Source organism: Cupressus sempervirens, chromosome 5 (genome assembly GCF_028749045.1).
Source record: "Cupressus sempervirens isolate cs-2001-9-10 chromosome 5, ASM2874904v1, whole genome shotgun sequence".
Taxonomy (NCBI): Eukaryota; Viridiplantae; Streptophyta; class Pinopsida; order Cupressales; family Cupressaceae; genus Cupressus; species Cupressus sempervirens.
The window spans coordinates 375,714,853-376,003,210 of NC_143122.1; the positions used below are offsets into that span (position 1 = coordinate 375,714,853).

The window sequence follows — 288,358 nt, forward strand, 5'->3', positions numbered from 1 at the left end:
TTTACATTATAGTAGAAGTAAAATCAATCTCTTGTAAATTTTATAAGGACGAAAGAATGAAATGATTGATCTTGAGTATATTTGTGTGAACCTTCAATACAAGAATTAGTGCAAATTAAATAAAAAAACTTAGTCCTTGGATGAACCTACTTTGGATATGATTAATCATTTATTAAACTTGTCAATAAACCATCAGATTGAATATAAGTTGAGATACATGCTTCTTACCTCTCAAGTTGTCCTTTAAATTATTGAAATTGGATTCAAATTTTATCACTAGAAAGTTGAAAATGAAAATCATGTAACTTTGGCTCTTTAGAACTCTCAAAAAAAAAAAATTAGAAGAAAAATCCACCTACAGGATGCTGGATTTTGTATGGAAACTAAATTAATGCTCTTCCTACAACAGAGCATCTAAAGATTCTATTAATATTCCTTTAATATTAAATATTTAATTTTTTATTTTTAAAAAGGGAAGAACAATAAATATAAATATAAGTGTAAGTGTAAATATCCATTGCTAAGAAATATAATCCTATTTTATCAAATTCTAAAACCACCAACTTAACTTTATATCATAAATTCTCTCACCCCTTCTAAATTCGCGCGCAGTCCCCTCTGACCTTTGACCTCTGAAGCATTTAAGCTCTTACCTCTGTTGACGTACCCCTTGGGGTTTTTCGTTTCAGATGGTGGAGCAAATTTTAAATTGGGGGGGGGGGGGGAGGCAGTAATTAATATGGAGGCGTCATGTCAATTTTTGGGCAACAAAGTCAACTTGGATTAAATGAAAATTGAGACATGGTTTAAATCTCCTACCATGTGTACCTTTATCTCTGCCTAGGATCTCGTGGAGGGGGGGGGGGGGGGAATGTCTTTGGGCCGCCAATCCATGGGGCAGCGTGCCTTACTTGGAAAAAGGCTCACACATGCCTAGTTGAGTTGGGGCTTTTGGAAATGGGTAAGTAGGGAAATGGGGTCAGGTTAGATTAGGATGTTAGTGGGTAGGGGGAGTACGTAAGTAATATAAAGTTTTAAATTTCAGCTTTAGTTCTTAGATAGTATTAGTTTTTTTTTTTTGGTAATGTTATTATTATGTTTTATGTTAGTAAAATTAATTAATGGAATTTAGGTAATCCATGTGTAAGTAATTTTCTTAGTAGTTTGTTTATGTTGAATTTATATTTAGTGTTGGTTATATGTAGTTTAGTGTTAGTTTTAAATTATAAAGTTTAATATCCTTTTTTTTAATAGTTTTTATTTTAGAATGTAGTTATTAAAGTTATAGTTTGGTTTAAGTTAGTAGATAATTTAAATGAAGTTTTAGAGTTAATTAGTTTATGATTATATATTTAATTTTCTAAATATTAGTAATTGTAGATAGATAGTTTTAGTTGAGTTAAAATACTTTGTTAAGGTATTATTTCAATAGGAATATTCTGTTATTAGTTTTAATTAAATTTAGTTGTAAGTTTAGTGTTAGCTTCTAATTAAGTAGAAATTAGTCTGAGTTAATATTGGAAATCTTTTTTATAAAGTATTAGTTAGGAAAGTAATTGACTTATAATTGTTTTTAATGATTGAATAATTTAGTGTTAGAATCAATTTAATATTGGATAGTAATTAGAAAAGTTGGTTTCCATTATTAGTATATTATGTTGTTCAAGTTAAGTTAGTTGATTTATTTAATTCGTTTAAAGAAATACTTTAGAATCATTGTGTTAGTAATTACTAATTGTTAAGTTGGATTTCAATATTAATTAAGTTAATTGTAGAGACTAGTTAATTAGTTTATTTTAATGTTAGTAGTTATATTATTCTTAAATTGAAAGATAATGTTATTATGATTTTGATTAGTACAGGTTATAAAATTGAGATGGACTATTAGATTAAACTTTAAATGTTGAATATATAAAATAGATTTAATTAGTATGTTTTAGGGTAGAAAATGTTGTCCCAAAATATGATAGATGTTAAATAATGTATTTTGGTCTAGATAGTTTGTTTAGTATTATGTGTTTAGGATATTCTTTATTATTTATATTGCTATATATATATTGGTCTAAAATTAAAGTAATAACGGAATAAATGTCAAAATCAATATAATAACGAATGCTCAGATTTAACAATCTTTTCATACTCATTGATTATAAACTTAAATGAAAATGACAGGACATCGTTAGGAGATCCCGTATCTATTCTCATTATACCTATACTTTACCATGTGCAATGTGTTGGGATACTGACTCTACATCTTAATGTTATGTAATTCAAAACTTACTTTAAACCTGTCAACTTTCCATTAGGCTTTCAGCATAGCATGCATTTATTTAGTGAATTATTTTCTCAAAAAAAATTGGTGTGTTTTGCCGCCGAATTCTGGGCATGACATAAGGCCATGCATTAACATCTTACAAGTTGCCCCTCTTAAACAACCCTGAGTAGTCTGTAGTCCTTGCTGCTAATAGATACACCAAATAAGATGTCATATAAAACCTTAGATCATTTTTTACTGCCACCAGTTGTTCATCTAAATTCTCATTGAGAATTGTGGCCTAGTTAATTGGCATCTTTCTCATTTTGATGATTTTGATAAAGTGTACCATCCATATGTTTGAGTGTCCTGTTGCTGGTAATCCCATTATCCTGCTCAAGAGCACTATGGAATGTTCGATATCATCCTTCATGTAACCTCTTGTCATATCTACTTTCCTTGCTCTTTTCCCAAGAGGTGTTCTATCAATGAGATATGAATATTGAAAAATTTATGTGGCTTCTTGTTCATGATCCCTTGTAACATCCACATTTCTTGGGTCTCTTAATTAACAACTAACATATCCGAACATTACAGATATTACTTCGTTTTCATAGGAAGATAGTTATGTCAATCATGTTCATGTGAATGAGATTTATGATTAAAATCAGTTAAACAAAATTTCTTAACTAAGAATTGAAACATCATTAATGAATTTACTATGAAAATCAAAATCTACATACCATGGAATTCGACACCAAAATCAGTCTTGGGATGCTTCTGCAACCACCCAAGTTAGTCCACAAATACCACTATATCAAAAATCAAATGATGATTTCCATTAAATACCACTATATCAATTAGGGCATCACATACCATTATATCAATTAGGGCATCGATTACCATTGGATCATTTCGGGCATCAGATACCACTGTATCACTTAGGGCTTTGGATACCACTGTATCATTTAGGGCTTCAGATACCACTGTATCATTCCTTTCCTTTCGATTGCTAAACTATGGCATTAACTTAAGATTAGAAAATATGCTTATAATCATTATTCTTATATATGAAAAATTGAAATAGCAATCCTATAGATATATACCATATTCAGTTAGAAGATCAACCGATCTTATTGGTTACCAATTATATTGACGATAAGAATTGCTTTCATTTTAAAAAGTAATTGTAACAATGATACAACTCAATTTATTTTACCTTCTACTTATATATACATCATTAAGTAAAAGTATTTGTCTCTAACAAATGTTTGAATGCATAGCTTATCTTTTTCTATTGTACGTACGACAACTTGTAGAGAGGTGAAACATTGTTAGGGGCTTAACCACCCAACCTTGCACCATAACTTATCCCTACACAATCTCTATCGAGAAAGGCCCTCCCTACTTGGAATAGACAAGGAACATCTTGTCATCCACTCAACATCCTGGTATCTAATCACACCACTTGACTCAACAGCGAAGAATACAATAAACATTATCATGCATGAGCTATTAAATGAATCCTTTTTAAAATGATAAATATGGTTATGTCATAACTAATTCTGTATCATTTCATCGCAGATTCATTTCTCTCACCTCTTCACCCTTTTCCTTGGCTGTACAGCCAGGTGAGTCCCAGTGTTTGAATTTTAGAGCAACCCCCTCTTTCTATTAATCCTTAATTGGTAAAAGAATATTATATGTTTTCAGCTTATCACAAACTATGACTTGAAAGAATATGTTCTTTAAAACTAGCAAAAGTATCATTGCCTCTTATTTCCAATTTGTATATTTAAATCATGATTTTATTGCATCTTCAATAACTCTTTCTCAAGAGGTTCTATCCAATGATTATAACTATAGTTTAGTTGTTATGGAAATTGGGAACCAAATAGGAAATGATAAGAAGTATACAACTATGCATGGAACATGGTTGATTATGTACTTCCAACTTATCACAATCTATGATTTAGAAGAGCATATTCTTTAAATCTTTCAGCAAATAACATTTGGTTCTGATTATCAATGGCATAAATAAAATATGATTCTATGTCATGGATTCTTTACTATTATTTTGATAGTAACTCCTCCTTAAGAGAGAGTCAATTGATGGTACCTAAGCATGATGATTACACAACAATTGCCTGTTGCTAAGGAGTTCGGTATACAATAGTAGCTGTTAATAAGGTTCAAAGCATTACTTGAGGTTGATGGACCACATAACCTAATATAATTCTAGAAATGTTTGGAGCCCTACCAATCGCTATTGATTCAATTCTTCCTCTAAACGATCTCCAGGCACATTCACAAGGTGACTTACAGTCACGTCTTTAAGAAGAAGAATAACAACCCAAACAAAGAAAAGATTGCCAATGCAAAAAAGCTAGAGATATGGTATTGTAGAGATTTTGTAGATGGAAGACAGATGCTTGGAAAGATAGAAGTTGGGTGCTTGGAAAAAATATATAAGTCGAAAGCTTGTAGAAATAGAGATCGAGTGCTTGAATAAATATATTACATCTCCCCACCTCTCTCGATTTCTTAAAAAGAAAAGGAAATGTCTCCTTGGCTTCCAAGAAGCCGGAAAGAAAAAACAAAATTAATGGAGAAGTCAAAATTAATAAAGGAAGATGATCTTTGAGAAAGGAAATCGGGTGTATTTAAAAAGATATCTGTCTCTATACACGGTTTCAATTTAAAAGGCATAGTCATGACTTCTTGGCTTCTGTAACTAATAAGGTTATCTTGCCAATTAAAAACACCAAGTGTTTAATCAGTTGCAAACGAGGAAAAGAATAAAAGATGGAAAAATAGTTGGAAGGTTATAATTCAAATATTATTATAATTAGAATGATATAATATTTTGAATATTATTATAATTTTATATTTATATAAGTACATGTAAATATATTAATGGGTTGACATCACTTTATTAAATTATTATAATATAATGGTGTCATTTCATTTTTTTATCTATATGTACATATATAGATATATCTATTATAATAATAAGGTGAAAGATCATATTAGATCATATTATATCCTTTGAGGTACATTTTATAATTCAATTAAATTATTTTAATTAAATTACTGTACGTTTTAAATTATTTATTTAATAGCTCATGTTGTTTCATCGATTGTATCTTGATGTTCAAGTCGCTAGGTCCTCAAGCCATTTGCCCAGTGATGGTGATGCTCCTGTGCCTAATTTTTTTTCTGACAATGCTTCCACCCCTTCGATGTGCTTCCTACAAAGAAATTCTCCACAGTTAAATCATAATACCATAACAAGTTATTTAATCATAAATAATCATAATGGTTAACTGCCTATTCAATTCCATGAATTTGTGATAAATAATTATAACGACTAACTATCTTACCATTTCGTAGGATTATAACAATTTAACTGTCATCTGACTTCATGTGAACCTCAACAGCTATATTTTAAATTAGATCAAAAATTGGGATGTAACATCCATGTACCACCTTTCTGCTTGATGATAAGTCAACCTGATGTACTAATATGCCCTTGGAAGATGGAATACTTTCTCGATGTTCTTTGGTCTCAGATTGAGAACGATCTCTCCTATTATGCTTTTGACCACCCTTTCTTCTGAAACATAATTCTTGGCCAAAGCCATGATCAACTCAGAAGATTGTACTGAAATAGGGTGTGAAGCTGCGTTTACTAATCCCGATCTTATGACTGCATAAACCATTGGGGGGGCTTTCATTTGGTTTGTTGCAGAGAACTAGGAATGCATTCCAGTCAATATGACCCATCTCTGTGTCTCGAATCTCTGAATGCACATCCTAAAAACGTGATTTTTATGGGACACCCTGAAACTTGAAAACGACTGGCTTAAGAGCAATCTTTGTTGCGAGAGAGAACAAAGAAGAAGCCATTATATCTACACAAAATAGAAGCATATTAGTCCAGGAGGTGGAGAAATCAATTTTAAACAAACCCTAATTGCTAAGAAAACTGACACAGATCCCTAAAAACTGTTAAAACACTCAAAAAACCCAAATTTACTCTGTTATGCAAGTTTTGGTGCACCTTGCACACCTTGAAGGCATGCCTTGTTCTTACTTAACAAGCTTTTCTCACAATAGGGTGCGCACCTTGCGTGGTGCGCAATGTGCACACCCTTACATTTCAAAGGGCCTTAAGCATATGGTGTGAAATCAAGTACACATATGCACACCTTGCGGGGTGCGCACATAATTTCTTAAAGAGTTGGCCTTCAAAACCAAAAAATATACCATTGTTATGATGTCTTTGCTTTAGGTTCTATAAGGTGTTAAGTTTTTTTAGGTTCTTTTTTGCTTAAAGGTGCACACCTTGCACACCTTTATGCTTAACTTAGTGTGTGTTTGTGTGTGTGCAGGTATTTGAAGATAGCACACCTCTATAGGTGCAGAGGTGCGCTACTGTAGGTCTCATCGGCGTGAAGTGTGAGGAAGAAGGGGCGGTCCTAGATTTTTATAGGCCCAGGATGGAGCTCACCTCTTGGGGGTGCGCACTTACACATGTGCACAAGTGTGCACATCTAAGAGAATGTGCTCCTGCACTAAGCCACTAAGTGCACTAACACACCTTGGAAGGTAAACATGTGCGCTAGGTGCGCTAGTGCACACCTTTTCCACATAAAATCACATATATGCTCAAAATCTCTAGTTTCTGACCATTGGGTTTCTTAGGTAGAGGGTCAAGGTTGACTCAAACACCAGATAAAGCCCTAAAAAAGACTCAGACCCTGGACTAAGGGTCTAGAAAAGCAAAAATTAAACTAGGGGTTCCCCATTTCTAATAGAAATGGAGCGTGTGTTGTGAAAACCATAACAAGATTGTTGCTATGTTAATGAATCAAGTTCCTCTAATGACCAATCTATAAAGACGAGGGTATCTCATTCAAGGGTATCTCTAACGGTGAGTCTATAAAGATACCAAAGATGTGGAGAAATAATAAGCCTTGTAAATTATTTTTTGAAAACCTTTACCTTCAACGATGTTGTAAAAATCTTCGTGAAGCCTCCCTCTCGCCCACACTTTGCCACATGAATAAATGAAGTTTCTCTTTTTTTTTTGGTTTATATCCCCAACAACGTCGAAATTTCAACACTAAAATATTGCAAAAAATTCAACATTATCAAGATCATATTTTTGAAAAAGAATGTATTTGACAAGCCAAATTGGCCTGCGTCGAAAATGACCCCCAAATGTACTAGTGTGCTAACTCTTATACTCACTGCGTGGTTATGATATATGACCGCTAAATTGTAAATGTGCACTTGTTGTAGGTGGTCCGACTTTCAGTAAGTCCGATCTATAGATTTCCTAGCCCACATTAACCTGCTAACGATTTGACACTAGATTGCCCTCATCTTGGACGTGAATCAATACCAATGTAAAGCGAGCTCAAGTGATGTATTTACCTCTCCTTCCTTGGCTATGGAATGACTGCCCACTTTGCCTATCGTCCAAGCACCAACCTACCAAATAATGACCTGCACGTACCAATACACTATACTGATTTCCAATCACCTATTCTTCTTTCTACCGTGAAGCTCCAACTTTCTACAAATCAATGTATCAAACTGAAGTGCAATGTGAGTACTAGGTTTGCATCCAACCTCACTATTTTCCTTAAGAGGTTTTCTCCTTAAGAAATATCCAATCACATTTAAGCAACTCAAGATTTGAGAAAATAGCATATATTCGTGGTGTCAATCCCAATGCAGCTGCTTTCTTTTATAACCTCGAAGTAATGGGAGATGCGTACAACTTAACAATGTGGAATAAAAGACTATTTTGTCTTTTAGTCACCTAAGTCATTTTGTCATCAAGTGACTTCAAACAATAAAGTAGTTTATAAATCAACTTAATAAAGCAATGTGACTTTAACCTTAGAATTTCCCACTTAAATATCTCCTCTATTGAAACCAAAAGACTTATGTGACTGGTTGGTATCCTAAAACAAATGTCGATAGCCTATCTGGATGGAAAGATAGACCAACTAGGCATCAATAGGTCTAGCACGAAGAAGGGGACACAAAAAACTTCTACGTGTTAGCAACAATTTCACCAATTTTATTTCAAGCATTGCATATGGAAATTGAATACTAAACTCCATATTCAAATCCGACAATCTAACTTATATTATTGATATTGAATATGCATACCACTCATTTATTGAAACCTTGTGAATAATCCAATTAAGTGCAAATAGAAACCATGTATGGAATCCCCTCAATAGAGAATTACGTCTTCATTCAATTCACAATTCTCCAAGGAGTTATATTCCTAGAAGTCTAATATGCTATTGAAACTCTTCCTCAAAGCTCAATTTCAAATTATTGTTGTATGAATGTTTGAATGACAAAATGAGCCTCCCCATGCTCCTTTATTCAACTGAAATCCTAAGTACTCCTCTTAGTGTTCTATCTATTTAAAATACATATATTTTTAAAAATTTCTCCTTCAAGATTTCAACTATTTAGAATCCAATGGCCACCTTTTAAAACAACAGTATCTTCAAAGGATGCATGGCATGGGGCCCACTCAGTAACATCTTACTATATTATAAAGTGATCTAATTAAACAACTTTATAATATAAAAATTAATTTCAAAATCCATCATTTTAACTCCAAATAAATACACCAAGTGTTGTCACTAGTATAGCAAGATCATTACTAGTCCTTAAAAAAAATCCCTTCCTAAAATTTAGGAAATTATCTCAAACCATCTAGAATGACTTTGAATGCCCTCATATACCATCTCCCAATCTCCAAAAAGTTTTGGAACTGCATTGCATATTTGGAAAGGTTCGTAAAACCCCTTGCAAGGCTCCACTAATCTCGATTTGGTTTCCTAACCTCTCTACTAACCTATGAGAACCCTTGATTATAGACCAGCCTTTATTGCAATTTAAATTTCTTAAGGAAGAGTCATTATAAACTATTGTAACTTCTTGTCAGTGGTCAACATTCACCCTCCTCCCTCTAGTACAATAATGTGTGCTTAATACTTCCATAATTCATGCCTTACAACCACTTTGATTCATAAGGCTGCTTATACTAACCAATTGCCTATCATTGTAATCTTCATATTACTCATATTTTGATTAATGTAATATGATATTGCTACTAGGATTTAACTGTGTAGTGTTTGAGTAAATCTCATTGACCCATGTTTCATGAGTAGTGATTCACACAAATCCATTTCTCATGAAAATAAATGGAACGCTTAGCACTCATTGGATCTAGGTGAAGCACTGGGACTTCCCACGAGGTCACCCATCCTGCTACTCATGAAACAGGGGTCAATGAGTTTGACTCAAAAACTACATAGTTGAATCCTAATTGCAATATCTTAATTTGACTTGTGGAAAATATCTCCTACTTATTAATATAATATGTTTGAATATTTCAAAGTAAACGTTAGTACTTTAGAACACAATTTGCCTTTTGCATCACACGGACTAGCTCACTATACATGACACAAAATCTTCCTATATGATAATATACTCCATATATGGTAGTCTTCTAATTAACATTTAGCTTCTTCTCACCTATATGATAAAGCCACCCTTAGTTGAGTAGATAATTTTTTAATTATATTACTGATCATTTGAAACATAGCACACAACCTAGCATAAGAATAACATATTAAAAACCCAAAAGACATCTCAAAATTGATTGATAATTAAACAACTCTTCACCAAATAACCAAACCCTATCAAAATAAATAAATCAATGGCTATTAACAGAACCTTATTAGGTTGGTGTATTTCAAATTTTACTGGTGGTGAATTAAATAGTCTACAACATTGCCCCAATTGTCAATGAAGACATCATTTTGAAGTTTATCTTTTCCGGGCCATTAATATCAGCCCTGACCATTAATTGGCATTGGTTTCTGAAACAGATGGATGCTTTGTAAGTCACGTAAATTTAAGTAATTTTATAAAATATTCTCTGACTGCACATTCTGAAGTCAGCATTAGATTGTCTCAACTACAGCTAAGTTTAGAGAGCAAAACTATTATTTAAATTTTTTGCAACAAATAAAAGCAGTTATTGTAAGTTAATTTATTCATGTCAACGGAACACAAGAAACTGAATATATCAGGCAATATGGCACTGAATCAAATGAAATAGTTGATCTGGACTTGAGACAAAAATAATTTCAGAAACTATACCTGGACTCGGTAGCAGAATAAAGACCGGTAACACAAATAGCTTAAGCATATTTGGTAAGAATAATCACTTCTCTATAATAAATAGAAAAAAAATTCCCGCAGTTGAAGCCAAAATCATTTTGTTACATTTTAAGCGCCTCTTTATCCTAGGAGAGAAAATACTCTTTCCCAACCCAACCCTACAAGTCATACTTTGACCACATTCCCAAGTTGAAGCCAAAACATATCTCCCTTCATGAATTTGACCATGTTGGCCATGCTTTGATTAAATAAATCAACACATGCCCATTTCAGCAGAACATTACAACTAATAACAGCTGAGATAGGCTACACAATGTTAACCATAGAAACAAAACCAAAACATGTAATTCTATCACAATTACAAGTTTTGCTCCGTCCATTTAGGATAAGCTCGTTTATACAAACTAAGACAAACTGTATCCCGCTGCTGAAGAACGCCATCGAAAATGCACTTCATCGTCCCTGTAAAGAACATTCACAGTATTTCAAGAATAATACTAGAAATACACAAGCGAACATAATGGGCAGCTAAATTTGGGTGACAATCAAACAAAAGAAATCCTCCTGGAAGAGGAAATAGCCCATTGGTTTTGCCTCTTGAGCATTTGACAAGATATAAGTCTATTGGTTTCCATTATTTATAGAACATTTAAATGATTTACAACGGGAATCATGTTTGCCAGACACAAAAACCTATAAACTTAAGATCAAAGTGCCTCTTGCATTGTCTAACCTCAGGACAGATATTTATTTTAATTTTGACTAAAAAGACAATGAATTTCATAAATGGAAATACAACAAAAATGATAGATGTGAGATATTATTTTCTTTTTTGACAGATGCAAAGCTATAAATTTACAATGACGGGTTATCAAAAAATAAGAACACAGTAAATACTAGTGATCTCCAAATTTTCAATAAAAATCGCCAAAACTACGAAAAATGCCCTTGAGCCAAATAAAATGTGCAATAACTAGTGGATTCTAAATATATGTTTCAACTTAAAATTAAGTTATGCCATGTGGCACGATTCATGTGAATGTTTTAAAACTGTTACTATTGCATGATGTAAGTTATCTATCCTATTTGTTGGGAATCCATATCGATTATGTTATTCAGATTAATAATTTAATCGAAATTTGGTATGTGGAACATGTTAATGATTGTGGAACGTGGAAATTTTAATGTTCAATGATTATTGGCATGCTCTTGCAATTAGTTTGCTATGGCTAATCACAACAGAGAAAAAGGTAACAAACAGCCATAGACATTGATCAAACTAGGAATGTTCAATGGTTTTATCAGTAATCTGCAGGCTTCAAGATCCAAGAAAAAAACATAAGAAAACACTTTAATAAACTGTTGTTAGCACCAGAAATGCAAACAGTTGATCACCGATAAGACCAGGAAAACAGTTTCTGAAAGAACCAGCATAACACATTGATTGACACTACAAGGGTTGACGATCCAAATTTATATTACAATGGATATTTTTGAAATTTCCGAAATTGCAGAATTCCAAAATCACTTTGAAAAGTCTGCTTTGGAAAAAGAAAAGAAAATGCGTTAACATAAATATTTGCTATTGTTAATAATAGTACATATTAAGGTATTTTATTACATATGGAATATAATACCTTAATAAGTACTATTATTTATTGTATACCATAAGATATTAACATATAGTATTTCTGAATTTCATAAACATGTGAAAACGCATCATATTCTATTGTAATACATATTTCATAATTTTTAGCACAGAAAACATTTTATTTAAAAAATAAAAAAATGTAAAGATCAGATTGCACTGATTAGGACCAAGCAGGATAAGGACCAGATCTCAACAAACTTGGTAACTAGGGCTGTCCTAACAGTAGATTAGGAATAGGAAAAGAGTAAGGATTTGAGTCAAAAGCCACAGCTTTATTTCTTGGTAATTTGTATATTTTGAATAAATTCAAAACAAAATACTTTCATGTTTTAAGAGTAAGAATTGTCTTCAAGTTAACAAATGATTCCTTACAAACATTAAAATTATTTTTGAGTGAAACTAGGTAGACCAGTGATCTAACAATTTAACATGCACTTTTGTTTATCTTGGCAATTCAAATACATACCATGCGTACCAACAGGTTCCTTAATTCGACCATGCCGACCATACTTTGTCCATAATTCGACAGGCTGCAATGTTCATCATGAATTCAGTTCAACGGTTGTCCCGACTCCAAATGATAAAGCATTTTAAAGTAATGCGAGAGCATACAAAATATGTATCTATACATTGAAGCAATTAAGATTGTGCTCAGCATTCATTTTGAATGGATTGTAGAGAAGAATTTTATTCCTACCTTGAACCATCTAACATCTTCAGGATTGTGAAACATGAATCGCACCAATGCTTTAACTTTTGAGACTCGCTGAGGATAACTGAAGAGGAAATAAAACATGTCAATTATCAAAGGAATACATCATTTACTACATTCTGGATTGACTACCGTACTCAATAATTTCTGTCAGTTTTCCTTGGGAAGAAGCCAAAATTAAGGCCATGTCCTACCTTATTTAATAATCAATAAAAAATACCACTTCTTCAAACATAGAGTTTCCTTCACAAACTATACACAACTTCATCCAGCTTATGCCAATATCTAATTAACATATTAGCCAAAATTTACAAATAAAATAAACTTTTCACCAATTGTAGAAATGAAAGATGTGATTAGGAGAACAAAAGAAAGATTGAAAATTGTGACTATTTTCTCTCTCTGTTTTCCAGAAGATGCTTCGATTGCTGGATACTCTTAGTATGAGGAGTAACTGGGTATTTATGTGACATACTACAGAATGAAGCAATTTGGCTTATTGATTGTGATCCTTAAGATTTCTAAAATTGCAAGAAAAGGTGTTAAACAGGGCTTTCTGGAATATGGAAACATTTGTTTTTAGGGCCTTGTATTGAAAGCTTGAGCCGACTCCTTGTGATGTCAGTCATCATAAGTATGATGCTCAAATGGCTTCAGGTACCGAGTGTTCTAGCATTAGTCATCAACCTCATTTTCTTTGAAACTATTCGGTGAAGTTTTGCACATGAAATTAATTTAACCCTAGTTCACCTAAATGTTAAAGTACTAATTTCTGCAAACCTGGCGGAAGTTTTATTCTTCCAATTGGACATAGGGTTGTTCAGCGTAAATTAATTCAGTTGGGAAACACCTTTTTTCTTTGTAGTTTGAACATTATTTGTGCAATGAAATCCTTTGGTTGGTGTCTAAGAAAATTTCTTGAGTATAGTTGGTAAAAAAAAGCCTAAGAAGTAAGATGTAGAATCTTCGAGGAATGAATGGTGAGACTCGAATAGAAATTACAATATAATCCAATTATAGCTTACTCTAAGGTTTCCTGGCCTTTGCTAAACGTATGTAAAGATGCCATAAGAACTATATTTCTTAAAGAGAAAAAATTAAATCCAAACTTCATCTGGATCAAATATGGTGCTAAAAGGACTGAATAATTTTTCAGCTTGCCAACACCTGAATTTATCTAGGATCATCGAAGGCCAATTGATATTGCAGGGAATTCAACTGATAAAATTGATGAAATGAGAACAACATTCATCTCTTTTTCTAGGAATTTGTTCACCTCTAGATGTTACAATTATAAAGCTGAGAAACCTAGATTTATTTGCAGCAGAATTATTCCCATGAACCTAAACAAACCTGGTGCCTCTAAATCTTGAAGTGGCATTTCTTTAGGATGACATTTGTTCTATTGTGCAATCCCTCATGTATGGTAAATCCCTAGATATTGATGGTCTTCCTGTAGAGTTTTATAAAGCCAAACTTAACTGGATATATGCTAAACGTCTGAGTTTCTATATGGAAGCCATTCAAGTACGTTCCCTCTGTAAAGAATTTGATAGAGAAGTTATCAAATTCTTCCCCAAAGATGAAGATGAATCTTTGATCAATGATTGGAAACCTAGAACTTTGTTGAATATGTCTTATTATATTTAAGCTAAGGAATTAGCAGTAAGACTAACACATTATTCCTAAGATAATCTGCCCTGAATAGACAATTTTTGTCGAAGGCAGATATATCCTTGTATTAGAATAATATTGTAGTATTTACCCATAATGGTCATTTAAGTCGCCTAATGCATGGTTCAAAATATCATTATTGACAACTAGTGCTGAGGGCAAAAAAATTTGGTACATATCGGAGATAAAAACTTCTCAGGGAACTTCTCTAGAACTTCAAAAATGGCTTAAATTTATTTAGAAATGCACGTTTTCTGCAAAATTCAGTAAGGAAATGCATCTAATGAGTTAGTAGATGAGTAAACAAACCAAAACAGCTGATCTAGATATATCTAAATGCAAATATGTAACAAAATCGCATAATCATAGCCATAGTCTGATAGTCTGAACTCTGAAGCAAACTAAAAATAGCGAATTGTCTTTGTAAAAGTAGAAGCAAATACAAACGCCAAGTACAATATCAAACATTGCAAATGATGACCATGCTTCTCCAAAACCTTTCAAGCCTCTACAAACCTCAATTGGTGCACCAAAAGAGTGATTTGGCCCTATGCTGGGCTGTCTTGTATTAACTGTTATGCAGGCCTCAGCTGTGCAATAAGTTCCTTACTTATCGCGATAAATAGCCGATATATTGGCACTAAGCCTGCAACTTCTCAGCACTATTTTGAATGATATCAACACAATGATGTAGTTTCTTGGGAGCAGAAACTTATCGTGATATTTTGTCTTATCCCTTAGATATCGGCGATATTTTAATCTATGACCTAATGTATATGGTCACTTAATGTATCTAATCAGTTAAATAGTTCAGTATAGTTTTATTTTGGTTCTCAATTAACAGAAACTTATCGTGATATTTTGTCTTATCCCTTAGATATCGGCGATATTTTAATCTATGACCTAATGTATATGGTCACTTAATGTATCTAATCAGTTAAATAGTTCAGTATATTTTTATTTTGGTTCTCAATTAATGATTGTTTCTTTTAGAAACATTGTTTTTGCATTTGCTTATTTAAGGAGCCTTCATCCTTTGTAAATTCAGAATTCTTATTGAATATCAATCAATTATTATTTCATGGTATCGATGCCCACAGGTTAGTTTTTGAAATTTTATACCTGGGATTGAATGCCAAAAGTTTTTAACAATTTTTTATGAAAAAAAAGTGTAGAATCCTAGGAAACATTTCAAAGTTTTTTTCTGATTTTTTATAAAACAAAAAGATTTGAGAACAAGGATCTTTCAATTGCAATTCTTTGAAGATTTCAAAGGTTTTCTTTGCAGAATTCAAAGGTTTTCCTCCCAAGCACAAGGGTTTTCAGTCTTAGAAACCATGTTTTTGGAGGTTTTATTTGCCACATTCGAAAATTTCTGCATTTGCTCATGGATGGAGGGTTTTCTGATTTTTCTTCTTTTCTTTTCTACAAAAAAACATGCATGTAGAGTTTGCTGAAGTTTTTTCCACAAAAAATTATGGGTGGAGGGTTTGCTGAAGTTTTTTCCACAAAAAATCATGGATGAAGGGTTTGCTGAAGTATTTTGATATTTTTTCTAGAGGCAGAGTTTTCTTATTCTTTCCGCCAAAAAAATCATGGCGGATTTAGCATGGTTTTCTCCTAAAAATTATGGTGTTCTGTTTCTAAGTTTCAAATTTATTTCCCACAAAAAAGTCATGATGGGTTTTCAGATTCTTTTACACAAAAAATCATGATGGTTTTCTTCTTTTTTGTCAAAAAATATCATGTGGATTTTCTATTTCTCTTCTAGGTTTGGCATTATTTTTTTCCACAAAAATTGCAATATTTGAAAAAAGAGTCACTTATTTTTTTTCCAAAAAAAAGTGTGGTTTTTTTCATCGTGGGTTTGCTGGTTTTTTGAAAAAAAATTGAATGGTTTCCTTTCCTTCCTCAAAATGAAGGTTTTTGACAATTTTTTCAAAAAACCGTGGCTTTTAGCCTTTAGAAAAATGTTTGACAATTTTTTTAAATCGTGGTTTGTTGCAGAATATCTTTGGATTGCACCTAGGGTTTCTAGGGTGAACATTGTTTTGCAAATGAACTGAAGTTATTACACGATTTCTCTACAAAATTGTGGATGTTGTTTTCCCAAAGCAATGGCCTTTTTTTGGTGATTTTTCCACAAAATTGTGTGTCATCTCAGATAATCTATAGGGTTTGGTTGGGATTGAGTGGGGAAGTTTATAACACAATGAAAGATTCACCTTTTCATTGTACAATATTATATACATCGTAGCAAATGCAACGAGTTAAGGAAAAAAAGCATTCAAGATATTCCAAAATGCTCACCAAACTTTTAAGTTCTAAAACTGGTTAATCGTCATTTGCCTTGAAGGGTAACAGTTGGGCTTCAGTCTTATTGCAAGGCCTCTCTTTTGCTCAGTTCAGACTGGGGAAGGCTTTTATACGCAAGTCATTCAGCCACTATCCATTGTACAATAGGTAGCTATTGACGGGTGAAGCTTTGTAGATGGAGAGGTTACTATCCCTAATCTATAATGACTAGGAGAAGAGGTTCTCCAAGCTATATAAGGCACAAGGAGGGAGAAGTTAGTATAGACTTGAAGGACTCCTCTAATGTATAATTGAGGGATGGAACAATTGCATTGAGAAATTCATTTATAATCAAGAGACATGAGGATGAATGCTTCTCTACAGGTCATTTGTACAAAGAAATAATTGGGAGACAACTGTCTCATATTGGCGAATATTTACCCCTTCAGTTGAAAGTGTGTGTACACATTACCCAACTTGATGAATAAATGCCACCTACAACTGGTCTGAGTATGAATGCCTGAAACCCTGGGCAATTATAATAACGGAGTAGAAAACTGCGGAGCATGCTTAGAGAGCCTACCCTTTGAGGGTGCATGTAGGTTAGGAAGGATGCAATCACGTCTCTCTTTTTGCTACCCATTGAAAGGTTGAGGTGCAATAACCCAGTGCCCTCATTTCTAAAATTATATGTGTTCAGAATGTTAATAGTCTGATAAATCGTAGATTTCTTCATCCCAAGGATGTATTGTTAATCCTTGGTGTTCATTTGTCTTGATTTAAAACATAAATAGGTGGAATTAGTAGCTTCATTTTAGCCTTTTAGTTTCCAAGTGGAAACAATTTTGTTCCCTATTATGCAATATTTTAAAAGCCTAAACTAAACTTGGGACATTAACCAACGAGCAAATATTTAAATTTCGGTGCACATAAAAGTGAGATACTGAACAAAGGAACTTCAAACTTCACATACACAATGCATTAGATATTCTGTCAACATAGCATTATGATTTTTATAATTTTTGCAAGACTATGAATTAAATCTTGAACTTTCTTGTGAAATCCTATTATTGTCACATGCACAAAAGTTCTTGTCATAAGAATTTAGCTACTCTAAGGAATGAGAGCAAGAGAATAGGGTGATTATGATGAGAGCTTACCCTGTTAAAACAACCTTCTTCAAAATAATTCTGTCAGGATCTACACTCCTCAATGAACCAACAGCAGCTAGCCTATTCTCCGCAGTTTCTCCCATGTCTTTGAAAACAATAACAGGTGATGGTGGAAAGCAAATTGGGGCAAAAACTGAAGCTACACTGAAACGGCCAGGATGTAGGAACCTCTCCAGTTTATGTTTATCCCCGTTGATATCATCAGAAGAATATATTGGCCTGGATATGCATGGAAAGGACAATGAATGAGGTGATATCTCATGTTTTTGAACAGATGAATGACACAAAGATGCAACTTTCTATATAATTTTTTTTTTTTTAAAATCTGCTTTCTATCTGTTGAAAACTACGCATGAAAGGAGTCGAGAGAAATGACAACAAAATAAAGAAAATAAAACCTTGCACTGAACTGGCGGAACCCCAAATGAAACATAAGAGGTTCTTTTGACTTGATAGGGTCTTTGAAGGAGTCATGTTTCTTTACTCTGCAAAAAGGGAAGAATATCACAAGTCAAAATACAAAGAATGAAGTTCTATTATATAAGTTCAAAACACAAACCTCTGAACTGTTTGCTCAAAATCCTGAAAAACTTGGTTTCTAATAGAAATTATCTTTGTATGGAGTAAGCCTTAATGATATAAAACCAATTCTCCTTTTCTGTGAGTGTCAATATAAGGGAGAATACTTACATACAAAATAATAAAGTAAAAACCTGCAATTCTTGATGTTAAGTGAATTTTGCTCAAGAACCTATGATCTATTAGAATATTATAATGTTTCTTTAATGGTCATCTTAGTTAGTCTTCAGTTTATTTGGTAGTTTCTATTCCCGTCTTTAGTTCAAAATTATTTCTTTTAGAAACATTGTATTTATATTTATGCTTGTGGGTAAGATTGTGTGTAAGTTTATCAGCATCAATGTTTTGGATAATACTGAATGATCCATGAAATTACTTTACATTCTTAGCTCTCTCATCTTGATGATGGATCATTCAGTATGATCCAATACGTTGATGCTGATTAACTCACACATGATATTATCTAGAAGCATGAATATAATATCATTGGTTGTGAAAGTATTTATCGTTAAACTTTGTCTTTGTAAATCTATGTAAGGAGATTCATCTCCTTTGTTTAAAACAGCTACAACAACATTGATTTACCATAACACAGAATCAGAGCAGGTCGATGGGATTTCATAAAATATGGCAAATTTTTTAAGAAACATTCAAGCTTTTTTTGATCTAGAATTTTTGCCAGAAATTTGCTTTTCGATCTTTTAAAATACAAATCATTACATATATTTTATAAAGTCTGGTTGAGGGTATTGATTGCACAATTTCTTGGTTTGGGCAAAAGTCTGTGATTTCCAAAGGTTACATGTATTTGCATGTGCTTTTTGTGAGGTCTCTTACATGTGTTGTTGTACCATGCAAAGTATCATGTTTTGCCACAAGAGGGTTTCTTTGATTGGCTTTCATAAATTCTTCCCTTTAAAAATTATGGCAAGGTTATTATAATTTTTTTCTCAAAAAGTATCTGGTGGGTTTCTAATTTTTTCCTCAAAAATTGTCGGTTGGGTTATACAATTTTACCTAAACAGAAAAGCTTTGTATTAATCCACATCTTTGATTTCTGTGGTTTTGTTTTGATTGATTTTACATCTCAAAAATCATGTCTGATTTTCCTGATTTTCCTCCTAAAAAATCGTGGCTTTTTGTAGTTTGTTTTAATGTATCATGCTCATCTGCAAAGTTTGGAGGGTTTGTCGATTTTTCTTCATAATCATGCTAGTTGTTCCCATTGTTAGTCTCTGTCTCCACGGAAGAGCAACTCCGTAGTCCAACAATAGGTTGGATGTTTTGTGATGATTTTTGGTCAAAAGATTTGCTGGTTTTGGGAGGGTTAGTAGCAGACTCATCTCAGTGCAAAGTCAGTGGTAGGCTCTCGTCTCTTTTTGCAAAGCTTTCTGAAGAAGGCGGCACCCTTCTCTATTCTTTCTTTGTACAGATTTTGGCTTCTTGATCATTTACATTTTACATATCTAGGAAGTGTCTTAGAAGCAGCAGACTGTTTTGTACAATTTGTGACCATGATCTAGGGCTGTTAAGAATTTTTACATTATGAGAAATGATAAAAAGAATTCAAAAAGGAATTTAATAGACAAAACTAGGAAGACCACACCACTAGAACTTTAGACTCTGTAGGATGCCAATGAATGCTATGCTTATTGACATGAAGCCCAAGAATTGTGGCACAATGAGGTAAGGCTTTGCTTGTTTTCTTTTGGTGTTCTATTCCTATGTTGTCAGCCATTCACTCAAAGCTATAGTTTAGGGAAGTGGAGCCCATTATATTAATGACAAAGGATGCATAATGATTCTGTAATTCACAAATCAGCTTTCTCTCAAGCAAGACAAGATTGGGTGATGTGAGATGTCAACTGGCTCTCAATTGGCATCTTCCCAGGGCAGAAATTTCCATACATCTCCACACCAAAAAGTTGCTTGAGATTAACAAATTCAAGCAATCCATTGCAATGAGAAAAACATATTTTCATTCTTGTTTCATCAACCATCAGAATTGTTGCAACACCTGTAAGGAAAATCTAGATCTTCATGCACGACCATCAAGTTCCCAACAACACTTTCACTATTGGCATCTTGAAAAATAAGGAACACATGGAAGGTCCTGCCACATGGGCCCATAGCTAGAGGAAAGGCCTCTACCTGCCTTTTTAGTAAGCATAGAGTTTGAAATTGAAACTGCCAGACTAGAAGAGAGCTATTATTTTAGGCATGTCAATAAGTGCATCACAAAATCATTTGTGTTAAGCCCCAAATGATGCATTTCCTACAATACTTCTTGTGTTCCTTGATTTCTATAAGTTGTTAGAAGGGAATACAAGTCTTGCAAAAGAAGCATGCTTGTCTATGTATTCTCTCCTTTTGAGAGTGAAAAACCTTTCTTTTAAATTTCTAGGAATGCCCTTAACACACTTCCTCCATGCCAAGCTTTAACTTCAAAGAACTTATTCTTCTATGCAGACCTTTAAAATTTAAAAGTACTCCTATAGGCCAAAACACTGAACAAATAATTGTGGAAAAACTTGGCCCTAAGCTTTTCAAAATACTTCTTGTGGTATTCCTAGAAAAAATGGCAAATTTGTTAAAAAAAAGAAAAAAAAGAAAGAAGAAGACCATATTTCACAATTCCAAAAAAATTGATGGGTTAACATAATGTCCCTTATTTGGGATTGTCCTATTTTTGCCCTAGAATTAAAAATTCCATTAAAATAAGAATTTTAAGGTAGTTTGAAATATAACAATGCCATACAAAATGATTTGTACACAGTAACTAGATAAGGAATGAGTATACATATATTATGTTGCTAGCATGATATAATCTACTTAAGCCTTATGAATTGCTAAAAGAGATAGACAGAGTCTAACCTAAAGATTTAGATAACAATACATATGAAAGAAGATCACTTAGAGCATTTGACACCCATAGATAAGATAAGATTAGATAATAATATTTATGTCCAACAGAAAACCACAAGGGTTTATGGGACTGAGCATACAAACAAAAGAGTCGACCAAAGAAGGCGCACCAAATGGTGTTTGAGAAGAACCAAAACAAGATACGAAACCAAAAAAATCAAGGCAAGGACTAGGGATCCTTCCTTGGCACAAAGAAATCGGTCATAGAAGGGTATAACTATGGACGATCCAGAGTCTTAGATCGTCGCCCCACAAAGAGTGCCCCTCTATGATGTAACTTGACGGAAATTTTGTTCAACTACAACATGCAGATCAAAGAGTGTATAATGATTATCCCCCCACAAAGAGTGCCCTTGTATGATGTAACCTGATGGGAATTTTGTTCAACTACAACATGCAGAATCAAATACCTAGTATTCCAAGATGAAATATCGAATTGAATAAGGAATGCTTGTATGCTAAACAATGTAGATGAATTGGGTAATCAAATGAGACAACCTCAAGGATCCTGTTAATTGTGGACTTTCACTCAATTTTTATGATGTCATATGTTGATTATCATAAAGGGGCTTACATTGTTCATTCAATAGGTACTGACTTGATTTTAACTTCTTCAATCACTTCCAATCAAACAAACTACAAGGCAGTAAAAGCTATCTAACTCTAAGAATATAAGACAATGTTGATCATGGGGTGAGCTTCTAACCAGTCTGTGCTTCGCCATATCAACTAGACATAGAGAATGCTATCTTCTATGGATGCAGGAATGATTTTCACATTATCAATATTCATCCAAATACCCTACGAAGGCGCAATCTAAATGAACATCTCCAATAGAACTTACCATGCAATTTAGGCCTAGATTAACCTTGCACTATAACTTACAATCAGCAAGTACCAAAAGGTATCGACACTAGCTTCACAATTCAACAATACCTTCCATTCATCTACTTCTACATAACATGAAATGAACTCTGATCTTTGTGAGGTATTGAAGAACATCCAAAACTTCAAAGAAAAATTAACTAATTCACCATGAAGTCCAACAATGAATCATCAATTACTTTGATAGCATTATGACAACAATTTCATCAAGTCTCCTCTCCTACTCTACTACTAGCTAGCTTCTCTAATGTCTAACTTAAAACTCTTTACAAATGAGGAGACCTTGGCCTTTTATAGTTGTTCAATTACAATGAAGGGCCAAGATTTATCCCTACAAGCCCTTATTAGGGTTGCCAACCAATAAGAACAATTCAATGCTTTTGAGAGTCACCAGAAAATTGTTCAGCTGGCATAATCTGATTGAATGTTCTTGGTCATGTGTAATTTTTATTTTCTGATTGAGAAGACAAGTGAGTGCCACCTCAGCATCCTTATCTCATAGAGTTGATCAATCTTTTGGTGATGAGAAAATATTTCTTGATAGTCAACATTGCTAAGCCTTTGATTGTATGGTGGATTCTGAAATTCCTTCATTTTCTCAAATTTTCTCCGTCTTCGTTCTTGGAAATTTTCTTATTGCAATAGTTTGTGTTAAAAATTCAGACTAGCAGTTTAATTTCACAAATTAATTGCCTATGCAGATATAAAATAATTGACCATTTATTTGTAGATAAAAATTTGGAATTAAAGATATTTTCTCTTTATAAGAGTTAAAAATCAGCAGAATAATTAAGGGTTCAGAATAGATCAACTTAGAATATTATCACCTGGTAGATAAGAGAAGTCTCCAATCATTCGATGAGTACTGATAGACGACTGAATCTTGCATTGATTGATTCTGTAGAAGACTGAGTATGTTGCATTAAGTTTGTTGTTGTCTTATACCATGAATCACGATCAATGAATGTTGAAGTCCTAATATTACTGATCATTCAAAGGTATTCTTCTGAATTTTGATAATATCAGAAGATTCCCCAACAGTCTCCTGTTATCGAAGAACGCTGGCTTTTGATGGTGTTGGATTGATCCACAGATTCTTTTCTGCTGACTTGACTGTGCTTATGTGTCGTGTATCATCGTGTGTGTTGATGATCAAATTTTACTTGGAATATAAAAGAGTTTGATTGAATTTGCAGGGAGCATGATGATTATAAAGATGCGTCAGTTTGATTAAGCAGTTAGTTAATAAACATTACTGAAGGCTTGAGTTTGATTTATAAACAAGCACCACTTGCATTCCTGTGACATTTATAAAGCATTCTTATTGATTAAAATATTCGTAGTTGTGAGAACATTGTCAAGGGAATATATTAATTAATTAAATGATTCACTAATGAGAATGATATATAAGTATATATATAAATAATTCATATTAAATTCATAATATATACATATCATTGTGATCGCACATGTAAGCCTCTTGAAGCTAACTTCAACACTCCCTCTTAGCTAGGGAGACTTCCATATTAGGTTAAGTCATAATGAATGTATCATTATGGTTCCCCACAAACATCACAATGAACTTTAGATATCTCCATATGGCATGTCCTCGGATATCACCTCATGCGATTTTGAACATTATGGATTTAGATATCTACCACACGACATGTTCTCGAATATCACCTCATGCCATATCCACCATAGTAGATTAAAAAAAATTACCATTATGACATGTCCTCGGATACCACTTCATTCAGTATCCACCATAATGGATTTCAAGATATGTACCATTATGGCATGTCCTCGGATACCACCTCATGCACTATCCACCATTAAGGATCTTAAGATATCTACCATTATGGCATGTCCTTGGATATCACCCCATCTGCTATTTCAAGATGTCTACATATGTAATGGAGTCCATTACTTCATGAGATATCAACATCATCACCTCACGATGAAGCTAACATTGTACAACTATCTTATCATTGTAAGATCATCACCTCACAAAGATATTCATTTCAAAGCTACAAGGATATCAAGAGTTTTTCACTTATATGGAAGATACATTAGTATGTATACAATATATACAACAAAAAATCAATAAAGTAGTGTTTAAATATTTGACAAGGCTTCATTCTCTACCGCGCCAAGTTTACCTTGAAAGAATTCAAACTTAATTAGGGAGAGAGTCTTGGTGAGAATGTCTATCATTTGTTCTTCTCGTAAAGTGTCCTACTCTTTACCAACAGGTCGATATCTTCCTAGAGCCTTGAGAAAAACAAGATTCTATGGGTTTTCTATTGTGATCATGAATTTGCAATCACAAGTTCAAATCCATGATTTTTCGAGCAAAAAGACATATTCCCTTGAACATTTCGAGGGGAGTACTTTATCATTCATTTCACTTTATAGTCTAGAGCTATTTCCATATTTTAAATTGGGTTGATAGCATATATTTAGCACCTAGATCTATCTTGCACTTCTCATTAAATTAATTAGTTAAATTTCACATTTATATTTACATATCTTTAATCAAATCTACATTGCATGAAAGAGGACTTGCTTGTGTACTTCCTTGATATAATTTGGATTTAGTATATGCATCCCTTTATTCATTTGAGTTCTGCTAATTTAACTTGGATTATATAGAGAGTCATGTTTGGAAGCCCCTCTTTCTCTTGTATTTTGAATGATAGTGCGGAAGTGGTTAGTTAATAAAATCATCTCACATAGTTTATATTGATAAGTCTATTGCTTCCATTTCACCCATAAACATTTTGGTGAACCTAACATCCTATACCTCTTTCTTTTATATTCGAGTTTGATCTTGCTCTCTTGAGATCTCTCTTATTTTGTATCGGTTTTACCTAAACATTTTGGGGAACTTGACACATCTATTGTTTTTAACATTTGAGTTAGATCCCTTGATTTCCTTTTTTGCATTATATACTTCACATGTTTTTAGAGTTAGATTTAGTTCTATTGCGTGTTTACATTTCTCTTTTTATGATCCTTGTTACATTGATACTCATCTAGTTAGATCTCATCAGAGTTTCCTTTTGTGATCTCCCCTTTTATGAGCTTTATTACATTAAGTACAATGTATAGCATTCTTGTTACGAGAATGTGTAAACTTATGGACTCTTTTGATCATGATTCCTCTTTTCTTCCTGGGACCCATGATGATACCAATATTTTTCGTCAAGATCTCAATTCTATCCTGGAGAATAACTCTTCTCACTCTTCCCATGATGAAGGTGAAGCCTAAAGAGTTCCTCCTTCCCAAGTTGATAAGCTCTCTCTCATTTTGATAAGTTAAAAAATTGTCTTCTGCAAGAGAACCAAAACCCCGACAGTGTTGTCGTTATTGAGGCTATTAAGAAGTTTTTACTCATGCTGATAATAACATTTCCATTTTGTGCGATATATCTCACCTTATTAATACTCATGTTAAGCCTTCAACAGAATGTGCTCAGGATACACTCCTTCCACAACAATTGATCCTTCCATTCCTATTTCCACCTCTATTACTAGCATTGCCATTTATGTGCCACCTCTCATAGAAACTTCTACACGAGTCTCTAATCCTCTAGGTTTTGGTCTTCCAAACCCTACACTTACCTCACGTCTTCCTCCTACCTACATACCTTCTTCATTACTTTCATATAATGTCGTTCCTTTCATATATTCCAATCCTATTTCCATCCCTTCCAATCCTCCACCAACATCTTTACATATTCCTTTCGTTTCTTACAACAACTTTTCTAACACATCCAATATGTATATGCCTAATATTGTGTCTTCTAATCTTACCATTAGTAGATTGGTTCAAGCCATCACCGTCAACAAGTGGCTCAATTCACTAAATCTAAGTATAACATCCCTACATGTGACATTGGTTGTTGGTTTTTGGAGGACCGTTGCAAACATACTAAGCACTGCCAATACGGTATGTGTTCCAAATGGCAACAACCTCTAATTTATAATGAGCAAAGGCTATGAAGAGACATGTCCCTTCATGGGACACGTCTATTCAATAATTAGATATTAACAAATAATAATATCTCACATAGTATTATATATATATATATATATATATATATATATATATATATATATATATATATATATATATATATATATATATATATAACTTCAGTGTAGTCTCATGAGTTTATCCAACTGAACCTACCAAACATTAACACTCCCTCTTAGCTAGGGAGGAAAAACACAAGAGAGATATCACACCATTGGTAATATTAGGAATGAGAAATTTTTAAGGATATCTTTGATTAGAAGATATCCATCATTTTGGCATCACATTTGATATCATGAGTATTGATCTTTCATAATATTGACACAAGATATTCACCAAGTACTCAAAAAGTTTTGATGTCACATCTGACATCATTTTATTGGTCTCCCAGAATATTGACATTCAATATTCACAAAGTACTCAAAAGGTTTTGATATCATATTTGATATCATCAGTATTGGTCTCCCTGAATATCAACACATGATATTCACCAAGTACTCAAATAGGTTTTGATATCACATCTGATATCATGAGTATTGGTCTCCCAAAATATCGGCATTCGATATTCACCAAGTACTCAAAAGGTTTTGATATCACACCGGATATCATGAGTATTGGTCTCCTAGAATATCAACAAATGATATTCACCATTTACTCTTTCAGCCATTGTCTTCCAGAATGTTGAGATGAAAGATAGTCACCAAGTACTATGAGTACTGGCCTTCTAGAAAATCAAGTCGCATTATATTCACCAAGTACTCTGTGTAATGGCCCTCGAGAACATCGATTTGCATAACGTGCATAACATTCACCATGTACTCAAAAAAATGTTTATAAGGTATGTGCAGACGCATTCTCATAATGCTTACCATACAAACATCCACCATCCACAGTATGATCTATAATGATCTGCATAGACATTGTACGATATCCATCATAGTATAAAATTAAGTTATTGTAAAATTGTCACCTTTCAATAACTTTTGCAAATACAAGTGATGATCATTTGGAAGTCATCACTTATGATGTACACAATAGGCAGGCCCACTAAATCATGCAATCACACACATGATACCAAAAGTTCACATGAAGTTGAAACTCCCTCTGATTCTGATATATCAAGATCTTCAAAACCGACTGAATCATATCCTCTATCCGCTCCTTCAGATGGATTTATCAGCCTCACTCTGAACATCGATCTTTTGAGCTCCTTTATCTTTCTTTCAAGCCTATGTATTATTTGGTTGAATCTAAGATGTCCGCAGCTTTTTATATGAATCCTCTCTGAATATATTACTTGCACTCTGCCCGGTGTTATCCATTTCTATTTGGCTTCTGAGCTATCTCCTGATGACGTCTGATGAAAGGGTTTTGGTCGATGTTATTTACCTGCTCTCAGATAAGTATCTCATCCAAGCTCACAAATGAAAATTGGAAATTTAAATATTGTAGTGGCATCCAATACATGTTTCCGCTGCATTTTTGTTGAAGGACATAATTTAACCATTCAATGGTGAGCAAAAAAATCAAAGGGATTGTTAGAATGATTAGAATAATTAAGAGGGGTGAATTAGTTATCCTGAGGTCCAGATATACTAGTTCAACTTTTAACAACTTCAAACAACTTAATCGAACTCACAAATCCGTTGGATCCATATAGCGAATTATCAATAACTCAACTTATTCGTATCAACAGTTAGCTCCTTGTTATAGTGTTAGTCGAATTGTAGAAACATATAACAGAAAATAGCATGAGCTTCATGTTATAGTATTAGCCAAATTGCAAAAACATATAACAAAAAATAGCATGAGCTCTACGTTATACTATTAGCCGAATTGCAAAAACATATAACAGAAAATAGCATGAAATGTGAAAACAACATTCACACAAATAGACACCAGGATTTAACGTGGAAACCCAATTTGGGAAAATCCACCGAGTAACATGTACCACTTATTCACTCTTATGAAGTGAGCTCAGTATAGAGCCAACCATGTTAAAGGTTACAAAACACATAGTTAGGTGTGACCCTATTAAAAAAGATTTAAACACTTTATTAGGAGAGGCCTTGTTAAAGGTCTTTAAAACATCCCATCAGAATATCACCTTGATTAAAGGATTTACAACATGACTATTAGGTCAAGCTTGATTAAAGAATTTTACTACCACAATGGTTAGAAAGTAACAACTAAATTGATCTGATAAATTAAAACTCACTTTGCATGTTCAGATCTCCATTTAGCTCATTCCTGGTTCATTGACTGGTCTTCATCACATTCTTCATCTCTAATCTACTTGGCAACACCTCAAACAATCTTGCTTTCACCAACTTCTTACTTTTCCTCTGCAACTCTTGTTCTTCACAAATTCGCCAGCTGACTAACATGTAAACCATCTCATATGCCTCCTTAAATAGACGGATTTAACCTTTTGCTACTTAAACATAACCTAGATCTTAGGGTTTGATTAGATTCATTGAATTTGTTCATCATTTTGTTCTTCTACTTCTTTCCTTGAAATTTCTGCAGTCTTCTTATTGAATCTTTGCCTTAGATTGCTTAACAAACTCAATTCATGCATTAAATATGCTAGCGCATTAACACGTTTTGACTATTCTATAAATTCAACTATGTCAGCCTAAAATCTTGATTCTTTCACAAACTGTTAATTTGCTGACACTCAGTCATCACTAGGCAGCTCGATCACTACTACTTTGTCTCACTCAGCCTTCACTGTGCACAGTCACTACTTAAGTTTTCTTCATCTTGCTTAGTCATTACTATCACTCGGCTAATACTTAAGTTCCTTAATCTTCTACTTGGTAATGCTTAACTTCTTCATTGACCTAGTAACCTGTTGCTCAGTCAAACTAGTGTTTTATTTAACTTTCTTGACTTCTATCAATCATCTCTTCTACACTTCGACTCATATTTCTTCTTCACTTAATACAATGACCAAACAACATATAAATCTTGTCAAATACTAACTGATCGAGTGCCCTTTGTAGTTCCGTCATACTTACTCCTCTTTACTCAACCACTTTACTAGTTCATCTTGTTATCTCTATTTTCAAATCCTCTTCATCAATCAAATAATATGACACTCTACACTGTTAGCAAATGTTTTACCAATAAGATTTGACATCAATGACAACATGACAATTGTTTCAATTGTAGTTCCAACAATCACCCTCTTTGGCATTGATGGCAACACCTTTAGTTACCCTGCAATGGCTAAAGTGTTCCCTAGATTTTCATTGTCAACTCCTCTGTGTTCTATATCAAATCTTCATAAATATCCTTAAATTCTTTTTGATTCTTATCCATACAAATTCTGATAAGCTCCCTCTTTGATATATCTCTCATTTTCTTTAGATATTGGATGGTAACTTGACAAAAATCTCCCTCTTTGACAACAATGCCAAAGACATCATGTACATATCTCCCCCTGTAACTTTTGAACTAATCGATCTTTGAATTATCTCTCTCTTTCATCTTTGTTTACCTTTGTTCTTGACTGTATCACCATGTGCTTACTCGCAGCTTTATCAACTCGTACTATTGTCCTCCTTTTAACATCTTTAGGCAACTCCTAAAGTTTGACCTCCTGCATCAATCTACAAGATATTCTGATCATAACAATTGATGCATTGTTGAATCCCTTCTTAGTTTGATTTAGATAGGAGAATGACCCTTAACTTACCTCTTAGATACACAAATGAATCCTTGAGCAGTGCCTTAGTGAATATATCAGCTATTGTTCCTTTGTATTTACATATTCCAATCTTCTTTGTCTTGCACTAATTCCCTAAGTAATGATACTTGATTGCAATGCGTTTTGTCTTTGTGTGCATCACAAGATCCTTGGATATGTTTATAGCACTTGTGTTATCATAATATATCACCATAGGTTCAATATCCTTTTGCTCCATACCTTCCAACAATTGCTTGATCCACACTATGTTTGAGCAATCAATAGCTACTACAACATATTCAGCTTCTGATGTGGATTGTGAAATACAATTTTGCTTCTTACTTGTCCATGAAATCAATCTCCTTGCCTAGGAAGAAAGCTCCTCCACTTGTGCTCTTTCTATCATCATTGTTACCATCTCAATCAACATCTCTGTACACTTTCAACTCAAACTTGTCATTCTTCTTATACCATAAAACATAGTCTTTTGTTCCTTTCAGATATCTCAATATCCTTTTAAAAGCCATCAAGTGGTTCTCCTTAGGATTAACAAAAAATCTTGCAACAATTCCAATAGCCAATGGAAGGTCAGGTCTGCTCTGAACAACATATTGCAATTTGTCAATTATTGATCTATACAATGTATGATTTACTTCAGCAGAGTCTTCATTCTTTGAAAGTTTATGTCGAGTAGTCATATGTGTTCCAACCGGTCTTGAATCTTCCATTCTAAAAGTCTATAGTATCTCCTTGATATATTTTGATTGTGTAATGTATGTACCTCCTTTCATTTGATAGACTTGCAATCCAACAAAAAAATTTATCGCTCCAAACATTGACAGCTCAAATTCTTTCTTCATCTCATTAGCAAATGATTTGCACATTAATTTATGTCCAAATATGATATCATCAACAAATATTTCAGCTAACAATATCTTATCCTTAGATTCACTTTTCAAATACAAATCGCTATTATCATTAGTTCTTGCAAAACCAATTTTCACCAAATATGTATGTAACCTTTCATACCATGTTGTAGGGGCTTGTTTCAAACCATACAATGCTTTGTGCAATTTGCTTACCATGTTCTTCTTGCCGGGTTCAATAAATCTTTCAGGTTGTTCAATGTAGACTTCTTCTTACTCCTTCAAATCTTGCAACTGGAGCAAATGTCTCTCCATAGTCAATGCCTTCCTCTTATGCATATCCCTTGCAAACCAATCTTTCTTTGTTTCTTATAACTTCATCTTTCTCATTCAACTTGCTTCTAAATACTCATTTGGTTCAAATCACATTCTTATCTTTTGGCCTTGGTACCAACGTTCATGTTTTGTACTTCTTTATTTTATCAATCTCCTCATTCATTGTTCTAATCCAATGTTCATTCTTCAATGCATCTTTAACTGTTATTGGCTCAAACTCACATAGTAAACATGTATCATTCTTCAACTTGTTTCTTGTCATGACTCTTGAACCTTTATCTTTTGCTATAACAAGTTCAAATCTTCTTTCTCCTTGTTGTAGTTCACTTGGTCCAGCTTGCTCGTCTTCTCTAGGTATTTCCTGCTAGGACTCGACTTCCTCTATCTGGTGTTTGGTCTCCTTTATCTGTGAGTCAACCTCTATAGCCTGATGCTCGACAAAGCTTCTCTATTGTAACTCGACAATGTTTGTCTTGTTGGTTATCAAATCGCTGGTTAGAGACCTATGAGCCTTGCCTGCTTGATGCTGGGTATCTAATTGCTTTTGGCCAACTTGACAGGATTAATCTAATCGATTCAAATCCTCTGCACTTTTGGCTCTGCCAGACCAAGGCCTGTTCACCCAAATCCTGGATAGCAAAAACTCAGATCCAAGATGTTTTACAGTGGATTATAACATAAAAACAAATTCCTCAATTGGCAAGTGTTCAAGGAAACTTTTTGGATTGCGATTAATAATTATTATTCTACAAACTTTGATTACTTTATTAAGATTATATGTTGCTGAAAGGAAAATTTAAAAAAAAAAAATTATTAAATGAAATCAAGCTAAAGAAATGCCAGCATTTGATTTAAAATTAATGAGCAAATTTATGATCAATGCCAAATTCTAAGCGGGTAATAGTCACACATATATTTCTTACATACAACTTTATGATATTGGTGATATTATATTCGTTGATAATTCAATTATTACGATGCCACAAATTGTTACACTTTCACGTATTCAAATTAGTCTATCACATTAGATACAAATAATGGAAAAGATTATATCTTGCACTATTTGTATTTATCAAATCTGAATAGCAATGAACAATTTAATGTACTTATCGAAACAGTAAATTATAAACAAATGATCAACAAAATCACAAAGGATGAGTTATATATATTTCAACTCTAGAACAAAATAAAGGCCTTACAAAATATATTGTTGGAAAATTGGTACTAAAGACACTCAGATTTCCAATGCTCTATTCAATACAATGTTTGGAACTAATACTCAAAAATCTAAATCTCTTTTGCTTAGTTCAGATCTCCAACTCCTCCTTTAGAAGGAGAAAACTTCAATGGTATTAATGCTAAAAAAGAGTGCCAAATTTTTATGAGATCAGTCCAATGTTTTTTTGTTTGGTTTTTCACATCTCATATATATAAACATTCAAAAGGCATCGGTTATCCTCAAACGTTGCGACCTTTTAACTAAATCACTTGTAAAAGGTTCCAAATCTCTTTTTTTTTTTTAAATGTAAGCAGTAGTTTCCTTTTAAAAGAAAAATTTGTTTGAACACAGGAACCATCTCGACTATCATCGATAAGCTTGCAACGTTTGGCATGATTATCCTCATGTTGGCGCTTAACATGCTGATTTTACCATGTTAATCCTTTGGCAACCCTAATCATGGCAATGAATAGGTAGAGCTTTTGCTGCTTTCCATCACACTTTCACATCCCGCATTTTATACAAAGCAGAGAGCAAACCCTCGGCATTTTCTATAGCAAATCCGATCTCGGCAAACGATTGCAGAGTAGTTCCGTTTAGAGCAGCGGCCGCCATTCCGGTCGAAGCCACGAGAAATACAAATTCAAATTCATTTCCATGTAAATTTTTATGAATTGTTATGGCGCGGCAAAGTAACAAAGTCTTGCCTGTTCCGGCGGCTCCTGTAAAAAACACAGAGCGTCCCTCCGAGATGATGTTCAATACATTTGCCTGCTCTTCAAACAATTGAAAGGAATTTTCTTCTTCTTGCGATTCAAGTCTCAAATTTTGCAAATTCTCTAAATTATCCTGTGTCATTTCAACAAGCTGTTGCTCCTATCGTTTTCTATAGCGTGTATTGTATCTGTGAGTTTGGAACTCGAATAAATTCTCCATCTCAAATAACCTTCTCTGAACTACTGTTTTGACCATCGCGAGCATTGAAACAGATGGAAAACATAAAACTCACTGCCAGAACCAACTTAGTCCTTCTCCTTTCACAGTCACCTCATCTGCATCTATCTTCTAGCGATTTAGAAAACTCAAACTCTTGCAAAACACACACACACAAGGCACCATAAGCAAACATGCAGGCCATTAATTTTATTTATGAAATATTAACCAAATCGCCCTATCTAAGACATGATGCTACGAATGAAAAGTTTTGTTCATTGACTACCCGCATCGGCTCTCTCATGGCATTTTCGATGATGATCGCACAAATGCTTTTCTTCCACCTTTCAGACATCTACAACTCCACAGGCACAGGATATCCTCTATTCATTCATATGAATAATGTCAAAACTAGAAAGAAAGATAGTCCTCCAGAATATCAAGCATCTTTGTCATTTGCGAAAATATGAGGACAGGATAGTTTTGCCTTTTTGAGATTTTATGCATAGAATGTAACAATGTCAGTTTTACTGATGCTCTGATATGCATTTCTTGCAGAAACTCTACAAATCCAATCTCCAGTTTAGTACATGGTGGATGATTACAAACCTTTCACAATTACATGACAATACCGAGCACTGATCCCTCTTCCATTATTACGCAGAATCTGATAATTCTTTGCATGATAATATTCAACCTGTACAGAACTGAGTTCCATGGGTATTATACGCTCAATCTTGGGTGGGATATTTTGCATAGCATCCTTCTTAAACCTTCGAAGCATATGAAATATTAAATGAATTGTGTTTGATCTCTTTATTAGGTTTTGCAACAGAAAAGATTTGAATACAATCCTCAGTTGACGTTGTTGATAAATCATTCATGGATGGAGCTATGAAATCTTCAAAATCAATCTCTTCTAAATTGGAAAGAAACTCATCTTCTCTATGTTTCCTCAATTCTGTACTACTTTGACTAGTGCATAATTACATTTAGCTTTGAAAGATACAACCTTGCTAGGTTCATTCTTCTGCAATTTGAAACACATTTTTCTCTATCAAATATTGAAACAACAAAAGTTGTCTTCCCTGTATCTGCAACATGCATTGACATTTTACTATTCAATACTATCATCACAAAACTTATGATTTTGATCCTTCCTTAGTGAAAGTTGACAGAAAGTGAAGCTCAAGATTTCAAGCACCCCACTAATTTTGCACAGATGATAATCTCTACAATAGTGCTCTGGAAATCATTGTCATCCATGACCGCACCTCTCTCAATTTTCCAATATGAAAAATTGAGGTCCACCATCTCTGTTGATGCTCGACTAACTTTTTCTATTGTTCAAGTAAAGTACTTGGTTCTCCTTCATAGTTGTATACAATTTTTTTTGTAATCTTCTGGTTTTTTCTTGCATTCTTCTTCATTATTTTTTGCAAATTCATCAACTCTAATATTTGCACTTTCCACAATTTTGTTAGTGTTAGTATTCAAACATTTATATGCCTTGCTTTTAGTGGAATATCCTAAGAATATACCTTCATCACTCTTTGCATCAAATTTTCCATTCCTTGCATCCTTCTATATATAACACTTGCTTCCAAATACTTTGAAATATTTGACATTAGGGGCATAGCCATACCAAAGTTCAAAAGGGGTTTTGTTTGTACCTTTCTTGACTTGAACTCCATTAAGTGTATAAACAACAATACTTACAACTTCTCTCCAATACCTTTGTGAAACATTCTTTTCCATCATCAGTGTTCTTGCACAGTCCATGATTGATCTGTTTCTTCTTTCCGCTATCCCATTTTGTGGTGGAGTCTTTGGTGCAGACATTTGTCTTTTGATTCTTTTGTCGTTGTAGATTGTATTGAGTTCCTCTGATATGAACTCACCTCCTCTCTCTGATCTCAAGCATCTTAGGTTTTTACCTGTTTCCTTTTCAACTCTAGCCAAAACTAAACTTAAACATTTCAAAAGCATAAGATTATTCTATGAGAAACACCACAATCATCATTCTAGAGAAATCATCAACAAATAAGATAAAGTACTTGTCACCATAATAACTTTGCACTCCAATAGGACCACATAAATCAGTATGAACCAACTCCAAAATATCGTTAGAAGAATATATCTTGCTCTTGAAACTAGACTTTGTCATTTTTCTCATTTGACATTGTTTGCACATCACTTTATTAGGTTTTCTCAATCTTGGTAATCCTCTTATTCTTTCCATCTCACTAATGTTCACCATATTATCAAAGTTCACATGACACAACCTCTTATGCCATAACCAAACATCTTTAAATTGTGCAAATAAGCATGAATTTTCATATAGGTTTAGATAGAACAAGTTACCTCTTGTTTGCTCTCCACTTCCAATCAGTTTACCTGTGGCATCACAGATTTTTGCCTTCAAATTTTGAAATCCAACTTGGTAGCTTGAACTGTTCAGCCGTGCCATACTCAACAAGTTTTATTCCAATCCATCAACCCACTATGCATTGTCACATTTGATCTTGTCATTCAATATAATACCTTTACCTTTCACATAACATAGTGTTTCATTTCCAAATTTAACACAACTTCCATTAAGCACCATTGCCAAATTGAATATAATGCTCATTATAGTGTTCTAGCTTTTCATGTTAAAACTTGAGCCCAGAAATCAAAGAAGATAACTAGCAATAAGAAAGAGACAAAATTGAAAAAAAAAAACACCAGAAATATCCTGGGAAAACCATTCTAGAATGAAGGGAAAAACCTAGCCACACAACAAAAAAATTATCATTTTATTGATAATAAAATTCAGGGGTGCAATGCTTGTTGTTTGATGCAATATAAATAACTTAAGGAAAGACTCTTAAGATTACAATAAGAACTCTTTGAATTTCCATGCCTCAATGCATGTCGAATGACACATGTCATTACATTTAATATTAGAATTTAAACATAAGTGTCCTTTTTAGCTAAAGGTAACAATAACGGTAATAACGTCCATATTTCCAGAGATAAAGATCTCTATAACAGCGACCATCTTAAACACTCCCTCTTAGCCAGAGAGAGATCATTAGTTAAAAAATCACACAAGACTGCAACCAAAATGTTAATGATAAAATCTCATCCATATATACTATGAGATTCATGAAAACCTGTAACAATTACTCATATTCATGAAATCACTCAAATAAAACCCTGTAACAATTACTCATTCATGGAATCACTCAACATGAAACCCTGTAACAATTACTCATATTCATGGAATCACTCAACATGAAAAGATTTGTAAGACTCACAGCTAAGCCTTTAATCACAGATTCTCTCAATGTGAACTGTCATGGAATCTCTCAACATGACATCCAACTCTCATCACAGAATCGCTCAACGTGATGACATCATGGACTCTCTCAACATGATGTTCACTATTGCATAGTGAAAGAGTTATCATAGCTGATCTTGCAATCTCATTTATTCACACAAGAATAGAAATAGCATAACAAAAGACAAGACTTAGTTCAATTTAAGTCTTAAAATTTCACTAATGCCATAAGCATTACAAGCATATATGAGAATGAAGGGGATTCCATTAGCACTCACTCTTATCTATGAAGCCCCCCTCTAAAGCACAAGCTCCCTTTGAGCTTTGTATCTAAATGCAATAATATATCTTTAACAATATCTCTATCTCATGATTCTTGTTGCATACTGCAACCAATAGAGATTAAATCAATCTATAAAAATATATATAGAGAGATAAGATTTTGACATGGCCTGTCTTTCATATAAAAATCAGAGTGCATAATCTCACCATATATGTCTTTCAGTGACAATCCATCATCAACGCTCTTCCTTGTCGAACAACTTCTAACATTTATGGGATTAACATTTCCTCAATATATCTCCATATATGGATGCTAAAGAGGATCTATACTGGTACTAGAGAGTAAGAAGAGGGTCCCAACAATGTTTTGCCAAATCAAGCATATTAAATGTTTCCAACACATGTGACATGATTGCCTTCAGAGGATTAAACTAATAAAAAACACCTTAATACCATTGACAATAAAATTGTACTTCCACATACTTCCAAAAGTGATCTAAGGGAAGACAATACACAAGAAACAACAGGATGCAAAAGAGAAGTTTGACATCCTTCAGAAAGCAACAAAGAGTTCTCAATATTGTCGAGTTACCTCTGGAATTGAGTATTCCGCCTACTGTGATTCAAAAAAAATTCCCCCATAAGAAAAATTCATGTCTCTCTCACACTTGTCGAGATTATCTTCTACACTTTATCATTTAATAATAAAAAATAGACTTGATGATAAACATTAAGTATTTGTTTCCTTTCAAACAACATGCACAAAGCTAGGATGCAACAAGATTACGATGAGATTACTGAGAAGAATAAAGACGTTACCTTCAATGCATAGCAAGTCGATACCTCTCGATGCGAACAATTGTCCATGTTGCCTACGAGGATGTGATACTATGCATCTTAGTGAAGAAGCAAGGCATGGTCACATGCGGATATTATCCACACTGCTACGAGATCCCCTCCATTACCCACTATAAACTTAAATCGATTGATCATCCAGAAGAGTTGCGAGACAATATCAGATAAGTATTTGTGTGGATTCAATATTGTCTCCCACGATATCACCATAAATCACTATCGAAAAGAATGAGAAAGCAAGAATGTTTAGTGTAATAACCATGAACTAGCATCATGTGAATGGTTTGTCAATTCCTTTGAAGAAGACACCACAGAATGCACCTTAGTCACATGTCATGAAGAGAAGAGACTTCTCAAGCTATCAACAGTTGCGTTCAACATTTACTGAGGCAGTGAAATATTAAATATGCCTTGCCATTACAAAGTCTCTACTTTATCAAGGAATACTCATCACCTGAGATGAATTGAAAAAGATTTGTGCAGACACAAATATTATTGAGATAGATAGCAAAATGACCAAGTTTTGTAACCGTAGAAGCCAAACTTTCACATCCTACGATCTTGGTAGAAGTAAAGAAAGATAGTAGGAAAAACGTATATGTTCAGTGCAACGAGGCAAAAGGCATGAATGCATGTTTTCATAAGATGTGTTTCCTTTGAAACTTGTAATATGAACGTAATATTCTCACCTCGATCATATCGAGAAAATAACTTCCGACACATGGCTCAACATGACTACTTAGTGAATCGACGATAACTCTCGAGTCTGAGAAAATATTCCCAGAATCACTTGGCGTTGACTTTTGAACAAGTTGAAGGTGACTAGGATGACAACACAATTGCCTTTAGGATGCTCCATGGTGATGAGATGTAACTTTTGAGCAAGGTTGTTCTGAAACAGGACAAATGCTACATCATCACCAGACATGCATTCTTCCAATTAATCTTGGCTCTGATACCATGTTAAAACTTGAGCCCAAAAATCAAAGAAGATAACTAGCAATAAGAACGAAAGAAAATTGAAACAAAGAACACTAGAAATATCCTAGGAAAACCCTTCTAGAATGAAGGGAAAAACCTAGCCACACAACAAAAAATATCATTTTATTGATAATAAAATTCAAGTGTGCAATGCAAGTCGCTTGATGCGATATAAATAACTTAAGGAGAGACTCTTCACATTCCAACCTAAGGTCTTTCCAAATTCCCAAAACGAGACTCTTTATTACAATTACAATAACTCTTTGAATTTCCATGCCTCAATGCATGTTGAATGACACATGTCATTACATTTAATATTACAATTTAAACATAAGTGTCCTTTTCAGCTTAAGGTAACATTAACGATAATAACGTCCATTTTTTCAGAGATAAAGATCTCTATCGCAGCTACCATCTTCAACATTTCAAACTTACTTGTATCACCAGTCATATGATGTAAACAACAACTATCAATTATTCATTTATCATTCTTACTAACATGTAAAATAAGAGTAGTTTCCTCAATCTTTTCATCTTCATCAAATTCATCTCTGATTGCAACATAAACTTCATCATGTTCATCAGAATCACTCTTAGAACCATCTTCTTCAACAATGTAACAAGATATCTTACCTTTTCCCTTGTAGTCTTTGTTACCTCGGTTGTCTCTGTTGTGTCTCCTTCCTCGGTATCTATTATCTTTCCTTTGTTCCTTTTCATCTTTGGTAGGACACTTTGCAGCAATATGACCGACTTTATTACATGTAAAACAGATTATAGGAAGTTTACCTTTGTATTTGCCTTTTCCTCTTGGTAACCTTCTTGCCAATAATGCTTCTAGATCCTCAAAGTCATCATCTAATTCACTATCACTATCCACAGGCTTACTTTTTAAACTTTTTCTTCTTTCAGATCCATCAAGGGTTAATTGAGACTCGAAAGCATATTCAACACTAGAAGGTGTATAATTATCAAATTTTGACAATTCAAATGCAGCAAGTCTACCAATAAGACTATCCAGGGTTAGGTCATTACCAGGTGTATGTCATAGTTCTTGTATAGCAGATGCTCTAATGGCATAAACAAGAAGTGAAGTTCTTAAAACCTTGTTGATCACAGTCTTTTAAGGTAAGTCTACTCCAACACCTCTAATTCCATTCACCACTTCTTTAATTTGGGTACAATATTGGGCAGCAATTTCACCTTCTTTCATTTTCATGTCATCTAACTTGTCTCTTAAATTTTCAGCTTTAACCCTCAACACATTTTTGTCTCCTCCATGAATTTGTGCCAACTTATCCCACATTTGCTTTGCAATAATGCAATCCTTCACATAATCAAACTCAGTATAACTTAGAGAAGATGCCAGATCTATCATCATTTGATTGTGCTCCTGCTTTTATTTTATTTGCTCAATTGTCCTGGGTGTAGGTGCTTCTTTGTATTCACTGTCCAAGTAGTATATTGCAAAATCTCCAACTCCAGATAGATACAATCTCATTCCATGTAGGGAAGTTCTCTTTGTTCATCTTGGGTACTTCTCTCTTATACATCTTGATCTTTAGCTTAAGTCCCTTCAAACTTTCCTTGCAAGCACCAAAAGCTCTGATACAGATTGTTAGAATTATTAGAATAACTGAGAGGGGGATAAATCAGTTATCCTCAAGTCCAGATGTACAATTCAACTTTTAACAACTTCAAACAACTTAATCAAACTCATAAATCCATTCGGTCCATATAGAAAATTAGGAGTAACTCAACTTATTCATATCAACACTTAGCTCCCTATTATAGTGTTAGTCAAATTGTAGAAACATATTAGAATAAATAGAATGAAGCATGAAAACAACATTCACACAAATGTGACAACAAGATTTAACGTGGAAACCCAATTTAGGAAAAATCACCAAATAACATGCTATCACTTTTTCACTATTTTGAAGAGAGCTCGGTTTAGAGCCAACCATGTTAAAGATTATAAAACACTCTGTTAGGTGTGAACCTGTTAAATGATATAAGCACCTTGTTAGGAGTAGCCTTGTTAGAGGTCCTTTAAAACATCCCATCAGAATGTCACCTTGATTAAAGGATTTACAACATGACTATTAGGTCAACCTTGATTAAAGGATTTTACTACCACAGTGGTTAGAAAGTAACAACTAGGTTGATCTGATAAATTACAACTCACTTTGCATGTTCAAATCTCCCATCAGCTCATTCTCGGTTCACTGACTGGTCTTCATCAAATTCTCTCTCTTATCTGCTTGGCAACACCTCAAGCAATCTCGCTTTCACCAACTTCTCACTTTTCTTCTGCAACTCTTGTTCTTCACAAATTCGCCAGCCAACTAACATGTAAAACATCTCACATGCCTCTTTAAATAGATGGGTTTAATCTTTTGCCACTTAAACATAACCTTAGATATTAGGGTTTGATTAGATTCATTGAATTTGTTCATCATTTTCTCCTACTTATTTCCTTCAAACTTATGGAAACTTCCCATTGAATCTTCGTCCATCACTTTAGATTGATTAACAAACTCAATTCATGCATTAAATATGCCAACTCATCAATCCTATCTTTAACACGCTTTGACTGTTCCGTAAATTCAACTATGTCAGCCTCAAATCTTGATTCTTTCACAAACTGTTAATTTACTGACACTAGGTCATCACCACATTCTTCAACTCGGTCATTACTAGGTAACTTGGTTACCACTGAGCTTTCTCAACCATCACTATGGTCGTTCGCTACTTCAGTTCTCTTCATCTTGCTTTGTCATTACCATCACTCAGCTAATACTTAAGTTCCTTAATCTCATGCTTGGTAATGCTTAACTTCTTCATTGACCTAGTATCCTGTTGCTCAATCAAACTAGCATTTTACTTAACTTCTTGACTTCTACCAATCATCTCTTCTACACTTCAACTCATCTTTCTTCTTCACTTAATACAATTATCAAACAACATATTATCTTGTCAAATACTAACTAATCAAGTGCCCTTTGTAGTTCCATCATACTTACTCCTCTTTACTCAACCACTTTACTAGTTCATCTTATTCTCTTTCTTTTCAAATCCTCTTCATCAATCAAATAATATGACACTCTACATTATTAGCAAATGTCTTACCTGTAAGGTTTGACATCAATGACAACATAACAATTTTTCCAATTGTAGTTCCTACAGGAATGGTACAAAGTTATTCTATTATCTCCATCTTCATTGCCAATGTTTTGACTTCTTTAGCTTTCAAATATCTTATTTATTTCATGAACTTACTGTCAATTGTTAGTACATTCCTTGCTTATTACCTCGACATTTTTCATTTTTATATTACTGTTTATAAGATTTGTCTTCTTGACTGTGAGGTTTTGGAGATGTCAATGTTTTTATTTCTGCAATCTTAAAAAAGTTTTCCTGACATATAGACATGGTTGCCTTGCCTCTAATCACTTTATTACATTTGCAGTTTGACTCTGCTACCATATTGTTTTGGAAGATTGCTACAAATGTACTAAACACTGCTAGTATGGTATGTGTGTTCCAAATGGCAGCAACCTCTAATTTATAATGAGCAAAGGCTATGAAGAGACATGTCCCTTCATGGGACATGTCTATTCAATAATTAGATAATAACAAATAATAATATCTCACATAATATTATTTAACTACACATAAATATATATATATATATATATATGTATATGTATGTATGTATGTATGTATGTATGTATGTATGTATGTATGATATTCACATATATATAACTTCAATTTAGTTTCATGAGTTTATCCAACTGATGCTAACAATAATTAACATTGCTAATCCCCTTTCCTTAGACATCCTTCATATTGTTATCCCGCAACATGTTGATATACCTCGTCTCAAGCCTTATAATAGTAAAGGTGATCTTGTGATTAATGTTAGGACTTTCCAAACTATATGTAGTGATTTTGCTCACAACTATAGGCTCATGGCTAAGTTGTTCACGCATATTCTTATAGACAAAGTTTTGCAAGGGTATTTCTCTTTACCACCTTATTCTATGGATTCCTTTCAAACACTTCCTAATGTTTTCATTCTACAAATACAAAACAATATCGGTCCTCGAATTTCTTAGAGTGCTTTGATGCATTATAAGCAAAATGTTAAAGAAAAAGTTAGTGACTTTATTGGTAGATTGAAACACTTCTGTGCTCAAATATCTTATCATGTGCCTGGTCATGATATTCAACACATTTTTATTTCTAATTTGCAAAAAGACATTAGAGATAAGATTCTCCTAACTGAGTATACTTCCTTTTCACATCTCTATGCGGTGCTTCACCTCATCAATTGCAAATGAGTCAGCTTGAGAGCACTACTCCAGTGGCTCTTGTTACTGTTGATAAGAGTAACAACACCGTTCATCAAAACAAGTTCTCTAAGCCTAACACCTACGTCAAAATCAACAAATCAACAAACATAGTTATGTTCAAGTGGCTACTACATCTCAAGGTTTGGCTACTTTTTCCTTTGTGTATCATTTAATAGTAAATACACTGCTTTATTTGAGCCTTTGCATGTGGTGATGACGAAGTTGATTAATGCTAACATTTTTAACCTTCCTCCTATCTGTCCTATTGACACCAGCAAACCAATGCTTAAGTCATTTGGTCAAAATGTTTTTTGTCAATACCATCATCAACCTGGTCATGATACTCAAAAATTCTATGCCCTGAAGAATGCTATTCAAGATTTTATTGATTCCAACACTAAATATGTTGATTCTAAGGTTATATTATGAATTAATTTGTAGCACCTTCTAATCAGAATTTACAAAGTTACGCCAACCCGTTGCCTTCAAATATCATTAATCAACCTTCTTCTCCGGCTACTAGTATTAGTTACGATGATAAGGTAGAAGAAGCTAATCATGTGGTTAATCATGTTGAGTCTCAACCTCAACCTTAGGTTTTACCTTCCCCTGAGCCTAAAACTTCACTTCCTATCATCTTTAATCATTCAGATATGTTTAAAGCACCTAATGGTCCTCTTTACATTTCTAATAGAGTAGCTCATATCCCTTCCCATCGTTTCTGATTGATCCCTCTTCGTCCATGAATGTTATCACTGAAGAGTATCTTTTTTTAAAAACGGTTGCACAAGGATACCTACAACACACCTGATGTTTGGATTCAAACTAGTAATGGTTTTCTTTATCAACCTCAAGGTTCTATCAATCTTCTTGTGACCAACTACGATAAGGTTGTGCATACTACGTTTGTTGTTAACCCCACTTCTAATCAATTTCAAGTTAAGCTTGGTATTTCATGGCTCTTTTCCATGCAAGTTGTAGCTTCTCTTACTCATAAGTTCATCAAGTTTTTCATAATCGAGGACTTGTCACCATTAATCATTATCTTTATAAACCTTGCATCCTCGAGATTGTGTTGTGATAGATTTCTATTGGTCATCTCTCCCTCAAAAATCAACTATTCGTCTTGATAATATTTATCAATCCTATGAGCCATATAAGGTTGATAAGATTCTTGAGCTTAGCCTTCCTAAGGTTGATCCTCCTGTAGTTGTCTTGCCTATCCCACCTATTCCTTTGCCTACCATTCCTCAACCCATAGTCATTCCCACATCGGAACCTATGACAGTTGATCCCAATCCTTCAAGTGTATCTTGTAAAACCAATTGCAATCAACATGCTCGTAAGCGTTGCAAGAACCATCAAGCTAAGGCCAAGGCCCAAGTTCTTGCTTCTTGAACAACATCTTCGTCTCAACATTTACCTTCCTTCAATCAACCCATGCTTGAGATTTTGGACGAAGTTATTTGTAGTAACAACGTGCAAATGGATAAACATCATGATTTTATTCATATTTCAGGTTCTATCAAGCTTGATATGGAAGATACTCTTGATGATGATTCTAATGCACATGTTATTGATAAAAAATATGAATATATTGATATCGATTATGATTTTCCTAACATGCCTTCTACACAGTTAACAATCACTCCTAGTGACGAGCATAGTGACTCTCGCTAGAGCCCTTGCTTGGATTTTGGTTGTGTTACCTACTACATTGGATATTCTTCTCACGAGTTGCCCATCTTTCCCTAATGATAAAGACTGAGATAGGGGGAGGAGCAGGCAACATGCGTGAAGTGGACTTCTCTAGGATGGCAGTCTTTGTGTGCCCATGTTGTGTTTTCTCCTTTGTTGTATTCTTTGTTATATATCTTGACTAGGTTGCTCTAGACGATTCTTGTTGCCATGTTGGTGAAAGATGATAAAGTAATTGAACATTTACCTCTCTTCTTCTATATGCTGTATGTGTGCTATTGTTCCTGCATGTGCCCTTGTGTAGCTTTCTTGGATGCTTGCAACATGATAACACCGATTCTTTTTGGTCTCCGTGTTGCCAGCCCAAAAAGACTCTTCATCTCTCTTACGTACTTTTCCTCCATTAAGTTGCAGTTCCACTTCCTTTGGGGAATGATGACATTCCATAATTGATATAGTATTACATATTATCTTATGATCATACTAACCCCAAACTTAGTAGATCCCTTCGTGCTCTGTTTTTGGCATGTGTTTATTTCCCTTGAAGTGTCTCTCTCAGGGGCATTTCGTAGTGGAAATGTTTCTAGTGGATGCAAGTACGCTTCTAAAGCTATTGCTCCCATTGAGGCATTTGCAATTGCTTTAATGTGGGGGAATACACACAGCTCATCTATGCACACACACACACTTTGATAGTTTGGATTCACCTAAGGTTAAACTTGCCAGTTTTAGATGGTGAATATTTTTAGCATAAATCACTAATCAAAATGTTCCAAAATGTGGTGAAGCGATATAGTTCTTCCAACTGCCAATTACACTATCAAATAACATTTCCATTCAAATACTGCCACTTTCATTTTTATCAACATCATTGATTTTATCCTTTGTGAAACATAACTGCAGATTATTTTCCTACTCAACTACGTCATTTGATGCTCTCAATTACATTTTGATATTAAAGATTTCAGAATATAAATCTTTGTAGATGTTTGGTAAATATAAGGAACTTTCATGACTAGTTTTTCAACTATTTTACTATTTTTAATATGTAATTTATAACTAATCAATTAGTTAAGAAGAGTTGTGTTCTTAAACGTTAATATGGTATTGTATCTCTTCCCTTAAATTCCTATATTAATGTGGGTAAAGTACTTATTTCCCTTTCCCACATTTCCTTTTTATTTCCAAAATATTGTTTTAGTTCTTTTTTCTCTTTTGCTCGAATGGCTTGGAACAAAATTTATCTTCCTAATGAGTCTCACTCAGCCATGGGACAAAATAATAGTTAGCCTGGTTAGTGGCAACAAATTAAATCAAGCCACCGGTCCAATCTCTAGGAGCACTCTTCATGAGCTTATTAGAAGGCAAGTCAATGGCCAGATAAAGGGAGAAAAACCTAAAGTAGCAGCTACAAGTAGTTTAGTGGTGCACACCATCACAAAAATCCTTAAATTATGCCATTTGAATAAAGATCAATACTATACACTAGTTATGATTTCTACAAAATCTAGGTTTCCTTGGCATATTGTTGTGTACACTACACATCATCAGTCCTTAAATAGCTTATGTATGATGGCAATAGCTTACATATTGCTCCTTGTCCTATCTAAGAAAATTCCCAATTCAGAAAAGAGGAACTATCTTATTGGGGTACACAATATTCATGCCAACACTCACATATGGGATCATGTTTTTCTGCACGAGCATGTTTTTTTAAAATGACATTCAATCTCTCTATAGTGCCAATAGTTCTAGACGGTGCTATCATGATGGTTATAAACTCCATAGAAGTAAATCAAGGAACTGAAAGTTGAAATGGATGCCAATTTCCCAATGACAAAAAATACATAAAGTAAATTCAAGATACAGTTTCTCAGCTAAACAATATAAATGTAGCCCCAAAAAGACATTGACAATTTCTTTTCTAAAGATAACCATTCAGCTAGAAGACCACATATAATGTAAATGAAGCACAGAAAACACTTAACTATATTCACTCAACAAAATACCTGAAATGCAATACAGACATCTTTGTCTCATGTTGAAAGAGACCAAATGCTATAACTGGCCGCTTTCTATAACCATGCAATAGCTTTGTGATTATATCAATAGGAACACCTTTAATGTGAAGCCGAACATAAGCACCGACACTAGCACAACCATCCAACCTTCCACTATCAATTTCTTTTGCTTTTGCCAACACATGCTTGTGTGTTCTCGCAAAGTTGTCAAATGCAAATATACGAGCATACTCTTCAGGCAAAGACTCCTGCGAATGTCATGATACCTCATGTAAATAACAGTACTCTTTTTAAATAAAAAAATGGCTTAAGCAATGTTTTGTGACACTAACCTTTGGGTCCCAACTTGAGGTTCGAAAAGATTTCAAACCTCTATACCTTGCAAACCGTTGCCGAGCTGGAACATCCATCGGTGTGTCCACTTCATCTGGAAACTCTGCATTAATAATACAAAAAATTATAGTTTGCAAAACAGAACGAATGCATATTGCAAGACTTAAAAAAAACTCCAAAAGGAAACTGAAAAACAAAAACAAAATTATTTGTGGCATTATAAAGATATGCTATGTCCATTGCACTTCTAACATTAGAATGGAGAAAGAAATAAAGAAACTATATTAATGTCAGCACGTGAACAGAAGTATGTCAATGGGACACAAGAGAACAGCAGCTTATAACAGAACCTTCTAGAAAGAAAAACTTTGAAGGGCCCCATGCAGAGGACAAACAAAAGAAAAGAAAATAAGTGAAGATACATCATAACTAAATAAACTAGAATTCCAAGAACTGCTAGGACTTACCTGGATTAAACAAGTCTCAAGGTGTGTGACATCAAATGACTCTGTGAGACTTGGTAAACAAGTACTTGCCAAACTCGCCATAGTGGGCAAGCCCAATGAAAAGGATCAGACACTACCAGCAGAATTAAAACATAAGAAAACAACAAAAACAAAACAAGATCACTAAATGCTTGTGATTAATATTTGTCTTATTACACTCTAAAAAAAGCTTCATTTCATTTTCAAGTCAAAGGCGAAGGATAAAATAGAATTTTGAGCCAAATTTGGATTGTATTAAAGCCAAAACAAGAAGAATAGAGCAAAAATAGATGGTTGACTCACATTTGGGCAGGTTTTGAAGCTATTCTTGTACATCTAAAGGAGTCTTCAAAGGATTGGAATGATCTCACCATTGATTTCAAACAAGAATAAAGAGGTGAGATTGTAATTTGAACTTTTTTTAGTTTTTTAACAAAAACTTCATTTTTCTTTGACACTTTTTATTCTACTTTGTCTAGTGGACCAAAGAACAAATCATTTTTTTATTTTTTTTGTTGAACAAAACCTAGGTGTTTTTGTTTTAAAAAATAGTTTTATAGTTGCATACTCTAGTTACCAGTTTCATACCCTGGAGGCCGGATCCGGATTTGTCCATTTTTTTAAAATTAGATTTTCTTATTAATATTATTTTTCTTTATAATCATAATGGCTTTTGTTGAATTTTGTAGCTGAAAAGATATTTGTGATCATATTTAAGTGAATATTGTGTAAAAGACATGTGTCATATGTCATGCGAAGAGGCATGCACGTGGAAATGTGAAGTGTTGTATTTGTGGAAATATGAAGGGACTCAAAGAGACCTTTCATTGTAATATGAAGAGTCTCTCTATTTATTGTATATTTCGCATCAAGCAAAAGGCATTGTACAATAGAAGTTTATTATCAATAAAAGAGATGTTTTGTTGTGTGGTTAGGTTTTTGCCCTTCATTCTAGAAGGGCTTTCCCAAGATAAATGTATTTGAGTTTTGTGTCTTATTTATTCACTTCTTTGTTTCTGTTTATCTAATTTCTGGGTATAAAACTTAACATGGTATCAAAGCCTAGTTAGATTAAAGCAATTAAAGAAATCTATTTTCTTTAACTCATGTATCTATTGCATATTCTTAAGTGTTTTGGTTTTTTTTTGTAACTGTTGAATTTGATAGCTGCAATAGAAAACTTCCCCTTCCGAAGTTTGCAGATTCTCTCTATGATTTCATTGCCGCCTATCATTTCAAGAGCTCTTTATGCTTTCCAGTTAATTATTCAAGTTGCCTTTGCACTGTCTCTCTTAATTATTTATATTCGGCTGGGAATGAGTTCTTCCTAAAGATGTTATGTGAGTTGTGTTCTAGTGATTCTCCATTCAACTTATTTTATTATTTGTCAAATGTCAATTGTGATATCTCATCCTCCTCTCTGCCATACTGTGAATTGTGATAATTGTTCCTTTGTGATATAGGGGATTTTGTCTTACGTTATACTGGTGATATGTTTCTTTGTAACGGTGAGATGTGTATTGTCTCGGGAAATTTTCAGGGACAAAGAAGAGTTTATCATTCTTTTTTTATTGTATTATGTTCTTGGTAATTTTACCTTCGCATATGCCTCTTCAGTATCGAGAGCTGCTTACCATTATTGGATTCATCTTAGTTGATAGAGAACTGGATGCTTATTTGCTTACTGCGATTCAATTCTGGTAAAAGTGCCTTTAGGTTTCTCTTGTGATATTTTTTGTTTCTGTTGCTCATCTTCATCAGTTTGGACATATTCTTATTTTATATGGTTCATGCTTCTTAATTTTCTCATGAAGCTGTTTATATCTGACGGTCTGTTGTATCAATTCATCTCTAGTTGCCATCTTTCTTGATTCTGTTCGCGCCTTTGTATTTTATCCTATCATGTCCATTCATGTTTTTGTAATTTTGTCTGTATATGCTCTTTCATGCCTTTGTGTCTATGTATTTTTTTTCTCCTTACATTTATAGAGTTTATACCAAGCATCACTTGTGTCATGGAGTGTCTCGTGTATATTGGGAGTTTGCCCAAATTTGTTTGCAGGCATTATGCATGTCATTGATTCACCTGTTTAGTTTCTATCTGCTTTATCTGTGAAGGTATAGTGATGGATTGAGGAGTGTGTGATATTGTATGGTAGACCTCACCTGCATGTTTTCGTGTTTGGCATTATATTTAAGGAATTTTGTTTCGCAGGCTCCTCGTATTTCAGGCATTTCAACCTGATTTTTAAGCAGCTTATCTGCACTATACAAGTGCTGTTTGTTCTATGACTCGGGGGTTGAGGAATTTCAGATTTTAATCAATGTATGAAAATGTGTGTGACACTGTGTTGATCATCTCATTCATTTTGGTTTGGAAATATATTTTGTGAGTTCTGTATATTATTAGAAGTACCTAGTCTGATATTTATTTATTATTATTATTTTTTGTTGTGGTACAATTTTGAATTGTTAGAGCAAAATTATTGTGCTAATTCTGAGAATCATGGTATTTCCAAATCAGTCTGTTTTAATCTGTGATTTTGTAGTTAAGGTCAGGCTTATTGATTGGAAGTATTAAAGACTTCAGTCATAAGCAAGAACAGTGATTATTAACTTTAATAGCTAAATAGGACAGGAAGCTATTAGACATCCTTGCTGTAATGAAATGGTGAAGAGGCTAGGTAAGTATTGTGATTTCGAAAAGATAAGTGTCAACAATGTTTTTTTTAAGTTCTATTTGTAGTATTTTTTTTTTCTGGATGTGTGTTACTTTTTTATCTTATTGATCTATTTCAAAATTCTCAGTGCATAGAGCAATTGTAGCTTTGAGTTTTGAAGTTGACGATGTTCAGGTCAGAACAGTAGCAGCTAAATTATTAAATGTTTTCATCTTGATGCATTTGAACTCAAATCTGTGTATATGCATTTATCCAAATCTGTTTGGTGCATTTACAAGAGTGAAAAAGGTGAGAGTTCACTTCAGATTCATTACGGGATATTATAGTTGATTACTGTCTAAATTGTGAAAGAGAAGTAACCTTGGTCGAGATTTATGCAAATGTTTGGAAATGGTTGGAGGTGCCAGCACACACAGAAGCACAAGACATTATCTCTTCTATATGTATATTTGTGTGCATGTTGAGATTAGATCACAAGAGATAAGTATTTATGATTATATTTCTTGTAAATAGTGATTGTTTTTAGTATCAATAGTTATGAGTTATTAATATCTCTATCTAAAAAGCAATGAGATGAATGTTGCTTTGATGATATATACTCAGAGGGAGACTATTCAGCTTCAAAGGGAGGTTATGTGATGGAGGGACATGTCCAATCCTTTGCAAGCTTATGAAATAGTAAAACAATTGGAATCGGCTATTTTATTGTGGCAATCAATGTTGTCCCTGCTGAGAGGGAGTCTATGTTGAGAAATAATCTCAGTTGTTGATGCATTCTTTTGTGGAGAAGTCTGAGGTGAAAGTCCTCGTTCCAACCTCTGCGAGTAGGCATGGTGGAAAAACATTCTTTTCTAAGATAAGTTTGAGGTGAAAGCCCTCGTTCCACCCTCTACGAGTAGGTACAGTGAACGACCTTCTGCGAGTAGGCATGGTGGAAAAACATTCTTCTCTAGGAGAAGTTTGCGGTGAAAACTCTTGTTCCACCTTCTACGAGTAGACATGGTGGAAATGTATCTTTCCTTGGAAGAAGTTTTGGAATAAAAATCCTTGTTCTACCCTCTGCAAGCAGGCATGGTGAAAGTCATGTGCATTACTTCATTCTATGTATGGTGGATTTTGTTATGTGAACTTATCATCTTTGGTTGCAGCGATGTGTGCGTGCCGGACTAAAGATCTCTATATTGGTAAGAGGGAGTGTTGAAGTTTGTAACTATGATAGAGATCTTCGTCTCTAACTATTGAACACAGAAATATGTTTGTTATGACAGTTACGGTCATCAGCTGAAAAAGATATTTGCGATCATATTTAAATTAATATTATGTAAAAAAACATGTGTCATACGTCATGCGAAGAGGCATGCACGTGGAAATGTGAAGTGTTGTATTTCTAGAAATATGAAGGGACTCAAAGAGACCTTTCGTTGTAATATGAAGAGTCTCTCTATTTATTATATATTTTGCATCAAGCAAAAGGCATTGTACACTTGAAGTTTATTATCAATAAAAGAGATATTTTGTTGGTGTGGTTGGGTTTTTGCCTTTCATTCTAGAAGAGCTTTCCCAGGATAAATGTATTGAGTTTTATGTCTTGTTTATTCACTTCTTTGTTGCTATTTATCTAATTTCTGGGTATAGAACTTAACAACTTTGATTCATTAAAGAATTTAGAGTCATTGATTCCTACTATGAAATCATTTAGTTTTAGAATTATGTATATTTCTCTTTTTTTTTTGCATATTTACTTCATATATATAAATAAATAAATACACACACACACACGAATCCTTACGAATCATAATAGGGGAAAAAAACTCACACATCCACAGATCCAATGCACAATTCACAATGTCTCAACCCTTTGTTAAAAGGGACACTGGTTCAAAACATGTACTGTTTGGCAGCAAGGCAGAAGAACGACTTTATATCCGTTACAACTTGTGCCTTCTTACTCGTTGACCAGATGAGTACAAGCAAGAGAGCATGAAGTTGTGGGATTTAGATCCAAAGCAAACTGGTTTGGAGTTTTTGTAGGCCTATATGACCTTGCATCAAAACAATTACAGCCTATCTGAGAGGCTTCAAACCACGAAGAGAAACAAGTTGACCCAAAAGTGCTTCAAAGACCTCCTCAGGAAAAAAATTAGTTAGAACCTAAGTCAAAGCATTCATCAAATTCAACCAAGATATTTGAATTTTGGCATACTTTTATCCTTGCTGAACTTCATCCAGATTTATGATATTTAACATAAGATTGTTTTGTTTTAATAAAACATTTAGTTTATTTGTTAAATTATTCAGGAATGTTAAACTATTTTGACAATTTTGTAGATATATTACTTATATTTAAAATAAATTAATTCATATAAGGCCAATTTAATGTCAAATTTATTTCAAATTTTTACCCTTGCCAAACTTCATCTGACTTTCATGATCACCGAACTTGAATTTAAACCTTGTGACTTAGGTTAGAACTGTACAAAGCCTATATTAGGAAAAACAATAGCTAGAACTGTATATGTGCAATAAGGACTTCTATTACACATTTGATAACATCATTCAGATTTGAAATAACTGGATAATATATCACAATTTTAAAAAGAAATCAGGTAATGTAGTGCAAAAATAACAAAAAAAAAATCATAGTATGGGGAAAGAAGGCAATATGGCATAGAATAGGTTATCATGTGGTTTTCTTCTTTGTGCATGCATCTTTATGTTCATATAAGTTGTCATCAGAAATGAACTGTGAAGAAAAGAAAAATGATTTTCAGAGATTCTCAAAATGCCAACAATGCTATAGTATTACCGTCATCTTGTGCATGTGCTTCCTTCAGCCTTTGGATTTCAGCTTGCACTTCCTCCTGGTTAAAGTTATCATCATCCTACAAAACATGATGCAAATGTACAGCTAAGCATAGAGTTCAATGATTAAAAAACAATTAATATGGGCACTCGAACTTTTCATTAGCAACACATCTTCACTTACGACCATAAAGTCAGTCTGTGTCTCTTCATCATAATCTCTTAAAGAAAACGAGATAGATTTGTGATCTCCTGCAACAGAAGCATTTTCAAGATTGTTGCTTTCTTCATGACAATTGTCATTTTCATCCTCGTTGCACAGCTCCATGCCATCCTCAAGTTCACTTTCATCACCAGTGTCATTTTCATCATCAGTTTCTTCCACAATCCATGCAGCCTGCAGACCCACAACTACAAATTATATTAAAATCTTCCTGTAAGCCTTATCTAGTATCTCCGATGGATCATAAAACGGCAGGGATAGTAATTACACCAAGAAAAAACAAGTCTGACCTGATAGTCTGACATGCCCCGTGGAAGAGTCCTCTTCTTCAACTTCTTTTGCTTAGTACTCTTATCAGCTTCAGCTAACTCTTCTTTTGTTGGCCATGTCTGCTTGGAAGAAAACCACCATAAAAAACATCATTGAAAGGGTAAAAGTTAGAACAATAGCAACAAAAATTAATTCTAATGAAACTATGTTGTACAGTTGGGAGCTTCAATCCATTTTTATTGATATTTAATAAATCATGGATAACAAAAACATTACAATATGCAATTATGATGACTGAAGAAAAATGGCGATTTATATTTTCTAGATACCATTGTGACAAAGGTTTTTGTAAATGGCTTAATACTTGATGCATACTGAAAATCTCTTCAAGTTCTTATATTTCTGTGGCTATATGCATAAGCTGTAATGTGATATTCTGTTGTACAAAATTATAAGTTCGATTGCTTTACTTCCCATTTGTCCTCCAACTTATATTTTACAAACAAAATGAGGTCTTTGAAAGAAAAGAATATGGGTAGAGATGATATTGGAACTCCTATGTTAAACTGGCTCTTGTATGCATTTATTTCCCTGTTTCTGACAGTTTGCCTTTTGCATTGTGGATACGATGTTCTCTGATCGTCCAATGCTATTGAGAGAGAGTGTTATTGCTTCAGGCATAAGATATATGAAAATAAAAGAGTTGAATGCTGGTTCTCTAACAAGCACAATTAGGTTTTTTTCCTTTTTCATCACCAATCTGCATGGCAGAGAACTAATTTCATTCTAGACAGCAAAGTCCAGACTGAATTTTTTTATTCTATCTCACATTCGATGGTTGACATGAATTATGAGTCAAGAGAAGGGAATATCCTGAGAAATTGAATAATGAAGAATAATAACAGGTGATGACATGATATTTGTTACAGATTTATTTAGATTGATATAAAGACATTGCAATCCGGTCACCATACTTAGATTTCAGCAATCGACGAAATAGTTGTTATTTATTGTATTTATGCTAAGTTGCCGGTTCGGATTCTGGTTCAGATGCGAGTTCAAAATTTGATCAAATTTTTTTGGGGCTGGATTTGGGTTCGTTTTGGATTCGTCTGTACAAGTTATTTTTTTGTAATACATATATATATGCTGCAGCAAATAAGTTCATACAACTATGCTAATATTAAAGCAATTTAGCAATATATCATTTTCTAGCGATAATATCAAGTAAGTCAGGTAATTCAGTAAGATAATAGCCAGAAATGCCAAGAAAAGACAAAAAGAGAATAAGGTATGGTATATCAGTTGGATGAATGTAAAAATTGTAAATCAAATAATGTCTTTTAATTTAAATTTCTTACTGCAATGCTCTGTTGGCAGATTTTGCTCAATGGATAAACTTAAAATGTCTCTGAAACCTTGTAATTGGTCCTAGAATATTTAGGAGCCTTAGCTTTTCAAGCAGTGCTTAATGGAATTAGAGTTCAGGTCATTCTGGATTTAGAAAGAGACACATCGTAGGCTGCTGGAGATCATACCCATTTTAAACTTTTAGGTTTACCTGATTTGCTTGATATTACCCGTTCTACGTATTTCTCTGCATTAAAGCCCAAAATGGGATCATTTTAGGTTTGTTGCTGCTCAAAGAGCACTATACTCCAACATTGAAAAGTCAACAAAATAATGTTGTTTGCCAAATTCGCTATAAATTCATTGAAATTCTGCTCGGGCTCTACTGACGTTTAACACATTTGCTACAAATTCACCCAAAATCGGCCAGTGATTGAAATATCGAATCCACAGAGAACTTTTTAGGCAACAGATGAATTTGATAAGACTTCGAACCGACTACGAATTTCAAGGAATTGAATGTCGAATTTGAGGATTTTGGAGCAAATATGGCAACTTGGTATTTATGTGTGAAACTAGAGATAGAAGGGGATAATCAATTGGGTATTTCCCAATCCCATGTTTTTTAACTGGTTGTGCATTTAATAATTGTGCATTAAATAATATGAGTCTGAACAGAGATTGTGAGAAATATTTATGGATTCTGTAGGATTGATATTGAAATGATGTCTGCTGGTTTCTTATGCTCTCTGTTGTCAGTTCATTTTTACTGTGCTCCTCTTTACGAAATAGGTTTCTAAGACCTAGTTCCATATCAGAATGAAGGAAAGAAATGAAGATACAACAGCTTTGTACATGGGAAACTGTTCCTTTCTTTTTATCTGAAACCACGTTTGTCTGTGGATGAGAGATCTATCCCAATTCAGGAGGATAGCATTGTAATCAATACTCAAATGTCAAAGGTTTCAATTCTTGTTTGGGCAAGCTGCTTACTTTAAGTTTGGCCGAGGTTTGTTATTTGAATGGGTGTATGTAAGACATTTTGGCTTCCTTCAATCTTCCATTGAAGATCTGGGGAAATTTGTCAGCGTGAACAGTATAAAAGAACCCAAGTATTGGACAGGGCAACATTTTCTTGGGTTTGGGTTGCCTTAGCCTCAGTTATCTTTAGCAAAATAGTCAACCACATTTTCAACAAAACACATGGTCAAACTTATAAGCTATATAGCCTGTTAAAATTTCCATTTATAAATTTTGCAAAATATGTAATTATAAAAATAATCCAGCAAAATTGTTTCTGTGTATTTCAGATATTTTATTCAGAACATATAAAATTGCTCTGTCCAAATTTTAAATTATGTTCCAAGTTATCGGTGATACTGAGTCTAGAAATTAGGTTTGAAACATAGAGAAACATTAGATAGATAAACACAATTGCATCCAAACTGATGTTTAGAAATGAATTACCATGGAAATAATCTCAAAAAATCAAGTTCCCTAGAAAAATATTTTTACAGTTCAATTCTAGTATATAATATAATTTAAAATTTTAAACAAAAAAGGAATCAAATCTTTATGTGTGTAAGGCTCCAACATTGAAAAAAGGGATGAGGCTGGTATCCTGCCCCAAGCCAATTTGGTGGAATGGATACCCCTTAGTCCTTGGCTCTTAGCCAAAGAAGTTCAGGTAATGGCCAGTGCTCCCATATTGGGTAGCTAAAAAGATTTCATGGATGACCTCCATCAAAAAAAATTTAAACCAGAAAAATGAAAAAGTAAGGAAGTTTATATTTTACAAATAAAAAAATTAAAGTTCTAAACCAAAGACAACCCAATACATGCCTTCAAAATTATTATTTACTGCATACAACTAAATTAAGGAACTTTGAAGCTTTCAATTCTAATAAAAAGTAATTATCAAATTCCTAAATAACTCTAGTTTTAAAAATCATCCAAAATCTAAATCCAGCCCTAAAAATATTTTTTTTGTAATGGCAACAAACATAAAGGGCATCTCTTTGCTAAGTCACAAGGTTCATCGAAATTCATACTTGAAGTTTGAAAATCAGCGAACATTAAAAAACTTGTAAAACTAGATGGAATTTGTCTTTTAAGTTTGCACGGATAAAGCCAATTATGGCAGTCAAGGGATGAGTAGGGACAAAATATTTTTTCAACTAGGGCAGTTTATTACGAGCGTGAATGGAGCATCGATAGGCAGGTGTGACAGCATTGACTTCAATTTGCATTTTCTAGATGTCATACTGCATCAAATTTTCTCCCACCGACTGTCAACTTGGAAAAATTGCTCCACTTCTACTAGATCATCTAGATGGGTTGCGCAGTATTAGAAGCAAAGCGATGGAGAAACGATGGCGTCCGTCTGCAACCTGCGGCCGAGCTAGGGTAGCTGTGCCCTAGCTTGTTACTGATTTTTCTTGCGAGTGCGAAGGTGGGGGGTTTGTTTCAGGTTGTGTGGGGGTGGTAATCTGCAATTTTCATAGAGTAAGCAGCTGCTTGTTTTGTTGCTGTTTGCTCTTTCTTGGTCGCTTTTTTACGGATCACGTGGGTTTTTTTGTGGAGAAGCCTGGACGGAGTTCCATTGTCGTGAACAGTCCAGGCTAGTGTATGGTGATGTCTCGGGGTGAGCCTTCTGGGGCTATGCCTAAAATAGAGCTGCATGATGCAAAGAAAGACCCAAACTGGTAATCCCTTTTGAAATGATTGCCGAAGATGTTGAATACTATTCTAGGCATTCACTATATTGCAAATTTTTGGGTTTAAGAGTTTCTCTTCAATTTTTGGAAAATTGGGCTCGAAGAACTTGGGAACCAGAGGGCGAAATGGAGGTCACGTTGCTTGCGAAATGGAGGGCGAAATAACTTTTTCATGGTCATATTCAACTGACTGGCTGATTGCAATAGGGTTTTTGAGGGTCGGACTTACTTTTACAACCAGGTTGGGCTATTTGTCAAGCCATGGCATGCAGGATTTAATCCCTTCGAGGAGCTTCCAAATCGAGTTCCAATGTGGGTTCGGCTACCCAGATTTCCAATAGAATGTTGTAGAGAGGATGTTCTCCATATGCTTGCATCAATGTTGGGAAAGCCAGTGGGGTCTTCAACACAAACCCTTGGTAAGAAGGTAATGACTTTTGCCCGAATTTGTGTGGAACTTGATTTGAGTAGACCATTGCCAGATGTGGTGGAAATGTGTGCGGGCTCATATTCTTGGGTGCAGCAACTGGACTATGAGACCCTTCCCTTCCGATATTGCCTTTGTCATGAATATGGCCACTTGCTACGAAGATGCTTGAAGGCCAAGACAGTGGAGCAGCAGCCTTCGCCGCCTCCTCGTAACACTCCTCGTACTAATAATGGGAAGAGGCCGGTATACGGCAAGGGTAAGGATGATGAGGGTTTTGTTCAAGTTAAGTCTCGTAGCTGAAATGGAGGGCAAAAGAGGACTCCGAAGGAGAGACAAGATGAGGATACTTTTAACAGATTTGAGATCTTGGATGAATTGGGACAGCAAGAAGTCAATCTAGGATTTATCAGTGTGGATCAGTTTGGGATGGATCCCGGCCCAGAGATTGCCTCCTCCATTCCTCCTCCTGCTCCACTTGTGGAATCTGCCATGCCTATGGTTACTGATGGGCAGGCAGGGGCTTAGGTGATTCTAGGGCCAGACATAGATTTGGGACAGGGAGAAGAGGGCACTGCCCTTCTTGCACGGATTGTTACTTCGGATATGGATAAGCGTGGAAAGTCTTCTCCCCATCTGGGAATTCTTCAAAAGGATGGCAAGAAGGTGGTTTTAGAGAAAAGTGGTAAAAGTGGATGAAAGGACTTGGAGAAAATTAAGATGATAGGGGAGACTTTGGTTGAATCAGGATCTGTTAAGACCTTTGATTCCCATTTTTCGACTCCCCCGAAATGATTGTTATTTCATGGAATGTAAGGGGCTTGAACAACGGCCCTAGACAAAAAGCTGTTAGAGAATTGGTTAGAAGTCATTCCCTTGATGTTCTTTTTCTTCAAGAGACCAAGGTTTATGTTTAATGCATGATGAGTATAGCACCTAAGTTGTGGAAGTATGGTCAATGTCAGTGCATTGGAGCGCAGGGATCTTCCCGAGGTGTGGCCTGCTTGTGGAACCCACGAAAGATCCAACCTTTGTGGTGGATATCCTTTAGGTCCTCCTTATCCATGGTCTCTCTATGTCCTAAGTCGAGAGAATCTGTTCAAAAAACGGGAGGGGGTAATTGCAAGACTTAAGCCCTCTTCTGTGCTATTCCGGGATAATATATCGACACTCAATCTGGTGGATATCAAGCCTTGCAATGGGCAATTCACTTGGAATAATAGAAGGGTGGGAGACAATTGCATTGCTGAATGCTTGGATCGATTCATGGTTTCCTGTTTTTGGGTGGGCGGTTTGTGGTCATCGATATTAGATTGGAGAGGTTCGGATCATTGGCCTATAAAGCTTGCTATTTCGTCTGCCTGGCTGCCTCAAAGGCCACCTTTCAAATTCCAGCTCATATGGTTGAGGGAACCAGACCTTTATGATTATGTGGCTGAGTGGTGGAGGGATGGTAGACCTGCATTTGGAACAGCAATGTATACTTTTGCTAAACTCCTACAATATGTTAAGTATCAGCTCAAACGATGGAACAAGCAATGCTTCGGAAATATTTTTCAGGAGAATAATGTGGCTCAGGCTGACTTGAATGATATTACCAAGTTGATTAGGGAGGATGGGGTGTCTGAGTATTTGTTGCGAGAGGAAGCTAGGGCTTTAAAAAGCTTAGAGGAATGGGAGCTGAGAGAGGAAATTTATTGGAAACAAAAAGCTCGGATTGAATGGCTTCAAGAGGGTGATAAGAATATGGCTTTCTTCTTCAATTCGATGAAGGCCAGACGACATGGTAATTCTATTTCATCTCTGGTGACTGATAGGGGGGAGGTTCTTTCTTCTTCCCAAGATATCTCTAGAGAAGCTGTGCAGTATTTTGCTTCTTTATATAAGGAAGATTCGTAGGGGGATTCAATTGAAGAGGCTCAGGTCATCTCTTGTATTCCTTTGTTGGTCTCTTTGGAAGTGAAAGAGCATCTTATGAGTGTCGTATCTTTGGAGGAGCTTGAGATGACTATTGTCTAGATGAAAAAAGGTAAAGCTCCTGGTCCTGGTGGCTTTCCGATTGAGTTCTTTCAAGAATTTTGGAATATTATCAAGATAGATTTACTGGCAGTTGTTCAAGAATCCCAAAAGAATAAGCAAATGCTTGGGGCCCTAAACTCTACCTTCCTTGCTCTCATTCCCAAAGGGGAAGGGGTTGATCGGATAAGTCAATTTCGCCCTATCTCTCTTTGCAATGTTGTTTATAAAATTATATCTAAGTTGATTGCTGATAGGTTAAAAAAGTGGCTTTCACTGCTAATTTCTGAGGAACAAAGCGGTTTTGTGGCGGGCCGCCAAATCTTGGATGGGGTGGTAGTGGCTACTGAGACTATTCATTCTATAGCCAACTCTAAAGACAAGGCTATGTTCATCAAGCTGGATGTGGCTAAGGCTTATGACAAAGTTCGTTGGTCATTCCTCCAAAAGGTTCTAGGAGCCTTTGGTTTTGCGGAGGAATGGATCCGTTGGGTTATGAGTTGTGTGAATTCAACTTCTTTCTCAGTTTTGATTAATGGGGAGCACTCTGATCTTTTTGGTGCCTCTCGGGGCTTATGGCAAGGCGACCCCCTCTCTCCTTACTTGTTTCTTCTTTTGGTGGAAGGTTTGGGATGACTGATTTAAAGGAATGTGGAAGGGGGCTTCATCCAGGGATGGCAATGGGGTGGAGGCCTTCCTGCGCAATCACACTTACAGTTTGTAGATGATACGGCTTTGATGGGCATGGCTACCATTCGAGAGGCTTCCAATATACGCAAGGTGCTGGATGTTTATCTTGCTGCTTCAAGCCGATTAATTAATGAAGGCAAGTCTTCCATTTTTTTCTTCAACGCTCCGCAATCTATTCAAAGGAGAGTCGCTCATATTCTCAAATTCCAAATTGGGAGTCTTCCATTGCTCTACCTTGGGATTCCTATCTCAGGTGGCAGGCAATAAAGGGATTCTTGGCAGGTCATTCTGGACAAGTTTCGTGTCAAAGTCACTCATTGGACCCACTGCTGGTTATCCTTTGCTGGTGGGGTCTAGCTTCTCCAATCTGTGGTTCAGGCTCTTCCTCTCTATAGAAGCATGATTCAGGTGGCACCGAAGAGCTTTGTTAGGGACCTGGACTCCTTAGCAAGACAATTTTTATGGGCTGGCAATTTATCCTCAACTAAGTGGAGCCTTATCAAATGGGAGGTTGTATGTAGCCCAAAACAGTTTGGTGGTCTTGGATTACGGTAGTCAGTGCTAACTGGTACTGCTCTGGCTACCAAATTGTATTGGTGATGGTGTGTGGAACAGGATCGGGTATGGGCCAAAATTCTGACTCAGAAGTACTTTCCAGGGATCCCCTAGAAAGATATCCCTAGGTATAGCTTGAATGGGAAAGGTTTAGTGATTTGGAGTACTCTCAAGAAACGTGCTACACTCATTTAAGGGTGGCCTAGTCTAGATCTGCAAGGGTGGGTCGAAAGCTCATTTCTGGCATGATGCTTGTGATGGCTACCCTCCCATGATTGTTCAATATCCTCATTTGAGTATATTGTCCCAAACGTTTTGTGAAGCTAGCTGGTCTAGGGTGAGCGACTTTAAGTCATTTTCCCTTCAAGGGCAATTAGTGGAGGCAAGATGCAAGAACCCAGAGGAATGGCCTATTTTCGGTTTGGAAGTGGAGTGTGCAGAGCTCCAGTATATTCTTTCTGGCCGAAACTGTACTCCCCTTCTAGATGATGATGTGTTGGCCTGGTCCCCTAATCCCAAGGGGGCTTACATTGTTTCTTCCGAGTATCAGGAGTTGTTTTCCCAACAAATTGTGGGGGGGGAGGTTCAGTGGCGGAAGAAAGTTTGGAATACGTTTTCTTGGCCAAAGTGTAATTGCATCATTTGGACTTTGGTTTGGAATAGATGTTTGACTTGGGACAATATCCGAAAGAGGGGTTTTTCCGGCCCTTCAAGGTGTGTTCTTTGTAGTAGTGGGGAGGAAGACTCTCCGCATTTGTTCTTCCATTGTCCTTTCACCCTTCAGCTATGGCATTTATGGTGGAATGTTTGGAAGTGCCCATGCACTCATGCCTCATCCTTGGCGGAGTTTTGGATGCGTCTGGGGAGGCCCCCTTCCTCAGCTCCCTTCTTGCAAGATGTTTGGTATGCTAGACCTATCTTTCTGCTATGGCAAGTATGGTTGGAAAGGAATCGAAGAATATTTTGGGGGGGAAAATTGGGGATTCAATAGGTTTGGCTTAGAATTTTGAGAATGATTCAAGATACTGTCATAGCTAAGAGTGAGGTTGTGTTGCCGCTTGAGAAAGGTGATGCTGAGATGGTTGATAGGTTTGGAATACAGGGGATATCTTCGACAAGCAAAAAGTTCAAAGGATGGGGAGATGGACGCCCCCTCCTATTGGTTTTTTGAAAATTAATACGGATGGCTCTTCCAAGAGAAATCCAGATCTGGCTAGGATAGGTGGGATTGGGAGGGATTCTTTTGGATTAGTGGTTTTTATTTTCTTGGCTAACAAGGGGTTGCAGACTGTTAAGAGGATGGAAGGTTTGGCTATCTTATATGCTTTGAAGCATCCTTATGCTCTAGGGTGGCGTAAGGTGATTTGTGAATCTGACTCTCAGGTTCTAGTTAATCTTCTCCTTGAGAGGAAGATTTCAAATGTTAGCTGGCAATTGTCTGCGATGGTGTAGCAGATTGTACAAGTTAGCTCTTTGATGGACTCTGTGTCTTATGCCCATATTCCAAGGGAATGGAATAGGGCGGCTGATAGTCTGGCAAAATGGGCATCTGGGAATATAGATGGTGGGAAGATTGATGAATGGGAGCAGATGCGCTGCGAGTTATGTCAGGACTTGGAGAGGATTCTTGCAGAGGATGTAAGTGGAGTTAGGGAAGGATGATCTAGTTCTTGTCTGTTTAGTGGTCTCTGGTGGTTTCTGGGGCTTTGGCCCTTTGCTGTGTTGTAATTTCTTGTTCTAAAGTTCAATAAAGTTTTTACCCTTCTTTTTTCGAAAAAAAAAATCTAGATGGGTTGCACCCAAAAATCTGATTCCTATGGATTTTTTGTATAGCTTTCTTTTATTTAGATTTCTTTTAGTTTAGTTTTTTCTTTCTTTTATGATAATTAAATTTTTATTTTTTAATTTTTATTTGTTTTGATTGGTAAGAGAATGAAGCCAAGATTAATTGTTCTGCATTTTGATTAATTATTATAGTAGATTTGAAACCAAGACCTCCCAGATAAGAGGCTCGCAGTTTAACTTTGTGTTGTAGGCTCTTGCCTAGTTAAAATTTATTTTTTAATGGACATTTATAAATATTAAATTATTTTTTATTTACATTAAATTATTTTTCAATAACATTTTGTATGTTGAAATTTAATATTATTTATATGAAAATTTAATATTTAAAATGTTTAAGTTGAGGCTTCCTCTTTTGTAAAGATTTAGGGACCACAAGACTGGAAATCAAAGGAGATTCAGCCTTGCAAGTGGTGCAAACAGGATCTATTCCTAATTGGAAATTAAGAGCTCTTTGGAACAAACCATTAAACATACAGTTTTTTTTTGAAATCTTATACAATTAACAACAAACCACGTTTATCAAAAGGCAACTGGGGAGGCTGATTCACTGGCCAACATGGCAGCGGATGGAGTAGAATTGTGCATGCTTGTTTCTTTGCTGGATAACAATAGGTGGGGACAGTTTGGCGTGGTACGAGGGACATCAATCATTTTTGCATTTGTTTCTACTATTACTGGCAAACAATCCAGCTACTCTCATGGTTCCTCCTTTCTTGGTGAAAGGATGGCATATGAAGAAACAAAAACAAATTGATAGGCATTCATTGAAATTCCTTTGTTTTGCTCGTGTGGCAAAAAACAAAGGAACTAAAATAGAGAATATGGAGCAGTTTTTAACATCATTCAAAGATTGAGGCTCCTATTAGATTGGTGAGTGTGAAGTACCATATGTATTTTCCGTGGAAGATCGTGGACCAAAGGCTAAATATGGTGTTCAGTGTGCAAACTGAGCTTAAACTGGAGGCAATTTGAATGGTATTGGCTAGCGATGTTCTGAATGCGGTAGACAAATATTGAGTAAACAAGTTTTGGATATTTTGTCTCTGTTGAACTTCATTCGAGTTTTATTGTTGCCAACCACAAACCCATAAATAAGAGCAATCATATTTAAGGCAAGCCCATAAATCTCCCTATAGTGGCATCAATAGGTTAAAGAATAGCCTATCTTAATAGAAGAAAGATACTAAAGAAGACTCTAATTATGTCTAAATTTGGGATCTAAAAAATGAAGTCAAAGTCGTTAATGAAAATGAAATCTAGAGATCCCCGATTGATCAGAGGAACCATGTAATTAATTAATTAAAGGTTTTGGCTAAGGCCTTTTACTGAACCAAAAAAAAGAAAAGAAAATGAAATCTAGAGATCCTGCTCGAGCTGTGGATCAATAAGGTAATCCCTAGGTGTGCCTTGCAGGAGCTAGATTTCACATGCATTAGTAGCTTTGATTTTGACAGTCCTCTTAAGGCACACTTTCGGGAGGCTACCTATAGTAGCTAACATTCAAGTGTGAAACTGGCCAATCAGAATAAAGGAAATTTTGAAAAAAATTAAGGAAAGTTAAAACTGCTTCAAAATGCACTTGGCAGATTTTGTCTTGTGTTTTAGGTGACACATACAACCTGGGTACATGCCTTGAATGTCATTTTCAAGAAGAATGGTTATCTAGCACATTTTTCTCAAAATTAACCCATGTTTTAGAGGCAAAAATCTTGAGGATCCAAAGAATGGTTATCTAGCACACTTTCAAGGTTGAAGTAAACTTTCATGGGGTTAGAGAACTATGGGCCCACAATTCTTACCTGAACTCAAAGTTTACACAAAAAATATTCATTAGAGTATCCAAATATTCATGGTTTTTAGAGTATGCATTTAATCAAAGTCTATGTGAGGATTTATCAATTTTGGCTTTCAGATTCTTTGTCCCTTAGGTTTTCATTAAACTAAGTTTGAAGAGTAAACACAAAGAATTTATTGCTACATTCACTCTTCCTCCAGAGCACTTCAAGGGTATCATGTGGAGTTTTCCCACCAAGCAACAATGAATTGTAAGGATTTCTCATCAAAATCACTGAAAGTGGCTCTCAAATCAGTTATTTCTATCTAATCCAACATTTAGAGCAGGGAGGACCTATTTTAAGCAAATCTCAGAGCTCCTAGTTTTAGACAACTTTTTATTCCAGGCTTAGTATAAATTCGTTTTATGCTTTAAGGTGCTTTCTTTCCATCTCTCTGGGTTTTTTAAATTTCTAGCTTTACAAACATTGACTTTTTGGGATTAACCAATGATTATCAATAACTTTTGGGGATCTATTAATGATTATCTAGAACCTGAAAATTCTTTTTTCTGAACTTTTATAAGTATTTTAGGCATAATATTTCTTAACGACCATTTATGTTCTGGCTGTGCAACAAAATTTGTGATTCAATTTGATTTTGTATTATATGTGTTGAATGTGCTCAGTTTTCATTGACTGGTGTAAAGACTAGTGTCAGGATTTATATTAATGCTACGATTCATCTTAGTTATAGCTGTATATAGAGCTACATTATTCAAATCCCAAAGAGCCATGTTGTTACCGATCAAAATAAAAAGGCTATGTTGTTAAGTGTCAGAAATAATTCATTTATCCTATCTCCTGTGTGCAGAATCGGTGATTTTTGGTTTAGCCAACAGAAAACTATTCATTGTGTCAAATATAGTTGTTTCAATTGATTGTATGTCTTAATCGCTTGTTAGAGTTGTTCTCGATCTTGTGCTCATACTCATACCTAAGGCCAAAATGTCGGAAAAACATTATACGTTTATTGTGAATAGTGTTACTAATTGTAGATTATGACCATAGGCTACCATCTGAGATTAGTTTATTTTATAGGAAACTTCAGCACATAAATCAAAGAAAGGTTAAATCTCATATCTGTTCCGGTTTGAGTTGTCTTGCAAAAGACAATCCAAAATTTAAAAAATTAGTAGTGGTCATTCAGTGTTACAAATTCTGCTAAGTTTGTTGTTACAACCTGAATTGCCTATTTGAAAGCATTATAGTAGTAGTTTGTGTAGTTTGAAGTAATTCCTTTTGTTGGTTTGCAATTAGCTTAGTAAATGCTTCTAATCACAATTCATTCTTCCAATCCCTCTAAAATAGTCAATTAGTTTAGATCTGCATTCAAATAAATAGTCATATAGCATTTCCTGCTTTAATTTCTCGATCTCACTCCTGTAGAAGCCAATTGTGAAAGGAACATGGTGAACCAGTCTCGATGCCTCGAATCCAGTCATCAACTATCTTGGATTATTGATAACCCGCAAATCCAGTCACCCGCTTAGAATGGCTCAACATTAAGAATCGCCGCCACATCTGATCAAGGGAAAATAGGGGGACTTCAACCTAGTTTCCAGCATTCGCACCTACGGGACGAACATCTGATGAACAGTTGGTGTTTGAGGGTTTCATGCCTAGAATCAGCTAGGAGGGCATCGAAGCTAAAAGAAGCCAAAATTTGGTGGGAAATGTAATGACCCTCCTCAAATCTACTCTCAAAAATGCTGATGAAAGCTCAAAGAATTTCATCAAACAATTCACATGCAAGGGACGTATGACTGATATAGTATTTTAGCTGGCTTTAAATGACTCTTTCTTCAATTTGCATCAATGAGAAACTTGTGCTAGAAGACTCCAAATGGACTACACAATGACCTAACATGAGTGTGCTGCTAATTTTGACAATATTCAGTGCATATATATGATCTAAGCATGAGAAATGAATACCTACAGCCAACTGGCATTTTTACAAACAGTTGGTATGCAAACTAACTAGCTGATAAATAATGATATTGAATTGCTTAAATGACACCAGCAACTATTATCTTCTTAATTGCAATGAAATTTCAAATACAATGCTCATGAAATATGGCCAAGACTTTTGGCATTTACATGGATTACAAAATGATAATGCTGGTATAATGCACACTTACAGCTGAAACTTATAATACCCTAAAAACAATACTAACAAGGGAACCTGGTTATAGATGGCTGTAATAATTTCCTTCAATGCTGCCCCTTCTGCTTTGCTTTTCTGATTTGCTTTTTCGAACTGCTTTTTCGGAGCTGCTTTTTGAACTACTTTTACGGACTGCTTTTCCAGTTCCACTTTTTCGGACTGCTTTTACGGATTGTTTTTTCAGCCTACTTTTTCGGTTCCGCTTTTTCGGTCTGCTTTTTCGTATCTGCTTTTTCGGACTGCTACCATGTTAAATCTCAAGACCATATCTTTCAATGGCGTCAAGATTTCCAACTTGAAGGGATTTCGTCCTTCAAACTACTGAGACATAATCTCCAGAAAATTTCCCAATTTCTTTGATATTTCCCAAGGTTACCAGGAGACTGGGGTACTTGGAGACCTTGGAAACTGGTACTGGTACTGGTACGGCTAATTTTCAAAAATAGGAGACGGGGGTACTTGGAGACGTTAATTGTTGTTTAATAAAGAAATAATTATACATCATTGACAAGTCTTTCTAGAGGCAATTAAGCAAATTGATTGGAAAACTATAGTGGCTATCATTATAATTACTAACATATATGATATAAGTAATAACAAATTTTTAAGGGGTGACGATAGAGGATAAGATTTAGGAGTTTTATGATGCCTTATGCTCAATATTTTTGGTGGGAGACATCAATTGTTGGTTGGGGGACTTTGGAGATGGTAACCAAAACCTCGTGCATCCAAACATTTTTGGGGACGTCTCCGGTACCTAGAGACGTGTCTCCGGTACTGGGGGTCTCCGAGACGCGTCTCCAGGTGTAGGAGACGGGTCTCCTGGTAACCATGATATTTCCAAGCCTACTAAAACGAAGCTCTTCCCTTCCTTTTATAGTGTTCTCACAAGAGCTCAATCCTTCGTTTTCTCCATGTGGGATAAAACATCATTCCCTTTATGTAACTTATGTCTCCAATGTGTTATAAAATAAAGGGGACTCTTTTAATTTAAATATTTCCCACAAACTATAGTCTATGCATTAATAAAGTTAAATATTTAAATTTAACTTTATAAAATTGCTTTACCAATGCATAAAAAATCTTATCAATGATAAACAAGTCTTCTTGTCGATTTTAAACAATTACCATCGACATACCGCTGCCACTGGATGTCCGACCATATCCAAGATGACTTACTATAAATAGTAAGTATGCCCAAAGTTGCCTCAAAACCCCACAGAAAGGCCTGCAGCTGAAACTATCTAGGCCAAATGGCCTCTAAGTCCCTTTAATGTCCTAGTTAGCCTCCGGGACCGTGGGGAAATAGGCTAACAACAACATCATGCTATAAATGCTAAAAAGGGGACATTACAAGAAAACAACCTTAGAATATTCAAGTGACCTGGACTAGGCAAACCACAGTTCAGACCAGAAACCAAATCTGGAAGTTTGGAGCTTCCAGCATTTGAGACCAAAGGCATAATCACAAATTTTCTAACTCAGAAGGCCTAAGCCAGTAAACGGTAACCAATTTATATATCAGTCATATGTAAGCAACAGTTATATATAAAATAATAAATGTAACAAATAAAAAAATTGTGTGACTCGGAGATTTACTGTTCTTCCATTCTGTGCATAGCAAATATGCTGTCTGAATTAATTGAACATGCTGTTGATGAACTAATTGATGAAAAGTGGAGTTTTACCATAAATCTAAAATTGAGGCAGATTGTAGATCCTAGGTACATAACATTATTATCCGATCTTCTTGTATATAAAGAACAGTGGGGGCAATCTCAAAAATCACATTATAGGTCTTATGATTTCCCTAAAGCAGTGTCTTGACGGATATTCAAAATGTGGAGAATCTGGAGATTACAAACATTATACAACGGTAGCCCACAAGATGATATTATATTTGACTTTAACAATCTAATATCTTCAAATACAAGTATACTTGGAAAAATTCAAAAGTATGCATGTTTAAATCCAGGTCTAGACACCAAAAGTACAGGTTAAAGTTTAAATTATATTTAAACTTTGTTTCTGTTATTTTTGGAAATTCAAATGCATAAAGGAGGTAAAATAGTTAAATAACATAAAAAAACATACTGTTGAGCAAAAGTGACAGAAAATATTCAACTAAAGTTTTCAGTACATGACAATATAGAAAGTGACAAAAAGATAGGGCATTGAGTAATCAATACTTTTCCCCTGAAATATAAGCGTGGTAACTAAGTGCCTTGAAAATTTTAACAAACATAAATTGTCACTGACTACAAAACAAAAAGATTAAATAGCCAACAATGTAACATTCCTGAAAGAACTGAGAACATATATGCCAAAAATTTCGACGAGGAGAAATTTCAAACCTGTTCGCCTGCAAGAGGATCTAGAACATTCTCAACAACAATGTGTTCCTGCTCTAATGTGTTTGGCACCAATGATCGAAGAATCTACAATGTGAATCAGAAAACAATCAGGTGCATTCAAAGAAGTGCATCAATATAGAATGTAAAAGTCATCCCCTCATTTTCAGACTACAGCTGATCAATTATATCACAGTTTACAGCCAGATTGACAGAATGTTCTCAAGTAATGAATTAAAAACCATGCTACAATGAGCAACTTGAATAAAGAGCAGAATATTTATTTCAATATGAAATCGAGCAAGAGCATAAAAGCTAAAGCATCAATCAAATGTTAAATTTACTTGTCAACAATATATCTCCTCATTTAAAATTTATGAGCAAGTTCAAATTTATCTAACATGATTTCATGCCAATTCATCACCTGGCCAGGAACTAGAATCTTACCAAATAACTTGTTGAATATATATATATATACCAAATAGTTATAAATTATCTATAGCTAAGTTGTCTCATTGGTTATCTAATGTCATTAATGGTGAAATTTGTTAACTAAAAGGTAGCTCAGCAAACTGAATTAAATCAGTTAAAAATGTATCCAGAATAAGATACATATGGTCATGCTTTTATGAGAAAGAAAGGTTAAAGAATCAAACAAGAGATGTTGAATACAATTTTAATGCTTGTTTCTATTAGAGCGCTTTGTTTTGAGTCAGACATATGAGTATTAAATAGTTCATTGTAGTGTCTTGAATTGCCAAATCATACTAGTACTCATGATGCTATCAAATTTGAGAATCTTGACACGGTAGGTCTTGAATTGCCAAATCAGCCTGTAGATGCATTCTCTGAGAAATTGTGTTTTGTACAGAAGAAAGACTAGATAATTCTATCTTTAGAGTATTTTAGTCTTCTGGATTTGATTGTGTATATACTTTTTGCATCAACTTTTCGAATCACACTCCGTGATCCGTCAGCAGGATGAGAAGACCTGGAGGAAACAGAAAATAAGTTGTTGCAGAGCAGCTGGAGTATATGTAAGGATGCCGAAAGGGGAAGAAGGGAAAGAAGGGGCGGCACAAAGGCCAAGATAAACAAGATTTCATCAAACCAAATAAAATAAAGAAAAATATCTAGAAAACAGAGGCAATGCAAAAACCAAAAATAAAAACTAAAATACGAAATGCAGTTTAAAATCTTGTAATAGTACTGGTGCTAATAAAAATATACAATGGTGGTAATAACAAATGAATCAATAACACTACTAATAATAACACCAACAATAATAGTAAAACTAAAAAATAACAATAAATAATAATAGAGATGATAATTATAAAAATACAATAGTCCATGTAATTACTAAAAACCAACAATCAATAAGAATAAAAAACAAAGGCAAACATCAACAAAAAGAAAAGCGTTAATCAAAACACCAAAACCAATAAACTAAATAATGAAAAAGCTAGTAATGAAAAATATTATAAAAATAACAATAAACTAAAGCTAAAAGAACTAATAATAACTAAAGCCCGTTATAAACTAAAATAGCACTAATGAAAACAAAAGATATAATAAAATCTAGACAAATAATGAAACAAACCACCAAAACAAAATGGTGAAGAAAAAAGAAAATAAAAGTACTAACAAAAACAAAAACAAAAACATTAAAAAGAAAACCTCAAGCACGAAGGAATCAAAACAAAAAACAAACTACCCTATAAAATCTACAAGGAGGGATCAAACTAAATAATAATAAATAAATAAATAATTATAGATAATAAATAATAGAAAGATGAATTTGAAGAATGATAATTAATAAATAATATTAATTATTATTCTTCAAATCTATCTTTCTATTATTTATTATTTATTGTTTTTTTTTTTTTATTATGTACTTCAGAATGTGCAAAAATTATATACACAATCAAATCTAGAAGACTAAAAAACTCTAAACTTTGATGGACTGTGGAAATCTATTTACACTAACTCTATCTTCTTCACCATGAAGACAAGTGGAATTAGTTACGAGACCTTGTGCCAGGCTAATTCAACAAAATTGGAGCAATTACTCAAGAACTGTAAAAAGAGTGCAACTCTCAGAACAAGAAGCAGAATGATGATCTAACCACATATAAGGAGAGGCCACAAAGAAAATTAGAACGAATATGATGTGTGATAGACACAACTATTATTGGATTTATGTTCTAGTGCCTAGCCTGATTTTCATTATCTAAGTCATGTTTCATTTAACTACGATTAATGAAGCATTAAGAAGTAATAACATGTATATCTGTTTTCAATATAATTCATTAATTTAAAACAATACGCCATCAATGTGCACAGACAATCTTGTGTTACATCCAGGTTTGCGACTGCAGTCCATCTTGGTTGAATGAATTGTTTTTGTGTATTCTTTAAACTCTCTAAAATGCAAACTTTTGGGATGATCGTAAACACGCCCTAAAATAAAAGTTCAATTAAAATAAAAGACATAATATAGCAAGAATTCTACCTTTACCAATAAACTCTTTATCGAGATAAAGTTTGCTGAGATCTTGCAATCATGTTAGACTATATTTGCAATATTTCATAAGACCAATTATTTCTATTTAGGTTTGGGGATCCACCAACAATTATAAGCGCACACATAATAATCATCTTATGTTCATGCTTCTGGTACCCTGATGATGGATCATTGAGTATGATCCGAAACGTTGGTGGTAAAAAATTACACACAATCTTACCAGAATCATGAAGTTTGAACATAAGCACATGGATTGTGGAAATCTGTTATCAATAATCATCTTATTCTATTTAGGTATAACATGCACTAACCTTTGAACTATAGGAACCAATCCGCAAATGGTACCATTTATCATAATTAATTATATTAGAGTTTAAAGAGGACAGAAATAAAAGGTGTGTGGTTACTGTTCAGCTCAATTAAGCCCAAGAGTGCACAATGCCTAACCAAGCCAACTTGCCCCTTGGAAGGAACATCTCGTTGATGATTCAATCCCTCGGGGTGGCCTACTTAATTCAAGGGAACACATGTCATTTAGGAAGATTATTCAACCCAATTAAGCCCAAGAGCCCACAAGACCTAACCAAGACAACTTGCCCCTTAGTACACAAGTAGTAGGTACATCTACCTCGATGATTCCATCCCTTGGGGTGGCCTGCTTAATTTAGGGGAATCCATGTCACCACCTCTACCTAACATTTTTTTTATATTCCCTATATGATTGTTTATTTCACTTCTGACAACCGACTATCATGGGGATTAGAGAGGATAACACAAAGGCTACCCAAGGCCATCCACCACTAAGCCCAAGGATGCGGATCATCCAACCAAGACAATTCCATCCAATGTAGGGTGTTGTACTTAGAGGGGAAACCTATATCAGTTTTCCCAAATACATCTCCTTCCTCACTCACATATGATTGTTTCCTTGGGAAAATAAATAAATAAATGAAGAATCTATAATGATAACCATAATAACCTAGATATCTCTTAATGTTAAAGCAAGAAGTTGTTTATTAACACGAGGGTTAGAAGCATGACACACATCTATGCAATGTTTTTAATGAAGATGTTTCCCTTACATTAGCTAGAGGAACCTCAGGAATTCCCTAGAGAGATTTCAAGCTAACCTATTACAAAAGTTTTTTCTTCTCTCTCCAAGGTCCTTTGGGTTGTTTGGCTAAGTTGCATCAAACTATCTTTCATCCCTAGGGCTGGTACGAATGATGCTCAATACCTATCTGTTATTATCATTGAAAATTCTGATTTGGGAGACGATAGTGATATGAAAGCTAATTTATATCATTTGGCATTGGAGCTTATCATTATTGAGTGTTGTCAAAATGGCAAGAGGCTATATTCAAGAACACTGGGATGGAGTTGAAACACCCCAAATTTCTATTTCATATGAAGATATGTCTGACAAAGTTTTAAAAGCCTATTGCCCTTTGATAACTATTTGAGCCATCTTGAAAGGAGAAATCTAGATAAAAAGGAACTTTATGACTAAATATGAAGATCTATGTTGTCCGGAAAAGGCGTAGTTAGACAATTACCGGTGCGGCAACAATTGTGTCATTTCATTGCACCATTTCGTACATTATAAATGTTGCGAACACTTTTGTATTTGGCATCATTATCAACGTCATTGTCATTGTATGGAATATCATTGTTGTGCATGAAAACATTTTGATAATGAATAGTGATTTGCATTGAGTATTTGTTTTCTTTCCTGTTTGCCATGGGCTAAACATTTGGCGTCGTTGCTAGTTTGAATTCGTAGTAGTATGGAAGGACGGAGATAAATGGGAAGAACAATACAAGACAACTGAAAGACAAATGATGATGGCCAAAATGAAATTTTTGAAGGAGAGCACGAGGCAACAGAGAACTTTCAAATTTTGTATCACGTAGGGCTGGGAACATTTGTACGAAGGGAAGCTGCGGAGAATGGGGTTACCATAGATAATGTGTGGGATGATATGCACACAAGCCCTACCACAACCAAATTCCTAGACCAACTTCCCTGAATGATTGCACAAACCTACATGGCACAGAAGCGACGCCGGGGGGAAGTAGAACACAAGGAGCACCGTCAGAAAACCTTCAAGAAGTTCTAGGAGGAGAGAGCCGCACCGCGGCAGAAAACTGAACCATGAGCTGTTATGCCATGGTATCTAGGGCACTCAGAAGTCTATAACTGTCGTCACATAAGTCCACATATAATGTATACAAAGTAAATAAATAAAAGAGTGTTCTATTTTGTTTTATTTTATAATGGTTTATGTGAGATGCCCAATCTTTTAAATAAGAATAGAAATTTGAGGGAAGAAATCAACGAGTTAAAAATTGCGTGTGGCGAAGCCGAACATCGGCGAAGAATAAGACAAGTCGTCGGGGAACGGACTCAAGGGCAGCCGGAGGAATTGCCTAGTGTGGTGGTCATAGTGGGGTTCACAGAAACCAACGAAGGGTGTCACAGTTCGCCGAAGCAACGAGGAGTTGCTGGAGGAAACTCAACATAGACTAGCAGTGCTTGAGGAGACAAAGGAGCAATTTTTACATTCATCACGTACACCACTACGAGAGCGAACTTGTGAAGAAGTAGGAGAAGAGACGAGGCCAACAGAAGACACTGGGGCAAGAGGAAGTGTAGAAGCGGCATTGCATGGTGGCATAGTTCGGCGACACGATCGAGTGGTAGTTGTAATCAACGAGCAAGAAGCACAATGTCTAAAAAACAAAAACTCTTGAATTTCATAGGCAACGGGAAGGAGGATCCCGTGCGGCATTGTCGTACGTGCAAAATGATATGGACGGCCAATTTAGTCACGGATGCAGATGAGTGGTTGAATCAATTTCTCGCCAACCTACAGGGAGTTGCAGTGGATTGGTTTTCCGACATGGACAAGGCAAAGATCTCCACATGGGATGATCTGAAGAAAGAATTCCAAGCCGAATTCCAACTGCTCTGTGATGATAACGAGGTTGTAGCAGAAATTTACAACTGCAAACAAGGGAAGAAGGATACAGTTTGAGCCTACAATCAAAGGCTTAAAGATCTTCTTAGCCCGATGGGAACTCAGCCGGCAGATAAGTTAAAGAAATGTTGGTTTGTAGAAGGTCTCCGTAGGGCGTTAAGAAGAAAAATGAAGATAGTTCCACCCACGTCATACATTGACGCATATGACCATGCCCTGAATCTGGAAAGCGAAAGCAAAACGGCAAAGAAAAAGAAGAAGAAGAGAAGTAAATCGTCATCATCCTCTGAAAGTGATGAATCCTCCGGTGAGGGAAGCAGTGCCGATAGCGAGAAGGAGCCCAGCAAGAAAGTGCAAGCACTCCAGAAAGACTTGGAGAAGATGCACAAAGAATTCAAATCAATGATAGGAATGGGTGGCTGCATGGAGGAAGGAGAAATTTGGTGCACAGATTGCAAAGAAAAGGGCCATTCAAAAGGAGCGTGTCCGAAGAAGGCGATGTGTGATATCTGTCAGGTCCTAGGGCATTCTACAAAGGAATGTTTGTTCAACATGAGGACTAGGAGCCAACAGATACTGTTCACACAAGAACAACCATCCACGTCTGACACAAACAATCCACGTCTAACACAAACAATGAGACTCAGGACAACACTAATGCCACATCCGGCAGCTACCAAAACAACCACCAAGGAAGACAGGGCGGAAATGACAATAGAAATCAAATTCAATATGATTCAAAAGGAAGGCCCATAATCCAATGCCGGGCATGTGACCAGTGGGGCCACTTTGCCAAAGAATGTCCGAAGAGTGACACTCCACAAAAATTATGTCGATGGTGAGGTCCAGGAGATCACGAAGATGCTAATTGCTCGAAACAGGTAATTCTCATTAACATCAACGAAGAAAAAGTTTTGGTCATCACCAGCAACCAGGCTAAGTAGGCCACTTATCCCGACCCTTGCACGGAGAAGCAAAGGCTAAGGGAAGCACGAGAGGACTTAGAAAAAGCAATCAAGATACGATGGATGGTAAAGATGCTATCCCTTGGCGATCGGAGGGAGAAAACAGTTTGGTCAACCAGATCTTGCAAATGGAGGTACCCGTCAGAGTTCAAGATTTATTACAAGTAGTACCACAACTCAGAATAGCATTATTGAATGCCCACGCAACCACGGTGGAGACAAAAGGACAACCAACGATACTAGGAGGGTCGGCGATAGACCCCATGTTGCTCATAGTAAGCAATGGCCGACATCTGACGGTGGTCGAGATGGGAATCCTCGTAACCATCCTGAAGGACACCATCGTGGATGGTGGCTCCGGGGTGAATGTTCTCCCCAAGGAGACGTGGAGGAAATTGGGGAAGCTGACCCTGTGGCCGTCCACATTCAACCTACTAGGCGCTGATCCGCAGGGGATAAAACCCCTTGGGACCCTGGTGGCCTAACAAGTAACTATCGGGACACAACCATTTGTGTTGGACTTCGTAGTAATCCCACTAAAGAAAAATGGATATGACACCATTCTCGGAAGAGGATGGCTAGTGGCCGCCAAAGTAAATCATATCTGGAAGAAGAATACCCTGACAATGGGAAGTGGAGGGCAAAAGTTGCAATCGATCTCCGAACTCAAATGGTAAGTGAAGAAATGGCCTCGTTGTCGGAGTTCGAGTCTGATGGAGAGCACCGAAGAGATGAAGGCAGAATGAATCCAACTGACGAGGGTGTCTTAGAGTTGGAGTGTTTGGAAGACAAGACAAGTTCACTAAATGGACTTTTTCATTAGCAGATGGAAGACTATGAACTCTTCCATACGTACATGCTTGGCGTCGAAGAACTCGAAGATAAGGAGGTATTCCAACCATAGTTTGTGGAGTACAGAGAGGGAAACACAGAGATCAATGAGAGTCCTGCTCATTGATTTGAGGGAAAAGAGATAAGATATGAAGAGCCGTCCGTAGAAGTTACCAATCTTGGAGACACCGAAACCCAAGGAACATACTTGTGGGAGACGATTGGAATTCAGTACTTAAGGCTGCAGCATTCAAAAAATTTCTGCAATACAAGGATGTATTCCAATGGACTTACAAAGATTTGAAGGGAATCCCACTAGAGATGTGTGTCCACCGCATCTAGTTAGTACTCGGAGCCATTTCTGTGCAGAAATGCAGGTACAAGATGAACAAAAACTACGCCGCCTGTATAGAGGAGGAAATACAACGCATGCTGGACCTTGGCATAATATTTAAAGTTCAAACAAGCGAGTGGGTGTCACCAATTGTGATATCGATGAAGGATGAAATCCAAATTCGGATGTGTGGACTTTTAGTGCCTCAATGCGGTAACAATAAAAGACCCCTTTCCAATTCCATTTACCGACACGATTCTGGACGAAGTGGCCGGACACGAGATGTATTCTTTCATGGATGGATTTTTTGGCTATAACCAGATTTCAATCGCAGAGGAAGACAAACTGAAGACTACTTTTATGGTGGAGGATGGCGTGTATGTGTACAACTAAATGCCCTTCGGATTGTGTAACGCACCCGCCACGTTTCAGAGGATCAATTTGCATATATTTGACAAAATGTCGGTAGGAAACTTCTGCGCATTTCTGGATAATTGGTCCATTTTCAGTGGACAAGACAATCACTTAAAGGCACTTCAGGAATGTATGGAAAGGTGTCGGCGGGCGAGGCTGGCATTAAATCTAAAGAAATGTCGGTTCATGGTTCCCCAGGGGAACCTACTTGGGCATATTGGTTGCAAGACAGGATTAAAGACCGACCCAAATAAAGTAAGGGTCATAGTAGAAATGGAAGCCCCAATGGACATATCGGGAGTAAAGTCCTTTCTCGGGCACATTGGGTATTATAGACAGCTTAAAAAGAACTATGCCAAAATTGCTCTACCCCTCGACAAGCTGACACGAAAAGGAGAACCATACATCTGGACGTCCGAGCAGGAGACCGCCTTCTCAGAACTAAAGAATAGATTGCTGGGAGCGCCCATATTGGCGTATCCAAACCGGGACAAGGAGTTCCACATCCATGTGGACGCATCAAATTTCGCTATCGGTGCGACGTTGGCACAAACTGGTGATCATGGTCTCGATCACCTAGTATATTTTGCAAGTTAGCTACTGTCAAAAGTCGAGAGAAATTATAGTACCACTGAAAGGGAGGCTCTTGGGATGGTGTACTCTGTGCAAAAGTTCAGACATTACCTGTTGGCTACACCATTTACCTTTTACATGGATCACCAAGCATTGATGTACTTGGTAAATAAACCAATCATCCAAGGCAGAATCAACAGATGGTTATTACTGCTATAGGAATTTACCTTCACCATCATCGTGCGACCTGGGAAGAGTCATGTCATTGCCGACCAGCTCTCCCGAATCAAGTCCGAGGAATCGCCAGAAGGGGTCAATGACGACTTTCCAGATGCACATCTATTCAGAATCGCCATTCTTCCGGAACGGTACAAATCTATTGGAGAGTAAATGTCAATGTCCCAATTTCCGATAGAGATGTCGCCAAGCAAATGGCGGAAGTTAGTTCTCAGAAGCCGGACTTTTCAGTTAATAAATGGTCTCCTCTATAAGATGGGTCCCGATCAAATATTGCGGCGATGTGTAATGGAGGAAGAAGTGCAAAATGTTCTAAGGGAAGCACATGAAGGACCAATAGGTGGCCACATGGGACCTGACACAACAGCACGCAAGCTTCTACTTGCCGGGTTATGGTGGCTCACTCTTTACAATGACGCATGGGAATGGGTGTTGAGTTGCGACACATGTCAGAGAGCCGGCAAACCGCTAAAGAGGGACTTCATGCCATTGAACCCATCCCATGCCCAGGAGTTGTTTGAACGTTGGGGACTAGACTTCGTCGGTCCTCTGAAGGCAAGTAGGGCCAGCACTGTTGATACATAGCGGTAGCCACAAAGTATCTAACAAAGTGGGTAGAAGCACGAGCACTACCTAATAATTCTGCAATCAATACGGCTAAGTTCTTGTACGAACAAATCATCACACGGTATGGTATACCTATCTAGTTTATGAGTGACAAAGGAGGTCACTTTGTTAACCACGTGATTAGATTATTAACAACAGAGTTCAAAAATTTTCACTCGTTGTCAAGTCCCTACTATGCACGGGCCAATGGCCAAGCAGTGGCCACAAATAAAATTCTAATGGGCACCATATACAAATCATGTCGCATCGAACGGGCCGATTCGGAGGAGAAGCTACCTTCGGCGCTATGGGCCTACCATACCACATTCAAAGTCACAATGGGATAGACGTTGTTCCAATTGATGTTTGGCCAAGAAGCTATGGTACCAACCGAATTCATTTTCCCAAGTTTTTGAATTGCAATTGACAATAGACTGGGAGATATGGAGAGTTTGCAAGAACGCCTATACCAATTGAACAAACTAGATGAACGCAGATTAACAGCACAATGGGCGACAGAAGTGGCGTAGACCCATCGGAAAGCATGGCACGACAAACATTTGAAAAGGACGAGGTTCTAACCAAGCTAACTTGTGCTCCTGTACAAAAACCACAACGAAATAAAACTAGGGAAATTTAAGGTCAAGTGGTTGGGACCATATAAAGTGAGAGAAGTCGGCGACAATGGATCCATCAAACTATGGACCTTGGATGGGCGCGAGATTCCCGAGGCCATCAATGGATCAAAGCTAAAAAATTATCAAGAGCGACAAGGAGGCGAAATAAGTAATAATCGCCCAATCAGACCAAGTTAAAAAAAAATTTAAAAATAAATAAATAAATAAGGGGAAGTGTGTCCCGCGGACACAGGTTTCGCAGACACAAAGTGTCCAACGGACACGTGGCCGCAGACACCTGTGTCCCGCAGCAAAGTGTCTCGCGGTGGAAAGTTCCACGGATATTATACTACATTCCGTCGGACAAAGTTCTAAACTTTCACAGACAATATGTGAACATTTCGCAGCCGCTAGTTAAAGGAAAACATCGAGGTAAATCAGTCACTATAAAAGACAATTCCGCAGGAAACTACGCCAAGGGAAAAGAAAATTGTGTGGGTCTCTTTAAATACATACAAATTGCTATGGTTATTCCACATAAGCCAGCCAGCCGTAGGAGGAACAGAAGTTCACGCCGAGGAGAGAGAGGCAATCTGTGGTAGCCACGGGTGGGTTAGATAAGGGGTTGAGTTGTCTAACTCAAATCTCCATTCCTAAGTTTGGGAGTGAAGGATGCCTTCTGTTAGAGGAAGATATATACATGCAAGGAACCCCGATATAAGTAGAATGAAAATCCTCAGTATATGGTAATCCATTACCCGGTTGCGGTTTCATACATTGGAGAACATGTTGTAGATCATGTTTGGATTGGGTTGTCGTGTGAGAAAAGAAGAAGCTACAGAGAGGAATATAGTGCAGGAACATCATCCGCGGGAAGAAAGAATATTCGCAGACAAGTAGAGGACAGCAAATGCAATTCAGGAGGGAATCATTGCTGCAGGAGAATTTTGCCGTGGAAGACAAAAGAGAAAAAGAGTAAGAGAAACCCTAACCATTTCTTCTGGGTACATTAAAAGACAAAACAAGAGAGTTATTATGGAATCCGCAAGGAAAAGAAACCAGTGGAAAAACCAGTTGAAGGCAAATATGGAAAAGAATGCAAGAGTCTTGGCTTCCGAAGTTCGAGTTGCAAGGCCAACAGCATCCAGTAGTAAGAAGCAAAAAGGTGAAAGCTGACCTCTCACACATCACGGTGTAGTTTGAAGGACTGAATGGCAAAGAGTGTCGAAAATGGTGGCAAGAAACTGCAAATACAGAGGTAATCAAACAAATTCTAGTACGAGTGCAAGTACATTGGGCAACACAACTTCCAGTATTTTCCATTCGGCTGTTTGAATAAATTTTACAAACCATGATAGAATCATACAATAGGAATAGCAGAACCAGTACATTTGTGTACAAGAAGCACTGTATGACAATCTCTTTCAAACCAAAGGATTTCAGTAGGGTTTTTGGCAATCCTGGCCAAGGAGGTCAAAAAGTGGAGATCAAGAACCGCAAGTTGTCACAAGAACGAAAAGAATATTGGGTGAAATTAGTAAGCCGCGATCTCATGTCAGAGGAAATGGAGTCGATGGTGAAGGGTGCCAAGAGCAAAGGGCTATGGAGAGATTTTATTCGAGAGGGCCACTAGAGATGTATCATGGATGTAATCAAAAGCAAGTAAACGGGGGCAAGTCGGGCCTCGGATGCAGCTTTTCCGCAGATTACATTCATGAACGACATCATGAATGGCATTGTGTACGATTGGGCCACGGTCCTCACCAACCAGATGGAGGAGTTTATGACACTCCAGCAACGGACATTCTTCATTCCGCACCATACCATCGATTTGTGCTTGGAGGCAGCCCTTCATCAAGTACCAATCGACGATTTTGCAATTCCACCAAGGGGGAAGTTGGTGCCAGGAGAACCCCCAATATTCTATTGGAGACATTTAGACATGGGTGGAACCGCGACCAAGCAGAAGAAGATATTCCAGGGATATGGAGACGCAGACAACAGAAGGGAGGACACCACAGAGAGCAGTGGGGCCGATTCCGAGGAAGAGAGTACTTCGGTAGAAGTTGGCAGCGACGCGGTGGCCAGCGGATCCACATTCTTCACCCCTCCCCAGTTGCCAACTTCAACACACTTGACCGCCACCACTTCGCTCATTCCTCCATTTGGCCAGAGACATGCACCGGTCGGCCACAACAGATGTTCCACCGACAGCTACGACCAATGGTATGCCTCCACAGAGTTTTTCACCAGACTCCATTGCACCAGCAGAGCCAGCCCCAGAGATGGTACAATTGCCAATGCTAGAGCCCGAACCTCAGGTTTGATTAGATGTGATTGACTCTAATGCTGTGGTCACCATCTCTTCCTCTCTGTTGGCAGACGCCCAGCCAGTACAACCAGATGAGAGCATTGAGCTGACACAGGCAACCCAACCCAAGAAGATGGAGGTGATGAACAAAGCGAGTTCATTCCTGCGACAGTAGTTCACACTCATTCTTGCAGAGGTCGGTCCTTCCATTCAGTCCCCGAGACATGGAAGGGTATCCCCAGGACCAGTTGCCATATCGGAGCCACAGGAGGTGGGAGTTCCACAATCCGAGGATGCACCCAGAGAGGAGGAGGGGGCACTGGATGTAGACGTGGCTACTGCAGGAGAGGCAGAGATGGATACTGATGGGGAATGGACAATGGACGATGTGGCGAAGGAGGATTATGGGTCAGATGAGGATAGATGCAGGGAATACCTCAAAGCTATGTTAATTGTGGTGGAGAAAGGACGCATCGTTGCATGCCAAGCTTTGACTCGCAGGAGAAAGTTGCATTTGACCCGAGCTTATATTCAGGGGGTTTGTCCTGAGCGGTTTCGCTCCTACTTTGAGGACAGGGGATGGCCAGCAGTTGAGACACCAAAGATGTTGGTTGATTGGGCCACAGAGCCTGAGCTAGGATTGTGCAACACACCAATGGAGAAGTTGGTGCACGAGATACTGGGGTTATATAAAGGCGTCTATTATGCTCACAGGCATGCAGAGGTGGATAGGGCATCAAAAAAGATCACAGCTGAGAGATCTCTGACAGTAGAGAGGGAGACTAAAGAGAAGTTAGCTGCTGACTTGGTTAGCTAGATGGCAGCGTGGGCAGCTGAGCGTACAACACTATTGCGGAACAAAGAAACGACTGAGGAGGAATTGCAAACAACTAAGGCCCGGGCTATGGACGCAGCACTTCTTCTGAAGGAAGCAGTAGAGGTTAATACACGGACGCTAAAGGATTTACGCATCCGGACAGATCAAGTGTACGAGTTGCGCCGACAACAAAGCTCTTCAGGGATGCAACCTCTTCCCTAGTTTATATTATTTCTATGTTGTATGTTGTTGCCTCCTATTTTGTTAGTTTCTGAAGTCGTCAGGAGACGACTTTTCTTTTTTGGGGGGGATGATGTTGTCCGAAAAAAGGGTAGTTAGACAGTTACCGGTGCGGCGACGGTTGTGTCGTTTCATTGCACCGTTTTGTACATTATAAATGTTGTGAACACTTTTGTATTTGGCATCATTATCAGCGTCATTGTCATTGTATGGAATATCATTGCTGTGTACGGAAACATTTTGATAATGAATAGGGATTTGCATTGAGCATCTGTTTTCTTTCCTGTTCGCCATGGGCTGAACAATCTAGAGAAAGAAAAGGAAATGATTAGAAGTTGCTAAAAAGGAGATCAACTATGAATCAAAAGAGTCATTCCTAAATGAGGAAGAAGTAGATCATGAGCTGTAATATACACTCTTGGGTGTTTTGTCTGTTTTTTGTTTCAATGTGTTTTTAGAAAAGATAAATTTATTAATGTCCAACAAAAGACCATGAAGAGAGACCAAGGGACTGTCCAACACAAAACAAAGAGCCAGCACACAGCAGGGAAATCAAACCATGCCCAAAGAAATAACAACAGAAACAAACAAACAATAATATAAAAGCAAAGAGGGGGGAGGGGGCCCCATGGGAAGACCCTGAAACCCCACTATAAAACTGTAGCACCCCAAAACAGACTGATGGGACGAGTAGTGGGATCCCGAGCCAAAAATAAGAGTCTAAGACGACAAAAGAACTGTTTTCAGGAGAAGAGAGATATGCAGAAGATATCAAGCCCCGCCATAGTGAAGATATCAATGACCAAGAAAGTTGTCTTATTTAAAAGACTTCTCGATTGCAGGAAGCTAAAGACTGCATTGAAAGATTGTTAACGAATCAACTGGATGAAAGAGAAATCAGAATAAACCTTTACTGCTGGCCAACTACAGTTGATAGACAAAAGATTCATTATTGTTATTTGTGCCCAAGACATTGCTGGCTGACCACACTCTATGATTGACCGACCTCCTTATAGTTAAATATGTTTTGATCCCCCAAGTATCATATATAATATATGTCAGTGATCATTGTTTTTAAAGTGTAGTAATTTAAATAAGAAGTGATTTGTTTAAAGAAGTGATTAGACTGACAAGAGCAGTGATTTATATAAATATCGTCATAAGACAGTCACTGGGGATGTTAAAGAACTACAACAAAGGTGATATTTAAAAATTACATAATGCAAGGATGAAGTCAAAGACATCAAGCTGACTTCAATAGTAAGTTGTTGTAATGTGTTTAATTAAAGACTAAAAAGTGCAAACTCCTTGTGATAAGTTACCTTCTTTGGGTGAAAAGGCATGAGAAGAAGATACATAAGGAGAATAGAATAAAATATTCTAGGATGTACAGCAGAGATAAGTCCCATAAACAGTGAGCAGTGAACACCAAAAATAATATATTATAAGAAGTGAATATCCTAAATTGGAGACAGCAATGTAAATAAAGCAACAATTAGATTACTACACAATAATAGCATACAGTGTTAAATTTAATGAACCAGAGAGATAAATTGCAAAACAGAAAGTGAAAAATGCAAAGATAACACTTAATACATGAGACTGTAACCTGGGAAAAAACCTCCTCACTAAGGGAAACAACACAGCTCACAAAAATAATGCCTTTGTTCAGAATTTCAAAACATTACAAAGTTCTTGCTCATAATTGATATTAACAGCCTGATAATCAACAAGCCTGCAAAATTAACGGATGCAAATAGCTCTCAACTGATCAAAACAATATGTATCACAATGATGTTACAAGATTCAAGAAGAGTTGGCAGATTAACGGATTTCCGGATGATTCATTGATTAACAGAGGAACAAATGTGTTCCTTATAAAGAATTACAAGGACGTGTAGACTGAAGACGGAATTAGAAACAAAACTAGAGACAGGATAGGAAACACTCCTATCTGGACTGAAGACAAAAGAGACAGGATAGGAAACATTCCTATCTAGACTGAAAGACGGACTACAGACAAGTAGTTGACTATTATAGAAAGTATAAGATATTATCTTTAATACCCTCCCTTAATGGTCAACGTACGAATGTCGGAACATTCTGGGATAATTGAGACCCTCCCTAGATCTACAGAATGTTGAAACCAAGAAGCTTTGCCAGAAGAGTGCTATGACTCAAAATAGGTTGCAATTACAAAACTTCGTTTTTGTAGAAAAAACGGTAAAACCCAGAATCTCACGCAACGTTGCGTATTACAAACAACTTGAAATGATTTTTGAGGAGAAAATCAACAAACCCAGAATCTCACACAACCTTGCGTATTACAAACAACTTGAAATGATTTTTGAGGAGAAAATCAACAAACCCATAAAAAACAGAAACAAATTCAAAAGACGAAAAATTCAGCTTCACCTTGAGAAAGCTGGTCATCAGCTACGGATAGTTTGAGAAGCATTACTGCCTCTCGATTGTTCAGATCCCATGTATCTTGATCAGGACCCAGAGAAGTCGGACGCTGCGTAACACCTAGAACAAGTTGATCGGTGTTTCGATATTCGAAGATTGCGATGATGCGCTGCTTCCAGGTTCCATAATTGCGACCATTGAATTTGGAATTATGCTCGAGCAGAATATTTGTCAGAGATGCCATGGCACGTTTTCCAATGAAAAACTGTGAAAATCTGTGAAGGCACGTTCTTCAAGGCAAAAATACGAAAGACCCAGAAGAATCAGAGAATGACCCAGAAGAGAGCTCGAAAAACCCAGAAGGAATCTACTGTCGCTTTTTGGATCCGCTGGCTCGAAAATTGAGGCACAAAAATCGAGGCACCCAGAAAAAACGGACAACCCAGTTGAGTTCTCGAAAAACCCACCAAGAATCTGCAAACAAAATATTTTTCCGACCCCAAAAATTAGGGTTTCGAAAAAAAATGGCCCTAGCTGAAAAAAGCTTGAAAAAACTTCAGATTTCTTGATAAAAAATGGCAGATTTTTCTTCAAGGATCGATGTGCATGGACGAATGGGGCTAGAGTGTGCTGAACAAACACAGGCAGACCCAAGTTCGAGAATTTCTCTAAGTCGAAAACCCTAAGCGGGTTTTAGAGAAATTCAACAGAAAAAATTTTGAAAAAATTTAAACAAATAATTTCACGAAGAAATTATAAATTTTTTCGAAAAAATTAAGTAAAAGCTCTAATACCATGTTACAAGATTCAAGAAGAGTTGGCAGATTAACGGATTTCCGGATGATTCATTGATTAACAGAGGAAAAAATGTGTTCCTCATAAAGAATTACAAGGACATTGTTTCTTTTAACGTAGATTGAAGACGGAATTAGAAACAAAACTAGAGACAGGATAGGAAACATTCCTATCTGGACTGAAGACAAAAAAGACAGGATAGGAAACATTCCTATCTAGACTGAAAGACGGACTACAGACAAGTAGTTGACTATTATGGAAAGTATAAGATATTATCTCACAAAACTTGGGAAAAAACCTCCTCACTAAGGGAAACAACACAGCTCACAAAAATAATGCCTTTGTTCAGAATTTCAAAACATTACAAAGTTCTTGCTCATAATTGATATTAACAGCCTGATAATCAACAGGCCTGCAAAATTAACGGATGCAAATAGCTCTCAACTGATCAAAACAATATGTATCACAATGATACTACTCAGTGATCGTACTAATAGCAAATCAATAGAATATATCTGTAACTAGCAAGAATGACTCACTTTCCACATATGAACCAGCTATAACAAATATATACAAATGTCATGTTTGCAGAGCAAAGCAAAATACAACAATACCATAATCATCAACAAAAGCTTATGATCGGAGAAAAGAAAAACCCGAGCTACTTCTCCCATTTCACAAAAGATGAATAATGAACAGAGAATATCGAAATTGGAAGAGAAAAGCTACACATGGGAGAAACACAGTAGATGAATTGACACCTACAATCATAACAGACGTATTCAATGCAAATGGTCAGCATATGAAGTGAAAATATCAGCAAGGAAAGAATACATGCATACTGCTCACTTGGAAGTCAACTAAGGAATGAGCAGAAAATTACAATAAAAGTTGCTCAGAATGATAATAAGCATGATGCCATCAAATATCGAAATGGCACATACAAAAACTCCCGGCACAGCTGACAATACTTTAAAGAAGCCAAGTCACCATAATGAATGCACACAGCAATAGAATGTCAGCACAAACATAAAGACAGAATTCTTCTGCAACCACAAAAGATTATGAGCACAAAGGAATAAAACAAAGAGATATATCTGTAATGTCCCCTTCTCCACACTAGGCTTTTTGGTGACTTGCTGATCTATCTTTCCATCCAGATAGGCTAACAGCAGTTATTTTGAGGATGCCAGCCAGTCACAGGATTCTATTTGGTTTCATTGGGGGAGACATTTAAGTGTGGAGCTTCCTATAATTAGGTCACTTTATTTTATAAAGTTACTTTATGACTTCAAGTCGTTTTATAACAAAAGTAACTTAACTCACTAAAAGTGGAAACTGAATTTTATCCCACATTACCTAGTTGTTTGTATTTCCCCTCATATCGAGGTTATAAAAGAAAGGAGCTACATTGGGATTCACAAAATATATCAATATCTTGAAGACAAATCTAGGATGCTTAATTGTGACTGGCTATCTTAAGGACAAAACCCCTTGAGTTAGTGGAGGAGCTGGACATAGCCCCAGCAACTTATCGAAGGCTCATTTATCACCAAGCATAGTGCATTGCAGATATGTTTTGGCAAAGTTGTGGACGGCATTCAAGTGAGTCATTTATAATAGACAGTGATTTTTTGTGGTTAATTGTGGTAGCATAGACACCTGAATTGGATTCACTTGGCAGCCAATCTTTTATCAGTAGAGCAGTTGTTAGTACTGGATGTTACAGACAATACCAACCTTCTAACGTGGATCATGGAAGGAGACAGCACTTGAATATCCTCACCGCAAGAAGGTGGTAGTGAAGAGGCCGATTGGCACATAGGGGGAGCCACAGGTGGACTGCAGATAACATAAAAGAGTACGACAGGCTAGTGTGAATACTAGCACACATCAGTGTATTTGGGGTGTTAATACAGGTTGCCAGAAGTCTGGATTAAGCAGGAGACACAACTCCAACCAGGTCATGATTTGAGTGAGGAAGTAGACCATTCATGGTAAACAGACCCGACTGCACTTTACACCATCTAAGGGGCAATCGATAGTCTCAGTCTCAGGCCACCAGGAGTATGAGCTGCCCAGACAGAATCACGAGAAGAGGGAGGCCAATATCAGTGACACCAGGTGCATCATTGTTTGGGCCACACTTTGTTATGTAAAACTCTGAATATACAAATATCAGAACTGCATTTGGTCATTGCTATTTGTGTTGGTTAATATCCATTGTGTAATACAACTCGGTAGTCTGACTATTGAGGTTGATGCATTTGTTAGCATAATACAATCTTTGAATCTCTTTTGTGTAAACTTCTTAATGCATTACTGTATCTGCTGTATTGTGGGAAGTCCAAAAGTAAAGGCAATCTGTAGTTCACCGCTTCTATTAGATAATTAAATCAGGACAGCATTTCTTACTACTGTACGAGTTCAGATTATTACAATATCACACAGCAGTACACATAAACTGATGGTGAAAAAGAACTGAACTTCATTCACACATTCAGCAAATATTGATGATTACTGAACAGAGGCAATCTGGCAATTAACAGAAGCGGTAAGATCTCTGTCACTGCTACATTATTCAACAATCCCTCTTAGCAAGAGAGAGACCTTCAGATAGCCATCTCATGGCAAGTACATATAGCTGCAACCAAAGATAATGTCAACACAAAATTTCATCATAGATTTTTGCAATTAAATTGTTATCTCAGCATAACAATATTTACCATAGCTACTCCCAAAACGTGAAATAAAGAAACTCAAAATTAAGTCATGGAGTAACACACATGACTACCACCATGGCTACTCCCATAGGGTAGAACAAGGGATTTCACCTAGAACTTTGCTTGCAGAGAACTCATTAACAAGGGATTGCACCTCGAACTTCTCTTGCAGAGAGGAACCCATTAACAAGGGATTCTACGTCGAACTTCTCTCACAAAAAAAAATTCATTAAAAAGGGATTATACCTCAAACTTGCTGATGTTTGGTAGCTTCAGTCAGATAAAACTATGGCTATATATAATTATATATGAGATATAAGCTTATTATATGAGAGAAATTAATATAATAATCCCCTACTAATGAATTATTCTTAGCCTTTGCTCATTATAAATAAGAGATCATTGCAAATGTACTAAGCACTGCCATAATGTCTGGTATGTGTTTTCCAGATGGCAACGACCTCTTATTTATGAGCAAAGGATAAGAAGAGACATGTCCCTTCATGGGACATGCCTATTCGTTAATTTGAAAATCAATACAATAATAAATATATATATATATATAGAGAGAGTATTAGATTCTGCCAATAGTGGCATGTTGTGATGGTTAAGTTGTTGAGTTGTTATCCTTGCCATCAAGGTTCAAATCTAATGGGGATGAGGTCCCCCATTTGTGGCCTCACTGGTTCATAACTCCAAGTCAAAGCTTTTACCCCTCTAAGAAAAAAAAATTAGATTTTCTTATATAATAAACCTATATCTCATATATAATTATATATAGCCATAGTTTTATCCAACTAAAGCTACCAAACATCAACACTTCCTCTTAGCTAGGGAGGATAAACACAAGACAAATATTACACCACTGGTAATCTTTAGGAATGACACACTAAGGAAATAGAATATTTCCACTACTTTGATATCATGAGTATTGGCCTTTAGAATATTAACATATGATATTCACCAAATACTCTGAGTAATGGTCTCCAGAATATCAACACTTGATATTCACCATGTACTCAATAAGGTAATGGTCTGTAAAACATCAAACTATGATATTCACCATTTTGATATCACAATTGAGTATTGTCTCCAGAATATCAACATATGATATTCACCAGGACTCTTTGAGTAATGGCCTCCAAAATGAGATGCAAGATATTCACCAAGTACTGTGACTAATGGCCTCCAGAACCTCAAGTCATTTGATATTCACCACGTACTCGGTGTAATGGCCTCTAGAACATCAATTTGCATAACATTCACCATATACTCAAAAAATGTTCATAAGCTATGTGCACACACATTCTCATAATACTTACCATATAAACATCTACTATACAAGGTATATACTATAATCTATCACAATCTGCATAGACGTCATATTATATTATAAATCCATCATAATAGAAAATTAAGTTAATGTAAGATTGTCACATTTCAATAACTTTTGCAGATACAAGTGACATCATTTGGAAGTTGTCACTTCCTCACAAAGTACACAGGGGGTAGGCCCATCAAGATCACATAATCGTGAGGTATATTCATGAATCGCAATCCTCTTGACTATTACCATCTATTGATCACTGGAGAATCCATCTCAACTTGGTTTACTCCCTCTGAAATAATATGATCGAGATCATTGAAGGTTGACTAAACCATATCCTCTATCTACTCCCTCTCTTATCAAGGTTACCTAAAATGTCAGTCTCCCTTTGAATCTCAATCTCCCTCTTTTTTTTGAAAGTAAATTCTCAAAGGAAAAGACCAAGGCACATAACTCTTATAAAAAAATAAGAGATTAACTATAAAAGTAAATAAAGGTAGTTCCAAGATATATTAATCAGAAAATACTTATCTCACTTAATCTCCATGATGCAAATTGTTCCAATGAGGGAAAATATGTCCATTTAGTTCTTGTACTTGAACCTGGTTGACTATAAGTCATATACTTCAATGAACTATAGTACCCATAATCATCCACTTGAGGTCCATTATATTTCTGGTACTGCCATCTTTAGTAAAACTCCTCCCCTTTATCGATTTCATATATATATAAGACAATGGGAAGGATTTTTCAATCACTTAGTATCATAATTCTTAATATAGATTTGTGTTGATATGTTACCATATACATACATATATATGTGTGTGTGTGTGTGTGTGTGTGTGTGTGTGTGTGTGATTGAAACTAATTCATATTAGAATGTCCTATTGTATTATGGGAATTCCATGTGAAATGCCATATCTAACTCTATGTAATGATCAGTACCCTTGACGTCACAATTTCCATACATTCACATTTGACTTTGTGACCGAAATCGTCTTGCCTGATTCATGTGGCAATCTTTGTGCTTTCTTATTTGTCCAACTAAATGGTTAATAGTTCAAGCATGCGATTCGATTTTGTCAGACTTCGATGATTAATATGCAAGGGAAATTTGGTTAATGTTTCTTGTCTCGTCTACATTTAAGGGACTACCCACGTCGATTGTCTCAAGTGATGCAATTAATCTAGTTGGCAGTGGGTTCCTTGGTATCTGCAAGGCCTATAAAACCGTTAACAAGGGGCTTTATTCCTCTCCCTTGACCACGTACGAGTGTATCACCACTATATGTAAATATATACAAGATTTCTGATAGAGTAACGTCTCAAAAATTCTAATTACAATTTACTGATAGTCTGAAGAATAATAGCAGATTTGAATTCACAATATAGGTGAAAGAAGTGATCAAATTAAATTACATATATTATAGCCCTGATAGAATATAACACAAAAGTCAGAACATGAATCGATGACTGTTAGTAGCGGAAGGTTGACCGCTGCTGAAGGTACTGAAGATGTCGTTTTAATTGATGTCTCTCTCCAAGCAGCTGTATCTGTAAATACAATTGCAAAGGGCCATGTCTACGTAGAGACATGACCTTACGTGGCTAAGTGGCTATGGCCACATAGGGTCATGTCCCTACGTGGACATAATCATATTACCTTTCGTTAACGTGGACATAATCATATTACCTTTCGTTAACTGTTGTTAAACATTTCACAGACTACAATATGGAGCCCGATCATACTTAGCATGATTAACGGGTAATATAAAGAGATACCTGAGAATATGGAAAACTATTGATAAATTTATTATTATTTTAATCATATATATATAAATAAACACATTTCAAATATAGACTTGATTATTTATGTGCTTCAATTTGACTGAAGCTACAAATTTAACACTATACTCCATGCTATCCACTAATAGTTGGACATGCATCACGTAGATTTGTAAAAGGTCTCGAATTGTTTATACGTCTGACGTGGTGGAATGTAAACAATCTTGAATGGAGCAGTCTTTTCTTATCTTGGCCATGCCTGAAGCCTAAGGAGATAGTACAAAAAACCAAGATCTTTCGTTTCAAATTTTGAAGCTAAACCCTTGCATATGACAATGAGATCATGATTACAAGGTAAAAACAAGTCAGCAAAATAAAGCACAAGAATCAATACATTGTCATCATTTACCTTTAAGTATAAATTTGTATCTACATGAAAACTCAAACTTAGAAGATAGTGATCAAATCTCTCATATCAAGCATAGGGAGCTTGCTTAAGGCCATAGAATGCCTTTTTCAGCTTGCACACATGAGACTCTATCATGAATCATAAATCCTTCTGGCTGCTCAATGTATAGTTCTTCTTAAATTACTCTATTTAAAAAGTTGTTTTCACATCCATTTCATGAAGTTTCCAGCCCTTAAGTTTTGCAATAGAGCTATGATGGCCCTGATGGAAGTGCAAGGAGCTACTGGTGCAAAGGTTTCATCATAGTCTACACCTTCCTTTTGTGGAAAACCTGTAGCTAGAAATCTGGCTTTCTGTTTTTCTATAATTCCATCAGTTGCATGCTTAATTTTAAACAACCATTTAGATGAAATAATTGATTTACCTTTTGGTCTTGGAAAAATGTCCCATACTTCATTTTTGATGATGGACTAATGCTCCTCCATCATGGCATCTTTCCATAACTCCTGATTTGAAGCTTCTTCAACACTGGAAGGTTAAGAGGCTATAATGTGACTCGTCAAATCTACATAACCAGCATACTTATGATGCATTTTACTCTCTCTAGAAGTGTCACAAGGGGTTGCATATTTTTTAGCTTCTTCGATAGCGTTCCTAGCCCAGAAAAGACTTCTCTTGTTGGCTGAAGTATTATTGGGACATGCTTAAGTATCAATAGGATCAACTGGATCAGCTGAATCCTCTGAATTTGTACTCTCCCTCTAAATTTTTGCAGGTGGATCTGGATCAATCATATCTGTATCTTGAGGATGCTCAAAGTCCTATCAGACTCCATGTTAGATTCTTTTAATTTCTTACAGGCTATATCTCATTAAACGAAACATCTCTACTGATTTCAATTCGCTTTTCACCTGGAATGTAGATTTTGTATACTTTTGAACAATCACTATAGCCATCAAAGATTCATTTCCTTCTGGAAAGCTCCATCTTTGATCTTTTCACTTTGGGAACATGAATATAGACAAGGCAACCAATAATTCTGAAATAACTAATATTTGGTTTAATACCTATAAAAGCTTCTTCCAGAGTCATGTTGTCTAGAAGCTGAAGAGAGGTACGATTCTGAATACGAATTGTCATCCTACAAGCCTCGGCCCATAGAAAAGTTTGAAGACTTTGATCATGAATCATAGCCTTTGTCACCTCAACAATTGCTTTGTTCTTTCTCTTAGCTACACCATTTTGTTGAGGATTATAAGGAGCATAGAACTCCCTCTTAATCCCAACTTCAACACAAAAGTTACAAAGATACCATAAACATATCCTCCTCCATTATCAGATCTCAGAATCTTAATCTTTTTGTTAGATGGATTTTCAACAAGTGTTTTGAATTCTATGAAACTGGACAACATTTCATCAGATTCTTTAGACTTCAGAAAATAAATCCAATACTTGTGAGAAAAACCATCTATGAAGGTAACATAATAGCAAAAGCCACTAAGAGAAGCAACTAACATAGGACCACATAAATCAGAATGAATTAACTCTAGGATTTCTTTTGGTCTACTTTCACTACTATCAAAAGTACTTTTAATGTTCTTATCGAGAGCGCATCCCTTGCAATCTCCTTCATAATTTTGATTCAGCATTGGAAGACCAATCACAACGTTCTCCATAGAAGATAAAACTAAAAGTTCTGAAATTTAAAAGTCCAAACCTCTTGTGCCAAAGTTCACTTGAATTTGAAGTATCATGAGCTAAAGCTTGAATGGAATGGGCTGAAAGCTTGTAGAGATTGTCATGAAAAACTTCAATTTCATGAGCTGATTAAATGTTGTTCATCCATCTAAAAAAATTCCATCAGCAAAGTCAATGCAATAACATTTGTCTTCTAATACCAGGTACAAAGAGGACATCACTCAAGTGTAATGGAATTTTAGAATCCAATTGGAAAAATGTAGAGCCAGTACCTTTAACAAATAACTTGCATCATCACCAATAATGACTTGAAGATGAGAGTCCTTTTCTTTCAAGTTGAAAAGGTGTTCTTGGACGAGATGCAACACAGTCAATCAGTCATGTATCACTAATTATAGGTACTTGCTAGAGAGTGAAGAGATGAATAAGAATCCCTCAAAGTTTTCACTTGACTCTCTTTGAGGAGAAGAATTCTCTACCTTTGTAGCAATTGCTTGAGGCTTTGGTCTAGAGTTACAATCTCTAGCAAAGTGCCCATAATCATGACTTATGAAGCATTGGATCATAAAAATATCCCCTTAAGGAAAAAATTATTAAAAACATCCAATTTTTTTAATGGAAAAAAACTATAAACCCATCAAAAAAAAATTGTAAAGCCATCAAATGATTTTTTTCTGGGAAATGGGAAAAGGTTAAAAGACCCTTATGTGGCTCCAAATATCTAGTCACGACTTGTGGAGAAACACAAGCATGAAGCTACCAAATTACATTTTAATGGATGGAAAAAAATTTATAAAACCCCTCATAGCAACCTTCCCACAAAAAAACACCAGACTCCATGTGGTAAATTAGCACATGCAAGCAATAAGCACACGCCACTCATGAAATTTGCAAAATTTTGCTCACACCAAGAAAATCCATGACCAAAACCCTCGATCAAGCTTGCAATTTGAGCAAAAATATCTTCAAATCCACCTCTAAATTTGCAAAGTCATGTTTTCATAAAAAATGAGTATTAAATTTCTTGAAGAAGCCTATCGACCCACTCTGATACCATATTATAATAATTCATATTCATAAACAAGTAATTGCAAATGGAGACATAATCTCCTTGTAAAGATTTATAAAGATAAAGTTTCTAAATGATACAACTGATAACTAAGCCTGAAAATAGAAACTAACTAAGATGACCGTTAAAGATACATTACAATATTCTAATAGAATTATGGCATAAACCATAAGCAAAGATACAGTGCAGATGTTTAAAGTACAAAATTGCCATGATGGAATTGTGACGTAAGTCTTAGGATATAATTAATCTAAGCTAATGAATCTAGCATTTAACTGTTGTTATTGAATTAAGGTGTAAGGAGGAGAATATGTATTGATAATTAATGGTATTGTGAATTACATTTTTTTTTTGTAACTTCTAATGTATAATATTAACAATTTTGTCATATAGCGTGGAAAGTGCATTACCTTCTGACTTTGTGAGTTATCATCTAATTGCATGGAATCCACTTTACTCTTCTTGTGTCGATTAAGAGGAAACGGATCTTCAAGAATGTCAATTTGATCCAGTTGAAAATCTCCAGCTCCTGGCACATGAACCTAAAAGATTGCAGATATTTCTGAGCATCAATATATATTGAAAAGTTCCATTCTTGGCCATATGGTAAGCATATCATACCAACTGGTTAACAGATAGACTCCGTGCCCGCACATAGCCTGAAAGAAGCAGTGTACTCTTGCCTAAATCATGGTCCAATGTTGAAATTTCAACCTAGAAAGAGAATTATGTTAGAGTTCCATCAATATCCTTTTATCAAATATTTTGCGATTGACTTTGAGAAATAAAATCACAGATCAGCAGAGCCATTACCTAAAAAATTATAATGCAGTCTCTTGAAAATAACAAACAGAATGTTATATAGGAACATAATTCATAAGAACTGAAATAAATCAATAGAGGATACAAAGCATATAGTAAATTATATGAGACAACTGTAAGCAAATAGCATGTATGCATGCAATAAGTTTTAAAACATCTAAGGTTGACGTAAGTAGCATCTGTAATAATCATGGTTAATATTGAAAAGGTTAGTCACTGATTTCTTAGATATGGATTTGAAGTTAAGAATTTGATGAAGAGAGGCAAGGGATAGTTATACTATGATTCCTATTAAGAGCTATAAATATATTGTATTTGTCAATGAATGTTTGGCACACTCATCCTCTGTGGATGTCAATATCTCCAAGAAGAAACTGCAAGCTGGAATAAATTTAAGAGAACCAATAACATTAGAATTTCAATTTACCTTGACTGACCAACATAGAAATCATACAAGGAAGCAATAAATCCATTCATTAAGCTCCACTATACCATAGTAAGACACGCCATGCGTCTCCAAGTAAAATAGTCTCTTTATTAAAGAAGTCAAATGACATCAAACACATTAATATTTATTCGTAATTCAAATCTGTCTGAAATCAGAAAACAAGCTGCAATTCTGCTGGATACTTTCAAAATTTCTTGTAACGCCTCCCTTAATCAATTTTGTCAATTTTCAGAAATTTGGAAACCAACATAAACTCAAATGAGCTAATCGATGTAGAAAAAAATAATTTCAAAAGTCTTGTCTAACCTTCTATAGCTGGAACACCACTTCAACTTAAAGATGATAATAGCCCAAATGAAAGTAGGGGATTTGGAGCTTGGATATGCTAACTGTCAAATGAATTTTGAATCCTTAATTATTTAATCTGATTTAATTGCGTAGTGATGTATGTTAATCATTGGAAACTGGCTGCCTCCTGGCAAGGGACATTACATGATATGAAAGGGATAGCCAACTTAACAAATTGGACAGGCAATTAAATTCAGATTTGAGAAGTCAAAACTCATCACATACATCAAATATTAATGCTGATACAACTGAAAATTAATGAATTGACAAACACACAATTATGGATCCCTATGACATCAAATACTCTTGGATCTGAATTAAGCATCAATCTATCACCTTCAAAATGTTTTTATTTGATTTGCAACATGCTGGAGCAATAATTTCAAATGTAGAATAATTGAATCTGACAAAACTGATGAACCTACAGCTTGCCACATGCTATAGAAAGTTAGGAACCATGTATGGTAACTATATATGAAGGAAACCTGCAGGATCTTACCGTAGAAGTGTTGTAACAGAAACAATGACCAAGCAAATGACCTAGAACAGTGGTATGGCAGCTAGAAACAAGAATATAGCAGCTGCAAGTAAACAAATACTTTCCATATGATAATAACAGTTCAGAAGATGCCTGCAAACAGCAATAAATGTTCATACAACTTGCCCAAAATGCTGTCTGACCTCCTTCAATGTTGATGTGCCAAATTATGGCCCATAACTAAGAAAAATCATAAAACGGCAATAACTAAGGCATATCTATGCTCCCAAACATTAACACTACATAACAAGTAGTTGGCAATATTGTTGCAACAATAAATCATAACAAAACCTTCTCCAAAAGCCCTTAAAAGTAGTGGCACTGTCACTTGACATGCAGAATATGTTGGTCATTGCCACCAATGATGAGCACCCATCCATGAAACTAGCATACCTTGCCCTTGGAATGTTGCCAGTAAATCTGAAATGAAGTCCTTATCAAAATGCTTGTAAAGGATTGTTTAAGGAATCCTAATATGCCCCTTATCCTAGCTTTGCTATGGTTAAACTCCATCAATAAATTAAATAAATCATATGCTTAGATTTAATGTTCCTAACCCTCATTGAAATGATCTATGCCTTTAATGGTCTTTAACAAGGAAGACCAATTTTGTTGATTATGTTTCAATGGTTTCCAAACATGTTGCAGGACCTCAACTAGGTACGTGATGTTACTAATTCTATTCTACGTCTTGTCTACATGGAATTTGTGGATTAGTCCAAAAACAGGGCATTTACAAAAGAGGACATTACAAGGCCACGAGACATGATCAACTATAGACAGCCCTATGAAGGAGCACACCAAAGTATTGAGAGTCAAATGCTACCATGTCTACATCATCATTTATGGTGTAATGTTATGAAGGAATTGTTTGATTGTATTCAAAGAATAAAATGCACATGTATAAGCAATTACATTGATATTGTCTCCTAAAGAAACAATCAATAATTCAAGACTAATTTAGAAACTATGACCATTAAATAAATAAATATGTAAATATTATTCTAATATCCTCCCTTAATGGTCAATCTGTCAACCACATCAAGTTGCCCCCTAAATTTTACAAACTTGTCCAGGCCCATAGACTTGGTGACAAAGTCTACATAATTCTCAGTTGGAACACTTCGCAACTGTACCAATCCATCTTCAACAAGCTTGCAGATGTAATGACAGTGAAGCTCAACATGCTTGGTCCGCTCATGGAAGAGAGAGTTTTTTGGCAAGTTTGAGCACCCCTTGATTGTCACAAAAGAGAGGTGTAGGACCTACTTGAGACATGTGTATCAAAAACTGTTCTTCAAAGCCAAACTGCATCACAAGCTGTTTTACCAGTCGCTTACTACTCAGCTTCAGTCAATGAAAAAGCTGACAGTTGTTTCTTGCTAGACCATGTGACTGCACCCTTCCTAGACGGAAGGCATAGACTTCATGTCATCAACAAAAGCTTACCAATCTAAGTCTGTGAAACCAATAACCCTAGGATCATTGCTGATGTCAGATACAGTCCCAAAATTGGAAAATACCCTACACATGTTGCAGCACATGCTTTGTTGCTACCCAGTGTTTAGCTCTAGGAGCTAGGATGAAGCGAGAGATGTAACTCATGCCAAAACTTAACTTGGGTCTATTGGAAGTGAGATAGATGAGATTGCTCATTAACTAGTTACTTTAACATAGATTCGTCATCCAGAAGTGAATCTGATTTGCAAGATAATTCACCCCCTTCTCCATAGGTATGGATGAAAGTTTGCAATATTGCATTTGAACTTTGTCTAGCAGACCCCTCGCATACTTTTACTGAGATATGAAAATACTATCATCACTCTGTCAAACCTCAATACTTAAAGTAGGAATGCAGAAGTCCCAAATCTGTCATGTCAACGGACTGCCACAACCTTTGTTTGATTCACTCACTCATAAGTGTTAAAGTATCAGTAATAAGCAGGTCATCAACATAGATGACAAGTAGAAATATATCGCCGATACCAGTTTTGATATAAAGATTAGAATTAGGACTTCTATGAGGTACTTGACAATCTTTAACTGTCAAACTCAAGGACTTCTTTCAGCCAATAGAGTGTTTTCGTTATTCTACAAACCTAGTGTTCTTTACCAGTATCATTAAAACTAGGAGGCCATGTCATACAGACTTATCCTTGCAAGTCAGCATTAAGAAATGCACTTTTGACATCCATTTGATGGCCTCTACGTCCAAACTAGGCTCAAATGGAAAGGACAAGTTGAACAGTACTCATTTTGGTCATAGGAGCAAAAATCTCTTCATAATCAATTCCCTATTTCTGTCAGATCCCTCTAGCAAATAGCTAAGCCTTGTATTTATACAGGGTTCCACAAGCCTTATACCTAACACAATTCACCCATTTGCAGCCAATGGACTTCTTCACAAAAGGAAGATCAGAAAGGCCCCAAGCATTATTCTTCAGAAGACCACATTGTCCTGCTTCCATAGCTTATTCTGACATAGGAACACCTTTAGCCTCCAAAATATGATTGAGATTCATAAATACTGTGAATATTCCCCATGAGAGCAAAGTTCATTGTATTCTAGTGTTTGCTCCTGTTTTAGACAATCTACTTGTGCAGGAGCATCCTAGATGCACTTTCAAGCAAATTAGGTCAAAATATTGAGTTTTGTTTTGTTTTAATGGACTTGATGTAAATAAGGTTTTTTGAGACCATTGGGGACCCTATGGAGCTATTTTTTATGTTTATTTGTGAATTGGGAAAAATATGTATAAAGCTGCTCAAAGGTGTCAATGTTCTTATTACAATAATAGATAAGACGTCTATTATTAGTTAATGGTTATCTGTTATTAACAAGGAAGTATTTACCAATTACCTCGTAATATGGTATCAGAGCTATTACTTAAATTTTTTTGAAAAAAATTATAATTTCTTCGTGAAATTATTTGTTTAAATTTTATCAAAATTATTTCTGTCGAATTTCTCTAAAACCCGCATAGGGTTTTTGGCCTAGAGAAATTCCTGAACTCAGGTCTGCAACTCGCGTGGGTTTGGCGTCCATTTTTTTGAGGGTTTGGCATCCATTTTTTCAGAGTTTGGCGTCCAGTCTGCTCGGTTCAAGAAGACTAAACGATTTTTTTTGCAAAGCACGATTTTGGCCGCCAGATTTGTGACTAGTTTTGCCCCACGTTTTTGGCGCTGATTGAAGCTTGACCGGAGTTCGATTTATCATACCTCCTCATTCTCTCCACTGTAAAAGCCCTAATGCCTGAATCTTGATCAAAATCGGCCATCTTTTGCCGTGCAAAACACCATTTTTGCTGTTTTTGACCTCTTTGGCCGCCGACTGCTTTTTTGCTCGAAAACCTAATTTTTGGGGTCGAAAAAATATTTTGTTTGCAGATTCTTTGTGGGTTTTTCGAGAGCTCAACTGGGTTGTCGTCTGTTTTTTCTGAGTGCCTCGATTTTTGTGCCTCAATTTTCGAGCCAGCGGATTCAGAAAACGACAGCAAATTCCTTCTGGGTTTTTCGAGCTCTCTTCTGGGTCATTCTCTGATTCTTCTGGGTCTTCCGTATTTTTGCCTCGAAGAACGTGCCTTCACAGTTTTTCATTGAAAAACGTGCCATGGCATCTCTGACAAATATTCTGCTCGAGCATAATTCCAAATTCAATGGTCGCAATTATGGAACCTGGAAGCAACACATCATCGCAATCTTCGAATATTGAAACACCGATCAACTTGTTCTGGGTGTTAGGCAGCGTCCGACATCTCCGGGTCCTGATCAAGATACATGGGATCTGAATAATCGAGAGGCAGTAATGCTTCTCAAACTATCCATAGCTGATGACCAGCTTTCTCAGATTCCATCCGGCAAGACAGCTGCCGAAATCTGGACACATCTCAAAGGTCTTCATGAGACTTCCGACAAGAGCAGAGCCTTCTTTCTGAAAAACACTCTGTTTTCTATTGTCATGGATGAGCGCACCTCGCTCCAGGCACACCTGAATCGGATTCAAGAAATCCGTGATCAATTACTTGCCATCGGTCGCAAGATGGAGGAAGAGGATATTGTGGTAATCACTCTTCAGAGTTTACCAAATTCCTATGAGCATTTTATCGAGACTCTCAACATCACATCTACTGGTGTTGATCTAAAGTTCACTGATCTCTGCACCCTGCTGCTTCAGCAAGATCGGTGGAAACAACAGCTCGGTAGCAGCTCCAGTTCCACCTCCACTGAGCAAGCCTTTGCTGCGAAATCCTTTCAGAAGGATAAGGGCAAGTTTCAGCAACCATCTCAGCAGAAGTCTTCTGCTCCAACATCCAATGGTACCAAAAAAGAAGAACATTCAATGCAACTACTGCCACAAGTATGGTCACATGAAGGTTGCATGTCGGAAACGCTTAGCTGCCCAGTCTAAGCAATCAGGTTCGCAACCCAAAGCGAACAGTGCAGAGCACACTGAGCAGGCGGAATTTGCCTTTTACACCTTCATGGCTAAAAGACCCGCAAATCATGTGCAGTCATCTGCCTGGTACATTGATTCAGGTGCCTCTCGACATTTCACTCACCGCAGAGACTAGTTTACTGACTACCAGCCTTATTCAGATTCTGTTATCTTTGGTGCTGGAGAAGAGTACACAGTTGTTGGTAAAGGCAACATTCAAATTCAGTCTGTTGGGAGGAAGCTCATATTCCTTGATGTGTACTACGTTCCAGGGATGGAACTAAATCTACTCTCGGTCAGTCAGTTGCTACAACATTCTCCACACTTGGTAGTCACCTTTTGTTCACATCAGTGCACCATCACTGATCGGGCGACTAAGTCTACTGTTGCAGTTGGTCTTGAGGATCATGGTCTTTTCAGACTTACTGATTCTGGTAATTCTCAGGACTTAGCTATGGCTGCTCGGCGATCTTCCATCAGCACACTTTGGCATCAACGATATGGGCACTTAAATGTGCATTATCTATCACAACTTGCTCGGGATGAGCTTGTTCTTGGTTTGCCAGAGATTCAAACCCAACACCTTGGAGTTTGTGACGCATGTCAGGCTAGGAAGCAACATAGCACACCTTTCCCCAGTGGCGATTCTTGGCGAGCTTCTCAAGTACTACAGCTTGTTCATGCTGATATCTGCGGCCCTATGGCCACTCCTTCTGTTCTTGGGTACAGGTATTTTCTGTTGTTTGTAGATGATTTCAATAGAAAAATGTGGGTGTATTTCCTTAAAAAGAAATCCGATGCATTTACTGTATTTCAAAAGTTTAAACCCTTAGTTGAAAAAGAGTCTAGGAAATCTATTATTACTCTTAGATCAGACAATGGGGGGGAATTTTGTTCTAATGTTTTCTCCAACTTCTTGGATACACATGGCATCCAACGCCAGTTCACCACACCCCACACGCCACAACAGAACAGTGTAGTTGAACGTCGGAACAGGACAATCACCGAGATGGCTCGTTCCATGCTGGAACACATACATGTTCCGAAGCATTTTTGGGCAGAAGCAGTTAACACTGCAGTTTATCTGTTGAACCGGTCACCCACAGTGGCGGTCAAAGGTAAAACTCCGGAAGAGGCTTGGTCAGGTCGCAAGCCCAGAATCAGTCACCTGAAGGTTTTTGGCTCTCTTGCTTTTGTTTGGATCCCTGATGCTTCACGCACCAAGTTGGATGCCAAGAGTCAAAAACTGATGCTTGCTGGATATAGCAGTCTTCACAAAGCCTACCGCCTTATTGATGTTGAGACATCTCGTCTCATATACAGCCGCGATGTAGTCTTTGATGAGCAACGAGGACCATTCATGCCTGTTTCTCCTGTTCCTGATCCAGCAGACCAGCCTATGCAGGTTCATGATTTGGGAGTTCGGCTTCCATTAGGTCCACCTGATGGGAGGGCTCCAGTAGCTCCTACAGCTCCAGTCCTACCAGTGATACCTGTACAGACACCTCCGGCTTCTCTTGCAGGATCACCTCGTTTTGAAGATGCTTCACCTGAGTTTGATCCAAAGTCTTCTGATGAGAATCCTGCTGATCAAGCATCTCCTAGTACTATTGTTGGTCATTCTCCTCTCCAGCCTAAGTGGTGGGCTAAGACACTTGCTGATCTTCATGATGATCAGCTCATTGATGGGAGAACTGCTCGAAAAAAGAGCAAAACTACAAATTCTGTTAACTTTGCTCTTATGACCAACATTCACAGTGTGTTTGAACCTCAAACATATTCTGAGGCTAAAGGAATTCCACAGTGGGAACAGGCCATGCAATCTGAACACCAGAGCCTGCTAAAGAACAACACTTGGGTCCTTTCTGATCTTCCCCCAGGGAAGAAACCCATTAGCTGCAAATGGGTCTACAAAATCAAATACAAATCAGATGGTACTTTGGATAAGTACAAAGCTCGTTTAGTGGCAAAGGGATTTTCTCAGCGTCAGGGCATTGATTATGAGGAGACCTTTGCTCCTACTGCAAAGATGAGCACCATTAGATTAATCCTAGCCATGGCAGCACAGTTTGGCTGGAAGGTCCATCAGATGGACGTAAAGAGTGCTTTCCTGAATGGTGATCTCCATGAAGAGGTCTACATGACGCAGCCTCCTGGTTTCAAGGTTGCTGGTAAAGACCATCAGGTTCTCAGATTGGTAAAAGCTCTCTATGGTTTGAAGCAGGCCCCTCGGGCATGGTACATCAAGATTGATACGTACCTCAGTGATCAAGGCTTCAAGAGGAGTTCTTCAGACTCAAATCTATACATCAAGACTACTGACAGTAACATCATCCTTCTGGTTATCTATGTGGATGATCTGATCATCACTAGCAGTTCGGCATCTTTGATTCAGGGAATCAAACAACACTTATGCCAGTCTTTTGATATGACTGACATTGGGCTCATGCATTATTGCTTAGGTGTTGAAGTTTGGCAACAGTCTTCTGGTATATTCATCTCTCAGTCCAAATATGCTAGGGCCTTGTTAAACAAATTCCGAATGCAGGATTGCAAACCTGCATGTACACCTATGGAGAAAGGTCTCAAGTTATCAGCCAAGTCTGATTCTCCTTCCGTTGATGATACTACGTATAGGCAACTAGTAGGCAGCCTCATCTACCTATCTGCTACTAGGCCTGATATCAACTTCGCAATCAACTATATTTCACGCTTTATGACAGCTCCTAAGGCTGATCATTGGATGAAAGCAAAGTGTGTGCTTCGTTATGTGAAGGGCACTTCTGATTATGGACTTTTGTATTCTCGGAGTTCTAATCCTAAACTCAGTGGGTTCACAGATTCAAATTGGGCAGGCTCTGTTGATGATAAAAAGTCAACATCTGGATATGTGTTCAGTTTGGGATCCAGTGCAGTCACATGGACCAGCAAGAAGCAGCAGGCAGTTTCTCTCTCTTCTACAGAGGCTGAATACAGAGGGACTGTTAAGGCAGGATGTGAAGCTGTCTGGCTTCGTCGGATGCTTGGGGATATGCAGATGTCACCAGCAGGACCGACTACTCTATTTGTTGATAACGAAGGCGTTATCAAGTTAGCACGGAATCCAGTCTTCCATGAACGAACCAAGCATGTGGATGTTCATTGTCATTATATACGACAGCTGGTTGAAGACTGGACTATAGATCTGCAGTATGTTCCTACCACAGATCAGACTGCAGACATTCTCACCAAGCCTCTTGGTCCTAATAAGTTTGTCAAATTCCGAGGACAACTTGGTGTGTTAGATAGATTAACCATTAAGGGAGGGTATTACAATAATAGATAAGACGTCTATTATTAGTTAATGGTTATCTTGTAAATATCTTTAGCTTTAGTTTGCTTTCGTTTTTTGCTTTCTCTGGAATAGAATGTTTCTATTCTTTACAATCGTTTCTTAAGGAAACATCGTCTCATTCTTTTGTATAAATTGACCTTTCGGTCTCTGTTATTAACAAGGAAGTATTTACCAATTACCTCGTAATAGTTCTTAATGACAACTTTTCATTTTTTGTTGACAACTTTTAAAATAAGATGTTATTTGGTAGTTGGGGTCAGTTGGAGGGTGTCGAAAGGTAGTATAGGCATAAATACAAGCCTCAAACTCAGCATCCACACTTGGCAAATGGGAAAATCCAAGAAATTCAAAGATTTTGAAGGATTTAAAATTATTTTCATGCATCATTTAGTCAATTGACATTAAAGACACAATAATTGAGATAGATAGCAGCTACTTTGCACACATACACAACATTACATTGATCACATAAGTATAAATGTCAGTTTCTGAAAGAAATAATTCATTGTTAAACTACTTCCTAAATAACACATTAGAAATATACATAGTGTAACAGTCAAATGTCTACAATATTCATCATTTCACTACACTTTATTGGCTTCAAAGTCCACTGCTTTACTATCTTCTTTTACTACTGCTTTCCACATCTTCCCCATCTCAGTTCTTTAGTACTGCAATAATACAATTAATATTGTGCATTGTTCCTCTTTCAAATCATGGAGCTTCTACTCTGTACTAGGGTCATTGACCTTGACATAGATGCATATATCACTGTCTTTGGTTGATCTCTGGACTGCTTATTGATAATTATAATTTATCTTTCCACTGCTACATATCTTCTTAAACGTTCTTCCCTAATACCCAATGTCCAAATTAATGTTGTGACTGTGCTTGTATATTGCTGTACTTGGGTCTTTTATGCATATCATTGATTTGAACAACCATCTCATATCATATGAGAGTCCTGATCATTCTTTGCTCCCAACATTGTTATACCTCGTGTTATGCATTATATTGACTACTGTGATGCACTCTATTTATGATCTGTTTTGAAATATTCATTACAACATACTTATGGGATGTGTGTTATTAACAAGGTTGCACGGGTACGTGGGTACGAGAATGGGAACGGGTACGAGAACAGGTACGGGTACGTATATTTTTCAAAATAGGGGACGGGGGTACGTGTGTAGGCCTAATTTTTTCTATATAATTAATATTTTATAGAAAATACAAAAATCAAAATATATGTCATGAGTCATGACATTGAGCATTCAAAACAAGAAATTTGAAAATATGAGCCATAAGTCAAATTATAATATATATATATATATATACACACACACATATGCTATTGCTGAATGTTTAATGTTTAAAGTATTTTTCATAATAGGGGACAGAGGTACTTGGGTATGTCAAACTTATTTTAAAAATATACTTTTTTATTTATAAAAAATCTGAAATTATGAGTCATGGCAATGGTTTTTCAAAAGAAGAACAGTGATAAAGTTTGCAAATGTAATGTATTGTTTTCAGTTTCAGATTTGCTATATGTTTGAAATAATAATACATGATAAATGCTTAGATGCATAACAAAGAAGGCAGACTTTAAACATGAACAAAAAGATCCTAAATCATATGACAATGACATATTGCAAATGATAAACTTATGACTTGAACAATGATAAAGTTTATTGTTAATGAGTATCAAAGTTTCAAACTGATTTGGTATTGAATTAAGGTTGATAAACAACAAGCTAATACAAAAATTAAAAAACCAAAAAAAAAATCAGAATCTTAATCAAGGTCCTTAGCTATGATGCTCTCCACCGAGTACCCGGTACGTGGGATACGTGTACCCGGTACTTGGATACGTGGGTACGAGTACCAGGGGTGTGGGTACGAGTACCCATGCAACCTTGGTTATTAACTATCCTTTTATCTAACTAGTATCCTCCTTCTGTCTATATCATGACAGTAATGTATCCATTCATCAAAAATGCTGTCCATGCTATAATACCGTTACTAATCTTATGCAATCTGCCCTATGACTGTAAGAATGCTTCCCATGTTAAGAAAAACCGAGATCAGAGGCAGAACTTTATTCCTTAAATTATGTTCAAACTTGACTGCTATAATTCTGATAATTATCACAGTGAGGATATAACTAGATCCTTCAAGAAATGAATCTTGATATCTTACTTGTATTTGAATCCTTCAATGAATAATGCTGATGCTTCCTTCTTTTAATCACAGGTGGATATAAGTATGCAGATTGCTGGTAATAGCATGTGTTGTATTGATGTGTTTCCAAACGATCATGCCACTTTGTATATATAAGGATTGAGGTGCTGGGCCTCATGTAGAGACATGGCTCTACATGCCAGTCATGTCTCTATATGATACAACCCTTAACAATTATCCTTAATCGTGTGTGTGTGTGTGTGTGTGTGTGTGTGTGTCCAAACCATCATGCCACTTTGTATATATAAGAATTAGGGTGTTGGGTCTCATGTAGAGACATGGCTCTACATGCCAGTCATGTTTCTATGTGATACAACCCTTAATAATTATCCTTAATTGTGTGTGTGTGTGTGTTTCAAACGATCATGCCACTTTGTATATATAAGAATTAAGGTGTTCGGTCTCATGTAGAGACATGGCTCTACATGCTAGTCATGTTTCTATATGATAAAACCCTTAACAATTATCCTAAATCGTGTGTGTGTGTGTGTGTGCGCGCGTGTGTGTGCGTGTGTGTGTGTGCGTGTGTCTGCATGTGCGTGTTTGTGTGTGTCTATGTGTGCGTGTGTCTGTGTGTGTGTGTGTGCGTGTGTCTGTGTGTGTGTGTGTGTGTGTGTGTCTGTGTGTGCATGTGTCTCTATGTGTGTGTGTGCGTGTGTGTGTCTGTGTGTGTGCGCATCTGCATGTGTGTCAGCGCGTTAGCATGTGTGTGTGCGCGTCTGCATGTGTGTCTATGTGTGCGTGTGTGTCTGCGTGTGTGTCTGTGTGTGCGTCTGCGTGTGTCTACGTGTGTGTCTGTGTGTGTGTGTGTCTGCGTGTGTCTGTGTGTGTGTTTGTGTCTGTGTGTGTGTGTGTGTCTCCGTGTGCGTCTACATGTGTGTGTGTGCGCGTGTGCGTCTGCGTGTGTGTGTGTCTGCGTCTGTGCGCGTGTGTGTGTGTCCGCGTGTGCGTCTGGGTGTGTGTGTCTGTGCATTTGCGTGTGTGTGTGTGTCTGTGTGTGTCTGCGTGTGTCTGCGTGTGTCTGTGTCTGTGTCTGTGTGCATGTGTGTGTGTGCGTGTGTGTGCGTGTGTGCGTGTGTGTGTGCGTGTGTGCATGTGTGTGTGCGCATCTACGTGTGTGGGTGTGTCTACGTCTGCGTCTGTGTGTGTCTGAGTGTGTGTCTGTGTCTACGTGTACGTGTGTGTCTGTGTGTGTGTGTGTGTGTGTCTATGTGTCTATGTCTGTGTGTGTGTGTGTGCACGCGTGTGCGTCTGTGTGTGTGTGTGTGTCTGTGTGTGTCTGCATGTATGTCTGCGTCTGTGTCCGCATATGTCTACATGTGTGTGTGTGTCTATATGTCTATGTCTCTGTGTGTGTGCGCATGTGTGCGTGCGTATGTGCATGTGCGTGTGCGTGCGCATGCACGTGCATCCATCTGCGCGCGTGCACGTGTGTGTGTCTATGTGTGTCTGTGCGCGTGCATGCATGTGTGCGGTTCCTTCTGAGCAATAATCAAATAGAAGATATCCGACAGATGCTACAAATCCAACATCCTCGTGCTTCATTATATGTTGTCTTTGAGTTTGCAAGTGATGGAATGACCTTCTAAGGTCTTAGAGAAGGGATATATATAAGCCAAAGGTTATCATTAAAAACAACTTAAAAAGTTCATTTTTTACTTTATGGCTCAGCTGGCCCCATCAGAGCCCTGGTCACAGGATTGGCCAAGTCAGCAGAGTCCACAGTCTCTGCGAGCCCTAGCAAGACTCTGCAGGACTTGTCTGAGTCTGAGTCCACAGGCCAAAAAACTCTAAAGCCACGACTCAGCTCAGGACTCGCAGAGTCCTGCCAAAACTCAGAGTCCTATAACTCTACGTATAGGCATAAATAGGTCTCCATTCTACGAAAGTTTGGATTTGAAATTTTTGGAGTTGAAGCAATAAAAATACATCTATTTCTGCAGTTTCCTAAAGTTTTCTGCTGTTCTTTTGCATTGTACGGAATTGTACTGGTCTAGGGTTGATTGTGAATGATACAGGAATGTTTTGTCTTTCATATGCACTTGATTCGGTAGATTTTCACTGTATTTTATGAAAGTTATGATCAAATTAGTGACCTCCACTTCCAGATTTTTCTATAACAGCCCTGTTGCAGCAATCTGTACCTGTATATTTCATATCTTGATCTCAGACCAATTGGGATCAAAAGATATGTGAATCTACTTTGTAATGCACTTCTCATCGGCATTTGATGAGTTTGAAGAGAGAGATATGTAATCAGCCCTGCTGTCTCAACTCTGTACAACTGCCAATCCTCTGTTTTAGTTTATAGAAATGTGTATTTTTTTTGTGTTGTTTTGGAATTGCATATATATATCATGGACTTCACAAATCATTAAAGACATCAAATGTAAAATTCGAACTTGCAAATCTCCTAAGGCTGCTATTTCAGTAATTAATTAAAACTAAGCATAACATGGGTAAATAAAATATATAAATGGAAATCACAGCAAATATAAGAAACCTACAATCAAATGCAGCCAATCTAATATTGCCAGCTTGCTTCAATAATCACCACACAATGAGAATAATCCTCTAGAAACCCAATTTAGAAGTCTAATAAACACCGTATGCAAATTGAACACTGTTAGAGGCCAAATGCCTAGCTTTGAAGACCCACCCAAATCGCTCGGGTTAGGTGGTGGCTGTCTCAAAGACAGCTCTCAATCAACCATGAAGGTTCTGTTTCCTTGTAGCTAGCTGGTATAATAATTACTTATTCTTCCAACTCAAACAAATAACTTCCCAAACTGTCAAATTGAAGCACGATTATTGCTCCGGCAAGCCATCACTAATAAGCAAAATTGCATAGATCTCTCACCATCTCGAATTGCCAAAACATTGAAGAATTGTCACCTTCCAATGCCAAGAATTGCAGAAACAGTAGTTTCTTCTCAATTCCCAAGAAAAAACTCCAGGCCATGTCAAAAAGCAAGCATAACATAACGAGTCAATTTCTATTGAGAATCTTTTTAATATTATTCTCACTTGGTTCAATTTATCAACTTTTCACATTAAATTATTTGTCTTTCTATAGTATGCCGTTGACCTTGCTTTATAATAATTAATGTGCCCCCTTTATAATCAAGTCATTAAGTGCACACTAATTACATAACTTGGCCCATTCATTTTATTATTTTATAATTGGCCTTAATAATATATTATTAATAGATTAATACTTTAATAATAAAATAATTATGAACACCGGCTAGAAAATCTCCTCCAAGTAATCAACTATAAATCCAGATATATACTACTAGTGCCAAACATCCCAATGGCCTGCCAAAATTAGTAACTGTGCGGAACTAACTTACTATAAATAGTAAGTCTCCAAATAACTACTAAAGCCAATAGTGCCAAGTCTGAACACCACCACAAACTTATCCGGGTGCTTTGCTAAAGATTGAAATCCTAACTTTCTTGAAATTGACAATTACCATATATAATAAGTTTGCCAAACTCAAACAAATGAAGAGTAATTATGAACTCTCTTGTCCTTTGGAATAGTAATTGGCCTTTGGTTCAACCAATGAAGATCCCCTAACCATCTGACTTAGCCTACGATGGTCATTGATAAGTAATCCAAACCACCAACCATGGTGAGCTAAAAAGGAGACATTACAATATTGCATTTTTTGTGAAAATAGGTTGACAACCTACCTAGGGTAACAAATCGAGAAGAAAGATGATTATATATGCTTTACGCCCGTAGAGAATTATGAAGCTTAGTGAAGTTCATGTTTTTATATGTACTTTAATATTCAAAATTTGCAAATTCGTGTGGAAATTTGCACATGTAATGAACCCATGGACAATCTAATATCCATATGTATGAAACTAAGGAAGCCAATTACAAAGTCAAAGAAGTTGAAAAGGTTAAAGTGTCATATGCAAGGTATTGATACATGTGTGGGGACCCTCCCAAGCCAAACAGTCATGGTAGATTCAATGCGTGTAAGAGGAAAAGCCTTTTTATTGATTGTCCTAATAAGACCACCAAGCCTCGTGATTGTAAACAATGGTATGACTACTGCATACAGAGTTGTAATGGAAGTTTCTCATTATTTGAAAGCTTTGTGTAGAGTGCTCCAAGTCAAAGATAAGAGGGTTAACTTGTAGAGACCTTAGGTTAGAATTGTGATCACCTATAAGGGTCGTTTCCATAGAGGAAGTCTTCAGATTGACAAGTTTGGGTGTGGAGCATTGTTGAGAACCAATACTTTGGTATGAACCCTATCTTTAAAAACCAAGATCAGTTGCTAAGATCAAGTGTGCCTATGCTTGTGTGATGGTTGTCCAAGCCATGATTAATTGCCCAAGCCCAAAGGCCTACGTAATGCATCTAATGGAGCCTAGAAGCATGAGACCTTTGCTCATTATTTTTGTATGTTGAAACCATAGGAATGCCCCTATCTCTATATCAAATTGGTATCAAAGTGAAGGTGGTCAAGAAGAGAGAAAAGTTGAAGTGAAGAGAAGCAAGAATGTCTTCAAAAGGAAATCTAGTTGCTAGATAGGTGAGCGAGTTGAAGGAGAAACATGGAAGAGAGACGAGGGAGATGAGGGAGTTGACAAAAACCCTTCAACCAAGGCTTTCCGTAGTTAAAACAAGTTAGAGAAGAGGATTACCCATAGGAAATTTGAGTGACTAAGAAGAAGAAGAACTCCACGTAGGTCCCAAGAAGATTTGGATCTTGAAGACTTGAAATTTCCAAAGCTACTGAAGGTAGTCAAAGTAGAAGGTCCAAAGATAAAGATGGATTTTCCAACATATGAAGAAAACTTGGATAGTAAAGAACTTTTGGATTGGATAGGAGCACTGAATTATGACAATGTACCAGAAGAACATAGGGTGTAGTTGCCCCAGACAAAGTTGAAGGGCCATGTGTTACTTTGGTGGGACTATATGAAAGATGAAAGGAGGAAGAAGAAGAAATCCAAAATAAACTCTTGGGATAGGATGGTTGCCTAACTCAAGGGCAAATTTATATCTAATGACTATGCCATCAGATTTACAAAAGACTTCAAAATCTTAAACAAAAAGATGAATGTCAAAGACTATGCTGAGGAGTTCAACAAATTGAGCATAAGCGTAGACCAGATAGCCAATGATGTGAAGAAAGTGGAAAGATACACCAATGGGTTGTGATACAAGCTACAGATCAATAAAGTCTTGTAACCCCAAAAACTGTGGAAGAGTGTTATAAGTTGGCAATAAAGGCTGAAGATAAATTCAAAAGAAGGCAAGATAGTAAAGTAGAGAAAGGGGAAAGACAACTTCTGTTGGTAGAGGATAGTTTGAAGAGTTTCAAGGAGAGGCAAGTAACTCTCAAGAACAAATCTCAGAATCAAGGAGTAGTTTTTGGAGAAGAAGACCCAATAACAGAAGCAAATTTGGACACCAAGGAAGGGGATCAAATAAATTCACTACGAAATGCTATAACTGCAATAATTTGCAAGCCACCAAGCATGGCAATGTCCTGAGAATCAATCATCTACTTTATTTGGAAAAAGATGAAATCAATTTGCAAAAGGAGAGGATAGAGAAAGTGTAAATTCTCCATCATATAATGCAGATCTAGAAGTTGGCGAGTCTCTCATGGTAGGGAGAATCTTGATCAAAGTTCTCATGGAGAGGGAACCCCACCAAAGAAAATCACTCTTTAGGACTACATGTACATCACAAGGTAAATGTTGCAGAGTAATTGTTTCCAGTAGGACTGACAATATTGTTTCTCTAGAAATGGTAGAGTTAAAACTGAAGAACAATGCCACATACTACTCCTTACAAAGTCTCTTGGTTAAATAAGGGTCAACATGTTTTGGTGAATGATCAAAGTTGGGTAGATTTCAGTATGAGGGGATATAATGATAGAGTGTTTGCCATCTACTCCTTGTTAGACCATGGCAATTTGATAGGTATGCCAAGTATGATGGAAGAAGGAATACTTATGGGATAAAGAAGGATACACTCTACTATAACACGGCACTATTAGAAGAGGAAGACAAAGCACAAACCATGGGATCTAACGTGATGATGAAGGTAAGTAGGAAGGAGTTCATAAAGACAAAGAAAATGAAATGAAAGATTTTAATGACATCCACAAGACCAACGGTCTAAAGGACCAAAAGAAGACCCATTAGTAAGTCTGTTGAGATTTCTCCAAGTTGTCCCTTTTGTTGTGGATCTGCTTAAGATGGTCCCCTTGTGAAGTCTTGGCCCTTCAAAAAGCTCTTTCATGCTGTTCACCTGTAAAGTGTCCTTGTACTGGTTGCGTATATCCTCGTATGCAATGCAATCTTTCACATAATGTCATTCTATTTCCACCACTCCCTCATTGCAAAACCTACAAATTTTGTCCTCCCAGTCCTATTTAGGAACCTTTTCTCTGCCAGTTTCACATCTCAAACAGTGTAATTGGGCTATTAAAATTGCTGCCTTTCCTTTGATCTCGGCTCCTAAGTAATCTTTGTCGCCATGTTTGCATGCAGGGTTAAACTCTTTGACCTGGTAATATTTTTTTCTACCTATCTGATTTGTCCACATGGTAGACCTGATTTTTTCTACCACCCATTTTTTAATTTCTAAGTTGGTTTCCGAGCACTCTTAGTAGTCAATGTTCCATTTGTTGAACCATTTGTTGTTTTGTTTCTTCCATGTCCTCTTCCGACAATCTAGCTCCTTATCAACCGTCATTCTAGGCCAGCGATGCGCATCCATTTTACCCACTTTTTATAGAGAGCTCAGCAATCGAATAATTGCCGAGGCCTCCACCAGGAACATGCCTGCCTCTGCCAAAAGAATCTCGTAGGGAACTCTTGACTTGAATTTGAGGTTAGTGGTAATGAAATGGTTTTGTATTCTTTCTATTTGTCACCATTTGTGGTTTGATACGCTACTCCCCCATATCTCGCTCTCATAAAGAACAACTGGAATCACCAACAGCCCAAAGAGGATTTTTCTAGTCTTCCAATCCCATAACTCTACTTTCCTACATCCGTTCTGAAGAAGGTAAGAGGCCTTCCACCCCCATATATTCTTTTTGATCTACATGTCTCTCAACCTAGCCAGTAATCGAAATCGATCCCCAAATACTTGTATTCTTCCACAATTTCTAACGTGTTGCCCTTAATATGAAGGTAAGTTGTTTTCTTTTCTTCAAGGAAAGGACCATGATCTTAGTCTTAGAGGTGTTGACTTCCATCCCCACCGCAGTGCAAAAGGTTCTAAATTACTCAAACGTTCCCTCAGCCTAGCAATGAGGATAAGGTCATCAGCATAAAGAAGCAGCCTAATCACATAATCAGCTAGTTGAATTCCTTCTCCATTAGCTTTGTTTAGCCAATCCTCCAGCTTGTCAATATAGAGGCCAAACAACCTTGTTTGACCCCACATTGCTGCCAAAGCACTCTGGCATGCCCACTTTGGTTCTGATTTTTGCTTTAACCTATTCATAAAACATATAAACAGCAGCCCTGTACTCTATTGGGATTTCAATTCTTCCATTCTATTCCATAGTTTATCCCTAGGGACGGTATCGAAATCTTTCCTAAAGTAAACAAAGCACCAAAAAGCTTCCTCTCCTTGCTTCTCCCACACTCTCTCAATGAGATATCTTAGAGTAATGCAATGATCAATGGTGGAAGAGGAGGACATGGACCTTGCAGCCATTCCAAAATCTAGAAATGCTATGATAGCAGAAATAGGAACAATGTGATGTTGGGGATCCAGGGTTGTCTTAGAAAGTATGTTGATACAGTGGTAGGCAAAATGTTCAACTCTTTGCCTTCAAGAGTGGATATTGGCCATTCCATTACAGTGGTAGACAAAATGTTCAACTCTTTGCCTTCAAGGGTGGATATTGGCCACTCGATTACTTTCATGCCAAAGGATAGTATGCCTGATAAGCAGAAGATAAAAAGGCACAACAGTAGATGGAGGACATGAAAGGAAAAGATGAATAGGTCAAGGATAACCTAAAACAGGGGTATTGACAAGCACAAGCACACAATTGATGTGAAGAGGAAGTTCATTACAAGGACGGAGAAGATCTTGGAGCAAGTGATGATACAAGTTCAACAGTAATCTAAGACAAAGAATTTGTTAGAAATCTCCTACCAAGCAGGCCTTTGGGTTGCAAACCATTGCTGACACAAAAAGGACAAGAAAGAAGACCTATTTCCAGTACCTGGGCAAATGGAAAGATCTACCCCTGGAGGATGCCACATTAAGGTCCAGAATGTCATAATTCAACAGGGATACACAGTCGCAAGTCTAAACTCGAGTGGAACTTGAATTTTTCTTCTCCTCAAGACTATGGTGTAGGACCCAAATAATATAAAAAAATTTACTTTAGTTTTGTTTTAATGTATTTGATGTAACTAAGGTCTTTTGAAACCATTGGGGACCCTATGGGACCATTTTTAATATTTGTTTATAATTTGGGAAAAGATGTCAAAAGTTACTCAATGTTGTCAATGACACTTCAACATTTTTTGTTGACAACTTTTAAAATAAGTTGTCATTTGGTCATTGGGGTCAGTTGGAAGGTGACATCTGATGGTGTAGGCATAGATATGCCTCCATTGTATGACCCAAAAGTTTGGATTGGACAGTTTTGGAATTGAAGCAATAAAAGTACATCTATTTCTGCATTTTCCTAATGTTTTCTGTTGTTCTTTTGCATTATAGAATTGTATTGGTCTGAGGTTGATCTACTTGCACAAAGAAAACACAGATGAAGAAAAGCGAACGTGCGAGTAGAAGCCAGGCAACTCAAAACCACAAAAACAAAGTCAAAAAATGATGCAAAAACCCTCAAGAGTAAAGAAAAAGACACAATCATGATTTAGGCTATAGATATCCACAATTTCACAGGAAGCCACAGCCACAAACACTTGGAAAGAACAAATTGTGGCAAGCCTCGTCCTTCGAAAAGCACAGGCATTTGAAAAAAAAACGTTAAGGAATGTAATATCTTTAGATAGAGTATTCTGATTTACTTATTCTCAGATATTTATATGACAATCTGTTCTTACTTAAGGAATCAAGATAGTGACTGATATATCTCTGTGATGACAATAACCAAGTTATCAATCTGTGCAAGATTTCTGTCTATAATACTGGTTTATATATATATATATACAGAAGACCACTAATGATAATGTAATATATTTATATTGAGATCGCAGTTGCTTGAGATAGTAGCATGGATTTTATTGATGCTTTCTCTCAATCAGTCGAAAAAATATAAATATGAATAGGAGAAATCATGTCCATGTAGAGACATGACTCTACATGGCATGTGCCATGTAGGGTCATGTCCCTACATGGACATGACTCTTGGTAACACAAGATGATTATGGTTTAGGGCCTGATAACCTCAGGGCATTATAACTCTCCATTGTAATCATTTCTGGGCGCACAATATGCAGACCCAATCTCAGAGCAATATTTATACTGATACATAAACAATAATCACCATTCATATGGTCGCAGAAATATATAATGTCGGAAGTCTTTGATCAGACTAAGCACAGGGATAGATGCCCGATCTGGGCAAGGCAATGAATCACCATGTAGTTATCGGATCTGATCAGGATTATAAATATATACACTGGTATTTCCTTGATCAGATCCAACTGATACCATATTTAATCACTCCCTCTTAGTGAGGGAGGAACTGAACAATCCAACAATTTGCACCTACAGTGTACTCATCAACAAGAGTATCATAATAATTATCTGAATTCTGGCACTTTCCAGGACAATAAATAGTCTATCAGACAATTAACCTTGATCTCAAAAAAACCTAATAAGAATCACGATATCCGGCTCATTCCGGGACTAACTCTATCATGCTTATTGTCATGATTTCCAGCATAATTCTAAGACAACATTTTAATGTAGTCTTAATATGACAACAAATCAAGGCTTTAACAAATAACAACACAAGTAGTATCATGGTATCCGGCACAACCCAAGAGAAGAAAAACTTGATGGAGTCAACAATGATAATTTAATGAAGTCTATGATAACAGGTCAGTCTATTGTTGAGGTCATCACCTTACAATAGAGACCTAACATCTCAAAATAATGAAAGATCATCACCTTTCATAAACAACACGTGCACAAAAGTAACTCTTTAATCAACGAAGACACACACACATATATACAAAACTGAGATTTTTGTATTAGTAGTTAAACATTACAATAATTTTTCCATACCAAGTTTTCCTTTGAAATATTCCACTTTCAACTTTGCAAGAGGTTTGCTCGATATGTCAACAGACTACTCTTCAGTGCTAATATATTCCAACTTGATGACACCCCTATCTACCATATTCCTAATGTAGTGAATGGTATTCTCTATATGCTTTGATCTATTATGAAAGACTGGATTCACCGAGAGTTTCATACAGCTTTGATTATCACAATGTATCGTTGTACGTTTTAGAGGCTTCCCAAATAGTCCAACTAGCAACTTTGTTAACCATACTACTTCTCAAGCTCCCATTGATGCAGCTATGTACTCCGCTTCAGTGGAACCCCGAGCAACAAAAGATTGCTTCTTACTAAACCAGGATATCATTGCAAATCCAAGACAAAAACAACATCCTGTAGTGCTCTTCCAATCAGTGGAACATCTAGCCCAATCAGAATCTAAAAAACCATGAAGTTGTAACTCAACTTTGTCATATTTTAGACCAAGTCCAACAATGCCTCGCAAGTACCTCAAAATGTGTTTTGTTGCCATGAGATGAATCTTCTTAGATATACACATAAACTGGCTTAGTGCATTTGTAGCATAATAAATATCAGAACGTGTTTTCACCAAGTACATCAAGGATCCAATTATTTGTTTGTAATATGTAGCATCAATTGCCTCAAATTCATGTGCTTTAGTGTTGAGTTTATAAATATTTGTCTTCATAGGTGTGGATAACGGTTTGTAGTCCATCATACTAGGTCTTTTCAATATGTCAATAGTATACTTCTCCTGGTTTAGAAAGATACATTGTTCCTTTTATCTTACTTTTAATCCCAAGAAGTAAAGTAGAAGACCTAAGTCCTTCATCTCAAATTCAAATATAAGGTCTTGCTTACATTTAGCAATAAGATGGTCGTCACCTATTATTAGAAGATCTTCAACATAGAGAACTAGTATGAGCATATCTCCCTTTGATTTCTTTTAAGTATATGTAAAGCTCTGCTTCATTTCTTGAGTACCCCAGTTTGACAAGGTAGTTATCTATTCTCTCATACCAGGCCCTGGGTGCTTGTTTAAGACCATATGGAGCCTTCTTCAGTTTGCACACGTGATTTCTTGTCATGGATAACAAATACTTCTGGCTATTCTAGGTATACTTCATCATTGATGACTCCATTCAGGAATGTTGTCTTACATCCATCTGATGTACCTTCCAACCTTTGGATGCGGCTATTGCAATTATGGTTCTGAGAGATGTGTAACGAGCAACAAAGCAAATGTTTCATCATAATCAATTCCTTCCTTCTGTGAAAATCCTCTGGCCACAAACCTGGTCTTGTATTTTTCAATGCCACCATCAGGTGCTTGTTTTATTTTGAATAACCATCTTAAGGGACGACTGATTTATCGTTGGCTCTTGGTACAATATCTCATACATCATTTTTCGATACAGATTGATATTCCTCAATCATGGCATCCTTCCAAACTTGGGGTTTTAAGGCTTCTTCAACATTAGAAGGTTCAGAATTAGTGCTCATTTGTGTGAGTAACATAATATGAATGATTCCTTGTCTTCTTGGTTTCTCTAAGGATTTCATCAAGGGTCACATTGTTTTCTTCAATCATTTCTCTTACCCATAAGGGCCTTTTCTTATTGAGTGAGTTATTCTTAAAATTAGGTGTTGTGGGTTCATTATCTGCTATACAACTCTCCCTCTCAATCATAGTATTTTCATTATCCTCAAGAATGGGATCATCATTAGATTCTTCTACATCTTTAGATGTTTTGTACGCAATATTTTCATCAAACTTGACATCTCTACTGATTTTAATTGTCCTTGACCCAGGGACATATACTCTGTAGGCTTTGGAAGAATCATTATAGCCGACAAATATGCCTTTCTTTCTTGAGGGCTCTAGTTTAGTTCTTTTCTCCTTAGGAATATGAATATATACAAGACAACCGAAGATTCGTGAGTGACTTAGATCAAGTTTGTTCCTTATGAAGACTTCTTCAGGAGTTACATTTTCTAGTATTGCATGAGGGCATCTGTTTTGAATATATACAACAGTATTGAATGCTTTGTCCCAAAATGTTGTATGCATATTTTGATCATGCATCATAGCCTTAGCTACTTTAATAATGGTTCTATTATTCCTTTCTGCTACTCCATTTTGTTGAGGATTATATGGTACAGTATATTCCCTCTTAATCTCAACTGAAATACAAAATTCTCTCAAGTTCTTGGAGGTAAATTCTCATCCATTATCAAATCTTAGAATTTTGATCTTCTTCCTAGTTTGATTTTCAACTAAGGCTTTGAATTCTTTGAATTTGGATAGAACCTCATTTGACTCTTTTAGTTTAAGAAAACATATCCAAGTTTTTCTAGAAGAATCATCCACAAAGATGATGTAGTAAGAGTATCCTCTTAATCAAGGTACCGATATGGGTCCACATAGGTCAGTATGAATGAGTTCAAGAATGTTTTTTAATTTATGTTCACTATGATGAAAAGGAGTTTCAAGGTTCTTCCCTAATGCACACCCTTTACTTATCCCTTCATGTTCACGATTATGGTTAGGGAAGCCTTTTACAATTTTCTCTATAGAAGGTAAAGTTCAGAAATTTAGGTGCCCTAGTCTTCTATGCCAAATCTCATTGGTTTTCCCAATTTCATGGTTTAGGGATAGATTTGAGGAATTACAAAGTTTGTGTAGACTCCATTCTTTAAATCCAATAGAAATGCAATTTTTAATGTTTGAATTTTCCGACCAGCACAGGACTTTATTTTCTTGAAAGGCAATTCGATACCTTGATCTGCTAGACCGGTTACAGAGATAAGATTTGTTTTGATTCTAGGAACAAATAGGACATCTTTTAGGTGCAAGTTAACTCCAGAATTCAGTTGTACTGAGCAGGTCCCCATTCCTTTCACAAGATAAGTGGAGTTGTCTCCTATAGCTACTTCTTCAGTTGAATATCTGTAATGTCCCCACTATTAGGGTTGGTTTGAAATACTAATACCTGCAAAATAAATGTTAGGTTTAAATACTAACAATTAAAGATATACTATTCTAAGCAAGAGCCTACAACACAACGGTAAATTGTGAGCCTCTTAATTGAGAAGTCTTGGGTTTGAATCTAATCAAGCTTAACTAATAATTGAAATAATTAATCACAACAAATAATAATAATTAACCTTGGCTTCGGCCTCTTACCGATCAAAAGAAAAAGAACAAAAAAAAAAAAAAAAATTATAGATATACAATTCTTGCCATAATTCTGGCCATTATGTCATTCTCATCTACCCATTTATACAAGGTTACTCATCCCTCGCACTGGCATGATAGCCATTTATACGAGGAGCTCACTTCTTCCACTGGCACTATAAGATTCCATCAATCCCCATCTTAACCATTTATATAAAGAATACTCCTGACTCTATACTGGCACGGAGCCATTTATATAGGCGAGCAATGTCATTATACTGGCACTATGGATTCTTAATCATTTTGTAAGAAATATATGTACTAAATAATGAATTAACTTACGTGCATAAATATCACTTTATAAACTAATATCAATACCTTAGACAATATTTAGACTCAATAATTATATTTCCATATATCATTCCTAGAGTAACTTGTCAACACCCTTGTATATTGCAAATATTTTTGCACTATATGTATTTGACATTTTAATACAAAATACATTCAATAATAATAATAGTGTAAGAAAACATCACTTTACCACAATAATGATAACAAAGTAAAGCCTCACATATATCACCCTGCGTACCTTTACTCTTATCGGTTACGTGGCACTCATTATTTCACTAGCAAGATCGGATGTCTACGCTTGTGATCTTTAAACTAATTGTCTCGTCCACAATATCCAAAGACCACGCATCCATGTCACCATGTGATATAAATTGGTATTTACAATGTTTGTACTCATCAATGATTGGGGTGCAGTTGTTTCCCACGTGGCTATGCTGATGACGTCCTTTTTCTTTATGCATGTTCACCTTTCGTTTCTGCCCGATCTTGATTTGCCTCATCCAATTTGTCCTTTGGTTTGATTGTGCGTCCACATGGTGATTTGATCCAAATGTCCTCTTTGTACTTCCCTATGTTCACTGCTTTTATTACTTTGTGTGTGGTGATATTTATATCCCATACATCCAATTGGTTACGTCTTTCCCTAATGACATATCATTGATACCACATGTGCAGGTGGTCAATTATTATTTGTTTAATCTATCTTTTTGCAATTTGGAGTGCTTAGGGGATAAGGTAGTAAGTATAGGCATTTAGGAGATATGATTAGGGACAATATATTTAATCTTTATTTTATTTAATTATTAATTTATTGATTACTTGAACCAAGATTTTAATAAATAATTTATTATAGATCCTGAAATAATCATTTTATTCTTCAATAGATTATTTAATTATTTCAATTAGAGATGTCAGCTCTTTCATGTTGATTTCCATTATTAGAGAGGATATTACAATATCCTTCAAGTGTTTCAATTTCATCTCTAAAGCCAATGATGTGCCTAGAGGTTCCATTGTCCACTATCCAAGTGCTTCTATTAGTGTTCAACTCACTTGACAAGGCAAGGAAAAATAATGAGTTGTACCCTTCTTTGACTTTGACCATGTTGATAGGATTTTTCTTTCTTTATGGACAATACTTATGAGTATGTCCAAATTTGTCACATTTGTAACATTGAACTACGGATAGGTGTCTTTTCTTACAGTTTGTTGTCTTTTTTGTTTCATCTTTAGGCTAAGTTACCGATTTGGATGCGGACTCAGAAACGGGATGTGGGAAGCAGATGCGGGAAGTGTGATTTTTTTTTAAGGGATACGGATGCGTATGGATGCCTCTATGTGTGTGTGTAATTTGGTCAGTAAATAGAAGTTAGCACTCAATAAACGCACTTTGCCAGCATCCAACGCGCTTCCAAACGCATCTCGCATCCAAGGCTACACGGCACGAATCGGTATCTGAGTCTTCAGGCATTTACTTATTTTCATCTATAAAAGATTGCAATTCGAGTTCTTGAAGTATTCCTCTGATCCGAATTTTCCATGAAACAAAATTAGAGGCACCTTCTAGTCTATCCTTAACTCTAATGTTATTCACCATGATTGATATGTTCAAAAGATGTTAGCGATCTTAAGAAAATTATCACCTTTGTGCTTGCTCTACCAACTTGGCTTTGATACCATGTTAAGGAATGTAAGATCTTTAAATAGAGTATCTCGATTACTTAAGTAAGAAAAGATTGTCATACAAATATGTGAGAATAAGTAAATCAGAATACTCTATCTAAAAATCTTACATTCCTTAACAAAAAAAATCGAACAAAATACCCATATTGGCTAAACAACAATTTACCAAAAAAATTCAAAGAAGAAATATTTGGAATTATAATTTTTTTAGCAAATTTCTTAGATAGCCTGCTCTGAAACAATGCTTGATTTTATTCAAAGATTGAAATGTACATATATAGGCAATTACAATGAATTATTTAACTAGACTTAATATTACAATATTGACCATTGACTAAATAAAAATGAAAATATTATTCTAATATGTTAATGGGCCCAAAGAAGATTCAAGGATGCTTGCAGGGGAATGCTTAGGGCATTAGGGGGTATAGAAGACAAACCAATGAAAGTCTATGTACTCCTAGAAAAATATCTACTAGCAGAACGAATCTAGTAAAATACATTCATCTTTATGACCAAAGCTATGGGCAAGAAAGTCCTTCACATTGAATTAAAATATACCTGCTCCTAATCTATTGATATTTTTATTATATTGCACTTATATTTGTGCTTTGAACAGTTATTTTTACAATTTACAACATATTGGATCTAGGTAATACCAAATTCAGGTGGAAAGAGAATATTTGGCATTTTGTATCAAAATAAGCAAAGTTCACTATTCTAATTCCATTTTCTTGATAGATTTCAGTGCGAAACTCACGAAGTTGTCAATATTCCAATGTCTCTCGGCAGAATATCTATTATCATATTTTCCATAGCTTGCGAGTACTCTCCAAGTTGCCAAGTACTCTATTGTTTTTGATGACTAGTTTTCACAAGTTTAACTCGTGCATTTTTATAGGCGCAAAAAACATGGGTAAAAAACGTCAATACAGGTAAATGTTGGTTTAAAAGTGTTTTTAACATGTTTTTGCTATAGCACCGTGCTTTTTCTATTTTGTGATGTCAATTTTCAAATTAGTACATTTGGCAATTGAATTTTACAAAACAAAAATGTTCTTCTAAGAGATTTTAATTTTTAGTGCTTCCAAGTTGCCAAGGTTTTGCAAGTTTTTGTCAAGTATTTGCTGAATTGAAAATATTTGGCTTAACAACTCCATGTCCAAGCTTGCAAACTATGTCTATTATAATAAAAAATTGGATAAATAGTGTTCAATCTTTAGACTGTAAAACCCATCACCAATATATACTTAACCATTGCTCACTTGGACACAAGATCATAATCTTGGAATCAATTAAATGTGGATGATTTTATAGTTTCAATTATCAACATTCAAACAAAAAAGAACCAATCAAGACCAAACCTGCTGAGCCATAAGAAAAGGCCGCTGATTCCTCCATTGAGGTACTGACAAGCGCAGTTCACCCAAATGTCTTACTAACTGCATAAAAAACCATATCTAAACAATGAAAGCATAGCTTGATATGCCAGGAATTGCCAAAGGTCCACAAAAAAAGGATTTCCAGTTTAAAACTATAATATACACATAATATGATAATCTATGTGATATTGCAGAAGTACACCTTTTGAAAGTCATCCTTCATATCTGCAGGGAAGATTTTACAGTCTTCTGGAAATTCATTTGTAAGACTTGAAATGCATTCTTTTTTAGCATCCTGTTTCTTCCTTTGATCCATTGGTAAGTCCTATATTACATGCTGATGGTTAAGAAAGTGTCTGACTGCTTATTAATACCCAAAACACTAACTTTTAAAAAAAAGTAATGACATCTGGAAAATAAGTTTCAAAATAGACCTACAGTAATCAAGCCAATAGTGCTGGGCAAACCCAGAGCTCTAAGCATAGATAAGCATTGGCTTCCCATAAGATCAATATATCGATTGTGCACAACTCCATTGCTATAACCATCAGCCGAAGCTACAAATGCAATTATATCTGCAACCTGACAATTTTGGTTTGTGTATCAGCAATCATGGGAACCAGAAAAGAAAACCACGATAAAGCAAAGTCTGACAAAAATTAAGATACCATTTCTCAGTGTTCTCCACCATTATATCTTACCTTTGCCATGTCTAAGCATGTATGAAGATCACCATGTGGTGCTTCCAGAATCTTGCAAAAACAATTACACAGCCCACGAATCATTAACAGAATAAGACAACATACCACATAAACCATTGACAGTACTAAAATTTATCAAAATTATTGTTTTTTTCATTTGTGATTTATAAGATATATGCAATATCTCCTTCCTAGATTAGAATTTATAATAAAAATTAAAAATAAAACTAAAATATTCAAATAAATAAAATGAATTGTTATAAAATTTAAGCAGTCTCCATGAACTGTGAGAGCCGACTATCCTCAGTCAGCAACCAAGAAGCAATAGCATTACAAGCAGCAACTTAAGAAAGCTAGGAAGAAATATATCATCAACTTCATTAACTAATAATAGCAGAGGATAAATGGTGGTGCTTGGTATTAGTAGACAGAGATATTATAAGGTCAAACAAAGAGAATAAGTGTGGTGCAGGAGCACCTAGGGGTAAAGGTGAAACCCTAATGCATTTTTGGTTTGTACATGGTCTAACCAAACATTGAAGAAATAAGGACTAGGAATAAAGTCCCAAGTTAAGTTTAGAGGTTTGAATAGGTAGGATTTGGAATATGAGTCAAATTCTTGTCAAGTAGGTTCTAATAGGCAAAAATTGCTTAGAATTGCTCAATAAGGCAAAATGTGGCAAAAAGGCCTACAAGGGGTCAAGATGTGTTAAAAAGTGGCACTTCGGTGTTGTAGGTTCATTTTATAAGGTTTGAGAACAAACTGGTCAAGTTTGAAGGCTCAATTTGCAAAATTGCAAAAGTTGTCGAAAATTTGCATTGACAACTTTGCAATTTTTGCAAAATTACATAGCAACTTTTTGCACAGTTTGAAGAACGAACTACATGGGTAGTTATGGCTCAAACCAAGGGCCAAGATGGGGGAGGGAGCCTACTTAAACACCTTCTAACTCATTTCTAGTGGTTGGATGGTGAGTTGTACGGACAGCACATTCTGAAGGAGAGTTTTGTGTGACAGAAAACGTGGTTTTGAAGGATTGAATGAGATTTTGGATTGGTTAGCTTACTGTTTTTGATGGAGTAGTGTCTTTGGATCATGTGTTGGATCTGTGCATAGTTGTTTTGGTTCAGAGCATTCAATTTACAAGGTTTAGAAAATTAATTAGATTTTGTGTTCTTGTTGTCCAATTTTGTGTTACCAACACCAGAATGGCTATGGCTTGAACTTCCTTGGTCAAAACACCATGGCTCTTCAAAATCAAGCAATAGCCTTTGTATATAATGTAAATAGTGATTCTGGGGTCTGTGCAAGTCAAGAACTTAATTTTTCAAGTGAGTCCTAGGCAAGCAGTGAAGGCTTGGCAAGGTGAACTGAAAGCTTGAACCGAAGATTTGGTGATAACAGTGGATTGGCACATGCCAATCTTGTTTAGGCAATGAAGGAGTAGGGTGTTAAGGGTTTGTAGCTCAGAGGAGGAGGCTGGAAGTGGAGTTTGAAATCATTGGTGAAAGAATCATTGCCATTGCCTTTGAAACCCTTGAAATAGGGGTTTTCTGAAGCCGTACTGTACAATCATCTCAGGAGCCTAAGACCTGAAAAATCTTCAAGTTTATGTCATTAGGAAACAAAGTCTTGAGGACACCAAGTGGCCTTGTTAAGAGTTTTTGGGAGTTATAGCTTGTTCCTTGTTTTTAGGAGGGCTAATAGGAGTTCTTAGGGCTACAAGGGAAAACAGGGCAATTTGAAGTTGTGGGTGTGTGAAACTCAAAATAATGATGCAGAATGGTGGGAAATGTGTCAAGAAGCTCATAATGATGGTTCAAACTTAATTTTAGCCTATTAGGTGCTCTTGGTGGAACCTTGGCAAACTAGGTCAAATAGGGCATAGTTGGTGAACTGAAGGTAGAGGATGGAAACTTGAATTGTTGGGTAAGTTTCTTGGTGAAAGGGGATTGGGAAGGAGTCCTCTAGGTTGGGGTTTGGAATGGTAACCCTGAATAGGCTAGGAGTAGCCTTGATAGAGCAAGAAAGCTCTAAAGTAAAGAAGCTCCCCATCAATAGGACAACGATTAAGTAGAGATTAAAAGGCGGGTTTGTTGATATGTAAAAAGGAAAATTAACAAACTGTAATGAAGAATAATGACAATATGACTTAACAATGACAAAGCAATGACTGTATAGCCCATAAAGAGCAGTGATTTCCTTGATGGAGATTTAAATGAGACAGCTATGGCAATTAATACAAAGAACAGCAACTCGTATGTTTACAGACAGCTACTATATTAAGTTGTTTGCTGTTTAGAACAACCAAAGAAACAAGCAAAAGAAGCTATTGATATATGGCAATTCCTATAAAGAAATACGAGTCAGAATTTAGACTATATATTGGCAGCGATTAAGCAAAAACCAGTGAAGAAAAGAAACAGTAAGCAATAAACAACAATAGGTTGCTGTTCAAGTCAAACAAAGACCAGAGGCAGCACCTACGAACAGTGCTTATCATAACCAATGAATGTTATTCATTAAGAGGATTTCTTGGTGTTTAGGGTGCCATTTGTTTTATGACTAGAAAAGTGTGATTTGTTAAGTTACAATTGCTCTAAGGAAAGGGTGCTGTTCAGGGGATATCTAAAGGGAGTACTTCACCTTGTGATAACAAACTTTAACAGCCAGAAGTCTATGAAGAGATACAATTTTCCTTGGTAACTGGATTTTCTTATAAATTATAATCAATAATACTTTGAAAAGGTACGATAAAGGAAGGGACATGTCTTTTGAACATAACATGTCATTTATTTGCAAGATATAAGGAAGCATCCAAGCTCAATTCAGATACCATGGAAGGCTGCTAGTTTTAAAGAAGCACAAGAACATCACCTCAATATTACTGAGAAAGAATGAAAAATGGCAAATCATATGGTGAAAGTAAGCATAATTTGTAAGCCCCAATCTAGGACATTATCTATGATTGTCACTAAGTATAGGCTTTACCAAACAAGAGTATAGGACAAGCTCAAGCTCAGCCTACAAATGCGGAAGGACAGGTGGCACATGTGAATCAAGGAAGTGAAGCCCAAAGGATTGAGGAAAAGGAACCGGTGGTGATAGATTATGATGTAGAGCATCATGGAACAAATCCTCAATCCCCAATCATGGGAATCAAAGCATCAACCCAACTGAACTCTTCTATCCAACATATGTCAGGCATAAACAATCTCCTTTACAATCACAACTATTTCCATCAAATCATCATTAAGACCCTCAAACCAACTACACTCAATCACTATCCTTATCAAGACATTAAAAGTATTCAATCAGTCTTAATTACATCATTCCACTCACTTATTTCAAGAGAGCACTCACCTTTTCGTCCATATTCCAAATTAGACCTTAGGCCTATAAGGCCTTGGGTAGCAAACACCAAACTTTTATCAATCATCAAATGAACAATAACCATCAGTATCAACTTATCAATTACCTTTCTGTTAGCAAGAACCCATTATTGGGTCATCTCCTCAATTGCCCTGTTATGTTGTCCTTAGCATCTCTCTACATACAAACCACGAGGTTACTATTACAATCAACAACTCAATAGTGTAATCATCATCTACCAAAACAACATCCACCAAATCCATGTCATACCAAGTATACTATGTTTAGACACTTTAAGATCATAGACAACTTTCATTGGCAATGGACTTTACAATCCTATTTGTGAAAGGAGATTGTTTATGCCTCTAATATGTTGGATATAAGAGTTCACTTGGGTTGATACTTTGTTTCCCATGGTTAATTTGGGCATTGAGGGTTGGTTCCACGATGCTCCACATCATAATGCATCACCACAGGTTCCTTTTCCACAATCCTTTGGGCTTTGATTTCTTGGTTCACATGTGTCACATGTCCTTCCACATTCCTCGACTGAGCTTGAGCTTCTTGTCATGTGCTCTTGTTTGGTAAAACCTATACTTAGTGACAACCTCAAACAATGCCCTTCAATGGGGTTCACCCATTATGCTTACTTTTACTATATGATTTGTCATTTTTTCATCTGCCTCAACAATTTTGAGTTGAAGTCATTGTGCTTCTTCCTTAAAACTAGGAATATTATCTGCTAAAAGCCACAAATTATCTATTGTCTCCTCATTCATCTTTTGTTTTCAAAGACCTTCCAATATCTTATCTCTAAATAGGTGAATTAACATGGCACTGCTTCTCATTTTTTTATTCCCTTCTGTGAATATTTTGATCTCTAGCTGCGTTAAACGAGATAACAAGTTCTCGATATCAAGTTGCAATTGGGTCAAGGCCTGACTTATGTATTTCTCTTATTCTTCATCACCTACAACTTTCCAATGCAACGCATATATCCATGTCATAAACTTAGAACTAACGAGCTAGCTTAGTATCCCTTCCTCTATTCTAGTTGCAAGCAGCATATTGGCATTAACTTGGAGTCCAAAGAAAACAACTATTAGATTCCCATGTTCCCTTTTTAGGGCTTGCAGATCACTTCTCCATTTCTCTAACGTCTTAGTGATCACAAGAGAGTTTACCTGTCTCACCAATTCCAAGTTCCTTTGTTCTTCCTTTTTATTCTTTGAGTCAAAGTTTTGCCAAAGGTAGTGACATGGTAAATGTCTCCTTCCAAGGTGGACAGACCAATGTGTAATGTCCCCATTTTTGAGTTGTCGTAGATTTGATGGATTCGGTCTATCATTGGGTCCTTGTAGGTTGATATTGGTGTTTAGAGGAGCTTATTGTTATTAGACTCTGCAATGGCTAATGGTGAGTATTGGTTTTATTTTGAGGGACTTACTATTTATAGTAGGGTAACAGATGGTTATGATGAGCTCAAATGAGTTAGAGGAGTTGTGTGATGCTCTCAATTCTTATTTCTGGTTTCTGGGGCTCCAAGAATCTTGGAAGGAGCATCTATTTTTAGTAAGTCACCCTGTCAAGTTCATTCATTGTCTTTCTTCATCAAGATCACCCATGTGTTGTCATATGCGAACTTGATAATTCTTTAATCATTTTCACAAGACAGGTGAATTATAATTGTCATTTAACTTAATATGTTGAGGTTGCAATTTTTGTTGGTATTGTATATCGGCCACCTTAGTGTCATAGCTCATTGGAACGAGGTTGAAAAGTTATAAATCTTGGGCACAAGAAACAATGACCTTGTGTGTCAAAATATCATAATATGGTTAAAAAGGTGGTTTTTCGAGCCAAAGGGAATTAATAAATTGTACTATTCAATCATGTGCCTAAGTATAAAGCAAAGAGGCATTTAATTGAAAGGTGCCTTGAAGAAGTCATCTTTATTTATTATAAAAGCAATGCTTTGTGATAAAGAAAACCGTTATCTTGCTTTTTGACTTCCTTATTTTGTGAATTTGCTGTAAGGGCTGCCACCTTGAATCACTGAAATATTGTGGTGAATTGTGCTCTGATTATCTGGTGATTAAATCTGATTGTATTGACGGTAATTTTGGTGTTGTTGTATACCAAAATTATTAAGTTCTGCTGAATATTAATTTGAGTTTTGGACGCCAACCACTTCCTCTTCTTGGGGTGAGTCTGTAGCTGATTGGGAATGCCATTGCTAGGCATTTTTTGGTGACTAAGAAGAGTTGCGATTCATTTCAGGTTAGGCATGATTTTGGCTTGCCTTCATTACTGTGACTTTGAAGGTGATTTGCTTCTGCATATTGGTGTTTCAGCCTGCAAACATATAGACATTATAAGTGGCCAGAATTTGGAGAATAGTTAAGATATTTGGTTGCTGCTATCAGATGCCATTGTTAGGTGTTCTTGAAGCTGTGATTATCTAATTTGAATAGCAGCGTTTGGATGCAAGAAGCTGCGTTGCAATTTGTGGTATTTATTGACCTCTGAGGTGACCAAATATTGTTGCAAAATAATGTCATCTCCTTGATCTTTTCTACACCAAGTTTGGCGATGCATTTCCTTGGGCCGTCTACAACTAAATTGGATGCAATTCATATACAAGTTCCTATTATATTTCATGAATTAGAAGAGGATTATTTGCAATAACATTGCAAGTAATAAAATTGCGATTTCCTAGTTTTCTATTGGCATTAGAGGTAGTTCTCTCTGATTGTTCATTTCAGCATTTTATATGTATTTGAAAATACCAAAAAAATTATATATTTCAAAAAAACCAAAACAAATTGCAAACACCAAAACACTCCATCCAGCATTGCAGTAGTGTTATCCACTAGGGCTCTTACACAACGTCAATTCTGCTCAAGGTAAAATCTCTATCTATAACTTTGTGTTCATTCTTCTCACCAAAGGGATCTGCAATCTCTAGAAATCTTCAGCTGACCAGATCTATTACTACCCTGGGCATCCTTCCAGCCCTCTTTCGTTTATGGCTTCCCTATGGTTGTGACAATTTGGTGACAAGGTCTACCTCTATTTGAATCATAGGCCTATACCTTTTCTTCTCTTCAACGGCTTCCTTGACCCAAGGGAATTGGTGATGTCATGGAATCAGTAACATTCGTAATGGCATTACCCAATGGGAAAAAATTAAATTGACTGAGGTGACGGCCACTAAGAACATCAAATTCAGTATTATCAAAGATGGAATTGGCAATATCATTTCCACCAATTTGGTGGAAGGTGAGAGTATCACTCTCTTGAGTTACCACTATCGGTATAGGGAAAATTAGGCAAGGGAGGGCCTTTTCACCAATACATCTCTTCAGAAAAAAGGACAAGGTGCTCACCTCACATTTTGACTTCAATTTTACCTACTTCTTTGGTTCCTCACCACCACCACCCAACTAGGAAGCTTCTTCGAAGGGCGCAAACACTGGAGAGGTAGGAGTATCAATAGGGTTCAGACTTTAGGATCCACTTTGTTTAGTACCTATAGCATCCTTATAAGTTGAAGAACCATCACACTCTCTAATTTTCTTCTCAATCCAATTCTTGGTTCTTTCCACCACATATGCAATTTTCTTTTCCACCTTTGCAGCTTCCCTATTATTCCAAGTTAACAATTGCATCATGGATAGACAAACATTATGGTAAACCCCTTCAATCAAATCTAAACCATCATCAACCAATTAATCCACTATGAGAAATGATAACTCTAAACTCTTGACCAATTCTAAGGTCATCATCATACTGTGATATCCCCTTTTTCTGGGACATTAAAATTTTGTGTTGCCAACTCACTTCGTCTAGGTTTCGGGGGCGAAAAAGTTCTTTTCAGTGTTCAGTTCGAGATTTAGCCTAGACATTCTAGTTTCAGACCCATCAGAGCAGTTTTGGCAAGTTGTCTGGATGCTTAATATTTTTAGTAAGTAAACAAAGCTCAGTATTCTTGACATTTCAGTGTTGCTTTGGAAGTGTCTCGCTGAGAGCTTTCCAACGAGCTATTGCACGTGCTTATCTGAGTTCGTTTGGTCAATTAGTTTAATGCCTGATGATTATATGGTTTACTGACTAAGTGACTATTAAAGTTCATTTAACTTGTCACTTTATTTTCAAAAAAAAAAAGTACTAAGTTCACTTAAGTCACTAAAGGACAAAAAAGGTGCTTTATCCCACATTGCTTATAAGAGCATGCATCACATTGGGAAAAGTGATAAAGGTACAAGCTCCACATGGGAAATTATGAAGATATAATATTTAAACACCAATTTTAATCTAAGAACTGGAAACAGTTGTTGGTTATCTCTTCGAGGATGCAAACCCTTGAAGAAGCTTGGAGGTTGGATGCAAACCTAGCCTTCTTACAGGTTTTATCTACATATGCCAATCTGACTGCTATTTCTGTTTATAAGATGGATTACTTGGATTGTTTCATGTTATTGTATTGCTGTTATATAATACAGTAACATGTTTGGCGGATTGTTGTGTTAATTCCTAGTTTATGTATGTACTTTTGAATATTGGAGGAATAAAACAAACTTTTCTAAGTTTTCTTGCATGCAAATCTGTGGGTTGCAAATCAATTTAAGTTCTGGAATTTATATCAAATATTGATTTACTGTTTCATTTCAAATCTGCACGTTTATATCAAAGGTTTTAAGTAAAATATCCGGAAAGGGATATTTCAGTGGTATCAGAGCTGGTCTTCCTGCCAGCCTGTGTGATTTCCTAGTAACAAATTTAATAGAGATTGCAACATCAGAAGTAATTTCTATCCGGTTTGGAAGGCATGAGATTTTAACAAGGAATATCAGCAGATCAAACAAGGAGGCTCTCCATACTAAGTAGAGGTAAGACACACGTGAGCAACATCCTTTGAGTCAGAATTTATACTATACATTATTTTAGCACGAGAATAGAATTCTGGAATACGGCAGAACTAGTTGTCAGCCGGTTACTCCTTTCAGACTGCGTATGAACACAGTGATAGAGGACCCGCGGCATGTCAAAACAATAAGTACGGGGAGTTGGAAGTGTTGCAGGGTGGCATTGTGCTGATAGGAGTCGAAGATTGTTGCCGGTAGTAGAATATTTCTGCAAACATTATTGGGTCGTTAGCTAGTCTAACCTGTGTGCGGCAAAAGATTGGAAAGTCACGAAAGGCACAGTCGGAACCAATTATAGGGAAAGCCGACCCAGTATTCACTCTACCAGTTGAATATAATAAAGCATTAAGAGTATATCAGACTTAATGCCATAGGTGGTAGCAGTTAACATTTCTGAAAGATTACATACCTTCTACGGGTATTGTATGGGCAGATCGCAATCACGGGTGGAGTGTATTCAGTGAGGGGTCACGTAAATCCAAGGCAAGCACGTCAGTTTTCAGGGAAGTGTATGAGCGGTCATTGCCAGTTGGATACGATAGACGTGTCCACTAATAACGGCTTTGTTTGAGTATCATGAGGTGAGTTCGGGCCATAACCACGAAACCTGTAGACGGGGCAGTGGTGTCATCCTCTTCATAGGTTGGAGCCATTCTTTCCTCAGCGTAGGTTGCGACTCCATATTGCAATCAGCAGTAGTTTGGAAAGGAACCAGAAGGTCATACGGGTTGTATATGTGGAGCAGACCAAAACACTTTAAGGCACTCTCCTAAACGTGGTTGTTGATGACTGGAGTTTCTGTCTGAAAAGTTGACCAACTTGGTAGAAGACCTCTGCTGATTGGAGGCATTAGTGGAATTACAGTATCATTATTCCTTCTTGCAGCTTACTACAACTTTCTCAGTGATGCATCTATTGTGGCAGTTCTTGCATTGTTATTGTATGTTAGCTCCTACCAGGAGTTTGTTTCATGCCTTCCGAGAAGTAAAAATGTAGAAATTATAAACTGTGCAAATCTGTGTAAATGTAGATCTTGATAAGCTTCTTCATAATTGGGCTAATCATAAATCTAGATAGAGTTGAACAATCACCAAATTATGAAAACTTTCCTCATTGTTTTTGAACATGCTTGAAAATGGACATCTAGCAAGAGGAGCTTACCCACTTCAAGAAAGTTATGTGGACTCACATAAACAAACCAACAATGAACATATGCTGATATGCCTTCACCAAACAGCTCCAAACTTAATTAAATTTCACTAGGAGGATACATAAATATGGAACTTTGATATAAAGATTGGTGGTTGGTTCAACAAGGGCTCGGGCAATAACATAAATTTTGTAAAAATCATAAAATAAACATTCCTCCACCCTACAAAAAATAGGAAACCTGCTGCAATGTTAGGGGAACCCTAAACAATGGATTATTCTAAGGCATTCTAGTTGCAAATCTTTTGATGTGATTACTTTCAGAATATAGAGATTTTGATGTTGTGTGTTTGAGGCAATTTGAAAAGGTGATTTTGCTAATCATACCATCATCCAAAACACGTTGAACACCTCTTGATGATTGTACCATTCCCTGCTAGCAGTTTCTGGTTAATAATTGTGTTTTGATTTCTAATATGCTTTTTGGGGCACCATTATTTTATTAATTTGCCAACTGTACAGTTTTATTGGAAGATATCATGGTAAGGGCATCATGTGAGGGAAACAATAAAATGGTACAAAAGCCAAAGGAGAAACAGAAAAAAATCATTCATGTTGGAGCAGCAAGGATAGTCAAAGGAACACAACTAACTCACTGGAATTCCAGTTGTCAGAGAGCTCATGCACAAAGAATTGCACATCATAGTGGGTAAGCAGAAATAAAGCATCAAGGCAGTCCTCTGATTTAATTGTGGCATTCCTTTGAAGTTGCAAGCCCAAAATGAACAGTTTGAGCAGCAATTTCAAGAAAGTAAATGAGTAGGAAAAGAGGAGCTTGTTTCATTCATTTATTTAAAGAAGTTGGCTCAATAAATGATTGATAGATGATATGAAACAGGATTGGGTCCAACTCAGGCACTTGAAAAGCTACATGGCAGAGGAAGTGAGACGAGACTTCCAACTCGATATTAAAATTGAACTAAGGAGACTGTACGATGATTATAACAAATTCCCATCAAAGCTTCAAAAAGAATTTCCTTTCATTAATTATGTGGACTTTCAACTAGAACTGCAAAACAAGACGGTTATGATAAGAAACAAATGCTATGATTTGGCTCAAGATCTCCTTGCAAAGGACATATTCAGAAATTTGCATAGGGAAAATATCAATCAAATGGATAGCAGCACTGAAAAAGAAGAGCAACCTTTGCATGATAATATGCAAAATACTAATAATGGCAAAAGTTTACTAACAGGTAATTGGGAGACAAAAGTATCTTATGGAGCTGTTTACACTAGTCATTCTGATGAGCATGTTGATGGCCCATGTAAAAGAGTTGACCAAAGCGCCAACGTTGGCAACTCCCCATCTTGTTTAGACATGGAAAACACCAGCATCTTATTTGGTGACATGGAAATTAACTTAGATAAATTTTATTGTGATACTAGGCTGGAAATTATGTCAAATTTTGAGGAGAAGCAAATGGACCACAATGTTGGCAGGATAGATGATCTAGCACACATTGAGTTAGACGACATATCTGAAAAAGTTGTTCCCTTAGGTGATGAAAAATCAGAAAATTCTATGGAGAGTAGCCCACTTGTGTTCGAAGGAGATGGTCAAAAACCATTATCGCTCCTTGACTTATTGGATATGCTTTTGGTCAAAGAAGACAAGATTGTCCAAATGTTGACAAGGATAGATGATTCTTCCAAACTGATTGAGGATCTCATGCGGAAGATTGTGATAGAGGAGAGACATGGAAATGTATGTTGTGTCACAAGTCCTCTTTTACATACTATTTTTGAAACCTTGAAAATGATAAAATATGAGTACTTGCAACTATTAATGGATAGAGATCTAGCAATAAAATTTGGGAAGGACAAGGAGAGTGAGATAGATGAGCTATACCTTCAATTGAGCTTAACACATTACTCCATCCACAAAGCTGAAAATCAAACGAGTGGGGCAGCCACTCATGAAGAAGATAACCGTAGTTCAAGGGCACAAGAAATCACGCAAATCATTAAAGAAATTCATAAAGTGGGTAGATGTGAAAGCAAACAATGTAATTCAATCACATGTCCCTCGTCTAAAACTTTCTACGATAAGAAAAATTCTATGGATGAGCAAATTGATGAGTCTAGAAATTCTAATTTTTATGACAGCAGTTGTACATCTTCATATGAGCACGTGGTTAGTGATCCAACAGGTGAGGATAATTCGAAGATTTCAATTAATGGTGAACCTTCCTTTTACAAAGACTTTGACATAAGCATGGATACTTATATGGTGGAGTCGAAAGTTCAAACTTATCCTTAGCATGTTTTGAGGGATTTTTCAGCTTACCCAGAGATTTATCACCCAGCGCTTATGAGATGGCCACGGCCTACTTGTTGATTGGTGATTTTCCTTGTTGGTATATTCCAGCTATTAGTGATTTGCCGATGTATGTTAGTAGTATATTCACTGATTCTATCTCGCCATCAGGGATCAATGAGTTATTTGCAGATGAGTGGGGAGAACATACACTACCCTAAATTCCACATGAGGTGTCTACATTTTTTATCTAGCAGTGTATTGATGACAGGGCTAGCATTCATGATGTTGGTGATTCACCAACCACCCTTTCTCTTATCCAGGATCATGTTGACTGGTTGATCGGGGATCCAAGTGTTAATAGTATCTTACGTCTGGTGGATTATGTTGTGTTGTTACACGGTCACATGATTATGATCTGTGTGTTTCAGCCTTCTGACACATCAGAGTTCCAAAGATTAGGATTACTCTATTTTCACCAGGATGATATAATGGTGGAGTCAAATTGGCCAAATCTATCATTGTCATTGGTATAGATATTGCAAGAGTGGTATGGTGGTACAGTGGTACAGATATTACAGGAGCTAGTCAGTGGTATCTCAAACAGCGCACGAGTTCTCACTTGGGATCCACATGGAGCATCCCTATGTATTACCTTTTATTGGGGAGCTAGGTGGAGAGTTTGGTTGTTATCATCTTGGGGTGGATATTGGTATATTGTTGAGCTCCCATCCTCACTTGACAGTAGAGGCTCGCCAGGTCACTCATGGAGTGAGGCATTCATTCTGACTGAGGGTACTGGCACACAGGGCAGCAGCACACCGCAGTTGGTGTCCCTTTATGGTGAGACTTGGGATCCTAGCATTCAGTTATTTGGCACATTGATTCCTATTGTACTATTTCACCATTCTAAGTTTGGGAAGATGCATGCCGGGGTACATTGGCTGAGGAGTAGAACCTCATTCTCGAGGCGAGTATGGGATCCTGACATTTGGTTTCTACAGTTATGAGCGGATTGCTTGAGGGCAAGCAATCTTTGAGAAGGGAGGCTTTGTAATGTCCCCTTTTTCTGGGACATTATAATTCTATGTTGCTAGCTCACTTCGCCTAGGTTTCAGGGGCGAAAAGGTTCTTTTCGAGGTTCAGTTCAAGATTTGGCCTAGACATTTCTAGTTCAAGACCCATCAGAGCAGTTTTGGCAGGTTGATTGGATGCTTACTATTTTTAGTAACTAAACAGAGCTCAATATTCTTGATATCTCAGTGTTGCTTTGGAAGCATCTCGCCGAGAGCTTTCCAACGAACTATTGCATGTGCTTATCCAAGTTCATTTGGTCAGTTATTTTAATGCCTAATGATTATATGGTTTACTGACTAAGTGACTATTAAAGTCCATTTAACTTGTCACTTTATTTTCAAAAAAAAAGTACTATGTTCACTTAAGTGACTAAAGGACAAATAAGATGTTTTATCCCACATTGCTTAAAAGAGTGTGCATCACATTGGGAAAAGTGATAAAGGTACAACAAGCTCCACATGGGAAGTTATGAAGATATAATATTTAAACACAAATATTAATTTGGGCACTGGAAACAGTTGTTGGTTCTCTTCAAGGACGCAAACCCTTGAAAAAGCTTGGAGGTTGGACGCAAACCTAGCCTTCTTACAAGTTTTATCTACATTTGCCAATCTGACTGTTATTTCTGTTTATAAGATTGGATTACTTGGATTGTTGCATGTTATTGTATTGCTGTTATATAATATAGTAACGTTTTTGGTGGATTGTTGTGTTAATTCCTAGTTTATGTATGTGTTTTTGAATATTGGAGGAATAAAACAAACTTTTCTAAGTTTTCTTGTATGCAAATCTGCAGGTTGCAAATCAATTAAAGTTCTGGAATTTATATCGAATACTGGTTTACTGTTTCGTTTCAAATCTACACGTTTATATCAAAAGTTTTTAATAAAATATCCGGAAAGGGATATTTCACATACAATCTCTCTTTTTTGTCCATCTCTCATATTTGCATAGTCTACCCAATAATATTTGATATAGGATTGATGCAAGATTTATCTCCATGGAACATATTATGCACATAATTTTTACTATCAAAGGGGACCCTCAAGGGCATAGATTGAAATTTGTACTGAGAAAGAAGTTTTCCCATAGTGGTGGCAACATCAAAACTCTTAAAAGAAAAAAGAGATAGGGATACAGGGAAAGATTGCGCTTTTTCTTCATCTTGTCAACACACTTGGCATTGACTTCTTTCATTCATCTACAAATCTCTAGGAGTATGAAATAATTAAAAGCATACCTGGATCCTAAAATAAGAGAAACTATCAAATTGGATGAAAAAGCTAACATAGCACATGATAAGGTCAGTAACTACAAGAGAGAGATCATCCTCTCACTTGACCCCTCAATTTTTTTAATCACTGTTGACAGGAAAGAATCGTTAACATCAAAAAATTCATCTATTCTAACCTGCATCTACAATTGAGGGAAAGTCTCGAAAACCAGCAGGTTCAGAGTTAGAGAATCCATGTTTTTGAGACCTAACCAAGTAGCTTGGGTTACCACCATTACGTAGGTCAAAAAAGAACACATGTAGAAAGTACTAGTCAACCTCAAACAGGTCAATTGCTCATGCAATTGTAGGCTGATTATCCCCCTAGTCTATATATTGATTATCACTAAAGATAATAATGAGATATTTGTACTCTAGCCAAGAAATTCTTCAGCTGTCTGGCAACCAACTAGACGGTGTAACAAACAATAGCATCCTCAATTTCTTTAACAAAGAGCTATTTTTTTAGAAATGGGGGAAGTTGAGATTGCCCTTTGTGCTTTAGGTTATAGCAACTCTATTCAAACACCAATTTTCATTTTCTTAAATGTGCTCCTAGGCTTCATCAATAGATACTTCACAAATACCTCCCACTCTGGTAATCTTAGGGCAGGAGCTACAATTTCATAATCAATTTTGACAATAACCATGCCATCAAAAGCTTGGATTTCATTAGACTCAGGGTGGTAATGATTCACATAGGCAGAAAGGAATTCTCAACAATGAATCAATTTAGGGAAACCAACAACTTCCAAGAGACTGTTGTTGTAATGACTCCTTGTGAGTCGTTTGCTTGTATATGAATAAATTCATTACTATTGTATTCTATTTAACTTAATAATTTAATTAAATCAACAGTAAACTATGGCAAGCTAGGAATATTAATGCTATTCCGATTATAACTCTGGCTTAAAGGGAATGCTAAGATACAAAAGGTTGCTTTGAGACCAAACTCTAAGGTCTTCCTCAAGGTTTTTTTGGATCCAAACCCTTGAGCCTTTCATGGACATGTCCTTGCATTGGTGTTTAATAGTAGTAGTCTTCTTACCTTTCTAATTACAATTATTTAAGCATTTTTATTTCTTGAGCTGCTTGGTGCGTTATCCTTATTTTAAAGATTCTCCCCCTTTCTTCTTTTCTTCATCTACCTTATATGACTTGGGCACATCCCTCATCCAAGCTCTTTGGTTTAGTGGTGAAATACCATCCCTACATGTGAGTGCATATACTTGTGAGGTATTTTGTCATATCTCCTCATTTTCCATTTCTAATCTTTGTAACACAATTTACCTTAGTCATACACATTTTGTGAATGACCTTGCTAGAAATGCAACCAACTTTTTTTATAAGTTTTATGCCCAATCAAATAGAAACTTTCACATAACTCTTTCAACTCGTCCCACTTAGCAACAAGAGGTTTCTTCCATTCAAAAGTAGCCAAATAGATTTGAGGACATAATATTCATGAATAATCTTGCATAATATCCACCTAAGCAAGATGAATATAACTTGAAGTGCAACTATGCAAATAACCACACCAACACCCCCCTTAAATGTAGCTTTAATGGATTAAAATGATAGCCTCAACATCTATGCCACGTCGCCAATATGCAAAATGTATCCAGCCCAAAAGAAAGATGCATCTAACAGAAGTGATAGATAGAAAAAACACCCTACAAGAAGTGATAGATAGAAACCAAAGAGAAAATAAGAAGCTCTCTTGGGACATGGAAATCTAGGGACAAACTTTTCAGGATGTCAAATAACATTCCTAAATTTTTAGGATGGTCTAAGCGTGGCTATTAAAATAACTTGAACAAACTAGAAGCAGCTGAAATTTTAAAAAAGTAAAAATATATATTGTACTCAGTTTGCATTGGCAGTTTTCTTCCTTTAACCTATTTAGAAACTTCTAGAAACATTTTTCTTATTTATGCATCAAATGATGAAGGATGTCCATTCTCTATTAAGAGGGCATTTCTTCCAAGTCCCCAAGTCCTTAAGATGTCAAATACGTCATCTGAAACCCTGAGAGTGCATCTTTGTGGAGCACTAAATTTATGTTACTATACTACCAAAATATCAACTGACAGTCAATTAGAGGACTGAAATGTTGTCAAAAGTTTACCTTTACTCATTTTCAAGCACACTCTACTTCTCTTCATTCACAATCCATACCATGAAGAAAAACACATATCACTAGCCTCCCCTCATCTATGGAGTGTAGTCAACTTAGGCACATTAGACAAATGACAGAGGGACCATTTTTTCCCTCTTAAGGTCTACACCCAAGTCCTCTCATTCCTAGGCATTTCTCTATGAATATTATCCAGCCTACATCTGCCCTTTCATAATGAAAGATATTGCTACCAACCCCTCCATTCCATACAGTGCTGCTAGGCCCTTTGCTCTCATATCTGATTACAAGGATCTATCATCTAACGACCAAGCCTTTGACATAGGCTTTCATCAGCTCTTGACCAATGTCCTCTTATTTAAAGTTACTTCACCATCTTGCCATTTGCTTGGACTTGATCTGAGGGTTTTCTCTAAACTAATTGTCGCTAGTATAAATGTGTGAATTTTCTGTTTTGCTTACTGGTAGAATTAATAAAATTCCTTTCATCTATAAAATCAGAAACTTGTATTCATTGGGGAAGTTCCAGAACTTTCACTCTTATATTCAGTGTCATGGCACCTATGTTTTCTTTCCACTTAAACAACCAAAATGTTCAAATAAGTTTGCAAGCTCTCCAAGTTACTGAATATCATAAGAATCGTGTTCAAAAAACCACAAATAGGAATTTCTTAGTTACTGGATTAAAATTTTCACAGTTGAAACACGTGGGTGTTCTCAGTAGTTGTACTAGGGTGCGATTCATCCACACTATCCCTTTTGTTCAAAAGAATGTTTTTATAATTCCCTGCCACTTCTAACCACCTTCACTCAACTGTAAAGCCGTGCAAAAAGCCACACTGTAATATAACAGGTTTTCAATTGTTAAATGCATGTATTGGCTAAGCACTTGACCAGCCATATTCGAAGATTTAATAATACTGTGTGTACTTATTGGGCTATGAAAATCAGCAAACAGGAGACGTTTCACTGGTGTTTAGTGCACATAATGAACAATCTACTAAGTGATTATTGGCCCTTGGACAATTCTTTTTCTAATTCGATCATGGTGTTGTACTGGTTTTAAGCCTAGGATGACCACTATCATGAAGATCTAAAAGACTCTAGAAGGCCTTTCTGTACAGATCACAGCTCTACGAATTAGTACTAAAGTACCTATTAAAGCTACCATGGTTTTCTTTCTTCCACAGCTTCTGTTTGCCGTTGAAACAATCCTATTGGTCCTCAAAGCCTGGGGCATTTACTAATACAAAGGATACCCTACTTCATCTTTTCTTTTGTTGAAAGGCCATTCTGAGCAAATCAGAACTCTGCTCACATAAATGACTATCCCATTTACCATTCTTTCCTCTGATTTGAAACTGTTAAGTTTCTGTTAAATCCTTTGTTTTAATCAGACTTTTAAACCAATGCAGATCCAATACTGAATATTTAACCTTTTATTGTAATGGAGAAACTCAGATATAAATTGCAGGATGTACAATGCTTAGAGGAGCAGACTGCTGTAACTGTACGTCCTCTAAACTGCATTTACAACCTATATATATACCCTTTCTAAAGGGTATGTCCCTCAAGAGACATAACCCTTGGCACTAACCATATTATTATTAATCCTAAGTCAGCAATCTAGCAGATACAGATTAGTCATGACTAAATAATTGTTAGTTTAGTCAAACACCAAACAAGGAATCATCCTAGAACTTGCCGGCACCTCTAGGAGAAATATATATATAAATTAAATGCCAATCATTAGAGATATATATATTAAGAGACAGTATGGTCTGTACTGTCCCTGTAGGTTTATCTTGGTTATATTCTTAACACTCCCTCTTGACCTGATAATCCTACAGAGAGATATTATATCTAGCAACACCAATACAAATGTATAAGCAAGAATTAATACTCTATATCTATCTGTCTCTTCTTAGTATGTGGTATCATAGAACACATGATACAAAGTCATATTACTAAACCTGTGATATGACAAATCACTGCTACTAGTGATTAGACACAGGTTGTGACTCATAGAAACTGGTATTTCTATATCACAACGAGATCCTAAGTTTAAGATCTACCAGAATACAGGATAAACCTGGAGAATACTAAGATTCTTCCTTTATCCAATTTGTGACCCATGAGCAATGTCAACATCACAATATGATCTAAAACTCATCTAGATCTAGCCCTCCCTTATACCTAACTCAAGGGGTATGTTCATTGAATGGACATTTCCCTCTCTAGGTCAGCCTAATTAACAACACAATTGTTTCCTCAAGATTGGTGCCCATTCCAAGAGTTACTAATGGTTAGTAACTAACCACACTAGTAAATAAAAAGGCTTATAAAAGCCACAAGGAAGATGCCGATTTGTCTAGAGGGAAGAATATGTTTTATTGACCAATACTTTAAGGGAACTCATGCATCCAAATCAGACTGATCTGAAAATCAGAACACTTGTCTTGTCAAAGTTACAAGGAATTAACACTCCGTACCTTTCTAAATTTCAAGAATGACGTATCATTATACAAATGATACCTGAAAACACATCATATTACAAATCTTGTAATATAAGTTATCACCGGAGCTTGTGATCAAATCACTAAGCATCGTTCGTTATACAAACTATCAAATCACCTAGTCTTGTAACACAGGGTGTTTGACAAGGCTTGTGATATGAAGTATTACCTGAACTTGTGATAACAGTGTTGCATAGAATGCAATACTCAGGATAAAGACTAGAGAATAACTAAATTCTCCCTTTACCCGAGTTGTGACGTCTAGAGTTTTAGAAATGTCACTATCACAACATGATCTTGATTTCGTCCAAGATCTAGATTCTACCAGCAATCCATTACTAGAATGCCTTACACAGGATAAAATCCAGAGAATCATTAAATTCATCCAAATCTGTCAGTAGTTCTCTACTAGTCAGAACATTATCTCAAAGATCGTCACCTCTTATAATGTCTTTATACAAGTGTTCATTATTTCAGAGATCGTCACCTCTTAAATAACAAACACAAATGGTGAAGCCCCATAATAGTCAATATCCTGACAATAATATAAATTATCATAAGAATACAAATGATATTTGAAAACACATCATATTACAAATCTTGTAATATAAGTTATCACCAGAGCTTGTGATCAAATCACTAAGCATCGTTCGTTATACAAACTATCAAATCACCTAGTCTTGTAACATAGGGTGTTTGACAAGTCTTGTGATATGAAGTATTACCTGAACTTGTGATAACAGTGTTGCATAGAATGCAATACTCAGGATAAAGACTAGAGAATAACTAAATTCTCCCTTTATCTGAGTTGTGACGTCTAGAGTTTTAGAAATGTGACTGTCACAACATGATCTTGATTTCGTCCAAGATCCAGATTCTACCAGCAATCCATTAGTACAATGGCTTACATAGGATAAAATCCGGAGAATCATTAAATTCATCCAAATCTGCCAATAGTTCTCTACTAGTCAAAACATTATCTCAGAGATCGTCACCTCTTATAATGTCTTTATACAAGTGTTTACTATTTCAGAGATCGTCACCTCTTAAATAACAAACATAGATGGTGAAGCCCCATAACAGTCAATATCCTAACAATAATATAAATTATCATAAGAATACAAAACAATTCAATCATACCTGGATCTTTCCTGAGATGATCACTCTCAAAGAGGTTTGATAACAATACCCGCTTTCTAATTTCCAGTACTTAAGGATAAAGTCTAGAGAATAATTAAATTCTCTCTTTATCCAAGTTGTGATTCATAAACATCGAAATGTCTCTTTCACAACACAATCTGAAATCTATTCAAGATTTCCCAGTAGTTCTCTACTGATTTGAAACACCATAAGATCATTTGCTATCACTACAAATTTGTGCTGAAGGATTGTTTTTTATTACTGCAAACTGATGTTGCAAGACTGTTTGCTGAGAAATGCTTCCACACCATGATGTTTATAAAGGTAGGCCCATCAGATGGTTGGTCACTTTAGATTTTCCAGACTCTGACTCGATATCAAATCTTTCGAGCCCCTTATTCAAGGTTGCCTTGATGAGATGTCAGAGTCCCTCTGAATCCAAAAATTCTTTCCTACAAGAACATTCTTCAGAAAAAAAATAAAATCAAGGCATATATTCTTCTTAAAAAGAAAATACAAATGAAAGATATTATACACATAAGGTAAAAGAAGAGCTCAAGTGCAATAGATACTTATCTTTCCATCATAACCTTGATGAAAGCTTTTGTACTTTATGAGTATACACCATCTTGACATGGTACACTCAGTCTGATTTTGTATAACCCAGATCCTAGGGAGTCAACTTGATCTTCTAGGTACTCTCTCTGACATATAACCTTCTTACAAGATGATACTTATGATTTCTCTGCTACAAAATCTTTATTACTCGAGAATCAATAAAGCATGGTCTACTCCCTCTGAGTCAAGATTCACCATTGAAGATCATTTAGCTTCTCCTTTTGTCAGGAAGGCATACCATGCTAATATCCATGATCTTAGTGTCACAGCATGATGTCACTTTATTCCCTCCTTTCTAAGAGAACCAATACTAATAATCTGAATAGTCATAAGGTTATATAGAATACATCTTTTCTAAGTCCACAATCATTAACACTCCCTCTTGGACTTGAGGGAAGATCAGAAATGCCTTGAGTAAAACGTTTATCTTAATGATCTGTAGTCTCATGATGTAATCTTTATCCATGTGCATCTCATCGAGATATCTTCAATGATGAACTCCCTCTCAAACAAAATAATCAACTTTGTCTAAGATGATAGAATCATTTGTTCTTATTCCAAGGTTCCCTTTTATAGTGGATCATACTTATTTTGAATGGGAGTTTCCGGCATTCGGCTTACTTGCTGTAAATTCTCCAAATGTCTCCATATCTTATGATTAAAAAAAAATAAGACTCTCTCTAATTCTAAGTCTTGTCGGGTGCCAAGAAAACTTTCTGACTAGATGCCATCTCCCCTTCTCGAAGAGCACGTAAGCAATTTCCAGGAACTGACACACAATTCCATATACTACTGATCACAGAATGAAATTCATCAATCAACCCAGTACGTCAATTAATTATTTGCATTACTTCGAATAACAACAATACATGTCCTTTCAAAATTATTGTGACAAATGAATATATAAGTTCCCCTTTTTACTTCACAATTTCAAATAAGGCTCCTTGGCTTTATGCTAATATTGAAATGTCAATATAGATTCCTTCTAATATATAGAAAAATATAATGAAGCCTACCACAAAGAATCGTGGCCATTCATCAACATCAGTATATCATCTTTCAGAAATATTATTCTCATCCTTGGCAAAAATTGACTCTTTTACGGATAATTAATAATGTCCTCAACTTAATATTTCATTATATTTTTTGAATATGACAAGGTCTATATCAAATCACCGTATGCCTTCAACTTGTAATTCTAATATTTCCTCTGAGACAAGCGTACACCCATTTTGTATGTCAGCATACACCTTGACATACCTGCTTTACAGAAAAACTCAATGAAGATTCACACTGAATTCTGCTCTACAAAAAAACTCGGTGAAGATTCACACTAAATTCTACGAGGAAAGATCACAGTCTCTGTTATGTCACAAATAGCTTTAAAAAAAATCATTTGACAATATCCTCATTTTGTATGTCAGCGTACACCCATCTGCAATCCGCAAGTTCAACTCTCGATAATACCAGTCACATAACAGGAGTGAAACTGGCAGACATCAAATCTTGTTACGATAATGACTTCCTGTTGTGACTTCAATTGCTCTATCAACGGTAAGTTCTGCTTAAATGTTCTTCCCGTAAATCATTGTCTTGCCCATCTAAGATCGGTGTATTTATCTGATGACTCACTCCGAATGATTTTTGCGACTGTTCACAAATTATACAGAAATGACTTCTTTGGTAACGGTTAAGGCTTCTGCCAATTGTACTCTTGGCCAGTTTCGTTTGCAGAAGCTCTTCATAGGGTGGTAATAATCTTGCCCAAATACACAGAATGTGATTCGATTCTTTCAACTGCTACTCGACCCTTCCAACTGCGAATTCACCAGACGGGCTCTATGAAGTGTTGAGAATTAAATAAATAACTCATTTTTCTTTTATTATATCTGTATGCAAAGAGGCTATCCTAAAATACCACAATTTACACTGCCTGTGAAAATGGACCAGCAATATTAAATATTTCTCATACTAAGGTCTGATATTTGTGTCGTTGTGCGTAACTTGTAACTCTAATATTCCCTAAATATCCAGAGCCATGCACAAATGACGTAATACTTAGACAATGATTTCCTTCTCAGACTTATTTCTTCAGATCTACCTTCTAGTTTGTAATACTAATCTGAAGGAACATGGCTCTGATACTATGTTAAGTTTCTGTTAAATCCCTTGTTTTAATCAGACTTTTAAACCAATGCAGATCCAATACTGAATATTTAACCTTTTATTGTAATGGAGAAACTCAGATATAAATTGCAGGATGTACAATGCTTAGAGGAGCAGACTGCTGTAACTGTACATCCTCTAAACTGCATTTACAACCTATATATATATATACCCTTTCTAAAGGGTATGTCCCTCAAGAGACATAACCCTTGGCACTAACCATATTATTATTAATCCTAAGTCAGCGATCTAGCAGATACAGATTAGTCATGACTAACTAATTGTTAGTTTAGTCAAACACCAAACAAGGCATCATCCTAGAAATTGCCGGCACCTCTAGGAGAAATATATATGTAAATTAAATGCCAATCATTAGAGATATATATATTAAGAGAAAGTGCGGTCTGTACTGTCAGACCTGTAGGTTTATCTTGGTTATATTCTTAACAGAAACATACATCCTACTCTTGTCTCTGCAAATAGTGTGTTCTACTTTGGCACTAAAACAGCGTTGTTGTCAGCTTTCTTTCGAGATACTCCATCCAACATAAAGATGTTTAAAACCATCATTCTTCAAAACATACAACTCTTTCCGACGAGCCTACCAAAACCAAGCTGACATTTCGGTAAACAAATCTCACACCTTTGATAGAATTATCATCTATGGAAACAATTTTCTGTAACACTAGTTATTTTACAATTCAATTACCCAGGTAAGGATGTTTATACATCAGCTACAAGTCAACAGAAGCAACAATGATTAGTTACCTAAATATTGGAATGAGACAATAAGAAAAAGTCAAATGCATACAGAAGAAACACACAGCAAGTAAAATAAAAATGTAGAGCTGTGACTTACTGTTGATCTTAATTTGCAAGTAGAAGAACAAAGAACATCTGTTATAGCTTCTGTTTTTCCATTATCTGATATATCAATCTGCATTGTATCTGCACCATTCAAAATGCATGTTTCATCCGAAGCAATTGCTGACGAAAGTTTTTGCTTTAGTTTTGTCAACTGAACATTTGATGAAAGAGGAAATAGTACCTGGAAACAATAAAACTATGAGTAAGCTAAACTCATCCATTTCATATCTGAATTATTCCTATAAATCTGCAAGCAAATAAAGACATGAAAAAAGGTCTTTCAGGTTATGAAACTGAGAACTTAATCGCCTATAATGGGGACAAAGAGTCAACTTCCAAAATGGAAACGGATTTTATATGCCATGTCCAACCAGCTCCTAAAAATGGGAGAATATTTCCTTAGTAAATAGAGAAATATCAAAAGATGCAAATCACAAAAGCAAAGGGGACAATCCTGATTCTTGGGGCACAGAGAAAAAATTCTATAGATATGGCACTAGGTTCCCAATTCGATCCTCATGTGTACACTTCCATGCCCATATTGTGGAGAAAATGGAGGAAGCGTTATATTATGGTGCATTCCAACAGTGGTAATGGAGAGAAGATCTCGAATGTAATGTTGAAGTGGGATCATAGATCTCGAGAAAAAAAAATGTGTCCAATAATCAAAATCAAAATAATCTTCCAAAAATAAAATAAAAATTAATTTACAATTATTCAGACATTATTGAAACAGAAAAGCTAAAAAGGAAATGAGATGGATACACACACACTGTCTTGATGTATTCAAATATTTAAACGAAAATTAGATTATACAATAATGTAAACAAAAGTAAGATTAGATCCAAAAGGTTAAAGAGTTGATAATGTTGAAAATTAGCAGACATCCAATAGGTAATAGTCTGAAGAATTTAAAAGCTGCCTGGCATCACACACGCTCCAAACAAGAGACTCTACCCAGAGAAAAGGAAGTAATTGCTTATAGGCTTTTAAGATTCATCATCTTTCTTTCTACAAATGAGCAAGGATTGATTGAATGGAGACAGGACTCTCTGTCTTCTTAGGATTATCCAATTAAATCAACCCATGTGAGACCTTCAAGATGATAATAAAACCTCTTGGAACAATTCAGTTGTCTAGTGGAGTACACTCTAAAGTAGTTCAGCTCAATTAGAATATCAAAAGAGTGAACATTGCAATGTGATCACTCTTTTTAAGAGTAATGTATATGAAATCTTCAAAACTGCTGAAAGTTTTCTCAGAAGATAAACATAGAACAAAATACTGCAACCTAGTGGATACAATTATAGAAATTTTCTAAGAAACTGATCATAATTGATAAAAACTAATTTTTCAAAAGAAACGTCTGCATAATGTGACTCCCAACTATAATCAATTAACTTCATATACAATCTTTTATTTGACAGTAACTTATTTGCAATGTATCAATTTGCGAAGGACTTCTGGATCAGATTGTATAGGAGGTTTAAGGTCTGATATTATCATATTTGGACCCAACTAGAAGACATCTCATCTATAACTCCTCTGGAAGGTGTCAAGTTCAATGTTTGCACAAGTTCACACATATTGCTCTACTTTTTTCTTGTCTGAAATAATATACTGAAAAGGATATCTTCAGCCAGAAAAAAATTAAACACTTGGAGCAAAATGGAGGAGCTAACACCAAGGTCCATTATAGTATATCTACTCAAGATTTAAACACTTAATGATAGCATTGCACTCCAAAAACTCAAAATTAATAATTGAAAGTCATGGCCTGTATCAGTAAGGGCACTATTCAGGGCACATTCTGGTGGGACGGGTCTCATATTCCTCAATGTGTACCATGTTCCTGGTACGGAACTAAATCTTCTCTCACTCAGTCAGATCATGTGGAATTCTCCTTAGCTGGATGTTGTATTCAGCTCACACAAGTGTTCGATTGTTCATCGGGAGACTTGTCGTACTATAGCTGTTGGCATGAGGATCATGGTCTTTTCTGACTTGTAGATACTATGGATTCTTCGGAGTTAGCCATGGCAGCTAGAACTTCTCCCATCACCAGTATTTGGCATCAGCAGTATGGGCACTTAAATGTGCACTATCTCTCTCAATTGACTCGGGAGGGACTTGAACCCGGTTTACCTGAGATCCAGACTCAGCATCATGGTGTTTGCGGAGCTTGTCTAGCTGGGAAGCAGCACAAGACACCGTTCATGATGGTGACTCATAGAGAGCCTCTAAGGTACTTCAGTTGGTTCATGCTGATATTTGTGGGCCAATGCATACACCTTTTATTACTGGTTGCAGACGTTTCTTGCTTTTTGTTGATGATTCTGTAGTAAAATGTGGGTGTACATTCTTAGACAAAAACCAAAAGCTTTTATTGTATTTCAGAAGTTTAAGGCCTTGGAAGAAAAAGAATCCGGTTGTTGTATTATCACTCTTATGTCAAATAATTGGGGGGGATGCGGAGCGGGGCAGAATTTTGTTCTATTGCATTCTCCAACTTCTATGATACACATGGTATAAAACGTCACTTAATCACACCCCACACTCCTTAGCAAAACGGTGTTGTAGAGCGGCGCAATCATACTATTGTTGAGATGGCTCATTCCATGTTACAACACAGGATTGTTCCCATAAGTTTTGGGCAAAGGCAGTTTTCACTGCAATCTATCTCCTAAATAGGTCTGCTACATAGATTGTTAAGGGAAAGACTCCTAAATAAGCTTACATTGGTCGCAAACCTAGGATCAGTCATCTCAAAATCTTTGGCTCTTTAGCTTATGTATGGATTCAAGATGCCAAGCACTCCAAGTTGGATTCCAAAAGTCAAAAGCTTATGTTCACAGGGTACAATGGCAACCATAAGGTGTGTCGATTGATAGATGTAGAAACTGATCGTCTTGTCTTCAGCAAGGATGTTGTCCTTGATTAAACATGTGGACCTTTCCACCCATCCTCATCTGTGCTGAATTCTGAGGATTAGCCTTTGAAGGTTTTTGATTTTGGTGTTCGTCTTCCGCTAGGTCTATCTGATGGGAGGGATGATGCAGCTTCTGAGTTTGAAGAAGCTCAACCTGAGTTTCCTCCAAATGATAGTAATTTTCAACCTGTTGACCCTATTCCAGATCGACTACTAGATGTAGCTCCTACATCCGATGTTGGCTCTTCTACTCTCTGGCCTAAATGGTGGGCTAAGACTATTTGTCATCTTCATCATGATGAGCTCATTGAGGTAGATCATCCAGAAACAAGAGCAAACAACAGCGTACTATCAATTGTGCTCTCATGGCCAATGTTCACAGTGTTTATGAGCCTCAAACATATTCAAAGGCTAAAGGGATTCTTGAGTGGGAAAACGCTATGGAAGCCCAATTTCAAAATCTTAAGAAGAATCACACTGGGTCCTTTTTGATCTTCCTTCAAAGAAGAAGCCCATTCACTACAAATGAGTGTATAAGGTGAAATACAAAGTTGACAAAAACCTTGATAAATAAGGCTCGTCTTGTTGCTAGGGAGGGAGTTCTTACAGAAGGAAGGCATTGACTATGAGGAGACTTTTGCTCCTACAACCAAGAAGAGTACCATCGGTTTTTCCTAGCCTTAGCAGCCCAATTTGGTTGGAAATTTCAATAGATGTATGTTAAGACTGTTTTTTTCAACGGTGAGTTGAAGGAAGAAGTCTATATGACTCGGCCTCCAGGGTTCAAGGTTGTTAGTCAAGAACACAAGGTGTGCACATTGGTAAAAGCACTCTATGGCATGAAACAGGCTCCTCGCGCTTGGTACATCAAGATTAATAAGTACCTCACAAATCATGGCTATTAGAGATGTCCATCTAATCCTAATTTGTATGTCAAACAAATTGGTAATGAGATTTTTCTGGTTGCTGTCTATATTGATGACCCAATCATTAATCGCAGCTCAAAACCATTGATAGGTGAGCTCAAACAGAGTTTGTGCAGCTCATTTGACATGACAGATTTGGGACTCCTCCATTATTATTTAGGTGCTGAGGTTTGACAGACAGAGAACAATATCTTCATCTCTTAATCCAAGTATGCTCGAAGTCTTCTAGATAAGTTCTGAATGCAAAATTGCAAACCTGCCTCCAAACCCATGGAAAAAGGGCCTAAGTTATGATTGACCTATAGTAGATGAATCATTGTTCAGACAACTAGTGGGTAGTCTCATCTATATCATTGCCACTAGACATGACCTCAGATTTGCAGTGAGCTACATTTCACGCTTCATGACAACCCCCAACATTGATCATTGGGTAGCAACGGAGCGTGTGCTGGGATATGTGAAGGGAACTTCTAATTTTGGACTCTTGTACACTCGGAGTCAAGATCCTAGACTTCTTGCTTACACAGATTCAAATTGGGCAAGTAAGTTTTGATGACAAAAATTCCTCTGGGTATGTGTTTAGTTTGGGCTCTGGTGCAATCACATGGGCTAGTAAGAAGCAGCATGTTGTGGCAATCTGCTCCACAGGAGCAGAGTATCGTGGAGCTGTTAAAGCAGCTTGTGAGGCAGTTTGGATTCAATGAATGCTTGCTGATATGCATTTATCTCAAGCAGGTCTGACTCCTTTATTTTGTGATAATCAAGGTGTTCTCAAAATTGCCAAGAATCCAGTCTTCCATGAAAGAACCAAGCATGTTGAAACTCGTTGTCACTTCATTTAGTAGATTGTTAAAGACAGATCCATTCAATTATTGTATGTTCTAATAGTGGATCAGACAGTAGATATCCTCACCAAGTCTCTCGGTCTAGATAAATTTGTAAAATGCAGGGGCTCTATTGGTGTTGTGGATAGATTAAGCATTAAGGGAGGGTACTAAAATAACGTTTTATTAGTTATTCAATGCTCAATAATGAACTCTATTGTAGTTTCAGGTTATAAGATCGTCTGCAATCTTATCTGTAGTTTCTATTTACAAACTTGCTTATTATCTAAATAATGTAAATTTACTTATTGAGTATCTTTACTCATTGTTAATCAATCAAATAATTTACCAATTATTTCGGTAATATCTACTTCAAGGCAAACAATGGTAATATGTTAATCCTCGTTCTTTATGTTGATGATTTACTAATCACTGTTAAGAATAAAGGATCTCTGATAGACAAACAATTACAAAATGTTTGTAGATAAATTCTGATTCAAATATGCAAAATGAAAGTACTTATCTTTCACTATTATTGCAGCAAGGTCTTTGATAGTCTTCCTTCTTCAGCAAAGGTCTCTGTATTGGATCACTATAATACAAATGATGTAAATAATAACAATAATATTCAATAATGTTGATCTTATACTGCAGGTACTCAAATGCCTGTTATTGATGCTTTCACTGCAGTCGAATGAGCACATATATATATATATAAGAGGAGACAGACATGACTCCGAAGAGTCATGTTTATATATAAGAGGAGACAAACATGACTCCGAAGAGGCATGTTTAGTTAACATGAAACTGTTTCAACATTAGTTTAAGTATTGTTGCCCGATAACAACACAAGAGCACAATAATAATATTCATAATCAAGGAAGGGTTAGAAACCCGACACAGGCCATGAAACTTGACGCGGGTAATATGGACCCCGACGGAGACAACAGTATTTGTTGCAGGTAATATGGAACCCGACAAAGCAATAATATCTGTCACAAGTAATATGAAACCCGACCAATTAACTTGGTCAATCATTATGCATATTTACTGTCAATTATTCCATATGTATAGCAAAGGTATATGCATACGTATATGTATGCATAAATCAGTATGAATACATGTACGTATACATATGCCTCTGTGATGCATATCAGACAGTGGCATAGTTATATCTTTGTAATGTATGGTAGATATCAGTAACAGAATACAAATGCTTATATCTCTGAAATGTATTTGCAAATAATAACATCATAGAAGATTCAAGTATTGCTTCTCCTGACGCTAAACATCAACAATCACAGCTAAAGATCATCTCATTATAAAATGCAAACAAGATCTTGCTTCCAACTTTGATATCAAGGATCTAGGTCTCCTGCATTACTTCTTGGGACTAGAAGTGTGGCAAGAAGAGAATTGTATTATTCTAAATCAAGGTAAATACACTATTGATATTTTAAATAGATTTGGACTGATGGACTACAAACCTATATCAACACCCATGGAAACAAATTTACATAAGTTAAAAGATGCAACCTCTGAATCAGAATTTGTTGATCCTACTCTGAATCGTCAAATAATTGGATCCTTGATGTATTTGGTGAATACAGGCCAGACATTTGTTATGCTATAAACGCTCTCAGCCAGTTCAGTATGAGACCAAGAAAATATATTTTGTAGTAGTAAAGCATATCATGAGATATCTACATGGAACTATTGGACTTGGATTAAAATGTGATTATTTTGATATATGTCTACATGGATATTCAGACTCAAATTGGGTTGACATTGTCGTTGATTGTGTTACATCCCAAAATTTTGCTTTATTTAAAATTGTTTGTTGAAGTCGTTGAGCCTTCAAACAAAATTAACGTTGCTTGGTTAATTGCATGTGAAAATGAAGTGCTAGTTGTTCATTACCCAAGGACATGTTTCTAGCCCTCGACCTCAAGTTTCCAAAACTATCCCCGTTTTTGGAAATTGGGGACGACCGAAAACGTTTCAAAGCCATCCCCACCCAAAAAAGAAAATCATAGGCACGTCCTTGAAACTTCGGAAATGGTCATTTTTTTCCAATTCACAAGCCCCACGCATTAGAAGTCATTAAAAATAATAAGATATGTTATTATTGATGTAACATATGTTGGAAAGTTTTTTTTTTCAGTCATTACAAACTCAGCATCCAACTATGACTGAAAATTCAGACTTTTATTCAACAAAACACAATAATTATAAATTAAACTTTTGTTTGATATTCATATTGCAGAGCTGGAAACGACTACTGCTGGATTGAGGAATACTCAAACCCTTTCCAGCTTTAATAATGCTCTGATAGCAGCAATAATCGACCAAAAATACAATTTGTAACTAATCACTGCCCAGACTAGATTGTTGCTACCTATCTAGGAAAGATTTGGCACAATAAATTTAATTGTACTACATATCTCCCATCAATATGAAATTTGGCTTTGAAGTCTTAACATATCTCCATCTATAGCGGATTGATTCTCTATTTTGATGTCATCCTATGTTCCTATTCTTAGATGCTATGTTCTATGCTGACTTAATGAATGGAATTGATAAATTTAAATTATGTTTCTATGATGAATGTGACAATGCCATGTAATTATAAAATTCATGACTATATATATATATATATATATATATATATAGCTGTCCCCTGCATAGGCCAAAGAAAAGACATCCGGGAAACCTATTTCCATGTCCCCCTGTTCTAGAAACTCGAGGTAACATAGATTATTACCTTGATAAACTTCTTTTATAGGAACGCGATGAAGGGGGCAAGCCTTGCCAAAAACAGGCAAGCATAAGCACACCACCTACCATTGAGCTAACAAGTATGCATCCTAAACCACCTTGGTTTAGGGAAAATTGGCCTAGGCAAGCAAGGATTTACCAAGTGATCACTTTGAGCTAACTGGTCAACACACCTACTTAATAAGCTAATAAAATAATCAAGCTAAGAACAAATTCTTACCTTTATAATTTGGGATGATCTCAAAGCTTCCTGTTATGACTAACATGTCTTAATGTAATGATGCCATGGTACCTACATGTTACATACATATATATGTATATATGCGCAAATTCAAATATAACGTACATGAACATATACGCTTACTTAAAATATGATGTATACATGAGCGTGTATTTAGAATATTGTGTACATACACGTATATGTGTATATGCATATACGAGTACAGATGGATACAAGATGGTATCCTTATATTAACACTTTGAGAGCAATTTATAATTCCACTCTTGGCAATGTTTTAATATTATTATTTTGAGTCGTTGACCTATTTTCGATATTGTTGAAATAGCCATTTGTTCTATTGGCCTTTTAATTTTATGAAGCCAAGAATGTAACTCATGTTTTTGCCGCCTTTCTTCTATCTTGTTTGTAACTCCATTTATAGAAGAGCATATCGAGCATGCATTTGAGCAACCAACCTTCTAGGTATTTGTGATTTCCTTCATAGTAGAGTGCACTTCCATATCTGTGATTTATATCTGTGACTTGCAATATATTACCATTGCTCATAACTGTCTTTTGCATCCATACCATGGTTGATATCACCTATAATTGCCTCTATTTTGGAGCTTATTTATCCCTATCTATGATTGTTTACTGGAGAGTGCTTGCAAACTGTAGTTGCTTCCATATCAATAGAGGCCTATTGTACTACAATCAAGGAGCCACCCAAGCATTTCAAGTTTCTACCCCATGGCCGAGGGTATCCATACCCCCTATTACCAATCAAGTTGTGCATTCTTTCTACATTTCCATTACATTAATTATGAATAGAGGCTCTAAGTATATATGCACATAGCATAAATAAATGATAATGCCATGAATAGAGCCAGACGAACTAGGGTCCAAATTTGGATGTTATTTTTGCATAGATGATTGTTAAAGTAAATAAATCGACCCGATTCAACTGCAAATAATTTCTTTTCGTAATATAATAAAAGACAAACATTCCAGTTCTGTGCAATTCTTAAATAGGAGTATAACCTATATGTCTCTAGGGTAAGAAAAGAGGCACCATCAAAGATTTAGTAATCAAAAATGCAATGCCAATGAACCTTCTATTATAAACTATTATAAGCCCAGATTAGGCAAAGATATCATGTCCGAAATAAGCAGAGTTTTCATCAATAAATCTTGGACAGCCACATCGGGATTCATCGAAGATGACCAAATAGGTTGAGATGAAGGGGGTGGGTTGATAACCAACGGTTACATGGAATAACCTGCAAGTCACAAGAAAAAAAGAGTAATCAGCACTAAACAATTTTGTTTTGAATATAAGCAAGTAAAATAGATTGAGTCAGCTCATGGTGATCAATGGGTATAAGTCTTGTTTTTGGCCAAGTTAGGTTAGTGGCAATACATGTTGCTATCATTAGAGGTTAGGGTGACTTCCAGGCAGATAGATGGGCTGATGGGAAGGACTCCATAGTCTAGTCGGCTATATAGTTGACACTCTTACACCAAGATGCTCAATGGCAAGACAGGGGTGTTCAGTGCCTAATCCTAGGTAGGGAGGGCCTTTCTCAGTTGAGATTGTGTAGGGTGCTTAAGGGTTCATCGTTGGGAGGTTAAGCCCCTAAAAATGCATTCTCCTCTCCACCAAATTCCAAGACTTGCACCAAACAGGGTCAAGATCTACATTATTAAGCCTTCACAATTATCGGTATTATTCTTTATATGTTATTCAAGTTCAGTGAATCATGAAAATATCATGTGACGGTTACAAATATTTTCTTCAGTATTGATCAGTTGAACTTGGAAGAAAATGATCTCTCTTTCCATTAAGTAATGGTTAGTTATGATGGTATATATATATATATATTGCATTTGATGGATGAATGCTCTTTCAATTGTTAGAGAAAATAATTCAGTTAATCTATTATAACCATTGATCTCTTTCATATGAAAATATAAAATACTTGTTATAACTCCCCTCTCATACCATGAATATGAAAAGGTAATAGTGTTCCATGATATGATAGTTGTTAGTTAAGGCTAGGAAAAACGAGATGTTACATATGGTATCAGAGCTCTGGGTTCGACACTAGACCTTGGGCCCACCATTGTTTTAAAGGAAGCTTACAATGTAATGTTGAATGAGACAGGATGAAAACTCAAATTACACCTCAAAAGAAACCCTGCCACCCGGTATTCTTCTTTATGATAAATAACATGCCATAACTTGACTACCTATTGTTCCATACCTAAAGATGATGAGGCCCTAGAACATGCCTTGCTTCGGATCGAGAAGGAAAGGGGTAGGTGGACTCCTGCAAGGAAGGCAAATATGAGAACCCAGCTTATCAAAACTTGGAATGCTAAGCAAACTAACCCACAAATGATCTATCATGTATCTTGTGAAGGTCATGATAAAGCCAAGGAAGGAAATGGACTGGATGCCCGGGGATAGGGTGTTTGATTTCCTTGAAAGAGCCATGTCCAATTTACTTTACATAACTCAATATTTTATAATGCAAGTCAGAAAATCACACCAGAGTTCATCAAGGATAGCTAAGAAGGGCTGAGATGAGTGGTGTAGCCCATATGAATTGGACACATAAAGCTGCAAAATCAGAAAAATGAATCAGAACTATAAAAAATAACATAATTGGAATCTAGTCTGTCTGTCAAGTCGAGTGATGGGTGATCGAGCACATAATGTCCTTTGGAAATCCGTGGCTAGGGTAGAATTAGTGGTGAATGATGTTGCTATGATCACTAGAGGTCAGGATAACTTAGTCGGATGGATAGACTATTGGGAGATACCCATAGTCTAGTAGACTGTGCAGTTGGCAACTCTAACACCAGGATGCTCAAGTAGTAGGATGAGATGGTGTACACATGCCTTATCCTGCACAAGGTAGGGTCATTCTCAGAAGAGAATGAGTTAGGATTACACTAGGTCCAAATGCCTAGACTTGCACAGTACAGACCAGTTTCTACTTCTCTTGATGAGATGTGATCTAAACCTTGTTAATAATCAGTTATTCTTTTAATTGCATGTTTATCTCAGTTTCACCATTGCATTTTATGCAATTACATTCTTGTCCATATGAAATGGTAGTTCAGATTTCGCAATTAGATATTATTTACATATGTCGCAGTTGTTATGAAATGATCGAGCTAAATTACTATGTACATAGGTGCATAAATTGGAAGTGCATTATGTGAAATAATTAATATTGAACAAGATATATGATATGAGCTGATGCTATGAGAAGCACTGTATGGATCTTCATGGATAGATGATTTTTTGTAGAAAATACATCTCTGTGAACCTCTTTTTATGATATTACTAACACATGGATGATTAATATGAGAAATTGCATGGAACCTCTTTCTTAGTAAAGCAAAATATTATGAACTTGATTGTGGATAAGCGAGGGAAGCTAACCACCCTATGGTTGGGATTTCTATAGGTAGAATCCCAAGGAAATGTAAAGTTTTGTGGAAATATTGGACCCAGGGCCAGAGCCACAATTTGAAACGTTTGTGGACAGAACATACAAGCGTCCAAGCCACACTCCCATCTCACGATTGCATGTGGACGTGTACTCCAATGGCTTAGGAAACTAGGATGCAGATAGTGCAGTACCATGTTTATTATGACCTTGATGGTCTTGATTGGATGTATTATAATCCTTCATAGTATATTATGGCTATTCTTTTGGATGCACTGTTATAGATGTATGATACACATGTTGTATTGATTCCATATGACAATAAATTATCATGATGTATTGGGATGCTTATGTTTATATTAAGCACACTTGTAATTATGTTGATGAAATGTGAATGCTTAATCATATTAGGAATTATAATTGTTGTCTCATTAGTAGCTACTTAGAGTAGTCTATTTCTTCCTTCCATTGATCTCAATAGATTTCATGCTCTGCAAGAATTTATCATTAACTTTCTTGTTGTGTCCTTTCCAATTTATCTGAATATATTGCCGAATTAGAAATTCTTCTTTCTTGAATCTTTCCCTTGTCTACTCATTTCCATTGATGTTCTTTCTTTCGTATATGCTAACAGGTACATGTTGTCTTGCTTGATCTGAGATGAATACTGTGACAGATGTCAATTAAAGTTGAATGAGTTATGTATTCTTTATTTTACTTCTTCTCTCACATGTCTTCAATGACAACCTTTTTTTTTCTTATATGTTGCAATTATTCAAATTCACCCTATAGGATGGCAAGATCATGTTCTGATACCATTTTAATGTCCCCATTTCTATTTGAGAACTACTTGATTGCACTTTATTATTTTTCTTAAATTCTCACTTCTTCCAAATGTTCTCTATGTTCTTCTCTAAAGTTCTGACTGATGATGTAACTTATTATTATCAACTGTGATTTTTGACACTAATACTGGTAATGCTCCTCTTGGCCTAATCACTTATATCTTAGAAAAAATAGTTGATTCACTGACGAGTGATATGGCGCCTAGCTTAGCATCAATTCCTCTGAAAATTTCCTTCCTTTATGTCTGTAAAGTCATGCTAATTGTGCTTGACGATAATCTAGGCCACGTCTGATATATTCCATGTCTTATTATCTATCCTGACTTTGGCTGATGTACAAGCTCCCATTATTGGCTATATATTCAGTGCTGACTGGTCCTTATCATAACTATGGTAGTAGTATGTATAGTCTATGTCTCATTATCAGACTTGGGTTTTGATTGTTCAGTCCACTAGTATTCTCAATATGTAAAGTCTTATGAATATGTGTGACTGAAACCCGAGAAGGTGCCTGAAACCCTTTCAATATGACAGGTATAAGAATACCTGATTTAATATGAATGCTTGGATTAATGTGAGGAGGATTTTTCCGTAAAAATCTGTACTGGTCCTAATTCTAAGTATTTGGTAGAGGGTTTTGTTCCCAAATTAGAATCTGTATGTAATCAGTAATACTGCTCCAGCAGTTCCGTCTTGCCAATATATTCCTTCAACTTCCAATAGTATTATTTATTTGTTGCTGAGTGTGATAGATTATATTCTTTGATAATAAGAACTTAGATATTTCCTCCTGCCGTGGTAAGTTCAGAAGGCTGCCAAGATAGGATATCAAATATATTTATTAATTTGCTATTATGTCCAATTCATCCGCAAAAAGTGCTTGTTGGTTGTCTTGCACAGTCAATGCCTCCAATGTTTTATGATGCCTCTCAAATGACAATATACTGTTGTGAATCATTGTGATGAAGTTCATGTGAAAGGTCCTGTGTACTTGTATGGCTGTCGAAATCGTTGATTGTTAACAATAATTGGAAGTTCTTCTGATCATATCAGCTAATTTGTCTAGTCTGTCTGTGTATACTTCTCTTTCTCTTCCGTATATGAGACAATTTATTTTATTAGCTTATAGCACTGACAGGATTGTTGGGTCCATTATGTACAGGATTGTCGGGACAATCCTTCTTTGTTGGTGTTAGATTAGTACCTTGACGGTGATTGGGTTTCTTAGTGATATTACTATGGTGTGTTTGTCATAAACTCTCCATGACACGTGCCTGGTTGTTCTTATCATATGTGTTTTTTTGTCTCCTCGTTCTGTGCTTAGCCAATGATGCTGAATCATCTCTTCAACTTGGTGTCTGGTCCTCCAACGTGAGCTGGAAAACTCCTCTTTCCTTGCGGTAGCTATCCTCTTGATTTGTTTTAATCATTATCTTCCATGTTCTCTCGTGAGTCTCCCCCATTATTCTCCATTCGCTTATTCTATTTACGCCTGGTTCAGATGCTAATTGTCTCGATAGCTACTTCCATTATCTTCTCTAAGCGCTGATTAACTGGTTCAGATGCTAATTGTCTCGATAGCTACTTCCATTATCTTCTCTAAGCGCTGATGGTTAATCTTCTCTGTTCGATCACTCTAGATGCGTAGGTCACGTTGATACATATATATTTATTACTTTGTTATCTGCTAGAGATTGCAATTGTCAATTAAACTCTACATCGGATTGTTACCCTTCTATATTTTTTTCTTATCCATCTGCTTTCCTTCTTCACTGATTGGTGTTGTCTGTAGATATATTTCCCACCCCCGCCTCCTCTTTCTCCGTTCTCTGCTCCCTTAAATATATTTGATATTTGGGTAGATATATTTCCCCCCCCTCTTTCTCCGTTCTCTGCTCCCTTGAAAATATTTGATATTTGGGAAGAGTCGGGACTTCTCCTGGGTGGTGACTCTTAACTTATTATTAGTATTAGTCATACGATGCAATAGTAACTTTTAAGCCAATTAGAGTCAAGAATTTTTACAACATATGTCTACACACTATAGTTTTAAATTTTCCATTTATTTAAATGATTTAAACAAAATAATTTATCCTTTCTTTGATTGGCTTAGAGCAATAATAATGAGTAAAATTAATTTTCTTCACAGAAAATAGAAAATTAAGATATTTTGTGTACTTTTTAATACATTAATTATAGCTTATGTCATATTTTCTAAAACTTTTTTTAAACATATTTAATGCATTCATTATAGCTTATGTCATCTTTTATACAAATCTTCTTTTACCATAGAAAATCATTTTTAGAACTATTTTAAACATAAAGATCAAATAGTAATTATATCAATGACATGACATGTTGACTATTTTCCTTATATAAGAAATAAAACTTAAATCTTAATATTTTTCAATATAGTTTTATTTTATTTTTAATATTTTATATTATTATGTTCAATTTTCTATTTTAATTGTGAACTAGAATATTTATATAAATATTTAATCACAATAATTTAATATAAATATATTAGATTTTATTTTATTCATAATTATTTATTGATTAAAGGTTATTTAAGAACATTATAAAAACTTTTAAAATTAAGCATAAAAATTTAGCAATTTTTTACATTTGAAATTATATTTGTAAATTTTAAACAACATAAAGACCAACAATTCAAATATTTTGTTAGGAATATTTTTCTCTATTCTTCCATTATTTTCTTTTAACTTATTTATCTTTTATATTTCTTATATTATAAGGTGAATTTGGTGCTAATATACCAGGGCACCATCTTATCTAAAGCTAGATTTTCTCACATCACATCAAGATTCAGCATAGACCGTCTCATGTAATTATCAATGTTTGAATGGGAACATTGCTACTTCTATTTTGTTTAAGCATGTATTTGTATTTCATATATTATCCTACTTTAATACATATATTTTATGTATTCAATTTATAATATTTATACTTAGAATATATGATTCAATATATTTGATTATTTATTTAATATTTATTATATCTTACCTATAATAATTGTTTATCAACTATAGAATATAATTGCTCATTCTATATAATTTGATTAACTATTATCTTATTTATTGATAATACCAAATTATTATAATTTATTCTTTTATCATCATATTAATCATATTTAAAACCAAAGGATTATATCAATCAATATAAATTATATGTTATCAATTTTCTATTTTATTTATATTATTATTTTATTCGCACTATTATTTTATTATAAATTTTATAAATATGGGGGGACATGATAGTGCACCCTTCCTCAAATTGCTTGTGCTCAAGCAATTCCATCCTTCGTGTAACTCTGATCCTAAAATGATGATTACAACTTTTAGGTTAGAGATGTAACATATTCAAAAATATAAGCTTATCATTTTTTTAAAGATATTTCATCATATTATTCAAAAATTTAAAAAAAAATAAAAATAATAATTTGAATAAAACTTATCTTGATTTGTTGTAACACTCATGATTCTCCTTTTGCTAGGTGTTGCTTCCTTTTCGGAGAACTCTTCAAAGATGTAGATTTCTTGTCTTAATTCCTTTCTAAGATTAGAATGTCGTCTTAGCATGTAGCTCCGGTCGGACAATAACTGTGATCACAAATATATATATATATATATACTTTCATCTAAGATCGCATCTCAGTCATGATCGAGACTGTTCTGATCCCTTGTGATGCAGATCATTATTGATCTGTATAAGTGTCATTATCGGGCTGCATATGAAACGAGTTCATTATGATCATTGACATATGTTTAGACTTGTGTTATGTCCAAACTAACTTGAAAGGGTATGATAATCAAAGACCGAACAGGTGTAGCAGTGAATGATCATGTATCCATTTGGAGACATGCCCATTCACTCTCACACCCCTCCTTGTTATACATATACTCGATCTGCCCGATATTGCTAGGCATCCAAATCTATTAATGCAAGCATATCAAGTACAAGAACATCTCTATTATTTCTATAGTAATATATACAGATTCTAAAGCAAATTAGATTCATTAAGTTTAAGAGACCAGATTTCACATTAAGTTGCAGTCTCTAATTATTCTTCAAGATGACAAACATGTTAAGTTTTGAACACCACCTTACAAGTGCTGACAATTTCAAATCCTGGAAACTTCGTATAATGATGCTATTAAAAGAGAACAAATTAGAATCCTTTGTAAAAGAAGAAAATGAAGAACCTAAAGATGATCCAGAGAAAACTCTATGGATCAAGAATAATGAGAAGGCCACGAAAATAATAGTGGATGTTGTTCGAGATCACATGGTGCCTATTGTTGGAAAACATGCAACGACATATCGCATGTTTAAAGCTCTTGAAAATGCATTCATAGTAAATAACAATGGTAGAAAACTTGCTCTTAAAAGACAAATGAATAATATTAGCATGAATAAAGGAGAAACAGTAAATGCCTTCTTCATGAGAATCACAAAATTGAGAGATCAATTATCTTCAGTAAGTTATGAGATTGACAACCAAGAGGTATCCCTAATAGCATTAGGAGGACTACCAAATTCTTGGGAGTCATTTTGTACAAGGTATAACTACAAGATCTAAAATTCCAAAACTAGATCGATTAAGATCTGATTGTCTTCAAGAAGTGTCGAGATTAATGACTAAAGGAAAACATAAAACCTTAGATGAAGACATTCATGTTCTTAACACCAACTCTCATAAGAAGGGTAAGAAAAAGCAACATTCATGGAAAAGGACAATTAAAACAAAAGAAAGACTTGTCTAAAATTCGTTGTTTCAGATGTGATCAATAGGAGCATTATGCACTAAATTGTCTTGATTGATCTAAACTTCAAGCATCATTTGCAAAAACTGATAAATCAATCAAAGGTCAAGATTCTGAGAAATATGTCTTCTATTCAGCCTTGTCTAGTCAAATATCAACCAAGTCCAACACTTGGATAATTGACAGTGGATCTTCAAGACACATCACTGGATATCAAGATAACCTGGAGAGCATGCAAATAGAAACAGATGAAGCAATACAATTGGGGATGATTCTGCATAGTCCGTAAAAGGAAAGTTGGTTCCAAGCCCGTCATATTGGTATAGGTTATTTTCAATTTTGATGTTTTTTTATGGTTTTTTTTTTCTGTCAAAGTTGGGAGTTCATTTTCACACTCTGAGAGATATATCTTGAGCATTTGATCTCCGATTTGAAAATTCTTTACATTGTTGGAAGGTCTTTCAAAGCTCTTTCTAATGATGTTTGTTTTTCCAGATCCTAACCAAGCACATTCTATTTAGGTTTTTGACCCATGTCTACACCATCCATAAGAGGGTTCTTTTAATATGTGATATTTATTGATGATTCTTCAAGGAAGACACGGATATACTTCCTTAAGTGCAAAGAATCTGAAGAGATTCTTTATAAATTTAAAGAATTCAAAACTATCATTGAAAACTCCTCAGAAAAGAAAATTAAAAATCTAAGAACAAATAATGGGAAGGAATACAATTCTGAAAAATTTAAACAATTATGCAAACTTGTTGGGATTACGAGGGAGTTCACAGTTCCCTACAACCCTCAACAGAATGGAGTTGCCAAAAGGAAAAAATAGAACCATTGTAGAAGCTGCTAAGGCTATGATATATGATCAAAAATTGAGCATGTCATTTTGGGTTGAAGCATCTAATACAAAAGTCTATATTCAAAATAAATGTCCTCACTCACATCTGGACAACAAAACTCCTGAATAAGCTTATTCAGGTATGAAACCTGAGATTAGCCATTTAAGGATATTTGGATGTCTTGTGTATGTTCATGTACCTAAGGAGAAAAAGACAAAATTAGAACCTACTGGAAGGAAAGGAATTCTTATTGGTTTTAGTGAAACAATAAAGGGTTACAGAATCTACATACCTAGACAAAAACAAATAGAACTCAACAAAGATGTCATCTTTGAAGAAGACATTGCTTTCCAAAGAGCCAAAATTTCAGATGAACTAGATACAAATGACTTATCCTGTTCCCTAGAAGAGGCTCCTGCTCCTGAGATTCAGAGGGAGTACCCTGAAGAGACTTCAAATGAAAATGAGATACTTCCTAAGACTCCAGAAGAGAGAGGAAGAAAATTTATGGAGGAAGGAGATGAATTGGCAGCACCTTCAGGGACATTCAGAGAAAGCAAAAGACCTCGAAAATTAACATACAAAGCATTAATGTGTGAGATTCCAAACTCTAAGCCTTCTAATGCTTCTAAAACTCTTAAACATCAAGTCTGGAAAGATGCAATGGTGGAAGAATATCAGTCCATACTAAAAAAATGATGTTTGGGATATAGTTCCTAGACTTAAGGAAAATCTTTTGTTTCATCCAAATGGCTCTTCAAAGTTAAGTATGCTGCAGATGGTACCATTGAAAAACATAAAGCTCGTTTTGTGGCTAGAGGATTCTTTCAAAAGGAAGGAATCAACTTTAAAGAAACTTTTGCATGAGTTGCTAGGTATACCTCGGTTAGAACTGTAGTAGTCATTGCAGTAGCTAAAGGTTGGAAAATTCATCAAATGGATGTAAAACTTGCTTTTCTAAATGGAACGATTGAGGAAGAAGTATACTTGGAACAACCAGAAGGATTTGTGACTCATGATGTTGCCCCTTATGCATATAAATTGAAAAGGGCTCTATATGGACTCAAACAGGCTCCTCGAGCCTGGTATGAAAGGATTGATAAATATCTTCTAAGTCTTGGATTCACCAAGAATGATGCTGATCCAAATCTTTACTTTAAAGTAACTAAAGGTTATATGTTGATTCTAATTCTTTATGTTGATGACCTTCTGATGACAAGAGAAGACCATCTCATTAATCAATGTAAGAAAGAATTGACTTCTGAATTTGACATGAAGGGCTTAGGGATTCTTCATTACTTCCTTAGATTGGAAGTTCGTCAAAAGTCTTGAAATATCTTCCTACATGAAAAGAAGTATATTGTTGATATTCTGAAAAGATTTGGAATGTGGAACTATCGACCTATGTCTACACCTATGGAAACCAATTTACACAAGCTAAAGGAAGCAAGTGTGAATCCAAACTTATTGATCCCACTTTATACAAACATATAATTGGGTCTCTAATGTAACTTGTGAATACTCGACCAGATATTTGCTATGCTATGAATGCATTAAGTCAGTTCATGTGTGAACCTTGAGAAATGCATCTTGTTGCTTTGAAGCATATATTAAGGTACCTTCAAGGCACTATTGGGTATGAACTTAAATATAAGAATACCAACTTGGAGTTACATGGATATACTGATTCTGATTGGGTCGGAAGTGTAAAAGACCGATAAAGCACATCAGGATGTTGTTTTAGTTTAGGATCAGCGATGATCTCATGGATTTGCAGGAAGCAAGCTTCAGCCGCTCAAAGTTCTACCGAGGTAGAGTACATTGCAGCAGCAATAGGAGCAAGAGAGGTAAGCCTCCGAAACCTACCACTATTCACTGTGATAAACAAAGTTGTAACAAGTTGTCCGTGAATCCGGTATTTCATGATAGATCCAAGCATATAGAAATCCCTTACCACTATGTAAGAGACATTGTGGAAAGAAGAGATATTCAATTGGAATATATTAATATAGGTGATCAAACAGCTGACATTCTCACCAAGCCTCTTCCTAAGGTGAAGGTTGATCATTTCAAAAAGAAACTTGGTATGGTTGAAATGTGAGTTTATGAGATTGAGTCTCAACTTGGTAAATTTGAATTATTTTTAATAAAGATGTTTAAAGTGTAAACTCTTTTATCATATGTGCGACTATGACTTATGGGCCTACCCTATGTACATTATTAAAAGGTGATGATCTTTTATAATGAAATGTACATTATAAGGTGATTTTATAATGATTAGATTACTATCATAATGAATACCATGTGACTTGATACAAGTCATGATAGTTAAAAGGATATATTGATAGATATCATGTGACGTGATATCTATAGAAGATCATTATGTTCATTTTATCATGGTGGGTATTATGTGACATAATATCTAGGGATATACCATGATCTCTTATGGTAGATATCATGACACTTGATATATGTGCACATACCATAATTGGAAAGAATATCATGGGACTTGATTTTCTTAAGTGTATCACAATCTAGGTGATATCAGTTCTCAAATAAGGAGAACTGATCTCTTAGGGTAGATATCATGAGACTTGATATATGTGCACATACCATAATTGGAAAGAATATCATCAGACTTGATTTGCTTAAGTGTATCACAATCTAGGTGATATCACTTCTCAAATAAGGAGAACTTATATATATATATATATATATATATATGCACTTTGTCTTCCCTAGCTAAGAGGGAGTGTTAAAGCATGTAGCTTTGGTCGGACAATGACTACGATCAGAGATATATATATACCAGTATGATTTACATACTGATATATATACATACATATTTATATAATACTATTAATATCATTATGCATATGATCGTTGCATTCATTTGTAATCGATGCACATATATATATACTTACATCTAAGATCGCATCTCAGTCATGATCAAGATTATTTTGATCCCTTGTGATTTAGATCATTATTGATCTGTATAAGTGTCATTATCGGGCTGCATATGAAACGAGTTCATTATGTTCATTGACATATGTTTAGACTTGTGTTATGTCTAAACTCACCTAAACAGGTATGATAATCAAACATCAAATAGGTGTGACAGTGAATGGTCATGTCTCCACTCGGAGGCATGCCCATCACTCTCACACCCCTCCTTGTTATACATACACTCGATCTGCCCGATATTGCTAGGCATCAAAATCTATTAATGCAAGTATATCAAGGAACGTAAGCATCCCAAGTACAAGAACATCTCTATTATTTCTGTACTAATATATACATATTCTTAAGCAAATCAAATTCATTGGCGTCAATGTTTAAACTTGCAAACAACATCGTGCATCAATTAGCCTTATATTGAAATATGGTAAGAAACTTTACAAAAATGCTAGTTATTCCTTATTGTCATGTGAAATTGAGGAGTTAATTAATCGTTATGTTTTCTTGAGAAATTGAAATAATGTTTTTCGTTATGATGTTGCATGAATGGCAAGTGGATTGGCTAATATGATTTTTTTTGTTTGATTAAACAATTTGGAAATATGTTATTACCTTGGTAAACTTATTTTGCAGGAACATGATGAAGGGGGAAACTTTTGCCAAAAAAGGAAAGGGCATGAGGGCAACACCTCCCATTGAGCTAACAAGTATGTGTCACAAACCACCTTGGTCAAGGGAAAACTGAACTAGGCAAGCAAGGGTTTACCAAGTGATCACCATGAGCTAACTGGTCAACGCATGTACCTAATGAGATAATAAAAAAATCAAGCTAAGAACAAATTCTTACCTTTATAATTTGGGATGATCTCAAAGCTTCCTCTTATGATTGACATGTCTTAATATAATGATACTATGGTACCTACATGTATTTGTACATGTGCATACATATATACATATATAAGTGCAAATTCAAATATAACATACATGAACGTATATGCTTACTTAAAATATGATGCATACACAACTACCTATATTTAGAATATTAAACACATATGCGTATGTGTATATGCATATACCAATAAAGGCAGATACAAAATGGTATCCTTATATTAACACTTTGAGAGCAATTTATAATTCTACCTTTGGCAATATTTTAATAATAGTATTTTAAGTCATCGGCCTATTTTCAATATTGTTGAAATAGCCATTTGTTCTATTGGCCTTTTAATTTTATTAAGCCAAGAACGTAACTCATGTTTTTACCACCTTTCTTCTATCTAGTTTGTAACTCCATTTATGGGAGAGCATATTCAGCGTGCATTTAAGCAGTTGACCTTCTCTGTATCTGTGATTGCCTTCATAGCAGATGGCACTTCCATATTTGTGATTTATATCTACGAGTTGCAATATACTGCAATTGTTCATAACTGCATTTTGCATCTATAACGTGGTTGATATCACCTAACATTGCCTCTATTTCGGTGCTTATTATCCCTATTTATGATTGTTTACAGGAAAGTGCTTGCAAACTGTAGTTGTTTCCATATCAATAGAGGCCTGTTGTACTACAATCAAGAAGCCACCAAGGCATTTCAAGTTTCTCCTGATAGACAAGGGTGTCCAAACCCCCTGCACCAATCAGGTTGTGCATTCTTTCTACATATCTCTTATATTAACTATGAATAGAGGCTTTGAGTAAATATGCACGTATCATAAATAAATGATAATGCCATGAATAGAGCCAGACAGACGAGGGTCCAAATTTGGATGTTATGTTTGCATAGATGATTGTTAAAGTATGTAAATTGACCTGATTCAGCTGCCAATAAAAAAATTTCAGAATACAGCAAAAGGAGAACATTCCAGCTCTGTGCAATTCTTACATGGGCATAATCTATGTCTCGAAGGTAATAAAAGAGGCACCATCAAAGATTTAGTAATAAAAAATGTAATCCCAATGAAACTTCTGTTATAATCTGTTATAAGCCCAGATTAGGCAGAGATATCATGTCTGAAATAAGCAGATTTTTCATCAATAAATCTTGGATAGCTACACCAGGATTCATCGAAGATGACCAAAAAGGTTGAGAAGAAGGGTGTGAGCTGATAACCAAAGGTTACATGGAATAATCAGCAGGTAAAAAAAAGGGGGTAATCAGCACTAAAAAAATCAGTTTTGAAAATAAACAAGTAAAATAGTTTGTGTCAGCTCATGGCGATCAATGGGTATAAGTCTAGTTTTTGGCCAAGTTAATTAAGTGACAATACTTGCTGCTATCATTAGAGGTTAGGGTGGCTTGCAGACGGATAGATGGGCAAATGAGGACTCCATAGTTTAGTCGGTTGTATAGCTGACACTCTAACACCAGGATGCTTAGTGGCAGGACAGAGTGTCCCATGCCAAATCACGGGTAGAATGGTCTTTCTCAGTTGAGATTGTGTGGGGATATTTAAGGGTCTGTGATTGGGAAGTTAAGCCCCTAACAATGCTTCTCCTCTCCACCATATGCCAAGACTTGCACCAGAGAGGGTCAAGATTTGCATTCTTAAGCCTTCAACATTATCGATATTATTCTTTTATATGTTAATCAAGTTAGTTAATTATGAAAATATTATGCGATTATTGCAAATATTTTCTTAAGCATTGATCAATTGAGCTAGGTAGAAAATGATCCCTCTTTCCATTAAGTAATGGTTAGTTATCATGGTAGTTATTATATTGCATTTGATGGATAACCCAGCTTAAGTTTTGCCATGATAACCAATTCAGCAGAAAGCAATCTTCAGTTGCATAGAGTTCTACAGAAGCCAAGTACATTGCAGCATCCATGGGAGCTCCAGAAGCAATATGGTTGAGGAAATTACTAGTAGGATTGTTCGACAAGCCATGTACCTACTACTATACACTGTCATAATCACAGTTGTATAAAACTTTTAGTAAATCCAGTATTTCATAACAAATCAAAACATACTGAGATCCCCAAACATTATATCAGGGATATGGTGGAAAGAAATGTCATACAGCTGAGATATATTAGCACAGATGAGCGAACGGTTCACATTCTTAATAAGCCCCTTTCAAAACCAAAAGTGGATAACTTTAGAAGTAAACTTGGTATGAGGCTAGTTCATTAAGGCTAGCCCAACAATTAAAATGTGATTATATTTTCTAAGGTTGAGTCCCAATTACATTTTTCATTAAAAGATATACGTGTATATTTTGTTTATCATGTGAGTTACTACATGATTATGTAGAAACATCATGAAAGGTAACAATTTTTCAATGATGTTTGATTGAGATTACTATTGAAAAGTGAAGATCTTAACAATAAGTTAACCTCCTATCATGATGGATATCATTTGGTTGAAGTCGATCAAGATCATGATAGTACATGTCTCTCATGTAACTTTTGAAGTTACATTACTAAGATATGTCATGGTGCATACTATGAGACGTAGTATTGGAGACACCATGTGCATAAATTTTCTCTAGTAGGCATCATGAGACTTGATGCCAATGCACACTCCAAAGAAAACGTAAGTATGGTGAATATCTTATGGTTGATATTCATGAATGTACCATTCTTCTGATGATACCGTAAGGTAACATCTTAATAATAAAGCAATGTTGATTATAGTCACACCATTTTCTAGCATATCATATTGAGATGATAACGCTCCACATTACTTGAGAGTTGTGTGTGTTGATCTTATAAACAACCCTCCCTAGCTAAGAGGGAGTGTTAATGTTGTAGTTTCAATCTTATTGATTTGACCAAGAAATAAATTGTTATTATGATGACTAGTTAATCATTATTATTTCAGAATTAGTAAACATTAGATAATTCATAAATATACACACACACATTTGTGTTGTATCTATATCATCTAATGATTATTAATTTGTGTATTGAGTGATCAGTATTTAAATTTGACCGAATCATCAATCTGTGGGTAAATTGCTTTACACATTAATTACTGCAAATTCCAATTAATAGTGCAAACCATGGTTCTTGTAAACACCGATCATCGTCATGTATGACAGTGATTATTATGAAGATCACTTGTTATTTGTTATGGCATCTTCAAATTAATCGCAGTTGTTATGAATAGATATTGGAAGATAGGTTATGTACCATGTAGGGACATGTCCCTACGTGGCTTGCCACGTAGAGACAGAGTGAGCTAGGTAAGTAGGGTATAGAGGTTGAGGGTCTATTGAGGATTGGTGAGAGGGGGAGAAGGGATGGTGAGTGGATGATAGTGGGTGAGTTAGTTGTTTAGCGTTAGCGGGTGAGTTGGTTGTTTAGCATTAATGGATGATGATAGTGGGAGGTGAGTGGATGATGATAGCTCTACCTGGGACATCTCTCTACCAATATGTATAAATCCTCACTCAATTGCTGCACTTGGATATACACAAATCACAGGCAATGTTGCAGTGATCAAATTTAATATGCAGTTAAAATTAAACAATTCAAAATTACTTACAAATTGATAAGTTTGATTTACTTGTCAAAATCTGCAATAACAATATTGCATCTAATAAAAGGTATTATTACTTGATCTGTGTTATCCTAAGTTGTCGGATTCAAACCCTGGAGCTCGGGTCCAGGTCTGGATTCGAGCCCAGGTTCACGACAAGTTCGGGCAGGGTCCGTGTTTTGGCCTGCGGGTCTACCCGGGTCTGTGCAAGGACGGACTCGGGCGGACCCGTAGGCCAAAACACGGACCCTACTCGGACCCGTTGCAGACCTGAGTGAATCTAGGCAGACCTGCGATAGGTGGGGCCAAAAAGTGGCCCAAAAAAGCATTAAAAATATGTTTCTTTAATTTTTTTTTTTGCCAAACCCTAAAGTAAGGCCTATTAGATGCATTTCATTCATCTAATCTCTCATTTGCTTTGTCATTTTGCTCTCTCATTTTGGTGTGGCCATTTTGCAAGTTTGAAGAGAAGGTTGTAGAGATTGTGGAGTCTCAAATCCTTCAAATAATCAGTGCTGAGTGTTCCAGGTATGCATTTGATCCTTCATTTTGCTTCTTTCATAGTTTGTTTTTAGTTTTTTTTTTTTTTTTTTTTGTTCTAAATTTTTATCAAGTTTTGTATAAGTTTTGAAATTTTTTTTTTAATTTGTTTTTATAGATTGCAAGAATCCAAGAATGAGTAGTCAAGGTTCAGTGGGTGGGGTGGGATCCCAAAGATTTAAAATTAATAAAGGCTCTCCTTTGTGGAAGTATACAACAAGAATTGAGCAATGTACTGGTGGGGGAGGGTATATATGGAAATGCAATTTTTGCCAAAACCAATATAGAAACTCCTATTACCAGGTTAAACATCATTTGATAGGTCCACCAGGTCAAGGGATTGCCATGTGTGAGGAGCCCCCAGAGGGAGGTAAAAAAAGGTTGCCGGCTCCTCAAATAGCAAGCATATTAAAAGAACAACAAGAGGCTGATAGGTTAGTGTCAAAGGCAAAAAAAGATAAGTCAAAGCAAAAACCAACACCACCCTCTCAAACAATCAGTAGACCACATCCCTTCTTACCTACCCCATCTGTGGATGAAGATGAAATAGAAACACCCGCATCCCGCAAGAGAGGCCCATTAGATACAGCATTTGAAAATGACAAGAGAGAAATTGCTGACATAAAGATTGGGTGTTGCCTCATTACAAATGGTGTTTCATTCAATCTAGTGAGATCCCCTTATTGGAGAGAGATGGTGAAAGCAATAAATGATGCAACTCATAGTTACCGATCCCCTGGATATGAAAAGTTGAGAACCACCATATTGCATAAGGAGAGAAAGAATGTAGAAAACCTCCTCAAACCAATAAGAGATTCTTGGATCCAAACGGGGGTGAGCATTGTCTCTAATGGATGGAAAGATTGCAAAAACCGTCCATTAATAAATGTGATTGTTGTTTGCCCCAAGGGGGCAATGTTTTTGAAGGCGGTTAATTGTGAAGGGCAAGTAAAGGATGCAAATTTCATTGCCCAACTTCTCATTGAATCGATAGAGTCTGTGGGAGTTGACAATGTTGTCCAAGTAATAACAAACAATGCTAAAGTTTGTAAAGCTACAAGTGCTTTGGTAAAAGCACGATATGAGCATATCTTTTGGACACCATGCACTGTCCACATCTTGAACTTGGTGATGAAAATAATGGGCAGCCATATTGAATGGATGAAAAATGTGTATGAGGAAGGTGAGCAAATCCAAATGTTTGTGAGAAATCACCATATGTCACAAGCAATTTTCAGAACTTTCTCCTGCTTGGAATTATTGAAGGTAAATTTTAAACTTTATTTAGCTTCATTTTTCATTTTAATTTTTGTGTCATACTTTACAAAATTTAATACATATTCTTAAATTTTTGTGTTATCAACTTACCATATTAACTTACAATTTGAATTAACATGGTAATAGGTCGCTGAAACAAGGTTTGCTTCACACATAATCGTCCTTAGACGACTTGTGAGGGTGAAAGAGGCATTGTGTCAAATGGTTATTAGCAACAAATGGGGTGGATGGAAGCAAGCTGATACAAAAAAGGCCAAAACTGTAAAGGATTTGATCTTGAGTGATGATTTTTGGAATAGGGTGGAATATGCATTAGAACTCACCGAGCCCATCATGTCTATGCTTCGGTATGCCGACACGGATGAGCCTTGTTTGGGGAACATATATGATGCCATGGACTCCATGCTAGAAAGAATGAAATCAGTAAGTTCAAATTTTTATACAATATTTTATCCTTGTTTATTGAGAGATTTTGATTTTTTATTTTAATTAAGTTATTAACACTACATCAAGATAACTTACATATACATCATTTGACATCCTAGGTCATTCAAAGGAGAGAGTAGGACCCTGATACCTTGTACACTAAGGTGGAAAAAATTGTTCTACATCATTGGAACAAGATGACTACACATTTACACCTCCTGGCATATGCACTTTCTCCTAGATATTATAGCAGTGAGATACTTGCTATTCCTAGTAGAGTGGCACCATATAGAGATCTTGAAGTTGTTGTTGGGTATAAGAGGGCACTTAACAGGCTCTTTAGTGATCCTGATGTGGCATCAAATGTTAGGAGAGAGTTTGTTGATTTTGTCTCAGGCAAAAATGCAAAACTTGATGCAATCAATGACCAAAGTAGATTGGATGCCACTGGATGGTGGTACTTACATGGGGAAAGTTACATGTACCTCCAACCTCTTGCCATTAAGATCTTGTCACAAGTATGTATTTAAGTTTTTTTCCTTTTCTTATGGCCACTTAGCTTGTCAAATTAGCACTCTTAAATTCCTATTGTATTGTAAAATTACTTAGCTAATTTTTTTAAATTTGTTGGTTGTCTCTCTAGGTTGTGAGCTCTTCTGTTGCTGAGCGGAATTGGAGTACATACTCCTTTATCCACTCAATGAAGCGTAACCGGTTGGGTTCGAAGAAAGCAGAGGACTTGGTATTTATTCACAACAACTAGCGCCTCCTATCACGCAAGGATCCAGGATATAAGAAGGGACCAGAGAAGTTGTGGGATGTACTACCTGAGACTTCTGACTTGGATATGACTGTCCAAGATATATCTAGAATTGCCTTGCTAGATGTTGAGGAGGACGAGGAGGATGTGGCTGCATCTGGGGCTAGTGGAACTGGTTTGGATTCCAATGATGAGGAAAATGTCAATGATATAGATGAGGATGAAGCCATTGATCCCTCATATTTTGATGACCTATTTGACCTTTGAAGGGCATTTGCATCTTTGATAAACTATGTTTAAACATTTGTCATTGACTCATTGAGTCATTTATGATTCATCACCATGTTTCACAGTTTCAAACTTTATTAAGTCATAATTTATTATCTATCAATCTAATGAAGTAGTCTATGTTTTGAAATTCCATTTTGCATTTTAGTAATTCAATGTATGATTTTATTTACAACATTAGCATAGATTAATGAGTGAGTATTTAATGTTTATCTCTGACATTTGGCATTGATCAATAATCAAGTAACATTGATATATTCATACTATGGAATGACTTAGTTTTACTTTTACAACTATGTGAATTTTTAATTTTTTTTGCATATATATTATATATATATACACTCACGAACCCACCCACGAACCCAAATGGGGAAAAAAAAATTTGCCCGAACCCGGAACCCAAATCGGCAACTTAGGTGTTATCAGACTTAGGATCAAGTAATAATAACAGATGCAATATTGTTATTGAATTCAAGTAATATTACTTGAATTCAATAACAATATTACTTGAATTCAAGTAATAAAAGGTACTATTACTTGATCCTATTTCCTTAACAAAAGCTATTCAAAAACACTTTAGAAAAGGGTGCTGTGCATGTTTCAACTGGTTGAACTCAATGAAACACCTGTCACTACCAAAAGTCGGATCAAACTGTCAACATGAGTCCCCTAACCATAACTCATTAGCCTACGGGAACCCACTGAATAGGCTAACAATTCATCATGCTAAAGTGCTTAGGAAGGGAGCACTGCATCAGTTACTCATTAACAAGGGGTATCAGATATAATTTTAGCACAGTTGAGAAGAAAAGTTGTTTGAGGATTCTAAATAATGATTGGATTGTTACGTCTACCAAAAGCTTGTTTCTATATTAACTTCTTATTGTTTGTCTGTAGTCCAAAAAATTAAGGAAAAACTTTGTAAGTCCCACAATGCCAAGACCTTGTTAGGACCAACTGTACAATATTACAAAAAGCTTTTAAAATGTCAGGGGATAAAGTTTGACTTGAGGATATTTCAAATAATGGATATTACTTCAAATAATGGGTATAACATACAATGAGAAAAAAATGAATCTTAATCCTGTAATCTAATGAAATTGAATTTCTCTGTGTAGTACAAAGTTGTTGCAAAAAAAACGAAAAAAAATCATGAACATGGCAACAGTACTCACAATAATCCGTGGGGGACTTGTTGAGCCAGTTAAAGCACGTTTTTCTGCCAAAAGTGCAGCCCGCTTTTGTTCCCGAACCTGCACAGCTTTCCAAATTAATAAGTATTTTATACCTTTGCCATAGGCAAAATTAATTTCCTATTAGCAAACCAGACATGAATCTATAATTACATATCATTAATGACAAGCGTCAAAACAGTTGATGATTGAATCCAAGATGAATAACCTTTGCAACATAGTTTTAGAATAAGCTGAAAATGAAATGAGAAAACTGGCACATTTGTCTCCTGTATATAATCATCTACCAAAATATTATATGTAAATATGGCTTCACAAGTTAATAGACATTATCCAGACCAGTAAATAGAATGATTGCCAAAAGTTAAATCAAGTTCTAAGTCAAGAAAATTCACTCTGTCTGCGTGCCACACAAAAAAACAGCTAGAGGACATAATTTTCATATGAACAACTAGTCTCGTGTCTTAAAAGGGATGAATCATAAACAGATTCTATACATAATTTATTTATAAGAATGGGAAGATAGCAATATACCAATTTTCAATTTTTCTGAATAAGCGTCACCAAGACTTTTGTATCTTGCCAAAGATTGTAAAAGATAAGTGTACAACAATCAAAATTAAAGAAGATAAAGATGAATATAAATTCTTTTTATTATGTAAAGAAGATCTCAGAAACATAACAAGAAATATAATAAATATCACAGCAACAACAATATATCCTAGTTTTGCAATACTTAAAGCAATAGCATAATATCTGCATTATATCTGACTCTGATCAACAAAGTGAACTAGATCAAATATCTGTCACAATTGAATTACTGAGGCCATTGACTGACAAGGTTTCAATAAGTGGCCTAAGTCATATTTATATATACTATGAACTGTCTTATGGAGAGCACTGAGATAATTCTTAAGTCAATACAACAATATGTGTCTATTTTTTTTTCTAAAAAGCCAATTTCCACCAAGCTTGAGAAATGCAGTATAACAGATTAAAAACATGATATTTCCAGAGTCCATTAATCATGGATTGGACAACTTCTTTCTGGTAAACAACTGTGTAAAGTTTTTTTCCACCAAGCTAGAGAAATAGAGTATGACAGATTTAAACCTGATATTTCCAGAGCCAATAATCGTGAATTGGAAAGCGTCTGGTAGACAATTGTGGAAAGATTTTTGAATCAAAAATCTATTCACAGTTGTCAACTGGAACCTCTCCAAATTGAATATAATACATACTAGTTCATTCTTTAAATCTCACAAGAAAACTTTGAATTAAACATTTCAAACGACAATCCACCCTCCTAAAATCATAATCTCATTTTGTCATTTAATTTTTTTTAATTATTTTAGCTATTATCATAATGTAAATACTTGATATATTGCAAACATGGTATCAGAACCTGGGTCAAAAGCCAGGCCAAGTTTGGAGCCTCAAGCACTTGTAGTGCAGCCTTAAGGTGGCGTGTTAGAAAATAAGCCGCACCTAAATAAAAGATGGATCGATTACAAAGGGGGCCAATTACTAGTGGCAGTAGCAAATAGTAGGTCCTCAGCTCAATTCCTTACTGATAAATGAAAATATGAACATCCTTCCTAATGTACAGGTATGGACCAATGATCAGAATTTACATTGTCTAGTATGAAAGAATCACAAGCTTTAGGCACTAAGAAGAACAAGAATCACTAGCCAGAAATTTATCCAAAAGTTCTACAATAAGTGCATCCCTAGTTCTGTCATCGTTCCAAGTTAAAAGTGTCATTGGTAGGACGGATATTCTTTGACTGAAGGTGACTAATGAACTGAAGTAGAAGAAGAAATAGCACTGGGATGTTGAATTTTGTGATCAGATTTAAATTCAAAAATTAATCTTGTTCACTGAATCAATACAATTTATATATATATAATTCAGTCTAAAGAATATAGAACTTCTGCATATATTAATTTTATTGATTCAGTGAACAAGATTAGTTTTTGAATTTAAATCTGATCACAAAATTCAACATCCCAGTGCTATATATATATATATATATATATATATATATATATATATATATATATATATATATATATATATATATATATATATATATATATATATATATATATATATATATAATGCAAGATTGTTTCAAGGATCATAAGCATATATGACTTGTGTGTGTGTGTGTGTGTGTGTATTCAACTTATTACAAGGTGGCAGAAAGTATTTTATCACTGATTGGCGGACTGAACTCCATGTAGGAGACTTAATTCTGATGTGTTCAAGGGTTTCCGTGATTTTACAATGGTAGAAGACTGTTGTAAAGTTTACTTACAGATTTCTTTTTTCAATACTGAAGTATGTATATTTCCTGCAGGTACAGTCAATGCCAATGAAGAATCCAAAGTGCTGCACAGAATATATAATCTTAATGCAAATGATATAAATATTCCTTCAAGATCGATGTCTGTATTGCCTTCGATCTGCATACATTAATCAATTTCTATGTTTGCAATATCAGGCAGCATAAAATATGTATACAAGTCTGGACAGGTGCATGGGTGAATGGGCATGTCTCCAAACGGAGACATGACCATTCACCGATGCACCCGATTGGTGGAATGGTCACATCCGATGTGATTAGTCATAACAAAACTAATGCCATTAAGACTTTAACTAAGTCCATTGCAATCGTTTAACAATCAAGTATAAATACAATTGTTTACTGAAATCATTTCTCAGATATTACTCAATAATAATATGCATCAGCAGTTCTGAATGCTCTGATCACCATAATGAAATGCAAATTATATTCATGTACATATACATATTGGTATTCAACATATCCACATGTATATATACATGAATATAGTCTCATATGATCAGTGCAATTTTCTGAACCAAAGCTATTTGTTTCAACACTACCTCTTAGCTAGGGAAGACAAAGTGCATATGAATTTTATAAGAAGTAATATCCTCAAGATATATATAAGAAAATCAAGTCTCGTGATATTCTTTTTAGTTATGATGTGTATATAGATATCAAGTCACATGATATTCACCATACCAAGGCATGGTGCATCCATAGATATTAAGTCACATAATATCCACCGTGAATTTGAACAAATTGATCTTCAACAGATATCAAGTCACATGATATCCATCAACATGCTCTTTTAACTAACATATGACAAAAGAGTTTACACTTTAAACATCTTTATTTAATTAACACAAATTTTACAAAGTTGAGACTCAATCTCATAAACTTACATTTCAATCAAGCCAAGTTTCTTTCTGAAATGATCAACTTTCACTTTAGGGAAAGCCTTGGTGAGAATGTCAACAGTTTGATCACTTGTATTAATATATTCTAATTGAATAGCTCTTCTTTCCACCATGTCTCTTACATAGTGGTGAGGAATTTCTATATGCTTGGATCTATCATGAAATACCGGATTCATAGATAACTTGCTACAACTTTGGTTATCACAGTGAATAGTGGTAGGTTTCATAGGCTCACCAAACAAGTTAGAAAGCAAAGTCCGAAGCCACACTGCTCCTCTAGCTCCCATAGCTGCTGCAATATACTCTGCCTCAGTAGAACTTTGAGCAACAGAAGCTTGCTTTCGACAAATCCAAGAAATCATAGCTGATCCTAAACTACAGCAGCATCTTGATGTGCTTTTTCGGTCTTTTACACTTCTGGCCCAATCGGAATCAATAAATCCATGGAACTCCAAGTTGGTATTCTCATATTTAGGTTCATATCCAATAGTACCTTGAAGATATCTCAATATATGTTTCAAGGCAACAAGATGAATCTCACGAGGTTCACACATGAACTGACTTAATGCAATCACTGCATAGCAGATATCAGGTTGAGTATTTACAAGATACACCAAGGACCCAATTATCTGTCTATATAAGTTGGGATCAACTAGTATGGATTCAGCACTTGCTTCCTTTAGCTTGTGAAGGTTGGTTTCCATAGGTGTAGACATAGGTCGATAGTCCCACATTCCAAATCTTTTCAAAATATCAATAGCATACTTCTTTTTATGTAGAAAGATATTACCAAACTTCTTATGTACTTCCAAACCAAGAAAGGAATGAAGAATTCCTAAATCCTTCATTTCGAATTCAGAAGCCAAATCTTTCTTACATTGATTAATAAGATTTTCTTCCCCTGTAATCAGAAGATCATCAACATAAAGAATTAGAATTAACATATCACCTTTAGTTACTTTGAAGTAGAGATTCAGGTCAGCCACATTCTTGGTGAATCCAAGACTTAGAAGGTATTTGTCAATCCTTTCATACCAGGCTCGGGAAGCCTGTTTAAGCCCATATAGAGCCTTCTTCAATTTACAAACATAAGAAGCAACATCATGCGTTACAAATCCTTCTGGCTGCCCTAGGTATACTTATTCCTCTATTTTTCTATTAAGAAAAGCAGTTTTTATATCCATTTGATGGATTTTCCAACCTTTGGCTGCTACGATCGCTATTACAGCTCTAACAGAAGTGTACCTAGCAACTGGTGCAAAGGTTTCTTCAAAGTCAATTCCTTCCTTTTGAGAAAAACCTCTAGCCACAAAATGAGCTTTATGTTTTTCAATGCTGTCATCTGCAGCATACTTAACCTTGAAGAGCCATTTTGAAGACGCAACAAATTTTTCCTTAGGTCTTAGAACTATTTCCCAAACATCAAATTTTTAGTATAGACTCGAATTCTTCCACCATGGCGCCTTTCCAAGCTTGATGTTTAAGAGCTTCAGAAGTGCTAGAAGGTTCAAGATTCAAGCTCTCACACATGAAAACATTATATGTCAGTTTCCCAGATCTCTTGCTTTCTTGGAAGGCTCCTTAAGGAGCTACAAATTCATCTCCTTCCTGTATTATTTTTCTTGCCCAAAGTGGCCTTTTAGAGTGATCAAAACTCTCTTCTTAAGTCTCAGGAAAGATTTCAGTTTCAGTGAAAGTCTCATCAGGAAACTCCCTCTGAATCTCAGGAGCAGGAGTCCATCTGGAGATACATCAAGTGTATCTAGTTCATCAGAGGTTTTGGCTCTTCCAAAAGCAATGTCTTCCTCAAAGATGACATCTCTGCTTAGTTCTATTTGTTTCTGTGCAGGAATGTAGACTCTGTATCCTTTTACTATTTCACTAAAACCAATGAGAATACCCTTTCTTCCAGAAGGTTCTAACTTAGTCCTCTTTTCCTTAAGTACATGAACATATACAGGACATCTAAATATCCTTAGGTGACTGATGTCAAGTTTCTTTCCAAAAAATGCTTCTTCAAGAGTCTTATTATCCAAATGTGAGTGAGGACATCTATTATGAATATAGACTATTGTGTTGGATGCTTTAGCTCAAAAGAACAAACTCAAATTTTGATCAAAAATCATGGCCCGAGCAGCTTCTACAATAGTTTTGTTCTTCCTTTCAGCAACCCTATTTTGTTGACAATTGTAAGGGACTGTAAACTCCCTCTTAATCCCAATGAGTTTGCAAAACTCTTTAAATATTTCAAAAGTATACTCCTTCCCATTATCTGCTCTCAAAATTTTAATGTTCTTACCGAAGGACTTCTCTGTGATAGTTTTGAATTCTTTAAATTTAGAGAGAACCTCTTCAGATTCTTTGCATTTAAGGAAGTACATCCATGTCTTCCTTGAAACATCATCAACAAATATCAAATAGTACAAGAATCCTCCTATAGAAGGTAAAGACATGGGCCCACATAGATCAGAATGTACTAGTTCCACTACTTCTTTTGTTTTGCTCAAACTATGAGGAAATGGCTTTTTAGTGTTTTTCCCTAAGGGACAACCTTTACAAGATTCATTGTGAATATGGTTTAACTTGGGCATTCCAGTTACTACCTTCTCCATTGATGTTAGAGCACGGAAGTTGATATGACCTAGTCTTCTATGTCATATTTCCTTTGAATCCGAGGTCTCATGTACAAGTACAAGGTTTGTCTTAGCACATAGCTCATTAAAAGTCCTTGTCTTACTCCTATTGTTAGAGCACTTTTAACGGTTGAATTTTTAGGCCATGCTAGTGCTTTCCCTCCCATGAATGCAATTCTAAAACCATCATCTTCAAGTGCAGACATAGATATTAAATTCCTCTTAATACCTGGCACATAAAGAACTCCAGAAAGTTAAATAGAATTTCCAAATTTCAATTTTATGGTGCAGGTCCCAATTCCTTTTATGGAGTGTGCAGAATCATCAACAATTATAACTTCTTCATCTCTTTCTATTTTCATGCTTTCTAGATTATCCTAATATCCAGTGATGTGTCTAGAAGACCCGCTATCAACTATCCATGTATTCTTTTTTGTTGATATTTGGCTGGATAATGCAGAATAGAAAGCATATTTCTCATGTTCATTGCCTTCATTTGACTTCTCAAATTTTGCAAAAGATGCTTGAGGTTTAGATCTATCAAGACAATTTATTGCATAATGTCCATATAGATCACATCTGAAACACTGGATTTTGGACAAGTCTTTCTTCTATTTGAATTGTTCTTTTCCATGAAAATTTCTTTTCCTTTTGTCGTTTTTCTTCTTTCCTTTCTTATGACCATTTGTATTAAGAACTTGAACATCTTCATCTAGGGTTTTGTGTTTTCCCTTAATCATTAATCTTGATTTTTCTTGAAAACAATCTAATCTTCAATGATCCAGTTTAGGGATTTTAGACCTAGCACTTATACCTTGTACAAAGGATTCCCAAGAGTTTGGAAGTCCTCCTAATGCTATTAAGGATAACTCTTGATTTTCAATCTCATAACCAAGTGCAAATAATTGATCTCTTAAGTCTGTAATTCTCATAAAGGAAGCATTTATAGTTTCTCCTTTATTCATGCTTACACTATTCATTTTCCTTTTAAGAGCAAGTTTTCTACCTGTATTATTGATTATAAATGCATTTTCAAGAGCTTGAAACATACGATATGCTATGGTATGTTTTGCCACAATAGGTACTATGTGGTCTCGAATAGCATCTACAATTATCTTCATTGCCTTTTCATTTTTCTAGATCCATTCTGATTTCTTAGAATCATCTTTAGGTTCCTCTTTGTCCTCTTTTACAAATGATTCCAATTTGTTTTCTTTTAACAACATCATTACTCGAAGTTTCCAGGATTCGAAGTTATCTAATACCATGTAGAAGTTGAGACAACCAACTTCACAATTTGCCAAGAACACTTGCATGCAAAATAACCTGTCGCTGGAAGGAAGCCAAAGAGGAGAAAGCGAAGCTTGGAAATCTCAGCAGAGTAAGAGAGAAAATGTATTCTAAGATAATAAAAAACAATTACAAGAGTTCAACCTTAACAGTGAACGAAACCCTAAAGCCTAGGAAAGCTAGGTTGCACATTAATAATTAATAAAAGAATTAATTATTAATGCACCTAAGAGAAAGCTTAAGCACTAAAGAGTAATAACTTAACCAATTAAATCAAAATGATTTTAGTAAGAAAACAAAATATTACTCTAACACGAATCTCATTGTGTTTGTCATTTTGTAGGGAGAGAGGAAGTAAAAATCTGATTCAATAAACATAGTGTGATCTTTCCTTAGCCAAGCTATGATACCATGTAATGTTTACTTACAGATTTCTTTTTGCAATGCTGAAGTATGTATATTTCCTGCAAGTACAGTCAATGCCAATGAAGAATCCAAAGTGGTGCATAGTATATATAATCTTCATGCAAATGATATAAATATTCCTTCAAGATCGATGTTTGTATTGCCTTCAATCTGCATACATTAATCAATTTCTATGTTTGCAATATCGGGTGGCATATACTATGTATACAAGTCTAGATGGGTACATGGGTGAATGGGCATGTCTCCAAATGGAGACATGACCATTCACCAATGCAACTGATCGGTGGAATGGTCACACCCGATGTGATTAGTCATAACAAAACTAATGCCATTAAGACTTTAACTAAGTCCATTGCAATCATTTAACAATCAGTATAAATACGATTGTCTATTGAACTCATTTCTCGGATATTACTCAATAATAATATGCATTGGCAGTTCTAAATGCTGCGATCACCATAATGAAACGAAAATTATATTCGTGTACATATACATATCAGTATTCAACATATCGACATGTATATATACATGAGTATAGTCTCATATGATCAGTGCAATTTTCTCAACCAAAGCTATTTGTTTCAACAACTGTGTTTATTCTGTGTTCGTTTTTCATTGTTTTAAATCACCAAACTTCACTCTATGTATAGGCTTAGAGTATCGAGGAGTCAGTGTGACTCCAACGTGGAGTCACGACCCATCGGGTGTGTGACTCCCACGTCACACTTTATTCACCTTAGTATATGCACAATTTGGTCAACATTTAATTATTCGATTGGTGTAAGACACTTGCATTATTATACACTCAACTTTTATTTAATATGATTTATATTTATACAAATACAATGATGTGTGTGTGTGCGCGCGTGTGCTTATAAAAATATTAATTCAATTTATCGTATAATGTCAATAGTTATATGCATTATATATATGATGTGTGTATATGTGTGTGTGTGTGTGTGTGCGCAATTAGTTTTACCTGTCTGAACTATAAAGACATTAAGGCTCCATCTTAATTAAGAAGGATAAACTCATGAATAGATATTACTTCAATGTGTTATCAGGAATGACAAATTTAAGGATATATTTGATCAAAAGATCCTCCAATTAACTATCATCTCATGATATCAAGAGTAATTGCCTTAGCATACCAAGTCGCATGATATTCATCAAGTACTCAAAAAAATGTCCATACGTAATGTATCCTCAATAATACTTGCCATAGAAACATCCATGGTCTATTTAAGGAACTTAATCTGCTATGCAAGATATAATCTATCATGATTTGTCTTAAACATCATAAGATGTCCATCACAATAGAAGGCCATGGTTTGTTTAAGGAACTTAATCCACTATGCAAGTTAACATCTATCATGATCCATTAAGACATTATAAGATGTCCATCACAATAGAACGCCATGGTTTGTTTAAGGAACTTAATCCACCATGCAAGTTATTATCTATCATGACCTACTTAGACATTATAAAATGTAGATAACAATAAAAGGCCATCGACTGTTTAAGGAAAGTGATCCACCATGCAAGTTGTCATCTATCATGATCTTCTTAGACATCATAAGATGTTCATCACAATAGAAGGTTAAGTTGTTAAAAGATCATCGCCTTTCAATAACTTTTACAAATATAAGTGATAATCATTTGGAAGTTGTCACTTCCTCGTGATGTACACAAAGCCCAAATAGTCATGTAATAACATAAATATTTTCATTAGGACAATAAACAAATAAGCTGAGACTCTTTCTCAATAATTACAATAATGTCAAGTTTACCTCAGAAGTGTTCCACCTTCATTTTGCAAGAGGTTTGGTGAGGATGGTCAACAACAATGAACTCTTAATCCAAAATTTCACAAATTTTATGGATATTTTGAAGTTCTTTAGAATACAAGTTTCTTTGAATCCAAGTTTGGATTACTGACTTCAGCAAAGGAAGCTTGCTGTTTAAGTCTGTTAGGACAGTTTGTTGCAGTGTCCACATAGTGGTCACATCTATAACATTGTACTTTTGAGTAGTCTCTTTGTTTCTACTCATGCTTTCTTAGTATTAACATCATTTGTAGTTTCCAGGCTTCAAAATTTGAAGTACCTTAAGTTTGTCTTCAATTCTGATTTCATTCACCATTTTGATAGAAATAAGATTACAAAAATTTTGGTGAATCAATTTGTCTATAAATCTGCATTTGACCATGTCTATTAAACCTGCTCTGATACCATGTTGAATTTTGTGATCAGATTTAAATTCAAAAGTTAATCTTGTTCACTGTACCATACAATAAATATATGAAGAGGTTCTATATTCTTTAGACTGAATTATACGATGAATATATATGCATAGGTCATATATGCTTATGACCCTTGAAATGATCTTGCATTCAATATATATTTATATATTTATCACTGATTAGCAGACTGAACTCCACGTAGGAGACTTAGCTACTGATGTGTTTGACGGTTTATGTGATTTTACAATGGTCGAAGACTATTTATTCTGTGTTTGTTTTTCATTGTTTTATATCACCAAACTTCACTGTATCTATAGAGTATCAGGGAGACATATCCTAATGGGTATGACTCCAACGTGGAGTCATGACCCATCGCATCTGTGACTCCCACGTCACACATTATTCACCTTGTATATGCACGATTTGGTCAATGTTTAATTATTCAATCAGTATAAACAGACATTTGCATTATTATACAATAGAGTTTTATATAATATGACTTATATTTATACACAAACAATGATGTGTGTGTGTGTGTGTGTGTATAAACATATTAATTCAATTTATTGTATAATGTCAATAGTTAGATATATTATATATATGATGTGCGCGCACGCGCCCACACACACACACACACACATATATATGCAATTAGTTTTATCCGACTAGACCATAAAAAGTTAAAAACATTAACAAGGGGAGATAGTAAGTGGAAGATTTGTCGATGGAGATAGCCACCCAACATCTGATGGCTAATGGAAAGCACAATAACAAGAAAGAATCTATACGATAATAATGAACTATAATCTCACCGAAAATGCAACAAGATGGTGGATAGTACAAAAGAGACACTTTGGCTAAATAGATCAATGTGAGACAAGGGAAGGTATAAGATATATGACCTGTTTTTATTTATGAAACATAAAGAGACAACTTATCACCCACCTAAGCTAGAAAAGTGAGTTCACATGTCCACTTAAGATGGATCACCGTCCAAAGTGGAAAGACAATTGTGCAACATGTCCACTAAAGCTAGACCCCCCTCCAAGATGGTAAGGTATTTGTGCAATGTAGAACACCAAACTGAGCTCACAATGCAAAACACCAAACTGAGATTTATGCATTACAATTGCAAAAATAAACAAAATAAGCCAATGTGTTGAAATTACAATTCCTGATCACAATCACTACAAATTGATAGCATCACTATACATACATTAACAATCATACATTTTCAAAAAAAATACACCTGAAAAGGAGTCTGTATAAGCCCAAGAGAGGCACAAAAAGTTGAAAAAATGGGAATTATTGGATTTTCTACAAAGTCAGGCATTGAAATCAAAAACCGCCTGCATTGCTATGTAGATCGCAAATTCTAGCCAAAATAATAATGAAAAAGATCTCAAAGAATGGAGCTCAGATGACTGAGATATTGTTCCCTTGCATTGCATGTTCTTGATGGATCATGGAGTGTGATCTAAAAAATTAATGATAAAACTTCTTACATAATCTAATCCAGAAAATGTTATGCATTGATATGGATTGTAGAAATCTAACCTTTCAGATGTCATTTTCTGAAATCTCCCTCCAAGACACAAAGTAATTATGATGCATGTACCACCATAGAGGGAGAATTTTGAGTGGGATCCAAGTCAACTACTCTAATTCTGACAAATTGACTGTTCATCTTGCAGCTAAATTGGGCCTTCTAAATCAAATAGTGACCTCAAAATTTTACCATCAAGCTCCAATTTTGTGTAATAGAAAGCTACAAAAGCAAACCCCCAAACTGTCCCAAAAATCTCTCAAAAAGGCTATCCAATGACACTCAATGAGCTCTAATACCATTTAAGATATGTCTATTGAGATAGCCACCTAAGATTTAAGAGGCCTAATTGGAAAGTACAATAACAAGAAATACTTAATATGACAAGAATAAACTCCATCCTCGCCATGAATGCAATAAAACTAATTGTACAAAGGAGACCCCTCAATTAAATAGAACAAAGTGAGAAATAGGAAGGTATAAGATTATGACAAGTATCTTAATCTTATGACAAGATACATAAAGAGACAACTTATCACCGACATAAGGTGGAAACATGAATTTGTCACATGTCCACTAAAGGTGGATAAACCTCCAAAGTAGAAAGATGTATGTGCAATACACCCACTAAAGGTGGAAAACAGATAAAGTCATAAGTGCACCAAAAGTGGAAGTATCACTAAAGGTGGAAAAGTGATAATATTATAACGCCACCGAAAGTGAGAATGTTCCTATGTTGTCCCTAGGTAAACTTAAGTACATACATTTAGAACTTGGATGAAAGACTTACTACGTACAAGACTTAAAAACACCAACAAGCCACCCTTTTTATGATCAAGGGATAACACTGCATTGAAGTCACGTAGAGTAATCCTTGGATAATCTTAAGACATGAAGCTTCCCTATGAACTGCAAAGTATCCTAGAGTTTAACCTTACCTTGAAGACCTAGGGGAACACAAAGTTAGGGATTAGGGCCATTGAGACTGCTTGATGTGAAAAAACCCTTTTAAAGAGAGACCATCATTGCAATTTGAGAAATCTTTAGGAGATAAGATGAGATGAGATAAAATTACTAATGTCCAACAAAAGACCACAAAAGGTCTATGGGACTAGGAGTTTACAACCAGACAACCAATAACAGCAGAAGCACCAAACAATGTCCGAGAAAAGCGAACAACATGAAACAACAAGAAAAAGAAGAAGAGAGAGAACAAGAAAAAGACTAGGAGTCCTTTCTTGGCAAAAAGAAATCAGTGACAGAAGGATAAGACTGTGAATGGACAGGAGCCCTGAACTGTCTCTATGAACTCATGGAGGAGTGTCGCTGACGCAAGAAACCACTGCAAGATCTGACAAATCTAACAGATCTGGAATGACCACTGATAGAACTAGCCGGCCTTTTCACACCCCACAAAGGAGATAAAGGTGCAAAAAAAGCAGTAATAGGCTGATCAGAGCTACGTCGATGAGGAGAAAAAAATCTATAATTCTAAGCACACAAAAAACAACCAAATATACCAAGAGCAGAAATAGCAATGCTTTCTTGATATCTACCAAGGATGCAACAACAAAAAAATGCACTCATTTTAGGAAGCTTAGTTACCTGAGTTAAGAACATGAAAAGGTTAAGGTCTTTAACCAGTATTCTAACAACATTAAGTCTAGATCTGCTCCCAAGGCCTCATAGATTTTAGGAAATAATCATGAAAATAGGTGAGAGGGGGATGAATCCACTAAATTGAGAAGACCAAAAGCTAGTTGGTGTTCTCCCAAACATTTGATTTATCATGAAAGCAGCCTTGGCTGCAGTACCTTTCTGCTCCTCTTTCAGCTCCACTTCCTTGACCTACTTCATCAAAAAACCCATTCGTACAAAGGTCGAATGAAATGCATCAAACCTGATACAAGAATCCTAGAATCATCTGGACATTCATGTTAACAACTCCACATGATTATGAACCTCAAAAAAATACCCTATGCAATTCCAAAATCAATTCATACTGTATGAATGAAAGAAGATATAATTTCATTACTTCTCATGTGGTTTATACAGTCACTGTTCAAATACCAAACGTCGGCCTTGCCTGCTTCGCCACTATAGTGCATGACTAAATCTACACTCGTATTTTCTTCAACATCGTCCACATCAGTTGTATTTGCACTTGAATTGACTGATTATTATTCAAAGAATTTTAATGGAGATCATGAAGAGAAAGCATACATAGGAGCAAATATGCTTATAGCACAACATAAGACTAGTTTTCACCATTTGAGGTATGAAACAAACAGATGGATGATACCTAAGAAAGAGTGGGGAGTAAGAATGTCTATTTTGCAACATGGCAGTGATGGAGATAGAGCTACATTTATAATAGAGTGCCCAGCATACAATGACTGTTGGTATATTCCATTGATGTCAAGTTATGCACTGGTTGTGTCATTATTGCTAATACTTACGTAAATGCTCACAGTAGATTGTAATGTTGATTGTTTGTTTTCCAGCTGGTACATTTTCTTATTCAAATGTCTTCCAACAGTTTTCTATTGACTGTGAGTTTCACAATGCACATCAGCATGAGGTTGAAGGTCTACCTGTTTCCAGACCTGTCAAATATGGTAAATTGCAAACATCTTTTAGTGTGCTTGATCAATGGGTCATTTTGACCAGTTAAATCTACAGTTTTTACACACTATTGTGTATCACCAAGTAACATTCAGTTTTTCATGAATGAGTAATGAAGGGATCTGTTGAGCAGGCAAGTGACTATGATGATCCTGTGATTGCTCTGTTGAAAGGATCCACTAGAGAGTCGTGTATGCAGGTATTAACCCCAGAAGACAAATAGCCTCAAATTCCTCAGGAACACTTCTGAACATATGAGACCACGCTGCGAGTAATTTTCAATAAATTTATCGATTTGAATTTCAGCCAACAGAAAAGCAGCCTTGGCGAAACAAGTGAAGCTGTTCTAAGGATGGTTGCATTGAAATTACTATTCACGTTGCTACTACTCGTATCTCTACATTTCTGTAAGCAAATGAAAATCACCAGAGTTGTTGGTCGTGTCTGAAGAAGTTGGCAGGACTGTCTGAGAGTAACAGGAATATTGTATCAGTGCAGCATCAGTTTGTTTTTTTGCTTGCTTAAAAATCATGGAAACTTTTGGTTGCTCATACCATGTATTGTTTCGAATAATGGAGGCAAAGATTTGCCCTTTGTCTATCTAAAATGCATAATGGAGGTGTTAAATTATCAAACAGTCAAAGAATCCCTTCAGAACGCTGTGTGTATGACATGTGTGAACACTACCAGCTTTGTACTCATTTTTAAAGGCTCTTTCTGCAGAATAAAACGGCTCTGAGGTAACCTCCAAAATAAGGTGAATCAAAATGACGATGAGTTGTCAGAACACACTGAAGAGCTTCATTGGTCTAAAGTCGAATAGTTTCATTGAGTAATAAACATCTAATCTTTGTTGGGATGTACTGAGAAGAGATCTGCCAAAAATTGAAAAACATTTTAGAAAAAGAACAAAGAATATAACAAGTGGACGAGCTGTTAAATTGGATTTTGTCTGTAAAGTGTTTTTGAAAGATATTTTGTGCGTAGTGATCCAACATATCTGGGCGGGCTTTTAATGTTTTATAAATAGGATATCAAAGTTATTTCAACGGGAGATCATTCTAGGGTTTTGGCAGTTGCAATTGCTATAGTCTCAACAATCTTCTTTGACTTGATTATTATAATTTATCGAATTGAAGTTTATAATGCTTGATGCCATATGACTGAAAAGTTGGAGCTCGTTTCCTTATGGATGTTAGACTCATGTTGTAACTAATTGCTGCGGATTCATCAATCTAATTAATCTTTCATATTCTACATTGAAGGACAATCTAAAGCTGTGACTTGGAGTGGGTGCTCTGTTAAGGTTGGAACCTTAGAAGATGATCTAATGTATTCAAAGTAGGAGCTCAGCTGTTGTACCAGGTTGTAGCCCACTTTTAAGTATTAGTATATCGTGGCACTTACACAAAAGGGTTTCCACGTAATAATTCTTGGGTGTCTTTGTGCGTGATTCTGTCCTAACTATTGTCAAAAATTAAAATAGTAATTCACCCCCTCCGTCCCTGAGTATTTTCCTTTGTTTTCAATTGGTATTAAAGTCAGTTCTCTCTTCAAAAGCTTAGAAGTCTGAGAGTTAGTCTATCCTATGTCACCATGAGTGCCTTTGAAGGTCTAGCCCTAAACAGTACTCCTCTTTTTGAGGGAACAAACTATGTTTTTTGGAGTGTTCGTATGAAAATATATATTATGTCTTTTGGTTTTGATGTTTATATGAGTGTGGTCAATCGATATACAGTTCCAGCTCAACCCCCTACTAATGTTGATGGGAAAAGGGACTTCAAAAATAATGCAAAAACCATGAATGCACTCTTGGGTGGTCTCTCTGAATCACAATTTGTCAATGTAATGCATTGCAATTCAGCCAAAGAAGTCTGGGTCAACCTGTTCAATGCTTATCTTGGTGATGATAAAGTTAGGAAGGCAAAAGTTCAGACAAAAGGAACAATTTTTGAAGGCATTCACATGAAAGAAGATGAGAGTGTTGCTGCTTATTTTCCAGGAGTGGATGAAGTTGTGATCGCTTTGAAAGGACTTGTTAAGACAATTGATGAAAAGACCATTGATCAAAAGATTCTACGCACTTCCTTTGAAATTTAATGTCAAAGTCCTTGTTGTTGAAGAAATGTCAGATTTGGATACACTTACTGTTGATAAGCTGCACAGTATCTTCACTTCATTTAAGGTTGAAGGATCTTCAAAAGGAGAACCCACATTCAACACTACCAAAGGTGGAAAAGAGAAGAAGCAATAGCCATGTTCAGAAGAGGACTCAAATGATGAAATTGCTTATCTTGTAAGGATGTTGAAGAAAGGACTTGACAAAAAGAAAGGTAAGCTTGCCTTAAAAAGTTTTAACCGTGATAAAACATTTCACTTTGCTTCAAAATGCCCTTATGAGAAAGAATGTCACAGCTATGACAAAAGAAGATCAAGGAAGATTGTAAAAGGGAATAAACAATCTGTAAGTTTAAAAAAAAACCTTTATTCAAAGGATGATGTCGATATGTTTTCTAGCAGGGAGGATGATAATCAAGATGATGAAATTTTATTTATGGCTATAGATGATTTGAATTTGAATGAACATGCAAAATGTGGAGCTCCTAAGTTTGATGGTACCAACTTTACTCTGACTTATATTAAATAGCTTGGTTTTGATGTTTGGAATTCTGTTAGAGCAGATTATTTGCCTCCTATGAAGTCTTTAGATAATGCCAGAGAGAAGAAAGCCTTTGAAAATAACGCGAACGCAATGAGTACCATTCTAAGCTGTTTAAGCTAATTCAGAGCATGATTAATATTTGCATTATTGTACAGCTAAAGAGATTTGGGAGCAGCTGCAAGCAACATATGCCAAAAACTTTAAGGATGACATTGTGTGTATGGCTAGGGAGAATGCTCAAACTGACAAACAAGATGATGCAGGTTTAACCAATCAAGGACTTCATATTGTTGAAGGTGATGAAGTTGATTTAACTTGAATTAGTTGCAGCCCTTGCTGAAATTAAGAGACTCAAGAAGAAAAATCAGAACCTTACTGAACTATTGCAATTTGAAAGCCAAGAAAAGATGAGGACAACTGTGGCCCTTTATGAAGTTGGGAAACTTTTTCTTGCTTCAAAATTTCAGAATGAGGAATCCAAGAAGATTCAAGAAGATTTGGAGAACCAAATCAAGATGAAAGAAGAAAATATTGGCAAGTTAGAAGCTGAAGTTGCCTCGTTTTGAAACATTGGGAAATCCACAACCTTGTTGAGTTAAGAAATGACTAATCAAAATAGCAACATGCCATTGGACAATCTCCTTGCTTCTCAAAAGTCACCATTAGACAAAAGAGGATTGATAATTTATGTTATTGAAATATTTTATGTTTTGATTGATAATTTTTCACATATGACATGGGTTGCATTTCTTTAAGAAAAATCAGAAGCTCTAGATAAGTTTAAAGCTTTTAAGGCCTTGGTTGAAATGAAATGAACTCTAAAATCAAATGTTTACATTCAAATAATGGTGGTGAATTTACTTCTAATGAGTTTGTGAGATTTTGCGAGTTACATAATATCAAAAGACAAGTTTCAGCCCCTATAACACCAAAACAAAATGGCATTGTGGAAAGGAAAAACAGAATAGTTTTAAAAATGGCTCGTTGCATGCTGATGAAGGAAAAGTTAGTAACACATTTTGGAGAGAAATAGTTCATTCAGTGGCATCCACTCAAAACAGGAGTTTATTAAGAGCTAGGTATGACAAGACACCTTATGAACTATGGAAAAGTAAACCAGAAACCATTAAATACTTTAATAATTTTGGTAGCCCTGGCCCCTTGTTATATTAGAAGAGACGATAATAATTTGGGCAAGTTTGATTTTAGATCAGATGAAGGTATTTTCCTTGGTTACTCTTCTAAAAGTAAAGCATTCAACTGTTACAATAAAAGGCTACATAAAATCGTTGAAAGTGCAAATGTTAAGGCTCATGATGCTACTAATGAATCTTGTGACAGTGTAAATGGCAGCAGCAATTGGCAAAAAGAAGTGACTAGCGCTTCTATTCAATCTTCTCCATCATTAGCTCTAGTTGGGACAGCAAGTAAAGATGAGTAAGTGTGGAAAGTAAAGACATGCTCACAAAGTGACATTGGTTCTTCCTCCAGTGATGAAGCTTAAACTAGAAATAAATCATCCATGACTGAATCATGAAAGAAAATTGGAACAACTTCTTCCAAAACTCCTTCTAAATGTGTACAAAGAAATTATTCTATTGAACAAGAAGTACCTGGCCATAGCGCTAGAGCTACTAGAAAGAATGTTAATTATTATTAGGGAGGATGTTTCTTTACTTTCCTTGTTTGAGCCCAAATGTTATGAAGAGGTATCCAAAGACAAACATTGGATTGCTGTTATGGAAGAAGAATTAGAAAAGATTCAAAAGAGTAACACATAGGAGCTTGTGCCTAGACCAAAGGATAAAAACATCATTGGTAGTAAATGGGTTTTCGGCAACAAAGTAGATGAAGAAGGTAAGGTCGTAAGGAATTAGGCATGCCTAGTTTGTAAAGGTTATGCTCAAATTGAAGAAGGTTAGGTCGTAAGGATTTACGCTCAATGTGCTCTTTCTCTTGTTTTCTACCACCTTTCCCGAATCTATTTGCACTTCCTCTGAGCCTTTTGTTCTCTTCCCCTCTTTGGGAATAGGTCAACCTAGATTGAACTGTTTTGGAAGAAGTCGACCTATTCCAGATGATGTCATCCTAGGTCGACCTCTTCCCCAATGATTGCAAGGCATGGGCACGAAATGTCTCAGGGTTCCAAGTATTAAACTCCCACTCTTCGGTCGGCTTGTATTGTTTTCCCACTAGAAACCTAGTACATAAGGAGACTTAGAGGCTTCATTTTGCAACACATATATGCAAGCTACATGTACACTTTGGAATAAAGGTATTCGAGGCATTCAAGCATTTCAAGCATTCAAACAAAGGAGTTTTCATCAAGTATTCAAGGATTCTTTGTGAGCGTTTCCTCTTCAAGATCTAGCATATTGTTGACCATCAAAAGAGGAGATCCACCTTGAGGCATTCTTCATCTTCTTTGTTGATGCACATTGACATGCATGGCTCCATGATGTGGTTTTGGTAGATCCATTGCAACTTGTGGAGATATCCTACATTTACATTCTGAATTCAACATCTAAACATACATCAAGGCAAAATCCTTATTGACAAAGGTGGTTTACAAGCAAGGTGAAAACTTACATTTATCTTGTTTCATTTACATACATTTTCAATTCAAGGTTGATTCCTCAATTTAGGGCTTGACCAAGGCAAGCCCTCATCCACCCAACAACAAAATTCTCAATTTTCTATGTGTAGGAGTAGGATAGCCAAATTAAGGTTGCAAATCTGGAAATAACTCCCTGAAAGCTTTCTAACAAATCTAGGTCAACCTTGTTACAGTGCCCTAGGAAGACAGTAACTTCGTGGAAATCCTTCTGGAAGGATTTCCACGAAGTCACCTATTCTCTAACCCTCGGCCCAAAAATCAATTTCTGGGTTTTTCTAGGTTTTTCATTCTATTTAGTGATCTACAGTCATACTTTCAAATGCAGGTCCGGATCCACACTTTTCAAAGCAAAAACACACTTTCCTCTACATATTTCAAGTTGAGTCTTCTATCTTTCATTTCCATTCAGAATTTTAACATGATTTTGTATCTTAATTAGGTTGATTGTATACACTTGACATCTAGATTTACATTACTTAGTTCAATTAGTTTGATTTTGCATACACGTTATCACACACGAGCTAAAGATAGTATTTCCTCTTTCCACAATTCAAATCAAGTATTGGCATCCCTTCATTCAGGTCTTGTTAATCTAATTTTAATTCAAAAAGGAATCATATTTGGAAATTTTCCCTAGTAATTGGAAAATATTTGCCTATTATTAACAATGATCCAAAGATCAATTTATACAAGGGACTAAACGATGTTTCCTTAAAAAAACAATTGTAAAGAATAGAAACACTATATCCTAGAAACAGAAAACTAAATATTAGAAACATTCTAATATTTAAAGAAGATTACAACAGATAACATTAGATTCTAAACAGAGACAATAGAAACTATCTATTATCGTAATAACCTCCCTTAATGGTTAATCTATCCAAAGTAGGAAGCTGTCAAAAAGCGTAAAAGGCAGATTTTGTCTGCTCAAGGTGCTCTACATTGTTCGCTATGGGTTGCGAACCAGATTGCTTAGATAGTGCAGCTAAGTGCTTCTGACATTCAACCTTCATGTTCTCATACTTGTGGCAATAGTTGCATTGAATGTTCTTTTTCCAAGAGCCTTTTGAATCTAGAGCAGAGGATGTTTGTTGAGAAGACTGCTAATGGTACTTTGAAGTTTGGATAATGCTCCAAAACTTTGCAGATGAGCATAATGCTCCATAACAAACTGCAAAAAGCCATGAATTTTAGGAGAAAATTGAAAAAAACGAACACGATTTTTAAAATGAAAATCAATCAAAACCCCACATGACTTCTAAGGTGAAAAATCAATCAAACCCCAACATGATTTTTGAGGTAAAAAATAATCAAAACGCAACATTATTTTTTAGGTGAAAAATCAATAAAAACCCAACATGATAATTTTTGAGGGAAAAACTACAAACCCACAAAGAAATCCCACACAACTTGTGAATTACAGAATCAGAATCTTTTAAGGGAAAATATATGAGAATCCATCAAAAAAAATTCTTGAGGAAAAAAATTATGAAAACCCACCACAATTTTTAAGGGAGGCAAAACACGAGACTTTGCATGGTAAAGCAGCACATGCAAACAACATGCAAGTACATGCAACCCTCAAAAAGTAGAGACCCGAAAAATTTGAAGGGTGACCCAAAAGAGAGATCGGAAAACTCAGAAAATATATGTTGTCGGTTTCTAGATCGGCTGGCTCGAAAATCGAGGCACCTTAAGTCGGTAGATTCAGATCTCTCAGAATGGAAACCCTAATCGGATTATCTGTGAGACATTTTTACTAGGTGGCTGCCTTGTTTTGTGGTTAAGCAAAAACCAAACATGCACTTCATTATCAACACCTGAAGCTGAATACGTTGCAGCTGTATCATGTTGCACAAAGATGATTTGGATGAAACATACATCACTCGATTTTAAAGTTGAAATTGCTGATCTTATTTCTATCTACTGCGACAACATATAGACATTTCTAAGAATCTTGTTATGCATTCTAGAGCCAAACATATTCCAATCAAATTTCATTACTTGAAGAAACAAGTTGCTAATCAAGTTGTCAAGTTAGAATATTTGTATGCTAATGAACAGATGGCTGGCATATTTACTAAACCATTACCCCAAGAAGGCTTTGAATACATTAGAAGCAGACTTGGTATACTCCTACCTCACTGAGTGGAATCCTTTCAGGGGACGTGCTTAAATTATTCATCCTTCATCCCAATAATTTGTTTGTCAGTCATTGATGTCAAAGGGGTCATATCATTCGGGCAGAGTTGTATGTGTGCAGAGCATTCTTCTTACAAATTAGTTTCAAAATGGAGTTGTCATCAATGAACAAATAGGGGTAGCTTATTGGTATTTTCCATTGATGTCAAGTTATGCACTGGTTGTTTCATTATTGCTAATACTTATGTAAATGGTGTAGAATATAACAGTGATTGTTTGTTCTCCACCTGGTGCATTGTCTTATTAAATTGCTTAGTTACCGGATTCGTGCCCTAGAGGCCGGATCCGGATTCGGGTCCGATCTAGATCCAGATTCGTGCCTGGATTCGTGCAGATTCGGGCAGGATCCTTGTTTTACACAGTGGATTCGTCCGGATTCATGGCCCACGAATCCGGACGAATCCACTGTGTAAAACAAGGATCCTGCCCGGATCTGCATGAATCCAAGCACGAATCCTCAAGGATCCAGCGTGAAACCTCAAGGATCGACAGGTTTAAGTGAGTATAAGTTATTTAATATGACTTTTTTAAATATTTTTTTTTGCTTTCTAGTGCTAAAATGACCTTTTTATGCATTATATATACTAATAAATGAGAGAAATAAATTTAAAATATATATATATCTATTACTAGTTGGGGCTTGGGCAAGATCAGTATATATATATATTCACGAATCCTCCACGAATCCTAATCGGGAAAAAAAAAAAAATCACGAATCCACGGATCCGATTCACGTGCCCAAATCGGATTCGTATCCCGAATCGGTAACTAAGTTAAATTGTCGTCCAACAAATTTATATTGACTGAGAGTTTCAAAATGCATCTCAGCATGAAGTTGAAGGTCTGCCTGTTTTTAGACCCATTGAGCATGAGAAATTGCAAACATCTTTTAATGTGCTTGACCAAAAGATCATTTTGACCAGTTCAATCTACAGTTTTTACACACTTTTGTGTATAGGCAAGTAACATTCTTTGTTCAATGAATGAGTAACAAAGGGATCTGTTGAGTAAACAAATGGCTACGATGATCCATTGGAAGGACCCACTAGAGAGTCGTGTATGCAGGCATATCCCCAGAAGACAAACAACCTTGAATTTCTCGGGAACACTTCTGAACGTATGAGACCACACTGCGCATAATTTTCAATAAATTCCTCGATTTGAACTTCAGCCAAAACAAAAGCAGCCTCGGACAACCAAGGGAGGTTGTTCCAAGGATGGTTGCGTTGAAATTAACTGTTTGTTTCAATTACTATTCACATTGTTGTTTGTTGTATCTCCACATTACTGTAGCAAACACAAATGACCAGAGTTGTTGGTTAAATGTCTGAAGAAGTAGGCAGAGCCATCTGTGTATACCAGAGAATATTGTATCAGTGCAGCATCCTTTTTTTTGTTTGCTTAAAAAACATTGAAACTTTCGGTTGCTCGAACCATGTACTGGTTCGAAAGATGAAATCAAAGATGTGTTCTTTGTCTTTGTCTAAAATGCATAATGGAGGTGTTAAATTATAAAACCGTCAAAGAATCCCTTCAGAATGCTGTGTGTATGACATGTGTGAAGACTACCAGCTTTGTGCTCACTTTTTTAAAGGCCTTTTCTGAGAAAAAGGACTCTGAGATAACCTCCAAAATATGGAGAATCAAAATGATGCTGAGTTGTCAGAACATGCTGGAGAGCTTCATTAGTCTAAGGTCAAACCATTTCATTGTGTTATAAACATCTAATCTTTTTTGGGATGTACTGAGAAGAGATCCGCTGAAAATTGAAAAACTTCTTTGAAAAAGAACAGGGGATAAAACAAGGACACAGGCTGGTGTTTGTGATAAATATTTTGTGAAGTAGTGATGCAACGTATCTGGGTTGGCTATTATGAATAGGATATCAAAGCTGTTTCAATGGGAGATCATTCTAGAGTTTTCGCAGTTGTAATTGCTATAGTCTCAACAATCTTCTTTGTCTTAATTATTCCTGAGTTGTAGTTTTATAATGGTCGATGCCATATGACTGAAAAGTTGGAGCTCGTTTGCTTATGGAGGTTAAACTCATGTTGTTAATGATTGCTGCAGATTCATCAATCTAATTAATGTTTCATTATCTGCATTGAAGAAGAATAATCTGAAGCCATGGCTTGGGTGCTCTGTGTTAAGGTTGGAGCATTAGAAGATGAACTAAAGTATTTTGAAAAGAAGCTCAGCTGTTGTACCAGGTTGCAGCCCTCTTTTGAATATAATGTACTGTAGTTTTCACCCAAAAGGGTTTCCACGTGATAATTCTTGTGTGTTATTGTCTCAGTTTTTGTGTGTGATTCTGTCCTAACTATTGTCAAAACTTAATACTGATTCACCCCCTCCCCCTCTCAGTATTTTCCTTTTCTTTTAATGACATCTACTCCAGCTATGAGGATATTTTAGAAGCAGACAATTTAAGTACCTTATTTGAAGAAACCCAGCTAGACAGGACAGCAAACCTAGTGATCAAAATTCACTGTCGAAGAGCAGATTTTTAAAAAAATCAAATTTGTTTAGGGTTCTGGCACCCTATTCTGGGGTCCATGCTATTTTAGGGGATGTCATAGACTGCTTCGACCTCGCAGATATTATTAAATACTTTCATTCATACCATGAAACACAGGATTTTTCTGCCAATTCGGTAACTTAGCTGAAAAGCATAGCACTACTTTCTCTAATAAAATTTGCCATATGCTAACACAATCTCTTTAGAGCTTTTGGAAATGTTGGAGTTCTTCAATTCAATGACAGTTCTGGCTCTTGGATATCCATAAAATATTTCCAGTAACACTAGATTTAATCTTAGTTAAGGAAATTCTCCAATTTTGCTTCTAATTCAAAGACATTTATTTTATCACAACCATTAGTATACAAGCTCATCAATATGAAGAATCAAAGGTATTTGTTTATTAGATAGTGACTGACACATTTTATAGTTTCAATAACTAACATTAACCTGGATTTTCCAGCTTAGAAACAGGCTTGTACAGTTGAATACGCTAACAAGATTCACATACACACCTCAATTTTGTATTCAATTCAGCTCCCAATCATGGTTAGTAATGGACCCCTATGCTTCTGATTTTAGTTGCAATAATAATCACAGTAGCATTTTAATGTAATGACTCATAACAAATACTTTATTTTAGATCAGATAGGTCTACGATATTAATAAGAAAAAATTATCCCACCATTTTACAGCGTTGGATCCTGGCAGCTTTTGCTCCTTTACTCATGTCATGCTGTGAACCCTTGGATATCTTTGCACCTAAAATAGAGAATACAAAATACATGTAAGGACATAAAGTCAAAACCCTGGAAAAATGAAAATGAAATAGCAATGCTCCTGCCAGACTAGATTCAAATTCCAAGTGTCAACTCTCAATTCATTACAACAGTAACCGACTAGCATGATTAATGATTAAAAATTAGTCGGAACCAATGCCCATATTGAAATCATAATAAACAACATATGCTTTGTTCAAAAAAAATAAAGGACAAAAGTTTCTGTGCGTCATAATCAAAAAACACTATGCCTAACTTAAAATTAAGCAGTGTCCAGATTGTATTTGGCTTTCCATTGGGCCTTGGCTATGGTCGTTAGTCTACTAATCAGTTGAGAAATTCCAATCATGTTGATGAATGACAGAATAATTTCAATAGCTCAAGAGAACAAAATGGAGCACCTAGAATGCCAACTCATCCAACAAAAAATAGAGGATATACAGAAAGCACAAAACACATTTTTATATAAACACCATAAAATATCATGATTTACATGCCTTGACAACAGTTTACAACTGCTAAATAAGAGAGACATGACTTATCCTGTCTAAAATGCTAAGAAACATAAAGTATTTAACAAGTTAATACCTAAGATACCTGGACAAGAGTACAAGATTCACTAAACTTGTGAACCCGTTTGCATCATCCATACATTGAAAATAGAGACATCAATTATATGCACAAAATAGACAAATACTGCTGTTAGTTTTAGAAAATTCGCAATAGCGTTCCCCTAGCTTCAAGGCATGAACCAAACCATAAGTGCAGTGGCAAGTTTGGCAGCCTTACCCATACAGGAACTTTATCAAAAATTTCATTACTCGGGTTAAAATTTGAGTGCCACGGTTTTAACATCAATGCATATTTGTCTCCCAACACCATTGAAAATCACACAGAATTTTCTTCCTATCCTATTCTTTTTCTAAAACAACAATAAAAAACCCTTTTGCTGAGGGGTAAATCTGCACATACCCTCCCAAAACTGGTTCCCAAAAATCAGAAATCCACCTATGCAGATCAACAAAACTAGGCTAGAAACCTCTAAAGCGCCCAATCAGACCTGGATTTGAAAAAACGATTAAGTTTTGATTTAGCTCCTCCTGCATATCTAATCCAAATCCAATGTACATGCCTTAGCCATTGGCACCATCGACGTTTTGGCTGGCAACAGCCCAGTTTGAGGCTTGGCCGCCCCGCCAAAAACTCCTGCCAAGCCTGTTTGTGGAGCATATCCTTCCTTCTACTTCCACTCAGATCCACATACCACACTCGTCTTCAGTTGTTGCTTGAAACCGTGAGCATGCATCATCCACTTACCCTGTTGCTTGCCTGAAACGTCTCCCAACTCAAAGCCTGCAAATCTGAGTTGTTTCAAACGCCATTTTAGTGGCACTTAGTCTTTTGCCCCTGCCAGCAAAGGTCACCCTCCGACCTCCATTTGAAAACTGTAAGCCACAACCCAAATCCCCATTACCCCCATTGCTAAAATTACTCCGCAAATCCACTACGGCAGGAGTCGAAACCCTAGCTCCCTTAAGACGGCCATCAGACTGAAGCGCCATTTTTATTATTTTAGGTTTATTACCATTTATTATTAAATCTTATTTAGAAAGGTAACATACCTTTTAGTATATTATTTCTTGTAGTTAATTTTATTTATTCATTCATTGTAATTTTATTGATAAGTAGGAGATATTTTCCACAACAAGTCAAATTGTGATATTGCTATCAAGATTTAACTGTGTAGTCTTTGAGTCCAACTCATTGACTCATGTTTCATGAGTAGTGATCCATACAAATCCATCTCTCATGATAATAAATGGAACACTTAGCACTCATTGGATCTAGGTGATGCTCACAGAGGTGAAGCATCGAGACTTCCTAGGAGGTCACCCATCCCAGTACTACTCCAGCTTGAGCACGCTTAACTACGGAGTTTCCTCCATGGTTAAACCCACTCTACTTGCAACCCCATTTGTAATTCTATTATTATTTAATTGTTATTTATTTTTAAACTTTATTTTAAATATCATTTTATTAAATAATAGTTTATATCATATGTTATTACTTATATTTTAATATTTATATTTTTTTATTATTTCTTATTTTTTATATTTTAATATATAAATTTATTATCATTATTTATTCAATAATCTTCTCTTATTTGGTTATTATTAAAATTCTATCTTAAAATGGGGACATGACATCATATTAAGTGTTTGTCAGCCTTGGGTAGTTAGAAGCATTGGTCAATAGATGGTTATGCTCCTCTTGCCAACCACCAAACCCTTTAAATATATTGAGTATCAATAAGGAAAGGAATGTGATCTGGTCAAATTCACTCGTCCCTCATTGACCATCTCTAGTCTTCTTCTTGAATAAATTCATGTCTAAATGTAGACTTATTTTACTCTTGCATCTAGGTACGCATGTTCATCTTTATTAGTTAATGTATTTAGTTTATCAAATAAAGGGATATGATCAAGTTGAATCAACTCTTGTCCCTCACTAACCATCTATAGTATTCTTCTGAAATAATTTCAGGTATGAATATAGACTTATTTTACTTTTGTATCTAGGTATGCATTGTCATCTCTATTATTAGTTAATGTATTTAGTTTATCAAATATCGTAACAGACATTTGACATTGTTGCCTTAAAAGAAATTGGGTGAGATTTGAGTGGTTCGTGCCATTAAACCACAATAAAGACAAGAAGAGGCCACAAAATCACCAATACCATAAGATTTAGCAATCTTTTGAGGATCATTGAGCAAAGTGAGCGAAGGAGAAGATTAAGAGACACTTGAGGAAAACATGATCAAATGATTCCAAAGTCAAATCCCTACCCAAGAAAGTAGTAAAGTTAAGGAGTCAAGGCAACCTTCTCTAGACAAGGAAAGTTGAGACAAAGTCATTAATTCACATAATTATACAAGTGGCCTTCAAGGCATTGGAGGGTTGTCAATGAAGCATAAGTTGACCCAAGAATGTATCAAAGAAAATTTGAAGGTGAAACATTTGCACAAAAGGTTTAAGCCAAAAAAAAGTTCAGGATTCCTAGATTTCCGAGAGTGTGAGTGTAGCACCCAAATATCCAAACGAAAACTCTTAACAAGCAAATTCCAGGTGCTAGGTTTGCATAGAATAGAACAAGCCCTAGTGGAGAAAAGTAAAAGTTGCCCAAGTTTACAGGCAATGGATCTAAGGATCCAGTCAAGCATTGTAATGTAGGAGCAGATAGTTAACTCCCCCACAGACCTTGCAAGCTCAGAATAACTTCTGAGAGAAAATAACAAGCATAGTTTCCTTGATCATGCATGCAAGAATGGATCAGAAAAAGTCCATGAGAGACCTTGCTTTTAAAGGTTAAGTGAAAGGTAGGATTAGACAAGATTGTAACATGAACTGCACACTACCCTCTTTAAGATAAGATTAGATCATGTACAACAAAACAATCTTCTAGGAGGACATCTAGGACCTAAGTAAGCTTTTGTCGTGTAAATCCCCACAAGGAACTACTAAAACCACTAGGTCCAACACCTTATTCACTCTAAAAAAAATTAAGTGCAACTTACGGAGTAGAATTTTATGCAAAGATGTAAGATTATTATGATGATTATGGCTTCCCCAAACTATGCAATGTTAAGTACCATGCCCAATAAAAATTAAATCTCCAACAAAAGGAGAAAGTCCAATGGGACAAAACCACTATAAGATAGAAACAAAACAAAAAATAAAGGATGACGTATGAAGGACTCAATAATGCCTCTCAAAGGACTACATCCATCATGAACATAGGAATGTATAATCCCCTGACAGAGATTGTGAATGCTTCAAGACAAACATGATCAGATGCAGAAATGCTTCCCACTTGACTTAATACAAATGCAAAAACACTTCCCATTTTGGATAGGAATTGGCAGGAAGTAGAATCCCAATCTATGATGTCTTTAAAAATCGCTCATGTGTTGCTACGTCCTTGGATGAAGATGTCACAAACCAATCAAATACGTGCCCAATCACAACAAAAGGTGAGAAACAAAGATTAAATGGAGACTGATGTTAAACAAGCTTCAAAAACAAAAATGAAGTGACAACAGGTGTGACATGACTTTAATTGTAGTGCCTACCCTCGTTCACATCTTTTCTGGACATATTGTTGCTATTATTATCAGACTATGATGGACTAGTTTTATGTTGATGGATTAGTGGTATTGTTTTGAGACTATCAGACATTATGTTATGGATTCAGAGGTTATGTGATGAGATCATTTAGACTTTACGTTTCATGCATACATGATGATCATTATATTGTTTTCAGATATTATTGATGATTAGTTGATGCTTATTATCTTATATGTTTTATTATGGATACTTACCCCATACTTGCATGTGTATGGTGTGTGTTTTCTTATTGTATGGCATTTCTAATGTGGTTAAGGAAGGGAGTCGTAGTCACCTACTTAGTCGGGATCTACACGATGCACCACTTCCTGCCATTGTCTGTTTAGCTTAGCATTATATATTGTATGTACATGCATGGTTTTTCTGCAGGTTGCAGGTACCGGGTATCGACTTCCCTGAATTGCCAGGATGAGCATACCCTATTAGACTATCTCAATGATAAGAGAGGGGAGATAAATTCTCAAGTCCAAATCCCAAACCCTTAAGCCAATTGTCCTAGTGAGGTAGGACACGTATCTGGATATTTTACCCATCGAATGTGTCGGATGACATGATTCGTGATTTTTAACCCTTAGACTGATTTTGTGTGATTTGCTCTATGATGGGTTTTCATATTTTATCTTGGAGGTCTATGGTGAATTTTCTATTAATTAAGTCTTAATAAATAAATTTAATTAATAAATTAATTAATTGAGGAAATTAATATAAAATATCATGTTATTTGATATTTTGATTATAATTAATTGAATGGGAATTAATTGAGGAAAAAGAATTAAATAAAAGAAAATTAGAAATTTAAATTAATAATAATTATAAAATAATAATAAAGTAACAAATAAATAATAATAATAAAAGTTATAAAAATTAAAACAAAAGTTATAAAAATTAAGATGAAAGTTATGAAGATTAAAATGGAAGTTATAAATATTTAAATGGAAATTATATAATAAGTGAATTGGAGTTATAAGCTTGCATGAGAGTTAACGCACTTTTCTATTTCTCAAGTGTCAACAACACAGGGGTTAGTGCATCAATTAAGCACATGGTGTCTACAACCCTATGGCTCATCTTGAAGGTTGGAAAAGACCCATGCTTAGTTGGTGACACCTTCCAGCTGTTTCTAGAAGCATTCTAGATGTTTCCTGAAAGCTCTTTATATTCAGGCATTCATAGAGGCTTAGATATAGCGGCTGGAGTGCAAATTTGGAGCACTGGAGGACTCGAGAACTCTGAAGAAGGGAGGAGCTTGCTCTGCGGGTTTCTGAGGAAGAGCGATTTAGCATCAGAATGCAGGTAGATTTTTGTGATTTTACTTATGCTATTTCCGCATCATGCATTCCCTGTCTTCTTCGTGTCTTCCATATGTCTTCTGAGGAATTTCATAATTTATTGTGCATTCTCAATATGGGTAGACTAATTTATTTAAAAAATTTATATCCATAGATCTAAAAAGAATACGGGGCTAGGGTTGAATTGTAGGCAAACTCATTAGAAAATTATTGAGAAAAATTCAGAGAGTAAATATTTATAGGAAACTCATTAAAATTATATATATATATATATAAAATTCAGATTTGCATTTTCGCATATAAATATATACTGTATAAAATTATGCGTATATATATATATATATATATAATTGGAAAGCCAAGCGAATTATCGCAGTAAAAATTCATTAAAACGCATTTGCGATTTGTAATTTCGTTTGAGAAACGTTATATTAAAAACTTTTTAAAAATTATACATATGCATTATATTGAGCGAACGGGTACTCCATACCACACCAACCGCAGGCCTGCGAGATCGCAAAGTACCTGCGATCCGCAGTGTACCTGAGGTGCGGTCACTTTAAGGCCCGCGCGTTTTTTTGTATATAATCCGCAATTGTTATGTGATGTGCGGTTGTCATATGATAATTCGATTTCTTTTATATGATTTATTTTATAAATTGATAAATATATATGTATATGTATTTATATATATATATATATATATTTATATATTTATATATATATTTATATTTATATATATATTTATATATTTATATATATATTTATATTTATATATATATTTATATATATATATATATATATATTTATATATATATATATAAGTATATATATGTATATATATTATTAATAATAAGTAATTAATAGATGATTGGAATTTAAAGAGTAATTCTTTAAATAACAAATTATTTTATAATATAGGTTCAATTTAATCTTTTAAATTTGGAAAGATGAATATGGAAAGAATTTCAAATAGTATTTTTAAAATGATGAGGGTCTAAATGGAAATATAGAACATTTAGAAAAATTGAGTCGAATGGTTTTTTTTTTTGGAGAAACTTTTATCTACCAATACAAAAACATGGGTTAAGTTAAACGTGAAATTTCTCCACTTGATATTTAAATTGGAAAAAACGTAAACCGAGACTTTTGCATTTAAATTCAAATTTGTAAATTTAGCAAAACCAAAACATGTGTTTGCATTGTGTATTCTTTATGCTATTGTTTTGGGTTTTGGGTTGACTAGTGTTGACCAGTTATAGGACGTCTACCAGAGGCTTGGGAGTTATGTGATTGTGATGCCATGATGATTTCGATCTTTATAAACCCAACCATGGTTATGTGATGGAATGCTCTATGTATTGGATGTGATTACTGATTGTTATAGTTGAGATTCTTATGTATGAGACACTTGACTTAACCATTATTTTTGGTCATCGATCAGTTATCCTTGGTTATTTTCTAGTCGGCATGATGGGACTGTGATGTGGATTTATTCTTGATGATGTCATAATGTGACATGTTTGACTCAACCATTTTTGGAGTCTTCGATCAGTTTGATTGAGATATATTTTGGTTATTGAGAACCATTGGATACTTTGATTATCAGTGATACTTCAGTTGCCAATAGAGAGCTGTTGTGTTCATGATTTTCTATGGATGTTGCTCATGGAGATTTGATGTTTTTATGCATATTTGATGATTTTATTATGGATTATCTATTGTGATTTTGAGATTTATGATTCCATGAGCATTAGGGTAGGATATCTGCATGTAGTGACGGGAAGTGGCTTGCAATGGGGGTCGGGGCCCTAAGAGGCTGCCAGGGTAACTCATTGTAAGTTGGATTAATAAGTGATAACATTCACACCTAATACTAACTGAATGAACCTAAAAAGATAAGAGTTTTTGTTCTCGCCCATGCCTTGAGTGCTTGTACAGGCTAGGATGGGAGTAGTGAGAACGCATGGTTGCGACCTTGCATTCCGTAGTATGCCTCGTCAATATGAGAGGATGCTAGTGGCCGCATGAAATCAGTATGGACCCGTGGAGTTTAGCTAACTGCCATGGTAACTTGTACGAGATAATTGCGACGACATGTCATTGTGTGCCTCTGGGATTAGATGTCAGATCTTGTGTTTGGAACCTTTGAGTTAGTATACTTTTAGGATTCCTGGACTTATAGAGATTTATGCTATGTGATTTTGATAGCCTGTTTGGGACTTGAGATTATCTCCTCAGCACGGTGGGAGTGGACCACTTAGGTACCATGCGGTCGAGTGGTAGTGTATTTTTCACTCTTATCATTTTGAGATTCATTGAGACATCGTGGCTGATGCGTCCTTCATGATGATGGATATGTATCCTTTTCATTGATGATTAGCATATGTTAGATGATGTTATCTTATGCTTTTATTTGCATGTTAGATTACTTTCTACATATGATGTTGTATATGTTAGGAGTGACATTCCTACTATGTTAATACCGATGATCTCTTCGGTAATTTGGAATGTTACGCACGGAGGGATGGCTAGGATCCACGATGGTCTAATGATGCTATTAACGGTTCGGAGGAACCATGCACTTAGTTTATTATGTTTGATCTTTATGATGGATGTATATGACTTCTATGATGATGTATCATGTGTATCATGTGATTATCTTTACTTTGATGTATCATGGATTAGAATAGAAAGATGTACCTTATTCTATGTATGTGTATTCTTTTGAGCTTGTCATACCCTGTGACATGTACAGTGGATGATTGAGTATTTGAAATGTAATGCATAAACATTGGACTTATCATTATTATTTCATGTGGATGTTGTGCTAGATGGATTTATGTATGTAATTCAATGTTAAGGGATTTTAAAGAATGTAATCTGTTATGTATGTTATGTTTAATTTCAGATGGATATTACTATTGCTTCCGTTATTGTGCATAAGTTATAAGTGGTGTTTACTTTCATGAAAAAAAAAAAAATGCTACTAAACTTAGTGAAATTCTAGGTTAATTCTTTGGATCCCTTGGTGGGGCATTACATTTGGTATCAGAGCCCGAGTTTCTACATTGAGAGCTCTGGGTATTTTGGAACAACTGGAACTTTGAACTATTACGTGTATCTTTTCGAACTTGAACTAGGTGAACTGAAACAAAACAGAACTCAAACTGTTACTTGTATATGTTTCATACTTCAACACTTAGTTTTCAAAACTGAAAATTTTACTTAAACCTAAACATGGAACTGAACTTAGTACCTTGTACTGTTGTAGGATGGTATCTGGGACTAGGTCTTCTGTTAGAGGCCGTGGTAGAGGCCGTGGAAGAGGCCGTGGTCGTGGCAGAGCTATCAGTGTCCATGAGTCTGTCCATAAGGGATCGGCTCATGTAGAGAGCAGGGAAGAGCACTCTAGTAGGCAACAGGAAGAGAGTCGTAGAGAGGACCAAGCTGAGTCTGAAGAGGTTGGTTTGAGACAGATGATGCAGACTATTCTAAAACGTCTACCTCCTATTCAAGAACAGCCCAAAGTGCACCAGACAGAACAAGAGCATAGACCCAGATCTAGAAGTCCTCGGAAGGATCATCAGAGGTCCATTGTGTCCACTCAGATGAAGGATCTTTCGAGATCCAAGGTTAAGCCTTTCAATGGGCAAGGTTCTGGTTATGTGGCCGAGCAGTGGCTTATTTCCCTCGACAGGATTTTTGCCATGCAGGAGTTCGACAGCAATGTTAAGGCAAGATTTGCGATCACTAATTTAGAGAATTTTGGGGCCACTTGGTGGACGATTGAGTAGAAGAAGTTGGGAATCAATATGAGCAGTGTCACGTGGGAGCTATTCCTAGAGAGTTTCCGTGAACGATTCCTACCAGAGGAATGGAAACAGCAAAGGGCTGATGAATTTCATAATCTTAGACAGTATACCTTGTCAGTGACCGAGTATGAACGTAAGTTTTATGAGCTCATGTCTTTTTTCAGGGTTCAGTGAAAATTCAGCTCAATTGACACAACACTTTATTAGGGGTTTGAATAACCGTATTATTGGGGGAGTTAAGGTATTTGAGCCAAAAACCCTCAAGGATGCGGTACATCGAGCTATCCTTGTTGAGCAAAGTGTCAACCTTGGTCAAGGTGGTTTTGTAGGAGCGCCAGCAGCATCAAGATCTAAAAGCAACTACAATTCAGGTGGTAACAAGAAGTTTTCTTTCTCTAAGGGGAAACAGAATCAGCAGCAGTCTCAACAGACATAGCAACAGAAGGGCTCAAATTCTCAAGCTCAAGGCGTTGAAAAGGGTTCTAACACCAAGAACAACCGCAATGCTCAACGCAATAAACAGAATCAGTCCAATCAGCCAGCTCAGAGTAGCCAGTCTTTTGTGAGCAGGAACAGTCGTCAGCAATCAAATGTACCACCTATGGGAAGAGGTTCTGGCAGAAATATGGAACGTTTTTCATGTGGTCAGATTGGACATTATGCAGCTCAATGTCCTCAGCGAGCACCTCAGTTTTCAGGACCTAGACCTACAGTTTCAGAGCCTACAGTTGGTGATGCAGGTAGAGCTCATAGAGTTTTTGCAGCAGTTGATCAGTGTCAGGCAGATCATCAGGGAACAGTGGTTGAGACCACAGGTGCTATTAGAGGTATATCTCTTTCAGTATTGTTTGATTCAAGAGCTACGGATTCATTTATTTCACCATCTATAGTTTCTAAGTGTAAGCTGGATGCGGTGAAGCAAGATCATGGTAGGCAAGTGGAACTAGCCTCATGCATTAAGGTCTCCACAGACTCTGTAGTTCATAAGTTTGGGCTTAGCTTAGGAAGCTTTGATACGGCAGTGGATCTTCGAGTCATACCCCTTGGTTCCTATGATGTGGTTTTAGGCATGGACTAGCTTGGATCTCATAGAGCCAGTATAGATTGTAGGAAGAAGATTATTATGTGCCAAGATGACCAAGGGAATGATGTGCAAATAGATGGGATACCGAAGCCTATATCTCTGCGGATGATTTCTGCTATGCAATTGAAACGAAGTTTCCGTAAGGGATGTCAAATATTTGTTGTCATGGTAAATGATCTTGATGAGGAAGATCCCATGAGGGGGACTTTAGATCACCCGATTTTGCAGGAGTACGCAGATGTTTTTCTAAGTGAGGTTCCAGGCATGCCTCCAAAGAGGGACATTGACTTTAGTATTGATCTGATTCTTGGAGCGGAGCCTATCTCTAAAGCTCCTTATCGCATGACTACACAGGAATTGGGTGAGCTACGTCTTCAGCTAGAGGAACTTCTAACCAAAGGGAGCATTCGACCTAGTGTATCACCATGGGGAGCTCCAGTGCTCTTTGTGAAGAAGAAAGATGGTTCTTTGCGCCTTTGTATTGACTATAGACAGTTGAATAAGGTGACTATTAAGAACAAGTATCCTTTACCTAGGATTGATGACTTATTTGATCAGATCAAGGGAGCTACAGTATTCTCCAAGATTGATCTTAAGTTAGGATACCACCAGCTTCGCATTAAGGAAGCAGATATTCACAAGACCGCTTTTCGAACTCACTATGGGCATTATGAGTTCACAGTGGTACCTTTTGAGTTGACTAATGCTCCATCGATGTTCATGAGTTTGATGAATGGTGTGTTCCGATCTTATCTGGACAGGTTTGTACTCGTGTTTCTTGATGACATATTGATATATTCTAAGACTCGGAAGGAGCATGAGGAACACCTACGGTTGGTATTGCAGTGTTTGAGGGACAATCAGCTTTATGCCAATGCAGCTAAGTGCGAATTCTTCAAATCGAAGATTCAGTATTTAGGGCATGTTATTTCAGGTGATGGTATTTCAGTGGATCCTGCAAAGATTCAAGCGATAATAGATTGGCCTACACCGACTAATGTGTCAGAGATTCGTAGTTTCATGGGTTTAGCCGGTTATATTCGTAGATTTGTCCAGAACTTCTCTAGGACAGCACATCCTATCACTTCTCTTCAGAGGAAAGGAAAGAAGTTCATGTGGACAGAGAAATGTGAGGAAGCTTTCCAGAAGCTCAAGGAGCTTTTGACCAGTGCACCGATTCTAGCCGTACCTGATCCAGAAGGTGATTTCATGGTGTGTACAGATGCTTCTCTTGAAGGGATTGGGGCAGTGTTGATGCAGAATGGACGGGTGATTGCGTATGAATCACGCAAGCTCAAGGATCATGAGTTAAATTATCCTACGCATGACCTTGAGTTAGCAGCAATAGTTCATGCTTTGACTAGATGGAGACATTTCTTGTTGGGGCACAGATTTGAGCTACACAGTGATCATCGTAGTCTACAGTATATTTTTACTCAGCCTAATTTGAATGCTCGCCAGAGGCGATGGATGGAGTTTCTATGCGAGTATGATTTTGAGGTTAAGTACATTCAGGGTAAGGAGAATGTGGTGGCGGATGCTTTGAGTCGCAGGAGACATGTGGTATCATCGATGACCCTTAGTGTGGATTTGAGGAGTCGGATTCTTCAGGCACTTCCTACAGATTCTTGGTATTAGAAAGTGTGCAGAGAGATAGATTCAGGAAGATCTTTGGAAGGAAAGTTTGTAGGTTATGTTCGAGAATCAGATGGTCTTTTAAGACATCTGGGAAGGATATATGTGCCATTTTTAGATGAGCTTCGCACCTTGATACTGGCAGAAGCCCATCGTACACCTTACTCAGCAGTCAGCACATCCAGGTGTCAAGAAGATGCATGCTGATTTGAGACGTTTGTTCTTTTGGTCTGGGATGAAACGAGATATTGCTGATTTTGTGGCTAGGTGCCTTGAGTGTCAGAGAGTTAAGGCAGAACATCAGCACCCGGCTGGACTTTTGCAACCTAATCTCATTCCCTCTTGGAAGTGGGATATCATCTCCATGGACTTCATTGTGGGATTACCTATGACTGTTCGACGTCATGATGCTATCATGGTCACCGTTGATCGGTTGACTAAGGTGGCGCATTTTTCACCGATTGGGTCTTCCTACACAGCAGCTTCTGTAGCTAATGTCTTTATGCGTGATATTGTGAGATTACATGGTATTCCTAGAAAGATCATTTCTAACAGGGATCCTATATTCACATCTGCATTCTGGACATCGCTGCAGCATGAGCTTGGAGCGCAGTTGAACTTCAGTTCGGCATATCATCCAGAGACTGATGGTCAGACAGAGAGGGTGAATCAGGTTTTGGAGGATATGTTATGGATGTATGTGATGGATAGGCAGACACATTGGGAGGATTATCTCTACCTGGTGGAGTTTGCTTACAACAACGGGTATCATAGTTCTATTGGCATGGCACCATTTCAGGCATTATATGGACGTCCTTGTCGTACACCCTTGAGTTGGGACAGCCTAGAGGATCGCATCCTGTTGGGTCCTGAGATGCTTCGTGATATGGAGCAACAGGTAGTGCGTATCCGTGAGCACTTGACTACGGCACAGGATAGGCAGAAGAAGTATGCCGATGCTCATGGGACTGATAAGCAGTTTGCTGTGGGTGATAAGGTTTTCTTGAGAGTGCGTCCGCGAAAGAGTCTGATCCGATATGGAAAGGGTTCTAAGCTAGCACCTCGCTTTGTGGGACCATTCGAGATTTTAGAGAGGATTGGCCCGGTTGCTTACCGCCTTGCTCTACCGCCCAGCCTATCTCGCATTCATGATGTTTTCTATGTTTCAGTGCTTCGGCAGTATATACCTGATATTGTACATGTTCTTGATTGGAATGCGTTGCAGGTAGAGGACGGGCAGCTGGCTTTGGAGACGGTTCATATTCTGGAGCAGCGGGAGTTGACCCTCAGGGGTCGAACCATCGAGCAGGTAAGGGTCCAATGGGACCCTACTGATGATTCTTCAGCTACATGGGAGGATGCAGCGAGATTGAGGGAGTTATATCCCTACCTGTTTGTCGGCTTCCAAGAGTAAGCCTAACCCAAGGGGGGGTGGATGTAGTGCCTACCCTCGTTCACATCTTTTCTGGACATATTGTTGCTATTATTATCAGACTATGATGGACTAGTTTTATGTTGATGGATTAGTGGTATTGTTTTGAGACTATCAGACATTATGTTATGGATTCAGAGGTTATGTGTTGAGATCATTTAGACTTTACGTTTCATGCATACATGATGATCATTATATTGTTTTCAGATATTATTGATGATTAGTTGATGCTTATTATCTTATGTGTTTTATTATGGATACTTACCCCATACTTGCATGTGTATGGTGTGCCTGTTTTCTTATTGTATGGCGTTTCTGATGTCGTTAAGGAAGGGAGTCGTAGTCACCTGCTTAGTCGGGATCTACACGATGCACCACTTCCTACCATTGTCTGTTTAGCTTAGCATTATATATTGTATGTACATGCATGGTTTTTCTGCAGGTTGCAGGTACCGGGTATCGACTTCCCTGAATTGCCAGGATGAGCGTACCCTATTATACTATCTCAATGATAAGAGAGGGGAGATAAATTCTCAAGTCCAAATCCCAAACCCTTAAGCCAATTGTCCTAGTGAGGTAGGACAAGTATCTGGATATTTTACCCACCGAATCTGTCGGATGACATGATTCGTGATTTTTAACCCTTAGACTAATTTTGTGTGATTCGCTCTATGATGGGTTTTCATATTTTATCTTGGAGGTCTATGGTGAATTTTCTATTAATTAAGTCTTAATAAATTAATTTAATTAATAAATTAATTAATTGAGGAAATTAATATAAAATATCATGTTATTTGATATTTTGATTATAATTAATTGAATGGGAATTAATTGAAGAAAAAGAATTAAATAAAAGAAAATTAGAAATTTGAATTAATAATAATTATAAAATAATAATAAAATAACAAATAAATAATAATAATATAAGTTATAAAAATTAAAACAAAAGTTATAAAAATTAAGATGAAAGTTATGAAGATTAAAATGGAAGTTATAAATATTTAAATGGAAATTATATAATAAGTGAATTGGAGTTATAAGCTTGCATGAGAGTTAACGCACTTTTCTATTTCTCAAGTGTCAACAACACGGGGGTTAGTGCATCAATTAAGCACATGGTGTCTACAACCCTATGGCTCATCTTGAAAGTTGGAAAAGACCCATGCTTAGTTGGTGACACCTTCCAGCTGTTTCTAGAAGCATTCTAGATGTTTTCTGAAAGCTCTTTATATTCAGGCATTCGTAGAGGCTTAGATATAGCGGTTGGAGTGCAAATTTGGAGCATTGGAGGACTCGAGAACTCTGAAGAAGGGAGGAGCTTGCTCTGCGGGTTTCTGAGGAAGAGCGATTTAGCATCAGAATCTGGGTAGATTCTTGTGATTTTACTTATGCTATTTCCGCATCATGCATTCCCTGTCTTCTTCGTGTCTTCCATATGTCTTCTGAGGAATTTCATAATTTATTGTGCATTCTCAATATGGGTAGATTAATTTATTTGAAAATTTTATATGCATAGATCTGAAAAGAATACGGGGCTAGGGTTGAATTGTAGGCAAACTCATTAGAAAATTATTGAGAAAAATTCAGAGAGTAAATATTTATAGGAAACTCATTAAAATTATATATATATATATATATATATATAATTCAGATTTGCATTTTCGCATATAAATATATACTGTATAAAATTCTGCGTATATATATATATATATATATATATAAAATTAATTGGAAAGCCAAGCGAATTATCGCAATAAAAATTCATTAAAACGCATTTGCGATTTGTAATTTCGTTTGAGAAATGTTATATTAAAAACGTTTTAAAAATTATACATATGCATTATATTGAGCGGACGGGTATTCCATACCCCACCCACCGCAGGCCCGCGAGATCGAAGAGTACCTACGACCGCAGTGTACTTGCGGTGCGGTCGCTTTAAGGCCCGCGCGTTTTTTTGTATATAATCCGCAATTGTTATTTGATGTGCGGTTGTCATATGATAATTCGATTTCTTTTATATGATTTATTTTATAAATTGATAAATATATATGTATATGTATTTATATATATATATATTTATATATATATATATATATAAGTATATATATGTATATATATTATTAATAATAAGTAATTAATAGATGATTGGAATTTAAAGAGTAATTCTTTAAATAACAAATTATTTTATAATATAGGTTCAATTTAATCTTTTAAATTTGGAAAGATGAATATGGAAAGAATTTCAAATAGTATTTTTAAAATGATGAGGGTCTAAATGGAAATATAGAACATTTAGAAAAATTGAGTCTAATGGTTTTTTTTTTTGGAGAAACTTTTATCTACCAATACAAAAACATGGGTTAAGTTAAACGTGAAATTTCTCCACTTGATATTTAAATTGGAAAAAACGTAAACCGAGACTTTTGCATTTAAATTCAAATTTGTAAATTTAGCAAAACCAAAACATGTGTTTGCATTGTGTATTCTTTATGCTATTGTTTTGGGTTTTGGGTTGACTAGTGTTGACCAATTATAGGACGTCTACCAGAGGCTTGGGAGTTATGTGATTGTGATGCCATAATGATTTCGATCTTTATAAACCCAACCATGGTTATGTGATGGAATGCTCTATGTATTGGATGTGATTACTGATTGTTATATTTGAGATTCTTATGTATGAGACACTTGACTTAACCATTATTTTTGGTCATCGATCAGTTATCTTTGGTTATTTTCTAGTCGCCATGATGGGACTGTGATGTGGATTTATTCTTGATGATGTCATGATGTGACATGTTTGACTCAACCATTTTTGGAGTCTTCGATCAGTTTGATTGAGATATATTTTGGTTATTGAGAACCATTGGATACTTTGATTATCAGTGATACTTCAATTGCCAATAGAGAGCTGTTGTGTTCATGATTTTCTATGGATGTTGCTCATGGAGATTTGATGTTTTTATGCATATTTGATGATTTTATTATGGATTAACTATTGTGATTTTGAGATTTATGATTCCATGAGCATTAGGGTAGGATATCTGCATGTAGTGACGAGAAGTGGCTTGCAATGGGGGCCGAGGCCCTAAGAGGCTGCCAGGGTAACTCATTGTAAGTTGGATTAATAAGTGATAACATTCACACCTAATACTAACTGAATGAACCTAAAAAGATAAGAGTTTTTGTTCTCGCCCATTCCTTGAGTGCTTGTACAGGCTAGGATGGGAGTAGTGAGAACGCATGGTTGCGACCTTGCATTCCGTAGTATGCCTCGTCAGTATAAGAGGATGCTAGTGGCCGCATGAAATCAGTATGGACCCGTGGAGTTTAGCTAACTGCCAGGGTAACTTGTACGTGATAATTGCGATGACACTTTCCCGCTTGCATAGTAGGTTCCTACATGTCATTGTCTGCCTCTGGGATTAGATGTCAGATCTTGTGTTTGGAACCTTTGAGTTAGTATACTTTTAGGATTCCTGGACTTATAGAGATTTATGCTATGTGATTTTGATAGCCTGTTTGGGATTTGAGATTATCTCCTCAGCACGGTGGGAGTGGACCACTTAGGTACCACGCGGTCGGGTGGTAGTGTATTTTCCACTCTTATCATTTTGAGATTCATTGAGACATCGTGGCTGATGCGTCCTTCATGATGATGGATATGTATCCTTTTCATTGATGATTAGCATATGTTAGATGATGTTATCTTATGCTTTTATTTGCATGTTAGATTACTTTCTACATATGATGTTGTATATGTTAGGAGTGACATTCCTACTATGTTAATACTGATGATCTCTTCGGTAATTTGGAATGTTACGCACGGAGGGATGGCTAGGATCCACGATGGTCTAATGATGCTATTAACGGTTCGGAGGAATCGTGCATTTAGTTTATTATGTTTGATCTTTATGATGGATGTATATGACTTCTATGATGATGTATCATGTGTATCATGTGATTATCTTTACTTTGATGTATCATGGATTAGAATAGGAAGATGTACCTTATTCTATGTATGTGTATTCTTTTGAGCTTGTCATACCCTATGACATGTACAGTGGATGATTGAGTATTTGAAATGTAATGTATAAACATTGGACTTATCATTATTATTTCATGTGGATGTTGTGCTAGATGGATTTATGTATGTAATTCAACGTTAAGGGATTTTAAAGAATGTAATCTGTTATGTATGTTATGCTTAATTTCAGATGGACATTACTATTGCTTCCGTTATTGTGCATAAGTTATACGTGGTGTTTACTTTTATGAAAAAAAAAAAATGCTACTAAACTTAGTGAAATTCTAGGTTAATTCTTTGGATCCCTTGGCGGGGCATTACATTAATCCCCTTTCTAATGAAGAGCATTGATTAAGAAGTTGCTTGGCTGACATGAAATGAATTTAGAGATGCAGCGAATTTGGTGAGATAAGATGTGGAACTTAAAATATTGACATGGCAATATATTCTACATGGTAGGTACTGATGAATGTGTAATACTTTAAATATGAGTTAAAAGCTCTGAGGATTATATCATAGACAAGTAAAAGCAGAATTTTGTAATTTGTGACTCTATAATAATATGGATTTTGCTAGTAGTTTATTGGTCATTTCAGTCTCATTCACATTTCTTCCTGTTAGCACTAGAGAATAGAAGCTCTAGAGGCCTTGCATGGGTTCATTTTAGAACACACTTAAGTATATGATTGTGATGTCCCCGTCTACCATTTTAGAACACACTTAAGTATACGATTGTAATGTCCCCGTCTAGAGTTCCATAATAAATAATTCTAATAAATACTAAAATATATTTATTTTATAAAATAAATAATAAACAATGATTATATATTAATCATTAAAATAAGCAATTATCAATTAATAAAAATATAATCATTATAAGTAATAATTTAATAATATACTTAATTAAATATATATTTAATTAACAAAGTGAATTATTATTAATTAGTCATTATCAAATAACATGTCTATTCTCCATAAGATGGAGCCTTTCAGTGTCTATGATATTTAATGAATATTAAAATCATTCCTTTCATCACCACACATTACTACACACGCACTATGTTATGGATAGAATAGCATATTATAAATACATTTGTTACTCATCATAAAGGAAGAGAAATAGAAAAACATGTTACACTGCCGACAAGCTTAGTGTTACAAATAATGATGTTGTAATGCATCTACGAGTTGGATATTGAATTATAAAATATTAAATCTATATTCTATCCGGGATAAAGAATCAAATATGGTCTAATATATACATAATATAAATCTATTGATAAGAATAAATCAGAATTATATCAGTCACATTATACAAATGTATATTTATTCAAGATCTATTACTATTTAAATTTGAGAAGGGAAGGTTGTGACGTTACCAAGGAGGGGGCTCATATAAATCCAAGCAATGGATCATTCTCCCAAGATAGGGTAGGGGTCAGCAATCCAAAAGCCTTGAGGACAAGACCCAAAATGGGATATTGACATGGACCTATAAACTTTGAGGGAATCCATTGCAAGCTGGTATTTAGGCAACTTGGATAACACCTACACCATCCATCATTGAGCTGAATAGTAATATGATTGGATATATGAGAATTAATAGATAATTTGTCCTAATTAAACTAATACAGTTTATGAATACCTTAGATTGAAATTATTGTATCTTAGTATATATAATGTAAGAATTTGAATTAAATATTTTATAATCATGTCTAACCTAACAAGGGACATTATAAGAGGTAAAAGATAAAAGGATAAAACGTAGAACCATTCTAATGAAAATGAATCTAGACGTACATACACATATACTTGAAACTCTATCAATAAAGAATTGATCATACATATTATGAATGAATGAACCCAACAATATGTGTTTACTTTGTACATGCTTGTTATCTTCATGCATCAATGTGCATATTTTGTGTCTTCAATGTGTATGCTTTGTGTCTTCATGCATTAGAGTGTATGCCACGTGCCTTCACATATTCATGCATATGCTTTCAAAGATATATTTTATTTGGTTGATCTAGAAAGCAAGACTCAAAGATATGAATTTTCAGATTAATATCAGAGTTCCGCAACTACTTGCAGTGAAAGACTTGTAAAAGTTAACACTCCTTAAGAACAAGCAATTTGGGGGGGGTAGGACTGTGATGTCCCCATCCTAGAGTTTTTTAATAAGTAATTTTAAAAAATCGCAAAAGAAATATTTTATAAAATAAATAAATAGAAAATGATTTATATATTGATCATTAAAATTAATAATTATCAATTAGTAAAAATATAATCATAATAAATATTAATTTAGTTATATATTTAGTTAACAAAGTTTATTATTATTAATTAGTCATTATCAAATAACATGTCTATCCTCCATAAGATGCAGTCTTTCAGTGTCTAGGATATTTAATATAGATTAAAATCATTCCTTTCATCATCGCACATTTCCTTTTTTTTTTATACGTATCATATCTGCTATTGTATGGAAGAATAGCAGATTATAAATACATTTATTACTAATCATAAAGGAAGAGATAAGAAAATAAATAAACTTGTTACATTGCTGACAAGCTTATTGTGACAGCAAATGATGTTGTAACGTATCTGAGGATTTGATATTAAATTACAAAATATTATATCTGTATTATATCAGGCATAAAAGAACCAGTATATTGTCTTAGATATACATCATATAATCTATTACTAAGAATAATATCATAATTATGTCAGTTGTATTATACAGATGTATATTTATTCAAGACCTATTACTATTTCAATTTGAGAAGGGAAGGTTGTGATGTTACTGAGGGGCTTGTATAAATCCAAGCAATGGATCTTTGTCCCAAGATAGAGTAGGGATCAGTGCTCTGGAAGCCTTGACGGCAAGACCGAGATGGTATATGGACTTGGACCAGTATACTTTGAGGGAATCCATTGCAAGTTAGTATCTAGGCAACTTGGATAACACCTACACCTTCCATCATTAAGCTAAATAGTAATATGATTAGGTATGTGAGAATTAATAGATAATTTGTCTTGATTAAACTAATATCTTTTTATGAATACAGTAGATGAAAATTATTGCATCTTACGACATACGACATAAGGATTGAGTTAAATATGTAACAATTATGTCTAATTTAACAGGGGACATTACAATGATTACTGGTTTATTGGGGATAGAATTATCTGTTGTCACAAGGTAGGTCAGCATAATAAGCTAGATGGTGGATTCTACTGAGCTATTTATTCCTGTTGATGGTCTATTGTTTTGAATCTTTTCTTTTTATTAATTCACTAAAATTCATAAAGGTTAGAGGGTGTAAGAAAATCATACCGGTGCAAGGGCAAGAAGGTGCAAGAATTTCACTTTGATAAAAGAAAATGGGAAGGTGCACAAATTTCACTTTATATGATTTAGCATCTGCTACTCAGACAAAAATAGTGTAATTGAAAAATGTAATATATATGTTGAAAGAGCTCGGATCTGAATAAGGTAGTTTTGCTGAAAATTATAGCTGTTATAGAGATCTTTATCTCTGGTATTGATATATGTTGAAATTGAGGAAAGATTTATGATGATATTTCCAAGTGAGCATGATGTGGCATTCAATGGGTGCTAGGCGTCACTAAATATTTGACATTTTATTATATAGAGAGACATGCAACATGCGAAGAGTCATGTGTTTGGAAATATGAAGAGACTTGTTTTTGGAAATTGAAGAAACCTTCGGCTGTGATATGAAGTCTCTCAATTCAATATGTGTGTGTGTGTGTCACTGTGTGTGATTGCTTTGTGCGTCAATACATGGTATTCAGTTGAGATCATAGTACTTGAACAGAAGGGTTTTTCCAGGATATGTTGTTGTGTCTGTTTGTGCCTATTTTTTAGTTTACTGTTGTTTATTGCTGTTTATCATTATTTCTGGATAAAATATTCACAAGTTTAAAAAGATTTGAACTGTCCCTTGCTTCCAGTATATCATTGGATGTAATACAATTGCTAAGGTATTCCTTGACCGGAAATAGATATTCTTCTGCTTATCCATTTGATATTCTATTTTTTGGTGGATCTTGATTCTTTTAACTTTATCTACAATCAACCAAAATATGAAATCTGCCTCTACTTACTTCTTGCTTATACCATTGCTAGCAAACAACTTGAGTTATATATCCAAATGATCCCTCTCAGTGGTTCTGAAAAGACTATGAAGCAATTTCGATCCAGAAAAAAAGGCAGAAATAGATTCTGTCCAATGCTAATGGACTCCGGCTAATAATAATACTGTATTATTCAGATTGCATGGAGTTGTTAACCTTTCACGAATGAATAATCTAATACTATAAAAAGGCATGCACACAAAGCAAGGAAGACCTCCAAAGAAAGGATATCCTGAGATTATTATGATTTATTCAAATAATTTATAGAAGCAAATGGGAAAAATATATTGAACTATTTACAAAAAAAACATACCCCCCCCCCCACCCCCACCAAATAGTACCATGAAAAATACAAGATAAAAATACTGTATAAATTCAGATTGTATGTATTCATCATTCTTGCACATATTCATGATCAAGCACTATGAAAAGGCACAACACGAGGCAACAAAGACCTCCATCTGTGTTGAGATTATTATGACACCTTACTGATTTACTAAAGCAAATTGACAAAATATATTGAACTATAGAATGCAAGTTATTATTCCTCCTAATATGATGTATCATAAAAATTGCAAACTAAAATGCATACCTGACTCAGATAGTTTGTGTATATGCCTTGAAGATTTTGATGCAAACCGAGTTTTATGTGGCTTATTCTTCTGAAGTCGAGAGCCAGCCATTGTAGACTAACTCTTTCTGGACTTCAAAATTCAAATAATATGAGCTGGCACGAGAATGTGAATTAGAAAAGAGAACAATTCTCTAAACATAAACAAGATTGTAAAACTTGCTTAACCAAAAACGAAATATTAAATTCCTTTAACAAAAATGATGTAATTGTCTACAATAACTACATACTATGCATTTAAAATTTAATCAGTTTAGACTTAACACTAGTTTCATCTTGATTACTTATCATGCATAAAGATAGCTGTTGCTAATTTTATTAATTATGTATGTAAACAGAAGCTATTAATTTTATTGAATATGTAATAAACAGAAGTTATTAACACAACAAAGGTCTCCTAACATCCCAGAACATTTATCTCACTTTGACATTTAAGAAATAAAAATCATAGCTATTGGTAAATATTAATTAAAAATTACTGGACTTTAAACATACGTTAAATGAAAAGAATATGTATATCACCCTTGACATCACTAGTTTCATCTTGATTAGTAATCATGCATGAAGACAGCAGTTGCTAATTTTATTGATTATGTACGTAAAACAGAAGCTATTAATTTTATTAGAATATTTAATAGATAGAAGCTTTTAACACAACAAAGATCTCCTAAAATCTCAGACCATTTATCTCACTTTGACATTTAAGAAATAAAAATCATAACTATTGGTAAATAATTACTGGATATCATATGAAAAGAATATGTGTATTGTCTGTTGGAAAATAAAAGACTTGCCACATGTACGTAATTGTTCCAACTGAGATCAACATTCTGACTCACTTATTCTCGCCACATGTAAGTGGTTGTTCTAAGTAAACTGAAGTTCAAAATCTTGACTGATTTTTTTCTAGCCAGTTGTCATATAGACTTCCTCCACTACCATACACTTGGAGAAATTTCCTTACCATGCATCTAGTTTACTGTTAGCTCAAAATCTATATAAGCATAGACATTGTACTGCAGTGATCATTGAATCATGAAGATTTTTCATCCTTGTTTGCTGTAGCAGATCTTTCAATATTTACTTATGCTGTTGTTAATTTTAGTTCTATTTTTCTACATAGCCCTTGACATTCATTAAAAATTGGGAACATAACCACAGTAAATAGACAAAAAACCATTCAAAACTGAACAAGTGATACCAACAAATTTATTAACACTCCTAACAACGAATCAGCCAGAAAGATCTATAACGAAGTTGTTTAACAATTAGGGACAGGAATGATATTTGTATCTATGAACTTACAAGACAATGACCTGGGTATTGATTTTGATGCGTAAATTTGAATTACCTTCTGAAAGTAAGCACCGACTACTGACCCTAAATTATTAATTTTTGCCACAAATTCCGGGCCAATGAATTTTAGATTCTCAAGGTTATTAATCTATCGAACAATCTAATACCCTCTCATCTTACAGACTTGGAGACAGCTGTGTGCCCAACAAGTTCAATCTATAAGTTCAAATCCAGAATATCATTGTTATTTTATGATGGAATTGAGTTATCCAAAACAAAATATTTGGATATAATTAACTCCCATCAAACCTTTTGAAATAAAACTCCAATCGGTCCAGCAAGCACATCTGTTTGATATCCACAAATCCTTCCAAAGAAGAGAACTTGTAAGATCCCTGTCCTACTAAGCAAAGCCACATCATCAAATGTGGGAGAATGCGGAATTCAAAGATGAAACCCTAGTTGACTATTTAACCATTCAAGTAATTAAACTATAATCTGGATTTACGAGTAGTTATCCATGTCATTAACCAAAATCAAAATAAACAATATTACTTGTTTAATTAAGAAATTAGAGTGTCATGAATGTGTGATGTGTAGAATTCAATAATGTTGACCTACACATCATATATTCATGACACAACAATAAAATCCATATGATTGATTGTAACAATATGCAAATGGATGCATCAATACATAATTGCATCCCATCATTTGACTAATTACACTAATGATTAATACATTTCATCACATGAAGACTTTCGAAACCAAATGCCTCGAACATATGTCCATCTACAAGTCTCAGTCTCTATAGCCATCGGACATCATCCTTCCACTATCTGAAACAGGAGTGTGGCCAGGGCGCTTTTACCACACCAACCACGGAATGCATGAAGAAGTTTACATGATCGGGCATCAAAGCATTCAAGTGCCGAGTAGTTCAATTTTGACATATAAGTTTGTAATGGCACAAACACATATGCAAACCATTTTGGCCGACTTATCTACAACATTTAATATTTGTAGAGCCAGCTAAGAAGATGATCATGCGTCATTTCAAAAGGTAATGATCCCAAGGCATGCAATTCAACCAATCAAAAAATGGGATAGAAACGGCAAAAGATGATGAAGTATAAGTTCTTGATCAAGATCTAGAACCTTCACAGAACATCTATTTAAGGAGGATTCTAACCATAGAATCGTGTGTAGAGAGAAGTATCCTTATGTGTGTGTGGAGATGCATGAGTGTATGTGCATGTGAGGGAGTGAAGACGTTGTTTGAAAGCATATCAGAGAGAGAGCAATCAAAGCAGTGAAGGACTTAACAGAGTTATCAGATTAGGAGATCAGATTAGAGATATAACAAAAAGGAGACCCAAGATCAACTTTTAGAGCAAACAGAGGGTCATGTACTGAATCATTTATTGTTAATTGAGACAGGGTAAATCTCTTAACAAAGTGGTCTTAAAAGACCTATGTAAACCTCCTAACAGAGTCCTTACTTCATTGTGAGTGTAAAATCCTTTAACAAGGTGAGACCTAATAGTCTCTTAAGCTTTTTACAGGGCAGACCCCTCACATGGTAGATCATATCTTATGATCAAACATTGTAACCCTAACAGATTAACTTTATTGTTGCAACATTGAAGATTTGTGGATTTCATCCGCACCCCAGTTTTACCTTCATCTTGAAGTGCTTCAGCCTTCAGGGTAACCAAATCATTGTGTTATGTGTTGAACTCTTTATGGATGTGATGTATTTCATTTATGTTTCAGCATTACAATTTTGATGGTAGATCTATTATATGAGATGAATCTGGTATGAATTTATGTAATTGGTTTTGAAGTTAAAAGTTTAAGATCCCGATTCACCCCCGCTCTCAATATCTTGTTTCCCATATACTCATTCCAACAGGAATGCGGCAAGGAAAAAAACAATAATAGCATATCTACACATGTGCAGTAAAATAAACGGCTTTGGCCAAAGCACTTTGATCTAGATTTTACTGAAAATAAGAAACAAAACATAGTGTATCCATTTCTATTCAGTTAACTAGCAGATAGAAAGAATCAAAGTATATTGTATCCATTTATATCCCTCCATGATAAGCCACATTACACACATCCCATGAGGAAACCCAAAAACACTCACTGACAATAATGATTAATTTGCAGTAATCAAAAAGATATACTTCTCACATACATTCCATCATATAAGCATTTCTTTTAACAACAGTTACTCTTGAGGAAAAATAGTGCTTCATAAGAAGTTAAAATAAAAAATCCACATAGGCATACAATTATCATGCTTGCTGAAACAGAAGTACTTATTACATTTAAGACCATGTGTACATATTGAACCAAGGAAAAATTACAGAATTCTTCGAATATTGCAACAAATGGAGTTCAATTAGAATAACCGTTTAACTTCTCAGTCATGCTACAGCGGTTCCTAAGTCTCCTTTCCATACATATCTCGGGCACAGACTTCCTTATGGGGCTTGTTGGTTTTTAAATCTACACGGTTGAAAACCAGACTGTAATTGCCCATGGATTGGTACTGCCAATCTCTATTTAACAGTTGGAATATAGAATCTAAATTCTGCAGTACGTTCACTGTTTGGCTAATGTGTTAATTTAGCATGTATTCACTTAAGATTCGAGATTATACACCCAATTCTAATCTCATGACGCATTCGTAATGCGTTTGTTTTTGTAGAAGAATTCACTAATTCCCAATGCATATATCCATTTTTAAATTCTATGAAAAAAAACATTCACTAATTTCAAGGTACACATTCAGTTGAACTCTGTAACATTATCTAATGTTACAGGAATTTCTTTGGTATGCGGCAAGTCGATATTGGAAAACTAGAATTAGAATTCAGTTCACCCTCATGGAAAAACGACTCCAACCATGATTCCAAGGTTCATCGATTCAGATCAATACATACAATGGTAGCAAAATTTGGTGTGCACAACACCTCCTTTTGGATAGGCGGTGGTTTTCCACATGGTCTCAGACTTGACGTTCACAGTTGAAAATTTATGGGTTCAGAATTGCACTCGTGAGTGTATCAATACACTGGCAGATTATACTTGCTCAAGTTTCTTAAAGCTTTTTCAACAGTCCCATCTTCTGTTAATATTACAATCATAGCATTCCACGAGGTACTATCTTCTTAAAGTTCTTCTTTGATGCCTGTCCATTCATACACGTCCTCTATTCTTAATTTCCAACATGGACATCGTTCGAATAATAAGACTTTTGGCTCTCTTGTAATACTTTGGGTTAAGCAATTATTACTGTTCTTTCTATAAGCATTGGTAATAACTTTATGCATTGACTTAAACATCCCCTCTCTGTACGCGAGCATGAGGATAGTGGTTTTATTCTGACAATTTGTCAAACACATCACATGCTACCTTGAATCTATTCTACGCAACCCAATACTCATGCAGCACACAATAGCTTGGATTTGCAGTGATTGCTTGGTCCGATCTTAGATTATAACCAGTCAATTTAATGGTATAGCGTGCAATTTGATTTGAAACCAATTTGATTGTGCTGCAAATGATAAAGGCCATCTTGGCCAAAATAAGGTTTTGTTCATATTCATTCCATTCGCTGGAAGACATCTCTGCACTTAACAAACAAAAGCTAAGTCGATTCCCATTATTTCCTATTCACAAAGGGAAGAATGGCATGCACTCAGGCAACCAAAAGAGCAAATCGACGACTTCCAGGGACAAGCACAACCATTAGAGCAGCTGCGATGAAAGGAAAAACCCAAAAGCAAGCACATGATTTGACGGGCAAGCACTATGGCCGCCCACATTAATGAAAGAGCCAAATAAGCAAGCTCGTGAGTTAACAAAAGACCACACAGCCAGAGTTGATAATATCCATGGACAATCCTTGGGGCAAATGTAGAAGCAAAACAGGCAATCCAATTATTACTTATGTTCGGCAACGAATTGATGTGCATAGAAACATGAGAAAAGGCGATCTTCATTAGCCATGATATAATAAAAGAGAAACCTGGGGATTGAATACAATGTCACTAGCTGATGAGCTCGTTTCCTACTCTTCCAGCCGCCTGCAACTTCCTCCAGTGATGCGTCTTGTGTTTGCAGATCATAATGGTTTATAAGTAATAGTTCTTATATGAACAACTGGCCTAGTTTCCTTTTCCAAAAAATACCCATAGAACATGTATATGAAATGCTGAACATAAGTGTTTTGGTGTCACTGAATACAGTTGTTTTTGGATCGTTCGGGATGGCCCTGTTCATAAACTTTTGAGCAAATGAAAATGGTCGATATTAAGTCAAACACATTCATTGCTGCCTGCGTCCTCAAACTTCAGCCAGAGTTGGAGCAGAGCATAATTTCCTACCCTTCCTAACTAGCTGCCTCCCATGGATGTTATGACCAGGAGTGACTAACCAAGAAGGAAAGAAAAACAGATTTTGCAGGCGCTAAGTTTTTAATGGAGTAGCATGCATAGATTCCGTTACCTGTTACAGAGAATTTCAAACAAAACTGCAATCCCTGTCTACGAGCAAGCCTTCCGTAGCAAAAACATCCGTGCGCTGCTTCGACAACTGCTTCTTCTGAACACCCTAGCAAGTGAGGAATAAATAATATTTTTAACTATAATTGTGCTACTCTTGGTTTATTGAAACATTAAACCCTTTTTTTAACGCTTTATTCAATAAAACCATATTTTTAGTTCTCAAGATTTATATTTTCACTTCATGCATTCTCAACATATTAAATTATATTTCTAATGTTTTTCATTATCTTATTTTTATTATTTTATTTTTATTTTGTAAAGATAGTTTTTTCCTTTTTCTTTTAAAATTTTAAAATATTTTTTATTTTAGATAGTTCTAGAATTTATATCATAATTAAGACTAAATATAATAATTTATCCATTAAGTTTATTCTATTTTAGATATATTATTTTTTTATGATATTTTATTTTAGATTTTATTTTAATTTTAGGAGAAAATTTGATTTCTATTTTTTGGACAAGTTCTTTTATATTATCTTTATGCATTGTTATTATTTTTAGTACTTATAGTAATATTGTAATCACTTTCTCCTATCTAGTGATTAAAATTTCTATATTATTTGGTGCCCCAAATTATGAATATAATTCTAGAATTTATTTAAGATTTGATTTTAATTTTAGAAGAGTATTTGATTAGTGTTTTTTGGAAAGTTCTTATATTATCTTTATGCATTGCTATTTTTAGTACTTGTCGACATAGTAATATTGTAATCACTTTCTTGTAACTAGTGATTAAAATTTCTACTATATGGTGCCCCCAAAATTATGCATAGTACTAATTACCACAATGTTAGTTTTAATTTTTATTATCGAATTTCATTTCTAACTATTTCATTTTTTTTTTTAAATGATTATTATTATATCAAATTATATTATTGAATTAAATTATACTTTTACATTTATAAATTTAATACCTAATACAAATTCAAATAAAATAGTTGTATATTATTTATTTTTTATCTGTAATAGGTTTTTCGTATTAATTTAAAAAGTAAGAACAATACATCAAGTAAAAGTCCATCGAACATCTACCCCTGGTTCTTTACATCCCTACATTGATATCTTCCCCATATTTGCTTATATTCACCTGTAAGCTCTTCCTCTATTCTACACATTAACTATTAAAAGTTTTACAATCTTTACAATATCCAATAATGCATAAAAGTAAATACCCTATGAGCTCCTATGTTTTCACAAATTTTGAGCTATGTCACTTAGCTGACTGTAAGTTCTGCCCTTTCTTCGCTCATCATCTCATCAACTTCAAACATTCAAAATCATCCCATCTCGCACCTCCTACAAGCCGAAGCCCACCAAAACTATTTTTCCATTTGCCTCCGAGCAGCCAACCTCAGTCTCCACCTAAGCCCAACTAGGAGCCATCACTACTTCTGTGGTGTCGAGGGACATTTCTCCAAGGCACATCACTAGTTGCTTGCTCTACCCATTCTAGATGCCCTAGTTCCCTTACTACTCTCAGCCACACCTCCTTAGCTTTCCTATACATTAATGGTTTGTCAGCATGTGCCTTCCAGCGCAAGAAGGGCACATATCCAAAATGGCGAGCCTCATCTTCATCAGTGAAACACTCACTGATGTCTTCCCAATTCCAAGGATTGACCACTCCATGATTGACTCCAGCCCAGCTAGCATATCATCAGCAAATAGACCTCATGCCACATATTCCACTTCATAAGTGCTCTTATTCAGCTCCAAACCCCATGCAGTGAAGATTGAGATCACATCCAAGTTTGTGCACCTTCTTATTGCTCTTTCTTGAAATTAGTTGCCAATCACCCCTAACACTGCCGAGATCATCTCCTTTGTCTTTATTTTTATTAACCCTTTCACCCTTTCCCATCTTTTGTAATGTCCCTGTCATAAAATAAATGTATTTAATTAAGCTTTGCAACGGGCCGATTGATTTAATTTATCTCGGACCCATTTTTATTTTGTTTTCGTTGATTGAGTTGTCGTTGGCTACCTTTGTACACCCTCAAAAAGTTTTCCGATGGGTATTTAAGCACAATTGTAGGTAGTCTGTAGGTATGCTATGGATTATATTTCTCTGTACTACGGATTCCTATTGGAGTTCGAAATTGTTTGCCATTTCGAAAGTGAAAGATCTTCCCTATTTGGCTCATGCAATTTCGGTGGGATTCAACCCTCACCCTATTTTGTTGTTGCATTGTACTTCTTCGCTTGAATTTGTAATTGTGAATAACTATTGGATCGATCTCTTCTTTTCTCTATGCACTGCCATTTTTTTATATCTATTTTTTTTGGATTCGACCAATATTTTGTGTTTGTATTTTCATCTGTGTTTATGCACTGCTCATTCCTCACGCAACCATCCATCTATGTTGTTCATCATCCCCTTGTTTGATTTGGGCCTTCAAATTTGTCATTTAAGCCACCGTACAGCTTCATCCAACATCTGTACGGCTCCCCTTTCATATCATACGGCCAACTAGCTTCCGTACGGCCAGCTCTAGCTCCATTCTCTGTATGCCATCTTTCTCTACACCCTCACATATGGTTTATGCACCATCAGTACAGTATCTGCATCACCACCATACAGCCAACTCATCTGCATCGTACGGCTACCCCATTTGCCACCGTACGGTCCTCAAATTACCACCGTATGACCATTGTTTTCCTATAATATGGCCTGCCTTCTGAAGTGTTTGTACAACCATTCCATTGTCTGTTATTGACACCACCATACGACGTTGTTTTGTCCCTCCCCATTCAATTTCGTACATCCTCCTAACCTGTGCCTTGTTTCATTTCTATACAACTATTCTAGGGTTTCAGTAACGTGTCTAGTTTGAAGCTAGGCAGAACACTACATTTTCCAGGTCCTTTGGACGACTTCATTTGTCTGTTTGAATCAACTAAGAATGTGGCTTCCATCTTCTTTCTGTCTCTTTGCTTCAAAGCCATACTTTCTTTCCTTCTTTCACTTTGCCAGTGATAATTAAATTCAGAGTAGTTTTCTCTTCATTCTATCTTTCAAATGCTTTAACCATCACTCGTCATTAATTCTTTTTCGGGTAGCTCTGCCACTGAAAACCTCATCATGTACTTCTATGCATCAGCCTTAAATGTATCACATAATTACAACCTATCAGCACATCTCCCACCTTCTTGAAAGGATGTTGTTATCATTCTATCATAACTCATCACCAGGACAATCACTATATTTATCCATCATCATATCGCAAATATTGGGTAACAATATTGCATAATTTGCTAATTTATCAGCTTCTTGGTTCACCTCTCTAAAAATGTGACTAATTTTAAAGTTGGTAAACCTATCCAACAACGCAATTATTTCCTCTATTTGGCTCTATAAAAACCAACTATGTGATTTTCTTTTTTAAGCATATTAACAATGATTTTTGAGTCACCCTCCAAATGGATATTATTCACCTTCAACTCTACTCCTGATTGCACATCTAGAAGAGTTGCATGTACTTCTGCTACATTGTTAGTTCAATCCGAAAACCTTACTGCTTCTATAGCTATGGTTTCTCCATTAGTCATTCTTGTGATTGCCCCTACTCCTGAAACTCCTAGGTTCCCTTTGGAGGTCGCATCAAAATTAATTTTTATCCAATCTTCCTCCGGTGGTTTCCATAAACCATTCTCCCTACTTTTTTTTTGTTCACTCTCTTGTTTCCATCTTTAAACCAATTGATTCTAATCTCTAGCGAACTTCTTTGAATCAAGCAATCCCAAGAGGAAAATTTCCTATTAGCCTGCCCCCTAGATGTAATAAATTGGAGTGTTTCACCTATTGTTCTGTGAATTAAGTCCCAAACTCTATCCATTAATTCTATCTTGTCTTGAAAAATCCACTTATTTGTCTCCTTCTACACCTCCCATATCACTATTGATGGACTTATTATCCATTCATTTTGAAAAAGTAGACTTCTTGAAGTCTTTTGGCCATCCTTGGAACAAAGGCCATAGCTTGTTTGGAAATGGACTGAACCAATTTAGATGTCTTAAATTTTGCCAACACGTCTCTGCAAATTTACATTGAACTAATAAATGATTTGTATCTTCCTCCTCCGTTTATTTGTTTGTTGTGTTTTGTGCATGGAAATGGTGTCATACAACATAAACAAGAAAGAAACTACAATAATATGCAAAGTGGAAATGAACTGTTGCTAATAAAATTTTATTTTCAGAATTCATAAAACCAAATACATGGCAGATTTATCAACTCACTAATTACTTTAGCAGTATTGACATAATACTCCAGCCCATGCTTTTGAACTTGTTGCTACAGTGCTTAGTCCTTCAATCAGTCCACTACCTTCGTAATATCATTCCCTCAAAGCGGCATAAGCGTCGAAAAAGTAGTGAAGAAGATATGAGCAAAATACCAAATCTGCCTGTAGCTGGAAATGCAACTAAATTGCCTGATAATGAAGCCAATAACAAAGAATTCTAAAGGCCAAACCCCAAGGGAATGACGTCTAGAATGTTACAAGAGAGGATAGACGTCCTCAAATGCCAAGAACGGAGCTGCAACTCACACACCAATTTCTTCTCATATTCAACTTGGCTAATGAAGCCACAAATGCTTCCTTTTATTGTATTTCCAAGGGTCCGCTCAACTCATATGGGCAATGTGGGATAAAAGATGTGTAGTATATAAAACATATATTAAAATACCCCTTATGTCTCCCTTGGGTACACATCCCCATAAAATAAATATTAAAGTAACACTTTAATATTTTACAATTAAATTAGACGTTACTTTAATAAAACTTCAAGCATTAAAATGTATTAGCAATCGGACTCCGAATAATGCAAGTGATAGCTCATCGGAAAGCTCTCACCAAGGAGTATCAAATCCAATCACCAAAATTGACCTGCACTGTGTCCTGCCAACTTACTAAAAATAGTAAGTATGCCTAAAACTGAGTAAATCAACTTCGTTTTGGCCCAAACTGGAAATGACTAGGCCAAAACACTCCAGGATCCCATTAAACCCTTCATTAGCCCTCAGGACCATGTAAAACAAGGCTAACGCACACACACTTGGTCAATTGCTAAAATGGGGACATTACAGTCTGCCCCCCTTGAAATTGCTTGTCCTCAAGCAATCTCAGTCCAGTCTGTTGAATAACTTGCTCACTCTCTCATGTAGAATCTTCCTCCGGCAGGGCTCTCCATCTGACCAAATACTCCTTCACTATCCTATTTCTAAGCTTCCTCTCTCTGGTGTCCAGAATAGCCTCGGGTACTAACACAAGCTTCCCCTCCTCATCCAAAGGGGGTAAATCTGCAGAAGGCACTACATTCTGACCAATGGCTTTCTTAAGCCTAGACACATGAAACACATTGTGCACTCGATTGCCCTCTAGAAGCTCAAGCTCATAGGCGACTTTGCCCGCTTTGAGAATCACCTTGTAGGGACGATAAAATCTAGGTTTCAACTTTTTAGCTCCGCTCTTCTTTGAGTGATGACTATCTATATGGTTGTAGCCTCGAATAAACCATATCCCCTACCTCGAAGCTACGCTCTATTCGGTGCTGATCAGCATACAATTTTTGTTGATTCTGGGCCTGTTGTATATTCTCTTTGAGCACTTTCAAGATGTCCTGACTATCCTGCAATAAGTTTTTGGCTTTGGGCACTCTACTGTCCCCCAAAACTAAATCCATGAAGCTAGGTGCTTCATAACCGTAGAGTGCCATGAAAGGAGTCATCTTGATGGACATATGATAAGTGGTGTTATAACAATACTCTCCCATATGCAACCATCTGATCCAAGCCTTTTGTTGTGTAGTTACATAGTTCCTCAAATATCCTTCCACCCATTTATTCACAATCTCTGTTTGCCCATCTGTTTGTGGATGATAACTAGTGCTAGGTGTAAGATCTGTACCACACAACCTAAACAACTCTTGCCAAAAAACACTCATAAACTTACTATCCCGGTCATTGACAATTAATCTAGGCAGCCCATGTAACCTGAATATCTCTCTAAAGAAAAGATTTGTCACCTGTGCTGCTGTGTAAGTGGACGGAATAGCAAAGAAGTGAGCAAAATTCATCAAGCGGTCCACCACCACATAGATGCAATCTCTTCCCTGCACTCGTGTTAAACCAGTGACGAAGTCCATCGAAATACTTTCCCATTTCCTATCAGGAATGGGCAAGGGCTGTAATAAATCTGCAGGAAATGTGTGCTCTCCCTTATTCTGTTGACAAACCACACACTCCCTAACATACCTATGAACATCATCCTTGAGCCCTTTCCATGAAAACCGCTCTCGGATCTGCCTATAGGTCTTGAAGACCCCCGGATGTCCAGCTGTGGGTGCATCATGAAATGCCTTCAGTATCGCCTCTCTCAAATGTGATGATGGAATCAAATAAACCCTGTCCTGAACTCTTATCAATCCATCTATCACCTCATAGTGATCATCCTGTATGGTACCTGAAATCAATCCAGAAGCCCAAGCATCTCTGACATACTCTGCTATAATTCGATCTCTCCAATCTCCTGAAATCTCTGCCAGAGCACATAAGTGAGGTCTCCGAGATAAGGCATCAGCCACCACATTTTTCATACCTTTGACAAACTCTATGTCAAAGTCATAAGCCTGCAATTTAGTCACCCATTTTTGTTGTCAATCATTAAGATCATGCTGGCTGATGAAGTATTTAATAATGTTGTGATCAGTCTTGATCACAAAACGTCCACCTACCAAATATGATCGAAATTTGGCCAATGCATGCATTATGGCTAACATCTCCCGGTCATAGACAAAATAACTCTTCTCAACTCCTCGGAGCTTCGTACTCTCGAATGCAATGGGATGCTTCTCCTGCATCAATACTGCTCCAATCCCATCACCTGATGCATCACAATGAAGCTCAAAAAGCTTTGTGAAATCCGGTAGAGCTAGAACTGGACATGAAGACATTACCCGCTTGAAATGCTCAAAACACCTCTGTGCTGCCCCTATCCACACGAAGACTTATTTCCTGGTAAGATTTTTCAAGGGCGTAGCAATCTGTGAGAATCCCTTAACAAACCTCTTATAAAAACCACATAAACCAAAAAATCCCTTAAGCTTTGTAAGGTTTGTGGGAGTAGGCCACTCTACAATAGCTCTAATCTTTTCGGGATCAACCCGAACGCCATCTGCACTAATGATATGCCCAAGGTAAAGGAGCTCAGTCATGCCAAACTCACATTTAGATTCTTTGGCATACAATGACTCTCTCTCCAGAATAGATAACACCTCCTCCAGATGATGTAAGTGTTCCTCCTAGGTCTTACTGAAGACCAAGATGTCATCAAAGAAGATCAAGACAAATCTCCTCAGCTGCTTCCTGAATACCTGGTTCATACAACTTTGAAATGTAGTGGGTGCATTGGTTAGACCAAATGGCATAACCATGAACTCAAAGTGGCCATAGTGACATCAGAAGGTTGTTTTCTCAATGTCCTTTGCTCTCATCCTGATCTGATGGTATCCAGATCGCAAATCAATTTTGGTGAAGAAGCATGCCCCATGCAACTCATCAATTAGCTCATCAATCCTAGGAATGGGATACCTGTTTTTAATTGTTTTCTTATTCAGTGCCCTGTAATCGATGCACATGCGCATAGTCCCATCCTTCTTCTTTACCAATACTACTGTTGAAGCAAAGGGGCTCTTACTGGGCCTGATATGCCCCATCTCCAACAAATCCTTAATCGCCTTCTCTATCTCATCCTTGTGTTTCTTAGGATGACGATAGGGAGTAATCATAACTAGTTTGGCTCCCTCCTCGAGCTCAATAACATGTTCCATCCCTTTGTCAGGAGGAACCCCATGAGAAATATCACTAAATACTTTAGCGTGTCTATCAAGTATCTTCTGGATATCTGGTGGATGACTCTTTTCTTGTGGCTCTGGTGAAGTTGGCATAATGTAGCACTCTGCCACCCACTCTATGTCATCATGACGAAAAAGTCTCTGCATTATCCTCAAGGACACTACTCTGCAACCTCCATATGAAAGACCTCTAAGTACCACAGTTCTGCCCTCATGCTGGAATCTCATCTCCAATTTCGCTAGGTTGAGTGTGAACTCCACTAGTGAAGCCATCCATGTCATGCCGAGGATGACATCATAATCTCCCATGTCCACAACATAGAACTCATCTTTCAACTCGTAGCCATCTCCAAACCTGATGTGAAGATTAGATATCTTCCGAGTGCATAGTAATTTATCATCGTTAGCCACCGTGACTCTAAACCCATCATGCTCCTTTGTCTATAACCCTCTCTTGGCTACCAACTATGCATCTATGAAGTTATGTGTAGCCCCAGTGTCAATAAGAGATATCACTTTCTGCCCCTGGATAGTACCTCTGACCTTAAATGTGATTGCCTTTTGGGCCCCTGTCAAGTGTGTCAACGATCTATCATCCTTAGGAATGTTGCTTTCCTCTATAGTGTTACCCTCATCTGAATCAAAGTGTTGATCCTCCCCCTCTGCCTCTGAATCTTCTGCTGAAAAATACTCCAATTGATTTGCCTTAGCCTTGAGAGAACATTTATGAGATAAGTCCCAAGGCTCTCTACAATGGAAGCACAACTTCTTCTTTCAAAGTTCATTCAAGGTTTCATTGTCTAGTCCTTTTGATCCTTCTTTAGGTTTGCTATACTCTTTCTGAAACAATTTTTTGTCTTTGTCCTTGCAGTAGGAAGAATCTGTTCAATGGTTTTTTCCTTTGTATACCGAAGGGGCTAAATCTCGTGCCTTTTTAGTTGCTTCAGCTAAGGTGAGTGGATCATGTCCCTTCACCCAACCTCGTAATGGATCATCAAGACCATCACAAAATAACACCACCAATCTCCTAGGAGAGATATCAGTAACAAGTACAGACAAGCGCTGAAACTATGCAATGTAAGCATCCACAGAACCTGACTGTTTTAACTGTGCTAGTTCCTTGAAATGTAACTCGGGATCCCTAGTGTCAAATCTCTCAATCAATGTTTCGATGAATTCCTGATAGGATGTAATCTGATTATGCCCCAAAGTCACCATGCCATGATGCCACCATTCATGTGCAACGCCATCCAAGTGCATAGCCGCATACTTGATAGCCTCCTCCTCAGGCATAGGATTTAGCTGCAAGTATGTATCTACCTTCTGCACCCAAGCTCGTGCAGTCATCTTCCCTGAAGCATCATAATAAGGTAAGGAAAGTTTTCCAACTTTCTTTCTCAGCTCAAAGTTTTGATTCCTCCCTCCTGCTCTAGGCATGTGTCTCATCCTCAAGTCCATATAATCTCTGAGGGAAATATCCGCCTGAAACTCCAGTCCACTAGCCTCCTAGTCCCTCCTGAACTGATACTGTAACTTGGTAATTTGCAGTTCATTTACTAGTTGAACCAGATCTCTGGGTGGGAAGGTGGGTAGAAGAGGTCTCGAGCTCGCAGTCCGTGCTGGGTGTGCAACGTGTCTAAAGTTATCAGCCTCATTCCCATTGTTGTCGTGTCCATTATTACCATTAATGTTATTCTCAGGACCATTGTTGTTGCCTTGGCCTCCATGGTTATTGTTTTCCCCATTGTTATTGTTTCTCTCATTGTTATTGTTTCTGTTGTTGGCATCACCTGGATTAATATTGACACCCATCTGTCTAGCCATGAGCTGCAACATCATGTCCATTCGCCTATTCTGCTCTTGCTGCATACGCTGCCCCTGCTATAATGTATCTAGTAATTGTCTGAACATTACGTCCCCCTAATCTAGACCGGCATTCCCGCCTTCGCCTAATCTTGTATTCCTGTCATCTTGATCACCCATATTGTTGTCCTAATCAAAGAATATCTCCTCTGTGTCTGTATGGATGGATTCAATGTCCCCCTGCACGGATGTACTAGACTATTTGCTTTGCAAGTCTGAAATCCTATTTTGTCTTGCTCTAGTATCGCGGAAATTATAAGGCCCCTGTCGCATGCTCAAACATAAATGCTTAGCCTGTGTTTTTTTTTATTTCTGATTTTAGTGTTTTGACATTTCGTCAAACACTTTTCCCTCTATCCGGCTATTCCAAATTCCCTATAAGACCTCCACAGGATGGAAAGACTTATAGCTCTAATACCACTGTAATGGGCACCCTTGGATGTCCCAAAAAACTAAACCAATTTGCTGAAAGGAATTTTGTCAAACAGTTTGCATTCAACCTCTTATTTCTCCGTTTAATGTTTTAAACCCCTTATAACTCCGAAAATCAAACGTTCATTTGTTTGTTGTGTTTTGTGCATGGAATTGGTGTCATACAACATAAACAAGAAAGAAACTACAAAAATATGCAAAGTGGAAATGAATTGCTGCTAATAAAATGTTATTTTCAGAATTCATAAAACCAAATACATGGCAGATTTATCAACTCACTAATTACTTCAGCAGTATTGACATAATACTCCAGCCCATGCTTTTGAACTTGCTGCTACAGTGCTTAGTCCTTCAATCAGTCCACTACCTTTGTAATATCATTCCCTCAAAGCAGCATAAGCATCGGAAAAGTAGTGAAGAAGATATGAGCAAAATACCAAATCTGCCTGTAGCTGGAAATGCAACTAAATTGCCTGATAATGAAGCCAATAACAAAGAATTCCAAAGGCCAAACCCCAAGGGAATGACGTCTAGAATGTTACAAGAGAGGATAGACGTCCTCAAATGCCAAGAACGGAGCTGCAACTCACACACCAATTTCTTCTCATATTCAACCTAGCTAATGAAGCCACAAATGCTTCCTCTTATTCTATTTCCAAGGGTCCACTCAACTCATATGGGCAATGTGGGATAAAATATGTGTAGTATATAAAACATATAGGGTATGTGCAGGATCATGGTGTGCCAAAAAGTGGCAGTGTGAAAAAAATAGAGTTTGAACATGTCTAAAAGCCCTTTAAAATCCGCTCTGACTTTTTTTCACCTATCCAGGTACCAAACCTGGAAAGTAAGGCCCAAACTTTATCGAATATCCGATTTGAGATCGAATATCTGATATGAGATCTCATATCAGATATCAGATCTCATATCGAATATTCGATATGAGATCTGATATTCGATATCGATGGCATAAAAAATTGGAGGGAAAAGACACAAAAACTAGAGGGAAAAAAAAATTTGTAAGTGATATAACTAATTTGAGTTATGAAATATGTAAAGATATAATATATAACCTATAAATATATAATATAATAACATAACTATTATATATAAAATTATATATATATATATATATATATATATATATATATATATATATATATATATATATATATATATATATATATATATATATATATATATATATATATATATATATATATATATATATATATATATATATATATATATAACGTAATGTAAAGATATAATATGTTAGGAACCTGTGTGTTCCTTCTGTTTATTTTGTTAGAGTAGTGTTGTTAGACGCATATGCTTTGTAAGTCGTCCCGTGAGTATATTTTATTATCCCACATGCATAGGTAGTATTACTTTTCTAGATCGTACCCAGTATATAAGAATAGGTTGAGGCCCTTGATGGACACGGACGAATTTATTGTATTGAGCTTGCTCAAAGGAGGTTACCCCCTCGAAGTGGCCTGTGATCAGTAGATTCATTCTGAGTTCTGCTATCACTTTGTATTCTGTTATTTCGAGCATTCGCACGATATTGCTATAAGGAGGTTCTTCACATCTGGTATCAGAGCACTCTCTTGGGCTCGCTGGGTAGAAATTACATCAAATTTTTTTTCTGTCGTGGCCTTTAGGTTCCTCTCACTTCTAATATCTCTTGTTATTGCAATAACTCTCTTCAGTTGTTCTATCTGTGAGTGAATTTTTCTAAGTCGACTGTTCAAAAAAAAATTTAAAAAAAAAAAAAAAAAAGAGTAAAATTTTTTCTGTTTTTTAGTCATAGCTTCCTTGTTTGCTTTTTGTTTTTGCTCATACTTCCGCAGAACATCTGCAATATCATTTCGCATACTTCCTTCCTTGGCGACCCAACCCCAAATTTTACATATCAAAGCCCTAAATCCCTCATTTATCTAATTTTAGGGTTTGCCCTATCTTTTTCACCTCTCATCCAATCGCCACCAAACTGAGCCACAAGATTCAATTCCTCATTTTGCTCCCTTATCCCTCTTGGACTATTCGCCTCATTTCGCCTCCCTAGCCTTGAAACCCTCATTTTTCTTTTTCCCTTGTCCCCAGATAGTCTACTACCACCCTTCGAACACCCATTTCCTATATGAGTTTTACCCAAATCCAAGTTTGCCGTAACTAAAAAAGTTTTTGTTTCTCATCTTCTACCCATTTCAAAAAAAAAAAAAAAAAAACCTTGTTTTATGGTTGTTATGCGTACAGGAGCAAAAATCATGGAAGAGGAAATTGCATCCCTCAAAACCAAACTTCAAAATCTGGATGACAAAATTCTGGGTCTTAACTTTCAGCAGTCAGCCATGAGCCGAAACCATTCAGGAGATACTGGGTCCTCTTCTGGCAATTTTCGTGGACCAAAGCTTGATTTTCCACGCTTCGATGGTTCTGATCCGACTGGATGGATCTATAGGGCAGAGCAGTATTTCAGCTTGCATAATACTTTGGATAACCACAAAGTCTCCCTTGCATCTTTTCATTTGGAACATGAAGCTCTTCAATGGTTCCGTTGGTACATCAAGGCTAATGTAGGCCCAACGTGGAGAGAATTGTGCACCCTCATTTTGGAGCGCTTTGGCCCTAGTTCCTTTGATGATTTCACAGGAGCACTCACTAAACTGCGTCAAACAGGCACTGTAAGAGAATACCAGACAGAGTTTGAAAAATTAGCTAATTACACAGAGGGCTTGTCTGATGAATTCTTCCGTAGTTGTTTTGTCAGTGGTCTGAAGGATGCACTTCGCTCAGAAGTCAAAATGTTTCGACCTACTACAATGATGGAAGCCCTTGGGTTGGCTAAGTTAGCGGAAGACAAGATTAGTGCTCTACAACGCTCCAGATCTACTTTTGTTCCATTCAGAAATACAGGTTCTCACAACCCTCCAGTCATACCAGCTCCCAGAACTACTCTGATCAAGCACTTGTCTGAAACAGAGATGCGAGTCAGGCGAGACAAAGGGCTTTTTTATAATTGTGATGAGAAATGGTCTCGGGGCCATAGATGTGTTCAGCAAAAGCTCTATCTCTTGGATGTGGATTCTCCACCGGAACGGGAAGAATATGTAGATGCTCAGGAAACAGTGGATGATGAGGTTGAGCCTCACCAGCCTGAACCTCCTTCACCAGAAGCTCCACCAGAGATATATGTCCATGCCTTGGCAGGAGTCACTACTCCACAAACCATGCGGGTCAAGGGTTTCTTCAAGAAGATCCCTCTTACTATACTCATTGATTCTGGTAGCACTCATAACTTCATTGATCCACGAATAGCCAAACAGGCTGATTGCTTTATCCATCCCTGCTCTAGCTTTGAAGTCATGATTGCCAATGGGGGCACTTTACCTTGTAAAGGGAAATGTCGCAATGTGCGTCTCTCTATTGGAGATTATAACATGCGCTCTGACATGTTTGCCTTACCCTTAGGTGGCTGTGATGTGGTTTTGGGTGCCCAATGGTTACGCACTCTTGGCCCCATTCTCTGGGATTTTGCTGAACTTTGGATGCAGTTTTCAGCCGAGGGGCACCAACACACTTTGAAAGGCTTACAACCAGGGTCTCTCAGCATCATCAGTTCCCACCGTATGGAAAAACTTCTTAAGAAGAATTCACATGGTGTCATCGCTCAGCTCCATTCCATTCAGATGCAGCCATCAGCAGTCTCTAGCACTCCTGCCGATCTCCAACACATTTTGGACAAGTATTCTGGTATATTTGCTGAACCTGTGGGATTACCTCCTTCTCATCCAGAGGACCACCGTATTCAGCTCCTTCCTGGCAGTGTTCCGCCCAACATCAGGCCCTACCGCTACCCATTTCATCAGAAGACCGAAATCGAGATACTTGTCCGTGACTTACTGAAGCAAGGTATTATTCGCCCTAGTACCAGTTCCTTTTCTTCTCCAGTTCTGCTTGTTCGCAAAAAAGATGGGTCATGGCGACTCTGCATTGATTTCCGAGCACTTAATCATCTCACTATAAAGGACAAGTTTCCCATTCCAGTTGTTGATGAACTTCTTGATGAACTTCATGGGGCTCATTTTTTCTCCAAGTTAGATCTTCGTTCTGGGTATCATCAAATTCGGGTTAATGAGGAGGATATACCTAAAACTGCCTTCCGCACACATGATGGTCACTATGAATTTTTAGTCATGCCCTTTGGCCTCACGAATGCTCCTTCAACATTTCAGGCAGTGATGAATAACATATTTCGACCATACCTCCGGAAATTCATTCTGGTCTTCTTTGATGATATCCTCATATATAGCAAAACTTGGGCTGAGCATCTCCATCATCTGGAGCTTGTCTTGCAACTTCTCTCTGATCATCAACTCTGTGCAAAACTATCTAAATGTGTGTTTGGCCAGGAGGAAGTGGAGTATCTCGGGCATATTGTTGCACACCATGGAGTGCGGGTGGATCCTACAAAAATAGATGCCATGAAAACTTGGCCGCATCCTAAAACTCTCAAGAGCCTTCAGGATTTTTTGGGGTTGACTGGCTACTACCGCAAGTTTGTCAAAGATTACGGGAAAATTGCAGCACCATTGACAGCTCTGTTAAAAAAGGATGCCTTCTCCTGGACCCCTGTTGCTGAGACTGCATTTGAACAACTGAAACAGGCTATGTGCAGTACACCTGTTCTCGCGATGCCAGATTTTTCCAAACCCTTCACTATTGAGAGTGATGCTTGCGGCAATGGATTGGGTGCTGTTCTCCTGCAAGATGACCATCCTATTGCGTTCACTAGCAAAGCCCTCTCTGGTAAGAATCTAGCCCTCTCTACTTATGAAAAAGAAATGATGGCTATTTTGCATGCTGTACAGAAGTGGCGGCCATACCTCTTAGGGAGTCATTTTTGCATCAGAACCGATCACCAAAGTCTGAAATACTTCCTGGAACAACGGGTATCCTCTCCTACACAACAGAAATGGGTCAGCAAACTCATGGGGTATGATTATGAGATCACCTACAAGAAGGGTAAGGAGAATGTTGTGGCAGATGCTCTTTCTCGCACATTTGATAATCAAGCTTCCCTTTCCGCTATTTCTATGCCCATTCCCAATTGGTTAGCGTCTGTTCAGCAGGGCTATGACAGTGACTCTTCTTTATCTCAAATCATTCACCAGCTAGCCAATAATCCTTCTGCTATACCACATTACTCTTGGGATGGTGCTTCTCTTCGATACAAAGGTCGGCTAGTGCTTCCTCAGAACCCAGCTCTACATCAGGCTATTTTTTATGAACTCCATGCTTCTCCTTCAGCAGGGCACTCAGGCTTCCTCAAAACTTATGAGCGAGCAAGGAGAAACTTCTTTTGGAAAGGGATGAAACAGACGATTCAACAGATGGTGGTTGAATGTGATACTTGCCAACGCCACAAGGGTGAAACGACCCTCCTTCCTGGCTTTCTCGAACCATTGCCCATCCCTACACGGATTTGGACTGATATTTCTATGGATTTCATTGAAGGGCTTCCTAAATCCGGTGGCAAGACAGTGATCTTGGTTGTGGTTGATCGTCTCTCGAAATATAGTCATTTTTGTGCCCTCAGCCACCCCTATACTGCCTCCTCTGTTGCACAAATCTTCATGGACCAGATATTTCGTCTTCATGGACTCCCTTCTTCCATTGTCTCTGATCGTGATGCAACTTTTACCAGTCATTTTTGGACTGAACTGTTTCAGAAAACTGGCACCAAACTGAAGATGAGTTCCGGCTATCACCCACAAACTGATGGTCAAACTGAAATTGTCAATAAATGCTTGGAAACTTATCTTCGTTGCTTCACTTCCGAACAACAACATCAGTGGGCCAAGTGGCTCCCTTTAGCTGAATGGTGGTACAATACCTCTTACCACACTGCCTCTAAAATGACTCCATATGAAGTAGTCTATGGTCAGGCACCTCCAGTGCTCTTTCCCTACACTCCCAACAGCTCACCAGTCCAGGCAGTTGACATAGTTCTCCGCAGCAGGGATCAGATTCTTCGTACCTTACAGGATAATCTTCACATGGCCCGTAATCGGATGAAACAGCAAGCAGATCAACACCGTTCTGAGCGCTCATTTCAAGTTGGGGATATGGTTTTTCTTCGTCTATAGCCATACAAACAATCCTCCCTAAAGCTGAAAGGGCGTCATAAGCTGGCCCCAAAATTTTATGGGCCTTATAAGGTTCTGCAGAAGATTGGTTCAGTTGCTTATAAACTGGAACTTCCTCCTTCTTCCCGCATTCATCCAGTCTTTCATGTTTCTTGTCTAAAGAAAGTTTTGGGTACCACTGTCAGAGCACAAACTACTCTCCCTGAAATGGATACGGAAGGATCCATTATCCTGGAGTCGGTGGCAATCATTGACCAGCGCACTCGCCAGCTTCGCTCTCGCTCCATCTCTGAGGTCTTGATTCAGTGGCATGGCATGCAACCAGAGGATGCTACCTGGGAACCCCTTCTTCAGATTCAACAACAATTTCCACACCTTAAGCTTTGAGGACAAAGCTTTTTTCTAAGGGAGAGGGGATGTTAGGAACCTGTGTGTTCCTTCTGTTTATTTTGTTAGAGTAGTGTTGTTAGACGCATATGCTTTGTAAGTCGTCCCGTGAGTATATTTTATTATCCCACATGCATAGGTAGTATTACTTTTCTAGATCGTACCCAGTATATAAGAATAGGTTGAGGCCCTTGATGGACACGGACGAATTTATTGTATTGAGCTTGCTCAAAGGAGGTTACCCCCTCGAAGTGGCCTGCGATCAGTAGATTCATTCTGAGTTCTACTATCACTTTGTATTCTGTTATTTCGAGCATTCGCACGATATTGCTATAAGGAGGTTCTTCACATAATATATAATCTGTTAATATATAATAATATATTATGTTATTATTATTATTATTATCTATAAATATAATATATATTATTATATTATGTTATTATTATTATAATATATATATATATATATATATATATATATATATATATATATATATATATATATATATATATATATATATATATGATTGTTATACTATATTATTATTATTTTTACTATATTATTTCTAGTGGAGTCATTTATATGGGTCAAAAGGGCTCACAGGATGACCTATGACCCCTTTCGACACATTCCATGATGACATATGTCCCTAAGGGATCCTACGACCCCTAGGGACATATTAGAATAGTTTATATGGGTTAAAGGGGGTCACATGATGACCTATGAACTCTTTCAACATATTACAAGACGACATTTGTCCTTAGGGGTCCTAGGACACTTAAGGACATATTAGAATCATTCATACGGGTCAAAAGGGGTCATAGGGTGACCAATGACCACCTTCGACACATTCCACGATGACATATGTCTTTAAGGGTCCTAAGACCCCTAGGGACATATTAGAATCATTCATATGGGTCGAAGGGGATTATAGGGTGACATATGACCCCCTTTGACACATTCCACGATGACATATGTCCCTAAGGGTCCTAAGACCCCTAAGGACATATTAGAATCTTTCATATTTTTTGAAGGGGGTCATAGGGTGAACTATGACCCCCTTCGACACATTACATGACGACATATGTCCCTAGGGGTCCTACGACATCTAGGGACATATTAAAATGCTTCATATGGGTCAAAGGGGGTCATAGGTTGACCTATGACCCCCTTTGACCCATTAAATGATGAAATATGTCTCTAGGGGTCCTAGGACCCCTAGGGACATATTAGAATCATTCTTATTGGTCAAAGGGGCTCATAGGGTGACCTATGACCCCCTTCGACCCATTAGATGACAACATATGTCCTCAGGGGTCTTAGGACACCTAAGGACATATTAGAATCGTTCTTATGGGTCAAAGGGTGTCATAAGTTGACTTATGACCCTCTTCGACACATTACATGACGACATATGTCCCTAGGGGTCCTGGGACACCTAAGGACATATTAGAATGCTTCATATGGGTCAAACAGTGTCATAGGTTGACCTGTGACCCCCTTTGACTCATTAAATGATGACATATATAGCTAGGGGTCCTGGGACCCCTAGGGACATATTACAATCGTTCTTATGGGTCAAAGGGGGTCATAGGTTGACCTATAACCCCCTCTGACCCATTACATGACGACATATGTCCCTAGGGGTCCTAGGAACCCTAAGGAAATATTAGAATGTTTCATATGGGTCAAAAAGGGTCATAAGTTGACCTATGACCCCCTTCGAACCGTTAAATGACCCTAGGGACATATTAGAATCTTCGACCCATTACATGATGATATATGTCCCCAGGGGTCCTAAGATCCCTAGGGACATATTAGAATCATTCATATAGGTTTAAGGGGGTTGTAGATTGATCTATGACCCTGTTCGATCCATTACATGATGACATATGTCCCTATGCGTCCTAGGATCCCTTGGGACATATTAGAATCATTCATATGGGTCAAAGGGGGTCATAGGTTTACCAATGACCCCCTTTGACCCATTAAATGACGACATATGTTCTTATCGATCTTAGGACCCCTAGGGACATATTAGAATTGTTCTTATGCATCAACGGGGTTCATAGGTTGACCTATGACCCCCTTCAACCCATTAAATGACAACATTTGTCCCTAGGGGTGCTAAGACCCCTAAGGACATATTAGAATCGTTCTTATGGGTCAAAGGGGGTCATAGGTTGACCTATAACCCCCTTCGACCCATTACATGAAAAAACATGTCCCTAGGGGTCCTAAGACCCCTAGGGACATATTAGAATCATTCTAATCAGTCAAAGGGGCTCATAGGGTGACCTATGACCCCCTTTGACCCATTACCTAATGACATATGTCCATAGGGGTCCTAGGACCCCTAAGGACATATTAGAATACTTCATATGGGTCAAAGCGGGTCATAGGTTGACATATGACCCCCTTCAACCCATCAAATGACGACAAATCTGCCTAGGGGTCCTATAACCCCTAAGGACATGTTAGAATCATTTTTATGGCTCAAAGGGGGTCACAGTTTAACCTCTGACCCACTTCGACATATTACATGATGACATGTCCGGAACATATTAGATTCGTTCATATGGGTAAAAGGGGTTAGAGGTTGACCTATGACCCCCTTTGACCTATTAAATGATGACATATGTCCCTAGGGGTCCTATGAGCCCTAGGGACATATTAGAATCATTCTTTTAGGTCAAAGGGGGTCATAGGTTGACCTATGACCCCCTTTTACCAATTACATGATGACATATTTCCCTAGGAATGTCTTAAAATTGTTCATGACCCATTACATGATGACATGTCCCTAGGGGTCCTAGGACCCCTAGGGACATATTAGAATCTTTCATATCGGTCTAAGGGGGTCATAGGTTGACCTATGACCCCCTTCGATGCATTATATGACAACATATGTCCCTAGGGGTCCTAGGACCCGTAGGGACATATTAGAATCGTTTATATGGATCAAAGGGGGTCAAAAGTTGACTTATGACCCGCTTCGACCTATTAAATGATGACATATGTTCTTAGGGGTCTTAGGATCCCTAGGGACATATTAGAATCGTTCGTATGGGTCAAAGGGAGTCATAGGTTGACCTATGACCGCCTTCGACACATTACATGATGACATATGTCCCTAGGGGTTCTAGGACCCTTAGGGACATATTAGAATGCTTCATATGGGTCAAACGGGGTTATATGATGACCTATGACCCCCTTTTACTTAATAAATGACAAGATATGTCCCTAGGGGTCCTAGGGGACATATTAGAATTGTTCTTATGGGTCAAAGGGGGTCATAAGGTGACCTATGACCCCCTTCGAATCATTACATAATGACATATGTCCTTAGGGATCTTAGGACCCCTACAGACATATTAGAATGCTTCATATGGGTCAAAAGGGTTCATAAGTTGACTTATGACTCCCTTCGATCTATTAAATGATGACATATGTCCCTAGGTGTCCTAGGACACCTAGAGACACATTAGAATGCTTCATATGGGTCAAAGGGTGTCATAGGTTGACCTATGACCCCTTTCGACCTATTAAATGACGACATATCTAGGGACATATTAGAATCATTCTTATGGGTCAAATGGGGTCATAGGTCAACCTATGACCCCCTTCGACCTATTACATGATGATATATGTCCCTAGGGGTCCTATGACCCCTAGGGACATATTATAATCGTTCTTATGGGTCAAAGGGGGTTATAGGGCGATGTATGACCCCATTTGACCCATTAAATGATGACATATGTCCCTAAGTGTCCTAGGACCCCTAGAGACATATTAGAATCATTCTTATGGGTCAAAGGAGGTCATAGGTTGACCTATGACCCCCTTCGACCCATTAAATGATGACATATATCCCTAGGGGTCCTAGGACCCCTAGAGACATATTAGAATCATTGTTATGGGACAAAGGGGGTTATAGGTTGAGCTATGATCCTCTTCGACCCATTACATGACGACATATGTCTCTAAGGGTCCTAAGACCCCAAGGGACATATTAGAATCCTTTTAATAGGTCAAAAGGGGTCATAGGGTGACCTATAACCCCCTTCGACCCATTACGTAACGACATATGTCCATAGGGGTCCTAGGACCCCTAGGGACATATTAGAATGCTTCCTATGGGTCAAAGGGGGCCATAGGTTGATCTATGACCTCCTTCGACTCATTAAATGATGACATAGGACCCCTAGGGACATATTAGAATCATTATTATGGCTCAAAGGGGGTCATATGTTAACTTATGACACCCTTTGACATATTACATGATGACATATTTCCATAGGGGTCCTAGGACCCCTAGGAACATATTAGATTCATTCATATGGGTCTAAGGGGGTCATAGGTTGACCTATGACCCCGTTCGACTCATTACATGATGACATATGTCCCTAGGGGTCCTAGGACCTATAGGGACTTATTAGAATCATTCTTATGGGTCAAAGGAGGTCATAGGTTGACTTATGACCCACTTCGACACATTACATAACGACATATGTCCCTAGGGGTCCTAGGACACCTAGGGACATATTAGAATTCTTTATATGAGTCAAAGGGTGTCATAGGTTGACCTATGACCCCCTTCGACCTATTAAATAATGACATATATAGCTAGGGGTCCTAGGACACCTAGGGACATATTACAATCGTTCTTATGGGTCAAAGGGGGTCATAGGTTGACCTATAACCCCCTTTGACCCATTACATGATGACATATGTCCCTAGGGATCCTAGGACCCCTAGGGACATATTAGAATGCTTCATATGGGTCAAAGGGGGTCATACTTTGACCTATGAACCCCTTCAACCCATTAAATGACAACATATATCCCTAGGGGTCCTAGGACCCTTAGGGACATATTAGAATTTTCGACCCATTACTTGACGACATATGTCCCCAGGGGTTCTAGGATCCCTCGAGACATATTAGAATCATTCATATGGGTTAAAAGGGGTCATAGGTTGACCTATGACCCCGTTCGACCCATTACATGATGACATATGTCCCTAGGGGTCCTAGGATCCCTAGGGACATATTAGAATCGTATATATGGGTCAAAGGGGGTCCTAGGGACTTATTAGAATCGTTCTTATGGGTCAAAAGGGGTCATAGCTTGACCTATGACCCCCTTGGACACATTACATGATGACATATGTCCCTAGGGGTCCTAGAACCCCTAGGGACATATTAGAATAGTTCTTATGGGTCAAAGGGGCTAATAGGGTGACCTATGACCCCCTTTGACCCATTACATGATGACATATGTCCTAGGGATATATTAGAATCGTTCTTATGGGTGTAAGGGGGTCATAGGTTGACTTATGACCCACTTCGACACATTACATGATGACATATGTCCCTAGGAGTCCTAAGATCCTTAGGGGCATATTAGAATGTTTCATATGGGTCAAAAGTTTTCATAAGTTGACCTATGATCCTCTTTAACCCATTAAATGATGACATATGTACCTAGCGGTCCTAGGACCCCTAGGGACATATTAGAATCGTTCTTATGAGTCAAAGGGGGTCATAGGTTGTCCTATGACCCCCTTTGACCCTTTAAATGATGACATATGTCCCTAGGGGTCCTAGGACCCCTAGAGACATATTAGAATCATTCTAATGGGTTCAAGGGGGTCATAGGTTGAACTATGACCCCTATGACTCCCTTCGACAGATTACATAATGAAATATGTCCCTAGGTGTCTTGGAACCCCTAGGGACATATTAGAATTGTTCATATTGGTCAAATGGGGTCATAGTTTGACCTATGACCCCCTTCGACCCTTCGACCAATTACATGACGACATATGTCCCTAGGGGTCTTAGGATCCCTAGGGACATATTAGAATTGTTCATATGGGTCAAAGTGGCTCATAGATTGATTTATGACCCCCTTCGACCCATAAGAACGATTATAATATCTACTTAGGGGTCCTAGGACCGCTAAGAACATATGTCATCATTTAATACGTCGAAGGGGATCATAGGTACCCCTATGGGCCCTTTTGACCCATAAGAACGATTCTAATATGTCCTTAGGGTTCCTAAGACCCCTTAGGGACATATGTCGTCATGTAATGGGTTGAAGGGGGTCATAGGTCAACCTATGACCCCCTTAGACCCATAAGAACGATTCTTATATGTCTCTAGGGGTTCTAGGAACCCTAGGGACATATGTTGTCATGTAATTGGTCGAAGGGGGTGATAGGTTAATCTATGACTGCCTTTGACCCACATGAATGATTCTAATATGTTCCTAGGGGTCCTAGGACCCCTAGCTATATATGTTATCATTTAAGAGGTCGAAGGAGGTCATAGGTCAACTTATGAAACCCTTTGACCCATATGAAGCATTCTAATATGTCCCTAGGTGTCCTAGAACCCCTAAGGACATATGTCGTCATGTAATGTGTCGAAGAGGGTCATAAGTAAACCTATGACCCCCTTTGACCCATAAGAACGATTCTAATATGTCCTTAGGGGTCCTAGGACCCCTAGGGACATATCTCATCATCTAATTGGTCGAAGGGGGTCATAGGTCACCTTATGAGCCCCTTTGACCCATAAGAACGATTCTAATATGTTCTTAGGGGTCCTAGGACCCCTAGGGACATATGTGGTCATGTAATTGGTCGCCTATGACCCTCTTTGACCCATAAGAATGATTCTAATATGTCCTTAGGGGTCTTAGGACCCCTAGGAACATATGTCATCATTTAATGAATTGAAGGGGATCATAGGTCAACCTATGACCCCCTTTGACACATAAAAATGATTGCAATATGTTCCTAGGTGTCCTAAGACCCCTAGGTACATATGACACCCTTTGATCCATATGATGCATTCTTATATGTTCCTAGGGGTCCTAGGACCCCTAGGGACATATGTCATCATGTAATGTGTCGAAGTGGGTTAATTGTCAACCTATGACCCCTTTTGACCCATAAGAACGATTCTAATATGTCTTTAGGATTTCAAGGACTCCTAGGGACATATGTCATCATGTAATGTGTTGAAGCGGGTCATAAGTCAACTTCTGACCACCTTTGACCTATAAGAATGATTCTAATATGTCCCTAAGGGTCCTAGGACCTCTAGGAACATATGTCATTATGTAATGGGTCGAAATGGATCATAAGTCAACCTATGACCCCCTTCGACTCATATGAATGATTCTAATATGTTCCTAGGGGTGCTAGGACCCCTAGGGACATGTCATCATGTAATGGATCGAATGGGGTCATAAGTCAACCTATGATGCCCTTTGACCAATATGAATGATTCTAATATGTCCTTAGGGGTCCTAGGACCCCTAGGGACATATGTCATCATTTAATGGGTCGAAGGGGATCATAGGTCAACCTATGACCCCCTTTGACCCATAAGAATGATTCTAATATGTCTCTAGGGGTCCTAGGACCCCTTTGGACATATGTTATGATATAATGCGTCGAAGGGGGTCATAGATCAACCTATCACCCCCTTTGACCCATAAGAAGCATTCTAATATGTCCCTACGGGGTCGTATGACTCCTAGGGACATATGTCATCATGTAATGGGTCAAAGGGGGTCATAGGTTAACCTATTACCCCCTTAGATCTATAAGAACGATTCTAATATGTCCCTAGGGTTTCGAGGACCCTTAGAGACATATGTCATCATGTAATGGTTCGAAGCAGGTCATAGGTCAACCTATAACCACCTTTGATCCATAAGAATGATTTTAATATTTCCTTGCGGGTCTTAGGACCTCTAGGGACATATGTCATCATGTAATGCGTCGAAGGGGGTCATAGGTCAACCTATGACCCCTTTTATCCCATAAGAACGATTCTCATATGTCCCTAGGGGTCGTAGGACCCCTAGGGACAAATGTTGTCATTTAATGGATCGAAGGGGATCATAGGTCAATCTATGACCCCCTTCGATCCATATGAATGATTCTAATATGTCCTTAGGGGTCCTAGGACCCATAGGGACATATGTCATCATGTAATGTGTCGAAGGGGGTCGTAGATCAAGCTATGACACCCTTTGACCCATAAGAATGATTCTCATATGTCCTTAGGGGTCCTAGGGACATATGTCGTCATGTAATGGGTCAAAGGGGGTCATAGGTCAACCTATGACCCCCTTTGACCCATATGAACAATTCTAATATGTCCCTAGGGGTCCTAGGACCCCTAGGGATAAATGTCATCATTTAATGGGTCAAAGGGGGTCATAGGTCAACCTATGACCTCTTTTGACCCAAATGAACAATTCTAATATGTTTCTAGGGGTCCTAGGAGCTCTAGTGACATATGTCATCATTTAATGGGTCGAATGGGGTCATAGGTCAACCTATGACCCTTTTTTACCCATATGAACAATTCTAATATGTCTCTAGGTGTCCTATGACCCGTAGGGACATATGTCATCATGTAATGTGTCAAAGGGAGTCATAGGTTGACCCATGACCCCATTTGACCCATAAGAATGATTTTAATATGTCCCTAGGGGTCCTAGGACCCCTAGGGACATATGTTGTCATGTAATGGGTTGAAAGGTGTCATAGGTCACCATATAACCCCTTTTGATCCATAAGAACGATTCTAATATGTCCCTAGGGGTCCTAGGACCCGTAGGGACATATGTCATCATGTAAAGGGTCAAAGGGGGTCATAGGTCAACCTATGACTCCCTTTGACCCATAAGAATGATTCTAATACATCCCTAGGGTGCTTAGGACCCCTTTGGATATATGTCATTATGTAATTTGTTGAAGGGGGTCATAGGTCAACCTATGACCCCCTTTGACCCATAATAAGCATACTAATATGTCCCTAGGGGTCCTAGGACCCCTAGAGACATATGTCATATGTAATGGGTCAAAGGAGGTCATAGGTCAACCTATGACCCCCTTTGACCCATATGAACAATTATAATATGTCCCTAGGTGTCCTATGACCCGTAGGGACATATGTCATCATGTAATGGGTCAAAGGGGGTCATAGGTTGACCTATGACCCTTTTTGACCCATAAGAGTGATTCTAATACGTCCCTAGGGGTCTTAGGCCCCCTAGGGACATATGTCGTCATGTAATGGGTTGAAGGGTGTCATGGGTCACCCTATGACCACCTTTGACCCATAAGAACGATTCTAATATTTTCCTAGGGGTCCTAGGACCCCTAGGGACATATGTCATCATGTAATGCATTGAAGGGGGTCATAAGTCAACCTATGACCCCCTTTGACCCATAAGAACAATTCTCATATGTCCCTAGGGGTTGTAGGGACATATGTCATCATGTAATGGGTCAAAAGGGACCTATGATCCCCTTTGACCCATATGAACAATTCTAATATGTCCCTAGCAGTCCTAGGACCCTTAGGGACATGTCATCATTTAATGGATCGAAGGGGATCATAGGTCAACCTATGACCCCCTTCGATCCATATGAACAATTCTATTATGTCCCTAGGGCACCTAGGACCCCTAGGGACATATGCCATCATGTAATGTGTCGAAGGGGGTCATAGGCCAACCTATGACCCCCTTTGATCCATAAGAATGATTCTCATATGTTCCTAGGGGTCCTCAGGACATATGTCGTCATGTAATGGGTCGACCTATGACCCCCTTTGACCCATATGAAAAATTCTAATATGTCCTTGGGCGTCCTAGGACCCCTAGGGACATATGTCAACATTAAATAGGTCAAAGGGGGTCATAGGTCAACCTATGACCCCCTTTGATCCATATGAACAATTCTAATATGTCCTTAGGGGTCCTAAGACCCTTAGGGACATATGTCATCATTTAATGGGTCAAAGGGGTTCATAGGTCAACCTATGATCTCCTTTGATCCATATAAACAATTCTAATATGTCCCTATGGGTCTTAGGACCCCTAGGGACATATGTCATCGTTTAATGGGTCGAAGGGGGTTGTCATCGTTTAATGGGTCGAAGGGGGTCCTAGATCAGCCTATGACCCCCTTTGACCCATATGAACGATTGGACAAATGTCTTCATGTAATGGGTCGAAGGGTGTCATAGGTCAACCTATGACCCCCTTTGACCCATATGAACGATTCTAATATGTCCCTAGGGGTCCCAAGACCCCTAGGGACATATGTCATCATGTAATGTGTCGAAGGGACCTATGACCCCTTTTGACCCATAAGAATGATTCTAATATGTCCCTAGGGGTCCTAGGACCTCTAGGGACATATGTCATTATGTAATGGGTCGAAGGGGATGATAAGTCAACCTATGAGCCCCTTCGACCCATATGAATGATTCTAATATGTCCCTAGGGGTGCTAAGACCCCTAGTGACATATGTCGTCATGTAATGGGTCAAAGGGGGTCATAGGTCAACCTATGACCCCCTTTGACCCATAAGAACGATTCTAATATGTCCCTATGGGTCTTAGACCCCTAGGGACACATGTCATCATTTAATGGGTTGAATGAGGTCATATGTCAACTTATGACCCCCTTTGACCCATAAAAATGATTCTAATATGTCCTTAGGGGTCTTAGGACCCCTAGGGACATATGTCATCATATAACGCATCGAAAGGGGTCATAGGTCAACCTATGACCTCCTTCGACCCATAAGAACGATGCTAATATGTCACTAGGGACCCCTAAGGACATATGTTGTTATGTAATGGGTCGAAAGGACCTATGACCCCCTTTGACTCATATATATTAATAATATACATATATATTAATAACATATATATATATATATATATATATATATATATATATATAATATTTAATAAAAATATTACGTTATTATATATATTAATAACATATATATATATATATATAACGTTATTATATTTAGTAAAAATAATAATAATATAAATTATATTTATAAATTATAATGAGAATAACATAATATATTAATATATTATATGTTATATCTTTACATTACGTTATTATATATAAAATATATTATAATATATATTTACATAGTAATATAACAAAAATAATTTATAAATCATAAGCTATAAAATATTATGTTATAATATATATTACTTTATTATGTTTAATAAAAATATTACGTTATTATATATATTAATAAGATATATATATATACATATATATATATACATGTACATGTATACATATATATATATATATACATGTACATGTATACATATATATATATATACATGTACATGTATACATATATATATATGTACATGTATATATATGTGTACATGTATACATATATGTATATATATATATATATATATATATATATATATATATATATACATGTACATGTATACATATACACATATATATACATGTACATATATATATATGTATACATGTACATGTATATATATATATATATGTATGTATATATATATATGTATATGTACATGTACATATATATATATACATGTATATATATGTACATGTATATATACATATATATATATACATATACATATATGTACATGTATATATATATATATATGTACATGTATATATATATGTATACATATATGTATATATGTATATGTATATATATATACATATATATATATACATATACATATATGTATATATATATGCATATATACATGTACATATATGTATATATATATATGTATATATACATGTACATATATACATATATATATATATATATATATATATATATATATATTACTTTATTATATTTAATAAAAATATTACGTTATTATATTTAGTAAAAATACTAATAATATAAATTATATTTATAGATTATAATGAGAATAACATAATATATTATTATATATTAATATATTATATGTTATATCTTTACATTATGTTATTATATATATATATATATATATATATATATATATATAACATATTTACACAGTAATATAACAAAAATAATTTATAAATCATAAGCTATAAGTCTTAAATCTGGTTTTCCCTCCAAAATGAGTTGGGATTTCAAAATTTTCATCAAAATTCACCTAGCCATATCGAATATCCGATTTCAAATCAGATATCCGATTTGAAATCCAATATCCGATTAGGCTTAGTATTTACCAAGCCTACTCAGTCAACCCAAAAGACGTGTTTGAAGATGGTTTTAGTGATACTCAGACTTCAAGTAGTCGTCTGACAATGTTATTTTCATTGAAATTGAATGAAACGAAAAGAGTTTTTTAATATCGCTCTCCAGATTCCATCAATATAATTTTTGTCAAATTCTGAGATCAATAAGTATTTATTAGTTAATTATCAATGAAGATTATTGTAAAGTGCTGATTGACATACTGATTGAAAAACATATATAATTTTCAAACGGTATAACATTTTTTAAATCTAAAAGTTGCATCACATTCTATGCTTCGCCTAGTATAAGAAAAAAAACAAATAATAAATTTGGTAAAATTTTCTATTAGTTAAGGCGGTCAGACACGAGACTTTTTTTTTTTCCGAAAAAGTTTTGGTAGAAAATTCATATTTAATTATTTATTTGGAATAAAAATACCAAAAAATATGCGTCACATCTGGGCATGAGTCTAATTTTCATATCTATAATTATATTAAAAAAATATTATCATTTGATTTTGATTAAGGTGGTCAGACATACACCTACTTTTTATTTTTGCCCTGAAATTTTTGTAGTACTGCATTAAAATTCAAACTTTTGACCAATCAATTATTTTTTCTCCTGATAAGGCCTAGTAGTTTAGAAACTAAATTCAATTTCCTACAGATTATTTTCTTACAACTTTTTGATATGAAGTCTATAACCATTTTAAAATTATGTGTCAAGTTGACATAACCCTGATTTTCTAATTTTTCACTGCCACTTAAGGCCATAGTTTGGTACACCATGATCCTGCACATACCCTATATTAAAATACCCCTTATGTCTCCCTTGGGTACTCATCCCCATAAAATAAATATTAAAGTAACACTTTAATATTTTACAAGTAAATTAGACGTCACTTTAATAAAACTTCAGGCATTAAAATGTATTAGCAATCGGACTCTGAATAATGCGAGTGATAGCTCATCGGAAAGCTCTCACCGAGGAGTATCAAATCCAATCACCAAAATTGACCTGCACTATGTCCTGCCGACTTACTAAAAATAGTAAGTATGCCTAAAACTGAGTAAATCAACTTCATTTTGGCCCAAACTAGAAATGACTAGGCCAAAACACTCCAGGATCCCATTAAACCCTTCGTTAGCCCTCGGGACCATGTAGAACAAGGCTAACGCACACACACTTGGTCAACTGCTAAAATGGGGACATTACATTTAGATGTCTTAAATTTTGCCAACACGTCTCTGCAAATTTACATTGAACTAATAAATGATTTGTATCTTACTCCTCCCTCTGACATAAAATACATCGAGTTGGTTCAATGAATCCATATTTCTTTCTTGTTTCACAAGTTAATATCCTTCCTTGTATTGCTAACCAAGCAAAAGCCCTTGCCTTCTGCAAACAATCCTTATCCAGCATAATTTTTATGGCCACTCTTCTAAACATTCTTCTCTACCTAACATTTGATATCCCACTTTTGTTGAGTAAGCCCCACTTTTTGTAGCACATCATATGATCTTATCATCTTTCTCCCTATAGATCACTCTCCTATCTTTGAAAATCCTCTACATCACTCTATTCTAATCTATTGTTAGTCCCAATGGAGTCTAGTCTTTCCATTCCCAGTAAGAGCCTACAGGAAATTCCTTCATTTCCATGTAATCAACAACTTTATCCCCCCAAGCTCTAACAAATATAGCTTTCACCCCTTGTACCTCATCAGACTCTGCGAGAACTGGTGCTCCATTCCAGGAATCATTCAAAAAGGAAGTCATTTTGCTATTCCCTATTTTCCATGATAAGTGATCTCTTATGACTTGTCTACATTCCAAAATAAAATTCCAAACAGCAGAACCTTTTGGTGGATTTCTAACCATTAAAATTATAGAGGCCTCCCTAGAATCCAGATATTTAGCCTGTGGTATCTGCACCTACAACTGAGAAGGGTTAGCATACATATCCCACACCAATTTGGCTCCAAGTGCTTTGTTTACCAAGTACAATTTTTTTAGGCCCACTCCTCCTTGCTTCTCTAGATTACAAATTCTCTCCCATGCTATAAGGGGAATCTTCTCCTCCTCATGCACCCAATTCCAAACAAATGTCCTCATCCTTTGTTAAATATATCTCAGCACTTTTAGGGGAATCTTTAGGCAACTCATTGCAAAGACAAGAATAGCTCAGATAACCAATTGTAACAATAAAATTCTACCAGCAGATGTCAACCATTTCCCTTTCTAGCCATTCAATCTTTTAATACAAGCATCTATCAGATCCTTCCATAGATTAGCTTTATTAGCTCCCTTGAAAAGAGGGATCCCAAGATACTTATTAGGCAAGGATCCCTAATTCATACCTAAAATTCTACTAATATGTTCTTGGGTCCGGATAAGGGTATTAAAGAAAAAGATTTCAGATTTAGTCCAATTAATGAACTGTCCTGAAGCATTACTATATTTCTCCAAAACTGATTTAATACACCTTGCTTCAAGAATAGAAGCTTCCCCCATCAAAAAAGTATCATCAATAAACTACAAGTGAGTAATCAGATCAATACCCTTGGCAATAGTTAAGCCTTTCCACACCCTATTCAAATTGTTAAGAATATTAGCATTTACAGTATTGACATATATGCTCCGTATCTTGAAATTAATATATATATGTACATGTAATTATAATGAAATCACCGTTGGTTTAATATTACCACTTCTCATTTTAAATACATTGTCATTATGTATCGATTACTTTAGATTTGTCTACTGCTGATTAACATTATATCAAGATAATGATAGGCAGTGATAAACCGTATGGGTCACACCTCTTGGATTATTGGGTGACATCCCGTATTCATCTTTATGTATATTGAGGCATGACCATGTAGGGTCATGCCCCTACTTGGTGATGCTTAAATATGCATATATCAACTAGGGATAACTTTAAGGAACCCCCCCCTCCCAAAATTTATAAAATTGTGGTGAATCACATGTCATTTGGGTGAAAAAAAATTTAATAGTGTTGGCGAATTATGCGTCAATCGATGGATATTTGGTGGCAAATTTTTTAATAGTTTAGACAATTTTTATAAAATAATGGCGATTATAATTTTTATTTTTAATAAAATTATTAATATAGATGGCGAATTATGTTTTGAAATATGGATATTGGTTGGCGAATATTTTAATAACTGATACCTTTTTTTATAAAAAAATGGCAAAATTATTTTCCAAATAATTGAATTAATTAATTTGTTATGGCGAATGGTTTTCAGAAAGTTATAGTTGGTATGTCTATTTTCAAAAGATGGGAAATAAGTAGCCTAACCTAACATACCAACTTACATAAATTATTGGCAAGTGGCAAGTGGCAAGTGGCAAGTGATGGTTTAAAGACATGGTTGTTTGACTGTACATTATGGAAGCATAATCTTTGCCACTACCACTGTAATTATGTTAAATGTATTATTTGAGAACTCAGACTGTCTGATGATCCAAGATCAATGGCTAAGGTTTAATTTCAGCCAACATTTCTTGAAGGAAGAAGAATTGTCAAGGTAGTCACCGGAATGTTGACACGTATCAAGGTAAGTTGTCTGCAGAGTACAATGTACCCGAAAAGAAGTAAATGCCATGTCAATGATAGCGACATTCTCTCGCTAGTACGCTACCACTAACCACACACCACTTCCCAAATTGTACAGCTGATTTCTGATAATTTTTTATCGACAGTTACCAATACTATTACAATTTAGTTTATCTATAACTATATATAATAAGCCGAAAGATATCTTATTATTATTACCAATAAAAAATGAACAAAGCTCGGATGATTGAAATGATAAACATTAATTACATGTAGATTATAGACAAAAATAAAAAATAAAAAATAAAAAATGAACAAAGCTCGAGTTATTTAAATGATAAACATTAATTACATATAAAATATTAATTACATGATTCAGACTATCATCCGATGATAATATATCAACAGTTGAAGGTTTATTTCGGGACCAAACGTCTGGAATGAAGCCTCGACCTTGTTCAAGTGTCTTGAATGGTGACACGTTTCTATCTAGCGTGTATCACTTAAGTTGCAGGAGATAGTATATTGATGTCTTGTCACTGTTAATTACAATTTACAATTGGCCTTTTCCATCGGCTAAGCGGCTTCGCACGCATTACAGGACATGCCACAGTCCACTGACAGTAGTATTATTAGTCTTAATTATAATTGGCATTTTCCATCGGTTAAGCGGCTTCACATGCATTACAGGACAATGGACGGTGTTAGTGTTTAATTATAATTGGCCTTTTCGGCACATACTTGCAATTATGTTCAAGATTTGAGAATATTTGCTAATTTAATGTAATTGAATTAGTAGTCGGACAGACCAATATTTAAGAAATATTTCTCAATGGCTAAGCTTATTTAGGAAAAAAATAAATAATCCCTAGCACCCTACCCACCAAGCTTATTTATAGGCGATTGAGCTACTTCTTTCATCATTGCTCATCTCATTTTTGGTAGTTGATAGGTCTAGTTTGTTTGGTGTTAGTCTGTTAGAACTTAGAGTTTGAACTTTGTAGTAAAGATGCAACCCTATTCGCTTGAGATGCACTTTGGAAGAGGAGTAGAAGGCCTTTCTAGGTCACGTTCCTGAGGAAAACCTCTTGTCAATTTGCAATGAGGTTGTTCCATGCTCTAGTGTGAATTTTATTATTGTTGCTGTCAAAACGGTTCTGGGGAGTGAGTTTTTGGAGAATGAGAATTAGTATCGTGTCAACAGTGACATTACGTCACAATTTCTAGCCTCCATGCTTGACCTCAGAGAAGCAAGGGCCGAAATTGTGCTGCTACTGAGGAAGATTTTTAAAGTAGTATATTTGGGTGATGACATTGAAATTGTCACTCATGCAATTTTAGGAGTGGGGATCCCTTGGGCGGGTGAAGTCCACAAGCTTCTGGAACCTGGCCAGAATGTGGTCCTGCAATTTTTACTGGGCTTGACTGTTAGGCAGTTGAAGCACCATAGGAAATGGGCAAGAATTGGGTTGAATTTTCTTTGAAAATGGTTTTTCCTGGATGAAGTGGAAGATGGTAACCACTGGCTACAAGAATTTGCAACCATGGTCGATTCTAGTGGTTTCTACGACAAATAGTACAGTAGTACTAGAGTCTAGGGTTTTCCCCTGATTTTGTAAATTTGTAAATTTCAAAAAATATCAATGAAATTTCTGGAGTTTCAGTTCCATATAAAATTGTATTTCATTGTTTTAACTTCTTATGTTTACTTATGCAACATTGCAATATTTTGCATTTTTGAATTTTCTATTGAATTGTTTATAAAAGCCTATGTGAATATAAAATATTATTTATAATGATAATCACTATTACATTTCCCCTAGAAACAAGGTTGCAGAGCAACGTAGTTCCTACCTCAAACTTTACCTAATAACAAAATATGTTATTACTTATTATTAAAAAATTATGTGAAACTTGATTGGTTAAAGTTGTTTATTTCAAACACTGGTTAAAAAAGTTTGTTGCCTATAGTTCCTACGACAGGCACTAATAACTAATGTCCAAATAGTAAAATTAAACTACCAAGATTAATTATGTAAATAATTGCATTTCTGCCTTCATTACAATTGTTAGGTAAAATTTTATTATTTTATGTATTTTGTTGCTTGCGTAGAAGATCCATTTTCCACTTCTTTTGATTTTAAATAAAGTTTTGCCAAAAAATAATAATAATAACAACTACAAGAGCTCTGTTGGAGCACGAGTCCCTGCCTATTCTGAAAGAAAGTAGAAATATTATAGCTAAAGATAAATAATATTAGTTAGAGATATAATTTGTGAATATATAATATTAATATTTTAATACAAATTTTAGATATATATCTATGTCTTATGAAATATATTTAATTTAACTATATAGAAAATTTAATTTAATTTTTATAAATTACCAAATATATTAAATTGTGATTTTGATTTGAGGATTTGAGGCAGACTCATTGACCCATGCTAATTATATGATTAGCACTTATATATGAAATCTTGAGATGATTAATAATATTAATATTAATTCTAAAAAAAATTATTTATTTATTATTATTATTATTATTTTATCGGTAAATGGCCAAGGCCATGATAAATTTTATTAATAACCAAAATTTACAACAACTTTCTTCGTTCAAACGGGCACTGGTAGGAAAGAACGAAGAAGAAAACCTCCAGTCTAGCCCGGGACCGAAGTCCTATATTATTACATCTTATGAAAGGGGCATACCCCAGTGACCTATATACTAGATAATTTTATTTACATTAAGGTCAATATTAATGTATAGATAATGTCTTAAAAATCTATTAATATTAGTTTTGATAGTACTAGCTAGTTGTTTTCCCAAATATTTAGTTAAAATTAAATGGTAATATTATCTTAAATTACACTGTATATGCAATTATGCAACTCGATAGTCTCACCGGGCCACCACACTGTTCACGAATCACCATTGCCGTTGGATGTTTATAGATCAATGACCGAAGTTGAGTTTCGGGTTGAAAGGAAAAAGAAACCCTATCATTTCAAATGCGTCTCGAAATCATGACACATGTCACTAAATTCCTCGATCAACCAACAAATAACAATGTCATTTCAATTTGGTGATGACGTGACACTGACACATCTAACTCGTGATGTGAGTCATCCTGATACCTGACTAGCTTAGTTAATGGGAGTGGGACCCACGACCCACGGGGCCACCACACCATTCACCGGTGTCGTTGGATGAAATAACCCCGACAGGATTATTGATTCTTTAAGCACCAAAATCTTAAAACTTCAAGGGGTTCGATATTTTGTCAAATAGTTAGCCAACAAACTCTATTATTACTGTAATAGCCCTTAGCTGCTCATACTGGCAAAGTGCTAACCAACTGGTTCAGAAATGAAAGGTTTCCAATGTAATTTTATTATAAGCTAATAAACATTTCACAACAAAGTACAATGGCAAAGACCCTGTTAACTTCCATCTTAGAATTAATGTGCAGTAGATCTGGTTATAACATTCTCATGGACCTCACTAACTGAGTATGGCAATTCTTTAAACACTTCGCATGAAACACAATTAATTCGTTATAATTTTATTTCAAGTATTATAGCAATCAGAGTCATAACTAGACAAACTTAGGAAAGAAACCTGGATAATCGTCCTTCCATTAATTATGATATGTCGGAGTTGGTCGAATCTGTCTTGTTTTCCCAAACTAGAAGAATGTTGGTGCCGCTTATTCCCATTGTCCAATGAATCGCTTCTGATGATATTCTTTCCTGATTATATTCTGAGAAACTGCCGCACAAGTTCTATTCAGAACTTACTCCAGTGATTATGGCGACTGTTCCCTCTATATTTGCGATTAGACCCATAATTCAGGGATGCATATTCAAACTCGTCCGTAACCCGTCACCGCTACTGCTGTGTTTGAGCGATTTTTAAATTGTAATCTCCCAACTGAGTCCGCCGGTTTCAAAGGATAGTATTTGGAGTGGCACAATAATTTGGAGCCGACGCTGAAAGTTGCAATATACTCCCGCCCTAGCCTAAGGTTTTTTAGACTGAGATCTCTCATGTGATAATCCCTGAGTAATGCCCGTTCTAGTTTGCTACTGGCCGGGGTCCGAAAACGCAGGGGCAAATGTAGATGGAGTTGTTGTCTCTGCAACTAATCCGCATGCGACTTCTTATTAATCAACCCACTGTGATTAATGGTCTTCAATCCGAGTTTGACGCAAATGAGTTTCCCCTGTGGTGTGTGCTGGAGGAAAGTGTATCAACTTGCGATCTGCCCTTGCATGTTTGCCAAATCTAAGCTTGCAAAGATTCCAAAGAAACCGTGAGTCCTTCAAACCGTATATCCCTCTACCGCAACTGGCCTTGATTCCAATTTATTATAACTCTGTATCATTCACTCAAGTTCACCTGCGTGTGCTTATTAAGTCTTCCGCAAAATACACCTTCTTGTCCTGTTGTTCCGCTTCAAAGCCTGCATAATACTGTTGTAGGATTTGCTCCCGGTAGCTAAACTTGCATATAATTCAGACCCTAGTGGTTCCAACTAGCTCCTGTGATCTTGCTCTAGGGATGATGCGTCCCAATTATTATTGCTGATGGAAATATATACACTTCCAGCCATCGCTAACAAGGATGGATCTTCTTCCTCAATCTTGGCTGACAAAGAACAAAGGCGATTCTATATTGCAGCTATCTCTATCCTACAAATAATTCACACAATGTTCCTCCAACGTAGGCCCTTGGCCACAGATTCTGCCCCGATGAAATGACTGAATGTCACCTCCAATCTGCAATAATTCAGATGATATTTCACATCCTCAAAATTGCGCACCAATTGAGAGTTATCGTTCTCAATGGCCAGTTGTGACAATTGTAGAAACCCTAGGTTCCACAATGCACCCGTGATTAAATCACAATCTGAAATCAAAGAGAGATAAACAACTGCCTGATTCGAATGGAGCCCCCGGGGTGCCTATTTATTCTTTTCTCTCCATCTTCTCCAGAGACTTCTAGAACATTTTCGATCTTATCTCTTAAGTGACTTTATTAAATATTTTATGATCCAAGTCACTTTATTAAATTAATTAAATATAAAGTTATCTTTTAATATTTATTTATTTGATAACTTTATAAATAATTAACTTAATATCTTTTATTTATTTAATTAAAATAATTAATTAGTCGTCCTTATAAAATATGCATTATTTTGGACAACCAGATTAATTAAATTAATTAAATCGAACTATCACCAAAAATTGGGTACATGACATTGGATGTTTATAGATCAACGATCGAAGTTGAGTTTCAGGCTGAAAGGAAAAAGAAACCCTATCATTTCAAATGCGTCCCATAATCATGACACATGTCACTGCTCAGTTAACACATTATATAATCACATTCCACTTGCAGTTAACAGTGACGTTATGAATGACATTAATACATTATGACAGGTTAGTTAACACTTAACGCATGTCTAGTAACTAGTGGTCCACGATTCCACTCACATTTAAACTGAAAGTGTATTGTGTGACAAGTGTGACGACTATAGACTATAGAGTACATATTGTACAATTTTGGCACGTTAAGTTTCTTTAATTTTACAGTTATACATTGTCTGCAGATTTAGAAATTAGAAAGGGGTTACAATTTACAAAGTTACAGCGCAACAAAGTTACGGATTCTTAATTTCTAGGTCGAGGATTGTGGTCCGAGGAAAGCAACAAACTACAATCTCTCAGCTCTTTGCAAAAATTGAAACTAAGGGCAACATGAAGGTGAACAGGTAAGTGTAACTACTAAAATCCTAAAAATTTATGTCCCGCATTTTAAATTTGTCAAGCCTCTTGATTTACAGCTTTACTATTTATATTATATAAAAAAATTTAGTCTATAAGGTTTTAATTTTGAATCACCCTTGTAGGATTGTAGCTGTGTTTAAATATTTACCACGATGGGCAAAATAAATACCAAGAATAACATGGGCAAAATAATAGAATTCCACAATATGCTATAAACACCAGGTTTCAGCGATTTATTCGATGATATACATGATCCTGTTATTCATGGAAATAAGGGTATAATGGAGATAAGATTTGCACTTGAAAACAAATGGAACGATCCAAATAAGGCTTCAAAATTTTGTTCATTTAACCCTAGTGTAAATGCAACTGCAAATAAAATTGCACCGTGGGTAGCTGGGTCGGCACACATGGCGTTACCTCAAGTATTCCTTTGCCCATAAATTGTTATGCTCTACACCAAAAATTATGATGAAAATAGAAAAGCAATTGTGAATAAAATTACTCAGGAGGAAATTTTGTCCATAAGTAAGAGTGAATTTGCTAGTCTGTTGAACCTAGGGTTTCAACAACAATAGTCAAGCGTACATATTGACCTGGAAAAGCTGGCAGATGATTATGAAAAATTAGATGCAAAATAGAGAGATTCTTATATTAGAGGAATAACAAGCGATTGTAGGCTGAGTCCAAATCACATGCCTCCTTATGATTTTGAATTTTTTGTGCCATGGGCACAGGACAATATTTCCTTGCTAGCATTTTGTTTGGGATTGGATAGTAACAAACAAGTGGATGCCAGCATTCTTGAAATGCTTTATCATATTCATTTTTAAAAAGAACCAGTAAGATATCGTTTTATTGAGCACATTGTTCGTTGCATGCAAGATCAATTACTAATGATTCAAAGAGGTTCAGAGAAGACATTTAGATTCACAACCTACTTGTGCTATCTTCTCCTAGCAAAGCATCGTGCATTATTTGAGGCAAACAAGCTTTGCAGTCAGACTCAAGGCCAAAATCCAATATATGAGTGGGCACCTCAGATAAGGATGATTGATAACAGAAGGAACTACAACAATTTTGTAGACTTATTTTTGGCACCAATGTACCATAAAATTATAGGCACTCCAATGCCTAGATTGCATGTTACTTGTAGAAATTGCATTCAACTCAGAAGTGAACTACAATTGGTTGAATGGTACTTAATGGAAGAGTACACTATGTTAAGGTTTTACGGTTCATGGGTAGAACCCTACAAACTTCCAATACATGTAACAAAGAGGGTATTTACATTGGAATATGTACGACAAATGGAGAGCATAGATGGACTCTTTCATGGTCATCAAAAGAAAATGATATTTCCCTCCTTGCCATTCTCCTTTGGAGGGTTCGCATTTGAGAGAAGAGGATTCAAAGTGGTAGAAGCCTTTTTTTCAATTTTTTGATTTGATGTTGACAGTCACTGGTAGTATGATCCACTGAACATAATTGGAGCAAGGCTTAAGGGCACTGGGACTTCTGCAAGCAAATATCAACATGAAAGTATGCCTTTGATTGAAAAATTTAAAAATATGGACTCCTGGGAGGAGGTCAAAAAATAGATGGAGAAATATGCTGCTGAAAATAATATGTCAATATAGGAATTGTCATCACAAATAATGGCATTGCACAAACAAAAAGGAAAAGTGCAAGGCATGACATCGTCCAATTTCTACAAGAAAGCTGATAAACCATCTACAAAACCTATTCCAAAAGAGCTAATGAATGAATGTATAGATGTTGGACAGAGTCGAAGCAAAATTTCTCAATTTTGGGAAATGAGGAAGAATCTCAATGAGCCATAGACCTCTACAGATCGTGATAAGGTTGAAGAGGATACAATGTTTGACGAATTGTGGAATAAGGAGCATCCACCTGAAGCACATCACAGTGATACTGATGATGATTACGATGACTAGGATTCTTTGAATCCCTCATCTAGTGCACAAATTCAAAGAGGAGTTGATGCATCCACCAAACTTCTATATAGCAAAGGGGCAGAAATTGTAGAAAAAATGGGCTACCAAGGTTCTGGTGGTATGGGTCCCAGTGGAGAAGGGGTTTGGTTACCACCTCAACCACTAGTTGTAGCACCAAAAAATGGTCAGAAACCAGGCCTTGGGCATGGAGATCAATCATCATTTCAGTCAATCCCATCCACATTGGATTCATCTCAATTAATTAAATTTGTTCCTGCTTCATTTACAGTTCCACTTCCAAGCACTCAGATTCAATCTGAATCAACTGTCACTCCCACAGCTATAGATATAATGGGTACAACTACAACTAGTGGTTTGAAAAGGACATTGGATATAGATGCAAAAAAATTTGGTCCCGGAGATCAAGAAAGTGTAAAGAAGCAGAAGGTTATGACAAGTATTAGTAGTACTACTAGTACAACAATGCCAATGGTGACTGTGAGTCCAACAATTGCTCATCCTTCAAGACAAAACCCTTAGAAAAATCCACAAACCCCACTAATGGGTCTAGGTGTTGGTTATCCTCATGGTATTGGTGGAAGCTTGTACATCAAAGCAAGTGCTACTGCTATTTCACCATTCAAACATCCAATTTTCTCACAAAATCCTAATTTTCGTTACAATGAATTTGTAACAAACTATGAAAAATCAAAAAATAAGAATAGACAAAATAGTAAGACAATGAAGATGGAAGCAATTGCTGCAGCTCGTGATGCAGAACCTGCAACCAACAGGTTATTTCCCACATATGACCCAGATAAAGATATGATGGAATTCATGATTGTTATGCCCCCAGCTAGAGATAACAATCCACCAGAGAGTCAGTTAGATCCATCTGAATTTCAAGTTAACACCCTCCAAATGGATTTATCCAAAATTAAAATGTGGACAAGATAAATGTATCCAAAATGACCAACCAAGTGGTCTACAGTTCAGTGATGAAGTTGGAGAGAGAGAAAGGAAAGCTTCCGGGCATAATAGATAAGTTAAAGGCAGACCTGGCAAATGTAAAGGCAAGTGAGAAAGCAACAGTAAACAGGTGCAAAGAATTAGAGAAAAGGATAAAAAATTCATCTCTGGCTCTAAAGAAGCAATTGAACAACAAGAAAAAATGGACGCAGAACTGAAAACTCTGAGGGAAAATTTGGAAAAAATGGATAAAAAACTTCAGGATGAAAAAGACTCTTCAACAAAGTTATATAGAAACTTGGAGAATGCTACAAATGTAAACAATAAGTTAATTAAAGAATTGGAAAATGAGAGGGTAAAAACAAAAGAGTGGGAAGAGAAAGCAAAAGGGTGGGAAAAATTAAGCAGAGCAAATAAGAAAACATAGTGAACACCAATACTCAGAAATGAAAGAAGACCTAAAGAAGGCAAATGATACTATTAAAAAATATGAAAATGACTTGAATGACCATGTAAATAATACAGTAAAGCAAAAAAAAAATTACTTCTGGGGGCAAATAAAGACTTCTGCTGATAGGTTGTGTGATTGGTTCGAACTCTATGAAGCTCTTACATATGTTTTTGGGAAGCTGAAAGAGCAACTTGAGGAGAACAAAAGTTTTGGTCAGAGACACAAAACTGCAAAGCGGATTATGGAAGAAATCAACAGCACTGCTGATAGGCATTTGGCAAGCAAGGGAATTCAGGACCGCATTGGTTCAATAATAAAGGCGACCTTTGTATTTCATAAATGTCAAAAACTAACAGAAGCAGAAGAAGTTCTTGCTTTGTTTGGGCCGAAGCTCACCAAGATGAACAATAAAACAACAAAATTGTTATCTCTTGGTTTACTGAGTCCTAGACCTGATTTCTCAACAATAGGTTTTGTTGGAAGAGAAGTTTACAAACAAAAGTTGGAGGACCAAATAACCTCTGATTTAGGCAACCTTCCTTAGGACAGAACTCATGAAGGCATTGCAAAGTGCATCAAAAAATTCACAAATTTGCATGCACTAGTGGAAGGAACATTGCTTGAAACTCACTCTTCCAAGTATGAAATGCTGACAAGAATGCAGGTCATTTACCATAACATCAAAAATTTTGCCCTTCCAACCGAAGAAGAATGGAGCATACTACAAAAACTTATAGTATGTATGTGAAAGTACTTTCAGTTTGAATCATCTCTATGTCTTTACTATGTATGAATATCTTTTATATTATCCTACATACTACAGTCTAGACTCTAGAATTGAGTTTAAAGTAACAAGTTTGAACTTTTTTTTTTGAATAGGATCAATGTTGTAGTCTTGCAGATGCTATTGCCTATGCTAAAATTGCTAATTTACTAAACCGGCCTGTCAAATGCAGAAATGTACAACTAAAGTTGTAGAGATGTTGTAGACTTGTATATGTCTTACTGATTTAGGTTTTGAGACTTCACATTAGGCAAATAAACATGAAGTTTTTGTTGCTCCCTTGTTTCTATAAAAGGGAATTTAGGGTCATTGGCTTACAAGAATTGTACCATATTAGTTGAATATTGCAAATGAAAACCATTAATAATTATTAATTTTGGAATTGAATCTATGATTCTATCTAATTTTCATGTTTTCCAATTCAATGTATGTTGAATAAATGAATAAAATAGAAAACAAAATTTCATTCAAGAATTTCAAATTCAAATATGAATGATCATTGATGACATGATATAAACTACACTCTATAGTAATAATACTCTTTGTTCTCAAATTTTAATGATGAAACATAATACATTCTAATTTCTTGCTTTTCTAAAATGAACATTGAATGATAGGATATCATATAGTAGTTAATAAGTTCAAAAAATACCTATTGGTTGCCACTGCTAATTTAGTAGAAATTTCCTAAATTTTCCAATTCATCTCTATGTCGTCATCATCATCCAATTCCAGTAGTCTAGTTGCTTCATTGTTCTCTTCATTTTTGTTTGTGTCTTCTTCAACTTCAAGTTCACTCTGACCTCCGCTTCTATGACTCCCAATCCCATGGCCAGTGCCACTGCCAACTATACTTGTCCCACTTGGAGTCGCTGTAGGAGATTGGTTAATGGTGTTGCCCAGTCCCACCCCTCTCCTTTTGCATCTTTTCTTCTAGATTTCCATTGCTTTTTGATAAGGACAGGTATTGACATCATACCTAGATGTGTATACCCTCAAGCATGATTCCAAATTCTTGTCTAGTCTATTTCTTAGCTTTGATTTTAGGAATCCCAAAGCACTGAAAACTCTCTCATCCTCCACCGAACCCAATATCATGGTTTGACATAGATCAGCAAGCTTGAAGTACTCTAAAATTTCTTCATGCAACAATGTGCTATGTTTTATGTAATGCCCCACCAAGGGATCCAAAGAATTAACCTAGAATTTCACTAAGTTTGGTAGCATTTTTTATTTATTTTTTAAATGAAAGTAAATACCACATATAACTTATACACAATAATAGAAGCAATAGCAATGTCCATCTAAAAGTAAACATAACATACATAACAGATTACATTCTTTAAGGATCCCTTAACGTTGAATTACATCTAAGTCAACTAATATTATTGAATCCATCTAATATAACAACCACATGAAATAATAATGATAAGTCCAATGTTTATACATTACATTTCTAAATGCTCAATCATCCACTGTACATGTCACAGGGTATGAAAAGCTTAAAAGAATATACATATGTGGAATAAGGTACATCATCCTATTCTAACCCATGATACATCAAAGTAAAGATAATCACATGATACACATGATGCATCATCATAAAAGATAAATACATCCATCATAAAGATCAAACATAATAAACTAAGTGCATGGTTCCTCCCAACCGTAAATAGCATCATTAGACCATCGTGGGTCCTAGCCATCCCTCCGTGCGTAACATTCCAAATCACTGAGGAGATCATCGGTGTTAACATAGTAGGACTGTCACTTCTAACATATACTATATCATATGTAGAAAGTAATCTAAAGCATAAGATAACATCATCTAACATATGCTAATCATCAGTGAAAGGATACATATCCACCATCATGAAGGACGCATCAGCCACGATGTCTCAATGGATCTCAAATGATAAGAGTAGAAAAACACTACCACCTGACCACGTCATACCTAAGTGGTCCACTCCCACCGTGTTGAGGAGATAATCTCAAGTCCCAAATAGGCTATCAAAATCACATAGCATAAGGATACTCTCTAAGTCTCAGAATCCTAGAAGTATACTAACTCAAGGGTTCCAATCACAAAACTGACATCTAATTCCCAGAGGCACACAAAGACATGCAGGAACCTACTATGCAAGCGGGAAAGTGTCATCGCATATATCATGTAGAAGTTACCCTAACAGTTAGCTAAACTCCATGGGTCCCTACTAATCCTCATGCGGCCACTAGTATCCTCTCATACTGACAAGGCATACTATGGAATGCAAGGTCGCAACCATGCATTCTCTCTACTCCCATCCTAGTCTATACAAGCACTCGAGGCATGGGTGAGAACAAAACAATTATCTTTTTAGGTTCATTTAGTTAGTATTAGGTGTGAATGTTTTCACTTATTAAACAACTTACAATGAGTTACCCTAGCAGCCTCTTAGGGCCCTGACCCCCATTGCAAGCCACTTCCTGACACTACAAGCAGATAACCTACCCTAAGCTCATGGAATCATAAATTTCAAAATCATAAAAGATAATCCATAATAAGAACATCAAATATGCACAATAAAAGCATCAAATCTCCATGAGCAACTGAAAAGCATTCATAGAAAATCATGATCACAACAACTCTCCATTGGCAACTGAAGCATCACTGATAATCAAAAGTATCCATTGGTTCTCAATAACCAAAATATATCTCAAATCATACTAATCGAAGACTCCAAAATGGTTGAGTCAAAACATGTCACAACATGACATCATAAAATAACATTTCAGTCCCATCATGGCGACTAGTAAATATCCCAAGGATAACTAATCGATGACTCAAAAATGGTTAAGTCAAGTGTCTCATAAATAGGAATCTCAACTATAACAATCAATAATTACAAACATTACATAGAGCATTCCATCACATAACCATGGTTGGGTTTATAAAAATCGAAAATAAGACATCATCACGACATCACAATCGTAACACCCCAAGCCTCTGGTAGACGTCCTATAACTGGTCAACACTAGTCAACCCAAAACTCAAAATAGAAACACAAAGAATACACAATGCAAACACATGTTTTGGTTTTGGTAAAATTACATACTTGAATAGAGTGTAGAGGTTTCAGTTTTCGTTTCGAATTTTAGATAATGAATGGAGAAACATTTGTACGCTTTTTTTCCCACCCCATGTATTTGTTAAAAAGTTTCTCTCCCAAAACTATTAGACTCAGTTTTCTAATTATATTGTTTATATAAACATTGTTCAAAATTGACTCCTATCAAATTCCAATAATCAATTAACAATTCTAATGAACCCAATAATTACATAATTCAAGACTCACATTCTAATGATTAACCTTAATTAAACTTAGTTTAATTAAGTTAATCCTTAATGTCTTTCTATTTTAAATAATAATTGACAACTATTATTAATATTTTAAATCATTTATCTTTTAAAAGAATGACCCATTATTTAATCTTTTCAATATATTAATTGTTCATAACTATATATGCATATATATACTTATATACATATACATATATATACTTATATACATATACATATATATATATATATATATATATATATATATATATGTACATATATGTATACATATACATATATATATGTATGTATATATATACATGTATATGTATATACATATAGATATATATATATATATATATATACATGTATATGTATGTATACATATACATATATGTATATGTATACGTATATGTATATACATATACATGTATACATATGTATACATATATGTACATATGTATACATCTATGTATATGTACATATATGTATACATATGTATACATATATGTACATATGTATACATCTATGTATATGTACATATATGTATACATATGTATACATGTGTACATATGTATACATATATGTATACATATGTACACATGTATACATATGTACACATGCATACATATGTATACATATATGTACATATACATATATATGAATATACATACATGTATACATATGTATACATATATGTATACATATACATATATGTATATATACATATGTATGTATACATATATGGATACATACATATGTATACATGTATGTATATACATATATGTATACATGTATATGTATCCATATATGTATACATACATATGTATATGTATACATATATGTATATACATACATATGTGTACACATATGTATACACATATATGTATACATATGTGTACACATATGTATACATATATGTATATATATATATATACATATATGTATACATATGTGTACACATATGTATACATATATGTATATATATATATACATATGTGTACACATATGTATACATATGTGTACACATATGTATGTATATACATATGTGTACACATATGTGTACACATATGTATGTATATACATATATGTATATACATATATGTATACATATGTATACGCATGTGTATACATATGTATACACATGTGTATACATATGTATATACATGCGTATACATATGTATACATATATGTATATACATATGTATATACATATGTGTATACATATGTATATATATATACATATATATATGTATACATATATATATATATATACATATATATATGTATACATATATATATGTATACATATATATATATATATACATATGTGTATATATATATATGTATATGTATACATATACATATATATACATATGTGTATATATATATGTATATGTATACATATACATATATATACACATATGTATATATATATGTATATATATATATATATTAACAATAACAATATTTTTATGAAAAATGAATTATAAAAAATTGAATTGCAAATTGTGTCTAATCTTTTAACCAGACGCTATAGTCGATATAATAAAATGCCACCAAAGAAAGGGTACCGTGCAGGCCTGCTGTCGTAGGCCTGCGACGGTGGTCGCAGAGCCTACGACAGTAGTGCCGCCGGCCATTGCCGTAGGTACAGAGGTGGGGGTACGGGCTCGGCCCTCCCCGCCCACATATAATATGCAAATCATTTAAAATTTTTTATAACATTTAAAAAAAAATTGTAAATCGCGATGCGATATCATTCAATCTTTAAATTAAGTATATATATATGTGTGTGTGTGTGTGTGTGTGTGTGTGTGTGTGGGTCAGTGCAAGAATTTGGGTCTCACTTTTGGCAAAAAAGTGGAAGTGTTTTTCTTGTTTTTGAAATTTTTTGTCAATTGATGTCAAAATTTGAGGTATTTAGAGATTGAATATTGGAAAACTCCAGAAATAAAAATTTTAGTGTTCGGAATCTAGTTTTTGAATATGTAATTTATTTGTGCACCCATATGATATATTATTTTTTTGGTATGGATCTTTAAAAAACACTTTTTCAAAATGTTTGTTTTAGGACCATACCATGCTCGTGTACGGACACCATAATTTGACACAAATAAATGAATTTTTGCAAATCCTTTTAAAGGGAGTTACCTAATACACCTAAGATTGATGACAATATTTTTTCTTAATTTTTTATTGAATAATTTTTTTTTATATTAATTATCAATTGGCTATAAAGGTAAATTTTAAAACCTCTCGTGTACGGACCACATAATTTGATCAAAATCTCACTTTTTTCAATTATTATTTTTTTAACATTAAAAGAATTGTATGTAGATTGATGACATATAAATTAATTTAAGAAAAATTATAAAATAAAAAAGTTATTAAAGTTTTAGTGAATGTCACTTTTTAACGTTTAGGAGATAGTTTTGATTAATAAATAATGAAAAAATAGAAAATAAACTAATAACACTATAAAATTTACATTTTTGAAATCAGAACAACAAGACCTATAATGGGTTTTTGTCTCGTCAAAATATTCAATAGGAATGACTATAAAAAAATTATGACAATATCAGAAATTGTCGATTAAATGCCTTAGAAAAAAAAAAGGGTACAAAGGCATAGCTTGGTGGGACCAAGCCTATGCCATGCCTTTCCCCAAGGCAAAACCCCATGCAAAATTCGGGAGCCATGCCAAATTCCCACTCATGTCTCACGAATTGGGCACCCGATTTGCAATTCAAAAATCGGGTGCCCGATTTCTTTAAACTGTTATACCGACTTTTTTAAAATCGGGCACCCGATTTTTTAAAAATCGGGTACTCGATTTGTAAACGGGTACCCGAGTTTTAAAAAATCGGGTGCTCAATTTTTAAGAAATATGGTACCCGTTTCTGATGTACCCGTTGGGTCCCAAAAGCTGCCCCACCGACCCAATTTCAATGATTTCAATGATTGAACAACAGTTTCAACTTGCAACACCAAATTTCGTCACGCTTATTCTATTTTCTTGTCCTCTTATACAATTTGCAGGCTACTGATTCAAATTCAAAACTGGTGCAAACATGGGATCAAAACAACGAAGAAAGAAGAAAGCAAGAGTTCTGACAGATGAGGAGATTGCAGCAAATAAAGAGAATGAAGCACAACGTCAACGAGAGAGAAGACAGAGAATTAGAGACTTGAACAATGTTTCAAAGGAGAAAGACATTGAAGATACCACAATGGATGAAGAAGTCGAAGAAGAGAACCCAATACAAAAAAATTCAGGTGCACATTCTAATTATGCGTTCAATACAGGTGTGTCTCCAAACCCTCGAATTTTCTCTCATGATGAAATTGGTGATTTTTTAGAAGCAAGTTACGATTTAGATTTTCTTCATGAGAAGCAATTGTCAAACGATCATGCACAAAACACTCCAATTGAAATGCCTGCCCGAAAAGAAATGCCAAGAAAATTTGAAAATGATATTCAAATCCCAAATAACAGTGAAAATAGTAAAGTGTCTGAAAATAAAAATTGCATGAATGTAGACATAGAAACACCAACTACTGAACAAACATGTCAGGATGATAGTAAAGTGTCTGAACATAATTTTTATATTCATAATGATGTGTTAGATAATCTTGAGGGATTGGTTTCATGAAGACAAATTAGGACACATGCTAATAGATTGTATAGGCATTTTTTTTATAATAAGAAATTTGGGTTTCAATGTCGGCTAATGTTGCAACTAATTAAAATGTCTAAAATGCGAAAAGTAATGAGAAGGTTGGGAATGTATGCAAAACCCAAGAATAAAAATGAGTCTTTAAAACAAGTTGTATCCATTGTTGCTAGTGCCTTTGATGTTATCGAAAAGAGAAGTCGGTCAAAGATAAGAATGCAGCACGACGAGCAATAACAACAGCTTTAGTTAACAAATCAACATCTGACAAAAGATTGATTACCAACATAAGTGGATATCTTAATGTGAATCGTAAGACTTTAGAAAGAGCTATAAAGAGAAGGGTTAACTTTGAATGTGATCCAACAAATATTTTATGGACTTCTAGTGGTAGACTCCCAAGATGTGATATGAAACTTACTAGTGAAATCAAAAGTTTGATTGAAAATTTTTGGCATGATAATACAAGAGTATCACCTAATTCAAGAGATGTTCTTAAATTGAGAATTGGGTCAAAAATACGTGATCCACATCCTAAACACCTTTTGGACATGACTCAAACTGAATTGTTTAAAAAATTTGTAGATGGTAAGGTATTAAATATTACCATTAGTCAAAGATCTTTTGAAAAGTGTAAACCATGGTATGTAAGGATTAACAAGGAAAGAATCACATGTTGTTGTAAAACTCATATTCAATTTCGTTACCATTATGATGTATTTCAATTTATATGTGGTACCATGCATAGTAAAGAAATGTTGCAAGAATGTGGTATAAAAATACCACCTCAAACTATAAAAGATTTCATATCAGGTTTGTTTTGTAAGCCACCTAATGATCAATACTTTCTTTTCAATGCATGTCTTTCTAGTACATGTGATATGTGCAGCAATCTTTCTTTGTTAGATGAATGTTTGCATGAAAATGCTTTGACTACTTTTGGACAACAATTAGTTGAGGTAAAAAGATTCAAAACTATTGAATATCAATTGAAGGATGGGAAGTTTGGAAGAAGGTGTGATCTAGTTACAGATAAAGTTAGTTGTCATGCATTTATGGATGAGTTTAAGAGTGTGATCATACCAAAATATGTTAAACACTCTCAATATTCTAGATGGCTTGATGGACAATTTCGCATATGTAAGAATACATTTCCAATTGGTACTATACTTTCAGTTGTTGACTTTGCAGAGAACTACACGTTTGCACCGCAAGAAGAGGTACAACCACAATATTACAATTCAGTGCAAGTAACAATTTATGTTCATATAGTTTATAGGCATGCGCCTGATAGTACAGAGGAGGATCGAAAAATATTGAGAGAGTACCATTTTTATTTAAGTGATAATAAACTCCATTCATCTGAGTTTGTCCAATATTGTTTCAAGGTCTTTTATGATAATTTAAAAGAGAGACAAATTCAAATGACACAACATTGGATATGGTCAGATACTTGTACAGGACAATTCAAGAATGCTAGAATGTTCTATTCGTTGAGTAGGACACATAAGCAAACTAGCATCCAACATGTGTGGAGTTTTTTTGAGGCTGGACATGGTAAAGGAGAACATGATGGTGTTGGTGCATGTGTGAAGAGAGCCCTTAGTAAAGAGCAATTAGAATTTGAGGAAAGAGCTAAATTCAAAAATGCACATGAGATTGTCGAATGGTGTAACAAATATTTATACACGGGATCAAGTCAAAACTCTACAATCAAACATTTTTTCTACCTAGTTGAAGAAAATAATATCCCTTCAAGATATGATTGTGATACAATTAGTGGTTCAGCTAAATGGCATTCATTTTGGAGTTCAGATTCTAACACTTGGACTATATGGATTAGGGAGCTTGCTTGTTTTTGTCAATTTTGTCTTGCAGGTGAATGGGAAGAATGTGAGAATACAGAATGGGTTGAAGATTGGCAACAAAGATCATTAGCACCTACTGACACGCATTTTGAAGATGATATAGTAAATGAAGGCCAAAATGTTACTTTTGCATCAAAAGACTATGATCGTATTTCAGACCTCATAGAACCTGGTATGCACAATTTAATTTATTTTTTTTGCGATCTCATGCTTCAATTTATATAATTTGCATATGTACACGAGTGATTAAAGTGTTTCTATACTTTATCTTATCTTGTAGGACATGTTTATGCTATTATTGCACCTAGTGATAATAATGAATAGACTGAGTATTGGCTAGCTAGATGTGTGGAACCTAAGAAAAAAATGACATGTCATCAAGTGGACGATGATGGTTTTGAGTATCCAATCGGGTCTGTTGTTGTAGCTGGCACCTGGCTACGTAGATACCTAACAAGAAGAAATGGTTTGCCAGCATTTGAAGACTACCAAACTGAAAAGAAGATTTTACACTATTCTCATTTGGTTGTGGCAACAAATATCAAATTAGAAAGGTACAAAGGGAGACCCGCCAATAAGGTATTATGGACAATTTCAATGGACGAGCACGAGACAATCATAGATGCATTGCAAAAGAGAGAGGATGCAGATGGTACAGTGGGATGACTACATTTAAATCAAACACATGTAAGTTTTTTCATTATTGTATTATTTATATATATATGTACTTATATAATTTAATTACATGTATGTTTGTGTTGTCAATACCAATTTAGAGAACTTATATACGTCTTATTCAGGTCTCAATTACAATTTATGAGAATTTAAGTGTTAAAGTGGATCGAACATCAACATCTTGTGCAATTTCACATAGTAAGTACATACAAATTACACATATATATTTACATAGTTCAGATACCTTGAATATTAATTTATGTGTTTATTAACATGTGTGTTTTTGTTTTACATTTTTATTTTATAGGACCTCATTTGAAGAGATGCGTTCAACCAATTTTATGTTTCAAATGAGTTCAGTGAACTATAAATATATCATTGACATTGTCTTACATATATTGTGAAATATGTTGTACAAACTAATTAAAAAATGAGAGTTTACTTGTATTTGAAAGTTAAAGGTATGTGCACTTGATAAATTATTATAAATTAATTGTCAATTTAAGTAATGACCTCCTATTTTGTTCTATTACTTTTACATTCAAGCATGTTTAAATTAATGTTTGTTTGAAGTTTCAAATTACTATTGATTGTAATATTAAAAACAAGTGACTTGCACATGATAATTTAAAGATCATTACTCTTTGTATTCATTGTATTGATTATATCTTTCATTACCAAACAACACATTAAGATCACTTACATGATGTACATTGTTAGGTGCGTTATCCATACATGTGTGTCTTACGGGGACATGGGAGTCCTAATAAGTTATTATGTCTGTTATACGTTATGATAGGTATTCATATGTTTACTACCACATAATAGGTCTTATTAGGTGATAATGAGTCTTACATTACCAAACAACACATTAAGATCACTTATGATACATTGTTAGGTACGTTATCAATACATTTTTTAATCGAGTAGGTCAATTTTATTTGTATGAATTATCTCAATGCATAAATTTGATGTGATATTTATCCAATAATGCTCTATAGATAGTTAAAATTATTGTTCATCTTGCATATATACTTACAAAATGTATCATATGTTCATGAATAAAATATGTCAGAATAAAGAAAATGGTTTGAATATACTTAAAACATGGTGAAACATAGTAATATATGTACTACATACACAAGCATGATAAGAAATCATAAAAAAATAGTACATGGTCTAACATACATCATAACATGATCTATGAAGTGAAAAAATACATGGTCTAACATACAGTTTTAACTATCCTAACACAAAGTGTACATACATCATAAATAATATATATATATACATCATAAAAACACAATCTATAGGTGCCAACAAGACCTAATCTATCTGATCAAATGTCCTCTTCGCGTGGTCTATCTGATCAAATGTCCTCTTCGCTCCACGCGAAGAGGACTCAGATGGATCATCATGTGTAATATGAGTCGTCTCGTCATGTCGGACACCCTGTAAGGTAGATGTATCACCCTGTGTAGCAGGAGGCATGTCTCATCATGTACTTGCTTAATTGAAATGGGTCTCAAAATCTAGCTTGCAAATAAATTAAATATTCACTACATAATAAAATAAATTATACCACATGAGATGTGTGTCCCTCAGTAACGGGAGGAGGCACACTGTCAAAACTACCAAATGTAGCTGTGGTGAGGTCCTGTAATTTACAATACATACATTTTTTTAATTTGATTTTAGAGCATAATGAACTATACATTATGTACATAAATCACAATACTGACCTCAAATGACGATGTAGGTACCTCCATCTGGCTAAGTCCTGTGCTCTCAGCAACACTCGTGGTGACGTACTCCTAAAATTATGGATACATAAACGTTTAGTCAAAATTAAATATACATGAATATAATTACAAAGTACATAATTTGTACACTACATTTTTTATACACTATAAATTAAACATGTATATATAATGTATATATCATACCTGAGTGGTAGCCAATGTCACAGATGGGTCTACAGGTATGCTAGCACGATAATCATAAGATGGAGTCGAAAATAGACTATACTGAGGCCTATATGGATGAGTATGATATCCATGCTCCTGTTTGTAAAATCAAAACACATAAAATATATATACATGTGAGTCAAAATTGTTTAGATCATAAGTTAATAATAATGTACATACATAAAAATAATACAAATTATTTGTCTTCAGTCAAAAGTTCATACCGCATGTATTTGAGGCTGTGCCTCAGTGGTAACTGGAGTAGGACTTGTACTAACATCAGTATGTGTAGATGCAGACAATCCGTACAAAATCAAATAAAAAGAACATATGAGCACATGTTATTAAATTCAAATTTGAATGTACATTTTTACAGTGTAATTCAAAGTGCATACCGTATAAGGGACGCCAACATCTGTAGGTCTCAGAAAAAGACTATACTGCCTCCTAGGAGGAACAGTGTCATCCATCCTCTGTTATTTGAAAAGTACAAATTAATATAGTTAATAGACTTACACATATATGTAGAAAGTAAATAATTATGTGCACTTTATATTTATATTGAAATTAAAATTTTACCTGTTGCTCTTGACTCTCTCCAGGCTCTCCCTGCTGCATGAGGTCAACAAATGATGACACATCTATCTCATCACTACCATCACCACGGGCAGTGTATACATCATCATCAAAATCTGCACCCTTAGCATAATGGCCATCGCGTGCTGCACCAGGATCACTCTGGGGACTTGTGCATATGCCTCCACAGCTAGTACAAACATGTCCAAGTGGAGGAGCATGTACCGTTTGCGTCCACTGCTGTACTAAATTGCCTGAAAGGGCACTCAAATGGGTAAAAGTAGATGAAATCGCATGATGATGGTGAGGAGCAGGCACAACAGGCACAGGAAGAAGTACAAGGGGCTCAGCTCACCTGCGGTTTCTCATTCTGTCACTCAGCTTTGACCTAGGCCTATCCTGAGGCATCCCTCTACCAACCCCTTGAAATGCTTTCATATCAAAATAGTTGGGTTTCAAACCCAACTCAAACTCAGCCCATAAATTCCTAAGGAAGTACATGGGCACCTCATGATTAGCATGTGGTGGATGGTCAAATACCATCCACCACCGCTCCCAAAAAATGTGCTACTATGTGCGGATGTGTACACCACCTAATGAAAATGCGAGGCTTCTTCTCATTAATTGGTTCACCCATCTTAGGGTTTACAAAATAATGTTGAAAATTTCCTTTACCTATATGTAGGTTATAAACCTCTCTATATGATAAGCCATCAGAGTAGAAGGCATGCATGCTTTCCCTCCATGATCTAAATGAATCGATGTCTACATCAAAATGATGAATGGAGTCAACCATGCCTTGCATGCTATCTGCAAGACGTAGTAGGTGAGGGGGGGTGCCTCTCACGTCGGATAACCTCTATATCACTCATGAGGTCATTGAGGTTACGCCTCATGGTCTTGCGGAGCTCATCCGCGGTGGGTGGTGGAGGTGTGGGTGGGGGTGGAGGTGGAGGTGGAGGTGGAGGTGGAGGTGGAGATGGAGGTGGCAGAGGTGGGGGTATGGGAGGGGGAGGGGGTGGCAGTGGGTCCATCAAATATAATCTGCATATATATTTAAACAACATAAAACATAAAACACATAAAAAATACATCACAACATAATACATGTATGAAAAAATTACTATTTAATAAAATTTAAATCTAAAATTTATCAACTAGATCTATATAAATGCGCTTATCTTTATTAAAATTATATCAATTAAATTATAAATAAAGTTAAACACTTAAGTCAAATTAAACATTAAATACTAAATTTTTAAGTATGAACTCATTATGGATTATACATGTTCATGTCTCAGGATGAAACAAAGTTAAGATTATGACAAGGTTATGGTTTACAATTTTGTTATGTTAACAATTTTCATGATGGCTAAGCTTAAGATTATTATAATGATTGCGATCCTTTAATGTTAGGGAACTTGCCGAGGATTATGGTTTTAGTTACAATTATATTTACCTATATCGGATATTTATTATGGTCCTAAGACGAGAGTTAAGGTTACAATTATCTAATGAAAACTTAGAGATAGAATTATGAATTGATTAAAAAATATTTATGATTGTAGTTTGAATCCTAACTATTATCCGCTTAGTTCTACAAAAAGTAGTTGGCTAATAAAAAGTATTCTCTAGAAAGGTGTCGAAAACACTCATGCCATAGAGCACATGCTAACAATTTCTCCATTATTGATCAGATGATAGAATTATCAGTAGAATTTTAGATTACATTGCACACAAACAAGATGTTACAAGAAAATTGGGACAAGACAATGGCACTAATCCTAAAGGTATGTTTTGACTTCTTGTCACATTTTGGAATAACCATGTAAAATTCATCTTTGGCATTTACATTAGAAAGGGGGAAAAGATGTAAAGGTGAAAATATAAGAAGTTTCATATAATGTGTAAAGTATATTGAGTATATATGTATGGGGAAGCACCATCATATTATGTACATATACAGGTATTGAGATAAATATCTCTTACAAAAGCAATTTCAGAAGATCTCAAAAATAGAGTATGGCACCAAGTTGAAAACCTTCTTGCAAACTATAAGTGTAGATCATGTCAGGTAATGAACTAATTTACATGTGAACCCTATCCCTAACCATGTATAATAATCCTAATTCTAATCACAATCCATAATTCATTACCTTATGAAGCTTTGGCTATCCATTTTATTGCCAAAGTAATTCCTTGGCTATCCACGAAATGGTCCTAATAGATTTATATGGAAGACCAAATTGATTTAAATAAAATGAGCAGGAAGAAGACAAACTTACACCCAATATTCAAGGAGAGAATCTTTTAACATACTTGAATTCTACCAACCAAAGTGAGATAATTAGAGTTCCAGTTGTTGAGTTTTCCAAAGATTTTCTTGTTGATATAAAGACAAATTTCATTTATATGTTAGAGTTTACTACAAATGGAATCCATAGGTACCTAACCACTTAATTATGAAATCTCCATCCAATACCATATTTACTACACAAGGTAGGGGACTCAATATTTAGCCCCAATAAGATAGATGTAGAGACATAAATCTTACTACCAGATACAAAGAAAAGAGGTCCAATTTGATCATTAAATGACTCATGTTGCACTCTTCTAGCTTAAAAAGAATCCAAATATATTATCAAAAAACTATGTACATTAGATACTTATTAATTATTTGGAGAGTAGATCCTCTAACTTTTAGAGACAACTGGTTATCTCTAAGGAGATAATGTAATGAGTCAATGTTCAACAATAAAAAATAAAG

The 288,358-nt window shown here is 35.9% G+C and overlaps 1 protein-coding gene across 2 annotated transcripts; it reads right to left on the reverse strand.

Annotated features, from left to right (window-relative positions):
- Window positions 1–10,512: 10,512 nt before the first annotated feature.
- LOC149556330 (uncharacterized) lies at window positions 10,513–231,264 on the reverse strand. Of its 2 annotated transcripts, none has more exons than XM_089830591.1 (22): window positions 231,136–231,264; window positions 225,280–225,414; window positions 202,963–203,039; window positions 178,228–178,305; window positions 148,698–148,886; window positions 125,142–125,192; window positions 124,879–125,022; window positions 124,643–124,765; window positions 124,423–124,500; window positions 96,014–96,106; window positions 95,803–95,934; window positions 69,731–69,814; window positions 53,798–53,896; window positions 53,472–53,681; window positions 53,289–53,364; window positions 47,316–47,419; window positions 46,972–47,231; window positions 18,386–18,472; window positions 17,976–18,206; window positions 12,832–12,910; window positions 12,601–12,664; window positions 10,513–10,945 (listed from the first exon to the last, which is right to left on the reverse strand). In XM_089830591.1, exons 2-22 carry the CDS (start codon window positions 225,368–225,370, stop codon window positions 10,842–10,844), a joined length of 2,454 nt encoding a protein of 817 aa, XP_089686717.1. In that variant the 5' UTR covers window positions 225,371–225,414; window positions 231,136–231,264; the 3' UTR covers window positions 10,513–10,841. The 2 variants fall into 2 exon arrangements, with proteins under 2 accessions (XP_089686717.1, XP_089686716.1); XM_089830590.1 differs by having other exon boundaries at window positions 53,469–53,681.
- Window positions 231,265–288,358: the final 57,094 nt, after the last annotated feature.

What these genes read in the sequence shown, in the direction of transcription:
- LOC149556330 (XM_089830590.1), bottom strand. Translation starts at nt 225,370, where the DNA reads ATGGCTGGCTCTCGACTTCAGAAGAATAAGCCACATAAAACTCGGTTT. An exon ending in CTTTTCTTATGGCTCAGCAG is followed by an intron (nt 96,107 to 124,422) that starts GTTTGGTCTTGA and finishes TTCTCTTTCTAG; the next exon opens with GTTGAAATTTCAACATTGGA. An exon ending in AAGATGTTAGATGGTTCAAG is followed by an intron (nt 12,665 to 12,831) that starts GTAGGAATAAAA and finishes TGAACATTGCAG; the next exon opens with CCTGTCGAATTATGGACAAA.